The sequence below is a fragment of the Impatiens glandulifera genome, chromosome 5 (assembly GCF_907164915.1).
Source record: "Impatiens glandulifera chromosome 5, dImpGla2.1, whole genome shotgun sequence".
In the NCBI taxonomy this organism is placed as follows: Eukaryota; Viridiplantae; Streptophyta; class Magnoliopsida; order Ericales; family Balsaminaceae; genus Impatiens; species Impatiens glandulifera.
The window spans coordinates 52,627,110-52,900,861 of NC_061866.1; the positions used below are offsets into that span (position 1 = coordinate 52,627,110).

Genomic DNA, 273,752 nt, shown 5'->3' on the forward strand with positions numbered 1-273,752 from the left:
ATATAATTCTAATAAAAATAATAAATTTAATAAACTAAAATGTTATGAGTTTGATTCTCGTTGAAAACGAAATATAGGTGTGATTCTCCATTATTAAACAAAAAAATTAAAATATATAACAACATAATTTTATTATAATTAATTCTCTACCTGTCTTCAAACATTTTAATTATTTTTTTCATTAAGTATAATATTTTATATTTTTGCTAAAAGTATAAACATCCAGTTAATTGTAAGGAACTATACACATGTTAACATCACATGATCACAACTTCAAATCAATTGAACATGACTTAATACCAAGATGTCTAAGTTACTTATAATGGACCTCTTTGATGGGTGTATATAATATATTTTATCTATTATGTGCTAACTGAATAAGTTAATTTTTAATATTATCATGGGCCTCATCTTATTGTAAAATATTCAGTTGTTTTCTTTGTCTAAATGATTTCCAAAACAGTTATAGTAGGGATAATGTATTAGGATTTGACTAGTCCTAATTGTTGACACCAAACAACCCAAATTTTGCAAGATTTGGAATTTGTCTATATTTTATTATTTGAGATTGAGCATCATACCTAATTTTATTATTAGGCATAAAGGTTATTTAAAATAGACAAAAATGTTGGTGAACAAGACAACTAATGTCGGAGTGACTATCATGTCCCCACAGTCAAGACCTCATTTAATCGTAGTGTTTTTTTTAGTGAGAATCGAATCTACAATATATAATTTATTAAGTAAGACATTTTTCCAGTTAAACTACCTGAATAAATTTAGAGTTTAGGGCTTGATTAGCTAACCATGTAAATAAATTGCTTGTAATCATCTTGACTATACAAGATTTACCTTGAAAACCTAAGAGATTAGGTTCAAGCCAAAAAATTCTGAAACTATATATGGCCTTTTAATGGAAGCTGTAAAACCAAATATATGTTTTAATTTTTTTGGGAAACCATTGGACAATTAATATAATAAATTGAATTCAAAACAAATAAAATTTATTTGATTATTCTTTAATCAACAATTAATTAAACCTTTGGTTCACTTCCAAAAGAATTACAAAACATGTAAATTAACAAACATACAAAGTTTATTTATTTATTTTTTTAGAACGCCGGTCCCCTTTTCATTCGAAGTGCAAGTAATCTCTGCGGGTTAACCAAATAGCCCGTAAACATACTCAACCAATTAACCAAACGAACAAAATTTACCGATCTGATGGGTTCAAACCCAGGACTTCAAAGAGGTTGACTCCCGAAAACGTACTCAACAAATTAACTAGACGAACGAAATTTATCGTCTCAAATCCAGGACTTCAAAGAGGTTGACTAGACGAGCGAAACTTGTCGTTTGACAAGCTCAAACTCAGGACCTCACAAAAGTTGGGATATTCATTTTTTTTTTTTTTGTCACTAAGATAGAAAAGGGAATTAAACATAATATACGTTGTCTGAAATTCAAAATATTAATAAAAAAATATAAAAAAGTTTTTTAAGACCAACTTGATAATTGACAATTGTATAAATAAAATTTAATAAAACATTTTGTATATAAATAAAAAAAAAAAAAAAGAGAAAAGAAAAAAAGGGCTTACACTAGTAGATCTTCATTTTGACGCTCATATCATCTCTGTAGCATGAATGAAGTGAAGAAGAAATCAGGCTGGAGAAAGCATTAAACTGCAATAAATTCCGGTCCCTCCCTAAAGCATTCTCTTGATTCACCACCCACTGGATCTCTCTCGCCGGAGTTTTCCAATGCTTTCCATCGCCCGATCTTTCCTCTCACTCGCGCTCATCGCCATCCTCGTCTCGCCGGCGCTCACTTCAGAGTCTGATCACAGGGTACATTAGCCTTTCTACACTTCTCCAGCTCTATCTAACGTTTCAATTCAATGATTAACTCCTAGATCTTGTCATATGTAGATTATATTTCCGTTTCTGTTTCTTCAGATCTAGTGTACCTGTCGCTTTCCATTTCTTGTTAGGTATTGTGATTTGATTTTGGCGGTTGCCTAATTTAGACCATTCTGGACGTGGTACTGGTATGCCTCCATGTTATGTAGGTTGTGTTGTGGTCTTGGTTCCTTATACATACGCTAAGGATTTGTACATGCAGAAGTTCTGAAATGTATGTTTGTCTAGTGATCATGCTCTGTATTTGGACAGTAGTAAAAGCACAAAAGCAAACAAATATCATGTTTTCTTGACCAAGTTTTTCTGTGATCTGTGCAAGTATTTTCCAATTTGTATAGACTTTGACCTTAACATCATTTACATGTTTATTTAATACCCTCTGTGATGCTGGTAGGTGCAAATACTCTTATCTTACTATACTTCATTGAAGAATAGTAATCTAATTTACCTTCTGTTCCATTTTAAACCTTCATATTATTGTTTTTTTGTTGTTTTATTATATGTATATATATACAATTACAGAATTTGTTAGCTTCATTTATGTAAGCACATAAATCAAGTCACTTTCTGCTACCTTTAAATGACCAGATCATCCATGGTAACAATATTTTTTGTCCACTTCTCAAGAAGGATGGTCTTTTTTGTTCTTTGTCTGAAAATAGTCTAGGTATAATTGGCTGGACTAATCTGTAAGTATAATTTCTAACATAAACAACTACGAGTGCTTAAAAGCAATGAGAGCTGAATCTAAAATGAAGAAACCAGAAATTTAGTATTGACGGGACATAAAAGTAATAACCCTAGGTTTATAACCTAGAGAACTAATACCCTGTTAAATTATCAAGGGAACTTCATCAATGTGTCAGATGATTACATGAGAGATTCTAATGTGTACTGTAATAGGCAACAAGAGAAGGTATAAACAATAAAAGTATCAATTGACTGAAACTTATAATGATGTGTTCAACCATAAACCTAATATTTTCACCACTAACATCTATGTGTTGTTTATTTCTTAGAATTTGGTTATTATTATCATTTCTTGCTACTGAACTGCAAGGCATATATCTAGCTATGCAAATGCATGGTTTTAGTGTTGTGGCTCTTAAATTGAATTTTACTTTCTACTACTAAAGCCATGAAGCTCATTTTGTGTCTTGTGTTGTGTTACATTTTCTTTTATTTCCTACTGCACTCAATGTTGGATTATCAAGATTACGAGCTGCAAAAATCTATTGCTCTGACTTCATCAAGTACAAGAAAATGAATGTAACTTTTGTTTTGCAGCTGTTGAGACTTTGTTGGTTGAGGTCTTTGTTTCCCCCTGTTTGACCTGTCAATTTTTCTTCATTATTCTCCCATGCTAGCATCCCATCATCTAATGCAATCTTACTTTACTAACAGATGAAGATTAGTTCATCTAAACACCAGTCCTTTAATTTCAACCATCCCATCACTGTATCTTATGTATGAACAGTTTACGACAATTTTATATATGCAAATTTTAACTTAAAAACAATATCACAACTTATCTTGTTGTCTGATTATTATGTGGCCTAAAAATACCATTGCAGCATGCAAACTAGATCTATGTTGTTGAGAAGTTGCTTCTAAGAATCATATAATAGAAAGTTTATTTGCTTTGCTACATTCTATTGCAGTATCAAGAGGGTGATCATGTCACCCTTTGGGTAAACAAGGTTGGGCCTTACAATAATCCGCAAGAAACTTACAATTATCACAGCCTTCCATTTTGTCATCCTTCTGGTAATGCAGCACATAAATGGGGTGGCCTTGGGGAGGTTCTTGGTGGAAATGAGCTTATTGATAGTTTGATTGAGATAAAGTTCCAAAGTATGTTCGTTTACTTTTATGAATTTGGGGGTTTTATATAACTCTTAGATGCTAAAGGTGCTATTACTTTCCTTGTCTGGACAGAAAACATAGACAAGGAGGCTATTTGTCAATTTGAGCTTGAAGAAGGGAAGGTGAAACAGTTTAAGGATGCTATTGAGAGTAGCTATTGGTTTGAATTCTTTATAGGTAAGTTGTATGCTGGACTTTACAGGCATCTCCTTCTCTATTACTCAATATCATGAAGCTGAAAAGAGCTAAGCAAACAGAAAACTAAGGAAACAAGAGGTTGGCTTGGTTTTCTTCTCCATTACACTAATCAGACATTATTTTGATTGGGACTGAGGATTTAAAAATATCAACTATCTTTCAATTCTAAGCCAAGCAGGTGCACCCATCCATTTTTCTGTGAAGTCAACTCACTTTGATTCACAGAAACACAGGCACACAAACTCTTACACTTCTGCAGAATTCCAAATTATGTGTCAATTCCTTGCTTGTATTTCATGTAGTTTTTGATTCAATGATTTAGCATTGTTTTACGGCAGATGATATTCATGTTCTTATCTGAATCTTCATTTTCTTATTTCATGGGATTGCCCAAATGAAAGAGCAGACGATCTTCCATTATGGGGTATGATTTACTTTATTTTGAGTTCCTTTATGTAGGTTGTCGGATGATTAATAATTCATCTTCGCTTATCATATCATTCCATTAATGTTAAAGGTTTTGTTGGTGAGCTGCGTTCCGACAAGAATAGTGATCTTCGCAAGCATGTTCTTTACACACATAAGAATATTGTTATTCAATACAATAAGGATCAGGTTTGTGAATTTTAAACTATGCAGATTTAGAATATGTTTTATTGTTTTGTTAATTGTTTCGGTGTTTCTTTTGTCAGATTATTCATGTGAATCTTACTCAAGATAGCCAGAGTTCACTCGAAGTTGGAAAGAAACTGGAACTGACATATTCTGTAAAATGGATTCCTACAAACGTCACTTTTGGCCGTCGTTTTGATGTTTACTTGGACTATCCTTTCTTTGAGCATCAGGTAATCCAGTGCCTGCTGCATTGCTGGTTGATTTTGAGTTCTAATAGTTAGTGTATATTTTATGTTGGAGTTTTCAATTAATTAATTGCCTTTCTTAATAACATCTCAGATTCTCCTTTGATTCTTTGATGCAGATCCATTGGTTTTCTATTTTTAATTCATTCATGATGGTTATCTTCCTTACTGGCTTGGTTTCAATGATCCTTATGCGGACTCTACGAAATGACTATGCAAAATATGCTCGGGAAGATGATGATCTAGAGACACTGGTAATAAAATCTAGGGAAATGCAAATGTTGTTTAATTTTATATGTACTTTAGTTTATTTGTTCCTAACCTGCTGCTCAGGAAAGGGATGCAAATGAAGAGTCTGGATGGAAGCTTATCCATGGTGATGTTTTTCGTCCTACTCGGAGCTTGGCTCTGCTTTCGGCTGTTGTTGGAACAGGAGCTCAGTTGGCGCTACTTATCCTTCTTGTCATTTTATTTGCAATAGTTGGCATGCTCTATATTGGGTATGTTAAACAACAATTTAATGGTATCCTTGAAGTATGTTGTTTTGTTTGTACTCTAATGCGTTGTTTGATGAAGGGTTAATCCAAATAACCCCTTATCCAAATAATACCCTTAATTTGTTTCTTATAACATTTTAAAATATTAAATTCAAGAATATTTGAGTCATTTAACCCAAATAATCCATTTTTACATATGGTATTTAAAAAAAATAAAATTGGATACATCAAACAAGCTCTAAGCAACAGTTGCAATAGGTCAAGAAGTTATGATTGGACCTCATTTCATTGTTGTTGCACATATGATATGGGTACCTGGTTGCCTTTTTGCTTCGCTCTGATTTTGAATGATTGTTTTCATGGTTCCACTGTTCCATTTACATTTCTTTCTGAATTGTTTATTCAGTAAGCTTTAGCCATTGTATCATTTATCTTAGCATCATAACATTGTCACTTTGTTATAATTTGTAACATGACATGCTGCTTATCTTTTTTTTTTCAGGAGGGGATCAATTGTGACCACTTTCATCGTATGTTATGCATTTACATCATTCATTTCAGGCTACGTTAGTGGGGGAATGTACTCACGAAGTGGGGGTATGAGTTTACATACCAACTCTATTTTCCAATGATGTATTATTGCTTTCTTATCCTTTTGACACTTGACTAGTTTTTAAAAAGTTCTGCTAACCCCCATCACATCTCTTCTATTTTCCAGGTAAATATTGGATTAAAGGAATGATACTCACGGCATCACTTTTTCCTTTTATGTGCTTTGGAATTGGCTTTATTTTGAATACAATTGCCATATTCTACGGGTCGCTAGCAGCTATACCTTTTGGGACAATGGTTGTTGTTTTTGTCATTTGGGCTTTTATCTCATTGCCTTTGGTGTTGCTTGGGACTGTTGTGGGAAGAAACTGGAGTGGTGCTCCAAACAACCCTTGTCGTGTGAAGACAATACCTCGTCCAATCCCAGAGAAGAAGTGGTACCTCACACCGTCTGTAGTTTCTTTGATGGGAGGACTTCTTCCTTTTGGAAGCATATTCATTGAGATGTATTTTGTTTTCACATCCTTTTGGAATTACAAGGTAAATCCCTTCATCTGGCTTCTTTAATTAAGATACATTCATATTTTTACCTCTTTTTTGTTTTTGTTGTTGTTGGTTTGACAGGTTTACTATGTGTACGGGTTTATGCTGCTGGTTTTTGTTATCCTAGTGATTGTAACTGTTTGTGTAACGATAGTGGGGACGTATTTCTTACTGAATGCTGAGAACTATCATTGGCAATGGACTTCGTTCTTCTCTGCTGCATCCACAGCCGTCTATGTCTATTTGTACTCAATCTATTACTATCATGTGAAGACTAAGATGTCGGGGTTCTTCCAGACCAGTTTCTATTTTGGATACACTCTTATGTTTTGCCTAGGTTTGGGAATTCTCTGTGGTGAGTTATCTTTCCTTTTTTTCTAATAAGTTGATCAGTAGTACTATTTGTTGTTGTTTCCTTTGGATTTTCATAAACTATATAGGTAAATGATGCGTTTAATCTTGCAGGAGCTGTTGGATTTTTGGGATCCAATTTGTTCGTGAGAAGGATCTATAGGAACATCAAGTGCGATTGAGATATAATTCTTGACATTGAGATGGCATTGGCATATAGATATGATGGAAAGAGTAGCCTTTTTCTTCTCCATGGAGAGAAAGGTAGCTGTAAGTCTATCTATATATTCAGTGGAAATTAACTTTATATAAACTCGGTCATTTATTTATTATACATTTCTTTTTTGCTCACCTTTTTGAATGGAGTTCGTTCGTTGGTTCGAAATCAAAAATCCAATTGGTGGCTTAGGGAAAAAGATTAATGTGTTGATACTTAAAGAGTAATCCTCATGTATTTGTCATGGTCATATATATTAGCCAGGAGATGTTCAATTTTTCCCAATGGACCTTTTAATTTTCTTTTGATTGAAAAATTATTGTTTAGGTTTTCGATCAAAATTCTCATGTTTGTGGCTGATTTTCTCTGGTTTGACTAGTAGTTGATCGCTAATGATATTTCTGTCACATGATGTCTAGGTGTGGGAAGATTATCAATATTTTTGATATATCGAAAATATCTTACCCTAAACCGAAAATGATGGATTTTTTGGTAAATCGAATAAAATCATAAGGTATGGTAATGATACTGAAATTATCGATAAATATATAAGATTTTCAAAATTTCAGTATATTCTAGAATATATAAATAATATTTATAAATTTAAACATATATATTACTTCAAAATAATTATGTCATTATGAACTTTTAAGCAAAATGTCGATGAAGCAACCGATTTTAATAATTTTATTTACTTTTTTTAACATATTTGCGACTTTTCTTTAAAAATATATATTTTTTCATCCAATTTAATTATAGTAATATAAATTTTAAAAATTAAATTAAAATTTAATTAAATTTTAATATTATTCAATATTAACAGTCTAATATTGATACCAATCCTCTTATTGAAAAGGAATTGAATATCTCGGGTCCTAGTGCTTTTGAGGTCCTAGATTCGAGTCAGACGGCAAATTTGGTTAAATTTGTTGAGTAAATTTACGGGTTATGTGTTTAACAACCTACAAGAATTAATTACACTCCAAAATAGAAGCGAGACTCAGCGTTCTAAATATCGATACTAAATTTTCGGAATATAATAGAATATATTATATAAGAAAAATGATAGAGAGCACAACTTGAGATAGCGTGCCTATGTGGGTTGACAGGTAGAATATTCTTTCTCCTATTATTAATTATTTTATCTCTCTTCTTATTAAATAATTTCTATTCTATAAAATAATAGAAAAAAATAGGCATAAAAAATAAATAAAAAATATTTGATAAATAAATGAATTGAAAAGTCAAAAAAATAAAATAAAAATAAAAGAGATAGATTCATAATTCAACTAATCAGTGATATTAATTAGGGTTTAGAATTTAAAATTTAGTATTTAGGATTTAGGATTTATAATTTATTTAAACATATTATTAAAATATTTAATGTGAGAGTTTGTTGTAAATTATTAAGTTATTTTAACCGCTAAATGTAAATGAGATATAATAAATATCAAATAAAGTAAAATAATAATCGTGAAAACATGGATAAATGAGATAAATTAATTTGTAGAGATAGAGAGAAATTAATTAATAAGAGGAGAGAATATTCTATAAACGTGTTTTAATTATTATTATATTTTTATTTATTTATTAATTCCACCTGTCCGGCCACGTTGACCATTGCTCTCCCGACAGTCTCCTAGTCGCGCTCTCTATCATTTATATTTATATTTATATTTATATTTATATTTATATTTATATGAATGATATAATTTGTAAGTTTATAATTAAATTTCACGTCCTCCTAAAAATTAAATATTTATGAATCGTGTTTGGCTCACGCCCTAGTTTGTGATGATAAAAAATTAACGACCACAAACTCTTGGAAGAGAGAGAATATATTATTATTATTATTATTATTATTATTATTATCCAATGGGTCTTAAAGGATGATAACTTGATAATGAGAGCAATGAGAAATTGACACGTGGAGGATAGGCCTCCCTATCTTTCTTCCCTTACCACTCCTTTAAACTCCTTCTTCTTCCCCTGCTCACTTCTCAACACCCTAAAACCCATAACCAGTCTCTCTTTCTCTCTCTAGATTATTCTAAGTTAACAATAATGGCTGCTGCTACATCTGCACTGTCAGCCAGTTCCATTGTCAGCACTTCCTTCCTCCGGAGACAAGTTCCGGCGAGCAGCAGCTTGCAGTTGATTTCCGGTGGAAGCAACAACCAGACTCTGTTCGGCTTGAAGTCATCGGCTAGCAGAGGAGGTAGGGTTACTGCTATGGCGACATACAAGGTGAAGCTGATAACACCCAGCGGAGAGGTTGAGTTTAACTGCCCGGACGACGTTTACATATTGGACCATGCAGAGGAAGAAGGGATTGACCTTCCTTACTCGTGCAGGGCGGGGTCGTGTTCTTCGTGTGCGGGTAAAGTGAAATCTGGTGAAACTGATCAGAGTGATGGAAGTTTTCTTGATGATGATCAGATAAGTGAAGGTTGGGTTTTGACTTGTGTTGCTTATCCTACTAGTGACCTTGTTATTGAGACTCACAAGGAGGAAGAACTCACTGCTTAAGATGATTTTGAAGATGATGATGATGATGATGATTCAATCAATCTCTTTTCTATTTATCTATTTTGATGTTATGATATCCATTGAAGAACTCAATCTCTTTTTCTAGCTAATTGTTATTTGGGAGATATAATATCATATTTATGTCTTACTTGTTTATCTTTATTAAATTCTATGTTCTTGAATAATTGAGAGACAGACTGAAAGATTATCCATCTTTCCATCTGCTTGAATTTCTTTTAACTGGATTTGAGAAATTGCAGGAATCCCATCATTCTTATTCTTATGTTAGTAAAACCCTTTAACTAATTACTAATATATTGAAAAACACCATTTTTAGTAGCAGATTTGACTAGGAAGCTTACCATATTCAAATATGTGGATTATTCTTTTCAACTAAAATCAATTTAAACTAAAATCAATTTAAATTGAGAGTTAATTATTTTGCGAAAATTTACGAAATAAACGTAACTGTAATTGTTTTGTTTAAACAATTTTTATTATTTTTAATATTTATAAACTATATTTTTTTAAAAATTGGAAAATAAACCCAAAATCTGTCATTTCTTTTCTAACCTGTTTATGTTAAATTTCACTCCTAAAGTCTATATTTTAAATTATGTTATTAAAATATATGAGTATAATATATATAGCCAAATATGTATATTATTAATAAATAAAATATAAGAAGATTTTGAGTTGTCATTTTAGATTATTTATAAAAATAAATATAAATAAAACTGGCTGCCTAATTGATCAAAAGTTAAGGATTCAATGGAGTTAGTAATTTAGTATAACTTCCTAAAATAAAACAAACAATTTAATTTGTCATTAAATATTGATCCCATTTGAATCTTTCATATCAGTTGACAAAGTTGACAAATCTAATGATATTTTCAAACTTATAACCTCACAATTAAGGAGTAATAAATTTTTTTCTCAAATTGAAACATCACAATTTTCTTCCACTTAGTCATAGTCACAATTTATCATATCATCAGTTCAATTTAAGGAGAATGAAATGAATGAAGTACAGAAGCAGCAATCCGACAACTGATCTAAATATTCATTATTGCGATGTTGTTCGCTTTGAGGTTGGCGGCGGATGGCGTTGCTTCGCAAGAAAAGGAACTTCCACAACTGTTGCCAGAATGTTATCTCCAACCACAACAGTATCTCCTTCAGAAGCTCCTTGTCTTTTTATATAACCTAATCCAAAATGCTCTGATTTCTTTCTTCCCTTTGCATAGCTAGTCACTTTTCCAACCTTCAAATTGTATAATAAATGATCAAATTCTTTTCGCTTGTATAAATTTTTGGAATTTTGTCACAAACCTTCTTGCCGTCAACTGTAATGGCAGAGCCAGGCTCCACTGGAGATGACAGACTAAGTCCCCAAAGTCTTTGTTTGATCCCATCATATGTTACGAGTCTCGCTATGGTTTCCTGTCCCTTGTAGCAACCTGAATCAAACATATTTCATCACATTAATAATCAAAAACCATAAATCTGAACAAGCATTTTGGTGCCTAACTACAACCAACCTTTGTTTAGAGAAACCGCATTCCACAAATGAGCCTCTAGAACATTATATTCATTTGTTAGCTCTTTACCAGGTTCTGGCCGTCCTGCACATACATGTAAATAAATAAAAGCTATAAACGAAGAACAAATATTTTAGATTATTCTATTTTTCAGCTTAAGAAATTGAAGACCTTGGGAAATCCTCAGTCTTTCGAATGCGTTGGTACCCATTGGAACTGAACCCAGGCTGAGAAGAGTTTTCCACACTGACTCAGCAGCACCAGGTATTGTCAACAGAGAGAATCCTTCTTCAGAAATCGGATTTCCCACAGAAACCGTAATTGGCATCCCATTCACCTGCAAATTTGAGATGTATGACTTTTAGAAAGGGCCATTGGGCACTACACTGTCTACAATACAAGCCTCAAATGCTAAATTTGAAACCGATTAAATTCTTACAGTATAGTGTGAATGTGTTCCATATGGTTGTCCAATAAGGTCTCCAAGATTTAATTCTTCCATAACCTGATAAACACCATAATTGGAATAAAATGACAATGCAATTGAGAAAATAAAGTTTTTTTTATAACACAAAGGACTTCATACCTGGTTAGTCTTAGGTCCAACCAAGGCGAACAAACATGTTTGCTTGGTTATATCCTGAATTTCTACCTTGTCAGCAGAAAATATATACCTACAGATTAAAAAGCACAGTGAAAGGGCTATAACTGATGAATTTACAACTTGCGGAATAGAAAGACATGTGTATATGTAAGTCGGTATACATACTTTCCCAGCATCTGAATGAGACTTTGGTTAGTCACAGGTGAAACTACCAATGTAACTGCATTTTTCTGCATGGAACCTTTGATTCAGAAAAAAAAAAAGGTCTACCATAAAAGTACAAATTAATGCTGATATATGAAGCTAAGAAATAAGAATTAATTGTGCTGATTACCATAACCCATGCATGGACAAGATCAATTGTTCTAGCTGTAGGTGTCACAAAAACAGTATCGCATCCCTACAAATATGAGACATACGTTATTCATCTATTATGTACAAGAGATGCAAACTAGAAAATAAATGTGAAACACCCATTCTCATTACTAACCTGTCCTTCATGAAGAGATTCAAAATCTGCGGTACTCTGATTGTGGAGAAACTGAATACGATCCTCTCCACTAACTTCACTTCAATTTAACAAACAATTGACAGAACAGAAACAAAGTCAAATGATTAAAGCTCTAGGGGAATTAACCTCCATAGGATATGTATGAAACCTAGAATCTACATGAATAGGAAAAAAATGTATGCATTATGCCAGGACATTTAAAAACTCAAAGCACCAAGGGTATCATAATTTTCAAGCATTAATTTGAAGATTAAGATGCAGAAGTTAAGACTAAACAAGACTGGAATGTACCCAAGGAAGCATATATTTCTTGATTCTACCTAAACTTTAGTTTATAAATTAATAAAATCACAAAGAAATATCATATACTCAGTTATACTGTGACGTAAGTACCAAATATACACATGAATTCTTCCCAAAATGGAAATCTTGCTTTCAAAGTTCAAGTATTTGGGTTCCAGCGCTCCAATATAACTGGACTATTTCCTTGCACCATGTTGTAAAAGAACAATCGATGAAAACAGCCAAATATGCTCTACACTTTTCCCAAAACTATAATTTTACACTCAAACTAAAAATGTTTAGAATCTAAATAGGAGAAATGACACCACCTCGAACTCGAAGTAGCAATTCCAGGTTTCAGTCTCACCCTTTTATGAGTGAGGCAAGATTCCAGTTTACAAAAAGGTTCAAAAGCATTTTTTTTCATTTTCCAATATTCTCAGATATCTCTCAAGTCTCATCTTTTGATCTTCCTAGGATTCTATATCTCATCTCTCTCTCAAAATCTATGGAAACCCTAAAAATCTTCTTGAAATCTTTTGATACATTATTACATGAGAATGAAGATGGTACAAATTACATTAATATCAACCAGAAATAAGCAGGCAGAAGAAAAAGAATGGTAAGGGAGGAAAAGAGTAGCTAATAGGCCCAAACAGACAAGATTATGTGTGTTACTAATAGGTAGTATGAAATGAAGTCTTACCCCTTATCCGACCATAATGTGAAAGATCCACTACCTGCAATGCTCCAAATAACAGAAAATGTTAGATATTTGCAATTCCATTAAGGTGATCTAGGACCATAGACCTAAATGCTATCCATGCATTCATTCAGCTAAGCAAGGTAAGAAGGGCAGCCAGGTTTAGAGCGCAACTACTATATGCTAAAGAATATTTTTTTCTCCTTATATTCTTACATGTAAAAATTCATGAATTTACATGAAAATGTTTTCTTTAGGTAGCCATGAGAAAATTTACCACCCAGGCACCCACCCAAAATCATAAACTCCAAATTCAAAACTTAGGCTTGATATCCAGCTATTGGTATATCAGATCAACTTTCCAAGACTCCATGAGATGAAATATAAGAACAGAAAAAGTGTTGCCCTCCCAAGATAATCTCTCCCTCAATACGGTCAACATTAAGCCTTGGCTAATAACCATAACAGTTAAAACAAGTTAAATCCCACCCGTTTATTATAATTATTATTTTTATATATCTATTTTTTGTATAAAAATAAAATCCAAACTGTTTTTTCCTTCATGTAAGTGAGTATAAAGCCAAGCTTCTTTGCTAGTCAACAGTAAATTAAGTACATGGGATCTCAACCGCTTTATTCAAGTTCGAGATAAATTTTCATTCATATAAAACAAAATGATAATGTTAAGCACATAGTACTAAACTGAAACACTCAAATTACAATAAACCTAGACTTTAAGATGATCACATACCACAACACCATTTTCAGATGCTTCTAGTGCCTCATCGTCATTATTGAATGTTTCGACTATTCCGTCATCCGATAGTTTTGCCCCAGCCACAGTTACAGTTTCCTGTGTGGAATGGAGACCTAGCCAATGAATTTTAAGTGCATAATATTACCTACAAAATATTAAACAACAGAATAAACAAGAAAGATGACACCTTTAATAGTTTCATAAATCATGAATATGCCTAAATGTTGTTCACAGGAAACAAGAGCCTAAGTTTTCTTTCTTACAAAAGGATTATGTTCCTTTGCAGTTGATGGTGTATAATCATATCATTTACAGAGTCCCAAGTAAGGTCAGCAAAAAAAGGATTATGTTAATTTATCCAAGAAATAGCCTCGAATTACCTCACAGGGTAAAGATTACTTACAAGAAAGAAAACCCATTCATTATTTCTTTAAACAACAAAACGAAAACAGACACCAGTTAGTGCACGAGTTAGAGGTAATTACCAGAAGGTCTTGGTCAATTGGGGGAGGGGAGAGGTCGAAAGCTGAGGTAGAAGAAGACGGCGTGCTGCAGTAAGTGAATATAGGGAGGCGGTTCCGTGTCCATAACTGGAGAGCTGAAAATGAAAATTTCTGTTCAGATTCTGCCGGCGGTGAAATTGAAAAAGAGAGAATCGACGGTTGCCGCCTTCTGGATAAACTATTAAGAGAGAAGAAAACACTGGCGGAAGAGTAAGAACAGCTCATGGCTGACATTTTTCTCCAAGCAAAGCAAATTTTGAGCTCAGATTTTACGATTGATTGAAAGACTGACCACCATTCCCTAATTTAGGTTTTTTTTTTTGCTAGCAAATATTAATTTATTTATTTTGAAATAGATTTCATTATTAATATCTTATTTCTAATAATGAACAGTGTACAATGTTGTTTATCCCTAAATTATTATTTAATTAACTAAAATATATTATTTTTTTATTTTTTTATTTTTTTAAAATTAATATAAAACTTATTATATTTAGTTAATACTTAATAGTATATATTTTATTATTTTAAAAATATGAATAATTTTTTTCGTACACTATAATCCTCAGGCCGAAAGTACATATTCGATTTGTATAATATATACTTGAACTTCAACTCAATCGAGTACCAAAATTTATACTTGAACTCGTCTCGTTAAAAATTCGAACTACTCTAGCTTGAACTCGAAAAACTCAAAAACTAAATTTTATTAATGAAAATTATATATTTTACTCAAGATCGATTTGCTAATATATTTGGAAGAGGAAAATGGAGTATGTGAAATATTGTATTGTAATAGTGAAAAGATGAAGGAGATGATAGTTTGAATGAAGATGATAACGTAGATGAGAGGAAGAGTTTAGAGGAAAAGATTTTTGAAAAATGCTTAAGTTTATTTTATATTTAATATAATATTATATAAATATAAATGTCTATAATATTTATAAAACGAGTTAATCACGAGCTACTAGAACTAGAAATATAAAGCTCGAACTCGATTACAAAATCAAGGTACTCAAACTCGACTCAAGTTCGGTCCAACCGAGTTAGTTATGATCATCCGACTCTTTTCACCTAAATTAAAATTTATTATATACAACTTGTGATATATATATTATAATTATAATGTGATATATAATTATATAATTTTTTATGAGAAAATTATAACTATATATTTTAAATTTATTTGTAAAAAAAAATATTTAATATATAATTAAATTTGGTTATATATATTATAGTTTATTATTTATTATAAGCAAGTTTATTAAAATTCACATTCTAAAATATTAAATTGGTTTTTCAGACTCTTGACTTTTTAGTTTTTATATACAAACATGTTATAAAGGTACGAATGAGTACGTCTAATTTTATTGTCAACATATTTTACAACTCAAATTTATTAAAATTTTATATTTTAAAATTATTAAACTAGGTATGAGAAATGGGTTTGAGTGATTAGGTTGATATTTCCAAATAAAAGTTTATTTGCATACATAACTAAAAATCCATTTTGTATAGAGACTAACAAAATCCAATCTAACATTACTTAAGAATATCATCTCAATTAGTCAATGAATTCTTGTGTATTTTCCATTGATTAAAAGATACATATATATTTATATATTTTAAATTATAATATTTATAATATAGTAAATATTTTTAAAAAATATTAACATTATATTTTAAAATCTCTTTATAAAAAAATGCAATGTAGTTTTAGAATGCAAAGATTTAAATTTTTTTTGTATTGAATATTTTTTTTGTTAATATAAATAATTTATTAGTTTAAATTATTAAGTAATATAAATATATAGTTAAAATAAATAAATGACATCTTTTCAATATTTAATAATTGACCTTAATGATATAAAACATGAAAAATAATATTTAATAGATAAATATAAATAGTAATTTTAAATATTATATAATAAAAAATAATGTATAATTAAAAAATAAAATAAATAAATAATTAATAAACATCTCCCCATCTCAAAATATATATAAAAAATAAATGGTCAATTAAGAAAGAATGGTAGGTGGTTTTTTAATAATATAAGATTTTACAACTTTCAAAATTTTATTATTATATATAAAGATTCTCTTTTTATATTGAAAAAAAATGAAAAAGAGTTATTTTTAAATATTTTTTTGTTTGTTAATACAATAATTTATTTATTTTATATTATTAAGTAGTATAAATATATATTAAAAAATGATATTTTGTTTGAATATAATGCTAATAACATGTTTGGTTTGAGATAATTATATTGTTTGAAAACAAATTAAATTATTTTAAATGATTTAATTAGATAAAATAATATTTTAAAATTTGAATAAAAGAAAATGAGGAGAGAGTATGTACTCCTCCTATGGATATGGGACATTTGTACTACTACTTGTGGTGGGTGTTTGTACTGTTAAATGGTTTATTTGGAAATTAAATAAAGTTGAAGGGCTAAATTATTATTTAGAAGTAAACCCTTAAAAACATTAAAACCCTTGGATAACAAATTAATTGACTTTTGTTAATGTTTGGATGCCTAAAGCCATCATCTATCTATCTATCTTATCTAGTGATCGAAAATGACATCTCTGCCGACCTATCTCTCCTCTCTTTCTCTCTCTCCCTCGCTCCTCCAAATTTCTGGTATCAATTTCTTCCATTTTCGATCATGTTTATGATAACCATATTGTTGTTTACTCTTTAAATTAATGAAGATTTTCAAGATGTTTTTAGTTGAACATCTGCCATATATATGTTATGTCTTCTCATTTGTTTGGATGTTTACAAGAATTAATCAATTATCATCTCATTCGATTAAGAACACCCGTGTTTCAAAATCATGATTAGATATGTCTAACATTTATGAGAATATTCCGATATGGAAACTCGTTTTATGTTATGTTTAGTTTGTTTATATGTATGTATCGATTAAATGAATCAATATCGACTTGTTTGTAGCGTTGACGAACTTGAATATTTCATGTTATGTTAGTTAATTCAATTCGAACTATCATGTGTTAACTAACTAGGGATGATTGTATGATCATTCTCGATGTATATAGATATGACAAATCTAAAATTTATGGATTTTTTTTTCAAAGTTAATTTCTTTCTCTATTAAATAGGTGAATTATCTTGCAAATGTCATTTTCACATTCGAGAAATGACCAAATTAGTTTTGAAGGCGAAGACTTATCCTACTATATTGAAGGTTTGGACGGCTATGATCCATCGCAGTTTCTCCAAGAATATTGCAACACATTACAACTTGATAGCCCAATTAACAATCTAGAATCCACTCTGAACAACAACACGACGAATGAAACCCTAGCAGCAATTAGCATTCCCGGAGGGGAAAACATAAATGAATTAGGAAACCCTAGTTCTTCAAAGTGCAAGTCAAATGAAAAGAAAGGTATTGTTGCTCAAGGGATTAACATTGGAGAAGCGGAGAAGAAACTTGACCACAATGCAAGGGAGAGAGTGAGGAGGATGAATCTCAATATGTCCTACCATACCCTTCGATCATTGCTCCCGGATGCTCGAAGATCAAAGGTTGATAATCTTCTATAATTAAATTGATCTTTCATCACTATTTTCTTTCTTGATCCAACAACATTTATATTATAATTTTATGATTTGTTCGTTAATTTATTAATCAAAATATTAAAATATTTTATATTTTAATTTTGTTATTATTATATATTAATATGTTTTATTTTTTTAAAAAAAAAACTACAATTCTTCATAATCACCATTAGTCATATTTTTTTTAAATATTATTGAAAAAATTCACTACCCAAAGGCCACATAAACGTGGTTGGATTATTGAAATTTTTTGAATCTTAAAAAAAAGAAAAAAAAAGTAGCACCATTATTAATATACTTGATTTGTTGTTTATAATCTCTCTATAAATTATACCACCATTTTGGGAAGCTCCCATTAATTGTCAGCTTTCTTCTCCATTGTATTTTGTACTACCAGGTTTGTACTAGCTTATCTAGTAGTACAAGTCCAGCTAGATAAAAAAAAACTCAATAAAAAATAATGGATATAATTAAATATATAGTTAATAAATAAAAATGGAATTAATTAATGACATGTTAATTAATGGAATAATGCATGCAGAAGAGATGGAGTTCAGCAAAGATAGTGGAGAAGGTGTTGGAATACATACCCAAGTTAGAAGATGAAGTGAGAAAGCTCAAGGAAATGATGATCATGATCAATGAAGAATCCCCCAATATTCAAACTGATGAATATCAGAGAACCAATTCAGCTTCTAATAATTCAGTAATGGTGAGTGAAATTAAGAGAGGTGAAGTAATAATTCAAACATGCATGAGGAGGAACAATATTTTCTCAATAATAATGCAGAATCTTGAGGAAGAACAAGAAGATGATCAAGGTTTCTTGATTTCAAGTGCCTCAACTGTTACTCTTTGTGATCAGACTACAGTTTGTTGCACTCTTCATCTTCAGGTAAATATATATTATTCCATGCTTTATACTTATATTAACATTTATTTTTTCAAATATTATATATATAAGATCATTACAACATCTAGCTAGAAAAAGAAGTCTTCAAATACAATTTTTCTTTTTCCTTAGATGGGGAAAGAGGAAACATGACAATCTAGTAATTATGACAGTGAAATATGTCATAATAAACCCATCAACATTAAAAGTCTTATTGAACAATATATCTCAATAACTCAATGAATCTTACTTTTAGAAAACCTAAATTGAGGGTCACGTCACCCTAAATTTGGGATGCCGGAAAAGATAACTAAATGTTATAATAATTTCCATTAGGTTTTTAGGTTCAAATTAAACTTTGATAGTGTAGTTTTTAATAAAAAAAAAATGTAGGACTCCAAGGACGGGCCTAAGCAGTTGCCTAGCTTGCTTCACCCTTGACCGGCCCTTGACCGGCCTGAACCTAACTATAAGAATCTTCTTATTGGAGGACTACTATATATAACTCCATTAAAACATTATAAGCTTCTCAAATAGATTCATTATTCACAAACAACACTATCATGGATCTATGTAAGAGTTGTACTATAGCCCAACAATAATAAAAAAAATTATTATCTACCAAACCTTTATGAATCCCAATTTCAAAATAATAATAGCAATATAGGTTATAGTAAGATACATTGGTTATAGTAAGATAAACTAGTTATGCTCAAGTTTGATTCTCCTTAATGCATGAGTCTATTGATGGTTATTAAGGGTTTAGGGTTATAAGGTTTGAGGGTTAAAGGGATCGAGGATTATTGAGGGTTGATGGTTGAGTGTTAAAAGGATAAGGGTTATCGAGGGTTATTGAGGGTTATAGGGATCAAGGGTTATTGAGGGTTGGGTTATTAAGGGTCGAAGGTTTAGGGTTCCAAGTACATTTTTATTTTGAAATCTTTTTTCTTCATTAAACTTCAAATTCTTCTAAATTATTCGCTCAGTCCCTCTTGAACATATGATCTTGTCCTTTGTCTGAACTATAAATAAAAAGCTCTATCTCTAGCTCTAGTTTTGTCTCTATATATATACATGATATATATATGTTTTAATTAGAGTACCAAATATCCCATGCATGCATGCATTAATAGTTAAGCATGTAATTAAGTACCATAAATGTATATTTCTTAAATTCCTTAATTTGTTTCCTCCGATTTAATCATATATCTTATCTCTGTTGACATGCAGATGAATGGAAATTACTCATTAGGAAAAGACTATGTTACAGTATTGAGGAACAAGCTCATATCTTGGTTATTATAATATATAATGTTTATATATACTAATCATCAATTAATGTTATTGTGCTCACATATTTTTTTTATTTATCAAATTTACTTATTTTGTAATTTTGATAATTAAACAGTATATATATATCATGATTAACAAACCCAATAATATAATTAAAGATGATTAATAACAAGCCTATTAGTATTTGAAAATTTGCCGACCCTTTATTTTCTTTTATATATTGTTTTTGCTTCTTATATATACTATGTCACAACTAATTGTATCATGTTTGATTTTTGTTTTGTACAAGAGAAGAGATGATACTTAATGTTTATATGGAAAGATAATGGAACATTCTTAAGTTTTTTTATATATATTTTTCTCAGTTTTGATTTAGCAATGATATAAATTAATGCAATTTTTTTTTTTTAACTCAGGTTTTTTTTCATTAAGTGACTAACATAACCATATGTAATTGCTTTGATAGTAGAAATGAGAATAGACGATTTATTTTCTATGACGAAATGGAATATTGAGGATTTAAAAAAAAAATATTTGTTAACTCAATTATGGAAGCATTGAGAGAGGCGGAACCTCAATTCTTGAAACTACCGATCCTTGAAAAAGTGAGAGAGAATGGATACGAATAAAGATTACGATGATCCTCCACATGTTCACGAGAGCAACAGAACAAAAGTGGGTTGCTGATAGTGTTGGAACGGAATGCGTAAGATGACGTAAATAATAAAGAACGACACAAATTTTAACGTGGTTCACCAAGATAAAAATTGGCTACGTCCACCAGAAAGAAATAATATTATTAGTGTTGTTTTTGGCACAATTAGAATCCCACATCGGAAAATGATGGAGTGAAAGAAGTTTCTTAGTATATAAAAGAAAATATATTCACAATTAGAATAAATCCCACATCGGAAGATGATGGGAGTTGGGGAAGTTTCTTAGTGTATAAAAGAAACTCTCCCCTCTTTGGTTTATTACACCCAATATTTGTATATCTTCTTCCTTATTAATTGATAGCCTTAGTGCTCGGAGATGTAGGCAACATTTTGGCCGAACTCCGTTATCAAATTATGTTAGTGTTTTTTTGTTTGTTTTTCTTTTTTTGTGTTTCTGTCAGGGTTTTTCCCAACAAGTGGTATCAGAGTCGAAAGTTCGTCTTTGGCATGGTGGAGTCTTCAAAAGAGGCGTCAACTCCTTTGACGAGGGCATTGATGTCGAATTTGAAGTTTGCAGTGGAAATCTTTGATGGAACTGGACATTTCAGCATGTGGCAATGTGATGTTCTAGATTGTCTTTTTCAGCAGGGTCTAGATGTTGCTATTGAGGTCGGAAAGCCAGATGGTATAGAAGAAATAGAATGGAGTATCATGAATTCGATCATTCATGTCTAGAGAGCAAAAGTATGCTGTGAAGAATGAAACTTTTGCACTGAAACCGTGGAAAGCATTGGAGGACAAATTTCTGAAGAATAGTGATCAGAATAAGCTCCTTATGAAGAAGCGACTGTTCCAGTTTGATTATCAATCAATCAGGTACTACTATGAATGAGCATATTACTAAGTTTAATGAATTAGTAGAAGATCTGTTAAACTTTGACGTTAAATTTGAGGATAAAGATCTTGCATTGATGTTGCTATCGTCCCTTCCTGATGAATTTGAACACTTAGAAACAACGTTACTTCATGAGAGAAATGTTTCTCTTGATGCTGTAAGTTCTGTTTTATATAGAAATGAATTGAGAAAACAAGATAAAATAAAAAGCAAAGTAGGTACAGCAGATGAAGCATTGATGGTCGGGGCCGTCAGTAGAGCAAATCAAAAGGAAAAGGAAAAGATCTCAAAGCATTGCTTTGGCAACTCTACTTTAAAATCTTCTTCTTTTCCTTTTTGATTTGCTCTGCTGACGGCCCCTGACCATCAATGTTTCATCTGTTGTACCTATTTTTTTTTTTGTCTAGTTTTTCTTAATTCACGATTATATAAAGCAGAACTTACAGCATCAAGAGAAAAATTTCCCTTCCCATGAAGTAACGTTATTTCTAAGTGTTCAAATTCATCGGGAAGAGACGATAGCAACATCAACGCAAGATCTTTATCCTCAAACTTAACATCAAGGTATAACAGATCTGCTACTAATTAATTAAACTTACTAATATGTTCATACATAATAATACCTGATTGGTAATCAAACCGGATCAACCGCTTCTTCATAAGGAGCTTATTCTGACCACTCTTATTTAGAAATTTATCCTCCAATGTTTTGCACAGTTTCTGTGCAGAAGTTTCATTCTTCACAGCATATTTTTACTCTCTGGACAGGCACGATCGAATTGTTCCGCACGCCAACCGACTCATGATACTTCACTCTTTTTATTTTATATCATCTGGCTTTCTGACCTCAATAACAACATTTAGACTTTACTGAAAAAGACAATTTAGAATCTCACCTTGTCAATGCCGAAATGTCTAGTTCATCAAAGATATCCACCGCAAACTTCAAATTCGACATCGGTGTCCTTGTCCAGGATGGCGAAGGAGTTGACGCCCCTTTTGAAGACTCCACCATGCCAAGAATGAACATTCGACTCTAATACCACTTGTTGGGGAAACCTAACAGAAACACAAAAGAAGAAAAACAAACGAAAAAACACTAACAGAATTTGATAACGGAGTTCGGCCAAAATGTTGCCTACGTCTCCGAACACTAAGGCTATTAATTAATAAGGAAAAAGAGATACAAATATTGAGTGCAATAAACTAAAAAGGGAAAAGTTTCTTTTATACACTAAGAAACTTCATCAACTCCCATCATCTTCCGATGTGGGATTTATGCTAATTGTGAATATAGTTTCTTTTATATACTAAGAAACTTCTTTCACTCTCATCATCTTCCGATGTGGGATTCTAATTGTGCCAAACACTCGGTCCCCCGAAACCCTAATAGTTACAGAACTGAGACTAGAAACGATGCTCTCAAGGCAAAGACTTCAACTTTCTGAACTACCCGACTGCACCTTTAAATAGTTTTCAACTAGGTCAACACAATATTTTGGCAAATAATCTCCAAAATATTATCACAATATTTTCCAAGTTATATTACCGTAACAAAAGATCACATTTCCTTTAATGTTAATCTTATTTCCTTAAATCAAGATTACACACCAAAAAAGATATACTTTTACTTTTGTTCAATATTTTCTTTCCTTGTATCATCAATTCAAGACATCTCAAAAGATAACATAATTATGGTGATTAGTTGAGTAAAGGACAAAATCAAGAGAATTGATAATCTTACTAACGTGGATGAGGCATCATACTCTCGTTATTGAGAAAATTATTTAGAAATCTGAAAGGAGCGGGGAGGAGAAGAAGGTAAAGGAAAAAAATTGAAAGTTGAAAGAAAAACACAAAAACTTTGTTTTGGTGTTAAATACAATTCTCGAGAAAAAAGAAAGTTGAATATGAGCACAATTAAGGCTATGATTGCATTAATCTTAGTGCTTACAACTTACATTGATGTTATTTATCAATACTATTATTCTTATATGTTCTAAATAGTTTTATTTGGTTAAATTTATTATCATTTTTGTCGTAACTTAGTTTGGAATGACTCACTTTACATGTAATATTCAGGAAAGTGTCATTTAATTATAAAAAAAAAAGTCTTTCCTTTTTCAAAAACAAATTATTAACTTATTGTAATTTATTGTAGATGTCTTATAAATAAATAAATAAAAATTAGCCCCAACAATATTAAAATTTGTTACAAATTAATTTAGTTACATAAATTTATCTCACAACAAATTGGGTTATTTGTCCAAATTAACTGACAAATAAAGTTATGCATTCTATATTATTGTTACAAAATTGTGCTGTAAATGTATTATAAATAAATAAATAAAAAACATAAAATTTATCAACATCATAAAAATTTGTTACTAAATAAGTTTACAAATTTATAATACATCTATTTTAATGGGTAACTTATTATAGCTACAATGAAAAATAGTCATTGGATCAACCGAGATAGTAGACTTTATTGTTGTTCCTGGTTAACCTGTAGCTGGATTCTCCAAAACCAAATATACGAAATTCTCGGATTGCTCTTTAGAGCAAATACTTTTACGCATACCTCCACCCTGGTTGAACACTTTACTAGCGTTTTTTTTATGTGGTTCACCTCCTCTGGTTGAACGAACGAGTGCTTCTTTTTTTGTGTGGTTAAGATAGAATTGAACTTTTTATGAGGAGTCTGTTTTATAGATTGTAACAATTTTCAAACAATTAATGAAGCAACAATTAGTTTTCCATTAAAGCTTAGGTTTTGGGTCAATAAGAGTTGAACTCTAACCCTTTTATCGCATCAAACTCGAACTTTGAACGACTTGACTCTAGCCCTTTTATCGCATCACACTAGAACTTTGAAAGACTTGAACTTTGAACCATAACCCTTTTATCATATAAGACTAGAATCTTGAACCACTATATTCAAAGACAGAAGACAGCTAACAGATTGATTGGCCTTGAAAGGCTCAATGGGAGAGAAGGTAGCATTGATCACTTGCTCTCTCATGTGCATTTCTTTTGGTATATGATCAAAAGTATAAACTCTAAACCAACATCATTAAGAACAAATTCAAAGGCTCCATATAATACATAAACACACTATTTATTCATCAAGAACAAGCAAGAAAATACACTTAACACAATTGACATACTTTCATTTTCCATTCAACCTTTCAATGACAGAAATAAGCCCTTGCATACCCAACTTTCCATCCCCGTTAGCCACCATTCCAATATACAACTGTTGACACAAAGCAGCACCAGGCAATACTTGACCAATCTCTCCATCAACACCCATCCCTAAATCCTTCACCAAGTATTCAGCAAACCCACCTGGTTTATAATCCCTTTCTATTATCCTCTTCCCAAGCAACTCCATCACATTAGACCCAGCAGCACCTTTCTTAATCGCTTCAAGATATTGCTCAACATTCAAACCTGCCTTCTCTGCAAACACTAACCCTTCACTCAATCCCAATGTGTTTGCAGCCACAGTTATCTGATTCGCAATCTTGCAGCTCTGCCCACATCCAGCACCACCCAAGTAAGTTGCTTTCCCCATTAATTCAAACAATGGTGATAACCATTCAACTACCCTTTTATCCCCTGCAGCAAATATCGCCAATTTACCATCCCTTGCTCCAATATCACCACCGGAGACCGGAGCATCCACTGCCCAGCAATCCCTTTCGCGAGCCGATTTGAAGATCTCTTTCGCTAGAAGGGGGTGGCTGCTTGTGTGATCAACCATCACTCCGTTAGGTTTCAGGCCTGCGAGGATCCCTGATGTCTTGTCTAAGACGATTTGTCGAACATCTGATGGGTGTCCTAACATTGTGAATATGATGTCGGTGTTTTGAGCGAGGTCTGATGGGGAATTTACAATATGAGCGCCTTGGGATTGAAGATGGGTGGCTTTGGATGGAGTTCGGGCGTAGATGGTGAGGGAATAGCCGGCGGCTAGTAAGCGAGAAGCCATAGCTGCGCCCATAACTCCGATTCCGATCCAGCCGATTCGGGTCGCGGCCGGATCTATGGGTTTTGGATACGGTGTGCTCATGTTTGAAGGAGCCGGCCGGTGAACTGACCTGACCTTCTTGCCGGATCTATGTGTTTTGCATCTTTTTGTTCCTTATTTGGTTTATTATTTATATTTGGAAATATTTAAAAATTAACAAGGTCCTAAAAATATATATTTTATATTAGAAAATAAGAAATTTATTTTTATTAAAAATATTATATTTAACATATTTTTTTATTTTTTATAAAATAATTTAAGGCAGTTAAATAAATAAATAAAACTGAAACAAAAGTATTTGCTGCACAAACATGCTGTTTTTCACATTAATGAGAAAAAAACACTCTTATCAGTTTTTTAATTTTAAAATTTAAATTTGAATATTTTTTAAAATTAGTGTAATAAATTAAATTCAACCAAATAAAACTTTTAAATAATTATATGAGTGAATCTTTATCAATAATTTACCAAAATTAAACTGTAAATAAAATATAAAATTTAGGTATAAAATTTAAATTTATAAATGAAGTTAAGTGGTCTTAAATACTTACTAAAATTGGTTAGAAGTATTTTATATTTTTTCTTAACTCTTTCAAAAAAAAAAAATCAAAATTAATATATATTTATTTACTTGCTTATTATATATATAATAAAAAATTCTAACTTAATTTAATTATTTTGAAATCCAATATTTTTCAAAATAATTTTATTTTCTAATTCTGTATATGATTTAAAAAAAATATATTTTATGACAAATTATTAAAGGTAAAAATATAATACTCTTATCATTGTAAAAGAATAAAATAATATATTATTTTTACATAAAATTAGTAAAAAAATATTCTAAGCATTTGACACCAAAACATTTATAACCTTTAAAACTATTTGATTAATGAACAGTATTATAGATAGAGCAGAAAAGAAAAACAATAGTAAGTGAAACCTCAAATGTCAATAATTGCCAATAAACTCAAAGCCAATGTTTAGTATGTTATTACAGGGCCACTGCATAACTCAATAGGACCCATTGTACAGAGAAAAAAACTGCAAGAATGTGTGATTAACACATAAATATCCCCAAAAAACTGATGATCAATCAAGAATACAATTTAAAATTTCAAGAAAGGAAACAGTAGTGATGATAGCGAGGGGAAATCTACTCAATTGAAACAATGTTATGGTTAAAATGTCTAAACCTGCAAACATCTTGGAAAAACTCATCAGCACTGCTATGACTGCTCTTCATGTCAAGAATCCTTATTCTCATCTTCTTCAAATTTACCCCATACTTGATCAGTGATTCGAGTGTGCTCATTTTCTGTTCTGCATTCAAAGGTGACCTCGCAGTTATCACCACCTCCTCGAGTGAAGGAATCATAAAACTCGAATCCACCTGTCAAACAATGATGATGAATTGAATTAGAAATGAAAAACCCATAAAAAAAGTTCAGAAATCTTACATTTTTCAGACTGTTCTTCTGGCAAAGTGCAGCAAACATGGCACCATGGATGTAGAACTTTTCGAGTTTTGGATGGCTATTGAAGAAATCAACCAAATCAATCTCAGGGAATGGAAGAAGTACATCATAATCCCCAGTGAATTCAACTTTCATATACAAGTCCTTCACCTCACTCGCCATGTGAAGCATTTTGCTAACTGCCTCCCAACCCCATTGGACACCCCTTATCGACAAAAACTCAAGTGCCCCAAGTTTACCAAAATCTACCATGTACACTCTCCCTGAAGCCCATAGAATCATAAATATGTTAATCACCCACAAGTGAAAGTATATCCCATTTGGAAACACTTTCTGGATTTGAATGAAAAACTGTCGATAATTTTTTTAATTTGTGCCAATTGTTTGTAAACAGTTTCTCATCTGAAGCAAGATTCAAATCCAGAAAAATAAAGTGTTTTCAAATGAGCTATTTAGCAGGTTTAACTGAATGAGGGAGATGGTTACCTGAATTATTGGCAATGGAGAGGTTCCGCAAGCAATGGGTCTCAAGTACCTTTATCCAGCTACAACCTTGCACCTCTAGAGACTCTATATATGGAGAAGTCAGTGAGAGTGAACAGTTACCCACACCATAAAAGTCTAGCTTACAGTTCACAAGAGATGGCAAGCTGATAGAAATTGATTTCAATCCTTCACAAGCAAGGATAGACAGATTAGTAAGATTCGGGCAAGCCAAGAGAGCATCAGATAACGCAGAGTCCTCCACTCTCGCACCCACAATCTCGAGATTTCGAAGGTTATGGAAAGTTTCCCAATTAGGAGAATGAACAATAAGGACACCCCATAGTTTCAAAGACTCAATGTTGTTCACAATCCGAATGCAGTTCAATTTTGAGGGTCCATCAGGTAAGGATTGCTGTTCAAACAGATTATCCATTCTTAGTTCAAGTAGCTTGAGAGATGGCCACAAATGGGATAGCCATGAAGCAAGGCCTGCGGCAGTGAAAGGGCAGTAAACAACTAATTCTTCTAAACGAGTAGTTGATGAGAGCAATTTGTTGACAATGTTATCTGGCGTGTCTCCTCCAGTAAGGTTATCATAGAGATTTCTAGGGAAATAGAGACTCTTGATATAAGGGATCGAATCCTTCCATTGCTTGGAAACACAGGTAGAAGCTGCCACATCCTTGGCATTGCTCAGATGTGAAAGAATGTACTGAACAATAGCATCCGGTAATGAATCCATTTCTGTGAGACATTTTGTCGAATAAGTTGTAGTCAATGAAATGGGTATTTTATATAACTACATACAGAATCCATATGTCAAATCAGGGGATGATTCAAAGTCAGATGCATAAATCTAATATCTATTTGCTACTGGATGCATCAATATGAACAGAAAAGAAAAAAACAAAATGGAGCAGATGTAAAAAAAAACATAGATTAAACAGAACCCAGATCAAGAAAATGAGGAATTAGTGTTGGAAATATGAAATCGCATACCTTTTTGAAGATTCATTCATAAACAAACATCAAGATTCATAGAGAGAGAAGAAGAAAGCCAGCAGCCTTGTGCTGGAATGAATGAAAGAACTTGTTAAAAAGCAAATTATAATAAAATAAAATAAAAATAAAACTATTTACTTTCTCTCTTTGTTCAAAAATATATATATATTTATTTAGAGAAGGCGCGTGTATTTAATAAGGAAACGAGGGATTTTCAAATTTCAAAAAACTTAGAGAGAGAAATCAAATAAAAAAAAAAGTGATTGTTGCAGGTTATGACAGACAAAGTAATTTTTTGAATTTTTAGGTAGAATATCGTTTATGTCCTTAAACTTCTCAACATATTTAGAAAAGTTATCAAACAAACATTATCCTTGAGATTGAGATTGTATTTTCTTGCTAATATATATTAAAATCTGTAATGAATTTTAATATATATATATTTTGTGAATAGATTTTTTTTTAAAAATTCACCCAAATATATAAAAATAAAATAAAATTCATGGAAGCTGTTCAAAAACCTCTACAAGTCACACTCTACCATGATGTCCTCATCTTTTAAAATGATTTCAATAGCTTGTTTGATATGGTTTATTTGAGTTTTATTTTTGGATTTTTTTTAAAAAAATTGTTTTATAAAAAAGGTAAATTATTTGAATTTTTAATTAGTTTAATTATTTAAATGTCTTTTATATTTAAAATTAATAAAAATAAAATAGGAGTAATTTAGTAGATTAAATGAGTAATTTGATAGTTAAAATAATAATGATAAAAAAAAATCAAACTAATTAGAATGAAAATGACTCTATCATTTTTACAATAAAATCAGGGAAAGAAAATATATTAAACTTTGGAAAAAATATATTTAAGGTTAAGGGAGTGTTTATACTGAAAATGATATTTTTTTGGGGTTATTTTTTAATGAAAATAATAATTATTTACATTAAATAAATTCATGCGTTAAATATTTTAAAATGAGAAAATAATATAGGAAATTAAAACTTTATTATATTCCTAAATTGATTTAATGAGTATTAATAAATTAACCTTTTTTATTAAAATAGTCAACTTATTTTAATGTATAAATAATAAATTAAATAAAATTGAAAACTACACAAATCTAACGTAAAGAAGGCCAGATTTTGGGCCAACACTGGGCCCGATTCGAGGACTTCCTCTTCAACCTCTACCGTTGCAAAATATGCTCATCAATATTTTTATTTTATTTTTCATTTTTTAACTAAAGTCCAATAACCGTCATCTCGTTTTTCTAATTTTAAATTTTAAATTTAAATATTTAAGTATAAAGTTAATGAACAAAAGAAACTATTAAATTATATTTGTAGTTTTATCTTAATTAACAATTTAAATTTAAAAAAATTAAATTATAAATAAAATATGTGTAAAATTGAAATTTATAAATGAAATTATTAAATACTTTTTAAAAATTTATAGAAAAATCTTAAACACTAGTTAACACTCAAACTAAAAATATAAAATTTTGACCAAGTTAAAAAAATAATAATGAATTTTCATAGAAACTATTTATAGATTATTTAATTTTCTATTTTTTTTGGAAAAAAATTCGGACTTCAAAATTTAGCAATTAACTTGTTTTCATTTATTTATTTTTTTAACTCAAAAAAAATTATATAATTTTATTTTACCTATTTATTTGCACAAATAAACAACATTAATCTATATTTATTTTAATTATTTTAAAATATAATTGACACAATTATTTTTTAAAATTAATTATTTATTTTTCAATTTCACACATTTATTTCCAGTTGAATGTATAAAACTACTTATCCATTTACTGTATTAAAATCAAGGTTTTAAAATACGCGGTCTGATCGACGGTCCAACCGGTCTGACAGCGAAATGGTTTGGTGAGCGGTCCGAGTTTTATCTTTAAAACGGTCACCTTTCGAACCGGTCAAAATCCGATCCGACCGTCCGGCTTAACCTAAAAAACAAATCAATTTTTTGAGTTGGAAAGATAAATTATATAAAGTTTATATAATTATTATTATAATATTATTATAATAATATTTAATTATTTCTTGGTCAGTATTATACTATTAAGTTTATTAATGATATGTGAGCCTATATTATTACTTTTTCCTTTTTCCTTTTTAGTTTTGCTTTATGCTTTTGTTACCTTCCTTTTTTGTTTTGCTTTATGCTTTTGTTAGAGAAAGAAGAAATATGTTGAAGACGACGAAGGAGAAAGGTTGAAGACGGAAAAAAACGACTGTTCTTCTTACGAATAATATAAATTTAATTGACTATTATTAAGTTCAATTAGCATTTATTTGATTATTTTTTATATACCTAACTAATTTATATATATAATTTATGTATTAAATATTTAAATTTATTATAAAAAAAAAATTCGGTTCAACCGAAGTACACCACAAAAACCGGGTTGATGACAGTAAAAACCTTGATTAAAACTGTAAATTAATTTGAATAAAAAAATCATCCATTACCCAAGTAGTGAAATGACTATTTAAACAACCATTTTAGTTTCTATTTATGAAAATTTAACTTCTCTAATAATTAATTTTAAATTAAATATATATACAAAGACATAAAAAAAACAAGGTAGAAAAAACTCTCTTGAACTAATATTGGAAAAGCAATTACATTATTTAGTTGATTATTCAAAGAACAAACTAATTGGCATTAAGGTGAATTTCAAAGGCTATACACACCAAATTTTATGACAGTAATTAAAGTGTCTTTTTTCTTCTGTCGGTTAGGAAGAAAATAGGTGCTCTATCAGCAAAGACTCGTCTCCCTCCAGTCGATTCATACCTCCATGCTGGACCAACAAGCCATGAGACAGCAAATCCTCCGAGTAAACCACCTAACTGAAATTTTGCAAAACCAATATTCAAATCAACTAAGTCAGGTGCGAAGAAGAAACGGTTACTAAATTTGATCCAGGATAGTTTTATGCTGCTGTTAAATGTTTTCATGTAGATTTGGCAGCTTTTATAAATTAAATTTACCATTCAAGAATGAAGATCATATCAAATCAAAGGCAAAAAAACTTATTATTGCACTTCCTGAGAAAGAACTGAGATATAAGGAGAATGGATACTTACATGTCCCCAGTTGTCGATGCCCTTAGATAAAATGCCAATTGCCTGTGCATCAATCAAACAATTATTATGGACAAAAGCAGTTTTAACCAATCTGGAAAACAGGATGTCCAAAAACTTTTCATTAAATGGTAAAACATCTGCTAAAATCCAGATGCCTAGATTGCGTTATTTTGTTTTCTATTCACAAGGTGATGATTTGACAACAACTTTCAATGGAAGCTGTACCTCTTGGCAAAAGAGTTTGCAAGATCGGCTTCAAGGATATTCTTTAGAATATTCTAGATTTACAATTCTACTAGTGATTATAGAAAATAAGTCGCCTGAAATCATAATGCAATTAGAATTGAAAATTTTAAGAGTATAATATACAAAAAACAATTTAAATAGAACAACAAATCTGCTGCTGCTCACAAGCCCGTTAAAATTTAAAACAGCTATGTGCCAAAAGAGAAAAACAACTAAACCATATTATAAAGCAGCTAGTGTTTTAATGCTTCTGGTACTTTTTCTCATTTTTTATAACTATTTCCTATCATGATCTATTCTTTTCTTCATACATGCTCTGCATGATAAATCATAAGCAACAGGCTCTAATTTCTGTTTTCTCTAATCAATCTTAAGGTATGGAGATAGAAAGATTGGTAAATGCATACTCGATAACCAAGTATTAATCCAAGAATTTTATAAAAAAAAGTGTGGATTTTAGCAGCTATATAGGAAAGCCAATAGTTTCTCCAAATAGCAGGAAGCCAAAAATTGGAAGCATACCATGTTAATGATGATCACATTTGAGATATGCAACAAATCTTCCTTGCCACCTCCTTTAACCATGTCTCGGTGCCTGAGTATAAATATGGCAAATGAACCAACCTGATCACATAATACAATCCTCAATGTAAAATTTTCCTTACATTGGGTATGTACCTCCAGAATATAAATATAATACCGCAAGGAATATGAGAACATGAATGATACAATCCAAAGTATATCTTTGTCATACATACACATTGTCACAGAAAAAAAATGCACATATTACTAATTTTGTTCACCATTTCAATGGGAAGTATCATCTTCAACAATATTTTGGCTATATATGGATGTTAAAGTTCCAATTTGTGTAAGCTACCAAACTTCACAAAGGTAATATAAAATAATTAAGGGAAGTCAAAATGACGATACTATCGAATTTACTCAATACAATAGAAAAAGAAAGAAGTTAATATTAAACAAAGAAGGATGTAGCATATTTGATGAGATTTATAAAAGATTTGGATATAAATTGGCAGACTGAAGAGCCCAGAAAGACTTACCAGACCAAAAACTGCTCCAGATGCACCAATGGCAGGTGCTTTACAAAACCTATAACTCATCAGTGAACCTGAAGTTTTCTTGTAACTCATAAATTAGAACCAAAGTTCAATTGCTTGTTTAGGAAAAAAGTCAAACTATAAATAAATGGTAGTGGGATTAGTAGGAGTTACTTGCAATGGCAGAGGCGATATAAACTGAAACGAATCTTCTAGGCCCGCAAATGTTTTCCAGAGTTGGACCAATGGAATTCAAAGAATAACAATTTACCTGAAAATACAAAATCTCCTTAAAAATCCTCAAGAGAACAATCAAACAGAAAATGGGACAATCCACATCATGATTCACAGAGACCATGAGATGGCCAATATTTGCATGCAGAAAGGAAGATGTCACTAGCCTCCAAAGTTGTCCTTGGTCAATGAGACTATTGATCTGCACAAGCCCCAAAGGATAAATATGAGTCGCATAAAAGAATTTCCTCACACAAGAAATCACTCAAATGCCACTCATATGACGAAGAAAAGTTTATGCCCCCTCAATTCCATCTTACTTGACTAAAAATTATCATATATAGGATGATAAACGTATAACATCACATGTTAATCTTAAACATGCGGCCTTTGCTATGTTTGTTTTTCCTTTACAAGTTCTAATTATAAAAAAAATGCATATTTTTCCTCATAAAAATGAGACAAAATAGATGGCAATCATGTTATATCAAATGGAAAGGATGAGAGTAGAGAAATAAATTATGAAACGATCAGACTAACCTTAGCACCCCAGAGCAGTAGCTTCCCTTTTGTAGCAAATTGCGCTATAAAGACTCTAGCAAAATAAAACAACAAAAGTAATAAAATCCAAAACATTATGAAGCGGGTAAGTAGAGCGAATTTGATAAGTGAAGAATCAAAGAAAATATAGAGTTGAAATCGTCAATATACATATTAATAAAATACTCACAAGACATTAATTGCGAGGAAAACATTTGTCCATTTTCTGCCATTAAAAGAAGCTTTTCTTGATGTGCGGGAATTCAATGGTCCAAAGTCACCCGCATTATTTTTGTTTTGATCGTTATCTGTTGCCCAAATGTAAGACGAGCCTGATGAACCTGCAACTGAAACGGCATCTTCTGACCATGGAAGAAATTTAATCCTTTTGAATTTAAGGGTGGTCTCATGCCATACATCCTTCAAAGAAAGCAAATAATCAAGATGACAGTGGACATGACCACCTTAACGACTACTAACATTTTAAAATGACGCTAACTGATCAGGTTTGAAAAAAAAGGAGAAAAGGCTTCATAAGTTCAAACCAAATCTATGATTTTAGCAAACAAAACAGTAAAGAAATAGTTTTCAGCTATTAAAAAATTTCCCTCTCAAATTTTAACTATTAAAGCCATAACGTGGTTGCAATGTGACTGCTGATGCAGTGCACCCTTTCCTTCATGAGGAACAGATCATTCATCCATTTTGTTCAGAAAATAAAGAATAATGTAAAAATGCATAAAAGATGAAAAGACGAGACTTGGAAATTTGTTTTGGGCCTGAATGTAATGTATGTTTTGATGGGCAGTTATGGCACTTATACAGTATGATGTTGTCTAAAATTATAAAATAAATGTGAGAACTTATTCAGGCAAGATCAACAATAGCATGCAGCAATTAGGATTGAGAAGAAGAGAAAATAGACAAGATGAGAAGAGTTGCATTGGATGAGGAATCAAGATTATTCACTGACTTTTACAGGTAAGTAATTGGTATTAGTTCACTACTTACTATCCTACTCAATCCATCTTCATGCCTATTCTTCTGATTATTATCAGCATAATCTTCTGATTATTTCATTAGCCTCCCAAATGTCAAAGTTATATTAATACATTTATCCGTCCAATCAATCGCCAGGACTGAAACCCTTCAACCCTGTGTTGTAATAGTCAAGCAAAGTGATGTGTCAAGTGGAAAGAGCCTTGCCTAAGAAACCAAAGGTCTCATGTTTGATTCCCACTAAGAATGCCTTAAGTTGAAGTGGGATGCATGACTGTGGGAATGGTGCTAGTTTCTTTCAGAAAATAAACTCTGATTTCAAGTAGAAAAAAAAAGAAAAAGTACAGTGATTGTGCTTCAACTTGCAATCTAAATGTGATCAGGGCTCTAATGGCAAATGAACGATCTTGTTTTGAGTAGCTAGTTATCTCCAAAGAAGCTGAGAACTAAAAAGGTTTTCTATGAATAGTTTACCATTTAAAAGCATATACAAAGCCAGCAATTTTTATTAACAGGATCAAGGGCCAAGATGGAGAATAAGAAATCTGTCCTAAAGATAGATAAGAAATTCGAGACCTATATTCAGAGAGCATCATATATAAGGGGAGCAGAAGCACTAATGATCAAATCATAAGTTTGACATATAGCTATATGCCTTGTTGCTTGATTTCAGTTCTAATTGTAGAACTAAATGTTGGGTTGATCAATTGAGCTCACTAGTTTCAAATTCCAAGCACGGTGCTTTGCTCTTCTCATAACTCTCCAATTACTAACTTCAATTGCGTAATTCCTCGACGAACTTCTAAATAATAGGTTTGAGTGAACTTTTTAGGGCCAGGATGTTCATGGTCAATTGATAAGAAGATACCGAATTACAACTAGTATCTAGAAAATTGACATAAACGAGAGAATAATAATCGAGCCAGTAAGGGAGAAGGAACAATTCAGTCTAGCAGAGATTGTGACAGAACCCTTAAAAACCATGGGCAGGAACTACGAAGCTGTCAAATTCATCACAAGTCTCGAAATCGGCGTAAGCTTTGTTTGATTGACGTTTACATACATAAAGAACATAAGATATAAAGAGAAGGTACCTTGATGGTAGATTGGAGGAGCGAGCCAAGCTGAAGACGATGACGACGAGTGTCGAACCGCTTGTGAAAAACGCTGTTGAGGCGGATTGCGATGTGAGCGGTTATAAGGTGGCCGCATGGAACCGCAAATCTCGGCGTCCAAGGTTGCGGTACCGCTGCTCCCGCCATAGCGTTCTCCTTCCCTTCTCTTTCCTTGCTCAAAAGTCACACAGCTAGGAAAGAGGAAATTTGATGAAATGACCTCATAAATGAACCCATAATTTTAAATGCGTGATCGGTTCATATTTTTTGTTTACGAAATTATTTATGTCGCGACATGGGCCGTCTCGCGAAGATCTTCGATCCGAACCTGAGCATCTATTCTCCTCTTTGCATGTATGAAAAGTACACAAATTACGCAAATTTTTTTCAAAAAATTGCATTTCGCGATTGTAAACTTTTCACATTGCATCCACTTGTCTCTCACATCAGGAACAATTTCGTTAAAAAATATGAAGTGATCGCACATTTAAAATTATGCGTCTGTCACATACTCATTTACCCATTTTTAAGGTCATTTCGTCAAATTCACCTGTGGAGGAGACTAAGACTTATTCTATAAATTTATTTATTTTGTAAAAAAACAAATGTATAATTTATTAAAATTGTTTCAACTAATGTTTGGACTATAAAATATTTTAATTATAAAGTGTTTGTTTGCCATTTGAGCAAAAATTAATATTTTATAATTGGTTTATATATAAAATAAATAAACATGTGAGTATATAAAAAAGTTACTTTATTTTAAAAATTAAATTATGATCAATAAATAATAAGAAATGATATATACATCAACTTTATACCACACTTACTTGATTTGGTAAGAAAGATAAAATATATATTAAAAAAAAATATAAGAGAGAGAAAAATATTATCTTACCAAATTAGGTTATCAAATTAGGTTGGTGTTTATAAAAGTGTTGTATAAATCTTTTCTGATAAATAATATTGATATGATCTATGGTAATTAAAATTAAAAACAATTTTGCACCACATAAGTTTGTTCAATATTAATCTCATGTATTAAATATTAATGATTAATTGTGTGAATTATTTTGAATTAAATTAAATTATCCAAATGCAAATATTAATTATCAATTCAAACACTGTTATTTCTATAATCCATTCAAATCTTATTAAAATGACAAAAATACTTTTCCTTACTCTTACTGCTTATTTAATTCTTCTTCACCTTTTTATGAAAAAATATTAATGTAATCCAACAAATTCTTAATGTATATCTGCAATTATATATAGATTATGGTAATATTCACTTAATTTAACCAAACAATTCAATATTGCCAAATTTACTAACTAATTAAATATGTTCATATTAATTAAAGTTGATTTTATAAATCTTTTAGAATTCATGATATATATTATGTACTATAATCATATCCTTCCAAAACCCAATCAACCATAACCATGAAAAATCTCTCCATCTTATTTGTTGTCTTGTTCTTTTCTTTTGTCTTCTTAGGTTTGTTTTCCTTCTAAAATGAATGTCCATGGAGTTTTAAGGTTATAGATTATTAATGATTTATTCTTTTATTTAACTTGTAGGGGCATCTATCGCGAAAACGGCGCCAATTTGTTCTTCTCCATTTGAATGCATCGAATTCTGTAAAAGGCCAAACACCCCAATATGTGTTAACGGGCATTGCAGTTGTAGTGGTCATCGGCTAATAACTGTCAAATCCGATCATGATGAAATATTGATTTCTAATTAATAAGAACCCCAATAGTTGGATAATTTCATTCTAATAATTCTTTATTACAATATTGAACTTGTTTGCTTCATAAGAATTAAATAGACTAATTATATGCTTATTAAATTATATGGTAGATTCGGGAAGGACTAGATCAACGACAAATTGAGAATTAATAATTAAATAACACGGTGAAATTAAATATGAAGTGTAATGGACCTTGAATCCCATTTAAGATATATCAATATAGTTTCTGGCAAATGAAATTAAAGATGTATATATTTTTTTTTTTAAACTAGAATTGGCAGATAGAACATCGAAATAAATTTTTTAAAATATTTTTCATTACTAATATAAACATTTTATTTCACAACACTTAAATTAATTAATAATTACTTTATTTTTAAATACTAAATTATTATAAATAATATTAATTGATATGATTAATGTTAAAACAAAACTAATTATAAGTTTAAATAAATTTGTGTCAAATAAGTTTTAAAAGATATTAATTTATTCAATAGTCTTGTTTAAAATATAAGAAGTTTATTTTTGAGGAGTATCCACCTCAAATTTAGTTATTAAATCAACTACTAATAAAAATAAATTTTGATAATCTTTGCTTTTGTTAAATAATATTTATTTATAATTTCTTTTTAAATGTATAAATATATTAAAAAGAAAACTCTTATGCCAGCAATATCGTTATTCGTGTGGGCACAAATAAAAATGATCATATTAATTTGTGTGAAACGTGGATAAAGATATTAAAATGTTGAGTTGATTTTTAAACTTTTATGATTTTACTTTTAGAAGATAATAAACTCTTAAGCAACTCTTACGATTTAAAATTTACAAATAATAAAAATATTTTATGAGTTTATCGGTTTATAAATAATTTTAATTTTACAAATATATATTATTTTATATTAAAAAGTAAATTTATATTTATGAATTAAAAAATTATTATTTATTGAAATAAATTAATTAATATTTGATTTTATAAATATAATTATTTTATAGTGTTATTTATTTAATATAATTTTTAATTATTTTTATATTTAAATATATAATTTATAAAATTGGTTAGGTATAAAATACTTAATTATATACCTAAATAATAATAATATATAACTAATATTTTTTCAAATGAAATTTTACGATTTCGAGTAAATTTTACGAGCTTATGATTAAACAACGATTTTTCGTAAACTCTCAATTTTAATTACTTTAACGTTAACGTAAATATTTGAAATTAAAAAAATATCCAAATAATTAAGGATGGCAATTTGAAACCGCCCCGCGAAAACCGAACCGAATTACCCCGTTTGGGACGGTTTTACCCTGAAACCGAATGGGGATGGGGCGGGGATGGTATTTGTGTCCCCCGCTCCGACCCGCCCCGATTCTTACCCGAACACTATAAACATAATTAAATATATTAAATCATCAATATATTTATTTATTTACTATGTTTTATAAGAGTGGTAAGGTTATTTCTTTATAATAATATAATTTTTTAATATATTATAATATATATTATATTAAATAATTTGTTTATATAATTTTTATTTATTTTTTTAAAAAAATTATTAATTGTGTCCCGCGGGATTCCCCAAAACCGAAAAAAACCGAACAGGATGGGGATGGTATTAAAAAAATCCCCGAAATTAAAACGGGGCGGGGATGGTAAAATGCATTCTCCGCCCCAAACCGCCTCATTGCGATCCCTACAAACAATGCAATATCGATTCAACAATATTATTTCTCATAATTTTTCATTCATATCTAATATCCCCCTTTAAAAATAGCAAAATACTTATTTAATTTTTCATATGTTTTTAGAAATATTGATTATTGTAATCTGGCCATTTTTGTAAAATATTATATTTAGTTACATATAAAGCAGAATATGGGTTATATTCACATAATTTAACCAAGCAATCCAATACTAGATTATCTAAATATGCTCACCTTATTAATTAATTCTAGTTTATTCTATTATAAATCTTTGCAATTCATGATATATTTTGTCATATATATATATATAGTTGCAAAAACTATTTAGGTTTATAATTCTTTGGTGCTTAAAAACCAATATACCATAACCATGAAGAATCTCTCAATTGTTTTGTTTGCAATCTTCTTCATTTCATTTGTCTTTTCAGGTTCTTTCTTCTTGTAAAATGAATGCGTCCATGGAGCTTGATTAATTATGTTTAATCTATTAAATAATGATTAATTTTTTTACTTAATTTTCAGGGACAACCCAGGCGTTACCAATCTGTAGAACTAGATTTGAATGTATCAAATTATGTGGAACGCCAAACTCCACATGTACCAATGGATTGTGTAGTTGTCTTCATGGTAGGTTCATCACTGAAAAAAATGGTCAAGATGAAATGTTTGTTTCTAAGAACCCTAATAATTGATTGTATTCATTCTTTTGGGGCTAAATTCAATTTATAGTTATAATGATTGCATAAACTTGTTTGCTTCATTTGAATTAATTAGACTATTCTATGTGATCCATGATATCATGTGGGAGGGGTTATGGTAAACAACAAAGAATAAAAGAATATGATAAAAAAAAACATTGCATTTCGATTCAATTATGTATGTTTTTAGTAAAAAGTGTCTTCAATTGTGGGTTAAGTTGTTAAATTCAAATAATTTATTAAGTCTGGATCCTATTGACAAAAATTAAATATTATATGTTACTAAATATAAATATAAATATAAATATATATATATATATATATATTTTGTAAGATTGATATCTAAATAATCTGCGCATTTGCACCGATAAGAATATATACAATATATTATTTATCTATAAAATATTTTAGATAAAATTAATATTATTCAAATCTAATTAATTTTAAAATTGGTTTTAGTTAGTAAAATTTAAGTTTAATCTTAAACTTAATGTTAACATATATTTTATCTCATAGACACTCCGCTTAACCCTTTAATTGACCATCATCTTATGACTCACATTTTTTCATATGTTTTTTTTATCCCTCGGCAAATCACTCACCAATCTTAGTCAACCTCAATTGACGACAAATCTCTTATCTCTCGTCAAACTCAACCATGCACTAACCCCCCAATTGACCCTCATTTTGTGACTCACACATTTTCATATGCCTTTTTATCCCCCAAGAAATCACCCACTAATCATAATTCTGTGACTCACACTTTTTCATATGCTTCTTTATCCCTCGATAAACCACCCACCAATCTTAGTCGACATCTCTTTTACTCTCACTTCAACAAATCAACAATCAATCCCAATTGATCACAAACCTCTTATCCAATGTCAAACTAACCACTAACCAACACACAACCTTCATCTCATGACCTCACACTTTTAAATGCTCGTCAAACCAACCACTAATTCTGACCTCACCCTCGACAAACCACTCACCACCCGACCTTCATCTTGTGACCTCACACTTTCAAATGCTCGCTAAACCAACCACTAATTCCTACATTATACTCGACAAATCACCCACCATCTGACCTTCATCTCGTGACCTCACACTTTTAAATGCTCGTCAAACCAACCACTAATTCCGACCTCATACTTTCAGATGTCTCATATCCTTTGTTTGAAAATTGCGTCACCATATATTATATAGTCAATAATGCATTTTTGAAAATCTAAATTGATATATTTTAGGATTCGTACCCTTGTCTTAAACATAAAATATAAAAACTTTAACCGCTAGACCACTTGAGATTGTTGAAATAATTTTATTATTTTGTATATGTATTTATATTTTGTATTTAATATTTATTACCAATTAGTTAATTTTTATATTAAAAAAAATTATTTATACTAATAAAAAAAAATTATATATATATATATATATACGATGAGAGAAAAAATGTATAATAAAAGATAAAAATGTATTTATATAAAATTAATGAAAAATAATATAATATAAGGAACTACATTTAATATATATATATATATATATATATATATATATATATATATATATTATATAAATTATTGATAAAAGAATATATATTTTATATGATTAGTTATATATATATATATATATATATATATATATATATATATAATATATTTAATGAGAGAGAAAATAATTAGGAAAAAAAATATAAGATAAAATATATTTATAGTAAAAAATGCATTCTTTTTAAAATCTAAATTTGTGTTTTAGAATTCGAACCCAGTCTTTAAAGAGATTAAATGTGAATATTTTAACCATTAGACCACTTGAAAATTGAAATTGTTGAAATAATTTTATTATTATTATTATTATCATATATATATATATATTAAGAGATAAAAAATAATTATTAAAAAAAATTGATTACGTCGATTATTGTGGTGTCTTATAGACTTTAAGCATTGTTATATATATTAAAAATCAAATTTGGAGATAATTTTATCAATAAAAAATATTTAAGATTGAACACACTATACATAGTTAACTAAACAAGCGTTTAAGTTAAAGAAACCATTACATTATAAATCATACTAGTTTTCTAAATTAAAAAAAACAATATTAAATAAAAAATAAATTTATAAAATCTTGAGATAAGTATAAACAAATTATTAGTTTTACTTACTTTATAATTATAATAATATAAAATACACGTCATAATGTGAAATGAACAAGTAAATGTAAATTATGGCCAATTAGTTAAATATAGAATATCATCAAAATGTTATTATCGGGTGTTTAATCGGTCGGTTAAACAGTAAACAGTTCCGGTTATGTTCGATTTTATTTCTTATTTTACAAACCGGTTAACCGACCAATATTGATATTAGTTTTACCGGTTTTAGTTTTACTGATTCCGGTTGATTAAACGGTTAAACCGATAATTCAATTTTTTAAATTGAGTATTAAACTTATTAAAAAAATTTTTTATAATATATTATATTATTGTAAAAATATAATATATTTTATACTAATAATCATGTAAATTAATTTTTTTAAATTAATTTTTTTAAATTAATTATATATAAATTATAATTTAAAATTTAAAAATAATTAATATATATTATAAAATATTATTTATAATATATCTAATATTTACAAAAATATAAATATATGACTAAATTATTACCGGTTTATCGGTTAAACTGTTAAAAAAATTAGTTCAATCGAAAACCGAATTGTTTAACTGGTAAAAAATCGATTAACCGGAACCGTTAAAACTGATTAACCAATAAAATAAAATCGGTAAACCATCCGTTCAGTTGGGTTATGGATTCTCCGTTTTTTGCACAAACATATTAAGGAGGTTTCTTTTCTCCTACATAATTAACATTATTGTCAATATTGTTTTCTTTTAAAGATTTGATTTCTTTTAATTATAAACAACCATAAATTATATGATTTTAAATCATATTTAAATTTATAAAAATTACAAATAGAGATAAAGTTAGACTATCTATTGAACTTAGCAAGATAGTGAGTTATTTGAATGTTTTAAAATACGCGATACGATCAGTAGGGATTTTGACTTTAAAACAAATATTTTTTTAATCGGTCAAAATTCGGTCCGAACAAATCGTCCGGAAATTGATCCTGAAATTTTCGGTTCGAAAGATTATTTTGAAACCACATGATGTTGTCCGTTTTAGCGCCCCATAACTTATGTAATTTGTCGCCGCCAAAATTCACTGATTAATCTCTAACTCCATCTGAAACTCAACTTACACATCTTCAGCACATTCCTCGATCGATCTGATACAAGCCTCTGTCGTCGGAATCCACATCCGTTTTTATGATTATCTTGTGAAGCAACTTCAAAGATACCCGATCATAGTATACTTATACATAGTGAATAACTGTTTATAGTCAGAAAAAAGAGATAATTACCCTCATAATTCGAGTTATTTTGAAGCTATCCTTACAAAAAAATATATTTTAAAAAAATCGAAAGTTTAGCTAGCAAGACGGCGCTACAACAGAAGAGATGGATTCTCCAATTCGTGTCAACGATTAACAGCTACAAAAAGGAACGGAGCAATAAAAAAAGAGATAAATGAGATTGAAAGTTTCTCTTCTGATTTATCGTTTAAGCTAGTATAAGTTTGCGAAGAGTTGCGCGAGTAACTGGCCTAATTTTTTTTTGTGCAACTTGACATAGGTAGTTATTCATATAATAAAGAAAAGAATGTCAACTCTCTCTTTTCGATACTTTCTATTTATTGAATAGTTTATTTTGAATCTATTTCACGTTCACATACAAATAAAACACATATTTCATACCATTTTAATTTACTTATGCTGTATAGTACCATGGTTTTAATATTCAATCGAACAATTTTTAATATATTGAAAATTTTATTTTGAATGAATAGAGTGGTTTGAATTGTTTGATTATTATTATTATTCCCTTAGAATCATTTAAGTTATATTCCACAATAGACTAATAATATAACTATTATTATTAGCCAATGCTATAATCAGATCTAAGTATATAGTTTACCATGTTTTGGCGGAATAAAACTCCAGGACGTTTTCTTGGGTGAGATGTGATTTTGATAAGGTTTGAAGAAACATTATTTTTTTATTACAATTCCCTTATTTGTACTTGGAGGCGAATACCCAGGAATGAGCAAAATTTGAGTTTATGAAAGTTGGAGCATCGATTATAATGGAGTCACCCATCTTTACAATTTCAATGCGAGATAAAAATTCATTGGCCGATCCTGAAGTAAGGCAACCTATGTAGTTAGGTAGGCCCTCACCTTTATGGGCTCCCAATTTTTCAATATATAATAGTATTATTAATTATATATTATATTATTAATCTCGTTTTTTTTCATATTAAATATATATTATATAATATATATATATATTATTTTTTATAATATATTATAATATAATAATCATTTATATATTATTTTATATTATATATAAATATTAATTAATTATATTTCACACTTTTAATTGCATAAAATTAAAATTTGCATTGACCTCTCAATGTTCAGAATTAAGACTTGTTCATTCCCTAAGTTTTTTTTATTGAGTTTTTTTTTAAAGAAATAACATAGGTAGTTGAAAAAAAATGTTATAGTCGGGTTGATTATATTTAAATAAATAAAAAGATTGAGAGAGAGTTTAACACGTGTCTTTTTAAAAGTGTTAAGACTTATTTAATCTTCCAGTAAAAGTACAGGGATTAATTTTAAACTTTGTATAGGGTATAAGCGAGTTTTAGGTAGCTCGGTGAGTGGAACCAGATGGGGGCGATTCCCGTGATCGTCTCGGCTCGACTCAGCTCAGCTCGGCTCATGATAAAAACAGAGTTCCTATCCCCATTATTTCTCTCTCTAGACTCTCTCTCTTAACGAACGCCCAAAGAGAAGGAAGAGTTCAGCAGCAGCAGCTTCTTCTTAAACCTATTCCGTCTTCTTTGCGAACTGTATAAGGGTTCAGATTCACATAGAAATGGTTCACACAGTCTTCCAAACGGGACAAATCATGCCCGTCAACACTCAAATCATTCCAACCACCAAAACCTTATCGTCCAGTCAATTCATTTCTTTCAGGTCGCCGTCTTTGCCGAAGCTCATCGCTAGGTTCCCCAACGGACTAATTGTGAAGGGATCGATGTTATCACCACCGCCATCGATGGCTGACGGAGATACCATAGCTCACCTTGAGCGATGCTTCATAGAATCATCACCTGCGAAGGATTCTCCATCTTCTTCGTTGGCAACATCCTCGTCTTCGAAGAATTTCGCGCCGGTTATGAAGGGACAATATGGTGCTTTTGGAGCTGTGACTTTGGAGAAGTCGAAGCTTGATATGACTCAGAAACAATCCAAGTCTAGTCCTGAGGTTTTTCATCTCTCTTTATAGGCAAATTTTATGTTTTGAAGTTATTTGATAATTAAAAGGAAAACGAATTGTGAATCATTTATTGGAAATTAGGGTTATAAACTGAAGTTGATTTTAGCTAAGTAAGGTCTGCATATATGTTTATTCCTTTGCATTTTAACAATTGCAGCTTGCCATTGGGGGTGGTAGTGGTAACAATGGAAAGAAAATCAATAATGGGGGTGGGGATGGTGGGGATGATGGAGGAGATGATGATGACTATTTTGATGATTTTGATGACGGTGATGACGGAGACGAGGGTGGATTATTCCGAAGGAGAATGCTTTTTCAAGAGGTTATTATCAATCATCATACATATAAGGATATCAATGGATATTTCATTCTTTCCTTATGTTCTTTTGGATACAATATGACTTGTTTTCTCGTTGTTTTCCAGCTCTTTGACAGGAAATTTGTTGACGCTGTCTTGAATGAGTGGCAGAAGACAATAATGGATTTACCGGCTGGATTAAGGCAGGCTTATGAAATGGTAAGTGGTTTTGTTGATATGACTGTTAAAAACAATCCAAGGACAGTTCTGATGCGTTGTTATTAACAGGGTTTGCTCAGCTCTGCTCAAATGGTAAAATTTCTTGCAATAAACGCCAGACCAACAACTGCTAGGATGATTTCAAGATCACTTCCTGAAGGGCTGTCCAGAGCATTTGTTGGAAGGTAAATCAAGAGATCCATGCAATTTAATTAACTAATGTCTTCTGAAAGAGGACGAGCTAAAAAAGTTTGTCGTATCCCATAAACGAGGATTCTTTATTGCAAAATATGTCTTCTAGCCTGATTTTTTCAAACTCTTCCATATATTGCCCATCTTGGTAATGACATTGAGCGAAGGCTAGCTGAGGTTCAAGTGGATAAACTCCAATTAAGGAGGAAAAAACTCTTTTCTTTACTTGGAGTCTTAGTTAACCTGAAATAAAATTGATTTATTTTAACTGCAGTTCAGATGCTCATTGTCTTAGTTTTATCTGATGGAAGACACAAGACATAAAAACTTTGAGTTAGGGTTTCAAATTCGATTCAGTTTCTTTTGTCTAAATTCTTTGTTTGCTTGTTGCTTTTTATTTATGTTTTGGTGACACGTGTTCATATCTTATTTTCATTTCCTAAAAAATTTCTTAGTATTTTTAGGTCATTGTCTGTCCTTCAAACTATGCATCCTGCACAAAACTCAAAAGAGAAAGATTGAGTTGCTGCCTTGTGGGCAGTATGGAGGATGAACTGATTGTTCGGACATATATAATCAATTAGGATTCAGTTATTGTCATTAAATCAAATCATGATATTGGAAACGAGCAAATATGTGTAAAGGAGGGAGTGCATACATATAATGATTCTTTTCCCTGATCTGTACAATTTAAACATCAAAATGTGAAAGAGGGAGCATATATTTATTAGTTACCTCGCATTAGCATTCACCTGTTGCTATAAGTTGTCCTTAATTACAAAAGATTTGACTCAACGAATAAAAAACTTTAAATTAACTGGTACTTATCATCATTTATATATACAGGATGATTGCAGATCCTGCTTTTTTGTATAAACTTCTGTTAGAGCAGGCCACCACAATTGGGTGTTCAGTTTGGTGGGAGGTGAAGAATCGGAAAGAGAGGTAGTCATTGTTCATAATTGGTTCCAAACAATTCTTCACATTTTTGACATGTCTTAATATGCATGCTTTTCTGTTGTGACAGGATTAGACAGGAATGGGATCTAGCAGCTATAAATGTTGTTACTGCTGCTGCCTGCAATGCTATAGTTGTGTGGTCACTTGCTCCTTGTCGCTCATATGGTAACACCTTCAGGTTTGATCTGCAGAATACTCTTCAAAAGCTTCCGAACAATATTTTTGAGAAGAGCTATCCGATGAGGGAATTCGACTTGCAAAAGAGAATCCATTCGTTCCTTTATAAAGCGGCTGAATTGTGTATGGTCGGGTGCACTGCTGGTGCAGTGCAAGGGGCTTTGACAAATCTAAGTGCTAGCAAAAAGGAAGGGAGGTAAATATGTGTATATTTTTATGTTGCTTCATCATATTGGTATTAAGCCCGAATTTAGCAACAATTGGGTTGTTTGGACAGATTATCAGTCACGATTCCGAGTGTCAGTACTAACTCCCTTGGTTATGGAGCATTCCTTGGTTTATATGCAAACTTGCGGTATCAGCTGTTGTTTGGATTTGACAGAGCAGTTCTCAACTATTTTGATGTTATTGGTGTTGCCCTCTTCTTCGGTACTACCTTAAGGTTTGTTTCCTCCTTCATGAAATATTCTCCGCACTAGTTAAAATTAAAATGTAGTTGCGGTTAGCATGAGTGTTTGAGTTAGAGCATCTTTAGGTTTATAAAAAATTAAAAATGGTGTTTTGAGAAAAAAAAATATTGATCATTTGAAAATTATGGGTTAGTTTGATTTTGCTTATTCGCCAATCTCTCTGGTGGTATATAGAGATATAGAAAGTAAGAGAGAAATCACAACAAGGCTTGTTTGATTCAGCTTATCCACTAGTCTTATTCACTCAAGTTACTAAAGCAGCTTATTCACAATTCACAAAGAACAAGCTGAATCAAACAAGCACTATAAAAGAATTTAAGAATAAGGGTATTCGAGTTTGATAGTTAGAATGATTTGATTTAAGATGTGGGATAAATGAATGTGCAGGATGTTGAATGTTGAGTTAGGAGAGAAATCGAAGCTGGCTTGGCTGGGTGTGGAGGCTGATCCAGCAGCACACTCAGAAGAAATGCTGAAAGCTTATAATAGACCGTCCAAGAAAGTTGACGAATCTTCATCATCATCAAACTGGTTTATATCGAAGAAAGCTGTCATTGTATCTGGGCTTGATCTTCTTGGGTTTAAAGGAAGAAATGCTGAAGAAGAAGGAGAAGCATCAAATCCAAAACCTAAACGGAAGAGAATAGTTAGGAGAAAGGTGACAAGGACTTAGTTCTTCGGCAATAGGTAGATCTCTGTTGTTCATTATGCAGCACCAAAATCCCAACTCCAAATTGGCTGATGATGAGAAGTGAAGATCCTGTTGAAGAATTGCTTTTTCTAGAAATGAGGCTCATCATCTGACGGCTGCGATTTCGTGTTATTAGATGTTTAGTTCTTCTGTGGATGCTGCCATTTTTGTGATGTTATTAGATCCCAGTTCATGTTTTTTTTTTTCCCCTAAATTTTTACCAGTAGGGTAGAATAATAATATTGCAATGACAATATCTCTATTTATATGAATTGTGAAATTGAATGTTTGCTCTAGTTTGATTCATTACAGTGAAAATTACTCGATTTTGCAAGGGTTTGATTGTTTAAGCCGAATCAAATCAATCATTTATATTAGTTTAATTTGAATTAAGCATCATATAACTAACTCTATCTGAAAATGAAATTAAAAAAAAATCTGAATGAAGATGTTCCTTTGAGGTTCGGAAAGTAATGGAGATGATGCGATTTCTCTTAAGCTTGCGCATAAACTCGAAGGATGATGGAGATGATGCGATTTCTCTTAAGCTTGCGCATAAACTCGAAGGATGAACCTCTCAAGTCTAACTTCCTTAACGGAAAATGGGTGCTCCTTTACACTACATCTAAATCAATCTTACAGACCAAGGTACAATGGAGTTTCTCTTTACATTTGAATATCTTCCTTCTGAATTAATTAAAACATTCATTTGTAGAAGATTTCTTAAAAACTCAGTTAGAATCTGATTGATTGAGACCTAATGGACCAATCTACCAAGCAATCAATGTTGAAAATCTCATGTCTCAGAATCTTGAAACTTGGCCATTCTTTAATCAGGTTAGCTGACTCCATTATGGGACGACCAGTTCACCACGGAAAGAAAATTGGATCCTATATTCCTCTTCTTTAGAAGAGAAATCTTTGCAGAAATCTTTGTATGTAATTGAGATTCCAGATCAAAATCATAACATCTGGAGTCCTTTATTAATCTCTTAAAGGTTCTTATGTGCAGGCCACATCTAATTTGATACCTCTAAGTGCCAAAAGGGTGGCTGTTAAATTTGACAATTTCAAAATCTGCGGTTTTGTAGGCTGTTTTCCTTTCTCTTTCTCGTTGATTTCTTAACATTTAGATGAATACAATGACTGTCTGTTAAGCTGAGTTTTGTTGTGGCCTAGATGATGACTTAAGGTATTCATTCTTCATTATTTCTTTGTGAATTCCTTTTGTTTATTAGTAAAGCTTAAAAATGCTTTCCTGCAAATTACAATTAGTTGCTGATTTGGGTTGTGTTGATTTATTCATTGAAGCATGACATGTATCAAAATCAAATGAAATTGTTTTCCTTGGAATAGAATCATCTTTGAAGTTGATAATAATTACAACACATGAGTTTGTGGTCATTATGATGAGAAACCTATGTTTTAATAACATAGATTCCCTGTTAAGGTTTTGCTTTTTCCCCTTTGTTAATGCTTTCCTTTTTGCAAGTTGATGCATCTAATGGAAGCACCTTTTTGCAGGATATCAAGGGGTAACCAAGGGAATTTGTTTATCCTCAGAATGGTGGATCCCTTCCTACAAAGTCCCTCTTTGAAAACTAGTTATTTTTGGTTGTTTTTCAAATCCCATAAAATGAGACAAAAAGTGTATAAATGAAAGCTGATAGTGTTTGTTTATAAATAGATCCCTATTGAAATTGACATGAGATCAAACCAATATAGAGTAGAGTACAAAGAAAACCAAAACAGATAGAAACAAGTGTCTGTAAATAAATTTATTGGTGGTGCAGTTTGAGTAAAATGGTGAACATGGTAAATCCACCACCACCATTGTCAGGCTTGATTTTAAGCCACTTTACATGAAGTGAAGAGAATAAACATCATAAAATCAAAATACTGAAAGAAAGAAAGAAAGAAAGTGAAGTCCAGCTTTAGGTTTAGCTTAGCTATCTAGCTTAGCTATTGAGTGAGTGAGTGAGTCAATGGTAGAACCACCACTCCATACCATCCATGATAAGCAAATTACATAACAAGAACAAGTGATCATAAATAATAACAATCATGTTATCTTTCCCCAGCCTCTCTTCTTCGCCTCCTCCTCCCCGATCGCCCCAACAACACTCTCCCATGCCGACGAAGCCGGCTAACCAACGACATCCCTCCTCCTCCGTCCTCATCGTCCTCCACCTCCCCATCATCATCATCTTCATCGCTGTCGATAACTTCATCCGACGGTCCAAAACCTGCCTGACCCCGTAGCTGCTGATGCTGCTGCTCGTGCCTCCTCGCTAATCTATTCTGCATACCACCCGGCCCAAACGCATGCAACAAAAGGAACACGTTAAATAAATTACTGTCACTATTATTATTATTCAACCCTTCATTCCTCGCAACAACATCGTCACCATCACGACCCCCATCATCATCACCGCCACCCTCCATTCCGAACCGACCTCCTTCGATCACGTAATCCCCAAACACCATTGCCCCGGGCATGGTAGACCTAATCGTACTCATCACGTCTTCCCTCTCTCTATCGCGCTCCAACCGCCTCCACTTCTGTTCCAAACCGGGGTCCACTTCCCTCGGCCTGGCCGAGGGGTGTTCCCCCTTCATGTGCTTTCTCAGCTCTTTGTACTTCCCAACATACGAGCAGTTATCCTGCATACAACTCCTCTTCTTCTCGTTCAGAAACTCCCTTGCAGGCTCCACTATCGTCCATCCTTTCACTTGCCCTCTGCAAAGCGGGCAAGCTAAGTCTCCCACTTCGCACTTGTCAACAACGACCACCTCAGTTTCGTTCAAAGAACGGGGGTCTGTCGGATTAGTACTGTGGACCTCGCTTTGGAGGATCGATGATGATGATGATGAAGTCACTTTGGTGTAGGCTTTCTTGTACTGATCCAGACAGTTGGAGTACCTGAAGCTAGTTCCGCACATGTATGGACGACAGCCTTTGTCGTGAGATGAACATAACAGGAGAACTGCATTGTGAGGGCATTCCATACACACTGAGCAAGTTGCGTCTTCCCAGTCTTTCTTCTCCACCAATCTACTGCATTTCTTCGGAAGGTCGTCCTGATCAAAAGATGATGAAGACAGAGGATATGGACTTGAGCGATACTGTCGTGAACTAATCCTACGCCTTCCCCTAGTGCCTTTCGCCATTTTCAAAGCAAATCTGCACATTATTCTTCAAAGTTATTATTCAAAACGCACCATAAGGTGGTTTAATAACAGAGCTAATGAATACCCATTGAACATTTTGTTGAAAAGTGGTTAACAGAAAGAATACTATTTATGCAAAATCCTTCTTTCATTGGTTCGTGTTGGTATGAAGATTCAGCAGCTGAAGCAAGAACTATTGAATTAGCAAGCAATCCAAATTGGTACAAACCATGACAATTCAACTACTTAATCATCATCAGTGACTCACTACAACATGTATTCAATTACTTTCTATTATCCTGTTCTTTTCTCTACAATATTTGTTGCAGTCCAGCAAAACATAAAAACAAAGGAATGAAGAAGAGAAGAAGAAGAAGTTGGTCAAAATCACAAAAAAGGGACCCAACCCAATCAAGAGTTACAGGGGAGAAATCATCATACAGTTTTGAAGGACTAGTATAAATTCATCATCCTGATCATTGTACATGTTACAAAAGCAAGAAGAACTCAGATATCTAAAAGGTTCAGATTTCCACATCAGACAACTTCAAAATCAAAATTGATTACCGATTGAATTGATATGCAATTACCAAATTCTACAGAAATAAACAGGACGAATCAAGAAACTTCCACAGAATTAGAGAAAAATGAAACGGATGAAATGGGTAAGGAAAGATCAAGACAGACCTCAAGCTTGATCAAATCTAGATCTATTTGCACAACTCCAAATTAGCGAAATCAGCCATCACGATCTATCTCTCTTTCTCCCAAGTCTATATATAAATTAATTTATACATGTATATACAACTAATAGAAAATCAGAATTGGATTGGATTAGATTGGGATACCACCCACCTACATACATACATACATAAGAAACAACGTGCAAAACCGAACAATCTCACGAGAGGACAGATGGGTAAAATAATAAAAAAATGAATCTACAATAGGCTAAAAAAGAAACCCATGTCTAGGGTGGGTACTCATGAAGCACATGACTTTCGGCTCCAACCAACCCTTCTGAGATTTGGGTATTAAAAAAATGCGTAAAAGATGGAGAAATAGAAAGATACAGGCCAACAAGGCTCAAAATCAGCGAAATTAATGGACAAGGTTATAGATTGATGAAACTAGAAGTCATAGGTAAGGAATCGGAGCTTCTTACCAGAGAATTGTTCGGTCCAGATGTCGTAATAGTGAGATGGGTTACAGGTAGAGAGATGAAGTTAGGGTTTTTTGGACTGATAACAGAGAAGTTTAAAGGTTTCTATCAGAGAAATTATGAGAGAAAAAGGAAGATGCAAAGTCCCCACTATTCTCTATCTATCACTTTTTTCCTTCATTAGCCAAAGAGAAAAGGAGAGAAGACGTGAGAGATAGAAAGAGAAAGAAGAGAGTTCTATCAAGGGAGTCATCTGCACGCAAAGCTCCAAAAAACGTAGAAAATGGAACTCATTGTACGTGGCGTAGCGGTTGCACGCGCCAGAAGATCACGTGTCCAAGCATTTATCTCTGTCTTTTATTATCTTGTCCTAAATAATATATAACTGCAAACTTTATTACTTATCTTATTTAATTCAATTTACTTCATTTTTTTCTTTTTCAAAAAAAAAATATATTCTACATTTATCACTTTTGTATTGAATAATATAGTGATACAGATAAAGTAATTATAATAAATATTTTATTTATTTATATAATATAATATAATATAAATAATAATTAAACAAAAAAATTATGGAACAAAGTGGTACCAAATACTCTTTGGTATAAAATAATATTCTATGGTATAAATAATATTCTACACATTATTGAATTATGGCACAACTATTTAAAAATAAAATGAAAAATATATTATATTTATATATTAAAACAATAATAACAATTTACTTGTAACAATACTCTTTTCTTGAAAATTAATATAATATTAAGTTATTGAAATAATTTGTCTTGTTGGTATAAATTTTTTTAAAATATTTATTTATTTTTAGATAAAAGTTATTTTAATTAATGAATTGAGATTTTATCTAACTCTTAAATAAGGAAAAATTCATGTAAAAAATGAATAGCTATGTTTTTTTACTTTTATTTATTTTTTCCAAAATATAACGTTGACGTGCTTAACAAAATTACACAAAAACTTGACCCAAAACCGACACAAATTCGAGTCATGCTCTAGTTTTTGTTTAACAAATCTATACAAACACCATCCTAACACACAAAAAAGGGTGAAAGTTAGGCAATCTTTAGGTAGGTCATCTTTATCGTGCTAAATAATTTCTAAAATCTGCCAAATCTAAAATATGTTATTTTCGGTAAAGCTGGAAACTATCGAGTGTTTACAATCAATCCATGTGAAATCCTATATTTTTCTGGTATGGCCAACATGTATGAAGAGCAGCTCTGTTGGGGCTATCTTCAATATCATCATGTTTCTGAAAAATGTAACATTAACAAATACAATTTCAGTTTTATGTCTTTTTCAAACTGAAAAATAAACATTTAAAAGGATTTCATTTTCATCAATATGCAATAATGGTCAGTAGTTGGTTGAAGAACACCTGTTAAGATTTCGCACCATAAATTTCTGCAGCCAAGACAACAAGAAGCCATATATATTTTTTCATTTTCGAATACTTCAATCCCTTTTATTGTTCGTAGAAAAGTAGCAACAAAACAAAGATCAAAACTTGAAAGTAGTAAAAGAAAATAGAAAAGTAAATTAGTATTGGAAGGAGATAAAAGATCTCACCAAATATGTCAACTGCTTTGCTTTCCCAAATTTTCTTAAATACCAAGAGAATGAAACATGTTTTTGTTAGCATATATGAAAAGTTTAAGGCAGGAAAGACAAATCACATGTTTCATCATAGGTTGGTTAATTGTGCAGACAACGGTCAATTCTCTTTTCAAGCCAACCTAACCGCCTCTCGAAACTCTAAGATCAATATGCAAAATGCCAAAATCTTAACATCGACTTTGGCCAGACGTGCACAACAACACAGCAAGATATTACTCCTCTTTCTCTCGTATTGAAGGTAAATGTAACATAATTTATTCTCCGACATATTCAACTTCAACCGTCGAATCCCTTCATTAATTAAACTGCAATCGCCATCACACATGCTTGGTTACTGCCCATTTAAGTCTTCTGTAAACTTAGCATCCTGCAAGCCAATCCAAATGATGAAAGTATTCAGAATATGTAGAAACAAACAAATAATCAAAGGATGTGTTTTTTGTTGCCCACATCATTAAGGTTCTGGTAAATATCCCATAAATCCTCTATTAATCTTTCTTCTTCATGATTATCAAATGACGGACCTAAACCAGCAAAAAGAACATTCTTGGAGTGCTTGAGATAAGTGGGAAAATCCTTGGAGTACTCTGTAAATGAAAAATAAATAAAAAATGAATGAAACAATAAAATAATAACTGTTTAGCGAAATAATAAAGATTATACAATATGGATCTTGAAGCTCGTTATACTCAGCTTCAAGAATATTCAGAATCTCTGCAGTCTCATTATCTGATTGTATTCGAAGATTGAGTGTCGTTTCGACTTGTCAGGCTCTTCTTCTCCCATACACCAAAACCATTCAAGTTGAATAGAATCCTTACTGCAACAATCACCATCGACATCATATATACTCGGGTAGGAAGTCTAAGCTCATTTACGGATAGCCATAGCTCCACGGGCATGGAAAGGCAGGTTCAAGTGGTCTGTCATTCACAAAAAGGCTGAAGATGCCATGAATCTGTTCATGAGATTAAACTTTTTGGTGCTAGCAAAAAAATAAAAGTGTGGATTTGATAATAGTGAAAACTAAGAGTTCAAATACTGAAATTTTAAGCGATGAATGACTTGAGTATCTAGAAAGTAAAAACTAAATAAACCAAACAGAATCATCTCAATAAATTGAACACATAATTATTAGTAGTTCAAAAAACTCACAAAATATAAATTACCATCAACTCAAATTAATATTTAGAGCTGCATCCAGAGCATGCATCCAGAGCAGTGCAAGCCAATCTTCTTCAGTTCTTTTTAATTAGGGTTTTGTTTATCAAGATTGTTCCAATAAAGAGATGCTAGAACAAAAACGCTGGAGGACAAAATAAACAAAATAAAAAAATACTTGGAATATCCACATCAAACATGAATTTGTATTGCTTGGATTTTATATGTTTAGCTTGATTAAATCAAGGATATCACAAGTCACAACCAACACAAAATAAATATCTAATTAAGTTGTTTTCTGAAAAGATCAAATTCTAATTTTACAAACCAAATACTCTATAATAATAGAGCACAATTCAAAAGTGCAATATCTATTCCATAAGCCACAAACAGATAAATGATCAACCAAAACAGTATATTAGAAGAAAGGTTTGTCATTTTGTTAGGCGTCTTTGGTTGTATCATCTGCAGCAGGTAGGTCATCTTCATCATGGTAAATGTTCTCTGCCATCTGCCAAATCTGAAGTATGTTATCTTCGGCCACACTTGCAACTATCCAGTCTTCACAAGGGTTCCATGTGAAATCCGATATTTTGCTGGTATGTCCACCATGGATGAAAAGCAGCTCCGGTGGGCCATCTTCAGCATCCTCAGGTGTCTGCTCCTCGTCAATTCTGATAAGGAGCAAAACAGAAACGCATAATGTAAATTACTACTCTTAAGTATATCCACAATTGAAGAAAAAATAAAAGTATTTTAAAAGCATTGCAGTTAATCAGTTCTTTTATTAGTAGCATTTATTTTTCTTAATTTAGACTAGAGTTGATATATAAAACAGAACAATGTAACTCAACACAGTTCATTAACAAATACAATCTCAGTTTTTTTATCTTCTTTTTCATTAACAAATAGCACATTTCATTTCTATCAATATGCAATAATGGACAGTAGTTGGTTGAAGACCAAACCTGCTAAGATCCCACACCATAAGTCTCCTGCCAAGACAACAAGAAGCCAGGATGGTTTCATTCTTTGGATTCCAACCAACTTGGAAAACCTCCTCCCTGTCGCAATAGAGTAGTATTGATGAATTGAAAACAAACCAATTCGGTAAATAATTAGTATACTGATTTTGTTGAGACGGTGTGAAGTCTTACTTGTGGCAGTCAAAAGTGTGAAGAGCAGTTGAGATCTTGCGCAGGTCAAATAACTTAACCGTCTTATCTGTTGATCCTGTTGCCACCACCCACTCATTGAAGGGATTGAAGGCCAAACAGTTGACCTAACCAAGAATTCAAGGAATGAGACACAACTATAATCTCATCCAATTAACAGACTCACTTGGATGTACTAAAACAGAAATAGAAAGTATTTCAACAAAAAGTAAGAGAAAAAAAATCAAACGATGAAACTAAACAAAAAATACACATTTCTCCATCTCGGTTCGGTACTTTTAAGGATATTGGAAGCTTAGGGGTTACCCACCTCACTTTGATGAGCAACTACAGATTGAATTGGCTTGCTAACTGATGGAGTTCGGAGATCCCATATATGCAAATATTGATCATCCCCAACTGAACCAAATAAGTATTCATGCCTCAGATGCCACGCCACGTCTTCCACAACACCTTCATGAATCTATATCAAAAAATACAATATTAAACCAAGATGGACTCAAAGCAATTTGAGGGATTTAAAGCCAACTATGAACGAATAACACCATCCAAGATATCTCTGTTTTCTATAATCATACTCTAAATTCAGGTACTACAACACATTAGGAAACACTATTTGTTTCTGGATCTGGATCAAGGTAATAACTTCTGAATTTGTCAATAATCTTATAATCTGTGCCTAACTAAGTACAATTTTCAAACGTGTTATCATATGGATCCACATTCATATGAGAAATCTAACATAAAACAGAATATAATGACGTGTTGAGTTCAATAGCCAGTACACTGGCCAAAACTAATCATTCAATTTTGCCAACACTTTATTGTCCATGAAGGTGATACATAGTTGAGCCTATTTGGTATTTGTTGTCTTCCATTGCATTATGTTGCTGTAAATTCAAACCATAGAAAATAAATATTGTAGATGACATTGATACATATACTACGTAATACCTTAAAGATTTGCATTGCATCCAAAGACTTGTTTTTAGGGGTTGCACTAATGTCCCACAAGCATATCTGAGCATCATCGGATCCACTTAATAAATGACCCTGTTTGAATTTACTCCACGACAAACCATATCCTTCGGTGCTATGTCCCCTTAATCTCAAATCAGGATTGCAAGCACCGTCTAAGGGAGGTTTCGACGGGTGCTTGCTATAGTCAAAGATATAGACTTCAGCGCTAACTGTCTTGGTAGCAATTACAAATGGGTTTTGGGGCATATATCGAGCACGATTAACTTCTCCTTCGTGATTAATCTGCTGGATTATTTGGACCTGAAAGGAGAAACAATTAATCCTCGAAACAGAAAAATAAAACATGGCAGACCATTGTTCACATAAAAGGAACATGTTTTTATCATACGATACACAAATATAGAAATGTAAAACAAATGGGGGTGTAGGGTTTCTAAAATAATTCCATTGATATGACTGGGAAGAGAACTGAGAAAGGAATTAAGCATTAATTAGGAAGATGACCTCTCAAGACCTAAATAATTAATAACTGAAGAAAGGGTAATGCATTCCTTCTTTTCAGAATCGATCTTGCTCCAAGATTGCTCAGTTGTTTCTATGGTTCATACAAAAAAGATTTTACCTTTCCATTAGCACAACCAAACCCACCAAAATCCGATCGGTCATCGTCGTAGTGACGCGCATCATTCTCAGAATCTTCAAGAGGCAACTGAACCTGAGCAAGCATAAGGTAATTAGGTTCGTTCTCCGAGGTATGTGTTCCTAAGATCATCTTCTGAACGGAGTAATCCTTTCCAGAAGGTTCTTCTCGGTCTGGAAGCCACTCGACGGTAAGAGAAGGCCATTCAAGGGCATGAGTAATAACCAAATCGTAAAGGAAAGGAGTATTCTTCTTCCAAATCTTATACTCCTCGTTTACCAGCCTCTCCTCTATCTCTCCCCTCATCTCTTCCTCGTCTTTCCCCATTTACCGGTGTATCTGAACTCTGAAGAAATCACTGAAACGATGAAGCGTAATTCCTAGAAATTCCCTCTCCTGAAAACCCTTTTTCCTTCTGTCTCCAAATTGTAGCTCGAATTTGAGGGCGCGGGTCTCTAATTCGATTTGGAGGGAAGGTTAGAGAGATAGTGAGTGATAGCAAACCGATCAATTGCGAAAGGGTTTAAACTGATCTTAGTAATTGCTTGAACACAAATTTTGGGGCTTTGGGCCTTGTGTAGAATTATTAGCCCGTCAAAATTTTAAGGCCTTGTTTGATATGGCCATATGGTGTTATTTTATTAACCAGATTAGTCAAATAAACCTATTTATGTTATTTAATAGTTTAAAATATTATAAAAAAGAGATCAACTAAGGGTAATGTATCACTAGTTAATAAATTATATTGATGATAAATAGATAGTAAGTTATTTCAAAATAATTTTACATCAATAAAACATGGATTAAGGGACCTCATTATGCAAAATTAATAAATATATTACTTCAATAAACATATTTTTAAATTGATACAACTTACATGGAACTCGGGATTTAGGATAGGAAAGTTTACATATGCTATGAACAAACGAAACGATATTTGCATCTATTTTTTTTTTATTAGAGATGGTCTCGAATTAATAGTTTTGATTGAACAAGTTTGTTGGGATTATATTAGATTCGGTTGAATTCGGTTAAATAAATTACCTAAATTAACTCAACTAGACTTTAGACATAGAAGTTTATCTTCTCCCCCTTATTTGAATAATTCATTAAATTATTTAAATAAGATGTTTTTTTAGATATTTTGATAAAAAATAGTTTAATAAAAAGAAATGGTATTGTGAGGAATTTAGAATAGTTGGGTAATTAAAAAAAATAAAATAATAATAAAATAATATATTGTCGAGAGTTGAGACTAAGAGATTACATAAATGTTCTTTATAACTAATTATCTGTCTGCATCATAAAATTATTATCATTTTATAAAATTTTGGCTGATTTATTTGAAATTATTTAAAAAAAATAACATGATAAACACATGTGCAGCGAATATATTTTATATATATTTTTATTATTTAAAAAATATTTTGTTAATAAAAATTATTTTAATTCAGTTTGTATTAGTAAGCTATTAGATTTGACCAATCAAATATTTTATAAATTTATCTAGATTAATATTTTAGGCAACTCTATTTTAAACTAAAGTTATTATATTTAATATATATATATATAATAAAAATTACACAAAGAGTACTAGTAAGTGCCCAATCTTCATTCCCGAATTGGTTTTCATCGGTTTATATCAGTAAGTTACTAGATTTTGTCAAATTAATATTTTAAACAACTCTAATTTAAAATAAATATATTGTGTTTATATATAATAAAATTTACATAAAGAGTGCACTCAATGCCAATCTCGATTCCTGACTCGATTTTCAAATGGTCTACTTTTTTTGAAAGGGGACACTCACATATTTAACAATATTTGAAAATAATAATTTGTTCTATTTTTTTTTTTTATACTAGTCTAATTTTGATTTTGTCAAGAAAGAAATATTTTTTTATTAGTGTACATAAAGGTGTTGTAGTAAAGATTTTACATTCAATATTGAAATGAAACTTTTAAATAATCTAGATCCATTAATTTGTATTAAAAGATTTCGATTTTTATTATGATTTGGTATAGTGAGAGAAACAACTTAAGCTCTGATTAAATAATTATTTTTTTATAATATAACTTTACAAAAATAAGTGGGATCCAACATGAGAATTGAAATGGGCCCATTTGGGTTTAGGGTAGGATAGTTGCAGTCTCTACTAATAGTCTAATAGAGTGTACATAACCTATTAGCATACTCATCAAGAATTCCATATTAATACAATTTAATTTATTTTTTTATTAATTAATTTTTTGAAAATAATAAATTATATTAAAAAGGATACAATTTAATTTAATTGATTTTTTTAATAAAAAATTATATTAAAAAAAAAGGATAAATTATGAGTTAATTAGTATTTTGATTCCATATTTTACCAACCTCAAAAATTTAAGTATTTTTTATGATTAAAGTTATATAAAATGAAGATTTTATCTTGACGATTTTGAAAGTGGTGATTTTTATTATTTATTTTGATTTATGAAGAAACAGCATGACACTCTAAAATCACCATGGATAACACAATTATAACCGTTCGTAAATTGCCCTGTTAGGTGGGTTTTCCTTTAAACCGAACGACAATGGAGCGGAGATGGTATTTATGTTCTCCATCCCGACTCCTCCCCGATTTCAACCCGATTATGCGTCGGAAACTATTAAACATAAATGAATATATAACATTATATAACTTTATCATTTTTTTAGATAATATGGTATAACATTGTCTGCGAAAATAGTAGTAAAACAAAATCTCCAAAGTAGAATAGGCGAGATGGTTAACGTATTTACCGCCTTATTCTCCTCGTAGTCGGTAGTCAAACCCTCAATTTTCATTCCAAAATTGTAACATTTTAGTCTCATAAATGGACTATTTTCAAAATTTTGTTAATATATTATGTAAGTGATATTTATAAATAAATAACTAACAAATTTCAAATAGCTTAATCGTTTACCCTAGTAAACCCAAACAAAGAGCCTTAATCTTACAATTTCAACATTCAAAAATATAATAAAAGTAACCTCTCTCTCTCTCTTTCACTTTTACTTTCCAAAAGCAATTAGGAAGGGAGGAATAAGTGACGACTGGGGAGGAAGAAGAAGACGACGGAGAAGGGGAGAGAGAAAGGGAAAGGTGGGGGCACATTGGTTCTCTTTATCACTTCAAGAGCTCCAAATAGCAGATCAGTGAAGAAGATGACTTCCAGGGATAACGTCAATGGCCAGAGCACATCAAATCGTCCTCACTACTATCCACCGGACCACCGTTCCTCCTCCGCCTCACTCAAAGGCTGCTGCTGTTGCCTCTTCCTTCTATTCTCTTTCCTCGCTCTCCTAGTTCTCGCTATTGTCCTCGTCATCTTCCTCGCCGTTCGCCCTAAGAAACCGCAATTCGATCTCGAACAAGTTGGTGTTCAGTACGTCGGAATCAATCCTAATCCGCCTTCATCTTCCACCGCTACCTCCGCCTCAGTCTCTCTTAACATCAGGATGCTTTTCACAACCGTCAACGATAATAAGATTGGGATTAAGTATGACGAATCTAGATTTACGGTGATGTATAAAGGGATTCCTCTTGGCAGGGGGATCGTTCCGGGGTTTTATCAACCGGCGCATAGCGTTCGTCAGGTGGAAACGACTATTGCCGTCGATCGAGTCAATTTGTTGCAGGCCGATGCTACGGATTTGATCAGAGATGCGACGGTTAATGACCGGGTTGAACTCAGGGTTTTGGGAGAGGTCGGTGCGAAGATCCGGATTCTTGGCTTGACTTCTCCAGGCGTTGAGGTATGTTTTGCCTTTATTAATGACCTAGCTATTTCTCCATTGATGATATCTATGAGAATTGAGAGCTTTGCTTTCTCCATTGACGGCAACAGTAGAATTCAGTAATCTTTGTTTACAAATCCCTTAGTACATTGCTGCTCGCATCGCCATTGATTTTCTGGAATCGATCGGACAAGGCAATATTATGCGCCCGGCGGTGGCGGTTGCGTTTGCGACGGCGACCACCGTCTGGGCGCATTCTTATTTGCTAGTATGCGCAGCCCACTAATTGAAGGGTGGTAACGTGTGCACCCCCCTAGGTAGAATGTGCGGGCGTATTCGGTGCTGACAATTTTTTTTTCCGGTTTCTCATTTAGAACCTGTTTTATGTTTGACTTATTTGAAGATTTTTATTTGATTTTAAAAGATAGTGTTTTTAATTATATGAATTCTAGAATGTCTTTATTTATTTATTTTTTAAAATAAAAGAATATTTTAATTTATTGTATAGTTAATAAAAAAAATGTGATAAGTATTATTTAAATAAAAAAAACATATCATGAGCTCTTAGAGTTTGTTTATGGTTAGTATTTGATATTATTTATAAATAAAATCAATATTCTCATCAAACATTGTTTTTTTAATATATTTTTTTGCAAATTATGTACTAAAGCACTGAAATTATTTTACTTTATTTGTTTAATAATATTCTAATCATGTTATCTGCATAATCCTGTTTTAAAATAACCTTTTGTCTTATGTAAGTGATTGAAAAATATATAATTATGTTTTTTTTAGGAGAATAAATGATATTTAAGATAGTTTAGTTGTATCTAAATAATGTAATTGATGTGAGAATGATAAATCTTACAAAGCTTGAGATCTTAAATGGGTATAATATTGATATATATTTGAAAGGATGAAACAATATGGATAATACTTGCTTGAATGAAATGATAAAATAGTATTATTAAAGAGAAGGATGAAATTAATTGATATTGATGGTGATTTTGAGAAGTCCTAAATAATTTTAAGAAATACTTATGCATATACTTTAGACTTAGGAGTTTGGACATGGGGACCCGATGTAAGTTGAAGAAGATTGGAGTAATTTGATATGAATCTGCTTCTAGATAGTTAATGTAGTAATAAACAAATAAGGTGATTACAACGAGGGTTGGTAGTTGAGTTAATTATATTCCTTAATTTGTTGTTGATGATGTTGATGCAGGTATCTGTAGATTGCCAAATAGTGATAAGTCCAAGAAAACAGTCTCTCACCGACAAACAATGTGGATTCGATGGCTTGAGCGTATAGACACAAGAAGAACAGGTTCTTCTTCTTCTTATTCTTCGTCCTGCATTGGATCTCATTCTCATGAATTCTTCCCCATTAGTATTATTTTGATCATATGTATGTATGTAGTATTGTAACACTATATATCCCCTGTCCCGGCCTCTATCTAAGAAACTAGCAGAGATCGACATGATGATGATGTTGTTGTTGTTGGGGTTGAGTAATTGTTAGCTAGGAATGAATGATGATGATGAATTGATGATCTCCCACTCCCATTTTGTGAGAGGGAGGAAGAGGAGGATTAGAGAGGTCTCTGAATTTCCTACTACTTTTCTAAAGAGAAAAGTGAAATTAAAGAAAAAGAGAGACCTCTCAATTTCATATAATAGCTAATTTCTTCATAATTTGTAAGCACCTTTTTGTCTTCTTCACCAACATGTATTATCTATGTATGTAAAGGGTTGTGTTTCCATTGTGACTTTACATACCTTGTCTGTCTCCCTGCATGATTCCCTTTTACTTTTCCCAAATCTAGACTATGCTAATTGGTACAATAATATATTATATTTCATTCAAAATTGCTATATGATACCAATATATATATATATATATATATATATATATATATATATATATATATATATATATATATATATATATATATAATATGAATGAATGAGTAAGTAAGGATAAAAAGCCGGAAGAAACTTGACAAGAATGAGTAGGGAATGATGTCTAATTTTTAGATTTTCAATCACTTAGAATGTTACACACCCTAAACCCTGAAAAAATAGGTTGATGTATTCTTCTATCTATTTCCTTCCTCATAATACTTAACTGGTGTTGTATATCCCTAAATAATTATCTATCCTTTCTTTTGCCACAGAAATTGATCCATATATATTCATGGTTTTTCAGATTTATTTTGTTTGATTTCTTCATATCATGTTAAAATATTAGGTTTTTATTTTTTAATTGATCAATTGTGTCTTTCTATCTATCTACTTGTTGCAACTTCTTTTTTATATTAATGAAATTAGGTTCTCCTCAACCAAAAAAAGAAAATAAATAGTGTTCAAATCCCACATCATAATTTTTTATACTATAAAGAATATATATCTTAGTCAAGAAGCTAACCATATTGACTAACACTATAATATTTGATCATTTTTATTAACTTTTAACATTTCATCTATATTTTAATCACATTTTTTATACCAAATACAAATAAAATTATTTTATATTAATAATATGTATATATGATATTATTATTTTTTGCTGGCAATTGGCTGTGGCTTGTTTGTAAGGTGTCTCACTAATTAGTATACCACCCCCGACACCACAGCATTATCCCCACTTGTCATTTTCTTGCATTTTTGCATGTCATGTGCTGCTCATTTATTATAATATTATTTCTTTTATATAAAATTATGGAAACTCATATTTTTTTGTTTCATACTCCGTATTGTAATTTATATTATTATATTGTGATTTTTTTTTTATCAATTTTAATTAATAATAGTATTCTTGATTTGCTCTTTGTTTTGTTTGGGAGGGAATGGACATTTAGTCACGTCCAAGACATTGTCATTATGCTAATAGCACGTTTTATAAAAACAGGAACAGGAGTGATTTAATGTTTTAAAATATATAAACTATATATATCATGCACATTTACATATATTTAAGTAATAAAACTAAGATAGTTGGGCAGAGACTAATATCTCACTAGTAAAGTATACATAAATTCTTCTTACACGTACAAAAAATGAAATATATATATATATATATATATATATATATATATATATATATATATATATATATATATATATATATATATATATATATATGATTTATACTAAAAACAATAGTATGAATGATATGTGATTTAAAATTTTGTATAAAATAAGTAGGATAAAAATAAAAAGATACATTTTATCTTTTTAATTAAAATTTTGAATAACTTCACTTTCTCAGTGATATGATTATGATTTTTTTCCCTTTCAATATTTTTGGATTAGAGGATTTCTATTTTAGTTTTTTTTTATTATTTCTAAACTCAAGGACCAGCCTCCTAGACAAGATAAATGAAAAATGTCAAGAAATTCAAATAAAAAATGAAAAAAAAAAGTGTATTTTCAACTAAAGAGTAATGATTGTTTTGAATCTTTTGATTTTTGAAGAAAATAAAAATAAAAGTCTAATCACAACTCTATAAGATCAAATGATCAACATTGATATTATTCTATTTAAAATGGAAATAAATAATTAAGTTAGAATTTTATTAAAAAAAAAAATCTTACTTATTATACCAAAATCTTAATGTTTATTTCCACTTAAAAAAATATTCTTTTTGATTGATTTCTACTATAAACTCTCTCATTTCAAATGATTCGAAATGCATATATAAATATATTTTACCTTCTAAATAAAATGTGGGAAATGCCCTAACTTTATTGCGGTTTCAACTTAAGTTTTCCAAGAAACCTAAAAATGATCACATTGATAATGGTTTCAAGAAATTATAAGTATAATTTTCTATTACTTGGACAAACGAGTATTTGTTAATCTCAAAAAGAACTCACCAAATAACAATAATATATATATATACATAATAAAAAGAAAGAAAATAACATTGAAATTAATTATTATTCATAATCATCATCATCTTCTTCATTTGGCCTGGTTCAAAAGTTCAAGTCCTTCAGTCCTACAACTCATAATCTTATGAAAAATCAACCTTAATTGTTTCTCCAATGGATCATTACTCTTCTTAAACCCACTCACAATTCTTTCCAATTCCTCCACCCCTTTACCCACCTCCTCTTTCCTCTCCTCCGTCACCGGAAACCTAACCGAATCCACCATCTCCGTCAATCGCCGAACGCATTTCTCCATATCCACCACTTCCTTCATCAACCCATTACAACTACGATGTTCCCTTTTCCTCCCTTCTTCCAAAATCCTCTCCTGAATCAAAACCATCGGCACCGCCCAATTCAAATTCCTCCCAAACGAGAAATGCGCGTTCAAGCCTCGATCTTGGCAAGGAATCGCGGCGACAAGCGTCCATAGAACGAACATCAGAACGGAACTCATCGTGTAGATCGGATTTGCAAGACCGTTACTTGCGATTACTTCGTTGCCACGCGGTGGGATTAAGTTATTCGCGATTGATTGAAGTTGCTTTGAAGCCGACCATGATCTTGAAACACTCCATGAGAGAGATCTAGAATGTCTCGATTGACGATCTTTAATTCCGACTGAGTTGTGACGATTGAAGGATCTGTTTCGTTGTTGAAACATTGAAGAACCAGAACCGCTTTCTTTTTCGTCTAACATCATGAGAGATAGTTCCATTAACGCTTTCCTCGCTCGCCGGAAATTACCTTCTCCGGTGGCCGTTCTCTGTTTTCCGTCTAATGCGGAGAGAACGATCTCTAGATGTTTCTGCCATACACGGATCTTCTCGATCCCGTCGCGGATAGCATTACAGATGTCGAGAGCTTTGATACTCTTGTCGAAGAATTCGGAAAGGATTTTATCCATTGCGGGTTTTTGAAGACGATCTGTGTTTTTGGATAATAGAACCCTGAATTCTTCCAGGGAAGTGAAGAATGCATCGAGTAGTTTTTGTATCCATGAAATTGAGAGGAAATCATCGGATGTGGGTTCTGAGAGATGGTGAAATCTGTCGAAGACGTGTTTGTGGAATAATTCAAACTCTGGGTTTTGAATGTTGGCGTCTTTGTTTATTTCCATGGCGTGAATTTGATCGCTTCTGATACTTGAGATTACTCGTCGAATGGCTGAAAATGGAACGGAAGAAGTCTCTTGATGATCTGATGGAGGCATATTGGAGATGGGTTTGATGAAATATCAGATCAGAAATGAGGAAATCGATTGATGATGAGTAATGAGAGAGAGATGAGTGATGATAAAAATGGTGAGTATATTTATAGAGAGAGAAAAACCCTAAGAGGAGAAGTGAAGAAGAAGAGACCCGCGCTTTCAACGCTAAGAATTCAAAGGCAAATCGGAAACTAATTAGGAATAAATGTACCACAGAAAAGAAACAACCAAAATACAGTAATTTATTTTATTTTATTAATTTATTGTCTTCAATTATTAAAATATCAAATAAAAAGTACATATTATATATATATATATATATTCTGGAAATGATTTGGGCGAAAGTTATAACGAAATCAACTTTACTTGTTGGAAGTGCAGTTGAGAAAAAAATAATTAATTTTGCCTAATTATGTTCGAAATATTTTTATCTCGAATATGGACGTTAAAAAGATTTTTGTCCCGAACATGTCTGAAAAATTTTCCGAATATGTAGAGGAAAAAAGATTTCTGACCGTTTTAAACTTAGTTAACTTAATATTTATTTTACATTTATAAGTAGTAAATAAAAAAAAATTAATGTCACTAATTTAACTATATAATTTAAAATTTTAATAGTTATAATTCTTTAATAAAAATTAATACATCTTTTATTTATTTATTTATAAATGTTAATTAGATAATAATTTATTAAAATTTGATACGGTGATAAATAACCTCAAATCTCAATTAACCATAATAAGGACTCTTCATTTGATAATTAGAGCCCAATTCAAATCTAGCTGTTTTTACTTTTAAAACTGGTGAACACATTATCAAACAAATTCAGTTCGTTAAACAGCTCAACCTTTAAGTTAAAATTTTAAAATATGCATAATTTAGTTATTAATAATAATTGATTCTTAAACTTGTTTTTAATAGTTAACAGTTTAGATGAAATATATAAATAATAGGTCTTTTTTCTAAATAAATAAATAAATCAATTGAAATATAGTTTTTACATTTTTAAATCAAATTTCACGTATAATTATGTTATTTACTAATGATTTTTGACTGATAAATAAACCAATAATAAAATGTTCAATCTTTTAACCAAACCAATGATTAACACATAAACAGACTCTTCAAATTTTCTAAAGCTAAAATATAACTGGTTTGATTATGCATTTATATGAATAAAATACAAGATCAGCATATTATATATGAGTAATGATAGGGGAGCGAAAAATATGTAGCGAATGAGGCAGCGAACTACGTGGAGTGCTGATTAGACATGCTGACTCATTATTTATTTATTTCTCTTTTATATTTATTAATAATATTCTCTCTTCTTATTAATTACATTTTCCCCACTCTCTCTTAAATAAGACGCATTCAATAAAAATATTAATTTTTTATTATTAAAAAACACTTAATAATTTATCTCTTTAATATTTATTATTATAAATATTTTTTTTAAATTATTGTAAATGTCACTATAAACACACATTTTAATTATTTTTCTCTCTCAATAATTTGTTTTCTTTTATTTATTGAAAAATATAAATTTTATTTTCAATAATAAAAATGACTCAAATTAAAATAAATAATAATTAATTGTGTTATATTTAATTAAAAATATTTACTTGAGTTAATTTACTATTTTATATTAATAAATTACCAAATCTAATTAAAAAGTATCAATAAAATAAACTTACCAAAAAAACATGGTCCAAAATATATCAGAACATCTCCTTTTAGAAAATCAAACAACATAATATAATCGATAAATTATCTTTAGTCATCATGCAATAGTAGTTTTCACAAGTCTTCTATCGTCAACATATTGACATCGAAAAACTTCATTTCTACAAGACAAATGAGAAACAATATATAATTTAAACCAATACATAATATAATCTCATTTGTCTTGTAGAAATGAAGTTTTCGATGTCAATATGTTGACGATAGAAGACTCGTGAAAACTACTATTGCGTGATGATTAAAGACAATTTATCGATTATATTATGTTGTTTGATTTTCTAAAAGGAGATGTTATGATATATTTTGGACCATGTTTTTTTGGTAAGTTTATTTTATTGATACTTTTTAATTAGATTTGGTAATTTATTAATATAAAATAGTAAATTAACTCAAGTAAATATTTTTAATTAAATATAACACAATTAATTATTATTTATTTTAATTTGAGTCATTTTTATTATTGAAAATAAAATTTATATTTTTTAATAAATAAAAGAAAACAAATTATTGAGAGAGAAAAATAATTAAAATGCGTGTTTATAGTGACATTTACAATAATTTAAAAAAAAAATATTTATAATAATAAATATTAAAGAGATAAATTATTAAGTGTTTTTTAATAATAAAAAATTAATATTTTTATTGAATGTGTCTTATTTAAGAGAGAGAGGGAGAAAATGTAATTAATAAGAAGAGAGAGAATATTATTAATAAATATAAAAGAGAAATAAATAAATAATGAGTCAGCATGTCTAATCAGCACTCTACGTAGTTCGCTGCCCCATTCGCTACATATTTTTCGCTCCCTCTATCATTACTCATTATATATACTCTTAATATAAATAAATTAGTTAATTTTTAATGCAAGTTAGTGAACATTATTTTAATTATTTCAGTTGTTCACAACACAAACACATGAGTGATCATAAAAATGCGATTGTAATATCCAAATAATTAATTGCAGAGAATAAGAATATGTTGAATTTTTTTATTAAGACTTAGTCACAACTAACTACTGTTTTCGTTGTCAAATAAATATAATATTTATACGTTTGAACTTTAATAAAGTATTATCATGTCCTTTTCATGGAGCAAGAACAAGAACAAGTCAATCAAGACTAATTGTAATGCTTGTTTGATTTTGGATTATAAAATTAAAATAGTGAATTATTTTAATAAAATTATTAAATGTTATTTATTTTTGTTAAAATGATGAATAATTTGATAAAAAAATTAAAATAATCTAATATCTAACAAACTCAAGTTACAACTGATATTTTTTTATATAGATTATGATTTAAATTATTTGTTAAATTTTAATCTCAAATAATTAATTTAATAATTAAATAGTTTTAATAAACATAGGAAATATAATTTTATAGGCCTACTATAATTTGTTTAATATTTTCTTTATTGAAATTCTCTTATCATATTTTTTATTTATTTTTAATTATCTAAAATCATTTAATTTATAACTAAACTCATCCAACTTAATTTTTTAACAAAAAAAAAATATATAAAAATCATAAATATCCCACATCAACAAGTAACAAGCTTCAAAAGTATCAAAGCAAAGAGAGGTTCAAGAATTCTTGAAAATAGTTAATATATATATATATATTAATACTGAAATAATAGAATTAATATAAGACAGGTGTCAACATGTCATGTGACATGTTGTGTGGGTCCCAAGACATGTCACCATGTTATTGTTGTTGATGTGTGTGAAGGGCATAACAGTCTTTCTACCATGTCTCAACCACACCCACACCCACATCCTGTTGCAATCAATACCAACCGATGTCCACACTTGTTTTTTTTTTGTTTTTTTATTTCAGACCAGTATTTATTCATGCCTTGGTTTATTCTATTATTACTAAAATTCAACTTTCATATGTTTATTTTAATTATTTAATCACTCAATTCATCTTGAAAAAACCCTTTTTTTCAAAAATTTCAAATAACCCAACATCAAACAAGCTCTGAATCATTGAGTTCTATCTTCAGATAAGTGTCCCTTCCTCCAACTAATTTGGTTGAACTGATTGAGCTTAGAAACCCCACCTTAAACCATAGTTGGCCTAATAATAATAACTGGTCGAGTCCAATGGGATTGAGAATTGCCAACTAAAAACGACAGCACGAAACTTGACAAGACACCTGAAATACGATGGTTTTGAGAATCATCGACGACCACACATGTAAGTGAACGGTTAAATCATGGTCCAGAGAGGATATAATAAAAAAAAAACATTTCTCATTGAGTTCATCAGAGGTTAAGCAACAAATCCACCATCCATGCTAAAAATAAGGTTAAGAATAAGGCACAACTCAGTTACACTTGATCTTAGTTTTGTTTCTTTGGATTTTATTCTATTCACAAGCTAACTTGGTGTCAAAGCAGCTCAAACAGATGGCAAATGCTTGAAATGCCGAGAGAGGATAACGATAGTCCATTGTGAACAGATCTTTACCAACCTTACCAAACTGGAGTATTATCTTATCTTGATCTGATTGGACAGTCTGCTGCGACCCCGACTGTGGGGCCCTCCCTGAATTTAAAGGCGGTGGTGGCGGTTGCGTGGCTGCAATCAATTGGAAGTTCTTGACTGATGCAACCGTAACCCTCCCTCTGAAATTCAGGCACCAACATTGTAACTGCTCGTGCCATCGAGGAGACTTGTTTTTAAGGATCAATGGTTTCAACTTCCCTTCTTCCTCTACTGATACTCCTCCGTCGTTTAGAATTCTTGAATCGAATTCAGAGAATCTAGAACTACCAAACTCTGATGAGCGATCATCGAGAGACTTTGAGAAAGAAATCGTGCGAAAAGAGTCTGAGCAGGGAAGAAGCTCAGGCTGGCCGGGGACAGAACCACCTGGTTCTAAAGCCGACATGGGGATTGATTGCATTATGCATTGCATCCTCCGTGGGCCCCGAGTCCCTAACATATTCAGCTCGTAAGTGATTTGTGCTATGCTGTGGCTGCCTGTTGGGACTTTAGGAGATACTTTTTTAGAGTTGAATCTTCTGCTTGTTTTTTCCAAAGGGGCGGTTGTAGATGAAGTTGTAGTAGTAGTGTTAGTACACGAGTATGGAGGAGGTTGTGTATCGTATATGATGAACTTTGTCCCAAGAAAATTAGACCTGAAATAACCATTAGAAGTATAAAACAAGTTTCATTTGTCAATGGGCTGGATTTAACTCTACTGACATCTCAGAACCTTGTATTAATGTCGTTTCTCTACTTTTTCAACTAGCTAAAAAAGAAGAAAAACTTAGAAGTACCATTGGATTTATCTGATTGTCACATACCTGGACTTTCCTAAGTAGGTACTACTTGATCTTGAGATGTGATTAGCATCCATTGAGATGATGTACTCTGTGTAAGTTGTTCTACGGGTTCTTTTAGCCGAAAGAAGAAATTTCCCATTTTCAACAAGCAGAACTGCACAAAAATGATATGAAACCATGAAATCATCCAAGGGTGTACGCAAACAATGACATTCATAGTCCATAGATCACTCACCTCCTGCTACTTTTGTTGAAAAGATGTCAAAAAGTTAATAAGAGAACAAGTTCGAGAATCTAAGACCTTATTTGATCTAGGATTATTTGAAAAATCTTGGTTATTTCCAAATAATTTTGTTTGGTAAAAGTTATTGACAATTAGGTTATATGGGTAAAGGTATTAGGGGTCTAAATATATTATTATTAATTAAATATAAGGGTATTTTGAATGATGAGTAGATTATTGATTAGATACTGAGTTATTTGAAATTATTCTAAAATTACCCCCATCAAACAAGACCTAAATCTCCGGCAAGTAAATGTTAAAATGCGAAATCATTGTTTTCTATCTGACCCACCAAATATGGCATCAACATAGACAAAGAATCCTCTCAAATTCTAGTTACAGCAATGAAAGAGATAGTGATGCTTATATAAAATAAATATATAAAAAATAATTGCACTGCAATATATGATCAATAATCTTTATATTAAGTTGTTTCATAAGAAGATTAACTTATCACCTAATGCAAGTGAAACATCATCAAAATGCGATCTATGTATACATCCATTATTGGAATGTACATGGACCCAAATTATGATAATCCACAAAAAGAGGAAGCTAAAGCAAGCAAGTGAGCAGAATAACCAGTATATCTTTTTAAACAAGTTCATCTAAATGTTCTTTTATGAAAACAAAGGTTTAGGAGGAACATTTACCTGAGCTAAGACAGAGATAAAGATGGTATGTCAAATTAGACTTGTCCCTTTTGATGAAGCACTGGATGGTTCCATCACGAGGTCCTGGCTGTAATAGAAAATGCATGATGAGAGATCGCACAGAATCACCCAATTATATTATTAAACTTGGTGAAATCTAAATGACATATCCAAACCCATAATGATCTGTATGAACATTCAAAAACAGTTGAAAAGGCAACTAATTGATTTCAATTTCACAGCTTATTCCATAATCAACCATACAAGAGCAAATGTTTTTTAATAAACAATAAATCCAAAAGATGGTTCAGTTCACCTGCTTCAAGGAAACAGGAAAAGTCATCTTCCCACATACTTCTGGACCTTTAATGAGCTCTTTGCACATACTCCTCCATGATCTGCAAACAGAAGCACAAGCAACTACATTTTTTCGAGCAGGCCACACACTCTCACTCTCTTCCAACCTTTTAATTATGTCACATAGCAGTTCAGGAGGAAGGTTAGCCCACTGACTGTTCTGAACAACTAATGGCTCGTGTAAATCGTGAAACGAGCCATGTGATTTCCCCCTGTTATGACCAGGTAACTTGATATCAAAGCCTCGCCTTGATAGGCTCCCAAAGCTGTCTCTAACATCACGAACAATGCTGCGAAATGACATTTAGCCTTGTCCTCAACCAGAGCTCACCTAAGCACATTTCAGATCCATTACCATAAAACAATTTGGTTATTTGAAATTTGACTTGCTTACAATCAATCCGAGACCTTAGAGAAATCACTCAAGAAATGTTCATAATCGGTGACATAGGAACCCCACCTAATCAATTGCAGACAAACATGCTTAACATCCAAATTTTATGGTCAACTCATGGGGTCCTATATCAAATGCATGACATTTTCTGTTCAGAATTCTTAACATTTCATCCCAGAATGCTGATTCCTTATTATCTTCAACATACACAAAACTGATGATCTATTTTCTAAAAAACTATTAGAGAGAAGGAAATGATTTACCTACAAAGCAAACATAGGATTGGGATAATCAGAGTTCAGCTTCTGCGAGGATCTGAAAGTGACAGCATAAACCAAAATTGGTCGTCTCTTTACAAATTACAACCAAGATGAAGACTTTACAACCGAGAGGTAAAATAAGAAGAAAGATCGGAGGTCTGAAGTGTACCTGAGAGAAGAAAAGTGGGAGATTACAAGGTAGAAAGAAGCCTCCAGGAGCAAAGTCTTTCAGTTCTGTAGAACATGAGAAGAAAGGAGAAGGGTTTTCTCTCACATAAAGGAAAAGGGAAAGAATTGGATTAAATTAATGATTTGATCATAGATAAGAGTGACGAAGGAGTAGAGATTAAAGAAATATATATATATTATTTATAAGTGTTGGAGAATAATACCCCCCACTACATGGCAAACATCAACCCTAGAATGAAGCAATAAGCTGCTGGGGGGCCGTAATGGCGGCATTATGACTTTTCCTCTTGCCGTTCCCAGTTTCATATTCTATCTCTATCACTCTTTCAATTCTCACTCATGGATTGGATGTTGCAGAGAAGATGGTAAATGCTTATGTATGTGTGTGAGTGTGTGAGTGTGTGAGAGAGAAATCAGATTTATAGGGATTTTGGTTTTTTTTTCAATTTATCCTCTTTTCAAAAACATCTGCAGTATACTTGTCTTTACTCTTTTGTCTTTCTAGTAGAAATTTGAGGGTGGTTGAAATTTTTTGTTTTGTTTTTTCTTATTACTTTTTTAAACATAGAAGGTTACTTATACTAGAAAAATAAAACAAAATAAATTAAAAAAATTATAATAATATTAATTCAATGTTTAAAATTATTAAAATAAAAAATATAATGATCTCATTTCACATATATATATATATATAATGATGCTTAATTTTTAAAGTGTCCGGATTGCCAGGTCGAGAGCTGTGGTTAATTTGGATATATGTGAGAGTAAATGGATACTTGGTCGGAACGTGGGTTGACCCGCCCATAAATTTTAAACGGTTAAAAATAAAATTAAAAATGTTATAGGTATGGTTCGAACTTGCAACCTAACAAAACAAATACAACTTTTTAACCAACTAGTCTAATAACACTTTATATTTTTAATTCAACCCAAAAATTGATAAACGCGTGATATTTTAACAATATAAGTTCAACTTTTTAACTAACTAATCTATATATATATAATGATGTTTAATTTTTAAAGTGTCCGGATTGCCGGGTCGAGAGCTGTGGTTAATTTGGATATATGTGAGAATAATGGATACTTTGGTCGGAATGTGGGTTGACCCGCCCATTAATTTAAAACGGTTAAAAATAAAATTAAAAATGTTATAGGTATGGTTCGAACTTGCAACATAACAAAACAAATACAACCTTTTAACCAACTAGGCTAATAACACTTAATATTTTAAATTCAACCCAAAAATTGATAAACGCGTGACATTTTAACAATATAAGCTCAACTTTTTAACTAACTAATATATATATATATATAATGATGCTTAATTTTTAAAGTGTCCGGATTGCCGGGTCGAGAGCTGTGGTTAATTTGGATATATGTGAGAGTAATGGATACTTGGGTCGGAATGTGGGTTGACATGCCCATAAATTTTAAACGGTTAAAAATAAAATTAAAAATGCTATAGGTATGGTTCAAACTTACAACCTAACAAAACAAGTACAACATTTTAACCAACTAGACTAATAACACTTTATATTTTAAATTCAACCCAAAAATTGATAAACGCGTGACATTTTAACAATATAAGTTCAACTTTTTAACTAACTAATATATATATATATATATATATATATAATGATGCTTAATTTTTAAAGTGTCCGGATTGCCGGGTCGAGAGCTGTGGTTAATTTGAATATATGTGAGAGTAAATGGATATTTGGGTCGGAATGTGGGTTGACCCGTCCATACAAATTTTACCGTAATATTTTTTTCACGATTTTTTATATTATCACTCGTGCAAATGCAGGGGATACATGCTAGTTTTATTAATTTCGATAAAACAACTTATTTTCTCACATGTTTCATCACATATTTTTCCGAATGAATCTCTCATCTCGTGACTTTACATTTTCACTTTGTCAATCAAATATTTGATTCATATTTTTTAATAACTAGCATTGTGACCTCACACTTTGGTCAATTAAATATTTGATTCATATTTGTTTAACCACTTTCAAATGATACCGGTCTATTATTTCTCGGTAAACACATCTTAATCACACTTGGTTAAAAGTTGTACTTATTTTAATAGGTTGCAAATTTGAAATATACAAATATCATTTTTAATTTTATTTTTAACTGTTTTAAGTTTTGGGTGGGTCAATCCACAATCCGACCCAAATATCCATTTACTCTCACATAAATATTCAAATTAACCACAGTTCTCGACCTGGCAATCCGGACACTTTAAAAATTAAGCATCATTATATATATATATATAGATTAGTTAGTTAAAACATTGAACTTTTATTGTTAAAATGTCTCGCGTTCATCAAATTTGGGGTTGAATCTTAAATTTAAAGTATTGTTAGTCTAGTTGATTAAAAAATTGTATTTGTTTTGTTAGGTTGCAAGTTCGAAACATTCAAATAACATTTTTAATTTTATTTTTAACCGTAATAATTGAACTCAAGTATCCATTTATTCTCATATAAATATCCAAATTAACCACATCTCTCGACCCGGCAATCCGGACACTTTAAAATTTAAGCATCATTATATATATATATATATATATATATATATATATATATATATATATATTAGTTAGTTAAAAATTTGAACTTTTATTGTTAAAATGTCTCGTGTTCATCAAATTTGGTGTTGAATCTTAAATATAAAGTGTTGTTAGCCTAGTTGGTTAAAGGGTTGTACTTGTTTGGTTAGGTTGTAAGTTCGAAACATACAAATAGCATTTTTAATTTTATTTTTAACCGTTTTAAGTTTATGAGGGGGTCAACCCAGTATCCATTACTCTCACATAAATATTCAAATTAACCACAGTTCTCGACCCGGCAATCCGGACACTTTAAAAATTAAGCATCATTATATATATATATATATATATTTGAGTGAGTTAGTGTTATATGTGGTTTAATACGTCATCTTATTTAGTTTGATCAATTTTTTTATCTCGGTTTTTTTTATGCAAATAATTCTTCAAATCTTTGATGGATAATTTACTGTTCATATTTTCTGATTGTGATTGTGTTGGTGATGTTTTTTCGAGTTCGTATCCGCTCTTTTTTTAACAACAAAGGAGATGAACTTACCAAAATTTTAATTTTTTCATTTTCCATTAAAGAGTCACTAAATAAGATCTTTTAGTTAGATGTCCTCTTACAGGGTATCCTCCCATTATTTTTACGAATTTCTTATTTTTTTTTACCATGAATCTAGATTGTTAGTTATCAATTGACATGACTTTTTTCAGCGTTGTTTACCAATTCTCGGTTAAGGACAAAATTCAATGTTGTTTATATTATTTTGTAGAGATTTTTCCGACATCGTTTGATTAATTTGTTCGATTTGCTCTACTTCATCACTCATCGTTATGAATTTTTTGAGTCGCCTTAAAAAAATTACAAAAAATTTCGATTTTCATTAAAATTTTAACTGTGACAAATATATCATATATATTTTTATTTAATTTTTTTAATTTTGTTGACATTATTTGTAATTTAATTTTTGATATATAACATGAAAATTAAATAATTTATTTATAAAAAAAACATTATTTCATTTATCTTTATCTTATCGTAGTTTTAATGGACAATACTTTTAAATAATATATACTCATTTAAATGAAATTATATTTTATATATATTATATTATATATCATTACTTTCCTTTTTACATAAAATAAATTGATCCAAAGATTTATTATTTATCTTTATTTGATATTGATGGATCCTCTAATTTTAAAGTAGTGTGTAGTTGAGACGTGCATTTCACTCGTCCAATTGTTATATTTAATTACTTCATTAGTTCCACTTCTTCTCAATAAATAAAGATATTTTCTTTATAAAACTCAAAAGTCATTATTAAAAGCAAAACTATAGTCTAAAAAGTCAAACACAAGTGATGAAATTTCAACCAAACATGATGCCATAGATAACATTATTAATTTAAGAAAACTATATTTATCTATAATAATTGATTGAATTGTGGGGTTGTTTTTTTTTATTCTTCAGATTGCAAATGGTTTGTTTGGTTTAAATCGTACCGCTGGACTTTGGGCCCAACTAAACTGGGCCAAAATACAAGGCCCGGATTTAGCCCAGCAGTCTGGATTCTGGATCATCATCAAGACTCTCTCCTTCTCCATCTCTTTCTCCATTGCCGTCGGCTTGAACGCTTCTGCAGGTATTCGTTCATTTTTTCCTCTTTTCAATCTCTTAGCTCGTCGGATCTGTTCCGATTTCATTCGTTTTTGTTTCGATTCATCCGATCTTTCGATAATAGTCACTGAATCGTTTCTTTTTGCAGGCGACCTCACCGATCTGTTCATAACTTGCTACCGTTGCTTTATTGATTCACCATGTAATCAATCTCTCGTTCTTATTATATGTTTTGTTATACGTTCTCAACTGATTTCATATATTATTGATTTTCATTCATTTTGTCGAAGATTCATATATATTACTCCATTGTTCTAATTGGATGCCAGAAGCTAGGTTAGGTTTTGATAGATAGAACTAGGTTTTGATATTTAGAATAAAACCACACCAAAATCAAACTTTAGCTATATGTTGTTGTTTCTAGACTTTATATATATCTGATTCAATCTGTTGAACTAATTTTAGAATAAGCTATTAGTCTATATATAATGTTATTATGTAAATGATCTTACTAGCACTTTCAAATATCCTCATCCATTGGTCTAAGTCGAATGCTAATTTCAATTAACACTAATTCAACGAGGTTTTAACAGTGGTTGCTATTGATGTTGTTTGAACCTCAATTATCTTCTTCTTCGTCTTAAGGGTTTGTTCTTCTTGATAGGGCGGACGAGGAGCCTGTTGATCAGAAGAAGTACTTTGAAGAAAGCTGCAAGCCAAAATGTGTGAGGCAGCTACTTCACTACAAGGTAGTTTCCCAACATTACATGAGATTTAATTCATGTTTCTAATTTGAAAATCAATACTTCTTTTATATGCCAAATTGATGGTGTAATTTTGGGTGTTTTGGAATATAGGATTGTGTTAAAAGGGTTGAAGGTGATACTAGTGGTCACAAACACTGTACTGGACAATATTTTGACCTATGGTCATGTGTTGATCAATGTGTAAGTTTCTATTATTTTTCTGGTTCTCTTGATCTCTCGTAACTTGTGTGTCGATGACTGAAAATGTGGGCGATTGATTACAGGTTGCGCCCAGGCTGTTTGAGAAGCTTAAGTGACCCATTTACCTTGTGGGTGTCCAATAGAGTTCCTGCAGAGAACTGCAGTGATGATTGTTTCGTAATACTTCCTTAAACTTTGTTAAGTTTTTGAAATTTGAATAGCTTGCAACTAATAATATGGAATGCTAATAAGATTCCATGAATGTTTCCGAATCTCCTATGATCATATATTCATTGTATATCCACATCGCATCTCCAAATTATCGTGTTTATTGTTTACTTTGGTGATACTGGTTGTGGCTGGTTATGGGACACGGTTCCCTTAGAATGGGATTCACTAGACAAGTTCCTAGGAAAAACATTCAGGATTGTTTGGTTTAGATGGTTTTGGATTTTTCTTTTTTTGGAATAAACTAATTTATGACATCTCATTCTCGAGTGAGGATTTGCTGTTTGTCCCACTTCTTGTCTCAGATATTTAAACGATGTCGTTTTGATAAATTACTCATTTTTGACCCATCACTTTACATTATAGATGAAAGCTATTCAATTCAAAATGATCAACAAGTTATTTTTATTTAGTTCACATATATTTACACTCTAGATTCAAACAAATTGTCTTGTCCATCATTTGAGTCCATCTTTCAAATAATATTGTGAAATTTTTGATACAAACCATAAATTAGAAACTATAGGCAAGTATTATACATTAAATTAAAAATATATTATGCAAAAGAATTCCAAAAGAGCACCGAAAATAGAAAAATTATATAATATGCAAAAGAATTTGTAAAGAGCACCGAAAATTAAAAAAATATATATAATTTGCAAAAGAATTCAAAAAGATCACCGAAAATATGAAAGAGAGAAAAAGGCAGTCAAATTTAGTTAAGTTTAGTTAGACACAATTAAAATGTCTTTCCACATTTACCAATAAATGCAATTAATCTTTACTAATTTCCCAAATATATATTATAATTATTATTTTTTTCCAGAAAAAACATGAATCTTATATTTCTAAATAATTCAATTAATTAATCATTACTTCTTTTATATAACGTTTATGTGTAAAATATCTATTTTATTTAATATTGTTATGGTTTACTCTTAGTTATATATATGTGGCAGTCATATAAATTAATTATACTATAACTAACTTTCATTTAAAAAAAAATAGTTTGTGAGATTTAAATTATATATTTTTTATTCCAGACGTTTAAATATCACTTTACAAATTAGTGAATAAATTAGTGAATAAATTAGTTAACCCAGCTAATTCTACTTCAACAATAAATTCTTAATGAAAATCAAAATATAGAAATATATCATAATTAATTCACATTTTTAACTATATAAAATTATTCTTTTTTTATTAAATAAAAATTATAATATTTTCAAATTTAAAATAGGCTTCAAAAATAATATTTTATCATAATTATCATAAAACACTTTTAAAAATCATAAGAATAAAATTAGAAATATTTTTTTGATATTTGATATTAAAATTAATAAGATTAAATATTATTAAGTAAAATTGAAAGACAAATAAGAAAAATAAAATTTAAAAGTTAATTTTGAACAACTGTTTTTTACAATGATAGAAATAAATCTATTAATTAATGACTTATTTTTCTGAAAATAATAAAAGTATAACAATATTTTAGCATAGCTAGATGAGGTCTTCTCTAATATTCAATTCATACTATAAATGAAAGTGTTAGATTCTTTTCACAATATAAATATCATAAATTTTACATAATGATTTCTTAAATTTTGAAATAATAAAATTGCGTGATGAAAACTGGATTTGAAAAATTCACTTATAATGGGTAAGAAAAGAATAAAAACTGAATTTGTCTAAATCGAATTAAAAATCAAAAAAACTAACCAAATTGACTAATCATGATTAAAATTAGAAAATATAGCTAACTAATTTACAACTTATAATTAATATCTACATTTTTTATTTATATTTAGATATTTCTTTTAATAATTAATTTATAATAATTGATATATGTTTTTTAAAACTAATATATTAGTTGATATAAGTTTATAAAATAAACTATAAGTAAAAATGTGAAATTATTCTAAACCGATTTTAAAGATTTGGTATTGTATTTCGATTGGACATCCGAATTCACATACTTTTTAGTTAATCATTTATTATTTTAATTTTTAAAAATTGAACACGCCAGCCTAGACGTGTGCTTTAAACCCTAATTTATTGTATAAATGACACCAAGTGTGAACGCATCAGATGCTATATGCTTAGCTTAATGGATTTATTTCAAGCAACACACTATAGAAAAAGTAAAATAAATTTAAATAAATTAAAAAAAAAACATTATGGGACCCACCACCAATATTTCACTATAAATAGCACTTCCATTGGCGTGTGCCAACCACACTCTCAACCCTAGACATCTCATCACTTTCTTTGTTTCAACAATGGCGGATCTCGAACAAAACCGATCGTCTTCCCAAACCCTAGCAGATATCGAGGTAGTCGACTACTCCAAACGCGCCCAATGGCTACGCGCCGCCGTACTGGGAGCAAACGACGGTCTCCTCTCGACATCCTCAATCATGATGGGTATCGGCGCAGTAAGAACCGACGCAAAATCAATGATTCTGACCGGTATCGCCGGCCTAATCGCCGGAGCATGCAGCATGGCGATAGGCGAGTTCGTCTCCGTCTACTCACAGTACGACATAGAGATGGCTCAGATCAAAAGGGACAAGGCGGCGCAAGTCGGCGGAGACGGCGGCGGCAAAACTCATGTGATGAGTAAGGAGGAAATGATCGAGAGGGAGAAGGCTCTTCCTAGTCCGTTTATGGCGGCGGCGGCATCGGCGGTGGCTTTCGCCGGTGGGGCGATGGTGCCGTTGTTGTCGGCGGCGTTTGTAAAAGGGTATCGTTTGAGAATTGGATTGGTGGTTGGAATGGCGAGTTTGGCTTTGGTTTTGTTTGGAATGTTGAGTGCTTCTTTGGGGAGGGCTCCTTTGGTTAAGTCCTCAATTAGGGTTCTTGTCGGAGGCTGGTTAGCTATGGGGATCACTTTTGGGTTCACTAGGCTTGTTGGCTCAATCAGTCATTATAATTAGAAAAAGAGTTTAATAATCTTTTTATTTATTAATTTATAAACAAAAGTATTGTAATGTAATGTAATGTGTGGGCAGGAAGATTATAAAGAAAGTAAGATTTTTACTTAATTTACCATTTGCTTCTTTTTTTATAATTATAAATTTGATAATATTAATTAATTAATTAATAAGAGAAGAAGTTTAGGAAAAAGAGAGATAGGCGTGTGGCATCCACAAGATATTTAAAGGGTTGTTTGGTTTTAGTAAATTATTTGTAGATTATTATTAAAGTAAATAAATATAAATAAAATGAGTGAGTAAATAAACTATATTTATCTATTTTATATAATACATTTAAAGCTGAATTTGAGATTTGATTCAATGAATTTATGACTGTTTTTAAATTACTCAATTTTTTTTTATGGACTAACCAACAACAAATATTTTAATTTTAATTTGTTCACATGTATTTACACTCTAGATTTGAATTTGTCTATTATTTGAGTGTTCTTAAACTGCATGATTGATCACAAATTTCATCTTTGAAGTGATATTGTGAAATTATATATATATAAACCATATATCAGAAACTATAGTTAACTATTATACATTAAATTAAAAAATATATTGATTTTAATATTAAATTTAAATATGCAAAAGAATTCTAAAAGATGAGCACCGAAAATATGAGAGAGAGCACTCAAAAAAGGGAATAAAAAGGTGGTCAAATTTGTTCAAATTTAATTAGACACAATTAAATGTATTTCTTAATCTGTATTACTTTCCCAAATATATATAATAATAACTGATTTTTTTTCCAAAAAAGCATTAACCTTATATTATTATTAATAATTAATTATTATTACTTCTTTTAGATAACGTTTATATGTAAAATATATATCTATTTTATTTAATGTAGTTATGATTTACAGATCGATCCTAGTTATATATATGACAGCCATATAAATTAATTACACTATAAATTTTTCATTGAAAAAAAGTAGTTTGTGACGTTTAAAATATATAATTTTCATTCGATGCACTTATATAACACAATTTTACAAATAAAAAATGAGTTAGTTAACAAGATTCATGATAATTATTATGTTTCTGATCTAATAAAAACTCCAAATGAAAATGGAAATTTGGATACATAGAGTAATTAATTCAAATTTTTTACTAAATATATACTCAAATAATTTATTCATTTTTATTAAATGAAAATACTAATATTTTGAAATTTAAAATAGACTTAAAAATTGATATTTTAACATAATTATCATCACAACAATTTTAAAAATCATAAGAATAAAATTTAAAATATTTAATGAGATTAAACTTTATTAAGTAAAATTGAATGTAAAATAAGAAAAATATATTAAAAAGTTAATTTTGACCAATTGTTTTAGACAATGATAGAAACAAATTTATTGAATAATTATTTATGTTTCTGAAAATGATAATTATGTGAATCCACTTGTTTAGTATATTTATATAGGTCCTCTCTAATATTCAATTCACACTATAAAATATAGGTGTTAGATTCAATTCACATTATATCAATGAGCTTTTAACATTTTAAAATATAAAATTGCATGATGAAAAAAGATTTGAAAACTACCATAAGGGATAAGCAATGTTGTAAGTAAAACTAATTGAACAACATAAACAAAAACTAATCGATAAGAATTAATTGAAATGATGAAATCGAGTTATCAACCATTTATGAAACGATGAAACTAACTAATTATTCATGATAATATTACATGGTTAATATAAGTTTTTAAAACCAAATTATTTAGTAATAATTTTTTACCAGAATAAACAAAAGATTCGAAAAATTACCATTTATTAAACAATTTTTATTTTATTTTATTTTAGTAGTTAAAATTGTACACGGCAGCTAAAACGTGTTTGCTTTAAACCCTAATTTATTGAACAAATGACACTAAGTGTGAACGCATCAGATACTTAGCATCTTTAGTAATATTAATTTAAAATAACAAAAAAAAACTTTATAATCTTTTATTTCCTTTTTTATTTATTAATTTATAAAAAAAAGTGTTGTAATATAATGAGTTTGTTCTTACTCTAGCATAGTAGAGAGAAGGTAATATTTTTAATTTAAACAACCTATTTATTGTTCAATTTGTTTTTTTATATGATAAATTTGTTAATATTAATTAATTAAAGTATTAGTGAAATTGTTTTTTTATTAAGAGAAGAAGTTTAGGAAAAAGTGAGAAAAGCGTGGGGGCATCCACAAGAGATTTAGGATTGTTGGGCTTTATTAAATTATTATTATTTTTATTAAAGTAAATAAATTAATATTCTAATATATGTGATAACAAAGTAAATATTTAGCCAATTACAAGAGTTTTTTGATTTGGAATTGTTCAAATAAAATAACATTGAGTGACTGTGATTTTGTGTATGTAAGTTTTTTTTGGTATTTTTTTTATGAAAATTAATATAAAATGATAAATATGATTTTATTTAAAATATAAATAAAGTATTTCAGTTAGTAATTAAGTGAAATAAAGTATGAAAAAGTGAATAAAATGATATTTATTTATTAATGGATTTAAAAAATATATATCAGAAGCCTAATTGATTTTATTGATAACAATGTAATATTACATTGTTATTTTATAATATAAATCTGAAACTAATGTTTTAAAGCTACATATTATATATAATATACTTCTTATATATATATTTATAATATATAGTCATAACGGATCAAAAATATTTTATTTAGATTGTAATACAATCAAATTAATGAAATTTAATAATGTAGTCATCAGAATAAGATCAATAATTTAGAAACAAAGAAATAAAAATAAATACATTAAACTTTTCACTAAACCTTATTGGTTTGTCTTTACATAATATTAATTTCTAATTTATTTTTATTTAAAAGCAATCTCAATATTATTATATATATTTTTTATCCATTTAACATATTTTGATTTGTTAGAAATTATTTTAATATTTTAATTATTAATTTAGTTGAAGAAATAATATGTGAAATAAATATAAATTATTTAAATAATTGATACTAATCTATTAAACAAACTAGGCTATTAAAGAGTTTTAGAACCATAGGGATATATTATTTTTGTATAGGCTACTAAAGAGTTTTAGAACTTAAGAATATATTATTTTTGTATGACTAGACTATAATTAATAAATATTAATGAGTTTTAAATTTTTTTACGAGAATATATTAAAGTTGAAAAATGGTTAATTTAGATTGATAAGAGATCATTTTATTTGGGTAATTTAGGTAATCATAACTTAACCTGAAATAAATTCAACCTGAATTCAACCTAACATAAATTCACTTATCCAAACTAATATTTTAGATTTGAGTTATGATTAGGTCAACGCAAACTATGTTCCTCGTATCCCCATATGCATCGCGTAAGCAATCACACAAAAATTCTTTAATATTTTTCAATTATGTTTTACCATTCTCAAAAGACTTAGATAATACATCATCTCACCTAGTTCCCATGACTAAAATGTAAGGCTTTGTTGAAGCTAAAGCTTTAATTGATGCAAAAATTTGCACTCATTTAAGAAGCCCATATACTAAGCTTGTCTGGATGAGTTACATTTACAGACAATTAGACAAGTTTTCATGCCTATAAATTTGAAAAACAAAACATGCAATCTGAATAACAATTACTATAATATTGTTTATTAAGGAAGGAAGCTTCACCTTAATTTAGTTTATGTGATTAAATTATAGAATGTTGAACTCATCATAACAAGTGATCATTTATTCTTTTTAAACATAAACCAGACTTGATTGATAATCCAAACTTTATCACATCCTACACAAATACTAAATTAATAGAATTTGATTGTTCTTAAACACAGAAAAAAAAAACATTCAAGATCAATTGATTCATAAAATTTTACACACTCAATTTTAAGGCAGCAAGAAGAAATACTAAAAAAAAATGGAACAACAAATGGAAAGAACAAAAATCAACCATAACGGTATTTCCAAGAATCGTGTGATGATTCCCCTAATAAGAAACGCCTCACATTCAACAAAATACTATAGAATTGGTGTATTGACAAGAGTTAACTACTCAACAAAAAAAAAAGTTTGTTACGTTTAGATTATATAATTGTCATTCGAAACCCTAATTTATTATATAGATGCATCAAATGCTTAGCTTAATGGGATTTTTTTTTTTAGCATCACACAATATAAAAAGCAAAATGTATTTAAATAATAACTATAAAAAAGCCCTGTGTGGGAATTGGGATCCGCTATATTTAAATATATATTGCATTTCCATTGGCTTGTACCAACCTCTCAACCCTACTTTCTCTTGCAAAAACAATGGTAATGACTGGTGTCTCCGGCACATGCAAAATGACGAATTCTTATACATTACTCTCAGTTCAATATCTCTATCATGTTAAGAGTAGACACATAAGAACTTGGGGATTAATCCGGCAATACCGGTCAAGACCATTGTTTTTGCATAAAATTGATCAAAGATAGAAGCAGCAAAGAAAGTTTAACAAGAAGAAGAGTGCTTGAATTGATGCGAAAATTTGCACACATGGAAAGACTATATTCTATGATTTGGACAACGAAAATAAGAACTCATACTCTTCGGCAATTTCGGCTATTTTCATATTCTTTGGTGACTTGGTAATTTCTTCCTTCTTTCGGGTCTCTTCTTCAACTTACATGTTCGAAAATAGTAAGTCTTCAAATTCCCGAACATTATTGGGACTAACCCTATGTTTCTATTATCTCTTCGTTTCTTTTACTTTTCAAAAGAATGAGATTTATGTATCCAAATATATCGAAAACACTCAAATTATGTTCCCAAACATGATATACTTTCAGTTAGCTTTCAGTTCTGCTGCTCATAATAAAAATGTCCCAATGTGTTGGAGACATTTTCTAGTTCAAATAAAACTTGAATTTAAGTTCTGCTGCAACATGAAATATATCCCAAAAAGACCATATTCGGGACATTTAATGTTCTCAAGTTTTTTTGTTGAGTATATAAAAGAAAGCGTTGACTCTCGGCAACTACAGCTGAAGATCAACCGTGTGCATCTCTCTCAAATGAGTGTTTTTGAAAGACTGAATGCAGTTACATGAATAACATTCTCTTAAAAAGTAAATAAACGAACGAAAGAGAAGAAGAGATGCAAAAGAAGGAAGAAAAAAGAGGCAAGAAAAGAAAAGGAATATGGAGAGGCAAGAAGAAAAATAAAAAAAATTTAAATAGACAACAACTGAGACCACGTCAAATTCGTAGTCAAAATTATGAAAATTGTGGCTTTGTTTTTGTTATGTTACCCTATCCAAGTTGGTTACACTTACATACAACTTGATAAGATTACCTATCTAATCATTTGAAAATTAAACAAGCAATCTGGACTGCAATTTCTTAATTTGCTTTCTGTCATTAAATTATATTTAGTTACTAACCAATGTTGAGCTCATATCAAGTCTTGTTTTGAAACTTAAACAAGATTTGATCCGAGACTTACATATATCCTATACAAATACTAAATTAATAGAATTCAATGATCATACAAGGTCAATTGATTTAAAAATACTACACACTAAATTTTAGTAACAATAAAAGATAAAAGAATGTTAATCTAACAACTACAATTTCTAAAGAAGCGAATAAGAAAACCTAATAATCATTTTGATCACAAGGACACAACCTAATAAAATTTATATAGGGAGGAATAAAATTGAAAAAGATTGAAGAAATCAAACATATATTTATAAAAACGAACCACCCCATGAAACGCAAGTAGACATAACAGGGACTCACCAAAATGTGCCAGGAGTTCAACAATGACTACTCAATTCATGAACTTGTTTTGCAATAGTAAAGAAGAATGATCCTAATTGAAATGTTGAAAAATAAATGTATAAACCCCCATGCGCCTTAGAGCCTCTAAAGTATGTACATTTAGCAAAATAGCAAATATAGAGAAGCTAGTAAGGCATCGAAATCGTGGATAAGCATCATCTTAAGAACAAAAGGCATCAAGAAGAAATACCAAAAAAATGGAACAACAAATGAAAAGAACAATGATCAACAAATAAAGATTAGAAACAAGAATCATGCGATGATACGTCTAATACCCCCTCCACCCCAAAATGCAATAAAATAAGAAATGCAACACCTCACATTCAACAAATACCAAACATTGAATTGGTGCATTGACAAGAGCCTTATTGTCAGCTCGAAGACAACTTTAGTGAAACCACCACCATCCACGACGACAAAGGAAAACAGACAACTGCTACTAATTAATGAGCCGAAAATGGACCACAGAACTCACTTAACATGAACAGAATATCAGAAGCTCAAGATGATAGCCAGGACGAGAACATGGAGAACATCCAGGACCACGGAACAAAAAGAGAATAATTGAGGATAGTTGATGAACCTTTCAATAGCATTTTGCAAATTTCTGCCACAGGCTTATACAGTCTGGTATCATAGGGGGTATAAACTCAAGAGAGCTTGGAAAAGTTTCCCAGGTTTGACACATATTAAATAGATCCAGTTAACAACCAAGTTATCAATCAAGTATCCGAAAAAGGACCACATCTATAGCCAACTAGCCTGCCAAAAAGGTTTTTTAAATATTAATATTTCATGTTGCATAAAGAACTCCCTAGGAATGTTGACAAATATATTTAAAAAGGAATTACCGGAATTAACTCCCAGTTATTTCTTAACATAGAATTGTGCACACAAGGCACAAGAACCGAAATCTCACATACCCAACGACCCTAGACATGTATAATCATCAAATACTGATTTCCCCCGAGTAACTGTGCCACGCCATATAACTTTTGTTTTATGGCAGTTCAGAATTCATCAGCAACTCATCCAAGCAGCAATAATGGCATTCAAATTGCAAATCCAGAACCCAACATATCAACAAGCAAGTACAAGATCCATAATACCAGAAACCCAACATTTTAGGAACAGATAATAGTAGCAAGTAGCCAATTGTGCCAAGATCACACTTTTCAAAAGATTGATCCACTACAATGTTTCATAGCCAGACATCAAAAGGGAACACAACCTGTAAATTGAAGTATCCATGTTAACTTAGTAGACAGCAGCATCTTCAGTTATCCATCTGCAAGAGATAATATTCATCTCAGATAAATAAAAAAGGAAAATCATTCAAAGAATTCATGAAGTATAATTTTTGTCACATACCAAAACTCCAGTCAATTCATCCACGAAACCCTCCTGCACTTCGGCGGTCATATGGTCCGGAACGTTCTCTACTGTATCTATCGCCTCCACCAGAATCCTTGCTTCTTCCCCCACCATATCGATCCCCATTCCTATCTGGTCCGTAGCGACTCCCGCCGCCATCCCTACTGCCATACCTGTCATCCCTTCCACCATCCCTACTGCCATACCTGTCATCCCTTCCACCATCCCTACTACCATACCTGTCATCCCTTCCACCATCCCTACTACCATACCTGTCACCTCCTCTACCCCCTTCACTACTAGGACATTCCCTAGCAAAGTGTCCTGGCTTGCCACACCTGAAACAATCACCTCCACCAGATCCCCTGCCCCCTCCTCTAGAGTCACGGTCGCGATCTCGGCCATGGTCTCGGTCACGAGGTCGGTCATCGCGATCTCTACCAGCACCCTGGTTAGGCTGAGCTTTCTCAACAGTAATGCTTCGCCCATCAAGATCCTTTCCATGCATTTCTTCAATAGCTTCTTCCATCGCTTGCTTATCCTCAAAAGAGATAAAACCAAATCCTCGAGAGCGACCAGAGAACTTGTCAACAGCAACCTATGTCAAAGAGCACGTTACATCTACATATCGCCATCCTCCCTCTCTTTTTGATAATTTCATATGAACACTGGTCTCATCTTTTGATATAAAAAATCCACTAAGACTATTGTGAACACCTTCAAAAGTCACTTATTTTTCCTGGGATTATTAAAAATCCATGCAAGGAGTAGGTTACCAAAAGAAGGGACAAGAACATAAAGTTGCAGATTCAAAGTAACTAAAGAACCAAATATTACAAAAATAGATTACCCTAGCCTCCAGAAGGTGACCATATTTATCAAATGCATCCTTTAGACCTCTATCAGTGGTTGCCCATGCAAGTCCACCAATGAAACAGCGATACTCATCAGCTTCTCCCATACCTGCACTTGTAGATAGTGTCCCAAATAATTAAGGTAAGAAACATTAGAATTATGACCAAAGCAGTTTATAATCAATCATACAAGTGCAAGTTGGTACTCAGAAGAGAATGAAAACAATATATGCAAATCATTTTAGTATAAATCATATTGATCTTGGATTACAAGGTCATCCTAGCAAATTATTTTAAATAATCGAAGCAAGAAATCATATCTGCTACCATGAATTACAGATATAGAGGAGCTTTAATGCTTGGGTAAAGTTGTCTTTTGAAATGAGTGGAGTTTTCACATCACTAAAAAGCTCTTAAAAACAGTTTTGTACATGTAAGGGAAAGATTGAGTGAGAAAAAAAGAGAATTAAACTTCTCTCTTTCTAAACATTGGAACTTGAGTAGAATCTTGAAGGTAGTGTAACAACAGTTCAGACATACAAAAAAAATAGCAATAGGGAATATCATCTATTATTATGACATATATCATATTATCACTGTCCTCCAAGTCCTGTACAGGACAAATGGTAGCATAAACATGCACCATAATACTTAAAAGTTGTCTACTTATATTTTAGTATTGGATCAATTGATCAAGTTACCAAATTATCCACGCCTGACTGGCAAGGCTTCAATCAAATTCTACATATACGACATCAAGACTCTTAGAGAATATATTCCAATACCCTAAACATAGTTCTTTCTTGGTTACTATATTCTGCAAAAACATAAATTTGCTAAAGGAGAAGCTTCATTCAGATCAAATCTGTACCCAGTGTAAGTATTTTTCGGCTGAAAATAACCATATCCATCACATAAATGAACCTTAAAACAAAATTAAAACTTCTAACCCACGAAAAATAAATCAAAAGCTCATTGCACATATCACCCCATCCTCTTTGTCCCAGTTACAAATTTCAGTCCTACGTTTAACAATATTCTTGATCTCGCTCCAACGACAATAGAAAAGTGAAAGGCGTTAAGTATCATCAACGTTTCCTCTTTTCCAGATCTTAACAAAAGGTAATCGAAACGAATTGCTAAACGAATAACGCATCGAGAGATAAATTAAACAGAGAAATTGAAAGGACGTATAGAAGAAGAAGAAGATCTATTATACCTGTCGCTCGCGATCGGCGGAACAGAGAAGGAACGTCTTGAAGCTTACGTTAGAGAAAGAACCCTAATCTACTTCAACCCGTAAGCTTAGTTCGATATATATACACGACTTTCTTCCTTGAAAGAGAATAAAACAATAAGTCTCCCAAGCTTTGGATACAAGTACAAGAAAGACTCTAATCTTATTTCTATTAAACATTTTCCCCAAGTCAACATATACTACATTTTCTAAATTAATATATATATTTGGCGTTAACATTATTTTATTTAGATCAAATAAATTTGCAGAAAAAATATAAATATTAAAACACACGAATTCATGTCTTTAATATCCATTTCATATATAAATTATTTGTAAATAAATAAATAAATAATTATTTTATCAAGGTTTTTAAGTGTAGGGAGTCAATATGCTTAATTTTTTATTCATATCGTATATCGTATATCTTATTGAGAGTTTCGGCATAAAAAAATTTATATATTTACCTTACCGTGATTTCAGTATACCATAATTTCGGTACGGTATCAATATTATACATCTTATACATAAAACAAATAATAACTTAAACAAAAAAATCAATTTTATACCATTACTATAAAAACATTACTCAAAATTAAAGATATTTATTATAAAATAATTTTTTTTTAATTCAACATTTTTAAAAACTAGTCAACTTAAAAATAAAATTTAGTTACAAAAATTAAAATTATAAGGAAAATTTAAAACAATTTACAAGTGCATTTGGCAATTTTTTTTTAATAAATTGATAATATAATTTAGGTTAGATAATAATAATAATATAATTAATTTAAATTTAATTAATAAAAATCTCTGACTCTTTTTAATTTGTTCATTTTTATTTAAAGTAATCTTTTTTTTAAAATTGAAATCATCTTCTTTTAGTTAATTAATTGTTCACACTTTACCATTTTAAGACTTAAATTGCTTCTAAAAAAATTAAATTATCTTTTTACCTAAATTAAAAGAAACTCACTGGCTAATAATCGTTAATGATAAGATTGTAAAAATATCTTTAATAATAATTGAAAAAATGGGATACTTAGTGTCACTTATTTTCACTGCTTCAGAATATTAAAAATTTGATTAAATTTTTTTTATTGCCAATATAGAGATGTCATATATTGAATAATATTACAGTATAATTATATTTTGATTTAATTTTTAAAAAATATAGATTTTATAATTAAATTAATATTAAATATATTTATTTCTTTTTATATATATTTTCGATAATTTTTTTCACCTAAGAGACTAGGACGATCACATTTTAATTTTTTTTTTTTTTATATATAAAGCAAAATAATTCACTAGCCCAATCAATATATCATATACCAAACTCTTTCCAAAATCATGAATTTATTATTGTTCCTAGCAAACACTCTTTTATATATATATATATATATATATATATATATATATATATATATATATATATATATATATATATATATATTTTAAAATGTGTAAATTATTTTTACAAACTACAAATATTTCACACTATATTGTTGGGTCTTAACCAGAATTTCAATTATATATAAATATATATATATATATATATATACCTAATATATTATCAGGGCAGCCTAACTATATGTCATCATTCAGTAACATTTTTCTCTAAATAAAATGAAGATTCCGAACACCCAAGAAGACTTGATCGTTTTAAAAAATTATATATCAAGTATTTTGCTTTTCAAAAATATAATTAAACTATTCAAACAATTAATAAAAGTGATAATAAAAATTATCTTAGTTAGTTTAACACAAAGTTGATATGGCCGAGTTGGTCTAAGGCGCCAGATTAAGGTTCTGGTCCGAAAGGGCGTGGGTTCAAATCCCACTGTCAACATAAATTTTTACAGTTTTTTTGTATAATTTTTTTTTCACTTATATCATTCATAAACCATATAGACATTCTCTACTAAACAACCATTTTAAGATTATTGTTCATAAACCGTATAGACATTCTCTACTAAACAACCATTTTAAGATTATTGTTGAAAAATAATTAAATATGTTGATACTAAACAACCTTTGAAAGATTATTGTTGAAAAATAACTAAACATATTGTAACCAACAATCAGCACTGAAGATAAAACTGTAAAATGATCATGTTATGAATTTCAACGAGTTTGTTGACATTTAAGTTCCTAACCTTTGCTAAAAATCGACAGAGAATTAACTCTTTTATTTCTATCTACACAACAACGACAACAAAAGAAGTTGTCGGTACTAGCCATTACCCAATACAATTGAAAGTTTAAAGGGCAAGAAGAACAAACACAACAATAGCAACTCAGTTTTTTGTATCTGACTATAACTGTCAAATCCAATTCATATTACTTGTCTGAACAGATTTCCTCAAATACTGGGAGTCTCTTCTGTTGTCGTTGAGGACCATAGAGAACTTTCATTATCATTGGATTCACATCTTCCCTTGAAGAGTATGTGTTGGTTGAAACAGAACCAGCCGAGACAAAACTGATCCCATCATCAAAGGGACACCAGTCAGTACTGACAATGGAAGATTCAGGATTTCTGCTCTTGATGGAGATGGGAGATGATTGGTATTTGGAAGGAGGAGACAATGTGGTTGTTTCAGTTTCCAGGTTTATGATCTGGTTATGTACTATGCCACCCTTCCCCCCATGTTGTTTGGATTTGGCAGCCTGGACTTGGTCAGAAATATTATCAAAAGAAATGTCAGTTACTAATTACATACCTTTGAGAAATCGGGATTGGATTTGATTTTGTTACCTCGGATTTGTTGTTGCATATGAATCGACTTGGCCTCATCTCTTCCTTTCCATGAGCAAACTGAAAGTGAATATTTTAAAATTTAGGTTTGGTTTGGCGACCAAAAAGGTATTGAGGATGTGTTAATCTATCCCATAATTCAAATCATCAACCAACTTACCCTCTATTTGATTTTAACTCCAAATAACCTGATTTTCTATAATCTACATCAAACAAGGTTATTCAAAAACCCAAGATAAAACAAGGCTTAAATAAATATGAAACATTAATACAGGTACTACCTTAGGTAAGCATTCAAGTATAACTATATTCTTCAAAATTTACACTTGTTTCTAGTTCTACTAGATGAATTAAGTGATCAAATTTCAGTCAAGTCATAACACCAAACTAAATAGAAAGAAAAAAAAAGTACAAAAAGCTATCCACTTTAAGTGCTGAATGCATTTCCAGTGCTTGAGAAAAGAAGCTATTCAAAACACATGTGTAGCTTGCTTTTATTAGGAGAATTCCCTTATTCAGTTCAATCAATAAAAGAGATTAATCTCTAAATTTCCAAAATAGAACAATCCTATGTGAACCGAAATATAATAGCAATCCTAGGGTTGCATAATAGAGATTCCAGAGATATTCAAACATTTTCAGAAATTACATAATAATCCTCATATGACTCCTAATCCTACTATGATTCAAATACAAATAAATAGCCATAATCTTACTAGATACTAATAAATAGATAAAAATAAAAGGGTTACATTATCATCTTAACCTAATAACAAATAATTAATAACAATTATTATCTTGTAAACATATTTATCAAACTAACACATATCCTATTCTAAATAATCTAATCTTCTGACCATGACCATATACCCCATTGTGATTAACCATTCGAAACTCTATCTATCTCTATCTTGTGTCATTAACCATATGTTCCAGTATGATTAACCATTCAAAACTCTAATCTCTATCTTGTATCAGATTCCTGATACAAATACCAATCCAACTCAATTAACAAGGTAAGGAAACAGTTGCATAAAGTTTACCCTGACTCAAACAAAATAGAACTCCATTGTGAAAAGGTAGTAGAATTTCATCATGAAGAAGTACACAAATTTGTTCATATGGATCTTATTTTCTTCCAAAGAGCATAGTCCTTTGTTAAGAACAGAATAACACAGCCTGCTTGATAAAGTGGGAAACAACTGTATGATACACAATTTAATTGCTGAAATCAGTTAACTTACTTAAAAGATGCATACAGTTACATTTTACACTCAGATAATAAAAGTATGAGATTGTGTAACGTATACGCAATAATCAAAATAACCCTACTATGCATAAGGAACAATTTTGCAGAGTCTCTACTCATCGTGAGAAAATCGAAACAGATGCGCAATAGTAACTAATACGCGACACAATTGAAATGGCATGAGTGTATCAAAAGTACAGAGTTTTCAATATTATATGCCCTGACTCTGAGAATTGCTGTTATGATCATTTCATTCCAAGACATAACAATCCATGGTAGGAATGGACATATTCCATGGGAGGTTTGATCTCTGCACCCAGGACGAAAGCATTTGAATCTACTTAATTTCACAATTTTGATAAATGGAATGCATATTTCAGATCATTGGTTCTTGAGCACAAAACCAAAGAATCAGCAGTTTTACATTCTTTTTCCATATCTTATAGCCTTTCTCAGTTTACTGTAATACATTTTTCTATTACTGTGATTAAGACATTCAATTTCAGACCTTTTCGCATAGAGGAACAAAAAGCTAAATCAACAAACGAATAAATCATCATGACTTCATGTGCAAGAAATGAAAATCACAAACTAGAGAGAGAGATGAAAGAGACCTGGCATTTATATCCATAGCGACATTGACTCAAATCCTCCCACGAGCGACATAGATCCTTCTTGTAAAAGTTGTTATGCCCTGGCGATGAAGATGATCCGCCAGACTCCGACGACGATGAAAACCTATCCTTGGAACTCGAGCGCGATCCAACCAGAATTCCGTCCATTACGAGCACGTCTTCCTCATGTACCTCAACCTTAACCGGAGTTTTAAACAAAGAAGTATCAAAGTTCTCAACCGACGACAACGGCGGCAATGACGGTGCACATCGCGATCTAGTTCTCGAGCGGTTAATGTTGGGGCTGTGATTGGGAAATTCAGAAAGAATTGGAGTTCTAAAACCATCTATGGCTGCTGGAGAAGATGGAGAATCGGAATTAAGGTACTTAAACATTGCCAGGTCAACATTTTCCATGTAAGTGTTATCAATGGGAAAGTTTCCGCCTATGAAGAACTGCTGATTGAGTTTGGCAGGTCTCTGATTTGTGGTGCTGTAGAAGCCTTCCATGAATGTGAATTGTAATTGTAGAAGTAGCGGCGAAAGAGCCTGAAGACGAGGGGAGAGGAGAGAGAATATGAGGTTTTGATGAGTGAGAGTTATGAGAGTGAAATCGTGTTGGAATGGATAGACCTACTACGCATTGCATTGATACAAATCCTTCTTCTTCTTCCTCATATCGCACAGAGAGTGAATGAAAGAGGTGAGATGAGTGAATCGGAAGAGGTGAGCAGCTAAAGGATCAAAATCATAAATTTATTATTCTCTATTTTATTCTTCCGAGTCAAGACAAAACTGCCATAATTAAATAAATTAAGTTTATTTTAATATTTTATCCATTCTAAATTTTTATTTTTTAAAGTCTTCAAAAAAATTATAAAAAATAGAAATTCAAGACTATAAAAAAAATGGAAATTTGACAAGATGACCTTAAATGTACTTAAATGGTATGATCTCTTTAAAATATTCTGACAAAATTACTTTGTCTCACGTATCTTCCATTCGCGTAACGATCTTCCCTTTCGCGTTACGCACGCGAAGATGGTATTTTCGTCAAAAAAAAATTCAAGTGATCACTAGCGTAATGCATTTAACCCTTTTTTAGGGTCATTTCGTCCAATTTACAAGGATATAATTAGTGATAAGAATTGTGCGGATTAAAATGGAATTAAGTGTTTTTATTTCGGAAATTTGTTTATATTACCATTCTCATCTCGTTTAATTTTGGAAAATTCGTGCACATCACTGTTACATACCATATTATGTAAAAAAAACTTTCATAAAATTATATAAACAAATATTTTAATATTATATATATATAATATGAAAAATAAATAAATATATTTATAATGTTATATATTCAATTATGTTTATTAGTGTTTGGAGCATAATCGGGGCGAGGAACACGAATACCATTCTCGCTCTATCCCATTCGGTTTTGGGTCAAAAATCACAGGACGGTTTATAATTGTCATCTCTAATGGGTAAGAGCACGATCATTCTGGACTTTTCACATGTCTTCCATTCGCGTGACGATCATCCCCTTCGCATTATGCGAAAAGGATATTTTCATCAAAAAAAAAAATCAAGTGGTCACCAACGTAATGCATTTAACCCCTTTTTTATGGCCATTTCGTCAAATTTATAGGGATATAATTAGTGATAAGAATTGTGCGGATTAAAATGGAATTAAGTGTTTTTATTTCGAAAATTTGTTTATATTACCATTCTTATCTCGTTTAATTTTGGAAAATTCGTGCACATCACCGTTACATACCATATTATGTAAAAAAAAAACTTTCATAAAATTATATAAACAATATTTTAATATTATATATATATAATATGAAAAATAAATAAATATATTTATAATGTTATATATTCAATTATGTTTATTAGTGTTTGGAGCATAATCGGGGCGAGGAACACGAATATCATTCTCGCTCTATCCCGTTCGGTTTTGGGTCAAAAATCACCGGGCGAATTATAATTATCATCTCTAATGGGTAATGGCAATACACTGTCCGCCTAGTTTTATTTTTTAGATTTTTTTTAATATCATTCTCGTCCCGTTCGATTTCGAAAAATTCCCGCGGGACATCGTTTATACTATATTCTCTAAAACAATAATCAAATTTATATAAACAAATATGTTAATATTAAATATATTGAAATTTTGTATTTTTATAAAAAATAATTTTAAAACTCTTATAAAATATAAATAAATTAAATATATTTGTGATTTTTATATTTAATTGTATTTATAATGTTCGATAATATTCAAGGCAGGATTAGAGTGGGTGAAATCGGGGTGGAACCGCAGAAAGACACAAATAACATCCATGCCCTATTCTTGGTCAGCTACATATCAGCAAAAAAAACGCTCCTAATCAACTAATTCAGATAAAAACTGCATATCGAATTATAATTGTTATCTCGGTTCACAAATACATTTTAAGCATAAACAAATGAATAATTTTTTTATTAAGTTAAATACTTGTTATTTTAAAAAAAAATATATTAGTAATATTTTACGATGTATATATATTTTATTTAAATATCTACAACCATAACACTTCCATTAACTTAAAACGTTTTTGATTAAAAATGATATTTGGTCTCTATAAACTAGGGGACGCTTGATTCAAATAAGAGAATGAGATTGATAGATGTGTGGAATGAGAATGAGTAAGATTGATAGAAGTGTACTTTTGTTTAAAAGTATTAATCATTCTCAATCCCATTCTCAACTTCCCAAACTAACTTAGTTTGTTCATTTATTCCCAAACTAATCTAGTTTATTATTTAAACTCAATTTTTTTTTAAAATTTTTTTTATTACCTTTAAAATTCATTATATATATAAATATATATTTTTAAATTATTATTTTTATAAATTTGATATATTTAAATTATTATTTGTATAAATTAAATTATTTTTTGATATATATATTTAAAAATTTTATTTTTATAAATTTGATTATTTATATTTTCATATATAATTTAAATTATTATTTTTTTTATAAATTTGATTATTTATAATTTAATATATATATTTACATTTCAATTATTATTTATATAGTGTAATAAATATCTTTTAAATATTCTAATAAATAATTGATAAATACTAATAAATTTAAAATATTTTAATCATAACAATATAATAATTAACTATTCATAATAAGGATTATCATCATCATTTATCTAAATTATTGACGATTTTGTTCATAACAGTATTGACTACGTCTTGTTTGACCTTCTTGGCCACACCTCCCACAAATGATGGTCCTTCGTCTTCGTGGGTTATCCATTTCGGTTCGAATACGTTGACTTTGATATCGTTAATAATTCATTTCTTATTTAAGGAAATATTTATTACACTATATAAATAATAATTGAAATTTAATATATATATATTAAAATATAAACAATCAAATTTAAATTATATATAAAAATATAAATAATTAAATTTATAAAAATTAAAAATTAAAATATATGTCAAAATATAAATAATTTAGTTTATACAAATAATAATTTAAATATATCAAATTTATAAAAATAATAATTTAAAAATATATATCTATACATATAATGAATTTTAATTGTAATAAAAAAATAAAAAACTGAATTTGAATATTAAATTAAGTTATTTTGAGAATAATTTAACTTACTTTGGAAACTATTCATTGATAACATTTGGATTCAACATCTAGTATCTTATCTACTAATTATATTATATATTTTAAAATACTTATAAAAAAAATAGTTAAATGATTCAAATTTCTTCTAATTATAAATAAATTATAAAATTATAAAATATTATATATTAATAATTGATCAAACTAAATATAACATTTTACTTAATAATACATATTATATGGTATAATTGTTTTAATAATATTTTTTATTAAAATATTTCATATTTAATTTTTTAAATATATTTTTTTTTATATAAAATTGTTATTTTATTTTTAAGTTTTTATATTTTAATTAATTTATTATATGTTTATTATTAATATATAATATTTAAAATTAATTATATAAAAATTATAATATTATTATTAGTTATTGTAATTATTATTAAAAAAATATTTTATTAATTATATTTTATTTTAAATAATTTATATGAAATTTTTTATTTAAGTAAATAAATTAAAAAAAAATCATTATTATAATTATAATTATAAAAGAGTTAACATCGTGAAAGAGATAGTCTATACATAACATAATACGGAATGAGATCAAGCTGAAATGAAACATTAAACAAACACTCTAATTTATTCCATTTTTTATTCATGAGTACAAAAATCACATACCAGTTTGATTTTATTTTATTAATTATATTAAATTTAGTTTACAAAATGTAGTAATATAATTATTATATTTATAAGATTAAATATATAAAAAAATATTAAATTCAATATTTGATATATCTATAGCGGATATAATAAATAAACAAAGTGATTATAAATAGTTTAACTTGAATTTATATGTATGGTATAAAAATGAATTTAAAATATATTAAAACAAAAACAAAAGTGAGGAGTTATTGGTGGGGAAATTTGATAAGAAAAAAAAAACGCTTGACCCCTTTTACTGTTTTTGGACGATTTTGCCCATGTCGGAGGTTGCGTGACGCAACCGGAATCGCGATATGAATTTTTTTTCAACAAAGTAATTATAAATAGTTTAACTTGAATTTATATGTATGGTATAAAAATGAATTTAAAATATATTAAAACAAAAACAAAAGTGAGGAGTTATTGGTGGGGAAATTTGATAAGAAAAAAAAAAATGCTGGTGACCCCTTTTACTGTTTTTGGACGATTTTGCCCATGTCGGAGGTTGCGTGACGCAACCGGAATCGCGATATGAAATTTTTTTCCGTCTCGCAACTGGGGTTGTTTGACGCGATTGCGTGACACAACTGGGCCATTTTCTTTCAAAAAAAAAATCATAATTAAAATTTTTTGAAAAATAAAAAAATAAAAAATTACGTCAGGTTCACGCAATAGAGACATTTTCGTCAGAAAAAAAAATTGCCGACGCTATTTAATTTATGCCGGGCACTTTCCCCATTAAGGCCTATTAGGTCATTTCTTCAAATTTCTCTATTGGTGGAAGTTATAAACCCAATTGTCTAATGGACTGAGTTGAAAACCGGAGATCCAATAACAGCCCACCACCACTCAGCAAAACCGCTACTGGCACGGAGGTAGAGAATTTGGCGAGAGATAGGTTGAAGCTGCAATCGACGATTCCATGAACGAGAAGAAGAAGAAGATAGTGATCGGTCGACTGAAGAAACGGATTAAGATCGCTAAAGGAAGAAGTAGAAGTAAGCCCTAAAAGACTTCGTAAATCCATTTTTGTCTATATCTCATTTCTTTTGCATGTTTCTAGATGACTAAACTTGGAGCTGCTGTGTCTTAATCTTACCAGAAGTGAGATTCGAGACGAAGAAGAAATCGAAAGAAGTAAAATTAACTTTTAATTCGATTGAAAAGTACTGGTTCCAAAGATACAATCTATTCTCGAGATACGATGAAGGAATACAAATGGACGAAGAAGGATGGTTTTCAGTCACTCCTGAGGATATAGCCATAAAACAGGCTGATCGCTGCACCGGATCTGTTGTTATCGATGCCTTCGCCGGAGTTGGCGGCAATGCGATTCAGTTCGCCAGAAAGTAAGTTGATAAATAGAACTGTAGCAACGAAGATAACTGACTCTGTTATCGATTATCATATCTGTAATTTCCTCATTCAGGTGTCATCATGTGATTGCTATCGACATTGATCCTCGAAAAATAGAATTGGCAATCAATAATGCTAAGATATATGGTGTTGAAGACTGTATTGACTTCATTGTTGGCGATTTTTTCCAACTTGCACCATTTCTAAAGGTAACCGCTCCATTTTCACTCCACTAAATTTGAATTCTAACTCTTTTATATTAGGGAGATGTTGTGTTTCTTTCACCACCATGGGGAGGTCCATCATATAAAGGGATTCACAACTTCACTCTCGATCAATTGAAGCCAAAAGATGGGTACATTGTTTAGTTTTACTCTCCCTGCTGTTTAGTTTTAGTTCCCGATTCGATTCAATTGTAGTTTATTTCGTGATGCAGCCGATCATTGTTTCAAGTTTCACAATCGATAACTCCTAATATCATCATGTTCCTACCTCGGAATGTGGATTTAGGTCAAGTGGAGGAGCTTTCATGGCTATCTTCTCCTCCTTTAAATATCGAGGTAGAATTATACTAACTTTATTTCAACAGGTTTCTCCTTTTTAGAACTAATTGGTTTATGATATGATCATTGCAGATTGAGGAAAGTTATGTGAATGGTTATTTAAAAGGAATGACAGTTTACTATGGTAATATTGCATCCTAAGGTATTTATGTATCTCCTTGTAACTATGTATTTAATTAGCAACAAATATGAAGTACAAAATAATGTCATAAAATGAATCAACAAAACAATCACACACATATAATCATCACAAAATGATCTTTACTAAATAAATATATGAGAGCAAACATTAAATAATTCCTCACAAGTGGTCAAGAACTCTCAAAAAGAATAGAAGATTAAACTTGCCATTATTGCCACAACAAAAGATCCAGCTGAAACGCAAAGAGTCGATGAGCCTGAACTTGCTTTTGACGGAGCCATGGAAGGCGATGCCTCATTTGCGCTCGACAATGATGGTGAAGGAGATATGTCCACCGCCGCTGGAGAGATGGATGGCGCCAAAACTGCATTATCCGGAGCAGGAGCATGAAGGCTTGGAGCGGTATTTACCACTGTGAAGATGAAGGAAGACAAATTGTGAGTTAGATAACAAACTTTTTATTTGAAGCAAGTAAAAAATACTTACAGCCACAGTTATTGACGGAAGGAGCGGAAACGCGGCAAGCAGAAGGAAGGGCTAATGCTTTAGTGACGTTTAAGACGACTCCAAACTGTGCGCTGTTTTTGAACGCTTCGCATAAACATTCAGCGTCGGTTTTGAGTACCGATTTGAGGCCGGAGCAGCAGGTACCTTCTGGCTTCACCGTTGTGCTACCGGCGGTCACGTACGAAAGACAATCTGCCATGCTTAGAACTAGGCTTGTACAATCCACTGCTGGAGTCGCTGCAGACTCCGCCATATTCACAATCAGAGCTGCCACCGAGATTAGTACGATCGCAATTGATCTTCTCGTGGTTGCCATTTTAGATTAGAGCGAAATTGGTTAGTTGATACTTCAATGGAAATCTAAGTGTTCTCTGTTCGTTCTTCTTATAGAGGAGGTGAAGAAAGCTGGTTTTCTTAGGTTCTGTTTGGGTTTGCTTTTTACAGACAAAGAGAGGAGCAAAATATTATTTTAGAATTTGCTTTGTGCTTTACAAGTGCAATTCATCATATGAAACTTTATCCCTAGATTTACGCCAATTAACCATTTCTTAATTAACTAATTCTTATATATTTGAACACTATTTTGTTTCTATTTCTTAATGCGTTTTATAAAATATAACTAGGATCTCAATTTTTTTTTCAGTCTTTTAAATAAATATATATTTCTTCTATTAGATGTATCAGATATTTATTGGGTATTCCTTAATTTTTTTATACCTAACTCTGTATATTGGTTATATTTTATAAAGAATTTATATCACTTAGATTGAATATATATACCCTCATTACGTGGTAGACCACAATTTGAAATAAAAGTATAAAAGAACATTTTAAAAGAAAAATTTGGGATGAATTATATATATATATATTTTTATCTTAGTAGCATTTTAATTTTCTTTCTCTGATTGGTTTTGCTTCTCTTCTTCCTTCTATTTTTTTTTTCTATTTTTTTTTTAAAGGTTCCATACAAAATGATATAAATGAGAGTCAATTAAGTTTAACGATAAAAATATTACAGAAATTGAAAGAAAAACACAACACAAAATAATTCACCAATGATCAATAACGAGCATGAAGATCTTTAAAAAAGATCATAATGGTTTATCCAATTAAATCTCCCCGATTGTCATAATAAATTAAACGCATAGGTCGATAACGATAACTGAATGTTCAACGGTTCTTTTCAAGTAAATGGTCTACCAGAAAATAAGCGAGATATAGACCCAACAACTCAGACCAACCGAACTCAACATCTCTATCCACATTCCCCAGCAACTAACGATGGATTCCGACATAACTCACTGAATACCAGTCATATTTCATAATAAACTCTAAATCGCAATCACTCCATCACAGTGTAAGAACACGCTAGGCGCCGACTCCACCTCTTTATGAAACATTCTACGACTTGCCATAATACACTATTTTTCATGTATTTATCATCTGTTAAAATCCTTTCATGCATGACACTCCATCTAAAAACCAGATTTTCGATGGGAACTTAGAGTCCCACAACTTCTCTCATATGAAATCGTAATGAACATTCTCTGTCATTAAAGAGTAAAAAGAGTAAAAATGACTAACTTTAAAATTATCAATATATTGCGAACACAAAATATATAAAAAAAAAAATATTTACATCTTTTAAGTCTCCACCAATTCAATCTTTAATTTTTTAAACACATTTTATATTTTTTTTAATAAAAAGTTGATATTTTAATATATATATATATATATATATATTAGATATTAAATCAATTTATAATTGGATTTTAATTTTTTAGATATACATTCAATAATTTTATTCTAACATGTTTATAAATTAATTTTAAAATAATTAATTAAGTAAAATCAAGCATAAGACAACTGCATAATAACAATTTTAAACAAATCTTTTAACTAAAAAAATATCAAAAAAATATATTATTGCCCACAACTTCAACCTTAATCCTCATAATCTTCATCTCTTATATATTACTCTTAAAACTTAACTACAACAATGAATGTTTATTCTTAATATTAATATTAATATATATATATATATATATATATATATATATTGGATGTGAATTATAATTTAATAAGAATTCTCTCTACTTTATTCCATGTAAAGGAGGGATTGATGCATGCTTTCTTTCCATCAGACCTTCCATGATTATATCCACCGTCCTTAACTTTATCACACTCACCATTTTTTTCTTAATGAAATTAAAAATACTATGAACAATGTCCATATATTGATAATTCAAGGTTAAGCCCAATATTTTTAAATATATAATTTTTTTTTAACGTTGGGTTATGTTTCTCCTTTAAAATGCGATTAATTCTCGCGGATTAAATATATAACCCGCAAACACATTTAAATATATAACCCGCAAACACATTCTCGCGGATTGAATATCCACTTCTTGTTAACGATAGAAAAAAAAATTAAATATATGAATTCGCATAATAGAAATAGTGTATTTTTTGAAAAGATGATAATTTTGTCCATACACTTAATGACTATACATTTTCATGACTTATAATGAATTGATTCCTCTCCACCGAAAAAGAAACCTTTTGAAGGCTTGCCTTGGCTTATCATTATTTAACATTATGATGAAGAAAACAAATGGGGCCGGGCCATCCAACCAGCCAAGCTTTGAATCATCGGCGTGTTTTCACAAATGATTTGTCAAAAGTGTTCTTCAAATGTCTACTTACAGGGCCTACTAAATAAACAAAGTGAGAATAAAGTCACCATGCTTCATAGACTCAAATCTGAATAACATATGTGAAAAGATGTTTATTATATATAAAAAAAAGATAAAAAGGTTTTAATCTTTTGTAAAGACATTGCAAAACTACACACAAGATTATCAAAGGGGGTCAAAAAACCAACATTACTTAACCTAAATAATAAACTTACATCCAAAATTACAACTGCACAAAACTAAGTTTCTCGAACCCTTATAAGCACAAAACATTAGACCATGGCTGCATGGCTCGCCTTAAGGGATGCATGGTCTTCACTCACAGAGAGCAGACAGAAGAGTGGGTGGAAATATTAATCTGTCATTAGACTGAAACAAAACAATAATGTCAGTTTCATATTTTGAGCAATAAATAGTCAAAACTAGAAGAAGATCAGTTCTTACTTGAAGCTCCAATTTAGGATATTGAGGATCATCAGATGAGTCTGATTGTTTATAGAATAACAAATGTGCTATTGATCGATCTACAGGATTAGTACCAGCTTCTGTGTTCCCAATTTCGTTTGATCTGCAAAAGTAGTCACTTTACAATTAGAATTTCTTTTCTTAACAGTACATAAAGAAACCTCAGAAAAGATTGATCAAGAAATACTCACTTCATTTCAGTCATCAGGGATCCACTGGCACCATCAATACCATCTGAACTATCACCAAGTGTTGCAGCATGTTTATGTCGTATCTCTGCACTTTTTGCCAGGCGATATAACCCGTCTCTTATACTCAATTTTGTCTTTCCATCCAACTGAAAAAAAAGAACAGGTCCAGTTATTCTCATAAACCTCAGATCAATAAGAGGCAAATTTTGCCCAAATTCTGTGTTTGCTTGATGACTTAAAATAATGAATTGAATTGTAATTCAGTTCCAATTCTCATAAATTTGTTTTCACTTCCCAGTAAATAGTTAACTGTAAAAATTGTACCTTTTCCATGATTTGTTGAAGCATCTGAAAACCAGATGTTTCCAATGAGATTTCATCTAAGACAGAACCTCTATGGGAAGCTTCTTCATGTAGTAGGCTCTGTTCGGTTGATTGTTCTTGAAAATCCATGTAAGTTGAATCATTTCTACACGAGAAATGATGTCCTTGCCTTTCTGGTAGTGGTAGACTAACTATTTTCTCATCAGGAGCTTCAAATGAAAGCTGATAAGAATTCTCCGAAGGTTTTACTTGATCGGGTAAACAGGAAGACTCCTTTGCGGAAAAACATACAGGACCATTGTTCTCCAAGATGGCGCTGGATGGCATCACAGTCATGGAAAACTGATCTGAGTGATGATGGTCATAATATTGATCCGTAAAAATTGCATGATTTTGCAAGTAGTCGTAGGAGTCGGTTCTTGACTGTGAAGTGTGATCTAGTCCATTGTCATTCTCCAAGCAGAAATCCTTCCTTTTTCTTTTGGATGAGTTATTCTGATGCATCAATAATTGTTCCATATCGAGCTGAGTCTGCAACAAGAATTTAAATGTTAATTACAAGTGCTTCCCTGACATCTGTTAACATCTCATTCAGGATCAGAGATACACCATGAAACTATAAATGACAGCTACCAACCTGATCATTGCATTTAAACCCATTCTTGTTTGTCGAAGTTGTCTCAATCCCATCCATGAAAGTCAAGTTACCAACAACGGTTGTAGGCACAGTACAATCTGATGATAAATGGGAACCAGGTATAAAGTGAAAAGATCCCTTATCTGCATTTGAATGATTGACTATACAGTTTGATGTCGGATTTTCACAATAGCTTAGTGAGTTACCAAACGGATTTGAATCAGATGAAGGGAACTTTGACGCTGACCTTGACACTGCTTCAAATCCGTCAACGTCGTGTGAAGGTAAAAAACAACTTAATTCTTCTTCCTCGCACATGTCACCAATCTCAAATGTTGAACTTCCATTGCTGTAAGATGGTAAAATAAGAGTATCTTACATTATGTTCAATTTTTTAATGCCATATTTACAGATAACTGTGTTAATGAAGGATTTACATACCTAAACATCCCGTCAATATCCTCAAAATTTCCAAGATCAGACCACCCATAAATTTGGTTGGTGCCGTAAAAACTTGGCTCGCCTGTTTGGGAAATGTCATCAGCAGATATCAAATTCATCATTTCCATTGTTGAGTTACTTTCATGTAAAAGTGAAAAGTTGCAATCTGGAGCATCAGACCATGAGTTCCTTTCCATCAAGGGACCCTTAACGTTGTTCATAATTTGCATGTGTTTTTGGGCAGTTTTCTGATTGGTGTTTCGAGCATTACTTGGAAGAACATTAGCTTCATCCCAATTATATCCATCTTCATTAAAACATTCGTCGCTAGACCCGGGCACTAAATGATCGTCACTGGCTGAATCAAAATCATTCAATACAACGTCTCCAAGCTGTAAATAGATTAACACAGTTTCAACAAATAATATATTTAAAGAGAAAATGAGCAGCATACTTGGTAAACATCAAAGCAAATATCTAAGAATAGGGTTTGTGGATTCTTTGTGATACTGAACTTAATTATTTAGTCCATATCTTTATAGTTTTATTGTCGTTTTGATAATGAAACGAGAGAAAGAAACACGACAATACAAACTTGCAGTGGTTAACCAGGTAAAACCCGAAAAAAACATAGCTTCCATACTTTTAATCCACAAGGAGAAGCTTCATACCTCATAGATGCACAAATCAGACATTCCTTAGTCCTCTCTATCCTGTGTTTATTATTGTTTGAGCCTTTGTTCTGATAATATCACTATTATATTCCAAAAACCATCTTCTTCTTGCCCTCTATTAACCAAATCAATGAAAAAAGAGCAAAAATATTACAAATAATTAGAATTCAACATTCATAAAAACCCATCTCATAGAAAAATCTAAAATCCATGGTCAATAGTTCTCAACCTCAAAATCCTCCATATTGAACATGATAAGACCGACAGATTACTCCAATACTTGTGTCTTAATTCAAAATTTCAAATTCTAAAACATGGGTCCATCAAAGAAGCTAAAACTGCAGATTAATAGTTTGTAAACTCACCGGAAATTGAAGAGCTGAATTCAGAATCTTGAGATGAATTGGAGATCTCAGAAAGTAGAAAAGTCTAGATGGTTCTAGAGAGAATAAATAGGTTTTAATAATACTTCAAAATTTATGTCCTACACATGGCTGACACGTGGCAAGGAGATCACATGCTGACCGCTGGTGAAAGGATGGGCATAAAATTCGTGGATGAGAATAAATTGCCCAACTTGATCACTTCTTCGGATTTTATTGGTCCACGTCAGAAACGACATCTCTAATTTTGGCACGTGTCCCTAGGGACCGCCCTATCGTGCTAACTTGCACACGCTGTGTACGATGTTTAAGTCTTCTTTATTGAAAAAGATAAATTATCGGAAGTTTTATAAACCAAACAAAAGTGTTATCATACACCCCTTGTTATTAGTTGAAAATTAAAATTTCAATCAAATCGGTGAAGTATTCACTGATTAATTGAATTGATGTGAGTTCCATAAATTGGTGAAAAATAACTAATCGAATAAATGAATTAAGTGGTGTTAATATAAATGAATTAAGTGGTGTTAATGAGTTTTATAAAACGTTCTTGATGGAAAAAAACATGAACAGAAAAATTTGTTTTTATCTTAAGGTTGATAAACAACTTAAAAAAATAGAACTCATGTTATAAAATCTAATATGTCTAAATAGAATATTATATTTAACAAAAACAAAAAATTAACTCAAATTTGTGTGTAAAAAAATAAATAAATCATTTTTTTTATATATATAATGGACATAATTATGGCTGGAGGACTATATATAAAATTCTGTCTTTCTATTGGTGAAGTTGCAGGTCGTGAATTTCGCTGCCAGTATTGTTGGAGAACTCTGGCGAAGATGAACATCGATTTCATCTTTTGTCGGCAACAAAAAATAATAATTTTTTTGTTTTATTTGATTTTTTTTATTTTATTTTTAAATGTAATAATAATTACTTAATATAACATAATGGCTAATAAATTTAATACATTTCAAACTAAACTTTTAAATTTTACTTTATAATACTCATAATTATGTATTTTTTCCGTGTATTTATTTTTGTTAGTTGTGTTGGATCGTATTATACCGTGCACATGTTGAAGTCCCACACGATTGTGATCTAGACGATTGTGATTTAGCGTTGTTGAATTTCAGTTGTGTTGTGCCTTGTGCCGACATCGAGACAGAACCCAACAATATAAAATCATGGAGCGTGTAGTGTAATTGACTTGTATGAAAATTTGTTATCATAATCATAAACTCTTCCATTATTTATTTATACCAAAATAAATCAAATAAAATTAAAATCTCACAGCAATTTCCACTTCAGTTTTTCCTATGCATTACTTCTGCAATTTATTTTAATGTAATTTAAAATAAATGTTATAATATAAATTTTAACACACAAAAAAAATGATATAATTTTATTTTTGTTTATTTTTATAAAGGTTGAAAAAAAATAACCATTTTTTAAAATAATTTTTCATAATTAAAGGAGGTTTATCACTCAAATTTAATTGATGCTGGGTTTGTTTTGTTCGATATATTGTTAGCCGAATTAGATTTTTGTCTCGTAATTTTGTAATATATATATATATATATATATAATGATGCTTAATTTTGAAAGTGTCCGGATTGTCGGGTCAAGAGCTATGGTTAATTTGATTATATATGTGAGAGTAAATGAATATTTGAGTCAGATTTTGGGTTGACCCGCACATAAACTTAAAACGATTAAAAATAAAATTAAAAATGATAAAGATATGTTTCGAACTTGCAACATAACAAAAACAAGTACAACTCTTTAACCAACTAGCCTAATAACACTTTATATTTTAAGTTCAACACTAAAATTTGATGAACGCGGGACATTTTTAACTAACTTTTATATATATATATATATATATATATATATATATATATATATAATGATGTTTAATTTTGAAAATGTTCGGATTGCCGGGGCGAGAGCTGTTGTTAATTTAGATATATATGTGAAAATAAATAGATATTTGAGTCGGATTCTGGATTGACCCGACTATAAACTTGAAACGGTTAAAAATAAAATTAAAAATGTTATAGGTATATTTCGAACTCGCAACCTAACAAAATAAATACAACTCTTTAACCAACTAGCCTAATAACACTTTATATTTTAAGTTCAACACTAAAATTTGATGAACGCGGGACATTTTTAACTAACTTATATATATATATATATATATATATATATATATATATATATATATATATATATATATATATATATATATATAATGATGTTTAATTTTGAAAATGTTCGGATTGCCGGGGCGAGAGCTGTTGTTAATTTAGATATATATGTGAAAATAAATAGATATTTGAGTCGGATTCTGGATTGACCCGACTATAAACTTGAAACGGTTAAAAATAAAATTAAAAATGTTATAGGTATATTTCGAACTCGCAACCTAACAAAATAAATACAACTCTTTAACCAACTAAGCTAATAACACTTTATATTTTAAATTCAACACCAAATTTGATGAACGCGAAACGTTTTAACAATATAAGTTCAACTTTTTAACTAACTAATCTAAATTTATATATATATATAAGTTCAACTTTTGAACGCGGATGTTGTAACAATATATTTTTATTGTGTGCATCGTACGAGGATCTTCTTAGTTCAAATAATATTCTAAATTGTTGATGGTTCGTTCACATTTTTTAATTATTTGGTATAGAATTGTTTTTTCATATTTTCAATAAAAAGTTATTATATTAATATTTTATTTGGAATTATTTGAAAATGTAATATTTGTATGAATTTCTTATTGTTTGATATATATAATATATATATATATATATAATCAATTATAATAGGATCTTCTCTTGTGTTACTTATCATTTATCTAGTAAGCATAATTTCAACGATTATTTTGAGTTGTTCTATTTCAATCCTTATCATCGTTTATCAATTTAAAACAGTTATAACCTTTAACAAATTATATTATAATTATATTCTTTTATTAATATTAAAAGGTAAATTATTCATATAATTTAATATTTAAATCATCAATTATTCTTATTTATATGATATAGGTTATTAATTATTTTTTATATGTAATTATCAAATAAATTAAATAATAATAATTTTTTTATAAAAAATAAAATATATATAAAAAAAGAATTGAAATGATTTTTTATAATTTTGACATACCTCACTTAATAGAGTGTCATTTTAATAGAGAATCTAGGATGAGATTGAAGAACCAATTTTAAGAGAGGATCTTGATTTTGGACCATTTTTATGTTTATTTTATATAAAATTATTTATTCAATTATTGTGTCATTTTAATGTTATAATATAAATGACTTTTTTATTTAGCAAAAAAATAAAAATATGATTTTTTGTTTTATAATTAATATAATTTTTCTGACTATATTATATTCTTTAAAAACAATAATAAGAAACATTATAGATAAGATGACATATATTTCTAACCAAAAGAAAATCGGTAATTTCATTTTTGTGAGTATTGAAAGTGTATTGTTATCCAATCAGCAAAAGGAGCAATCTTTTACTATTATTAATTTTGGGTTTTTTCAATTAACACAAAGTTCATCAGCCATCGATCGATCACACAGAAATCTCTGATCTGCGATCCCGAATGAAACAGGGTGGCGACGGAATCGATCACAGCCATACCCAGCTTCCTCCCGTACAGTAAGTGGTGTTCACAAACAGAGTTAAAGAAGTCCTAATGTTCCAATCTATTCATCGGATCCTCTCTCCTCTTCGCTGTTTCTTCATTTTATAGGGTTTCACCAATTGTAACTTGTTCACAGTTAGATAAAGAGAGGAAACGGACGGGCGGATGACTTGAATTTGAAGACAGGGACTCGAATTATTGAGAGGGGAGCAATGGAGGAGGATGGATCGGAGATCGATATGGAGAACGGGGGACACTCGTCGGTGGATTCGGTGGAATCGAGGTGGGTGTTTCAGGACGAGGAGGAAGAGTACGAGGAAGAGATCGGGACTGGAGAAGATGGGATCCCACAGACGGGTCTTGATTCGGATGATGATGATAACGTTGAGCAAAGACTAATACGTACAGGGCCTCGTATTGATTCATTTGATGTTGAAGCTCTTGAGGTCCCTGGTGCACAACGTAACGATTATGAGGTGCATTTCTTGAACTAAAGATATATTTTTGTGGTGAAGAGGATGTCTAATTTTGTGATTATTATGATAGGATGCCACCTTAGGAAGGAAAGTCATACTTGCTTTTCAGACACTGGGAGTTGTTTTTGGTGATGTTGGGACTAGTCCACTTTATACCTTCAGTGTGATGTTCAGTAAGGCCCCTGCCAATGGCAAAGAAGATGTTCTTGGAGCATTATCACTTGTTTTGTATACATTGATTTTGATCCCATTGATCAAATATGTACTTATTGTCCTATTGGCCAATCACGATGGTGAAGGTATGTTCACTTTATGCATTATTTGTTTTTTCGCGTATAGGAAGAAGAATCATGTGCCATAATCTAAAATTGTTGCAGGTGGTACCTTTGCCTTGTATTCCCTTATATGTAGGCATGCTAAGGTCAGTCTTCTCCCAAATCAGCATCCATCTGATACCCGTATATCGAGCTTTAGACTGAAGGTTCCATCTCCAGAGCTTGAGAGGTCATTAAAAATAAAGGAACGACTTGAAAATTCTCTTACTCTGAAAAAGCTGCTTCTTATGTTGGTCCTTGCTGGTACTTCTATGGTGATTGCAGATGGTGTCGTCACTCCAGCAATGTCAGGTTGGTTTAAAATTCTTTCCCACTTCATATGTTTAAAGATTTTAACACCCTTTTGCACCAATGAGCTTGTTTGGAACCCTTTTTTAAATCGAGTTTAACAAGGCATGTGGCTAGTCTTCATAGTGGTCTAGCTCTTTATTTATACTCCTACTTTATGCAGTGATGTCCGCAGTTGGTGGTCTGAAGGTTGGAGTTTCTGCAATCAAGGAAGGTATGAGATTATAACTTACACAATAATTGTCCTTGTAGGCTAACTGTGTCCTTTTCTTAATCTCCGATCCTTAATCTAGTTAGGAAATGCTATGGAAACACCTTTTGTTTATGGAATTGGATATGAATCCGGATCCAGCTGAGAAACTGCCAATAAATTTCTGAAGCAGCCATATCATCTTGTTCCACATCTGACACAAAAATGTGTTTCCAAATGGGTCGTTCATCTAATTTAGGAAACAGGTGACCTTGGGAAAATGTAGGAGTACCAGTTTTCACGTGGAAAGTTAGTCAGTTGGTTGTTTTCAATAATTTGGTAGTGATGGTAGATATATATATGTCCATAATTTATCATAGATTCCTATCAACTCCAGAAGAAACTTCGACTGAAAAGTATAACTAATCAAATGAAAATAGATTTCTCAATGACAATAAGTAGATGATGGAAGAAGTTTGCTTATTGGCGATCTCAAAACTCCTATCGTTTAAAAATGAGATGTTTGCATAGTGTGTGAAAACTCAGTGAGAACCCTTGAATGGGATGGTTGGATTGGACACTTATCGCTAGGGTGATGTTTTGTTTCCTTGATTTGCCATGTTGCTGATTTCATATGCTCGTCGTATGTAATATTTACTTGGACAAACTCATATTTCTTCTTGTTTTGCTATGTTTTCTTGCAGATCAAGTGGTAATGATTTCAGTGGCATTTCTTATTGTTTTGTTCAGTGTTCAGAGGTATGGAACTAGTAAAGTTGGGCTTGCTGTGGGACCTGCCTTGCTCATATGGTTTTGTTCTCTTGCGGGCATTGGCATCTACAACCTTGTGAAATATGATAGTTCAGTTTTGATGGCATTTAATCCTCTTCATATCTACTACTTTTTCAAGAGGAACTCGACTAAGGCCTGGTATGCCCTTGGGGGCTGTCTCCTATGTGCAACTGGTAAATACTTTTTCACTTATGCATGATGAATACTTTGGGCTTATTCAAATTTGGTTGAAGAGAGTTATGAATCTCTAAACGTCTGTGTTGGTAAACTTTGACTGTGTTTTGCTGATTATCATATTTGTATCTAGGTTCGGAGGCTATGTTTGCAGATCTTTGCTACTTTTCTGTGAGATCAGTTCAGGTAAAACATTGTCTCAGAAGTTGCTGGAGCCACTTCTTGTGTTGAATCTCGTTTGTCATTGACCTTAATACCTGTTGTTGTCTTGTTGCAGCTTACTTTTGTGTTTCTTGTGCTGCCTTGTCTTCTGTTGGGGTATCTTGGTCAAGCTGCATATCTTATGGATAACTATGGTGATACAACACAAGCATTCTTCTCCTCGATTCCAAGTAAGGCGGGGTTTGACAACACCATAATTTTGTGCTTATTTCAGTTAAGGTCATTTCATTAAGTTATTTAAAACCACTTAATTATTGACTTAATTCGGTAAGCTATGAATGCCTTCACTTGGTAATATATTAAGGCATACAAAAGACAACTTTAACCTCAAAATGAATCATTTTATGTCGTTATAAGGGTAAAATAGTCTTTGAGTACTTTCCCGATATTAGTTCAACATTTTATTAAATCAACATACAATACTTATAATTTAAATATTTTCATTTAGTTTATTCAATATTTATTTGTCGAACACCTAACTAATTTGGCACTTAAAAAAATCAGTGTTCAACACTTAATTTTCAGTTTTATTCAACGCACCTTAAATTTTCCATTACGCCCTCGTTTGATTATGTGTCTAAGTTGCAAATCGCAGGTTTGGACGAATAAACTCTTGTGAATAAGCTGAAAATAACTATTAAATAAGTTCAACAATTAAGCATATCAAACACATCAAGATGTGAATAAACTGGACCAATTAAGCTGAATCAAATTAACACTACGTCTCATGCTAGCTTCCAATATTAAAAAAAAAACTGTCTCATGCTAATTTGTTTGTGCATGTACATTCTCTAACTTTACTAGATGTGAACTGATGTATGTTGATATAGATTGGTTTCATAGAGCTTTGTAGTTTTTTTTCTAATGTCTAAGACACTATTACATTTCTTACTTCAGGTAGTGCTTTCTGGCCTGTCTTTCTCATTGCAAATGTTGCAGCATTGATTGCAAGCCGGGCTATGACAACAGCAACATTTTCTTGCATTAAGCAATCGACCGCGCTCGGTTGTTTTCCTCGCCTTAAAATTATTCATACTTCCCGGAAATTCATGGGTCAGATATATATACCTGTTATAAACTGGTTTCTGCTGACATTTGCTATAGTGTTCGTCTGCTCCATCTCAAATGTCTACGAGATGGGAAATGCATACGGTACTACTCACCTACTTTTTATTCCCTTATATTTTGCTATATGGATTGGCCTTCTATTTAAAGTTGTCTGATGTAGGGTTCTTGTCAAATATTTAGATTGTTGATTAATGGGTTATTTGGGGGCCTTGTTTATCAATCACTGCACTAACCAAATTACCTTGACTTTTTATAACATTTTAAGTAATTTAACTCAAACAACCACAAGATTTTTTGTCCCACAAGATTTTCCCACCAAAAACAAAAATATTAGTTTGTTTCGAAAAAACCTTACATCACACAAAGTCACAAATTCTTGGATTAAATTCAAATAACCCATCATCAAAAGGGCCTTCTTTTTCTTCTGATGTTGGATTTGGGTTACAGGCATTGCTGAGCTGGGCATCATGATGATGACTACGGTGTTAGTTACCCTGGTGATGCTTCTAATATGGCAGATTAATATCATTATTGTGCTGGTATTTATCGTTTTTTTCTTGGGAGTGGAGTTGATATTCTTCTCATCAGTTTTGGGGAGTGTGGGAGATGGAAGCTGGATTGTATTGGTTTTCGCTGTTGTGATGTTCCTCATAATGTACATTTGGAACTACGGCAGCAATTTGAAGTACGAAACAGAAGTCAAGCAAAAGCTGTCAATGGATTTGATGAGGGAACTAGGTTGTAATCTTGGAACAGTAAGAGCTCCCGGTATCGGTCTACTCTACAATGAATTGGTCAAAGGCATACCCGCAATATTTGGTCATTTCTTGACTACACTTCCAGCAGTTCATTCTATGATAATCTTTGTCTGCATAAAGTATGTTCCTATCTCTGTAGTGCCCCAGAGTGAAAGATTCCTATTTCGACGTGTCTGCCCGAAAAACTACCATATATTTCGCTGTATTGCAAGGTGAGTGCGCCTTTTGTTTCAATCCAAGTATAACGTGTAAATCAATAACATTTGTCTAATTTCTTATTATGAATAATTAGGTACGGTTATAAGGATGTGAGAAAAGAGAATCATCAGACATTTGAACAGTTACTGATTGAGAGCCTAGAGAAGTTCATACGCAGGGAAGCACAGGAAAGATCTCTGGAAAGCGATGGAGATGAAGATTCTGAAAATGAGGAGTCTTCGTTCTCTAGAGTTCTTATAGCCCCAAACGGAAGCGTTTATTCGCTTGGTATCCCACTGTTGACTGATTATGATGCTTCAGCATCATCAGCAGGAGGAGGTAACAGCAACAGCAATAATCGAGCAGAGGCAGCTGATGAAGAACAAAGTATTGACAAAGAGTTGTCGTTTATAAGGAAAGCTAAGGAATCGGGTGTGGTTTATCTTCTTGGACATGGGGATATTAGAGCAAGGAAAGAATCTTGGTTTATTAAGAAGTTGGTTATAAATTACTTCTATGCTTTCTTGAGAAAGAACTGCAGAAGAGGGATTGCCAATTTGAGTGTTCCTCACTCCCATTTAGTACAAGTCGGCATGACTTACATGGTCTGACTGACTGACTGAAGCTTTCTTTCTTTCTTTCCTTAGCTTCAATAGAATCAATGAAGGATTATCATTTCTTCTTCTCTTGTTTAGTAGTTTGTTTTACCATGTCATTCGTTGGATCAGCAAAAGTGAACCCTAATATTTATACATATATATATATATATGCTTCCTTTTCTTCTCTTTTATGTGCATTTTCCTAAACTGTTATTCACAGCTTTTGCTGAATAGAAAAATATTATTTGAGTAAACTCATTTTGTTCTTAGCCTTCGGATGTGAGTTAGTGTTATTTTTTATTAGTTTGACATTTTGTTTAATTGAATCGAATTTTTTTGTCTTAGAATCTTTTTATTCAGTTTTTTTATATGGGTCATTTATCTTAATGATACTTTCTCGAGTACGTGTATATCTCCTCTTAAGTTTTTTTTTTTCAATTGAAGAGATTTTAAATCTAATCTTTCATAATTTTCTTTTTTCTCTCTTTCCTCCCACTTTTACATTTTCCACAACCAATGAAGGTGATGACAAGTCATTCCCTCACCAAATTTCCTCACTTTATCACTCCTCATATATATATATATATATATTTTTTGATTTGTACGATAAAACTTTTTTCGACATTACTTATCAATCTACGGGTAGGGGATGAGTCGGTACGGTATACCTTAATATTTTATCCATACTATATATCTTACCTAAAATTTTGGTATGCAAAAAATGTATACTTTTACCTTACTTTGATTTTAGTATATACCTTGATTTCGATATACCTTAATTTCGGTATAAATTTTTTTTATACTTTTACCTTACCTTAATTTTGGTAAAGTATCAGTGTTATTATACCTTTGATACTTAAAAAACATATTAACTTAAAAAAATTAATCTCATCGGTAGGTAGATATATATATATATATATAGAAAAATACTTAAGTATAATTATATTTTGATATTATTTAAAAATTATATTTTTATAATTAAATTAATATCAAATTTATTTAATTATTTTTTTATAAATATTATATATATATATATATAAACTTATAAATACTATTTTGATATATCTCAATATATAAAAATTTTATACCGTTCTAATAATTTTGGTATCGGTATTATATTTTACAATTTTTTCGACATACCTTAAAATCGAAAATTTGGCCTACCTTAAAATTGATATTTTCGATATATTATGGTAAGTTATTTTTAATATATATCTTTAATATCGGTATTTTTTTTTTCACTCCTTTCTACTTGTAAAGATAAATTTCATTTGATAGAGATTTTGTTGACAACACAACAGAGTGATTTGTTAATCTCCTTTCAATTTATTTCAATTTATTTATTTAGAAAAAAAAATGAAATCACCTATAATTGATTTGTGGAGTGATTTGTGCGATGAATAAAACGTGTACCACTTAACACGGCACTATAGTTTTCATTCAGACGACGGAGAGATAGAGGTTCCAATGGAGAACTTCCCGACCACCATGGCTCCTCTGCTTCTCAAGAATATAATCATGCCCATCTTCGTCTTCACAAACAAATCGCTTCTCAATTTGACGGAACAGTACAAATTTCTTCAATTACTTCGCTACCTTCTCGTCTCTTCATGTCTCTTCTTCCACCAATTCCTTCTTTCTCTATTCCCTTTCTCCTCGCCGCCGTCGCCGGAAACATATTACGGATACCCTTTAAAACCCTCAAAGCCGGATACTTGTTCACCACCCACAACCTGCGATGGCGATTCCGGTATCGCTCGCGCGATTTCCCAATTGCTCTCAATCATGAACAACATACCAGTAAGTTCTCGCAAGTACGAGACTGTTCGTCTACTAGCAGAGACACTGATCGAAGAAAATCTCCTGCAATGTTCCTCGGTTCTCCGTGATGTCAATTGCTCGGCTTTGTCCGCCGCTTTTTCGACGACTCTGAGTCAACTCGAGACCGCGGCAGCTGAGCGCGGTGGAGATGCGGCGACAGATGATTTCATGGTGGAAAGGGTTTTGCGCGCGGTTCGAAATTATGGGAATCGGTTTGGTAAGAAGGAGTATTTGATCCGACCAGGTGGGTCGGCTGAGAAGCTGGCGGCGGAGTTGCTTTGGCTGGCGGAGAAAATGACGGCTTGTGGGTGTGTAGAAGAAGCTGTGAAGAAATGGGCTTTTGCTACGAATTTGGCTTGGGTGTCTCTTTCTTATGAATCTCGTTTACAGGGAGCTCTACTCAAGGTTTCTGGTAAGAAATCTTCTTCTGTATTGACTATTGAATTTGAGTTTCAATTTGAAATATATGATTCTATAGAGTTAATTGTTCTTGTTTGAAGTGTTCTTGATCAAGGAAGCCAAGAACATGGGATTTTCAGATGAATACAGGTTGATAAAGATGAAGATATTGATGGCATGGCTGCCATTGTTATGTCAAGCTAGCAATGGGACTGATTCTCCTGTTTTGAGCCTGAGCGAAAGAACAGATATTGAGATAGGATTGGAAGAAATGATCGAGGAATTGGAAGAACAGCAGCAGGAAAATGTTCTGTCTCTATGGCTGCATCACTTCACATACAATCCTTCTTCGGACTGGCCAAACCTTAACAAATCTTATTCCAGTTGGTGTAAGGCTTCTCGCAAACTATTATTACTCAAAAATAACGAAAATGAAAATCATAACAGGAAAAACTGCAAACAACAGAAGATTATTTGAAAATGTCATCGTTCCTACAAATTCAGGTACCCGTTTATGTCAATCACTTGTGAAGCTGATATCTGAGGCTCCTGCATAACCAAAAACATCATAATTTGTTTCGTTTTGTAAGTTAATAGCTTAATCAATTTGTATTTTGTAGTGTACCTGAACTATCTTGTTTCTGAAAAGTCTTTTGATCAGGGATGATTTCAAGCATAATGAATCATTCACAGATTCAATCATTTTCTGCATCTCATTAAGCAACTCAGCATACGTTACTTTCCCGCCTTTCTCCTTCATTATTTTTGTGAAAATGTACGTTAAAGCGCCATCCGTCGCGTTTCTTGAAAATGCCTGCACTTGTCCGCCCAAGTTTAAATATATTTATAGATTAATTCCTTCTAATGAGGTGATTATGTTTAATCCATACCGTCGTATCCACAGCCATTTTATTATCTGCGCAGGCGCTCAATGAAATTGCTACTCCTCCAATCGGGCTTTTGTTGGCACGCGATGGTGATTTATTGTCAATCCATAGTCTTCTGTCGAAAATGTAGGATCATAAACAGGTTTAAAGAAAAGTGAAAAACAATATTTGTCTTACTTGTCTCTGCTATAGACATGCTCTAGATCGAGAATGGTTCCGCTATGACAAGCATCGACGATGGCATGAAGTTTGACCCCGGGTTTAAGCGGCTTAACGATAACATCATTGATGTCATTATCGAAAATCATCCCAGCCGTCTTGAAATCAACCGGGCAGAGAGTCTCGTCGTAGCCATCAATCTCATCGTTATTGAAATCGTGTTGTCGAAGGCCATGACCCGAGAAGTAGAAGACTAGAGAGTCCCCGAATTGGCAGTCTTGGACGAGCCACTTCAATGCCCTTTGCATGTTCTCCTTTGTGGGTGAGAGGCTCAAGTTGTCGTCTAAATTGCAAAATTGAGTTAGAAACAAAATGTTACAAATTAAATTACAAAATGGATTTATAAGCTTAATTCATTGTACCTGTTAGCACACAAATAGCATCTTTTGGAAATCTAAGTTGATATGTGAGCAAATTCCACATGTTCTTGGTATCATTAATAGTACCATTGAGCTGATATTTCTGATCTTGATAACTTACTCCAATAAGAAGCGCCTTTCTCGGTTGACGTCGTGTTGAGTTTAACAGGTTCGCGCTAAACCCTAGCCAAGGTGAGGTTTCGATACTAATATTGTCGTTGTTGATGTTTCTGCTTCTTAAAAGTTTCATGGAAGAGTTTGGAACTTGTTTTTGGGCGGTTGAACCGTTATGATCAACTCGAGGGGAGGATGATGATCCGACGGTGTACAACGCCTGACACTTGCATCGAATGGTCGTGGCCTTGGGAGGTACCTGAAGTTGGCTATGGCAATTGTTGCATATCCTTCTCTCCATGATCTTAATTTCTTTAGTTTGAAGAACTTAAAAGATGTTGGTTTGATTTAGACAATTGCATGATAGTGGTGTTATAACCTTTTTATAGGACACATTTTAGCCATGAGTTTTGTTGTGTTTTAATTGATCTTTTAAGATTCTTTTTTACTTTCATTGTGTTTATTGTATTGTCAAGTGTCAACCAACGTCAATAATTATTCTTAGAGGAATAAAGATATAGTTTACCAACCATTTTTTAGACTTTTTTTTAATTTACTTTTGAGTGTGGTAAATAAAATTCGAGGGTTTCACTCATAAAAATAATATTTTGGTCATTTTATATTAAATTTTAAAAAACCACTCTTCAAATAGAAAAATATATATAAGTATATATGTATTGGTGATGCCAATTTAATTATGCTTAGGAATATGATGCTTTCATCATTCAAATGTCCGTAGTATTAATTCCTTCTACACCTTGATATTATACCAATTTTTAAAAAAATTGGTTGACATTATTTATATTATTATAAATCATAAAAAGCAATAACACTAATAATAAAATATATAAATGATAATAATCATGACACTTTCTATTTCGTTTATCTTATTAGATAAAATTCAAATTATTTTTTATAATATTTAAGTTATTAACGTTCATTATAAATTATGTTTATATGTTTATTGCTTCAACTTATGGTTTATATTAATTTATTTTGATTTATCGAATTTATTCGCTAAATGTAAATATTATGAGCCATGATTGTTGAACCAAACTAGATGCTATTGTACATCAGCACATTTAATTACCATTATAAGCATAATTGCTATTGCAGGTCAATTATGAAAGTAACTTTAACCGATCGAGTAGAAACTTTCATTATTTTTATTTTTACAGAGATTAAATAATAATAATTATTTCTCTTATATTCTAAGGCAATATGATAGCACTACTAAATACTGTCTTACAAAATATTCAATGAACTAATTTAACAATTTACTGCGAATTAAGGCCGAATAAAATAACCTCAATTTTCATACTCATTACAAAATAATATAATAAAATCAATTGGGATCTTCCCATCCCAATTTTCCGTGCTCCTTCTCATAAGAAAGAACAATAACGTAATAAAAAAAAACTTTTAACGTAATTAAAAATTTTTTTAACGTAATTGTCCCTTCCCTGTGAAAGACCAGATAATTTGTCCTCAAATAAAACTCAATGACAAAAACTTTATATAAAAATTGACAGAAAACATTATGACACAAAATATTTACAAAATTTAGCCCATTTTTTTATATTTATTATAAGCATGCTATTTGGAATTCACTGAGCTATTTTTGAGGCATGTTAATAACTTTTATGAGATGAGGGCTACAATTGATAAACACAAACAATTCAACTTTGCAAGTATTTTCATCGCAAAAAACTTAAACAAGAGCATGGTTATTTACATAATAATTTAATCCACCTTAGAAACAAACCATAATTTAAAAAGAGAGAATAGCATTAATTAAAAAAAAACATCCCAGACTAAAAACAGATAATCATGATCTCTGGTACGTACTCTACCGGGTAGGGGTTAATGTAGCATATAATAAACCCATAAAACAGCGTATCAAATCAAATACATTACATTAATAACAACATTACCCTAAAAACTCATAATCATTACTTCCTAGATCTATACCTAGATAGCTAGATACTCCACATGTAATCAAACTTGTCGCCGCCGCCTCCTTCATTCATTTCATACCTCCCCACCGGAGCATATCCGCCAATATCGCCGCCGCCACCGCCGTTATTTGAAAAGTAAAAAGGCATATGCAAATTATCCATCATTGGCATGGAGGCGGCGGCGGCGGTACTTACATTTCTGATATTCATCCTTGATGGCGGCGGCGGCGGCGGAGGGAAGTAATTAAATGGAGCATTAATAGGGTTGAAGTTACTACCAGACATGGTGGAGAAACAGGGCACGTGCTCCTTTGAAGCTTCGTTGGTGGAGGAACCACCGTCAAATGATTCAGACGAGGCCGTTGCACAGAAGTCTAGAAGGCCGGGGAGAGAAACAGACGCCGCAGACGACGGAGAGTTTATATCAGATGAGATGAAATTAGGGCATGGATTTATCATCAAACGGTTCAAACTTTTCTTGCTTCCACCGCCAATGACGGACGTGGGTACTGCTCCGCCGCCGCCGCCGCTTTTCTGGAACACCCGTGATATAACCCACTCATCCTATATATGATATTTAACATGAATCACATGATCAGTGTTTAAAAGAAAATATATATTCAGATCTTTAACATAATCGACATCGAAGGATGTGCTGAAAATGAAATCAGCCGAAGATTTCCCTCTCTGTCCACCTCTTATTCAATGATTTTCAGAGCAGAAAGAATCTTCTAGATATATGCATGATGAATACAATGTTAACCCTAATTATGTCGGATACCAAACTAACGTATGTATGTATTAACGTTTCATGATCAGAATCCCGTGACTTGTGAGAGTGTTTTCTAAGAACCCTAGCTAATAATTAAGAACCATAGTTAGCAGCAGGTGAAACCCTAAAAACCCTAAAATGAAAGTGAGTGAGAGAGAGAGACAATAATAGTACCTTGGAGGGCCTAGAGAGATAATGATATGCGAACTTGCCTTCAAGACGATACTCATGCATAACCCAGTTGGTCTTGAGTCCTCTAGGGGCACGTCCCTTGTAGAAAACTAGGGTTTTCTTCATACCGAGCAAAGAAGAAGTTTTTGAGCTAAAAATCTCCCTATCTTTTCCGGTTGCCTTCCAGTAGCCAGCCTCGGTGGCCCTGTTCGTCCTCAGCCCAGTTGGATACTTCCTATCCCTCAAACTAAAAAAGTACCACTCTTTCTCCCCCATCTTCGACTTTTCTGTATATTTATATTGATCAGAAGTTATTATAAGTATAAGTTATATAGAAAGTAGTGAAAATTTAGTACCTGGAAGCTCCCATGGCTCGCATTTGTTAAGATCAACTTCAGCAATTGCTCTTCCAGTGAAATTAGAGTCGAATACTTTCTTGAGAAGGTAATAGGTGATGAGTTCTTCGTCGGTTGGATGGAACCTGAAGCCAGGGGGCAGATTATTATGTGATCCGTCAAGTTGAGTAGTGGGTTTATGGTAATTCATCATCATCATCATTTCCATTGAGACAGGGATATCAGCAGTAGTAGTTTATGAATAGAAAGTATATATGATGAATATATGAAGAGGAGAGCGGATGAGTGGTGATAGAAGTGATGATATGAATTATGATCAGAACAAGGATTTGATGAATCGAGTGGCAGAGAAAGAAATAAAATTAAAATAATTTATCTGAAATTTCTGAATTTATTTAAATTAATTTATAATTTCTGATGAAACTCTGAAGTCTAGTTCTGTCTCTTATCATGTGCATTATAATAGTAGCTAGAGAGAGAGAGAGAGAGTGTGGGGCTCTCTTATGCGTGCGTGTGTGAGGGAAATGTACAGAACTAGGGTATTCCTTCGTCAGTGGAGAAGAAAACCCTTTTCTCTTCTTTATTTTTTTTTAATATATATAAATAATTACATGTCACATTTTGCTTTAATGGAAGAAAATAAATAATTAAGCTGAAATTTTTATGTATTTTTCATTAGTTTATGATACAAATTAAAGCTAGCTAGGGTTCATGTTATGATCAAGTAAATTGAATTTAAGAAAATGATACGAAACAGGAAGTGGTTTTCATGTTTGATGTAAATCTGTGCATATGTTGTGTGGATGGATTGTAGAAGAGGGAATGAAGAGAGAGAGATATTTTTTTCACCATGGATCAATAAAGCAGATGCATATCTCATATGTCAGCACAGTACAAATTAAATACATCACAATTATTATTATTTTTTATTATTATACTTCTTAGAACTTGTTTGAAACTGTTATTTTATTATTTATCTGTTTTAAAAAGATCGGTGGAGACACTCTCGGTGATTATAGATCTAATTAAGAATTTTTGAACTCGTAATTAATCTGGTTGTGTTTTGAGTGTTTGGTGTTATTAGGTTTAAACGACTATTAATATTACATTATATTGCATTAACTTTTAACTATTTTTTTAATTAAAACCCTAATAATATATATTTTCATTAAACAAAATTGTTTTCCAATATACATCGATCTGTTTGGTGTTTTGTTGTTACTCTCCCATGCACGCACATAAGTCTTCTTTCTCTCTGTCATCATCTTTCTGCTTTCTTTTTTCATGTTAATTTTATTTACAATTATGATTTGTCCTTTCCATCATTTTGTTTCGTACTATTTATCTTTTGTTTTTTCTATTACAGAGTACATGGAAAGAATATAATGAAGAATATATACTACTGAAGAATGAAGTATCTTAATTTGTGTTTAATTATTATAATAATTTGAGAGATTATTTGAATTGATCAAACGAGTCCCAGCTAGCTGGTTGGTTGTGGGCATGTATTTCAAACTCATAAAATTGCATGCATCTGTTCATCAATCAATCCCATCCATCCATCCATCCAATCGGGCCAGCACATCCATCACCGTCAATCACAAATCCGTATATATAGAGAGAAAGAAGAATTGACACTCAGATTTAGACACCTCATGCTCGGATTTTGAGATAGCAACAACCGTACCCCTAAAACCTAGGTCTGCTAGCTAACCCTAACCCTACGCCTACCTACCTACCTACCTTACATACAATATATAATATAGCCTACCCATCACCTATATGCATTTAATGATCATATCGTCTTCCTTATAATTAAACTCTCTCTTTTTCCTTCTTCCTTCCTTTATAACCCTCGCAATATTTAATGAAGAAGAACAGGAAAACGACAACAACCACCGAAACATCTAATTAATTCATTAATGCCGGGAGAGATGATCATTTAGGACTCGGCCATACATATTATATCATTGATCCTTTTCCTTCCAACAGTCTACAAAATAATGTTTGATCGATTAGGGTTACTTTGATTCATATTATTCAGTTTGAATTGGAATGGGGCATGCCATATTTCATAAACTTAATCATTTCAATTTATTATATTAATATTTATTTTTAGTAATATAACTGTTATTTAAATAATTTAATATATATAAATAAACAGTGATTGATGTAATAAATTTATTTGTAAATAGTTGATTGATGTTGTGTTTTAGTACATTTTGTGAATATTTAGATATGGCTATTTATTATATTATTTTAATGTTGTTAGATTTAATTAAACGACTTGTTTATATCATATTATATAGATTTAAAAAATAAATATTTCAAAAATAATACAAACAAATCATTGTAGACCTACCTGCATCTTTTATATTATAATATATATGAGATAGGACTAAAACAATCATTAACAATTCAAGCAGAAGTTTAATATAACCAAAAGAATACAAATGACTTGTTCCTTTATGGCTTATTTGATATTATTCTCTAATAATCTTATTAGTTTGGGTTTAATTAGGGGTGAGAAGACATTATAAATACACAATAAATAATATATTTGTTTAAATACTGATGATTTGAATTATATAATTGATTAATATATATGTATATAAATATATAATAAAATGGTGAGTTATTTGATAATAATATTAAATGATCCAAATTTTAGTCTATCTTGCTTTCCATTTAGTTCTATCTAATCAATAAGTTTAGAATATTGTTTGAACATATTCAATTAATGGTTTTCGAAAATGTAGAGATTCAAACTTCATAAAGATTTTTTTGTCATATGCATAATGCACTTTTCATCGCACTCACTTAAAATACAATTGCTCAATAATCATATACTTTTCTCTTGATTCACATTTCCATATTTAAGCTCTCTCTAAACTCATCTACCAAGAAAAAGAGGATATTATCCAAATTCTACTCATCTAAGTTCCATAGTCTTGACATTCTTAATTGTCATGAAACCAACTAATTAAGTGATCGTGATGAGTACTAATTAATCAACAATTAATTTCTTGCAATAATCTCTAGCCCTTATTCCTATCTAAATTTAGATATATATTTTTGTAAATTATTTAACGTTTTATAGTTTAAATTAGGGCCGAATAACCTATATTAATGGATTTGGTTGAGTTTATAAATAAATTTAAATCCAAACTATTGGTTGCCTATACTCTATCAAGACTTCAAATATAATAAATTGGATTAATCAAATGTTGAATTAGTTTAATAATTTTTTGAATATTCAATCACATAATTACCTTCAATGTGATTATCAAACAAAATTAACTATAAAAATACCAACCTAATTGAGATTATTTAAAAATTGAGTGTTTAAAATTTGTCAAAATAAAAAGTGAGAGTGTATCTACTTTGATTTTGTATAAAATATTTAATTAAATTATATTTAACTTATTTATAAATGAGAATTGAATGAAAACAAATTATTTATTGATATAATATTTTTAATAAATATGATTCGTTTTGATTTTCTAAAAAACAATTTTTTAATTAGTAACAATATTTTAAAACAAAGAAGAAATTCAAATTTGTTTAGTATTAGTTATTTGAATATAATATATATTTGTTATTATAAATTAAATTTCTTTTATATAAAACACTTTAGCTTGTAGAAACAAACAGTCTCTCTATTAAATATATAAAATTGGGCCAGACCAGATAGGCCCGTGAACATTATTATAAAATAATGGGGGTTTAGTAGCCGTTTGCTTTTTGTCTTATCTGCCATCATTTGCTTTGCTTTACTCAAGCAAAATATGGCATTTCTTCTGTTCTTTTCTTTTAGAATCATCATCTCCTTCCAAATCCAAACACTAGAAGCCGAAATCAAATCCCATAAACAAATTCTTGCACCATTTCTGCTATTTTTCTGTGTGAATGACCCTGCATCAACTTAATAATAAAAAGGGACGCCATTTCTTCATCTAATCTACCTTTCTCTTCTTGTCTCCGATGGATGCTCATAAGGGTAAGAGTAAGTCATCCTCAATTTTACTCAGAAACCCGCGAATTATTCAAATTTGATGTTTTTATTGTCGTAACAGAGGTGGTGGAAGATGCCGGAAACTCTAAAATTCATGTGTTCCAATCATCCTCAGAGGTTACAACCCTATCAACCCTTTCTTCTTGTTCTTGATTTTTGCATTTCCATTGACTGTAGCGATGCCCATTAATGATTTCTAAGATTGCATGCCAAGTGTTTGATAAAATGCGTCAATGATTTCTAACTAATTGTATTGTGTCTCTTGCTTCATAAACTGGATGATAATCAATCAATCAATTAATTAAGCAGCTTGTTGAGAGTCTGCATCAGAAATGGATCAACAATGGGAAGCAACAACCTTACCCTGCAATGTATTCAAGTGTTTTTGGAGGGATTGTTCTTGATCCGTCTCTAATGGTTATTCCATTAGATGATCACATGGTTCACAGAGGCCATGGTGTTTTTGATACAGCTATTATAATTGATGGGTAATTAGATTCTTTTTCTCATTCTAACAAACAAACATCCATTATGATTCACTGATATATATATTACTTCTTTCTTGGGGGGCAGATATCTGTATGAACTGGATGTTCATCTAGACCGTTTCCTCCGATCAGCATCATCTTCAAGAATTTCATCTCCTTTCCCTCGTTCAACTCTTAGAAACATCCTCATCCAGCTCACAGCCACATCCCAGTGCAAAAAAGGAACACTTCGATACTGGTTAACTTCAGGTCCAGGCGATTTCTTACTTTCACCAGCAGGATGCCCATCTTCAGCCTTCTACGCAGTCGTCATAACAGACGATTTCCCACAACAGAAAAAAGGAGTTAAAGTCATAACATCCACCGTCCCCATGAAACCCCCTCAATTTGCCACCATGAAAAACGTTAACTATCTCCCAAACGTCCTGTCTGTAATGGAAGCCCAAGATAAGGGGGCGTTTGCATCAATCTGGATAGACAATAACGGGTTTATCGCAGAAGGCCCGAATGTGAACGTGGCGTTTATAACGCATGATAAGGAACTCGTATTGCCTTCGTTTGATAATATTCTGCGTGGATGCACTGCTAAGAGGCTACTTGAATTGGCGCCGGAGTTTGTGAAGGATGGTCGTCTGAAAAGTGTTAGAACTGGGGATATTACAGTGGAAGAAGGGAAAGGTTGTGCTGAAATGATGTTTGTTGGGAGTACTCTTCCTTTGTTGCCAATAGTAGAATGGGATGATAAACCAATTGGAGATGGTAAGTATTTTCATTATCAATCATATGATGTAAAAAAAGACAATTTGGAACAAGCCCTTATAATGATAATTGTTGTTTATTATGACAGGAGAAGTGGGGGAATTAACTATGGCTCTTTGTGATCTTCTTTGGGAGGATATGGTTGCTGGCCCTGAAACTCAAAGGATTCCAATTGCTTATCCTTAAGCTTAAGACTTCACTTGTTTCATGTTTAAGAATGTTTGATGTTTCATTGAATAATTAATAATAATTTCATCGCCACACAAAATTCTCAAGAAAATGAAAATGTTACTTCAATAATATTTTCCTTGCTAAAAATCTTGTTTCCACCATTTAACTTATGCAAGTGATGTTTTCTTCCCTTAGATCTTGTCTAAGTTAGTTTGGATTATTTAAATAACTCAAATTAAAAAAAAAACATCTTTTTAATCTCTTTTTATATTACCTAACTCAAAATTTAAAATTATATATATTTTATCATTATATATTAAAATTTGTCTTTTTAATAATAATAAAAATCAATATTTCTTCAAAATCACTAATAATTATTATTTTTAAATAAACTCATTTATAATAATGACTCAATGCGAAAAAGCCTTGGAAATTTGCGAAATGACCTATAAAGCATCTTAAATGCGCTGAGTTGTACAAATGACCATTTTAAAATATTCTGACGAAATTATTCCGTCCCGTGTAACATGAAAGACAGGATCGTCACGTGAAGGGAAAGTCTGTGAAATTACTCTTGTCGGCGTCGTCACGTAACGCGAAGGGCACGATCATTTTGAACTTTTCACATGCTTTTCTTTTGCGAGAAGATCCTGCCATTCGCATTACGCGACAGAGTAATTTCGTCAAAATATTTTAAAAGGATCATTTACACAACTAAATTTATGCGCCGGTCACCCGCACATTAATTAATTGACTTTTTTAAAGTCATTTAGTCAAATTTTCGTTATTAAGTCAATTAAAGTAAAAAATTAAAGAATTTAAGTGAAAACAGTTTTATTTAAAATATTAATCACCTAATTAATTGTTTTATGGGTTATTTAAAAATAATAATTGATGAAAATTTTGAACTGTTAATTTTTTTTTATCAAAAATTTAATAATGATTAAATAAAAAATATAGTATATGAATTAATTCAAAGTGAAATGATATTAAATTAAATTGAGTTACTTAAAAGAAGCTAAAGATGATAACTTTTTTCTCAATTTCATACTATATATCAAACTACTGAATTCTTCTCCAAGATTCAGCTAGGGTTTCTGCTACACTTCTTTCGACGGAGCAATGGCGTCAAATGGCTTACGGAGCGACGGGAAACTAGGACTGAGGAAACCGGTTTTCGTCAAGGTTGACGATCTCAAGCCTTGTACTAACGGCCATACTCTCATAGTGAAGATTACCACTTCCAACAACGTGTTACAGAAAGGCCGATCCGTCTCTCAGCATCTCCGGCAGACACGTATTTCCGAGTGTCTCGTCGGTGACGAAACCGGAACGATTCTCTTTACTGCTCGTAATGATCAGAGTATGTATGAATTCCTTTATTTCCTATCTTAAGAACAACAATAAGTATTGAAATTAAGAAGGGGGGTTTCATCACTTGTTTCAGTTGAGTTGATGAAGGCTGGTGCGACAGTGATACTTCGAAATGCAAGAATTGATATGTTCAAGGGATCCATGAGGCTTGCTGTTGATAAATGGGGACGAATTGAACAAGTTACTGAACCTGCAACATTTTCAATTAAGGAAGATAACAATCTATCTCTCATAGAGTTTGAGTTGGTGGATGTTGTAGAAGAAGAAGAAGAAGAATGACTGCACTAATTCTGGTATGATAATTAGGGTTTGCTTATTAGAATAAATGAAGATTGGGATGGATGTTTAGCTCTTTAATGGTAATGTCTTGACATGGATATCTATCTATCTATCTATATATATGATGAAAAATCACTTGCTTTAAATTGCCTTTTTTGAAATGGGTTTCTATTTTATGATTAGTCAGTGTCACAGAACGTGACTAGAGTTGTGAAGGTAAGTAAGTAGAACCAAAATGAAAAAGGTTGCCTTTTTCACATGAGACTCTTGCTAAGGATTATACTTTATTGTTAACTACTTTATAGTTTATACATATATGAGTATATGACAAACAAACACACCATCCCACATCCATGTAAGAGAGGAGAAGAAGAAGAAGAGACAATGGAGGATGAGAAGATAGAAAATCAAGAAACAAGCAACGACAACTCTCTGGTAAGGACACCATCTTGTCATGTACGAAGAGAATCAGAAGATCCGGAGAACGAATTTGCTCTTAGCACTTTGATCAGACAAGCTTCACTCACGTCTTCTGATGTTTTCTTGAATAACCATCCCAGAAATCCTCGGAAAAAGGTAGCAACTTTTTCAAATACCAGACATTAGTTTTAAATTCGACTAAACTATATACGTTTTTGCAGGCGATGAAGAAGAGTTACAGCGCTCCGAGGGCGGGTCCAGGCGTCAACAACAACCCAGAAAGGAAAAACATTGAAGTGAAGCAGACAGGAAATCAAGTTGAGAAAAAACAGACAGGAAATCTAAGGAAAAGCATGAGCAATTTAGAAACACAAGTGCTGGCTTTAAGGAGGCATGAATTTGAACATGGTCAGACCTCTTCTTCTTCATCTGAAACTCAGTCTCAGGTACCAAAGTGGCCTGATAAGGCATCTTCAGCAGAAGACATGAAAGCCCAGATCAAGTTCTGGGCAAGATCTGTAGCCGCTAACGCTAACGGACGTTGAAAATTGCTGTCTTTTTAACTATATATATAACTATATAATTAATTAAAACATACAGAAAGACCATTTGCATAGCAGCATAGGTTAGAAGTGATGTTTATTAAATAAGTTGAATATTGTCAGCAGAGAACATTAGGTTTATTATATTATGTTGTAATGCTGTTAATTAGTGTATGCCTTCTTAATTCGATTAAATAAATAAAATGGGCTTAATTTATTCCCACTATTTTAAATGGAAACCACTTCATTAATATAAAGTTCAGAACTAAATAAAAAAACTAAAATTAAGAGAAAAGTGTCCTCATTGGCACTGACTTACACCTGGTTAGAGCAAATGGCTCGTATGCCAGTTTCTGCTCTATCATCATCGCTGCTGCCGCCGGCAACGAACAGGATGACCTCGAGGGTTGTATAACAGACCCATTTGGCAGAGGTGGTGCCGGTGCTTGTGGAATATTGCTGACTCTTTTCTTCTGCTCCGGTCCCATGTCGGGTTTCTCTGCCAGACGACGCCTCTCAGGCAACCGCCGGTCGAAGTCTGTGCTGCATACCCATGTTTCCTTGGAGACTTCCATTGACAATTTTGGCTCGCAAATCATTAACAGCAAACAATCAGGCAAGGGTGAAGAAGAAGGTTCATCATCTGCTGCATCTAAATTTGAATCTAATAATTTCTCTAAATGGGCATTAGCTTGAGCTTCTTCATGAACTGAAGCTCCTCCATCCTCGTGAATGGTGTTTTCTTCTTCATCATCATCTGTTTTTGGAACATGAACAGGGGTCTGTAAAAGGCGATTAGAAAGAGCTGCCATTTTCACAGGATCAGATCTATATCTCATCATCAATAAAGCATTCTTGGGAGGTATACAAATGCTGACTCTCGATTCCTCCATTATCATCTCAGGCTTCTTATTATCTCTTTCTATTTCCCTCTTCCCCTTTCCTCCTCCTCCTTCAATTCTCACAAACCACCACCTCTCAAACACAGCCACACAAGAAGTCTGCCGATTCCCATCTTCTCCATTCCGGGGTGACAATGTCTTCAATTTGCTTCCATGTTTCATCGTCTTCTTCACCCTCACTTGGCCGATGCAGGTGACTTTGGGCGAAGAAGGCTCGTGATTCTCCAAGGCGCGGTTGCGCCTCTTGCCACCAGCTTGCATTGGAATGAAGGTGAAGAGAGATAGAGAGACAAGGACGAGGATTTTGATTTGGAAGAGTTGAGGAAGATTAGGAGCTTACTGTTCTTATGGAAGGTTGAAAATGAAGTGTTGACAATAATTATGTTAATGTAAGGAAGGACTAAGGAAAATCAATTGAAAGGGAAGTCTAACAACCAAACAAACCCTTGTGAATTCTGGCAATTATATTTAATTGAGTTACAACCCACCACACCACCAAACAAGCTAATGTTGTGATTGTGATGAACGTGGCCAGATAGATTGTAACTCCATAATAGACATATAAAATTGTCTATTATCAATTACTGCATCTTACAGTAAACAATGATTTTTAATAAATTTGTATTATTTAGGTACAAACAATATTATTTCATATAAAAGAATCTTTTTGCCTTGGAAGATTCCCCAGAAAGTAAATGATTCAAATTCAGTTTAGGCACCACCAATATCAAATTGAGAGAGCATATAGTAAAGCAAGTTTAGCCATCAAATATATATATTTTTCAGTTTGGTAGTCAACATGTTAGAAAAGTCTAGCCTGTCGACCAAAAATAATAATTAAGCATGCATGCATACATACACAACTAGTTACTTCATTCAATTACCTGGGGTTTCATTCATGTCTACAACAACACTTGTCTCCACCAACACAACAGTCGAAATTTCAGGCGAGATATTATTCTCCGCCTGAGCACCAGGGGTTGTTACTCCATCTGCATTGTCTGTAGAGAAATTTTCCACAATACCAGCAGCAATACTCGTCTCAGGAACATCATCATTAGCTGGTTCTGCAGGAGCAACGCTTGCTACACCAATGGCGTCAGCATTTGGTACATCATTAGCTGCTGGTTGGACAATGAGTGGAGTACCAATAGGTACATCAAAAATATCGTTAACTGATTGAACAATGAATGGACCACCACTAGTAGCAGCAGCATCATCATTTAGCACTTCAACATCTGTTGGTGTGCCATTTTTCGGACCAGCAATTATTTCAACAGTTGCAGTAGCCGGCGGTGATGGTATTTTTACTTCATTATCACTTCCCACAGCAGATTCACTAGCCGATGCTGATGGTGGTACTGCCACAGAAGTGCCATTGGAAGTATCATTAGCAGGTGGTCCTACAGTTACTTCATTATCACTTTCCATAACAACGATGTTACCAGCATTACCCTCTGCTAGTCCAGTTACTTCATTATCACTTTCCATAACAGCGACTTTAGTAGCATTATCCGATGGTAGTACAGTTACTTCATTATCACTTTCCATAACAGCGACGTTACCAGAATTATGCGCTGCTAATTCAACATTTACTTCATTATCACTTTCCATAACAGCAACGTTACCAGAATTATCCGCTGCTAATTCAACATTTACTCCATTATCACTTTCCATAACATCAGTTCCATTAGCAGCATTATCCGGTGGTAGTACATTTACTTCATTATCACTTTCCATAACAGCAGTGCCATGAGAAGCATTATCCGGTGGTAATACAGTTACATCATTATCACTTTCCATAACAGCGACGTTACCAGCATTATCCGCTGCTAGTACAACATTTACTTCATTATCATTTTCCATAACCGAGACATCACCAGCATTATCCGCTGCTAGTACAGCATTTACTTCATTATCACTTTCCATAACAGCAACATTACCAGCATTATCCTCTGCTAGTACAACATTTACTTCATAATTATCACTTTCAATAACAGCAACCTTACCAGCATTATCCTCTGCTAGTACAACATTTACTTCATTATCCATAACAGCAGTGTCATTAGCGGCATTATCTGGAGGTAGTACAGTTACATTATCACTTTCCATAACAGCGAAGTTAGCAGCATTATCCACTTCTAGGACATTTACTTCATTATCACTTTCCATAACAGCAGTGCCATTAGCAGCATTATCTGGAGGTAGTACAGTTACTTCATTATCAATTTCCATAGCAGCGAAGTTAGCAGCATTATCCGTTTCTAGGACATTTACTTCATTATCATTTTCCATAACAGAGATGTCAGCATTATCCGCTTCTAGAACTACTTGAATATCACTTGCCAAAGCAGCGACTGCAATATCCGGTGGTGGTACAGTTACTTCACTATCATTAGCCACAGCAGCAGCATTAGCCGGTTGTGGAACAGTTACTTGAATATCACTTGCCACGACAGTGGCATTATCTGCATTAGCGGGTGGTGGAACAGTTACTTGAATATCACTTGCGATGGCAGTGGCATTAGCAGGTGGTGGTACAATTACTTGATTATCACTTGCCATGGCAGTGGCATTAGACGATGATGTTACAATTGAAATTCCCATATTACCGTCTGCTGGGCTAACTGTGATGCTCTCAATTACTGTACCTTGAGGGGACAGGGAGGGCATAACTGCAACTGCTTGGACCGGATGCTTATGAAGAACTTCAGTAGGAACATGGAGTTTCTCATGGTTACCTGCATTAGAAGTACTGGACTTCAGTTGCTGCCCAGGTCCCAGATCGTTTCTACCATGTAGTTGCTGCAGCCTGTAATCCGTTTCAGGTCGTCGACAAACTTTTCTAAGTGGCACAATTTCCTGAAGTAAATTGGATAAATCCACTTTGGTATTAGATGACAGAATGAATTAAAGATTTGAGCAAATCTGAAGTGAGTCTATACAGCGGCCCTGAATTCAAATGCAAATTTTAATAATTTCAGTTCTATTTTAAAACTTCTATTTTAAAACTTCTATTTTTTTTAAATCCACAAAAACGTATCCAGAATCGTCTAATTTTGTCGTATCCGATACCCGTTTTGCCGTATCAGATACTCCAAAAAAAAATTTAGAGTATTGGTGCTACTTAGCAATCAAAATAAAATAAAGCACTTTGTGAAAAGACTCCTAATGATAGAACATAAGTAACACGAATTTAGCAACTCCAAAAAAATGTCCAAACTCACATTTAACAAGCATTGATTTATGTAATACCTCAGAAAGATCATGATCATAGCGAACAAGAAACCTACAGCGGCAACCTCTAACATCATGTCTCCGCCTTTGTGAGTCGAGAACATGGGCATCATAGTAAAGAGCTTGTTCTTTGCCTTCCTGAGAACCATACAATGCCATACAAAGAGAATGACGATGATCTAATAAAATTGTGTGCGACTTACCAGCAACAACTGATCAACTGTATTGCTAGGACTATTAGAAATCTATACCTGGAAACAAAGTATAAGATCTCCTGGAAGAACTGAAACACATTCTGATGATTCACATGGAAGAGACCGCTGTCTCACATGCTTACGAACATTAACCCACTCGTCCTCCTCAACGCCAAAACCGGAAAATCTAATAAGAACGTCCTGCAATCACCATTATAATGCAATCCATCAGAGTGAAAATAGATAGGCAGGATATTGAAGATCTTAGTAATGCTTATTGCACAAAATAAAACATAAAGTTGAAAGAATGCATGATATACACACAAAATTGAGAAGCCTGACAACAGGCATTGAAGTGATGTACAATTTCTACACTGATTGTCATTTAAATAGATGAGTCCCCCAAGAAGAAGGAAAAAATTGCCTAATCAGAAATGATTCTAATATATATGGGTGGAAATAACCAAGTAAACAGAATCTACGGATTTCAAGTTTCAAGATTGGAGAGTAACAGAAACCGTAGGCACAAACCATGCCAAATTCAACACCATTTTCATATAGGATTATACTGAATACAAAAGTATCTGCTCAAAATTCACTTACTGGATCACCTGTCTCAACTGATCTATGAGATATAAACATTGCAACATCATACCTGATAAACCAGCAGGACAAAGGTTATTAATTTTAAGAAGAATAATGAAACAAACAACAAAAATTGGAACAATGGGGCAATAATAAGCAGATGCGCTAGAGGTAAGCCTGACCAATAGAAATACTGACCAAGCACCATCTCGAGCAGACTTGGCTTCGAACTCCATGTGAGAACTATCCGACACACTCTTTAACACTGTTGGAACTGAGCAAAGACATAGTATCAATCACAATTGCAAGAGAGCAGGAAATGGAAGATGGAAAACAATACAGCAGTATCTCCTACTTCGAAAATTAAGGCCTGAGGACCTTAGAACACAAATACAGCAACAAATGACGCGTCTTCTCTAATTATATGGAACATGCTGGTGAAATATATTCAAAAAGTTTCACATGAAATGATGAGACGGGTATATATTTTAGGCTTACACGTTATTTATTAAATGGATCTATCAATAAAACAAGAAATGCTTTGAACAATTTTGATCTATCTAGACATGCTTCAATAGAAAGTTGTCTTTAATGGGCACTAAGCATTGATATTAGAGGTGAGTAACATAAAACTACAAGTAGACCTCTCCAACCTGTAGAAGGGGGAACCACCGTTGGAGGAGGTTGGGGAATACTTCTCACTACGGTTGGATCTTGCCTAGGCATAGGTGCTGCATTTAGCAATCCAGGAACTCTGACACCCTTGGCCCTTATAGCATATCTCCGATTTTGGAACCAATTCCACACCTACATAAACCACTCAACCGATAGAAAAGTGTGATAAGGAGATCAAACAAAAGAAAAGTGAATTACCTGTTTCATTTGAACCACAAACTTCCCTGACCTTTCAGCTGTAGTACTATAGAAGGGATAGAGAACAATAAGGTTGTCAACACAAGATAAAACAGTGGCCATTTCCATTAGATTAAATAAAAGACTAGTGTACCTAAACTTCTCTGCAATATCTGTAAGTGCTTCACGAGTTGGCATCTGATTTTTATGTTCATGTAGAATAGCTTCCATTTCTGCAACCTAAAAGAGATAAACAGTGGTTTTATTAAATCATCCACCTTTTTGTGCCTCCAAAGAAGTATAACTATTTGCATTTCAAATCATAATCTAATGAGACTATTCTCTTGTGATTCAAATTCACATATAAAAACATATGATTAAGAGAATAAGAAACAGCTAAACAAGAAATGGAAGATACCTCGGCAGCGTTAAAACGGAAGGATGGACCTCCATTACTGGGTGGTCTTCCCATCGTTCTTCTTCAAATTGGCAATTTAGCAGCTCAAACTTTCTTCTCAACTATCAATCAATGTCAAATTCAAATCGAAAGAGAGAACAAGGCGTTGGGGTTTCGGTTTTTCTTCTCTTCTAAAAATTGGGGTTTCGGTTCAGAACTTCAAAAAAAAAAACATGAGAACCAAAAAAAAACTAAAAAAAAACTAAAAAACACGAGAAAAATAATAAATGAAATATCAAATATAAATAAATTTGTCCTTCAATTATTCGAGGTTGAGCATATATACTCTTTAACATTATTTTTTTTTTTTTTTATATATGAAAACATAATAGGCTTTATCAGTTTTTATCTCAAAACTTAAACATTACATTATCAATTTAATTAATTTTTTTATTTCTTAAAATATTAAAATTATTTATTATTTTTTTAATATAAATTAATTATTAAATAAAAATATAGAGAGATAAAAAATAATTTAATCAAAAACAAATAAAAATTAATTTTTTTCTACTTTTAATCAAACAATAAATTTTTTTAAAAAAAAAAACTTCGTTTAAGCTCGTTATTTTATAAACTAATATTTGAAGGAGAATTTGAAAAAAAAAAAAATAAATTTATAAAAATATATGTTCAAACTATGATCCATTTTTGAATATTATATTTCTAAAAAAAATCTTTATAAATAAATAAGATTACATTAATCCTATAAAAAACACGTATTTTCACAAATTGAAAGGTTGTTAACATATTTATCCTTCGTATTTCATGTTTTTCGAATAAAAATATTATCGATACAACAGATTTCGTAAAGCTAAATATTACATTACATTAACAAAATTTCATACCCGAAATTTGAGTTTGTGACAAAAGAACCGGATAGAATAAAGTTGTCCGTCACTCTCGTCTAATTGATAGTGAAATATCTAAACTACACACAAGTGGTGTAATATTAGTTTGTCTTCTTCTATATCTATATTTTTTATTTATTAATTAGACATTATGTTATTTAAAATTAATTCATAGATAGATAGATTGGGGTTGAAATTATTTGAAAGAGATAAGGCGGTCTAGTCCTAATATTAATTACAAATAAAAAATAAAATAATATTCTCTTCCTTCTTTGGTACTGTTGGCATATGAAAAGTGGTTAAACCAAGTATGCAATATCAGCTCTCTTAGCTGCCCCCAACCGCAAATACTATTCAAAACATTATTATTATTATTATTATTATATAATTATTATTAAGGTTGCTACAATATTAGGATTCTAATGACTCTATTTACACTAAATATTATTTATTTACCTTTGTTTTTGGAATTGGATGAGGGTCTAGCTAATCCCCTTCCTAACTACTTTATTAATATATATTTCATATTTACATTAATTTGTATTTTTATATCATATTTATAAAGACTTGTGCCAAAAGGTAACCTGCTGCCAGCTTCAAGATCCATCCTTTTATTAAAAAAAAATATATTCTGTCTAAAGATACTCATCAAGGCTCAGATTTCATGAAAACTCCATCTTTCCCTGAAATTTTTTATATGGTATTTGAATTTATTAATATGAGGCTCAAATTTTGCCAGGTAATTATTTACTGCCATATTAATTAAAAAATAAAACATTAATTTATGATTTTTTTTTCATTCATTATTTGCCAACAATGTAAAAATGTAGGGTAATAATATGTGATTTCTTAATAATCATTCCTTGGGACTTTCTTACGTGGATCAGTATCATTTCTTATTTTTATATTCAATTTATGCATTAAATTATAAGAAAAAATATAGTAATTGCCTAGAAATGAAAAGGAAACCATTTTTAATTTGACAAAGTCGTGGTCGTCGACTACAACTATTTATGTGTTTTTTTTAATTGTTTTTTGTCGTGATTGACACGCTAATACAACCAAATTTAACTCACCCCATGAGTTTTCTTTTCTCTTTCTTTAAGCTCTAATTAATTAATTAATTAATTAATTAACTAATCTAAGTTGACCATACCATGAAACAAGATAATTATATAAATACTACCAAGTTAGGCACCCATTCTCCAAAATGAAAATGAAAAAGAAGAAGAATCAAAAACTTCCGCCATGGCAATCCATGGATCCATACATACTATCAAAGATCATATCACATTTAAGTCTCCATGATCAGCTTTTCGGACCACCTCTAGTTTGTCGATCATGGTTATCTGCATCTCTCCACACCATCTTCCCCAATTCCACCCTCGATCTCCGTCCAATCGATCGTCTAGACGACCATTGTCAACGTCTCAGATTCACCCATCTTCTTAAACTAGCTTTAAACAGATACAATATCCAATGGCGTTCCATTTACTTCCCTTGCAAATACCATCTTGGTTATTTCGCTACTCTTCAAATAGCTGAGAAAACACCAAACATTTCATCACTAACCCAATCTTCATATGAAGATTACGATGATGCCAGTCCAGTATTCACTTCTCTTATTCATTGGGAAAATTTGAAGACTTTTCGGGTTGGGACAAACCCGCTTTGCGGTTACCAGGTTTTGAACCAGTTAGCGGATCACTGTCACAAGATAAGGGAGATATGTATTAATGGTGCTAGAGTGATGGAGAAAGAGGCTTCGTGTATTGTAGATGGGTTTCCAAGGTTGGAGAGATTGGATTTGTCGAGGTCTTGTTTGGAAGTGAATGGTGTTTATATTGTTTTGGATGGTAGGCTTAAATGTGTCAAGGAGTTTAATATATTGGAATGCAAATTTGTGGGTGATCATGAAAATGATGATATAAGTAGAGATTATTTAAGAATTAAGGAGTTTAAGATTGAAGTGCTTAGAAGAGTTTCTACACTTAGGACTCTTTGGGATTTCAAGCATAATCTAGAAGAAGCGTGTATCTTAAGTAGGAATAAGTTTTTGAACAAATTAACATAATCATATCTATATGTATTCATTCTCTCTTATTTTGATTATCATTTGTAAATTCCATTAATTTAAGCAAAACCAAATGATGAAGAAAATCTTACCTTTACTAAGAAGAACGCTCTAATTTGAAGTGGGTCATTACTGCGGGGTTGTGCTAACTTCCAAAATTCGGAAAAAAAAAAACCACAAAAAAATGCTGCAAAAAAATATAATTATATTTTAGTTCTTAACTTGACAGAAAGTTTCAGGAAACAAGTAGCAAACTAGTTTCTGCATATGTAGCATCTCAATGAAGAGCTACATGAAATTTCTAAAATGTATATCCATTAATAATAAAAATTAAGGAACAAGAAATCTAGGCCTATGTATATCATTATTATGATACATTCATGCTGATGAGCTTAGGTAATGAAAATGAGAGCATGTTGAATACTTCTTCAAGGTTTCTTCAAAGCAAGTTACGATTTTGCTAAAACAGAATCAGGACAATTACTTGTTACAAACAAGTTTACATGTTTAGATTGATTGATCATATATAGAAAATGATTTATGGTACTTTCTATAGCAAAAACTATCTATGTAAAACTAATCAATTTTCTCTTTACCAAACTAGAATCCTATGAACCAATATTCAGTTAATTCAGAAAAAATATAAATCATCAAACAGCGTGTCTCCTTCAACTTCTTTTACATTGGAGGGGATAGACAATATCAGAAAGAAACTAAGGTCAATACCTCAATGCAGCCTGATATGCATCATCAAGATTCCTTTCTCTAACACATAAATTAATGAATTCTGATTGAACCACATACCTCTATCCTGCCCAGAAGGAAAAACAAATGTAGCATTTGTTGGAATCCAAATCATGTCAAGAAAATGCATTCAGTTCGACACGAAAATGACTTGTAAAAAACTATAAAAGATGGAATGTCTTTTGTTGAAAAGCAAGTCGAAACTGCTCAATAAAAAACTTTGTCTCCATATTGTACCTTTGTTGGCCACATTTCATTTCAATTATGTGCCTGCGTGAGAAATTCTTGCAACCTGAATAAGAGTACACAAAAATCAATTCAAACAATGTTCATAACGTTTCTGAGCTCATGTATTAACAAACTGTGTCCTCCCAAGTCCCAAATAAAGACTTCAGATGGAATTGGCATCCAATTTTAATATCTCTCTACTTAAAAAAGTTTGCGTTTAGACATTTATTTCCAAAGCACACTAATCAATTAGGTTAAGCAATTACATACCCCATCCTTGATGTGATTCTTTAGTAATGACTTGTTGCCTAATGTTGCTTTTAGAAGAACATTCAGCACACTGCTCGCTTCTTCTCAATTGTGTCTAAGCACGAGCATGCACAGAAGGTACTGCAGTCAATTTACGGGGTTCAGCTCGGACATTTTCACCCCCCAGCCTATACGAAGGCTGCCTAAGTTTTACTTATTTAGCATACATGTCCTGTTTAGGCTTATATCTAACCAAACTTTAGATTCTTCACTACCTCCATCATCCAATTCCATCTCCAAATTCATAATATCCTTTTTTTTTTCTGCAGCCAGTCAATCTAATAATAAACTTAACTAAGTTAAGATATTCTGTACTTATATAATGTATAATAGAAACTATAACTAGAAGCAGTCTTCACATCATAAATTTGAACTTATCTATGAATCCTATGGTGCATTATTAGACCTAGAACAAATGAATACCAAATTACATGCTATCTGAACTACGAGATCAGATCAGGTATAACAATACAATTTGTTCAGTATCAATAGCATTGAATGTATTAAGATTAGATAAAAACAATTACCTGATCAATCCACATGAATACTAATCCAATCTGTAGATAAAGTTATGTAACTTCTCTTAAGATAGATAATCTGGAAATCATCGCCCTGTTACAGCTCTTCTTCGATAATAATAATCAGAAAAATCAAATAATCCATTCTCTCTCGTTTTTGTATCTGGAAAAATTAAAATAAAAAGAAAGAGAGAGGGAAAGAAATTGCGCTAAAGAAAACAAATGGGCCGCTGAAGAAAATGGCTGAATTTTGGGCTTAAACATAATAGTTGGCATGGCCGGGCCCAGAACCTCCTTAGATTGGCTGATATGCATAAAACAAAATAATAATAATATAAAAGAGATATATTGTATCATATTTTATTTATTTTTAATCATTTAATTATTTAATTTATCAATTAAAATATAAAAATATTTTTTTTATATAAAATTTAAATATAAAAATATATTATAATAATTTAACTAATTAAAAACTCAATAACCGATTTTTTTTTTTTTTTTCAAATATGAGATTTTTATGACGATGCACTTATATAGACTTTTTCATAATTCCTCGTTAAATATTTCTTTCGAAATCATCACATCTAAATTTTAGATTTAAAAAAATTGGTAGAATTGGTTTGTTTGTGTTTGTCTATAATACATTTGATGTTTTTATTCAAGTTAGGACTTGTCTAATTTTGATTCTTGAAACACATTCTTTTTTATTTTTTTGGGAATTTTTAATAAAATAATATTAAGCTGTTTTTAAAATAAAATTTAAAAATTTTAAAAAAATTCAAAAAAAATCTCTTTTGAGCACTTGAAGTATGGTATAATATACAAATTATGACCTCAATATTAGTTCTGAAAAATAATTACAAAATCAAATTTTAGACATCTCAAAATTTAATGGCAGAAGAAAAAGGGAAATTCATTAAACAATTGATAAATAAACAAAACAATGTCATAATTTAGTTAAATGAATTGGATATAAATTTAGTAATAAATGTATTATTGACGTCAATGAATGATAGACAATATTTTTCCCCCAATAAATGAGACAATATTCTTACTTTCTCCAACAAGTAACTAATTCTAATTGTGGACAAACCAACACAGGTGATGACTTATAATGATATTAGGCGTTTGGTTTTAATTGTTTAATAATATATAATTTTACTTATCTTTTGTCAAATAGATTAATCATTAATCATCATTAATTGTACTTGCTAATCCCTTAATTTTCCTCTATTTTATTTATATGATCAACATGAAGGAGAAGTTACCGACCAACCTTTTTCACGAATTCCAATGCGAGAAATTGTATAAATTTTTAGAAACAATTTTATCTTTTGTTGAGTATTTTATCGTAAAAGTATATATAATGATCCCAATGTAGAAAAATGTTTCATTTAAGCATGAAGACGAACCCCAATTATTAATGTATTCTTTCCCGAGGATGAAAACGAACTGAAGAGGCTTGTGAACTTTTTTAGCCGGTTCTATATACATTTCTTTGAAAATATCGAATTCGAGTCAAATTCGAATATGTTTGATAATATTTTGATTCGAACTAGAATTTAAAATATTTTGTTCGATTGTTCACGAGCGGCACATAAACTTTTATTTAATATTTATATATTTTTTATTATATTACCCATTATATATTATATTATATCTCATTTTCTATTGAAAAGATGAAAATACAAACTAGAATTCGAATACGGTTTATATTTTTAAATGTCGAATTCGAATATTATTATTTATTTTTTATTAGTTAGTTTGTATTTACCCTATAATCTTGCCTTCTAACATAATGGTCTTTTCGAAAATGATTAATGTGGGTTGTTATCATAAGTATTCAAATTTGGTCTCTTTGATTTTATTTTTTAATAATTATGAAAAGCTTATGATTACACACTTTCCTTTAAAGCAATTGACAAAGATGGTTAATGATTAATTTAAAAAGAAAAGAAAAAAAAGAAAGAGACATGAAACTCCATGCCCATGTGATTGTGATGTAGGGACAAAGCAAAAACAATGGATAGTGAGTGGGGGATTATTATTTCTTATAGAGCACCTCACATGGGAGAGGAAGACATTATTCCAACTTCTAACATGCTACTTCCTCCCCCCTTTTCTTTGGGTTTTATTCCAATGCTCCTCGTAAATCATATCCAATCATACATTACATGCATTCTTACCCGTCGATTTGTTTGTTCAATCACGATTCATTCAACCAACTCTTTTCATCCAACCAACTCTTTCGTAACATTAATTGGCAAGATCTCTTTATTGTCTCATCATCATTCATGTGTTAATCTTCTTTTGGGGATCGAAAGTTTTTAACCCGTTTAGGCGATAATAATGAATAATAAATAAATTTGTGTATATGTAAAAAATGGAAAAAAAAAAATCATTATTAGGGCTAATGTGTTATAGAGGATGTAGCATGAAATGTTTTTGAGGATAGGATTTTTAATTTAATGTAACATGTTTTGTATAATAAGATTGGTTCTCAAACAGGGAGGGGGCACATTTGCACGTGGTTGCTGACTTTTTCTATCATTTATTTATTTATTTTCCACATTCTAATTAATTTTTATATATATTATAAACTTTGAACCCAATAAAGATGTAAAATTGACAACTTGAGCTATTATTTTTATGATACAATTATGAGAATATTGATTGATCCGGCTTAATTTATGTTTGTAATTGGAAATGTCTAAGAAGTTGTGATTATCACACCAAATACTTTGAGAAAATATTTTTGCTTAACTTGTAAGAAATAAATGTTTCTTTTTCAGTCCTAATAATTAAATTGTTATTAATTAAACTTGTTCATTGAAACAAAACAAATCCTGTTTGTTTTAATTAAAAAATTTATTATGTAATATTTTTATATTTCAATGTTCAACTTAAAAACAAGAAAATATATAATTAATTAGTAGCATTGGCCAATTTTAAGATATCATGTTTCTCTAATTTAGGTATCAAACGTAACTCTTTTTCTTTTATTTTAAACCCTAAATCTCACATTTATCATAATTATTGTAATATTCATATTATTCAATTTATCAAATAAAAAATTAAATAAATATGTATATATAATTTTTAAAATAGACCATTATTATTGAAAAATGATAATAATAGTATCTATAATAATTTATGACATTAAAAAAGAAAGTAAAATAAAAATTATAAAACATAAAAATAATAAAAATGAAAAAATATTTTTTTTATGTTAGAGATGTGACATAACCTCTTAATTTTATATTTTTTTAAATTTAATTTATTATTTATTTTTTAATTATAAAAAGTAGATAAAACTTATACTAATTCTATCTATTTGGGTGAGCTTCAAATATTAGATGTTCTTATTCGTAATAATAACATGATGAATGGTACATATTATATGACATATTTTTTTTTATTATATATTAATATCATTTTATAAAATAAAAAATTTATGTTTAAAAAAAACTGTTTATTAAATAATTTAATTATGTAAATTAGTTTAAATTTATAAATAAATAAAATAAATAATTGATATTCCAAAAAAATGATTAGAGGAGGAGGAGGAAATGGTGTACCAAAAAGCAACAATCCTATTGTAGTGTACCGAACAGCTGTTGCTAGCTGTCCTAATTCCCATGTGACCCACCACCACCTCCCCCATTCAATACACTAAATATCACCCAACCCCCTCTTCTTTCTATTCTTTTACTCTCTCCCCCCTCATCATTAACAATACATTTAATTTCTCCCCATATTCTCATATATGTTTTTTATCACTAAATTATTTTTTGATTATAAATGGTTTAACACATGAATTTGTAGTCATGAATCTGAAATAATATAACTATTTGTTTATTTATCATAATTACACTCTAATTGTGGCTATGAGAGTGACTAGTAAAAATTGAAAACGAAGTGATATTCGAGTTTTTAAGTATTTAAGTTTGAATTAATGCAGCTGATAATATATATATATATATATATATATATATATATATATATATATATATATATATATATATATATATATTTTGGTTAACATCTCAATTATTTTCTAGTGAACTATCTAGTTTGAGAGAAATCGTCGAAACTTTAATGATCGTAGTCATCTGATTCATATTATTCATAATATTATTCTGACCTTCATTCTGGAAAGTCGGTGAAATCAATCGGGGAGTTAATCGTTCTTCATGAGCAAGGGCGAAGTTATGATTTAGAATTTACTCGGGCTAAAAACATTTTATAAAATCTATCAGGACTAGAATTCTAATAATATAAACCAAATAAACAAAATATATTGAGTTTACTAACACTATTCATCACGACAACTGTATTTTTTCAACGTTATTGTTATTTACCTACAAAATTAGATCCGCCATAATTTACGATGATGTACGAGCTCAATAATCTATTAGGTAATATAGTTGTATTATATTTTTTATATATTTTTTTATGTTATACTTTATTGTTATCGTTGTTTATATATTTTTTTTATTTCTAATATATTAGAAACATTTAAAAAATATTGTGGATTAGTGAAAAAATAAAAATAAAATAAAGATGCTCTGTATATCTCATGATGATGATGTCTGAAACAAACAGTTGTGATATACAGTTATATCCATCAATGGCTTTGCATTTCATTTTTGCTTTAAATACAATCCCATCTTCTTTCTTCCCAAAGTTATCATCTTTCACGATTCATAACTGCACTCTCTCTCTTTCTCTCTCACACACAAACACACACTTCGTCTTCGTCTGCATGGCGGCACGGCAATTACCTCCCAAATCTCAAACGCTACTACCGCCAATCATGACCCACCAAACATGGAACTCTTCACCATCATTCCATCTCCAAACAATGGCGCCCATCGTCTCCTCCTCCGGCGAAGGTCTGATCAATTGGCCAGTTGATCATGATTTCGCCGACTTCACCTGGGCAAGACGTAATACCCACCGGAGATCCGCCAGCGATTCCGTCGCCTTCCTTCCAATGCTCGTGGATGATTCCCCGCCAAATTCTTCTCCCACCGCCGCTGCTGTCGCCGGATTCGATGGACTCGACGATGAACAACTCATGTCAATGTTAGCAGACGAAATGGGAATGAGAACCTCCGATGTCGACCCATCGACACCGTCCGATGACGACCATGATCACTACTTACATAAGCAGCCCAAGGAAGAGATGTCTGATTCCACGCATATGAACACCACAATTTCAGGTCCTGCCACCGGCGACACCATTGTCGATCCCAAGAGGATTAAAAGGTCATTATTTTATTCTTAATCATAAATTAAGTATTAATCGTAATTATTACTAAATTTACATACTAATTATCAGAATATTGGCAAACCGTCAATCGGCTCGAAGATCTAGAGTCCGTAAACTACAATACATATCAGAACTCGAGCGAAGCGTAACAACTTTACAGGTAAAAATAAATTTATTGTTATTTTATATATATTAATAATATTATGTTAAATTGATTAAATTTAATAATTTTGTATTATTATTAACATTGTGCAGTCCGCCTCACATTTAGAATGTCATAGTAAAAACAAAATTAAATAACTATAGATTATATCTGTGTTTTTGTTTATTGGTTATGTTATTTAAATAACTCAATTTAATTAAATATTATTTTAATTATAATATTTTTATAAAATCACTTAATTCATTAATTAAAATAAAATATATATTTTATTATTAGAAATTAATATTTTTATTAAAAAAAAATTAAACTTTCTTAAAATTATTACCAATAATTTTTTTTTTAAAAATAACCTAGATTATTTACGACTATATATAAATGATATTTAGTTTAAGTTTTTAAATATACAAATAAATAAAATATTTTGTTGGAATTAAAAGTAACATTAATTAGGCTATTAATGGATTTTTTTTTTTGGCCTCCTTTAAGGATTAGGTCTGACCTAACCCATAAGCTTGTTAAGCTTATTCTTAATTAAAAAGTTATAAATTTTAGTTGATTATTTTTTTCAATACTTGTTATGACATAATTAAGTTTCAAACATTCTTAATGCATTTTTTTTCTTTCATTTTTTAGACTGCTGCTTAGTGCCATGGGTATGTGTTATATATGAATATATGATTTGCAATTAATATTATAAAAAAAATAAAAATTGACATAATATTTGTAATTTCAGACAGAAGTATCAACATTATCACCTAGGGTGGCATTCTTGGATCATCAAAGGTTGATCCTCAATGTTGATAATAGTGCCTTGAAGCAGAGGATTGCTGCCCTTATTCAAGACAAGCTTTTTAAAGATGGTATTTAATTTAATTATAATTATAATTATAATTATAATTTGTTAATTGCATTCTAACTTGTTTTTAATTTTGACAGCACATCAAGAAGCGTTAAAGAAAGAAATAGAAAGATTGAGGCAAGTTTACCACCATCAAAACCTCAAGGCTTCAGACGTCAAAGATGGTTGATTTTTTTTAATTATAATTATGTGAATATGTTAACTTAATTAAGTTACAGATTTTAAATTATTTAATTTGAATCTTTGTGAACAAGTTCAAGTTTTGCTTCAAAAAAACAAATAAAAAAAAGAGCTTTCCATTGATTTTTTATTTTTAATTACTCTATTTGTAAAATATGAGTTTTAGTTGTGGGAAGGACAAAATTAGTCTCTTCCTTTGTTGTTTATTGAATTTCTCCCCTTGAGGCATGTAATAGTTTATTATTGGTATAAATTTTAATTACCATAAAAAGTAATGTGTTTTTATAAATATTACTTAAAAAATATGATATCAATTTTCATGGTTCAAGACAAACTTTAAGAAATATATTAGAATTTAGACATGTAGATAATGTCCTAATTTAATAGAAAAAAAAAAATTATTTTTTAATTTAGTAATTGTATTTTATGTTTTATTAAATAAATATAAATATTTTTTTTATTATTTTAATAAAAAAAATATAATCTAGTTGGTTAAATAATTTATTAACCTATATAAGAATCAGTGTATATTTGTTTTTTATTTTTAATAAATTTTGAAAAGATCAAACTATTTATATTTTAATAATTTAAATATGATATTTTGGGAAAGTCATCCCCATGTGCCTGTACGTATAAACGGGTTAACATGGCGGTGGACCTCCTCGTGGTCTATCATCCATAGAATAATATAACTCTTTCGGTTTATTTGTTTTATCATTTCAATCCTTTTAATGTGAAAATGTTTAAATTTTATCTCAAACTTATTTAATAATTTTTTCAAATTCAAATTTGATAATTGTAAAAAAAAAAAGTAGGGTTAGTTAATTGTGAAGTAGTTAATTTTAATAATTCATTCATTATATAATTATGTTATTGATAATGAACATATGATATTTTGGTCTTTTATAATTAAATACATTAACTAAGTTTTTTTATTATTATATATTTTCAATATCATTTTAGTAATACTTGACAAATTGTCCAAATTTATGTTAATTTATGGATTAATTAAGCTTCATAAATAAATAAATAAAAACTCATTTAAATTTAATATTCAACACATAATAGTCAAACATTTTCAATAATTCTTGTTCAACACAAAAGATTTTGAATATTTTTCTTCAAGAAAAATGAAACTTGGAATATATAATTCTTTTGGTCCAGTTACACAACATTAGTTTGATACAAAATATTTGAATAATTTTCGTGAAGAAAAATGAAACTTGGAATATATAATTCCTTTGGTCCAGTTGATTTTTTTTTTTAAAGACTCATTCAATATAATATAAATTTCAATATAATATAAATTGTATTAGTTTAACTATAACGACGAAACAATAAAAAACAAAAGTATTCACTTTGTCATCAAACACACTTAAAACACAACGAGATTAACTCTTCGAGAGCAACAATAAAAATATAAGGAAAAAATGTTCACCAATGAACAAACATAACATAAAATTTAGCGCTAACGAATTTGAAAATCCTCAAGAAGATTTATGAGTTTACCGACCGCCTTTACCAGTTTTGTACAAGAAATCTCTCTATGTCGTAATTGTTAGAATATTAAAAAAATTGTATTGAATGATAAATTTAGAGTTACCTATATTATGTTTAATATATAAATATTATATTAGACTTTTAAGGAAACTAATATAATATTATATTAATATTAACACAATTTATCAAATTGTGATAATATCTTATAGATATATTATCTTTATATTATAAAAATAATAATAGCGATATAGACTAAATGTATTAATCGATTGCAATGTCATAAATCTGTTGCTCAAATGCTAATAGCGTTGAGTCAAATTTGTAATCCATCAATTGCACATCTCGCCTTCTTTCACATTTGGATCCTATTTGGATCCTGACAAGTGACAAGTCAAAAGCCATATGTTTCTTCTTCTGCAGCGAACCAATACGAGGGGGCACATTTGCCACAGCTGCCGGTAGCGCTAGTTATAGGCATGGCGCATCCATGAATCCATTAATCCCTATCGAATTAACAATTGTCCCCTAATACTGAAATCAGTTGCTAAAATGCTAATATCCCACAAATATTTTGAGGCATTCTTTTAGGTAACTTGTATATTAAACAGTTGCTGTAAATTATGCAATTTTTTTAACAAAACAAACATTTTTGGTATGAAGTTTTGAATTTTGACATGAATACTCATTCAACATTAACTATATTACTATGATTGAATTGATCAAAAAAATTCCTTAAGATCCTTGACCACTCAATTTGTAGACAACTTCCCAGTACCTTTACCAGCAGCTTCCTAGATAGAATAAACTGGCTTATTTTTTTTTATTAATTAATTATATTCAATCTTATCCAAATTAGATTATGTGTTTTTTTAGAGGTTAACTTAATTTTCTATAAAGCAAACAAAATTTTGTTTTTGGACTAACTTATTCATCTAGTCAGCCTATTCTAAATTTCAAGTCATGTTGTCTCTTAATTATATTAGATCAATTTATGTCATATATCATTTATTACACATATCTTTCTTAAGGTTGATAAATTTACAATATTAATTAGATTCATGAGGAAGAGCATCCTCCAACAACATGAAGTTTCATCACTCAAATAAATATTAATTACAATTAAGTTATAATAATGAACTAATTAACTAAACATGATTAGTCATTTCTATAGAAGTATGACTTGGGTTAGAATCAAGATTAATGTCACTAACCCTCCTACTAAACTTAGGCCTTATTGAAGAGTTCCAACGTTTTATAATCACGACAATCATCATTCCCCTAGCGTTCACATGTTCTGCAAAATAAGACCATTTTAGACGCCCTCGATACATAGAAGTCAAGTAAATGGCCAACACGACGGTTGAGATGCTCCCCGAGAGCAAGAAAAGGCCCCAAAAACTCCCCGGACCCAGGCTAAGACTGTCCGACCTCTCCGGGTCTACACACTTTTGCGAGGCCACCATGTTGTCCTCCAGCTCCTTCAGCTGCCCGTTTTCTATCACTTGCATGAGCGCTTCGTTTATGTCTGGCAGCTCTGGAGACTCTTTTGGAAACACCTACAAATATCGGAAATTAAGACTACATAAAACATGCAAAAAAAAAATTAAGTTCTCATGACTAAAATTGTCATACTCATGCTTGTTTTCTCTATAAAATAAATATCTACCACTAAATTGTTAGGATAAGATTAGTTTTAATTAATACAGACAAAATCCAAGATGTTATATTGAAACTAATTGAACCATTCTAAATTGTTATTGGAATAATACAATAAAAACACAACTTTCCTAAAACAAAAAAACAGTAGTCAAAGAGACCTAATACATGCATGCATCTTAGATTCTTAGGCCATGTTTGATTAAAAATAATGAAAGAAAAGAGTGAAGAAACTTACAAATCCATAGCCACCGATTTGGTGAGTCGGACCAGCTTCCATGAAGCTCTTGCAATACCTGCTAAGGAACAACCTCGCGATGGGGACCTCCAGAAAAACCGCAGCTATTTCCTTATTCTTCAAGGCCCTGGCGATATCTTCGTGGGTCGTAAAATTCCTAATGTACTTTTCCTCAAACTTCAACACTTTCGTCAAGTAATTCCTCACAAATGACTTTCTAGTACATCCCACCATTTCCCTTCCCTGTCTCAAGATTTCCACATCCACAAGTGTAGGCTCGAGCCTGGGCACTGTAAGCATGCTGCTTAGGTTCGCGGTGTAGCTCTGTGTGATCACCAGAGCCATGAATATCCACACAGCAGTTGCCATTTTCGACAGGTTGCTATGTATCCGGTCACCTATAATAATCCTTTTGTAAGAAATCAATCAAATCTCTAACATTTTAAAAACAATTACCTTGGGCGGAGAACAGGGTGGTGATAGCCATCCAGAGAAGGGTGACAATCTGGTGAAGGAATGTTGAGTCTTGAAGATCAGAGACGTGATGATTTCTCTCAATGATCCAAATGACAAAACCATTGTAGATGTTAATGGCTCCGGTTAGAAGCCACATGGCCTTCGAGAAAGGCTTGACGAAGAGCCATGTTCTATCTTCATTATGGGCTTTTACAGGAACCACCATTTTAAGACCTGATTCACCATGTGGTTGAGAGAAATCAACGAACTTGTATCTTTCTGCTGTTGTAGCTATAGCTCCAATTGCTGCGTCAAATTCCTATTCATCAATAAACATGTTAGTCACTTAGTTTCTTCTATAAAGTAATTAACAGAGTATTTCATTTTAATTTGGCCACTCACCTTGCGATAAACTCGGCCCACCAGTTCATCAAATGTTCCTTCATGAGGAACAAGATCGTATTGCAGATCGTATGGCAATAACAGGGTCAATGCTTTAAACACATCTACTGAAAATCCAGTAACAGAGGACTCGTTCGTCTGTGGATTGTAAGAAACAGTCACGAATAAGTTAAACAGGGTCCCATTTGGCGCCCCGATTTTCCATCTTCTACTAGAACTGGTGGCAGCTAAAGCAGTAGCATCGCCGCTAGTGCTCCATCCCTTCGGCGTTGACCGAGCACCACCAGGCCAAAAAACCGCACCTAACTTTTCCATGGTCCCATTGACTACTGTTCTTTCATCTGAAAAACCAGAAAAACCAACAGTTTGCGACCAATATCCAAGTTCTTTATATTTTCTTCCGAATACATTAATAATCTCAAACACATAACTATTATTATTATTATAATCAGATTGGTCGCCAAACATGACTTTTCCACTTAGCCCATCAAAATCAGTCAACATGATCTTGTTTAGCAAGACTGTTCCTTTCCTGTTTTTCTTCCCATTATCAATGGCTTGAGCCACCGCCCATGTCATGTCATAAGCATGCAAGGCGATATATCCAGGCTCGTGATTCCTCTCCTCCGGATGTTCTTTCAAGAACCTCTTGCAGAACTCCCAATAAAACGCATCGTATCTGGGTCCTGATTCATTAGAATAATGTCTGACGCCAAGAACGCCTCCCATCACCGCCGTGTCGGATGGAGAAAGCGAATCAATCGATCCGGCAATAGAATTTGTTGCAATCCAAACGTATCCTTCCTCCATCATTCCCATCTTTTTTACCGTTCTAAACATTTTGACACCTAATTCCAAAGACGTGTGAACCAAGAACACTCTGTGATAATCCTGTTTGATGTTCTCAAACTGATGTAGCAAAACAGAGTCAGAAGCAAAAGGTGAAATGGGCACAAACAAACATATCTCAGTTCCAACTCCTCTCAAGGAATCAGACAAATAAGGAGTGATTCCTCTCGTAAAAGATTCTCTATCTTCATACACAACAATAACCCGACGCCAGCCCCACGATTTTACAACAGCCGCCATCGCTTCCATTTCCTCGTGCTGCCCAAACGAGCCGTGCACGAGGAAAGGCCATTCTCGGCTTCCCCAAGGAGGAACTGCATCCGAGAATGAAATAATCGGAACATTAGACATGTTACCGATATTTGCTAGTGCTGAGGATTCTTCCCATGTTCTTGGACCCAAAATGACACTTGCCCCGACAGTATCAATAAGATATTTAGCAGCAACAGATGCTTGGACAGGTTCCTTATAATTGGAGTCTTCGAATTGAAGGAGGAATCTTTTATTGGTACGATTGTAGAAATCGTCGATGGCTATTTCCATAGCCACCCTTTCTTCTTTGCCGACGCGGGAGCTTTTGTCAAGGATGGCTCCGATGATTCCCGCATGGTGTACTTTTGATGCATTTACAATTGGAAATATTAGAACAAGGAAAAGAAGAAACATTGATGTTCTCATTTAAGGTAGTAAGATAGATATATGCATTCTCAAGAACACTGTGTTTTCATTTATAGATCTGTGAATGTGAGTGACAAATGGTGTGGTTTTATTCTTAGTTTGAGAAAAAAGACAATACATTGGAAGTCAAACTAATGTTAGTTAGTTGAATCTTTGGATTAATTTAATTTTGTCGGTAACTTCCCATCATAGTCCCTAGAAATTGTATAAGAATCTATGAAATTTATGAGTTTTAGTTAATGATATAAACTTATTATAAGATTGATGTTAATAGTTTATAAAATATCTTTCATGACTATTTTCATTGGTTATGCTTACTCAATGATTGAAAAAGTCTTGGTCTGATCCGGTCTTTAAAGAATATTATATTCATGTTATATTAAATAGTGAGAATGTAACACGGGCTAAAAGCTCTTACAAGTATATATATATATATATATTTTATAAATAGTATTACAGTAGTATTACGTAGCTTAAACTCAAACCTCTCTCCAATTCAATTTTGTAATTTTATGATTTTTTAAGTCGATTTTTATCAATAAGTTATTTTAGTTAGTGTATTAATAAAATAATATATAATAATAATGTTTAATTTCAAATTACTTTAAATGTTGGGTTAATGTATAGAATTGATTTGAATCTTATAATGAAATAAAATAAATACAGAATGTAAATATGAATAAAACAATGCAATGGTTTCACCCTATATCTTCTTTTTCATTAATATATATATATATATATATATATATATATATATATATATATATATATATATATATATATATATATATATATATATATTTCCTTATATATTAACTTCTCGATAAGTATATTTTTATTTTTGTATTAGTTATTATTAGTATTATTATTATTATTTGTATTTTTAATAAATAATTATATACATGTATAATAATTATATTTATATTAATTATTTTATAATTTATCTAATTATATATAAATAAATAATAATTATTATTATTATTAATTCTTTTTTAATAAATACTTATATTTTTATTAATTATTTTATAATCTATATTTATATTATATATATATATATATATTAACCTATTTAAAATAATTTTAAGACAAACAATATTTTATAAATTAATCTTCAATATATTATATGTATACACAAAATTATAAACAAAATTATAAATCGAATTCAATACTTATAACTGTACAAGTGGTCTAAACATTAAATGTTACATTTAATATTTATTATGTTTAATAAAATATATAACTACCATCTAAAAAGTAATATGACTAAATTCAAAAACTAATTTCTAACTTATTGAAGAAAAACATCTATATCAAAATATTATACTATAATTTTGATTCAAAATTTAATAAATAATTTTATACCAAATGAATCAATCAAAATCATAATATAAACTAATTAAAAATATATTTTTTATAAAAGTGAAAAAAATGACTTTCAAAATTTTAATGAGTTATAATTATGATAAAATATTAGTCCTCGTTTTATATATTAAGGATGATTTTATTCTTTGGGTTGGTGTATCATGTATGAGATAAAAGTATCATTTTTAGCAAAAATATACTGAGTTGGAGCATTGACAAATTTATAACACTATAGTTATTAATCAATTGTCTGGGTGGTGTAGTCGGTTATCACGCTAGTCTCACACACTAGAGGTCCCCGGTTCGAACCCGGGCTCAGACATTATTTTTTTTTATTTTTTTTTTTATATATGTAATGAAAGATCTTTTATAATCTGGCAATCTATTGAATAAATAATATGTTACTGTTACATTGACATTATTTTATGCACACACATATAATGAAGCATTATTCAATTCCTTATAATGTGACATCTAACCCAAAGAATAATAAAACATATAATCCTATACCCAACTATGAAACTAAACATGACAGCCAAATTGGTCCATTTTTGGCTTTCCACCAAGCCTTGTTGCTTCAACAAACCATTTCCAAATAATCTGCATTCACTTCCTTCATCACCTTCTACACATCTCATTTCTCCTTCCTTTCCTCCATACTCATTAATGATAAAACATTCAAATGGGTATTTGAAAAGACTCATATAATGCATGAAAATCCAATACTTTGGTATATTCTCCTTTGCTATAAAGTAGCCTGAGAAGAGAAAAAATGAACCCATCAAACCAGCTATAACCGATGTTCCCATTATGAAGTTAGGAACTAGTGCACTGAAACAAGCCGTGAAGGAATTCGACATCAAAACCACTATCCATACCACTAATGAGAAGTAGAGGAAACTGAAGGTTTCATGCCTGAGGCCGACTAGGAAGTAAACCGAGCTGGAGTAAAGTAGGGAGACCATTAAAAGAAAAGGGAGGAAAACGAGTGTGTTTGCAATGACATAAGAAGATACTCTGTAAGCTCCTCTTGAAGTTTCTCGCATTAGGATTCTTCTTTCTTGTAGGAAAATTGGGAGGCCTTCTGTTGTGGATGAGAGTAAGAAAGTAAGGCTGAATGCGAAAAATCCTAATTGAGTTTGTAGAGAAAATCGACTTGGGTCGTTTCCTATGTTCATGAAGATGGTGCCGAGTACTAATCCAGCTACTATTGCTTGTATGACTCTTGTGCTGAATAGCTGTTTGGTTCTGAATACGTTTTTGAAGAATCTTTGGCTTAGGATAATAACTTCTTGGAAACGGGAATTTGAGTAAGAAAATGAGGTTTTTATTGATAAATGATCTTCTAATCTTTTCCCTTTTACTTCTTTTTCTTCTATGATTTCTGGGTATTGCATAGCCAAGCTTGCTGTAACGTCAATGGCGAATTCGAGGACATTGATATGACGAGGAATTCGAAACCCACAAAAATTTAGCCTCTCTTCAAGATTCTTTACTGTTCCATTGTGAAGAACAGTTCCATTTGATAGTAAAATGAGTCTGTTAATCTGTTCGAGAATTCTGTATCCCGGTTGATGAATGGTTAAAGCAATTGTCTTACCTTGATTGGCTGCCATTGATTTGAGTAGAGTGATTATTTGCAGAGCTGAAGCTGAATCTAATCCTGAAGTTGGCTCGTCGATCAGAATAACAGATGGATCATGAACCAATTCTACTCCAATCGACACTCTTCTCCTTTCCCCTCCGGAAATGCCACGATTCGAGCCCTCTCCTATTTCCGAATCCGCCACGTGGCATAGACCCAGTTCTCTGATCAAGCTCCTGACTCTTCCCTCGATCATTTCCCGGCTGCCGGAAAGCCGGAGAAGAGAACTGTAGATTAACGTTTCTTTAACTGTTAGAAGAGGAAACAGAGCATCTTCTTGAGTAACATACCCTGAAATTCTCTGGAAAACTTTAGAAACCATGGGATACCCATTCACCAGTACTTGACCGGTGACCCTTCCAGCCCGTGTTTTTCCGGCGAGAATCTCGAGCAGAGTCGATTTTCCGGCACCACTTGGACCTGCAATTGCTGTGATCTCCCCAGCTCTGGCTTCAGAGTTCACATTGTGTAGTATGAACCTTGTGGTGGATACTTTCGGATTATAGTAAGATTGAATCCAACTAAGCTTCTCGTATGGAGCAGAAATCCTGCAACCAAGATTTATTGTCTCTAGCTTATACGATTCTATTCGATGATTGCGGGAAACCGTCATCCTCACCGGCAATTCCATTGGAGAATCAGAGAAAGAAAGAGAGAGAGAAAGAAAGAAAGAAAGAGTTGCAGAGAGGAGCTGAACTAACAACACCAAACTTGACACTTAAATTGGAATTAAGAGAATGGGGTCTTTTTCTTGAAGGAATATGAGTATGGTGGAGAAAGGAAAGATTAGATTTTTCTTTGGACAGAGTCTCAAGAAAGCTGAGAATCTGTGATGAAGCTGTTTTTCTGGTTGAGCTGATTGTTTGACCATAAAAGGTTGGTATTTCTTCTCACCATCTCTCTCAATTTGTCAAGCTTCTCAAAACATTACATCTATATTAAATTAACTAATATTCAACCAGTAAAAAATAGTATTTTATAGTAATTATGATCTCATAAAAAAACTTGTTAAAATTAAGATTGATAGATGTTTTTTGATTTTAGAAATATGCATCAAGTAGTTCAGTGGTGAATTCGATTTTATCGGAAAACGTTTTAAGTTTAAACAGGGTTATCGCTGAGAGTGTATATTCTTTAATTACTAAATATAAATAATTAAATCAATTTGACCCAACTATCCAACGTCTTAAGAATATGAAGTCACAGCAATATTAATATTAGAAAAAATTAAAAGAATTCATCTAGTTGGTAAGTGAATTAACAAGGATTTATATATACTTACTTTTACATATGCTAAATGTTTGAGTATTATATATGCTTAATATAGATTCTTATAGTAGAAAATAAAAGTGGTTGTTATTAGGTCATTCCAAAAGTCTCATCCACTTGTTACCATGAAAACTAAAGGGGGTCTTTTATTCGTATAAGTTACAAAAACTTACAACTTTAGACCAAACTTGTAACCCAAAACAAAATTCCTTTAAGAAAATAAATAACAACATTGATTCGAATTTGCTTGCTTAGCTTGCGTTTAAGTTGTATGTTATTATTATTCGATTTGAAATATATATAAAAAAAAGAGTATACTCTAAATGAACAGAATAACTGAAATCAAGTAGGCATTAGTTCTAATAAGAGCCTTTAACTGAAATCAAATGCTGATTAGTTCCACTTCATAATGAAACTTCATTCTCATATTAAAAAGGAGGGGGATTATGTTTTTTTATTCTTTTCAAGTGGTAATCTTTTAGTACATGTGCATACAGAATCTCGTTCCATATATCAGGAACTCCGGGCAAACACCAATGGATGCAATCAGCAAAATTCTTTGGATCCAATCTCTGCTCCTTTGTCAATAATTTGCCTCTACTTTCACCATAAACTGAGGTATGTCCATCTTTCCTATACTCTGACAATTGTGTTATGTTCAACAATGTTACATCTGTCTTCAAATTACCCAACACATTCCTCAGGATCTCCATGATTTCTATATTTGAACCTGTTCCCCTATATAAGTTATCGTGAATTGGGCTCGATTCGTTGAAGCAGTTTCCATCACTTCCATGCATCCATTCCCAGCTCCTACACATAAAGGTATGTGTGATAAATTGATGGTTTCAATTGTTTTTTTCTGTAAATCAATGCTTGACTCACCATAGATGTGTTGGTGACATGCTCATGAAGTAAACCTTCTGTCTGCTTTCATTGATGCTAGTGTTGATCCAATCTGCCCAAGTTTCTAATGCTAGTCTATAAGCGGTTGTGACATTGTATTCTTGCACATTGGGAGGATATCCATATCTGAATGAGAAAAAAAGGGGAAAAAATATGAAAATTGCATGATATGCTTGAATGAATTATGAATACTCACGTTGCATTGATTTGTGGCTTATACATCCACCAAATGTAGCTCTCAAAGATTAAGATATCCACATCTTCCCATTGCTTGCTGTGATTTGAAATTGAATCGAGTCTGACCAGTCTCTTCTTGACAGTGTGATTAAGTGCATTGTCTGAGTTAGACTCGACTATAAATGGAGCCCAGAAATATTCAATTGATGCATTGAATTCCTGAAACCAACCAACCAACCAAATAGGGATTTGAACTTACAAGGCGCTATGTTTAGATGAGTGGAATTGAATAACGAAAAATGTACCTCAGCTATGAAGATTTTCCTTGGAGGAATCCTTTTGAGTGACATCTTTTCTCGAGGAATTACAGATTGCAACATGCAGACTAGTGAATCAAACATGCCTCTCTGTATTGAATCTCCCACAAACATCATTCGTTTGTCTCTCAATATCTCCAGCAACTTCAATGCATTAAACCTGATGAAAGAAACCATTTTCTTATATTTGGTTTTGGATACAAAAACGTGCATGAATTAGTTACCTTGGTAAGTTACAAGAATTGGGTTGCCACCTCCAGTTCTTGTAAAGGGAATCAGGCCTGCCATTCTTTTGGCAAGTGACTTGTTTAACCAAGGTAGGACAACTCTCTTCTGTGTAGAGAGGATAAGAAATGTTATCCAATACCCATTTCCCTTCAAATAAATTGCACCCCTCTTCAATTAACTCATCCTTCGATATATTGATAGGCATTCTCATGATCACCTTGTTGTGCCTGTTGCCTCCTCCGTAAACTAGCTTGAGAAATGGATTGCTGTCGCTCTTCATTTCGTCTAAGATGATCCTCACGGTTCCTAGAACCAAAAGTGAGGACAATGCAATGGAAAAGAGAAGATGGATTTGACGATTCGGCCAAGGTGTGGTGTGGGTGGTTATCATTCTTGCTTTGATGAAGCTGCATGTTGTTCTTGGGTAAACTGAAAACAGAAGAACTTATGTGAATTAAGGTTGGGAGATGAACAACTACCGGTTGGTGAAGTTTAAAAAGCTGTTTCATTTTCTGGTGAGATCCAATGTTTGTTTCCTTAATGTATGTTGGTGGGTCAATTTCATAGATAGTCTCATTGTTTATTTAGCTTTTGAAGGCTGAATGAGAATCGAATTGAACAGATCTCTCAACCGTCAAGGGAATTTGAAGATTTTTTGAAAAATGACAGCAGTTTTTCAGTTAGCTCTAAATATCCACTTCATTAATTTTTTATCTGTTTGGTTTTGATCATAATTTTAATAACACTAAGATAAAAAGGTACTATTCTAATAAGACATGATAGATAAATTTATGAGTTTTCATTCAAAATTAGATACGGAATAATTTGTTTTCAAGTTGGTTCATTTTCCATTTTTACAATATTTATTTATTGAATTTTTTTTTTGAAAAGAATTAATTTTTATTAAATTACAAAATAATGTTTACAAGGGAAATTGGACGAAATGACCCTAAAAATAGGCCTATTTGCCTCCGTGGTCATGTTTAATAAAATTTGATCTGATGACCACTTATTTTTTTTTTGACGAATTTACCCTTTTGAAGAAGATTGTTATGAAGTTTGAGGAAATGGATCTTGTGGAGAAGGTGTACAATACCCAATTCAGATATATAGTCTTTGCGCCAGTGTTGTAGTTCTCAGGAACTATTGTACATCACATGTTGCTTAGGAGGGTAACCTCAACCTCCAAGGAGATAACTTTCAATATCAATGGGCAAGAACTTGTGTTTGGTATGAAAGAGTACGCCTTGGTGACGGGCCTAAACTTCGGAAGGTTTCCTGAGGTGAACGAAGAAGAATGCCGAGGCTGTCCACCTCTGTTGGTAAAATATTTTAAAGGGAAGACGAGTGTAGTAATGCAAGAGTTGGAGACTGCTTTTTTGAAATGTAGAGATAAGGAAGATGCCTGGAAGATGGGGCTGGTATGCATGATTTGCCAGTACCTATTTTCATTTGACCCAAGGAGGGTGGTATTTGCAAAAATCCTCCACATGGTCGAAGACGAGGAAAGTTTCCTCCGATTTCCTTGGGGGAAGGTGACCTTTAGAGCCACCCTCAAAGGTTTGAACAAGAACATGAGACATCTCAGTCACAAATATTATAAGAAGAAGAAAAAGAGTACTGATCCTTATGCTCCTTTTGCTTATAACATTTATGGGTTTGCACTGACATTTCAAGTGTGGACATATGAGGTCATCAAAGGTTTTGTTCCTAAATTTGCTAGAAAGAATGAGCTTAATGATCCTCTACGCCCAAGGTTGTTAGTCTATCATTCCAACAGGAAGAACACCTTGATCGAGATAAAGTCTGCCCTGGAGACAACGGATCTGACTGAGATGGAAGAGTCCTCCATGGAGAAGAGGTTATACAGTGGTGAGGACTTTGAACAAATAGATGAGTCAACTGATGAATTTTTTGAGGTATTTACAAAAGGGAAGTTAGTGAAGGAGGATTATGATGATGAAGAGGAGGGAAGTGAACCTGAGGATGAACATGAAGAACCTACTTCCAAACCAAACACCCGGAAGAGAAAGGCTGCGCTTAATCTCAAAGAAGCAGTAAACCTGAAGAGGAAGCTTGCTTATGAATCTAGTCCTGCCAACATTCCTAGCCCCCCATCCGCTACTAGTCCTGGATTACCTCCAACATCTTCTGTTGGATGTAAATGTGAAGAGCTGAAAGAGGAGGTAAAAGCGCTGAAGGAGGAGCTCATCAAAGAGGTGAAGGAGGAGCTCAAAGAGATGAAAACAGCTTACGAAGAAACTCAAACAAATCACAAGGCTTATATGAAAAAGTTGGTTGTTAGTATGTGCGAACAGTTATTAGCCAAATCCAACCAAAGGATGGCCACGTTAATAGTCAAATTAGATAGTATGGAGGAGGAGAGGAAGAAGAAGAAGAAGAGCAAATTGGAAAAGAAGGGCAAGACTGAGGTAAGATAAAGATACTTATCGCTTCGTTAAGCACTTAACGCTTCGCTAAGTACTTAACGCTTCGCTAAGTACTTAACGCTTCGCTAAGTACTTAACGCTTCGCTAAGTACTTAACGCTTCGCTAAGTACTTAACGCTTCGCTAAGTACTTAACGCTTCGCTAAGTACTTAACGCTTCGTTAAGTACTTATCTTTTGTTGTTCTTAACTGACCACACTGTTGTTTTATTTTTGCAGGAAGGGAATGTGGAGGAGATGAAGACGAATGACATGGAGATGAAGGATGGGAAGGTGGAGGAGGAGAGTGAGAAGGTGGAGGATATAACTGAGGTAAGTTTTACTTAGTGAAGTCAAATGTTGTTTCGGGAAGTAAACGCTGACCACACTGTTGTTTTCTTTTTGCAGGATGGGAAGGTGGAGGAGATGATGACGAATGAGATGGAGATGAAGGATGGGAAGGTGGAGGAGGAGAGTGTGAAGGTGGAGGATAAAACTGAGGTAAGTTTTGATTAGCGAAGTCATATGTTTCGGGAAGTAAACGTTGACCACACTGTTATTCTATTTTTGCAGGATAGGAAGGCGGAGGATAGTGTGGTGAAGGTGGACGAGACTGAGAATAATGTGAAGGCGGAGGATAGTGTGGCGAAGGTGGACGAGACTGAGAATAATATGAAGGTGGATGGTGGGGAGATTGAGACTGATGTGAAGGTGGATGGTGGTGAGATTGAGAATGATGTGAAGGTGGATGGTGGTGAGATTGGGAATGATGTCAAGGTGGATGGTGGTGAGATTGAGAATGATGTCAAGGTGGATGGTGGTGAGATTGAGAATGATGTCAAGGTGAAGGTGCATGTTGGGGAGATTGAGACTGATGTGAAGGTGGATGGTGGGGAGATGTTGCTCTCCGATATGATGCAAGAAATAATTGAGAAAAAGAAGGATAAGGTCAAGGTTGAGAAGGTTGAGAAGAAAGCCAAAGATGGGAAGGTTAAACTCAAGGTTGGGAAGGTTGAGAAGAAAGTCAAGGTTGAGAAGGATGCCACGGATGGGAAGGATGAGAACGATGGGAAGGATGGGAAGGATTCGAGGGATGGGAAGAATGAGAACGATGATGATGATTTCCAATTATACAACACTCCACCTAAAGGAGTAGTTCCCAAAAAAAGAGTGAGGAAGCAGAAGAAAGATGAAGACTACACCAACCCTTCTTTGTCAAAACAGCCAAAGACGAATGATCCATTAACTATCAATCCCCTTCAAAAATTTGATGATGAGTTGTTGGTTCAATTACAGAATTGGTTGAAAGATGAAGCCACCAATGATGAGACACAGACTGTGTTTACTTGCGAAGCACGAAAGAAGTTGTTTGTTAGAGTTCTAACAAAGTGCACATGGCTTAAAGATCCTGTAAGTCTTGCATTTCATATTAATTCTTTAACTTATGAATAAGGTTTTTGATATATGCTGCCTTTCCCCCATTTTGTAGGAAATCGACGCAGTCTGCCACTTGTTGCGCAAAAAGATTGAGCAATATCCCAAGACATATAAACATTGTAAAGTATCAATAGGGGATTTCTTATTAGCAGATATGATGAGGCGAGAGTACCCGAACTTTAAAAAAGATCCTGAAAAATTTCCAATAGCAGACGTATTTGCTCAGTACTTCTGGGGAGCGGACCATAGACATATGCCAGAATGGACACTAGTAGACGATATTTACGTGCCTTTGAACATTGGCAACAAGCATTGGGTACTGTGCGTCGTTCGTGTACAAGATAATCACATTGACGTTTATGACTGCGACTCGAGTATTTATAGGAATCTCGATCCATACATGAGACCTTTGTGTGAGATGTTTCCACGAATATATGCAATGGGAGCCAGTGATGCTGAGCTACAACGGTATCCTAATTTCAATTTCCAGAAACTGACATATAAAAGGTTGTCACACCCAGCCAAAAATGCAGTCCCCAAATATGGGGAAGTCCCTAGAGCAGCAGAAAGTGGGGATTGTGGTGTATTTATGTTTATGCACATGGAATACTTGACTGCTGGTTTAGGTGTAGAGAAGGTGACTTCCAATGAAATGGAGTTTTTTCGACAAAAGATGGCGGTCCGGTTATTTCATCAAATTATAGAACCTTAGTTTGTATTGTAATCGTTTATTGATTTTTGGATAGAACTTGACTTGTGCTTATGTATTCTGAACTTGTATTACTTTTTGGGTAGAACTTCAACTTAAGTTACATTTCATGTTAAAATATTTGTAGTTTTAATGTAGTCTGGTTGATTGGTAGTCTGATATTTACATGCCAAAGAATTGAACATATAAATCAATGTACATAAATCATACCAAGTAACTAACTTAAACTCACTTAAACCAAGTTTTACTTAACGAAGCGTTAAATACTTAACGAAGCGTTAAGTACTTAACGAAGCGTTAAGTCCTTAACGAAACGATAAGTACTCCTTCAGTACACAGATAAACTAGATACAACATACAGATTACAACTTATCCGATTACAACTTATCCGAGTACAACTTATCCGAGTACAACTTATCCGAGTACAACTTATCCGAGTACAACTTATCCGAGTACAACTTATCCGAAAACATAATACAACTTATCCAAAACATAATACAACTTATCCAAAACACTTATACAACTTATCCCAATCAATCTAAAGGCTCATATTGTTGAGATGATGGCTCGTGCTGTTGAGAAGATGAGTCATGATGCTTAGATGATGATGCTTTTGCAGTAGATGGAGCAGGCATGACTGCTTTACATGTAGCCATATTATGTCCTAGTCCACCACATGAGCTGCATCGTCTCGGAGCCTTACGTACCTCACCTTGAGATGACCTACGCTTTGTTTGTGGGCGCCCTTTCTTAACCTTGACAGGTGGTTTTAGACATACGCGTTCCTTGATCATTTCGGGAATATCTCAATCGTCTTCATCACCAGCAGGGTAACATGTCTCCGCATATGCATTCATCCAAGATTCAGTTGTGTAATACCTGTAAGAATGGAAAATAAAACGATTAAACAATTAGTTAAATAGATTGAACATGTGAGCTGAATAATACCTTGAACAAAAGTCATAACAAATCAAATTGCGGTGACGGGCAGCAGTCATTGCATGAGTACAAGGAAGACCAGAAACTTCAAATACCCTACAAGTGCAGTTCATGTCTTTCAAATTGACTTTAAAATAAGACTGATTGTCATGCACATAAAACTCGAATCGGTTAAGCGATGATACTGTATAGAATCTAGCCTTCTCGAATCCCTCACGTAACCACTTTTCATATGTTGGAGATAACACTTCTCGGTGGTTGAACGCTCTTTCTCTTCTCTCATTAAACCAACCTTGTATTGTCAATCTTAAATACTCGGCCATTGAGGAAATGGGGTACTTTCTGGCTTCCCTGCTCTGACTATTAAAACTCTCAGCATAATTGCTTGTTAGTTGATTGTATCGCTTACCGGGGAAAAATGCTCTACTCCATCTTTGAAATCCAATTTCTTCCAAATAGGCAGCAATCCTATTATCTTTAACCCTTATCTTGTCAAAAAAACGATTGAATTCGTGGACAGTGTACGCACGAGAAGCCATATCAAACTCCATATGACAATTATCAGTTTTGAATTTCGCGTTGATATTCATCTTTATGTGATATGTGCACGCACCGTGGTATGCTTATGGAAAAACAGCACATAAGGCATTGGCGATGCTTGGGTGTCTATCGGATACGAAGACGAGATCATCAACTAATCCAATTGCTTCTCTCAATTTTTGCATAAAATAAGTCCAAGAGTTATTATTCTCTGAATCAACAACTCCGAATGCGACAGAATATAATTGTTCATTAGCATCTAATGCAATAGCCACCAATAGTTGACCTCCCACCTTGTGCTTAAGAAAACTGGCATTAACACACAATACGGGACGACAAAATGCTTTGAAACCCCTAATAGAGAGGCCTAGGGACATGAACATATACTTGAAGTGCCCGACCTCGTCTGTTTGGATGTCTGTTATGGTACCAGGATTATGCTTCTCCAACATGTAAAGGTATGAGGGTAATTTTTCATATGAATCCTCAACCGTTCCTCGCACCGCCACTAATGCCATTTCCCTAGCCCTCCAAGCCTTATTATAAGTCAAATTTACCCCATAAGTTGTCTGCATGTCTTCAATTATTTTCTTAGGCAAGTGATTATGGTGATGGTCCATATACTTACTCTTCACGCACTGCCCAATAACCCATGCTGGTGTTTGCATTTTTTTCTCTAGCCTAGATAGAACTGAGCATGAGTGTTGTTGGTCGAATTTCCGGATCTCAAACATCTCAGATAATTTACCTTTCACGGCACGCAATCTCCACTTGCATTTCTCATCCAAACATTTCATATACCAAAGATGTTTTCTTGACTTCTCCACCTTGAATTCAAAATGATTAGTCATCGCATATTTATATAGCATCAGTTGTAGTTCTTTTTTATTTTCAAACAAGGCACCGACTTCCAATACGGTTTCAGTAGTTAACGCCAACGCAAATGAGGGGTCTGTCGGTGATATGTCTGTCGGTGATATGTCTGTCGATGGTGTACCAAATGATGATCTTCTTGCACTACATGGTGTACCCAATGATGATCTTCTTGCACTAGTAGGTGTACCCGTTGATGCTCTTCTCGCACTATGTGGTGTAGGTATCGATGCATGCAAGTCCTGAGTAAGTGGGATGTGAGGCAAAGAGTTATCTCCGGCTTCATTACTTTCAACAAAGACCTCCGAGGGTAAAGCTTCTGGTACAATTTTCTGAGTAAATTGTGGGAGAATACTTTCTTGAGTTGGGTAGGTAAGTAGTGGTATCTTTTCTTTAGTAAATTGTGACTTCTCTACTATAGACACACACAATGGTGACACAGTTCGACCCAAAATCAAGCGTGATAAATATATGTTCAGATCCTCATCATCTTCAATAAAAACGGGTTTAGGATTTGTGATATTCGGAATATCATACTTCACTTGCAGCACTAAATCATACGTAGATTTCTGCACTTGAAGTCTTTCATGGAGTTTATCAATTAATTCAGCATAACGAGTACTTTGGGGTAAATCCAATGTTTTGATTGAAGAGGTATCAAAAAACCATATTCCATTAGCATCAACTTTCCACTCTCCATTATAGAAAACGAAAACTTCGGCTGCAAGAAAAATTGGAAACGGGATAATTAATACTGTGAAATGGAAACCCTTCGCGAAACGGGAAGTACTTAGCGAAACGGGAAGTACTTAGCGAAACGGGAAGTACTTAGCGAAACGGGAAGTACTTAGCGAAACGGGAAGTACTTAGCGAAACGGGAAGTACTTCACGAAACGGGAAGTACTTCGCGAAACGGGAAGTATCATCAGATGAAACCCTAAACAACACAGTGATTCGAAAATGCATAAATGAACAACAATAAACTTGAAATACATAAACTTACCAATTGTTACAGTGCTTGTGCTCGTCGTGGAGCTCATTGAGTGCCGCCGTTGAACTCCGTCGCCGGCGAGATTAGAGAGAAGGAGGAGAAAAGCGGAAGGGAAGAAAGAGAAGGGAAGAAAAGAAATGAAAAAAAGATGGCCGGATTTTATTATATAGTAAGGGTATTCTGGACTTTTCACAGCGTCTCACTTCGCGAAACGCGAAGTCCCTTCGCGTTACGCGAAAAGGGTAAATTCGTCAAAAAAAAAAAATAAGTGGTCATCAGATCAAATTTTATTAAACATGACCACGGAGGCAAATAGGCCTATTTTTAGGGTCATTTCGTCCAATTTCCCGTTTACAAAACCAAAATAAATAGAACAATTTTGTAATTTGTCGAGATGACTCCAAAGAACCGTAACGATTAGTGATGAAGTAGAGTAAGCCGAACAATTAAATCAAATAGTGTTATTATTTTGAGCGGCAGTGAATTTTGTCATTGATCGAGGCTTTGTAAACAACGCCGAAAAAGGGTTATGCAAAGGATTATAGTAAAAAAAAAGTGAAAAACTCATCGAAATAACAAGAGAATACCGGTAAGAGAGTCACCGACTAAAAGACTTATTCAGTGATTCTTTTTTGAAAAAAAGAAAAACAACTTTAGATCCGATAACCTATCTCTTCATCTGCTAAAAAGTGGATGAACATGGACTCGAGAAAGGATCACCAAAACAATTAGAACCAACTAGAATATTATTCAAATGATAAAAATTCGAGATAAAAATTTTGATATAACTAAAAAGTGGCTAAAACAAAAATAACTTTTCCAACTTAGTTTTTATTAGATGGTGAAAAATTGAATCATGTTTCTCAAAAAAAATTATAAAAAAAAAAACTCAATAAAGCTGTCTAAAACGCGCGTTTGAGATATCGTTTCCAGTTTTCCGTTTATACAAAATCGCTAACTCGCGACAGTTGACACATTATCATCAATGATGAGTTTCAGTTACGGCGCCGTTCGGACCTACACCCTCCGGCTGGATAAGCCTCTATTCTACCGTTCTTCTCTCTCCTTACACCGCCGTACGCGGCAGCGACTGCTGTATGCAACCAGAAGTTGTACCTCCGTGGCTTCTTTGTCTGCCGCAGACAAGAGAGAGAAGGTCATTGTAATCTCCGGTCCTACCGGTGCCGGGAAAAGCAGACTCGCTTTGGAGCTTGCAAAGCGGCTCAACGGGGAGATAGTCAGCGCTGATTCTGTCCAGGTTTAGTATATTGTTTGAATTGGATTTCTAGGAGTTCATATATGCTCAATTGAACATCGCTAATTGGGAATTTGTATGCTTTTGAAAAGACCCAGTTTCTTCCATGTTTCAGGTGTATCATGGTCTTGATGTAGGATCAGCAAAGCCTTCTTTAAGTGAAAGAAAGGTATTTTATGCCCAAATGTATAGTCTTCTGTATCTTCAAAGTAAAAAAAAGTGATAGAGTTGGCTTATAAGAACAGAGATTCACTGATCTTCATCAAAATCTACACCATTTGTATTTTTCAGATGTTGGAGTTTATCTATATATGTTTTTTTTTGTAGGAAGTGCCTCATCATTTGATTGACATATTGCATCCATCTGAAGGTATCTTACTTGCATGAAAATTTGATTATGATAAAACCCAAATCAATAAATGTTCCATTTGCTGTATGCGGTAAACATTGATTACTATTTTTCATATAGAGTACTCTGCGGGGCGATTTTTTGATGATGCAAGGCAAGCTACTAAAGATATTCTTACAAGAGGCAATGTTCCCATAGTCACTGGTGGTACTGGACTATACTTAAGATGGTATGTATTGGATCTGCTTCCTCATTTTACCCAATAGCTATTTAATTGTTTCTCATCTTGCAATGGAACTTATGATTAACTTTCCTAACACATAAAAGCTAAGCTTGTGTTTCAATTTATAAGGTTCATGTACGGGAAGCCTGATGTTCCAAAAGCCTCTTCTGAGATCACAGCTGAAGTGTATTCAGATCTGGCTACTTTACAAACAAATGAAGATTGGGATGCAGCTGTTCAGTTAGTGGTTAATGCAGGAAATCCAAAAGCTCAATCTATAGCTATTAATGATTGGTACAGGTTACGACGCAGTCTTGAAATTATCAAGGTAGATTCTGATATGCTTATAAAAAGCCTTGAGGTTTCCTTTTTCAAAAAAAATAAAAATAAAGACAGTGTAGCTCTGCCTCTTCTACTTTTGAATCAAGTATTGACATGTCTAATCTATCAATTGATCTTAGACAAAATAACATATATATATATATGCATAAGATCATTTGCTAAATCTAATAGACTGGCTGAATAAGTTGAGAAGTAAATATATGGCTATATTCGATACCCTGAAGCTTGTTTGATTTTGCAGTCTAGTGGATTGCCTCCATCTGCCTATGAAGTACCATATGAATCCTTCAAACAACAGGCTCATTCAAGTCTAGATGACTGCCCTCAAGACATCAATTATTCAGGCGATGGAGTTGATGATCATAAATCTAAACATTTAGAGTATGACTTTATGTGTTTCTTCCTTTCAAGTCACCGAATTGATCTGTATAGAATGATTGACTACAGGTGTGAGGACATGTTGTCAGGTAATGCTCTTATGATCCTATTTCATCCATTTTCCTTTCTAGTCTCCTCAGATCTTAATTCTCAAATAAATATATGAGATTAGTTCTTTTCTGCAGAGAATGTAAATTATCATTTTTTTTTGTGTTCAGCTCTTGAAGAGGCTTCTCTAATAATATAATGTCTGCATGATGATACTTTTCTATCTTGCAAATCCAGCACACTAATATCATGTAATTAACTTGATATATGTTAAATTGTTTAGGACCGTGTTCAATGGAGGTTTATGTTATACCTTGTAGTAGAATTAGGTATAAATCTTGAATTATATTGAGATGAGGAGTGAAGAATTGATGAAGGGAGAAAGAACCCTAACTGATAGGGAGAATACAATAAGGAAGAGATAGAATTTCTAACTAAATCATTTCATATCTATTCTTAACAACCAATATTATATTTAAACTAGTCTATCAATAACTGCCACTCCCGCCATAGTGTAATAGCCCTAATATTCTTTCCTCTTGTATCAGTTTACCTCCATTGTTTCAGCATATTTTTTGGTCTATAATATCATTTTGGATGGAAAAGAATATGAACTGGCTCCTTTTTCTTGAGCTGTCTATCGGAGAGTGGACACATGAAACAAGATTTTTTTGAAATAACTCATTGTATAGCTTCTGAATGCTGGCTGTCGACTGTAGGAACTGATGGCCTTCTATCGGAGGCCAAATGGCTTCTCGACACAGGTCTGTTGCCAAACTCAAATCCTGCAACCCGAGCTATTGGTTATAGACAGGTCTGATGTGTCCTTATGTCTCATCCTTTGCTTATATAATTGAGCAGTTCACCTCAAATTTGAAATATGGTCGATATGATATGGATCCTTCTTTCTTAAAATACTATATTGTTTTTTTTTGTGAAAATTGTTGAAACTTTCCTCTTTCTAATTGTGAAATGTGCCCCAATCAATAGTATTAATATTTTCGGTTTCCAGCTTATAGCGTTAGATACATATAGCTTTATATTGTTGGTATGAAGTTGAAATTCTTCTTCTCGAATCTTCAGGCTATGGAATACATCCTCAGGTGTAGAGAACAAGAGGGTTACAGTTCGTCAAGAGACTTCTCTGTTTTTTTATCTGAATTTCAGAAAGCATCAAGGTATGAAGAGTATCGTTTCCATTTCATCTTTCTTATACAATTTTATTTCTAGTGTCATTTTTACTTGTCTTAGCTTTAGATTGGTTATTGTTTTTTGTTAGGCTGAGTTGTGACTGATGTTCATTAATTCAAATCTTGTTTATTTTGCCTATTTGGAAACTGATATTCTATCACAATCTATGTCAATCACGATCTCATTGGAAAATCGCCAAAGTGAAAATTTTGAATTGTGATTCAGATTATAGTATAAATTTTTGTTTCATTTTGCATAAAGAATTTGTTTTCTAGATCATTATTCAATTTTTTTTACAAACATAAAAGGTGTAGATTTTTCAGATCATGATCAATGTGAAAAAAAATGTGTTTAGCAAAATAGTCCATGATATTGAGTTAAAGAGTGTTTGGTTCTCCAAAACTAAAATCATATGATTCTGTGCACAGAAATTTCGCCAAGAGGCAATTGACGTGGTTTCGTAATGAGCATATTTACAACTGGCTTGATGCATCCAAACCAATGGTATACCTCTCTTTGCTCTAAGTATGACTATGAACATAGAAAGTTGTTACTATTTTGTTAATAACTTTTTGAAACGTTTTTGCAGGAAGATGTGATAAACTTCATATGCAATGCATACCATGATCAAAGTGGGAACTTGATTGTGCCTTCATCACTTCGTATGAAGAAAGATATGGACAACCATAGAGAAATTAGACAACTAAAGGGCTACCGTCCCAAAAACAGGTATGTGAATAGGTTATCTTTGGCGTCTCTTTCTTAACGACTAACCTTGTTTTTTGTTCATGAAAGATTATTCCTTAGTCGAGATGATTGTTCTGGTGTCCTAGACTGGATAAGATTAACTCAAGGACAAACTTCTGAGTTTGTGTGTCAATAAAGATTATAAATCATTCTCCACACTTTTTAGTTCAATTGAGGTTAGCTTCTCAAGATTTTTTGTATTATATTTTGTATCTGATTTACTCATTGTGGATTTTTTTTCTTACAAATATAGGTTTTTCTAATCATGATCAACGTGAAAACAAGTAGTAGACAAGACATGCTCGGTGAAGGCTAGGCTATGAAGTGCTTACCGCGGAAGTCAATAACAAAATGAAAGTTGATAAATTTGTTAGGCAATTGAGCTTCATGATTATTCTTAAGTCGTGTTTCATTTGTAAAATTTTATTAGGTTGAAGTTAACATCAGATGTTTTTGACACGAAATTGTGATTTATGTCACTTAATGACATTAATAGTTAAATTTACCGACAATGTCAAATGATATACCAAACAAAACCTTTATTTCATTTCGTTTCAAAGAAAATAAAACAAGATGGTTTCTTTAAAGGTAGCATTTTTTGTTTAAATCTAATAATTGTTTGAATATTAATGTTTGAAAAACTAAGAATGTCGAGTTGAGGAAGTGTATATTTGGGACAAGAAAAATTATTAAAACCGTATCTCCCAAATATGAAAAACAAAGGCAACTAACTAACTGCTAAATCTTTAAATATTTACACATAACTCTAGAGTAAGCCCTAACAACTGTTCTATCAACTAAACCCTAGTTTGAAGTTGCAATACAAACAGTGCGCAATGGCATAAAATTTTCAAAAACACTGCACCACCAACAACACCATTATAAAAGTGAAATTCAAAACATGATCGATGGAACCAACCATCCATCCAACCAACCGCTTCGCCATGCCCTGGTCTCGTACATAACCCACCACCTTCCTTCAAGCAGGATAAGGTGTTCTATTCATGAGCTGCCCCAATCAATAAATAAATAAAACAATTTAATGGGAGTATCACTTTAATTGATCTCTCACTCAGCCAAATAAATCTCAATAATACTAAAAGTACAGTAATCAGGGCTTCATCTCAATTTAATCTTTTTGATGCCTTTCTGTTTCTCAACAATATAACAGCTATCTCCCCCCAAATGCAAACACCATTTACGCATTACAGACCTGATAAAAATAAAATTAAATACATAAATTGTTCAAAACCTTCCCAACCTATCAATCTATATACCATAAGAACTAACTAATTTCAAATAACCCTCTAACCAATCAACAACCTACTCATCTTTCAAATCATCAACCAAATAACCTGATTTTCTATAACCTATATCAAACAAACTAGGCCTAATAGTTGAACGTACAGCCAGATACAGATAACAAATCACAAGTAGGTAAAACCTATATATAATGATATTGATGATCTGAATTTCTTTTCTTTCTTTTGTTACCTTATAGTCTGATCACGTAATCCATCAATGTTTAGGTGAATTCCCTTCATTTGAACTGTAGCTAGAAGAAGTATCACTGTCTGAATCTGCACAGGTAAAGCATGTGTAAGTAAATCACTATAAGCACTTCTCCCCAGTCAAAGGCAACATATATGACAGAGGGAAACATCTTCGCTCACCACTTGAAGAACCAGAGTCACTGCTAGAACTGCTTGAACTACTTGACCTACTGCCATTATCTCCTTGCTCATCTCTTTGGGATGGAAGACCGTCAACTCCACTAGCAACTGCTTCAAGAGAAAGAAAAAGAACATGTAAAATAATAAACAACACAAAACAAAACTAAAAAAAACAAAGAAATACTACTAAATAGATTACTTCCTTTCCTACCTGTATTTGTTTCATTGACATTGTCCACAACAGCACGTGGGGAGGCCTACAATCACAAAACATTCAATACTCTTAAAGCAAACTGTCTACGATTATGAAACAAGAGAATACAATGCTGCAGAACGTACCCTAGTCTGCGCAGCATTTAAACCCACTGCTTTGGCTTTTAGAGCAAGTTCAGCTCTTCTTTTATATTTACTCAACGATTTCTTATAATTGGTCACAAATCTATCGAGTTCCCAGAGTGTCTCTGCATCAACAGTGTCAATATCGACCTCAATCTCATTGTCATGTTGACTTAAGTCAGCATTTCTTTTCTTAATGATCTGCACTACGCTGTCCAATCTTTCTGTAGGTAAAGCCTGAAGCTTTGTGCTGAGCTTTTGCTTCTCTTCGTATGTCATATCTCTCTTATTGGGGTCTTTTGCTTTCGGCCTTTTTGGAGCAGGAGTTCTTCCAATTGATGCACTCCGTTTCAGAAACGGCATGGATTCTGATCTATCGAATGCTCTCGGTGGAATAGAATATGGTGGCGGGGGTGGTTGCACCTTTCTTGAGGTTGGAGGGGTAGGCAATACCGTATTATCTTGAACCAGCTGGTACCTCCAGTGAAGATTATTACTCTCAGCCTCTATATCTGCGTACTTTTCTTCAAAAACATTTGATACCTCCTCTGCCATAATGTGAACATCTTGACCTTTTGGATTATATGTCATTGCATTACTGAAAGTAAGTCTCACATCCTCTGCAAATTCTCTTGGAGACTTGTACCAGTTCCTTGCTAGCCTGCTTTTGATTGTACCCAAGTCCATCGGATGCTTGATGATATCATGATAATCGTGAAGACCAAGAGCCTTCGCATCAACAGGCTTCTCAAAAACCCAACCATACTTGTGCTTCAATAATCTAGCCAACAGATTATTACAACTCTTTAATGCTTGATTAGTATGTCCATCCATAGACGGAAACCCAAAACCCTTTTGTCTACCATGTTTCTTCCCTCCGCTGGATTTGGACTTCCTGTTACTTTCAGACGGCAATCTATCTTTTCCAAGAAGAAACTCTGAATTGTGGTAATATTGATTAGCCTTTGGAGTTCGCTTCTCCTTTTCAACAAATTCGTTAATGACATGACTATTCTTCATCACCGAAACACTGAGATGCCTAAAAGGCCTTGAATCGGGACGAACAACAGATCGCGATTCAGAGTTTACCCGAAGTAGAGCTCTTCCACTCCCAAAAGAAACGGAAGGATACTGAGAACCATAATCAAGAGAAACGCCAGCAACGGGTAACTCGGTTAGCTCAATCTCCCTCTCTTCGACGCGCTTTGCCAGACTCCTGACCAGATCGAGCTCAGCCAGCAGCTTGTTCCTAAGCACCCGAACATCATCCTTAGCCGACATGGCTTCAAAATTAATCCTAACTCTGTTATCAACTCTTGAAACAAGTGGCTTAACATTACCGTTACTATGATGGAATGGTGAAAGACCTCCATTTGTAACTTGAACTTCAGGCGATTGATTATGGCTGGAAGAATTCGCCGAACAAACATTCACGTGTGATGGAGTTTGTTGCTGCTGCTGCTGCCGATTATTATCCTCCTCCTCGTCCTCCTCCTCCGAGACTTCTGCATCTTGAGAAGCGTGATAAGGTTCATGGTTGTTCACATTTTCCTCCTCCCCAACAATCTCATCTTGGGTGTCGATGTTGCTAACAACAGTCGGCGGCTCAACAACGGAAGCGGTTTCAACGGGGCGGTCGGAAGAGGTTTCAACGGCGGAGGGCGGGGCATTATCGGTGACAACTCCAGTGGTGGCGGAGGGAGTGAGTATGGCTTGCCCTTTCTTGAGTTTTTTTCTTGTATAGACCTTACTAGCGTCACCCCATCTATGCTTCTCTCTGGACTTATCTGAACATGACCCCCAAGCCATACATGAAAAATACACCGAAAAGAAAACCCTAATCCGAAGATCTAGCTCAAAAAGAACAATCAATCAGCTCAGACGGAACTGTAAAGTACGAAATCGGATAAAACCGAAGCCTCCGTCAAATCTTTTAAATCCGTAACCGGCTTCCAAGAACCGATTGAAAGACGGGGACGGGGAATAACAACAAGCGAGGGAAGGTGAAGATGAAGATGATTTAACCTAAAAGCAATAATAAATATAATAAAATCAACAATCAATCGGTGAGGAAATAGAATTCTTGAAAATGAAAATTAGGGTTTCGATTTAGATAGAACAAACCCTAGACCAGGAAAGCAGACGATGCGCGGGGAGACGTTCGATCCGCAATCTTGCTCCCGCTTTTCGAATTTCTCTCTCTAGAATTATCTTCTCTCTCTCCCCAAACAAACAAAAACAAAAAAAAAACAAACAGACGTGCCCATCTCATCTTACGACCGTATTTTAATCTCACGCGCCCATCTCATCCTAAGGCGGTTAACTGCCACGTCATATTCCACCATCCACTGACCAATAGCTGTTGTGACTGTGACGTATGCAATTACGTTATTTCCAGGCAACCGCAATCCTTGTTCACGCGCGTGGATTGCGAATCTGCTTGCCATTTTTATAATTAATAATGTCTTAAAAAGACTTTTCTATTAAATGAATATTTGACTGAAAATGTCAATATTAATTAAATTAATTTATTATTACACATAAAATCCAAGATCTGATTCCTTATTAAACAAGTTAGATTTTCTAAATTTTCTTCAACCATAACAAAACTTAAAACGTTTGGACACTTAGGTCTTCATTGAGATTTTTCAAAAACAATCTTTATTAAAAAAATAATAAATTATGATAATTTTAAAAAGATGGAATATTTTATTTTATTTTATTTTAATAAAAGACTTAAAAGTACTACTAATATATTGATAGATATATTTTTTGAAACTCTACTTGTCCTAAGAGCTGGTTTAATTCTTTTAATCATCAGTTTAAATTTTATTTCAAAATTTTTGTTTGATAAAAATAATAATATTTTAAATATTTTTTAAGATAAATTATTGAAATATTATTTTATATTTAAAATATCAATTTAATAAAGATAAAATAACTATTTTTTAATTGATAAATTAAAATATATTAATGTGATAAGTATAAATTTAATAAAGTAAAGATATTTTAATATTTTTAATAATGAGAATATATTAATGTGATAAAAAAAAATTTAAAAATAAAACTCAAAATCAAATATTAAAATAATGAAATTTATTTTATTCCTACATAAGTATATTGACACCCTCCAGTCCAAATTACTCTTAATTAATAATTAGCTACATAGTTTAAATTTTTTAATTTTTTACTCAGATTAGTTTTATATTTAGAATGGTTATATTTACCTAGTAAAAAATGATGTCCTGGTTATAGGTAGTATAAGACAATTTAAAGAGAATCTCATGCCGCCCTTATGAGAATATATCCTAGGTCCGATGAATTTGAAGATGCCCGAGTGTCTTCTACATTTGATCATAGATTATTTAGCTGATTTTCGATTTTACATTTCAAATATAGTCTAGATAGAACAAATGTGACACCATTTGGCAATGTATTCTACAACTTATTCAGGCAGAAGAGGCAGCCGATTGACTACGATATATGGCGAACCATTTATCTCTGTATCGGGATTGAATAAGTCTTCAAATTCACTTGCACTCGAAGCATTGTCGTCTGCATTGGCAACTGAACCGTGAAAAGGAAGAATTCGAAGCCTAGCATCTGGATCCAAACCAACTCGCTCACATTGTAAATTGTATTTACAAATTAACTCCTTCTGAAGTGACCTGATGCTTGAAGCCCTAGGCAGAAGCTCAACTGGTTCACCTTTTGGAATTATTACTTGCTCAATGGCTATCCTTGCCTCCTGCAAATTGCAAAATAATACACAGTTTTTCAGAAGCCGATGCTAGAACTGAACTACAGAAGGGAAAATCTTTCACCTCTAATGCGTCCATCCGTTCTAAAATATTCATCTCATTTTCCGATTCATCATCTTTATCGGCATCCTTAGTTGCTCCATCCATATGATCGGAAACTAAAGCGCTTAGAGCCTTTGTCAGTTGTGTCAATGAGGTTGTCTATCACAAAAGAAACAGATTTTAGTTGTTTGACGAGGTCTTTTTGAAAGAAAAAAACAGAGTTAGTTAGTTAGTTACCTTCATGACATATATGGGTATGCCTCGTGACTCTGCAGCCGTTTGAATTCTGGGATTTTTCTTCAGCTTGGTTTGCGAGGCAAGTAGAGCATCTGCTTCGCTGATATTATCGCTTATTTTAACCGCCCTATTCATCTTAACTTGTTTGAACCCTTGTAGAACACTTGTTTCTGATATCTAAACATACCTGCTAACTGTGTAAGTTCGATAGAAATCATTTTATTTTTCTATGGAAGAAATAAAAATCCATACCCCATAGATAAATATTTGAAGAGCTTCTCCATCTGTTTCTCCCACAACCTGAGACATTTCAGGATTTTCACTTTCCACGAGTCTCTCGTCATTGATTACTGGAAAATCTTCGAAAGAATGCTCAGTACTGTCATCATCCCATTGAGCGTCATTAAAATGATCCATTTCTTCGTTGTCATCTTTCAACACCTGATTCGTCTTGCGAACTTCGAACTTAGGGAAGCGACCTGATATGGAAATAATGATTTGAAACCGGAAGGAATTTAAACAATAAAAGTAGTAATAATAATAATACCGGAAAGAACAGCATCGACTGTTTCTTCAAGCTTGCGATGAACACGCAGCTCAGATTTTGAAATCAGCTCAACTGCTGAACTAAACGTGGAAGGTCCTTTTCTCTCCAGCACTGTTTTTTGAACACCCCTTCGGCTTGCCTCTTCATCACCTAATGTCACACTCTAATGAACTAGAAGGGTTAACGAATAATAAGAGTTCTAATTTCTAATGTCACACTTTCAGATATATTTCTAACCTGTACTCCTCCAACAAGCATTTCTAATGCAGGATTCATAATCAAATTCTCTATTGTAATTCCATGAGCCGTTGCCACTAGCTGAATCCCCCTTTGGGCAATGGTGCTTGCAGCCATGGCTTCAAGCTTTGTGCCAATTTCGTCAATAACAATCGCTTGTGGCATATGATTCTCAACTGCTTCTATCAATACCTTTTTTTTAACAAAGTTCATTTCATTGAAAGGAAATGTTATGTTCATAAAAAATAGTGACCTGAGTCTGACAGTAGCTCAATTTGTTCTACCTTATGTTGCATTTCGGAATGGGGAACTTGCATTCTGCGAGCATAACCAATTCCGGAATGGGGTATATCACCATCCCCTCCTATTTCGTTAGAGGTGTCAACAATCATTACGCGTTTGTTGTAATCATCTGCAAGCATTCTAGCTATATCCCTGTAAAAATTAGAGATGTTATTACATCTGATTCAATTAATAAATATTATAAATCATGAAAGCAAAGTTAGTTTAGCCATCGAGACCTTATGATAGTAGTTTTTCCTACTCCGGGAGGCCCTATAAGCAACAAAGAACCTCCATCTTTGATCAAATCTCGCAGTAAGTTGGCACTTCCAGATATTGCTCTTCCAACACGACATGTTATCCCAATAATGACACCCTTACGGTTTCTGATGGCACTAATCCGGTGTAAGGTTCTGCTGATCCCTGCTCGATTATCAACCGCGAATTCACCAACCTGCAGCACGAGATAATCTGCAACAACACTAGGCATGGCATTGTGTCGAACAGGTAGTGAGCAAGAAAGAAAATTACCATGGAAGTGGCATTAGAAACATCATCTGCGGTGATTGGGTTATCAGATAAAATGAAATCCCCCGAAGGGAACCTAGCTAAGGGCTTCCGACCCAAATCCATGACAACTTCAATCAACTGGTGTAACTCTGGATGGTTGCTAATCCTCTGTCGCATCTCCTCCGGTAGTATCGCCAGCAACCGACCCAACTCGACGCTGGAATCATCGTCCGGCGAGGCAGATGACAGGGAATTGGATGAAGAATAACAGAGTTCTAAAAGGGTGCTTCTTCGATTGAGGGTCTTCCAAGTGATGGGTGGATAAGGAATCCGCGGGAAATGGAGTGATCGAAGTAAAGTGTGAAATCGAGAGCCATGAAGAAGGGTTCGGCTAAATTGGACTAGTGGGGTTGTGAGAGGAGGACAGAAGGACTTGGCGGAACAAAGCATTGGCTTTTATGGCGGCAAATTCTTCGTCTTTTTCTTTCTCTCTTCAATCTTCAAAGTGTTTTCCCTTTCTGTTCTGTTCCGTATCCTGAATGATTTCTCAATGTTTTTGTTTGGCTGATGTTCAATCAAACCACATTTTACAGTTTTATGACTTATTTCTTTTCAAAATTATAAAATACAATTTTATTTTATTTTTATAATTTTAAGTAGTACAAAATTATTGAAAATCTATTTTTCAAAAAAAAAAATATTAACAAAAATTATATGTAACACACGATCAAACAAGTTCTAAAAAGTGTATATATAAGGAATTGGTTTATTAAAAATTAATTCAGTTGAAATTAGTTTATTAAAAATTCATTCAGTTCGGATCGATTTTTCAAAATTCTATTCGTTTAGCGATTAAACATTATTTACACGGTTTTTCAAAGTCTTCATTTGTCTAGCGGTTAAACATTATTCAATAGTGTCGATTTTTCAAAATCTTCATTCGTTTGACGGTTAAATATAGTTCGGTTTGATCGGTTATAAGATCATGTTCATTTTTTTCCACTGTATTAGAGAAAAACATTTATTAAAAATATATCAAAGTACGTATATATACGGATGGTCAGTTAAACCATCGATTTTTTATTTTCTAAACCGGCAATCAAACTGGGTCGGTTCGATACAGAAAATTATGAACCGGTGTCGTTTTTCGTTGGTCCGGTTTTTCGGTTTTTACTTGCTCTCTAATGTATGAAAATATGATATTAATTTTTGTTTAATATTTAATAAGATTATATTAATGGTGTATATAGGTAAATAATTTGTATTAATCCTTTGTTCTATCTTATATACTTTTTATATCTTAAATCAAATACACAATACTAAACTTTTACTTGTTATATTGAGCTGATATATAAATGTTAAGTTTATATAAAAAAAAATAGATTTAAAAAAAACAAATCTTGATCCAAAACATAATTTTATATAGAAATTAAAATTAACCAAAAAATCACATAATAGTTTGATCATCATTTAAAATGAAATGTATGGCATAAAAAAAATTCTGAATGATTTGAATCATAGTCTATTTATACACTAAATGAGGTAAAAATGATACTAAAATTTGGATATCCATAAAATAAAATATATACAATAAATGTGAAAAAAAACAACTTTTAATTTTATAATCTGAAATCTTACAATGTTTGTGATATAGATAGTGGCAAAATACAAATTTGTAAATAACAAAAACAATAATAACATAAATGTAACAAATATGATCTTACAACTTGAACTTATACACAACAAAAACATCCCCATTTTCATTTCAACCAAATCATATCACACACAATCTGGATGAACCAACTATGAACAAGAAGAAGAAGAAGGTTTTACTATTATGCTTGATTCTGTAGTTTCCTTCCCACCATTGATAATTTTTGCCATAATTTTCTTCTTATTCTTATTCCCAATCCCACCATTTGGAGTTTTCGCAACCTTTCGAGTCCTGATCCTCATCTCCCAAGGTCGGAGAGTTACCCATCTTTCCTTCCAACTCCATCCCCAATTCTCTTTACTCAGATCAAAATAAGCTTGGCTAAACCATCTTGCATTATCAGGCCTCCACTGCACTTAATTTGCACTCATCCAGATCAAAACTAATACTTTTTTAACAAAGAAAAACTCATGTTGTACCTGATGTGAGAAAGCATATGCCATGGACCTCTCTCGTTTGATGGCAGCTTCTTCTCTATGGTATATCTTGGCCACGATTTCCTCCATAGTCTCTGCTCCCCCACACCATTCCACCTCAACATCTTGAAGCTTAGCCTCGAGTTTCAGCTTGTTTTCATTTCTCCTCTGCCTCATCCTCTCGTCCACAACCATGCAGATTCTTCTATCTTTAATCTCTGCTTGTATTCTGCTCCAAACATGTATATGGTTCAGAGCACTTGTTATTTGTCTTCTAACTGAGTTATCCTCTATCAATGCCTGAAGTTTTACTGCTCCTTTCATACGACCCAAAGCTTTTCTAGCCTTGATATTTACATATCACAGGTAATAAGAAAAAGTCACATTAATTAATGTTTAAGTAAGAAAACTAAATCTTGTAATACCCGAAAGGAACGATAAGCAGTTTGAATTCTCAATGCAGCAATATCCTCCACTCCCATTGAGAATACACTGGGCAGGGGACCATCCTTAAGTCCATTTGATTCTCGGGTCTAAAATAATTTGTATAACACATTACACACACCAATATTAACACTAGATAAAGAAGAAAAACTGTGATTATTACTTGTTTCTTCTTCTTCTTGAGGCAAATTATCATCTTAAACCACCCAGCTACACCCATTTATGATGTTTATTGCCCAATCAATATACAGTGTCCTGTGGCAGAGCAACAATGGTTCCTGATCAAAAAGCCTTTTGATAGATCAAAATCATCATCAAAACCAAACAAATCTAATTGATGGTCAATGAACACATGACAAAAACACATGAGGATTGAATGAATAGACTATTATCTGCAATAAAATCAAAATAAGGATGGATGAACTTACAAGGAAATTGCAGCAGGAAAAAGAGATAGACTGCAAGATGATGAAAAGGCATGATAAAAAGCTGTGGATAGAAAGCACAAATGGAAGATGGATGGTAGATAGTCAATTCTCCTCCTCCCACAAATACATGGTGGTGACTCTTCAACTGCCATGGATGTAAGGATTTCATCTTTTGAAAAAAGCCTTGCAAGTTGAAATATCATGCTACTTACTGCAATAAAACCTTGAAGAATCTACAAAGTTGTTGTGATTTGAGTTCGAGAGCTAGAAAATTTTAGTTAAAAAATAGTCCCGGCGGGGCTCGAACCCGCGACCTTCGGCTCATAAGACCAACGCTCTAACCAACTGAGCTACGGGACTTTTTGATATACTTATTTTGTTTTTAATATAATACAAGTACACTATGTTAAAATAAGAAAAAAAAATAGTCCCGGCGGGGCTCGAACCCGCGACCTTCGGCTCATAAGACCAACGCTCTAACCAACTGAGCTACGGGACTTGATGTTAGTCAAAATACCAAAATATTTACAAAATAAATGACAGTAAAACTTATTTAGCATATATTAGAACATTACTTTTGTTATTTTTGTCCATCTCAAATCAGATCAAAATTAAAACCATTCCTAATACAACATGCAAACTATTTCATTAAGTAATTATAAGAATGAATAACAAGAAAAATAATGACTAAAAACATTGTAAGCCTTATTAACTAAAGCTTGTTTGATGAACTGGTTTTTTGGGTTTTTATCCTAAAACCCAAACATCCTTTCATCCATCGTTTCAACTATCTAATCAATCCTTTTATATATTAAAATACCAAAATTACCCTTTATTTAATTTTATAAAATTAATTTATATTTAAAACTAAAGGATATTTTTGACTTTTTAACTTTAAAAACTAGTTTTTTTTTAAATTTCATCAAACAAGGTTTTTTAGGACAAAACCCAGAAAAAACCCTAATAACCAAAGATCAAACAAGCCCTAAATGAAAACATAGTGTCACGGTTTAATATATAATAAATATGCATGAGTTTAACAAGTAGTAGATCACAATAACCTAATAATAGTGGTACAAAAACAATACACAAACATGGATCTCGGGTGGTCTCTCAATTCACAACAAAAAGCTGTTCGAAAAGACATGGCATTGAGCCGACTCATAACATCTACGACCAACCGAAAACATAGTCAAGAACGTATACGAGTGCAAGGGAAAACGGATAGAGGGAGAAGGCCAAGAAACAAGTCCAAAGAGGGAATGTGGTGCGTAAACTTCCAAACACACCCATCACTACACAAACAATAAAGATGACCAGCACCTCAGACGAGAAATCCCATGTCAGCCCCCGATAATAAACCAGAGCTAGGAATACAGATAAACAGAGGACATTGTTCATTGTAACCGCACCATATAACTGCAAATTGAAAATTCTCAATCAGGATTTAGATGAAAAAAACATCATGATCTCATCTTAATAAAGATTTATCAGGATTCAGATAAAAGTGTTTCCAAATTGGGCAATATAACTGACCTCGGAAAATGTTAAAGAAGCGGATGCCTGCTTTTTGCGGCTAGCAAAGATGATAGCGGACACTGCCTCGCTGGAGTTCGTGGCCAGAGGAAGCGCAATGAATGAGATGAAGAAAGTGGGTATGCTCGTGGCATCAGAGAAGTTATCAACCGCATCTACCAAAGGATCAGCGAAAGCAGCAGCAATGGCTGTCCCCAATAACAACAAAAGAACCGCTTTCACCGAGGTCCATTTAGTACTTTTCACACCACCCTCAACTGCTTCACCACCCTGCTCTCCTGCATCACCTTGCGGTCCTAACAGAAAAATCTGTCTCTTCGTGTCCTGCGCAAAAGAGATTTTCAAGTTCATTTCATCTTCCTTTTTGCTAGAGTTCTATCTATCATATCATACCTCATGGAATTCGGTTAAATGAGCTATTGTGTCGGGACCATCTATACGAGAATTCCCACTCTTGAACTGCATGGCCTCGTCCATCCATTTCGAGATTCCTAAGACAAACTCACGATAATCCACTTTGGAGTCGAGAGAAGTGTCGAAATCTTTCATCACTTTGTCAACCGCACCATCCTCATCCAAATTGACCTCGTCCAAACGGATTCCTAACATTAGTGCTCTCAACTCTGAAGTTGACAAATGATTGTCCTTGTTGATATCTATTGCCTCGAAAAGCCTATATCAAAAACATTATCATCACGTTAAAAACACTCCACTTCTTCGTTAAGCCATATATAAGAGCCATACTTTTTCGTGACATGTTCATTAGGATGGCCATGTTCAGTGAAAAGTCTGCCAAGTCCTCGCATCCTCAAATGTGTTAGAACTCCTGATATTATGTGCTTGTGTCTGACATAAGCATATCGTCTCCTCTGGATCCATGGTTGGAAAACCTATATAAAGGGCAAATTTCAGCAGAAAAATAGAGCCAAACACAAAGATTTCCAGGTCATAACTCACAAGTCACAACTAATAATTATATTAAATGGATTGAAAAAAAGGGTCACTTGAGAAACAACAAAGATACAAAATTGGAGGCAAACCAGAATCAATGACATGGCCATGAGAATTACCTGGTAAAGGCAATAACTAATCAGAAGTGAAAGAGATATAACAAGTCCAATCAAAACTGCCAAGTGTCTTCCCGAAGTTGAATTCATAACTTGAGGCAATTGAACAACAAGGAAAGGAAGAACAGAAACAGCCATGATTATTGCAGCATATGTTGTCCATATGTCTGTAGTAACACCAGAACCTGTCAAACTAAGCCCTTTAGTATCTTTTCCATCGATTGCGAAATGACCTTCAATGTCACACTTGCCAACAATAACACAAGTCCCCCATATTATCGTGAGAAGCATAACTGTAGATCCAGCTAGCAACCCCATTCCAACTGAAACTTGACTTTGAGCAGTTTCTTTAGTTCCACTAATTCCAGATACTGTGAAAGCAAAAGACACAGCATTTGAACAAATGGACAAACATATGAACTAATTCCAGATACAGTATCATTCTTCTATCGATTTCTACAAATTGGAACTTACACAATACTAACAAATAGATAAATCTACAAAAGCCTGACCTAGAATGAGCATAGCATCGGGAAGAGCGCCAAGCATAGGGAGGAAGAGACCACCGATAATGCCGGGACCGAGGATCTCAAGAAGAAGCTCACTTCCGCTGGACAGGTAAGTAGCGGCTTTGAACATAAGGAAGCCATAGATGAGAATGAGGAAGATATTACCGAGGACTGTGGTGGTACAGGGAAGAAAACCGTATGTTTGCTCACAAGATTCCGTCGCGAACAAGGTATTCAGGCGGATGAAAGACGGTACTGGTTGATTAGATGGATTATCTGAAATGAAACGGGCGTAGGTGGCGCCGGTGAGGGCTAGAAGGCAGAAGAAAGTGTAGACGGCGCGGGATGACGATCTTCGAGCCATAATTTGAAGCTGGAACAGTCAATTATCTCTTGATCTATCACTCTTTGACTGGAAAACTAGAGATGGTGGAGTTGGATCGAACTCATACTCTCGTTGTGTCACTTTCCCATGAACATCAAACCGCTACTGAGATATCATCTTCTTTCTTACTACTATTTTTATTTGAAAATTGATTGGATCTGGTTTTTTTCTTAGCATTACATTATTTAGTTTTGGATTTTTGTGGAGAATTATTCTCTAGGAAGTGGATTTCAGAAATTTAAAAACATTATAATTATTTTTTTAATAATCGTCTAATTGTGGGCATTTCATCTTTGTGGAATTTGGCCCGGAACTCTTTTTTTAAATATAGTTAACTTATTATCTACGTGATCATTATAAGTAATAAATAAAAAATATGTTTCATTAACTTAACTGAATTTTAGCGAATTAAGAGTTTTGACTATCGATTTTTTAAAATTCGATAGATTAATTAGTGACATTGATATCCCACCAGAGTTATCCGGTAAAAATAGTTGACATAAGAGATTAAAAGGTCACAGATTTGATTTTCACTGAAAACGGAGGGTCATAACTGCCGAGTGATATGCTGGTTCTCTTTATCTAAAAAGAATAGTGATATTGATATTTTATTTATTTATAAATGTCGTATAGATAATAAATTTGAAACCGTTAAAACATAATTTCATATTCTCATTCTATATAATTTTAAAAATAATGAACTCAAAATTGTGATGTTTGAAAGAAAAAATTTGATATCCTAAATTACATAAAAAGAAACTCTTATTTGACAATTTGATCTTTAAATGATAGTTTGATACTAGAACTCATAATCTCCATGGTTTAATATACATTTTTTATTGAGGATTTCACAAATTTTTCTGGGTTTTTTTTTTTTAATTCTTTTTGGCCTAATTGGTAAATAGGAAGTTGTTTTAATCTAGATAGTATCATTGTGTTGTTCTTTTGTATATATAGATCAAACATGAAGTGGTATTTGATTTATTTTTTAAAATGCTCAAATAACACCCAAGAGATGGGGGGTATTTGAATAATAAAATGTGAATTCAAATAAAATAATAAAATTATAGGTATGGTTGGTATTATTGAGTTCGATTGATTATAAATTTATATCATTCTTGTGGACCCGCAAATTGTACCAATAAATAGTAATGTGTGGTTGGATGATGACCTTAAAAATTTTATCATCTTTGTCTTCTTGTTCTAGGTGGCATGCAAATATTTAGGCTTATTTAAATATCTTAGTTGTTTTTTTTATATGGATTCAAATAAAAAAAACATTAATAAAGTTGTTAATATGTGTATTAGTTCAGTTTTACAAATATAATTTCATAACTTGATTATAAAAAAGTTTAATTTGTTATCATTTGATTGTTAGGCATATTCCAAACAAATGGCCCTTACATGATCCTAGGAGTTGGTTTATGCTCTTTTTAGTTGTTGTTGTTTCTTTATGTTATGTTTTGTTGCACTTTTCTCCTCATTTATTATATTTTTGTTAGTCCTCTTTAAAAGTGACTCATCAAAAGCAAACCCAACAACCACTTTCAAATTATATTTATTTTTATTTTAAATTTTAGAAAAATATTACCAATTTTATAAAATCTGTCATGATCATAATATTTGATTTTATAGATAAGATTTTTGTCAATTAAAATATTTTAATGAGAGCTAAATACTATTTATTTCTTCAATTTTTTTACTTTATAATATGTTATATAAATAAATATATTTAGATTTAGCTAGGTTGTGAAAAGTTAGGTACATGAAAGTGATTATTTTGTTTTTCTATTGTTTATATCTTATTTTTGTTTGGGTATATTTTGTGATGTTTCAAGCAATTAGTTTTGTATTTGACTTTGTTGACTTTTTTTATAAAACTAAAAAAATATATGTTATTTAAATTATTTGATAAAAATATTAATTATAATATAAAATAATTTAAAGAGAAAAAATGCATTTTAATATTATGATTGATAATTTAATTATTAAGAAAAAAAAATATTTAAAAATTATTCAGTCAAAATATTAATGAGAGATGAGAAATCAATAAATATGTCGGTCTGTTTGTGTATTTTTAATAAAATAAGTATTGTTTCAAAATATCATCCTCCTAACAGACGAGAGTTCTTAAATTTATTGGGTTATTTGAAAAGGTAAGTGTTTCAAAATATTATGTCCTAATTTATATTTTTAAGATTTTTCTGTATTTATAGTTTTATTTATTAAGTTTTAATAAATTAACTTATTTGAAAAGTAGCCTCACATATTTTTGTTTCTATTTTTGATAGTCATCTCACATAAAAAAATGAATCATATAAATACACCTGTTGTAAGAAAAAGAAAATATATATTTGTCCAAATCAAAAGAAAAGAAAAAAACTAAAGCATAATAAATTTATTTAAAAACCAGTATAGAAAAATTGATAAAGTAAAACATAATTTTATTTTATTTTGGTATGAAAGATCAAACAAAAACAAATTTATGTTAGAAGTTTATGGAAAACAAATTTGACAAATTTTTAAATAAAATTGATCAACTTTACGTAACAAATATAATCGAAAATGATTTTGGACAAAATTAAAAATAGAAAAATAAATTGTAACAAATAAAGTATATTTTTTTAAAAGTGAATAATGATCCACACCAACCCAAAATAATAATGAAAGTGATACTTATTATAATTTGATTAAAGAAGTTTTTGTATTCCACTCAAGTTAAATAATAATAATTATTTATAGATAGGGTTTTATTATTTATTATAGCCAGGAGATCAAAACCCAAAAATAGATCTCAACAAACATTCAATGTTCTCCAACTAACCCCCAACGCCACATTTACCATTTACATTTAAATAACTGAAATTAAAATAATAATAATAGAAAAATCACATCACCATTTACATTGCATGATAGTGTTAAAGTAGGGAAGATTTTTTTTATATAGTAAATTATGTAAAATGAGACACTATTCATTCTAAGGAAAAAATATAAAATGAATTTTAATGAAAAAACTCCCCATTATTATTCAAATAAAAGTGCAATTTAAAAACTGATATAAGTGGAAAAAAAATCAATTATTTTTCAAATAATTTTAACACCTTTTAAAATTTAATTTTTAGACAAGGTTAAGAGTTTGTAGACATTTTTAATCTAATTGTACCTTTATATATAAAGTTGTTGAATTATCATTGTAACAAATTTTAATAAATATATATTTTTTCAATCAAATTTGAAATACTATTTGTATAAGATTTAGTTGAATTGTTTTTTTTATATATAGAATATAATGTAACTATATCATTTTGGGAGTAAATAAAAAATATTTTTTAAGAAATTTTATTGATGGTCAGCATGGGCCTAAGCCACTACCAAATCATGAACTATTATTATAGGCTCAATAGGCCTGATAAGCATAATAGACAACCAACCTGCAATATAATGTAACTATATCATTTTATTCATATTTTTAATATTTAGGTGACCTCAAAAATAATTAAAATATTATCAAAAATATTAAACACTATTTTAAGACAAACTTAATGAATCAATATTAATATTTTATTTTATATAAAATATGATATGCTTTCAAGTATGTATTAAAAGTGGACAAGTGAAATAACTAAATAATCTTTTTATACCAAACTAAACTTCAAAAAATATAGAATGAATAAAATTATTTTAACAAACAAATTCAAACAATATTTTTAATGATAAATTAAACTTATACTAAGAGCTGGTTTGATCTCTCTTTTTTTCCTTGTATTTCTTACTTTTTTCCTAAAAGTATATGTTTAATTAAATTTTATAAAAAAAAAATAATTTTTATAGTTTAAAGACAAAAATATTTCTTACATTGAATGATAAATTAATTTTAAATAATTAAATAAAGAGCCATTTTGATATTTTAATATTTTGATAGATAAAAATAGTGATTAGACGAATGAAATAATTGTTGAGTTTAGGGTAAAAAAATCCCTTAAAAAAAATCAGAGATTAATAGACCTAAATGTCTCAAATTTTTATTTAGTTATTATTTTTATAAATTTTATATTAAAAACACAACCAATAATCTCATAGATAATCAACTAAAGTTGTTTGATCTTTAGGTTTTATGTTTTTCTTATAAAGGTTTTCACCAAAACCTAATTATCACTTCATAGAGAGAAAAAATTAGAGAATATTTAAAAGATGAGTTGAGGCCGGATCCCCTTCTATCAAAGGCCCCAATTTTTTTAATATTATATTTAATATATATATATATATATATATATATATATATATATTATATTTAATATGATATAAAAGGCTCGCCACGATTTTTATCCGCGTAATCCCAGCGTAATCCCATCTGGTCATCTCAGGACCCCAAAGTATCAAAAGTTTCAATTCTTTTCAATTTGATCCTCTGCTTTAAATCTGATTTGATTCTTCAATTTATTGATCTTACAAGTTGAATAAAAAAAATATTTTCATAAGTTTTATGTAATTTTGTAGAACTTTAGTGTTTTACTTGCATTAATAATTTTTTTCATTGTTATATTATCAATGAATTATAACAAGGAAAAAATTTATTAATACAAAAACTCAAAATCAAAATTATAGCAATTATTTATAACAAATGTTCTAATTTATTAAAACGATAAAATTCTAGTTCTATATTTCTATTGCTCCATGGTATGAATGAATGTATTGTTGATTTAGGTTGTATTGATTAAATTAACTTTGTTTGAAAAGAGCTAGATGAATTTAATCTTTATTTGATAAAATTGTAAATTGTGACAATTTCAGAATCTGTCAATTGGTTGTAGTTATTAGAATTGATCTTGTGTAAAATGTCTCATAAATATTTGTCTGAAGCTCAAAAGAAAAAATTGAAACAAAGGGTAGAGACATTAATTCAAAGTCAATCCGTTGATATAGTATAAATAACATAACAACAAGAGAGAAATTAGAGATATTTTGGTGATTGAAGAAAAAAATCACTATAAAAATGAAGAATTGGTTGAGTTGTCAATTTGAGTGAATCGAATGAGAACTTAGAGAATGACTCTCAAAATGAAAAATTAAATTCGATTGAGAATTTGGAGGATTTTAGACATTGTATAATAAACTGAGAGATTACTTAGTACATACGGGTAGGGGTGAGCACTGGGTGGATTAATCCGAAATCCAAACCAATCTAAATCATAAATACTAATTCGGATTGGATATTTCGGATTGAATTGAGATCAGATCGGATTGAGTTCATATTGAATTAAATCGGATTGGATTAGGATTATCCAAATTATCCAAATAAAAATATATTTTTTAAATTAAATTTCATCTTAATATAATATATATTTACTTATCATCATTTTGACGATATTTATTTTTATTTTTTATTTATTATTATTTTTGTATTATTATTTTTTTCAGATTCAAATTTAATAAAAAAAATATTGTTGACTAATTTCAAGTTTATATATATATATATATATATATATATATATATATATATATATATTAGTTTGAATTATCAAAACCATTTTCAATCTAATCCAATCCGTATCTGATCCGTATTAATTAATAAAACGGATTGGATTACGGATTGAATAAATTTAGTTTGGATTTAATACGAATCGGACAAAATGGATTGATTTTACCCATTTGCTCACCCCTACATATGGGTCTAAAAAGAGTGGATGATTTATTTTTTTTCCCTAAGAATAGTAACAATAGGCATAAAGAAGTTTTTCGAAATTGAAGTTAATAAAAAATTATTTTCGATCAACAATGTCACATGATAGATTAAATGAATTAGCAGTGTTGTCGATTGAGAAATAAATAGTCCGTCAATTAGATTATACATATTTGATCAATATTTTTGCCTCTAAAACAACTTAGACGAGTGATGCATATTGTTTTTTTGTTTATATATATATTTTCTTTAAATCAAGCTTACCTTTAAATAACCACATCAAATAACATCCACATGACTGCAAACTTGTGTTATTTTTCTCTTTGAATATTATTAAATTTTTGTCGTTCGTGATATTCTTCTACTTCAAATTTGATTGACCCGCCAATATTGAACTAATTATTAAATTTTTGTCGTTGGTGATATTCTTCTAGTTTAGATTTTCTCTTTTCAATATATGTGTTAATCACGTGCTCCCTTTTTTTCTTACAGCTCATTGGCCATTAATTTCTGCCCTAAATTCTCTTATCCACAGAGATCTGTACAGAAGACAACTATTTAATTATAAACAGTCTGCTACCTTTGTCATTCTCAGAAAATCAATCATAGTGACAGACATGTTACAACATATAATACGTCATATTCTAAATTATTTTTTTCAAATCAATTTACATAACATTTACAACTAACTAAATAATTATAACATGTATTTAATTGGGTTGCGTTTATTTTCAAGGAGATTTAAGTCATTTAATTATTATTTATTAAAAAAATAATTTTTTTTATATTAATATATATTTTTTAATAATAAAATATTTAAAAATATATATATTCATTAATTGATACATCAATAGACTTAATTAATTTTATATATGAATTAAATTAAATTATTAGTTTTCGAGTAAACTAATTAAAATTGTGTAACTACCTTAGTTAATAATGAGAATTGATACTTTTGGTTATACAATTACACGGCACTACACTATACATCTATCAAATATTTATAATAATTATTTATTTTATTATTAGTTTAAGATTATCAGTTTAACTTGTTTATAATATATTTTTTTATTAATAATTATATAACATTTTAATTATTTATCCAACAAATTATTCTAAATATCAAAAATATTATTATGGTGGAAAAAACTAAAAGTAAAATTTTTAATTTTTTTATAATATTAATTATTAAAAATATATATACTTTTCAGAATGATTAATTCCTTAATCAATTCCTTATAATCTTAAACATTTTTTATTGCATAAAGAATCATTTTCATAATTTAAAACATTGTAAAGAAAAGTCAATTTAAGAAATACATCTTTTTCTTACCCATGAACCAACCCAATTATCAAATTCCTCCCTTAAGCAAGTATCTTCCCTCTCACTATAAATATTTTTTTTTGACTTTATGGATTTTAAAAATTGTCTAAATTCTTCAGCCATATAATTTGCATTCACTAACATTCTCACGTGAAACCAAATCTAATGTAACTTTTGTGGATAATAAAAAATAATAATATTTATTTTTGTTATAAAATATATTTAAAATTAATTACACAAAATAGAGTAGCATAATAATTAGGCAATGTTAAGGTACAAAAGAGAAGACCGATAATCATATCGGCTATTTACAACTAATATATTTTTTATTACTACTTTTATGATTTTCAATTTAATGAGTTATATTAATTATTTTATTATTAATAATGATATAACAATTTTAATATTTATTAAAAAAATTAAAATAATTAAATATGAAGTGTAGTATTTTTTTTTTTAATTTTATAATTTTAAGTGTTGAGTATCTTAAAAAAAAAATGTAAGAAAAACATATTTTATTATTTTATTTAAATAATAAAAGTAGGGCTAACATACCCAACTATTATTTTTTTTCTTCTCATTTTAATAAAATTAATCCTTCAGTCACAAGATTAGTTAGGCATGATATGAACACAATAACTTACATTTAAACTTATTTTTTAAAAACATATATGACCTAACACGACACAACCATAGTTAGTTCAAGCACCATTGACTTGTGTCATGCTCCCTATGCTCTCTAACTAAATAATCAATTCATTTTGTTTTGAAAAAGGTGACGATATTTAATTTAAATAAAATATATAATATTTTTGAAAGTCTTACAGTTAGAAATAAACAATTGAACACTTATTAACTAATCTTATAATACAATTACAATGTTTGAACTTTTATAATATAAAATTATTCAAAATCAACATTATAACACAAATAAAACTTTTAATATAGTTAATATCCTTATAAAGTTTGTAAGTTTACTTGTCTTTTTCTTTTTTTTTTTTCTTTTTTTTTTATCTTTTAGTCTCATTATTATTTAGAGCAAAGAAGTTTAATTGTTTTCATTAGCATTTTATGAATAAGAAATAATTGGTGACTTGTGACGAGACATTTTAGATATTTTTATTATATAAAAATAATAATTTTATCAAAAATCAAAACAATGATATATATATATATATTTTTTTTGTTAAAGTTGATCAAAAATATTATTTGCAAGTTTATTTAAAAATCAAATTTTTATTAAATTTTTAAATATCTGTTTTTATCAAATTCAATCATATGAGTATGGAGATTGCAGACAATCATATAATCTAATTCAATCAGGTAAAATATAAAAAAAAAAAAAAAAAAAGGAATAGTTTGAACACATTAATAAAAAATTAACAATAAATAAAAAGTTAATTTAGAATTAGGTGACACATATTTCTACCCGCAAACACACTTAAACATTTAATTAGACGCATAACTTGTCGTATTACTAACTCGAACCCAGGACCTCGAGAAGATTGAAAATATTCAACTATTGTTGTCGCATTTAACTAGGCGCATAATTTAGAAGAGATGAATTAGATAATGAACAATGTAAACATTGATTAGACTTATTTGAATAAAAGTTATATTTTTTAATGAAAAAAATTAATTATTAAGTTTCTATAATATATTTATATTTAATATTTAAATAATATATATAATAAATTAAACTTTGATATTTTAATTGAATTAAATAAGAAAAGTCAATTTCAAACCATATGTAATATAATAAGGAATTAATATTTGAATTAGATTCAAATAACCCATTCCAAACAAGTTCTTAACTTAACAATTTGAAATTAGAAATTAAAGAAAATTAAAGATTCTTTATTGATTTGTTTGTTGTTAATTCTAACTAAATCTACTTTTGATTTTTTATTAGAAAAAGGTGAGTAAGTTATGAATAGGGAGTCACTATGAACACAAAGCACCTTTGTCAAAATTGCTGATTTTGAGGAAACACCTAAAAAGAGGGGAAACAAAAGATTAATTAAAAGCAAGTCTCTGAAAAGATGGTAGAGTTGTACATCTATATAACTTGTTTGAAGTTGGGTTAGTTATAATTTTATTGTTTGATTTTTTTTCAATAACAATAAAATATGTTATTGTGTTTTTAATTAGTTGAATTAGAATAACTATAGATGATTGTATATTTACAAATCAAATTTAGTTTGATTTAAAAGTTTTCAAATTACCAATAAATGCAAAATTTGGTTCATATTTAAACTCAATTAGTGGACATAATAAAACTTCAAATAATTTATTTAAAGATTTAATGACATCAAACTATATTACTATTTTATTTGATAATTAAATGATTTATTTTTCACTATTGCAAACAAGTAAGGGCTTTTCTTCCCTTTACCCATGATATTATTTAAGAAAGAAAATGTCAAATTAACTCAAAATTGGTCAAAGATTTTAAGTTTTTAACAAAAGAAAAGAAAAAGAAATGGTTAAAGACAAAAGGCACCGACACTCATGCAAAAGTTTGACTCATTCTTAACATAAAATATTAATTAACTTTTTTTTTCTAAAAAATATTAAGGAAAATATAGGATAAGTTTTATTAGGCTTTTACTCTAACTTATTCTTATTCGTTCATCTTCTTTGGTTTATTGTAAATACGTTTAATAAAATTCAACTTATTTAATTAAAAGAGGGACAAAGAAAAAATTGTGTTTAAATGTAAAATATATTTGATTATAATTTTTTAAGTTAATTCAGTTATTACACAAAATTATTATAACAGATTATTACGTAAACGCTTAACCTATAAGCTAAATCAAATAGACCCATAATTTATGGTTATTGTCAATTTGTTCTATGTAAATTTTAGAATACAAATAGTTTTTTTTTTTACTAAATTGCCTTCATAGATATTTTTAATTAATAATTTAAATAATTCGGAGGATGTTAGAAACTGTCGTCATGTCTAGTAATCAAATGACGTTAATCAAATGTCGTCAAATCTATGATGCAGTATTAATAATCAATGAATGCATTGACTCAGCTAATTCATGAGGCGAAAAATGTGTTTTTGTCAAGTTAGAAATCGAAAAAACTTATAATCACGTCAATTGAGAGTTTTTGTTTGATGTTATGGATATAACGAGAATGTGTGTGAAATAGATTGATTGTATTATATTTTGAATGTTGACGATTATGTTTTATGTCATTGTAAATGGGAGTTTTCAGAGATTTTTCGAGAGCTCTCAAGAGATTAGGCAATGTGGTTCACTTTTTTTTCCTCATTATTATGGAAGCCCTCTAAAAAATGATGACCTTTTATAGAAAACTCGAGACTTATCAATAGAGTGAATTGTGAGACTAGAATGTATCTTTTTATCCGATCACATTTATTTTCGTTGATGACACTCTCCGCTTGGTTCAAGGAACCTATAGTAATTTTAAGCATTTTTTGAATATTTTATAGTGATTCGGTACATTTTCAGATCTTCGATTTAATTTTAATAAATCAAACACTTTTTTCTCAAATTTTATTTCGAATAGGAGAATGATGACATTGACAAATGTTTTGAGGTTCGGAATTGGTACTCTTCTGTCAACCTATCTTGGTATGTCATTGAGTACTAAATTACGATCCAAGATTTATTGAGACCCGATAATCACTAAACTAAAAAGTAAGTTCTCTAAATGGAGAAACAAAATAACTTTGAAAAGAGATTGACTAATCCTCATTAAAAATGTGTTATCATCTATTCTCGTGTGTATATATATAATGTTTTTATTCGTTCTCTCCAACTCCAAGAGTATGATAGTGAAAATTGAAAGAATACAATGTAAATTTATAAGGGATCTTCTAATTCATCATTTTATCATCTAGTTAATTACGATAAAATTAAATGTCTTACGGATCAAGGAGGTCTAAATATTTAAGATCTTATCTATATATATATATAATGATGCTTAATTTTTAAAGTGTTCGGATTGTCGGGTCGAGAGCTGTGGTTAATTTGGATATATGTGAGAGTAAATGGATACTTGGGTCGGATTGTGGGTTGACCCGCCTATAAAATTTTTACCGTAATATTTTTTTCACGGTTTTTTATATTATTACTCGTGGAAATGCACGGGGTACATGCTATAAAATTAAAATTAAAAATGCTATAGGTATGGTTCAAACTTGCAACCTAACAAAACAAGTACAACCTTTTAACCAATTAGGCTAATAACACTTTATATTTTAAATTCAACCTAAAATTTGATAAACGCGTGACATTTTAAAAATATAAGTTCAACTTTTTAACTAACTAATCTATATATATATATAATGATGTTTAATTTTTAAAGTGTCCGGATTGTCGGGTCAAGAGCTGTGGTTAATTTGGATATATGTGAGAGTAAATGGATACTTGGGTCGGATTGTGGGTTGACCCGCCTATAAAACTTTTGCCGTAACATTTTTTTCACGGTTTTTATATTATTACTCGTGGAAATGCACGGGATACATGCTAGTTTCCTTTAATAAAGCTCTTATATCGAAATGGTGTATTAAATTTGCAACAGGGCTAAATAGTCTCTTTGATCATCGATGGTCAGATGTAAGTATGATTAAGATTGGGTTGTTCGTTTGCCAAAATGTCTAATTATCCAACGGGGTGTAGCATTTGAAGGAAAACTTATTCTATGTGGAAAAAAATTCACAAGTAGTCCAGATTCTTTGTGAGAGATGGGTCTTCGATCAGTTTTGAGAACGACATTTGATATAGTGTCCAAAATCTAGTTACAATATATCTTGAGTTTGTTTCCACTACTATACGTAGAAATGACACGGTTAATGCCATTTTTATTCTCGGTCTATTGGTTCTGCTAGCCAAATTAGATATAAAAAGAGATTAAATATTAAAGATAGTTTTCTCATAATAATGTCTTATTTTTTATAAGACGCAAACAAATGTTTCGTCTGAACAAAACATTATGCGTTGCCAAGACGCGTATAGTTTTTATGTGAGACATTGTTATAATTTGTTCGTTAAAATGATTCCGTATAATTTTGGTTGAGAGAAACTTTGGAAGTTAAAGATTTCATTAAAGATATATATTTCTTTGGAGGAAGTGCTATTCATGGTAGATTTTTTTACAGATAATATGTGCATGGAAAAATATTGTATTATAGTAAGTTATTGTCATATGTGTCACGAGGATGTTGAATTGTCAACTAAGTTATTTTTACATTGTCGAGGAGTGACTAGTATCTGAAAATTTTTTTGTAGAGTATTAGTAAGATTCACTAGATGATGCTTAAGTCTTGAATAGTTGTTGGGAAAATTATTTCGATTGATGCGACTGATATAACATGTCTACATTTTTTAGTTATCATCCAAATTATTTGTTGGTAGAATATATATTTTGAGAGAAATCATCGAATTCAATGATCATAGTCGTCCGATGTGTATCATTAATAATGCTATTATTATGACGTTTTTTGAGATTCGTTCCGGAAAGCCGCTTAAATCGGTAGGGGAGTTAATCGTTCTTCTCGAGGTTCTACGAACTCGACAACCTATTGGGTAACGTGGTTGCATTTTTTATCATGTTATGATTTGTCGCGTACTTATACGATTTTATCATTTTTTAATATAAATGGAAAATTTTCAAAATAAATAATCATTTAAATAATTTCATAAAAAAAATCCAAATAAACCACATCAAACAAGCTCTAATTATTTAATACTAAATATAAATAATTAATTTCTATATTTGGATAAAGTTTATGCCACTTATATAATATAGTTATATATGTATAATTAAAATAAATATATTTCAAAATAATTATTATGTATTAAAATATTCACCTAATATATTTGAATTATTGTCTTTGAGGAGACAACTATAATATATATAATGACTTGATAGGTCAATAGTGTTATCATAAAAAGAAATAACTTTGATAGCAATCTAAATCTCATTTATTGCTAGAGGTAAAAAGTAAAAACATGTGAAAATTGGTTTTAGATAAAATAGAAAGGAATATTGGCACTCTATAAGAGCATATGACCTTACCTAAGTGGTAAATTGATATTGATTAAACTATCTTTTCCAACTATATGCTTTATCCCCATCCTAAATTCGATGGATATATAGGTTAAGATGTAGAATTAGATGAGCAATTTTTCAGTGGGGTGGCCCTTCAGGGTATTGTGTTGTTACACATAATTTGGTGAATTTGTGATCAACTAAGGGCCACACTAAATGTAGAGGGCTCGGATTGCGTGATCGATATTATTGATTCGACTAAGGCTTTCTTCTTGATAATGAAAGGAGTAGGCAAGTGAGATTGGGGGAAAATACACTTTGGATTGTCACCCACTTAGGGTTGGTGTATGAAAAAAATATGAGTATCTTTTGATAATTTTTTAAGGATGTGTCACATTTCAAGGTAGGTAGATTGAATTCAAATGAAATTAAAAAAATGGGATCACTAACATTCAACATGGGTACCATATACTACCATGTGTTGTTGTGGCAGTGATTTGTCATCAATAAGATGATGGAAATTAAAGGGGCATTCATTGTCCAATTTTGCAAAGTAGGTCCATTGACTTTGACACAAATTATATTTTTCAAGTTTTAGTGGAATTCTAGAAATTCATTCAAAATGCAAAGTTTCAACTATGGTTACATTGTTAAATAAAAAATGGATCTTAACAATGAATAAATGCCATACATATCTGTTAAAAAGTAGACTAATTTACAACCATGTTTACACGGTTGAATATATAAAAAAAGAGTATTTACACAGTGTCGTATTTGTTGAAATAACAGATAAATTTACAACTCAATGATACAATGACTAGTATTGATAAATAGTTGTTCTCCATTCAAATATTTATTTGGTGAATTATTTAATTTAGAGAAAATAAAAATATTTTAAAAAATCTAAATTAATAAGTTTATTTTAGATAGTCACGAAAAATTCGAACAAACAATACATCTTGCACATATATAAACGAGTATTCAAATCAATATGTATTATTATGAGCACAATTCTCACCATTTTTTATTTTGATCTTATTCATTATTTATTTTAGTTTATTCTCATTAAACTTGGTTATTTCTCAATCAATTATTTTTTATAGTAAATTTTTTCTTTGACCAAATGTATAAAATTGTCAATTTAATAAAAGGAGCCAATAAAATAACATGATTTCTACTATTAACTCACTTATAACATTATTAGGTTATTGTAAACATTTCAACCCTTTGAAATTGTACACCATTCTTCAATAAACTAGTTTTTTTAGTGTAGAAATTGAAAGAAAAGGAGAGATTGGGGGTCACTTTCCATAAATAGCAAGTAGCATAGACATTTTGGGCAATTCACACATGCATCCCTCAAATATTCATGTTTGCGTAAGAATTGTACTTACGAATCTATTGACACTATTATACGTCACTAATATTTTTTATTCTCTTTTTATATATAAAATAAAATTATGCCCTCAATAAAAAAAACATCTTTTTTATTTTTATTATTTTCACAAAGATACTTGCTTTGTATTTAATCAAAATTTATTTATTTGAATAAATTTAAATTATTTATAAATTTTAATTGGTGTTTATTTTGATAATAAAGTTTAATTTTTTTTAAGTGATTTATTTATATTAAAAATAATAAAAATGGTTTAAATACAAAAAAAAAAGTTACATGATAATAAAAAACAGTCATGTTATCGAACTTTTAGTTCTCGAAAAGACCGATAAACTCTTTGACCGATTTCAGCGACTTTTCAAAACAAATCTCGAATAACGTTTAGAATAATATAATTATAAATAATTAACGCCTACCATCGTTTGAAAGTTCGACTATTTTTATCCATCAAATCCAAATATTTCACTAGAAAATAATTGTGATAATAATTCAAATGTGAACCTATTAATCCAAACTTCACACTAAACTATTTAAATACTCAAATATACATACTATATTCTATAACAAAAAAACTCTAGAAATTGTCACATCCTACAAATAAGTGAGTTGTCTATATAAAAGAGTATTAATATATAATTATAACTTTTTTAATTTAATGAATAATTTAGTTGATAAATTGAGTAATATAGTTGATGAGATAATTAAAAAAAATGATATTTAATTATATAAGAATCTTTTTTAAAAAAATTAATAAAAAATGCATTAATTACTATTTTTTACAATAAAATGCAAATATTTATTTAAAAAGTTTATAATTTATGATAATATATTTCATTTGGGTTTTAATTAGTTTATAAAAAAAATAAGTTACAAGAAGTCATTAATTAGAAACAAACTAATATACGTTAAATATAGAAGTTAAATTGAAAATTATTGGTAAAATAAAAGAAAAAAAATAGAGAGAGAAAGGCAGTGACAGAGTCTAACAGATGGAGGAGAGAGAGAGAAATGGCGAAAAATAAAACGAAAGAAGAATAGTGGTGTGGAAGAAGAGGTGTCTCGTGAAGCAAGAAGCAAAGCCAAAGCCAAGAAAGAAAGAAAGAAAGAAAAAGAAAGAAAACCCAAGTAACCAAGTTCGTTCCTTTTCTTCAATTCCATCTTCTCTCATCCATCCATCCATAAACACAACCACATTCCTTCTTTGTTTCTTCCTTTTCTTCAATCAAGAGATCCCCTTCTCCATCGATTCAATACATGCGTACAAGAATTCGATTCCCCTTTTAATTTCTTCAATAACAATGTCGCATTCAGGAAAACCCACAAAGGGTCTAGGGTTAGATGAAATCTCTGACAAATTACGCGATTCCTTCATCTCCGATAAAGACGATAGCAAACCCAACAACCTCCGACAACCCAATCATGGTTCGCCGGTGTCTCCGTTGCTCAACCGTCAGAGCACTACCGACGCGACAACAACAAGCAGCAGCAGTTCGAGTTCGTCCGGATCGGTTTCAGGACGAAATGCACCTCCGAATAGATCATCCAACCAATCCGCCGGCGGCGGCGGCATATCTGGCTCTGCTGGAAGCTCCCCAGTATCTGGAAACGCTGGCTCTGCTGGAAGCTCACCGGTGTCCGGTCACGCTGGCTCGTTTCGTGGACGACGAACCGGCGGCAATGTAAGATCGCAATCAGCAAACTCTTTCAATTTCCGTGGTGGTAGCACCGCTACTTCTCCTCCACTCAATGCCCTTCCGACCGGTAACATCTGTCCATCGGGAATCACGAAAACGGGAATGGCGAGTAAAAATACCAAGTCTGATGTATTGGGTTCTGGAACAGTCAATTACGGCCACGGAAGTATAATACGGGGAAGGCCCGCCGCGAAAAAGGTAGACGGAACCACCAATAAACTGTCTTATCCCGGCGGTGATTCTACAAAACCTCTTACGCCTTATTCTAACGCCGATGAGCTTAAACGAGAAGGGAATGCACAGTTCAGAAGTGGTCATTTAACAGATGCATTGAGTTCTTACGACAGAGGAATTTCATTAGCGCCTAGAAATCCAACTTTCAGATTTAACAAAGGTGTTGCATTGACGGGTCTCAATCGTCTGGCTGAAGCCGTGAAGGAATTTGAAGAATCCATCAAATTGGATCCTGATTATGCCAAAGCCCATTATCGATTAGGATCTATCCTTCTACGGTGAGTTGCTGAATCCATCAACTGAACTTGACATTTCTTTGTAAAATCAATCATTTAATCTTTCTTCCTTCCATTCTTTAGGCTAGGACATGTTGAAAGTGCAAGAAGGCACCTTACATTTCCAGGGCAAGAACGAGATGTGAATGAGATTAGAAAATTACAATCAATAGAGATGCATTTGAACAAATGCAGAGATGCTCGTAAGGTTAAGGATTGGAATGGGGCCTCTAACGAAAGCGATGCTGCCATTGCTTCCGGGGCAGATGCTTGTATTCAGGTAAATAAAACCCTTGTTCATGAATTATTTGGATATCGAAATTATTGTTATTGAAGAATCGATTGATCTTGTTCACAGCTAGAAGCATGCAAAGCAGAAGCCTCTCTAAAGCTTCAACATCTAAACTATGCAAACACATGGTTACCCTGTATTCCAGATTTCGATTACTCGACAGATTCTTGTTCCCAATCCAAATTCTTCGGTATGTTTGCTGAAGCATATCTCTATTTCGTCCGAGCCCAGATTGAAATGGCACTGGGGAGGTAATTACGAAGATATTGAGAATTTGAATGAAACAGTAATAAGTTAGTAATTGGGAATTTGGTTGTGCAGGTTTGAGAACGCAGTGACAGCAGCTGAGAAAGCGGCGGAGATTGATCCTGAAAATGGGGAGGTTTCGTTTCTGGCAACGAGTATAAGGGCGGTTTCTGGAGCACGTACGCGTGGGAATAGTCTTTTCAAATTGGAAAGGTTTGTGGAGGCAAGCGCTGCTTATGGAGAAGGAATTGGGATCGAGCCTAACAATTCTGTTCTGTATAGTAATCGGGCAGCTTGTTGGTTTAAGCTTGGGATGTGGGAACGATCTCTTGATGATTGTAATCGAGCGCTTTCTATACAACCGAATTACACTAAAGCCCTTCTCAGAAGAGCTTCTTCCTACTGCAAGGTAGGTGGTAAATTGGGTAATCTGACATTTTTTTAAATTGTTATTGTTGTAAACAAAAGAAAAACTCAATGACTAAGAAATTGTAATCTTTAATTATAGCTTGAACGATGGGCGGAAGCTGTCAAAGATTATGAAATTCTGCACGAGGAATTCCAGAATGATAGTGAAGTAACAGAGTCGTTATTCACTGCCCAATTCGAGTTGAGGAAATCCCTAGGAAAAGGAGGAGAAGACGAGGAGGAAGATAGGGTTAAGGTTGTGTCCAGTCTTGAGCAGTTCATGGATGTTATAACTTTAAAGTCCTCTTCTTCACCAGCTGGTTAGTGGATACTTTGAACTAACTAACTAACTAATAAAGAACTATTGTTTTGGTTATTTTAAATGGTGGAATGAAATGTTTTGTAGGCGTTTCACTTGTTTATTTTACGAAACAATCGAACCAAAACTGCCAGGAGATATCTTTGTACTTTCACACACTTTCTGAGCGATACCCTTCAGTAAAATTTGTCAAGGTGCGAGCTTTTTCCCCCAAATCCTATTCTTGTCGCTTGTTGGTGCTGTTGTTGGTATTCCTTTTGTAATATATAACAGGTTGATGTTATTTTGAAGGTGGACGTCGAAGAAACACCAGAAGTAGCCACTGCAGAGAATGTGAGGATAGTCCCGGCGATCAACATTTACAAAAATGGATGCAGGATGAAGGAAACAATAAGCCCTAGTCCGGAGTTATTGGAGTCTTGGTTATTGCATTACACTTAGCAGCAACCAAGCATTAGTTCCTTACCAGTTACATGAATAGTTTTGGTCTATGTACTTTCAGGTAAAAAGAGAGAACCCTTTCGGTCTCATCTCATTTTATTCATTCATTCCTAATTGACCCGATTTCTTCGCCCCCACTTGTTAGTTTCCCCTTTCGAAAGTTCTCCGGTCTAGTCGAGATAGAGGATCAGGAATATAAGAGGTTCAGTCGGGTCTTGTAAGCAATTCAGAATAAATTTTTGTTTACATATATCATCATCAATATCAAATTTCATTTCTAGCGGTAATAGTATGAAGTTTATTCTTATAATCAAATATAGTAAAATTAATTTTATATGAAGAATAATGGGTTCAACTACCTTATTTATTTAACAAGAAGATAAAATAGCATATTAGGAAATGACATGTAAAATAAAGATTGAAAATTTGGTACCTTCCATGAATCCAAACGATACCTAATATAAAGTCAGAAGCCAAACTAATGGCCCACACAAGGACGACGTGGCTTGGAAGTCTCTTTGTCTGACGTGGTAGTTGCCGTCCCCGTCCGTCCCTTGTCAGATTGACGGCGACTTTTGTGGTGATGTTTTCCACTAATTAATGTTTCTTGCCTGTAACGGTAACTGACACATTTCCTTTTATGGTAGTAAGTTGGCAGACAAGTGTTAGGTCTTGTTTGTTTTGGAATTAAGTTGTTGTGAGATCAAATAACTTTTTACTTATATAAACTTATGTTAATAATTAAATGGGCTTGAGTTGCTTGACCGGATCTATGAAGAGTTAATTAAAGTGGGTTAGAAATAATCCGAAATGTTAATATTTAATTAGGAGTGACTTGCAAGGGAATATCAAATCATTAGTACTAATTTATTTATTTTTTTCATTATTAATTTTCCATAAATAAATAAATAGATGTCTGAAACACACCAGAATAAACATAATATTCAGCCGTCCCCCAAATTAACCATATGAATTAAAAAATACGGGGGACGAAGCCGAGTTCGGAGAAAACTAGAGGGCATTGAGTAATGGCTTTGAAGTTCATGTAACCGATGGGACTGACATATCGAACTGAAGAACTGATGCCACTATTGAGGGTGAGACTGACCCTAGCCTTTCCCACATGGTCCATGACGGATCTGCAATGTGGGTCAGGGCTCCGCACTGGGACCACCTCACATATGTCTTTTTCATGTTCTCCATTCACTTTTAGGTTATACATACCGTTGAAATCGGTCTTACCCATCACTTGGAATGTCAAGGTCCCGTTCACTCGGTTCCTACAACTTAGTTTCACCACAGCACCTATATCGATAATCCACAATTTATAAGTTATCCATATATGCAAATAATAACATTGAAATTGAAATTTCTAGTTATTATATTTGGTCACATGCTAGCCTACTATGTATATATATATAAATATATGCAATGAAAAAAAATTATGCACTTAATTACCAATAAGAGGTCGGCTAACCCTAGTGAGGAATTGTAAGCGACAAGGGTCACAATAGACTTTTCCATTGACTTGAAATTCTGGTTGTATTTTGCGGCCACCGTGGCCATGGGCGGAGCTGGCCATGGCCAAGAAAAAGAGGGCCGAGGCCAGAAATAGGGTGGCCGCATAATTTGCCATTTTTTTTATTGATTAAAGATTTCCCTCCCGTTTCCTGTTCTGATGTGTGACAGGAAATTAAGGGTATGAACTACAATAGATGAAGCATTCTCAAGATTCATATATAGACAGTTTTAATTTGTTACAAGGCCAACTGCCCATTTGTCTGGTTTCTCCTTAATTTCCGTTAAACTAGTTGTTTTTGTTGTTATGAATAGATCATATGGTCTATATATAGATTCCTTCTCCCATTGATAATTAATTCATTTTTACCCAGTTCAAGTCATGTTTGTTATATGGATTGTTACATTATATATTGCCATAAGAGAGTATTTATAATCTTCTAGTTAGTGATGCTAATTACAGAAAGAATTATATATTAATGGCATCTTCTTACAAATATGACATTTAATTTTCCTTTATATTGAAATGTATGTATATAAAAGTAAAAAACTTAGGACTGGTTCGAAATTGGAATTATTTTTAAATCTTGTTATGAAAAGTTAGGTTATTGGTGAAGAAATTTAAAGATAGATTATTATTTTAAAAAAATAAAAAAATATTTTTGTATTTTAATTAATATTGATAATATCTTATATTTTTATTTAAATAATTCAATAAATTATTCCCATAATCAACTTAGTTCTTAGATAACTCAAATTAAAGTTTTGGAGGGCTTATCATTGCCAGAAGCCCAGCAAGAGGTCTTTTACTAAAAGTAACAAATTTTAAAGTGTTAGGCCTATTTCAGTTGGACTTAACAAATAAAATTATATATAAACATCATCTCATAGGTTAAAAATCAATCACATTACTTTAAAAAAAAAATGGTCAGTATTGTGGATAATATTTGAGCTCAAACAAATAAATAAAATTAATATATGCAAACCTTCTCTAGAAGGTTGAAGAGATTATCGACCAAATTTGTTGGTTTCACTTATTGAACTTTATATAATATTAAGATGAAACATTGACGAGTAATTAAAATTATTGAAGATTCTAAACTAAATTATCTAAAATCTAAAAAATAAAATAGAGGTATAGTCTTATTGGCTAAACTCATCAATTCACATTTTTTAACAAAAATATTAAAATAACATTTATTTCTCTTTAAAATTATTTTATCATTATATATTAATATTTTATAAATATTTTCTCAAAATCAACATCAATTAATTTATTCCGGCCCAGCAAGCTCTCGGGATAGGATAAACCACTCCCCATAACAACCCATTTAATAAAATCTAAAATAATTAGTTAAATTTATTATATATTTAAACAAAAGATGTTGTAGCATAATTATTTAGAATAAAAACTAAGAACTTTTACTTGATTATGATTCAAATCTTACTTAAAAAAAATTTTCTCATCGATTTTTTAAACTAGACCTAATACAAAAATTAAAAAAAAAAAAATCAATTTTACAAATTTTCAATCGGGGTGTTGGGTCAGCCCAAAACTCGGAGCCGACTCTAACAACATCAATAATTTTTTTTAAAATAATTCAAAAATTATTCAAATAAACCTATGCAAACAAGCTTTTAGATCCAAAAGTTCGATAACTAGCAAGTAAAAATCATATACAAGTCATTGATTCTTAATGTTTGGCGCTAGAGGATTTGAGGACCCAATAGACTATTTTAGTTTTTCTATGTTATATAAGTGTGTTTTTTTTGTGTGTTTAATTTGAAAATAAATATTGTCAAAACTTAATTTTCATTTGTATGGATATTAATGATAAAATTTGAGTTTAATTATGTTAATGAGTCGTGCAAATGTCTTGTAATATTGTTAAGCAAAATGAAAAGCAAATAGTTGAAATGTGTGGGGACTCTAGTAAAACACATTTAACTAAAAATAATGTGGGTAATTATTGGCACTTTGTCCCCACCCGACCACTATTAATTAATTAATGAATTAATTAATTAATTAAAACATGATTATCTTTAATTTCTTTTTTTAGCATTGCACTAATTTCTTGATTAATCTGTGGGTAGCTGCTGGATCTGAGAATTAAAATGTGAAAATAATATTTGTATTCATGTGATCCAATTAATGTTCTAGGTCTGGCTAATTAATTATTAAAATAATGTGCCACTTAATTAGGGAAAAGTTAGTACGTACATTGACAATGACATATATACATATATAGGCTCATATAATTCAGATCCTTTTAAAGATTTAATTGAAATTGAAGACTGGACTAAAATAAGATGGAAGTTTTATTTTAAGAATTTAGTATTGTTTTTAACTAACTTTGATTTGCATGTGCTTGTTTGCATACGTTGTAATAGTTAGATGGTTCTTTTTTTTTTTGTAAAATCATAATATTTTATGTTGGGGGATATTTTTGTAGTTATTGCATTATTCAAAAAACATAAAATAAATCTTATTTGACAAACTTGGATTGAGAAATTGCAATAACTTTAATAAAGAATGCAAAATTGAAAAAGGTTTCACCAATAATCATTTATTCTATAAATATTCATATTTCACTAAATTATGTTTATCATCATTCTAGGTTACACTACTCTATTTATATGAGTAAATTAAGTCAATTAAATTACTTTTAAATCTAAAGCCTACTAGACCCCATTCAAACATAATTTGTCATTAATCATCATCTAAAGTATCACATGTTAAACAAAAAAAACCTAATGAATCTATGAAAAAAAATATTTATTTTTCCAATAGCCATATATATATATATATATATATATATATATATATATATATATATATATATATATATATATATATATGCTTCTTGTGATTATAACTTGGTACCAAACATACCCTTATTAATATCGGTTACTTCCACAGGTTAACCTAGCCCCACTAGGTAGCTAGATAGCCAAATCATAGTGCTAAAATTTTGCAAATTATCCTTGATAATGATTGCTTTTTATGATGGTAACATTATCATATTTATATTGTATATAATTGATATTAAATACATATTATTATTAATGGCAAATGGTGCCAATAAAGGAAGAATATTAGTGTCTTTTGGGATGAAGAAAAAGAGAGCTATCCTAGCCTAGCCTAGCTAATTAAGCACTTTCATTGGTCCCATATATCAACTAATTCAATTCCCTAACTCTCCATAATTGCAATTTTCTCTAATAACAAATCTCCATTCTCATATCACTAGGGAAACAACCAACATAACATGTCTACTGATCTAGGGAAAGAATCCGATGAAGGATCGTCTATGGCTACGCGATCGTCGTCAGTTTTGAGCCGGTATGTATCTCAAAAGAGGCGTGATTGGAACACTTTTGGGCAATACTTGAAGAACCAAAGACCAATACCAATTGCGATGTCTCATTGCAATTACAATCATGTCCTTGAATTCCTAAGGTACTTGGACCAATTTGGCAAGACCAAAGTCCACGCACAAGGGTGCGTGTTCTTTGGGCTGCCTGAGCCACCAGGGCCATGCACCTGCCCTCTCAAGCAGGCGTGGGGAAGCCTCGACGCGCTCATCGGGCGGCTCAGAGCAGCGTACGAAGAAAACGGTGGGTTGCCCGAGACAAATCCATTTGCTAGTGGGGCCATTAGGGTTTATTTAAGGGAAGTAAGAGATTCTCAATCAAAGGCAAGAGGAATTCCTTACAAGAAGAAAAAGAAGATCAAGAGGATTAGTATGGCTAATGATCAAGATGATCATGGAGCCTCAAAACTACCTATGAAGTAGCCCTCTTGAGTCATGAATATTAATTATTACTATTTGAGCTCTAAAGAAGAAGAAGAAGAAGCTGATCAAATGGTAACTCATGAGCTCTTTCATGACACTACTTCTTTTCTTTTTTTAATATATATAAACTTATATATATGATGTTTCTCCATATATATCCACAAACCCTATGTAACCAGACCTAGCTTTAATTGCAAAACCCTAATTTTGCAACTGGTAGTAGGATATATATGAATAAATTAAGATAAGACAAAGAATATATAATCTTGTCTGCATGTTTTCTCTTTAATTCTCTGTTTAGTGTACGAATTTGCATATCTAGTATTATTTTATTCAAAAACATGATTTGGGTACTTTTTATGATTTTGCACGATCTTGTGTGATGGCCCTTGAACAATATGATAATTATATAATTACCCACATAATTGCATGCATTTTTTTAATTGATAAAAGTAATGAGGAAAATTATGTATTAATAGTTTAACATCTTGTTTGTTTGTAGGTGCATTAAAAAGATAGACATTTTGTTTTTGTCTTAGATGTTATATTTTAAAATTGTATCCTACAAGTATATATTATAAGTTGCACCAAATGAAATTCTTTCTTCCTTTTCGAGTTAGAAACCCAAATGGAATTCATCATCATAGATCATCATTTCTTAGTTATAAAAAGAAAAGATAAAAAAATAATAATAATGCATACAAAAATATTGTTAACCAACTAGATTAATTTTAAAAATATATAAGAAAAAATCCCTAGTGAATAAAAGATTGTTATTTTGTCTTGTATCAGTCAGATAGGATTGTTATTTTGTTTTGTATCATTCCCATAAGAATAATTAATGTCTTAGGAAAGATGGGTTGATTATTACATTTTCAAGAAAACCCATTTTGCGGACATATATATATAGATTCACTGTTTTTCTTGTTGTCAATGAAACCTCTTCTTTTTAAAAGGATAAAAGTAATGTTTTTAATTATTACAATTGGAATATCTCATATTTAATTGTAGTAAAATATATATCCAGACAAAAAACAAAGTTAAAGTTAGATAAAAGTTATAATGTTGTCACGAGATAATTATAATGAATACAACATGCCCCAAAAAACAATGCACAAAGGCTTGACTAGATATGGTTAAGAGTCTAAACGTTGTTTTTTTTTCATTTGGTATAAAATGAGCCAAACAAAATAAAATTGAAACAATTCAATGCAAGATAAATTTTAGCGTAAAAAACCTTTATTCCAATCGAGAGTAAAAAACCACAAAATCTACATTGACCACTTAACAATCCACTATCATCAATAAAATTATAACTAAGAGTTCAATCTAAATATAACTAAACTAGAGTTTAATTAATTATATCAAGATCACACAACCATCTTGGCAAATAAAAACAAAGAGCAGTAATAACAAGATCAACCAACCTTATCAATTCTGTCATTATGGTCTTGAATTGACTTAGAAGCTTTAGAAAACATATCTTTATCGTTCAAAATGTAGCCCCATAAATAATCAACAAGTTGTCAACGTTTGAAATCAATTAAATAGTACCATCTTCGATAAACATAAATCTTTTTCAGTTGTTACTACAAACCCTGAATCTGTTTTTGCTTTGTTCTCTCTTGTTGTTCAGTAAAACACACTAAAAACTTAGATGCAAAATATTATTCATTCACATTATATACTTTAAGCTTAAATAAAACACACATCAAATTGGGTCTCTTCAACCATGAAGAAAAAACACAATAGAGTTTATGTGTTCATATTATGGAACGTTCGTATTATGGTTCCATAAATTGAGTGTTGGGGGCACACCCTCCTCTATTGTCAACTATGGACGTCTAGAATGTTTTGATTGAGTCTCCTCGTTGAATTTAGAAATAAAGCAAGTTAATACTCGTATTGCGCAACAATCATTTTGTACTTTTTAAATTTATTTTTGAACTATGAACACCCACTTCACAATCATAACCTTCTAATGAAAATCTAATTGGTGCATTTTTAGTCTTTTTAATAATAGTTTTGTATTAAAATTAATAAAATTTATTTAGTTTACATGATTAAATATTATGTTACTGCGTGTAACCTCTTGGTGGACGTGCTTGATTGTCCATTATTTTTTAAATTATCATTTTAAAGTGGTCGGGAGAGAGGTGACCTTAGAACAATTTCCTAAATTAACCTTGTTTCGCGTTTACTTTCCCAAACTAACCTAGTTTGTTCATTTATTCCCAAACTAACCTAGTTTACTATTCAAATTTAATTTTTATTTTTATTTTTATTTTTGTTTTTTTACATTTCAAATTTATTATATATATATATATATTTAAATTATTATTTATATAAACTAAATTATTTATATTTTAATATATATTTTAAATTATTATTTTTATAAATTTAATTATTTATATTTTGATATATAATTTAAATTATTTTTTTTATAAATTTAATTATTTATATTTTAATATAAATATTTAATGGTTCATTAACTTAAGACATATTTTTAGAAAGACAACACAATAAAAATTGATAAAAATTTTATTGTGAAATTATATCACAATGAAAAGTTGTCAAAATTATTTTAATAAAAGACAACTCAATAAATATAAATAATAATTTGAATGAAAAGTTGTCAAAATTATTTTAATAAAAGACAACCCAATAAATATAAATAATAATTTGAATGAAAAGTTGTCAAAATTATTTTAATAAAAGACAACCCAATAAATATAAATAATAATTTGAATGAAAAGTTGTCAAAATTATTTTAATAAAAGACAACCTAATAAATATAAATAATAATTTGAATAGTAAAAAAAATAAATTTATGAGGATGAAAATCATACTGCCACGTACATATGTAAATATATATATAATAAATTTGAAATGTAAATATATATATATATTAAAATATAAATAATTAAATTTATAAAAAAATAATTTAAATTATATATCAAAATATAAATAATCAAATTTATAAAAATAATAATTTAAAATATATATCAAAATATAAATAATTTAGTTTATATAAATAATAATGTAAATATATATATATATATATATATATATATATATATATAATAAATTTGAAATGTAAAAAATAAAAAATAAAAAATAAAAAAAATGAATTTGAATAGTAAACTAGGTTAGTTTGGGAATAAATGAACAAACTAGGTTAGTTTGGGAAAGTAAACGCCAAATAAGGTTAGTTTGGGAAACTGTACCAACCATATTATTTACCCATACACCCATACAGGAGGTATTTTAGTTTAAAAGACACTCAGTATATTTTCCCGGCGAATAAAAACAAGCCAATAAAAGTGCTGGTCTTAGTTTACCGTCGAATAAAAAGCAGTTAATACTAGCGTTGGTACAAATTTACTGGCCATTGGAAAACGATAATGGAATTTCAAAGTTGCAAAATGTTTACGACGTTCATAAAAGTATTACGTCTGGAATTTACCGGAAAATAAAAAGGTGCCAATAGTATCATCGGAAATAGTTTAGTGACTTAAGGGAAAGCGACGCTAATTGTTTATAAAACGTCGATAGTTCACCGACGTTTATACTACTTTTATCGACAGTTAGTATTTATCGGCGAATAAAACGACGCCAAAATTATCACCGACAATTATTTGGCGACGCTTGTAGAGGCGTCGGTGATATTTGCAAGCGAAGGATGTTTACTGCCGTTTATACCAAGTTTTAACAGAGTTTGCCAGCGAATAAAACGCTGTTGCCAAATATTTACCGACGTTTATTACAAATTTTATCGAATTATGGGTAACTATTCTCCTTAGCCATATCTAACATCATTCAACCATGTATAAAAAGGTTATGCTTTCTGAAATCTTTAGGAAAACAATTAATCTGCTGTATGTATATATAGTTGGCAAGAACAGGGATTTTCAATAGGTATCTCCAAAATGGTGTTGAAATACGAGATAAGAACACGATTTAGTTTGTGTTGGTGGGGTTTCTTGGCAAATCACGATAATAACATAATCTAAAAAAGAAATACTGTAAACTAAATAACACACAATATTTAACAAGGTTGGCTAACAATTCTTACATCCTTAATATCCAAGCTGGTTTAGGGACTGCAGTCTTAGCTTCCCCTATAGTCGTAAGCTCGTTCTTGAAATAGCATTTGGTTTGTTCTATATATAGGTACTATCTCTAGGTACCTAAGAGTTGATTCACTAACATCATTTCCTTTTTCCGAGTAGTACCAAAAATAAATAGAAGACAGGAGCTTATAATTTTTATAGAGATACATACTTATAAAGCTTATTAAAACATAAACTCTAAACAAATAAGTCCAAACTTATATTATTTTTAACAGAGTTATGATGGGTTTGGTGACTTCAAAGATGTTCGTCGCCTGATGATTGTGGCTTTTGCGTAAAAGTGTTCGTCCATCGGTAAGGTTTACTGAAGAAACGAAAGGTGGAAGAAGGAGAGTAAATTGAAGCCAAGGAAGCTTGAATAGATGTTTCCTTCAAATAAATTAAGTTTGGTTATATATAATGTGTTGATTTGGGAGGTGAGTAATTCAAATATTTTGATTTGAAGTAAATTTTATTTTAAAAGTAGAGATATTTGTCTTATTTAAATCTATACCTCCCTAGTATATCCATAACAATATTCCATTCATTTTGGGATACAAATATATTTTCTTTAGGAAAAAATGTAATTGGTTATGAAATTGATTAATAATTCAATTTAATTTTTTATATTTGGTATATTATTTACTTATTGTTTTGATTTTTACTTTGTTTAAATTCTTTATTTTATTTTTTCAGTTTAGGAAGGTACTATCTCCCAAAGTGATAATATCTAATATTTGGTCTTTTAAACAAAATCCATTATTCACAAAGCAATTAAGACAAGATCTTAGAATCAAATGTAACAAGAGTTTGACTAATCTTTTTGAAGAAAATAATGTTGATTTATTAACTGAATGTTCTAACCATGCATCATTCTAGTTTAATTTGTTAAACCCCCAACCCCACATGAATTTCTTTCTTTGTCATAAAGAATTCTGTAATTCGAATTGCTAATGTTCCTAAAATAGCACAAATCATTCTAATCGTAATATTTGTATACTTGTTGCGTTCTCCCCAGACCCCCTGTTAGCTTTTGCCCTTTCAATAACATATAACCGTCGCCACTGTTCGTTCACCAATTTCCGATCCAGGGCTCTATAGCCCGCCTTCTTACTACGCCTCCACTCGCTAAAACCTATTGTGAAACTTGTTGCGTAAACAGATGTCTCATTGTCTCCTTGGCTTGATGTGTTCAAGTAAAGATACAAAGGAAACTTCTTCCTCGATTCGAATTTGTGAAATGAAGAATGTGTCTTAACAAGAACTTTGTCGTCCAAACTGATTCACAATCTGCAAATTGCCTTCGTTCCCCATCTGGATAGAATTTGCATAACCAAATTGTTGAGTAGAATCTGTTGTGATATTCCCATGAGACGAATTCACCCATCCAGACGACGATATAGATCTATTCAATCCAAACGAGAAGTTACCATTATAACCATTGAAATTCACAGTTGACGAGTAAACAAGCGACGATTTAACCACGCTCACAAGATGTGCCACTGTTTTATCATTCTTCTCATCCAACCATAAGTGTAAATTGGCATCAATATACCAAACATTTAAAGCATTCCTCACTGCGAAGGAAATCTTATGGTTTTCTCCATCCAATATCTTCTCCAAGAACGGTGTAACTTCGATATCATAAGAAGGTAGATCATAAGAACCGATAGCGGTTATAGGTATCCAGAAAATCGGATTAATTCCACCAGTGTAAATCACAGTAAAAGGCCAAACAGCACCAATTTCTTCACCATCAATACTCACAACAATCTCTCTAAATGGTCCATTCCCAAAATATTCACTTTCTTCAAGATGATTTGCAGCAATATACTCATTTGGAAGATTCGAATACCAGAATTCATCATGTTCATGAAACGAAACATAAACCTCCAAAACAGCCCTATATGTGTTCCTCGGAATCTTAATCTCTTTCGATTGAATATCAGTCGAATTCTCGATTTCAAACCACAACCCATCATTCAAATTATATGAATCTCTCGAAATGGGTAAGATTAAATCAGCCCTAGATTGACTGCCGCCGCTAAAAGTAAAATCTTTTTTAGCAGGATAAAAATGAATCTTCAAATTAACATGATAAACACCGGTATAGGTTTGGTCTACTATATTCCCCATGTAAACTGAAAGTGTTTGATTCGACATTAACAACGAATGATACCTCGTGATGTCTTTTTTAACAGTCCAAACAATGCCCGTGTTTGTCGGCTCCGCCGTGCAGCTGCGGAGAATCTCGACGCCGCCGACCCAAACGCCGAAGATACGATCGAATTGATTGCCTTGACTTGTGGATTCCCATTCGAGGACTATTTTGGTGAAATCATGAGATGGGCAATTCAATGGCGGCGTGTAGTTGAGAAAAACGGGGGGTTTTCCGTAGGTGTAGCCGAAATCGTGTCGGAGTAGGGTATATGAACAGGGTTTTGTATGAGGTACTCTAATGGGTTTTGTCACTTGAAAGAACCTCGTCGGAGGAGGAAGGACATGGTCGGAGTTGGAAAGGATTGATTGATCTTCAATGGGTTGTGGCCGCCGTAATTTCGATGAGGAATTTGTTGTGCGGAATGCAAGAAAATGATGAACAATGAAGTGTGAAAATAAACAGATGAAGAGAGATTTCTGATTGTGAAAAGATAAAGATAAAAACAGATTCCAACTAATGAAAAAGAATTGCAGCTATCTAAAGTCAGAAAAGAAATAAAACGTAAAACACCTAACTTAATAAGCATAACTGAAGAAATGTGAAATAACTGAAATTATTAATTCCTATACTAAAGGCAAAACGTTACAAATCTCCACCTTGCCTTAGTATCACCCAACAAGAAAAGCCTTATCAGGCTACTTCCAACTGTCAACATTTAGCAAATCCAAACAATGAGTGAATTTACTAAGTGGGACCGGCTTCGTGAACATGTCAGCAGGATTATGATGTGTGTTGATCTTCTTCACTTTGATTCTCCTCTCAGTACGAAGAAAATGATAACGAAGATCAATATGTTTGGTTCTATCATGATGCACTTGATCTTTGGCCAAACAAATAGCACTTAAGCTATCACAAAAAATAATTGCCTGATCATGATGGATACCAAGGTCACTGATTAATCCTTTCAACCATATACCTTCCTTGGCTGCTTCAGTTAGCGCCATATACTCAGCCTCGGTAGTGGACAACGTCACCGTCGACTGTAATGTTGCCTTCCAACTAACCACAGAGTCACCAAGAGTGTAAACATAACCAATCATTGATCTTCTACCATCGATATCTGCAGCATAATCTGAGTCAGAATAACCAGTTACGAGACACTGATTATTACTCCCATAAATGAGACCAACATCGGATATGCCTCTCAGATAGCGAAATATTCGCTTTACCGCTTGCCAGTGTTCCTTACCAGGTCGAGACATAAACCTGCTAACAACACTAACTGAATACGCAATATCAGGTCTAGTGCATACCATGACATACATTAAACTACCTACCGCACTAGCATACGGTACATTAGACATGTATAACTTCTCAGCTTCAGACTGGGGTGCGAATGCAGACAAATGATCAGTAACAGCTGCATGAGTATTGAGAGCCTTTGCTGTACTCATCCCAAAACGAGACAACATTTTCAAAATATAACTCTTCTGTGAAAGAAATAGCTTCTTTTGAACTCGATCTCTTACTATTTCCATGCCCAGAATTTTTCGTGCTCCACCTAGATCTTTCATATCAAACTCAGAACTAAGAAGGTCTTTCAGCTTTTGAATCTCCGACATTTTCTTGGCTGCGATTAACATGTCGTCTACATACAGGAGTAAATAAATTAAAGAACCATCACTGACTTTGTTGTGATAGACACAACAATCATATGCACTCCTATTGTAACCATGTTCAATCATGAAATTGTCAAATCGCTTATACCACTGTCGAGGAGACTGTTTAAGTCCATACAAAGACTTCTTCAGACTACAAACATGTGTTTCCTTACCAGGAACAAGAAATCCTTCAGGCTGACTCACCAGTATATCCTCTTCAATCTCACCATGTAAGAAAGCCGTCTTCACGTCTAATTGCTCGAGTTCCAGATCTTGATGTGCTACTATAGCTAGTAGTACCCTGATAGAAGTGTGTCGGACTACAGGTGAGAATATCTCATTGTAGTCTACGCCTTCCTTTTGACTGAATCCCTTTGCAACTAATCGTGCTTTATATTTGGTCCCTTCAGCACTAGAGGTTCCATCTTTCCTTTTGAAAATCCATTTACACCCAATGACTCTTCTTCCCTTAGGTAAAGTAACCAGCTCCCATGTATTATTCTTGTGAAGTGATTCCATCTCCTAACACATAGCAGCAATCCATTGCGCAGAATCAGCACCATTAACAGCTTCATTGTAAGAAGATGGCTCGTTATGTATGACATCTTCAGCTACCTGAAGTGCATAACTTACCATTTCTTCAGTATCATTTATAGAGGGACTGATTGTCCTACTTCCAGGACCAGTTGAGATCTTTCTTCCCTCGATTGAATGAATTAACCTGTCAGGAGCTTTAATTTGCCTTCTAGGTCGTGTTGCAATGTCAGATTGACTTTCAGGTGCTCCAAATTGATAAACTTCCTCAGATGGCTTATCAGTATCGTGTGTCATGTCAGTTGTCCCTTGAATTGGAGCCACCTCAAGCTCCACCTGTTTCTCGGTATTATTATTTTCTCCAGAAAGTGATGGCTTGATAGAGGAGTTAAGTATAAACTTCTCATTAAATGTGACATCCCTGCTGAGGATTACTCTACCTTCAGAAGATGACCAGATTCTATATCCCTTGACTCCATCTCCATAGCCCATGAAAATACCCTGTTTTGCCCTTGGTTCCAACTTTCCTTCATTAACATGATAGTAAGATGTGCACCCAAAGACTTTCAAATGAGAATAATCAACGACATTACCAGACCATACCTCGTAAGGGATTCTGCAATCAATCCCAGTGTGTGGTGCACGATTTATCAGATAGCAAGCTGTTAAGACAGCCTCGCTCCAGTACTTTCTAGTCAATCCCGCATTAGAGAGCATGCTTCTAACTCTCTCTAACAATGTTTGATTCACCCTTTCTGCTACACCATTCTGCTGTGGTGTACCTCGGACAGTGTGATGTCTTGCAATCCCCATATCCCTGCAGAACTCATTAAACTCAGATGAACAGAATTCAAGCCCATTATCTGTTCGCAGCCTCTTAACCTTCTTTCCAGTTTGATTCTCCACCAGTGCCTTCCAATGTTTGAAGGTCTTAAATACCCGCTCTTATGTCTCAGAAGATACAACCAGGTCATCCTTGAGTAATCATCTATGAATGTTACAAAATAGCTATAACCTCCTATACCTTCAACTTGAGCAGGACCCCAGCAATCAGAGTGGATATAATCCAGTGTGCCCTTAGTTTTGTGAACTCCCTTACTGAATTTGCGGCGATGTTTTTTCCCGAAAATGCAGTGTTCACACAACTCAAGGTTGGTAACCTTGTGGCCAGATAGAAGATCTCGTTTGGACACAATTTGCATCCCCCTCTCCCCCATATGTCCAAGTCGCATATGCCACAACTTGGTTACATCAGGGTGCCGATTCACAGATTTAGATGCGACCGCAGCGGAACCTATCAGCGTCTTACCTTGTAGTATATACAAGGTATTCTGTTTAATACCTTTCAGTATTATTTTTGAACCTTTACTGATGCACAATGTTCCTTCTTCACCGCTAAACTTGAAACCTTTAGCATCTAAAATGCCTAAAGATATTAAGTTCTTCTTCAGTTGAGGAACATGCCGAACGCCAGTTAGGGTCCGTATCTTACCATCATCAGTCAAAATTTTGATAGTCCCAATACCCACCGTTTTACATATGGCATCATTTCCCATGACAACGTTTCCACCATCATAATCTTCATAGGTATCGAACCACTCTTTGTTCGGACTCATATGATATGAACACCCTGAATCCAACACCCACGTATCAATAGGGTGTAGAGAAGCGTTAGCTACAAGGGCAATGTCCTCCTCCGAGTCGGTGTCTCTGTCTTTATGTGCTATTGCAGCCGTAGAATATTTGCCCCTTTTCTTAGGATAATTATTCTTCTAGTGACCAGGTTCTTTACAATAATTGCAGATGTCTTTAGCATTAGGGCCCTTAGCTTTGTATTTCTGATCCTTCTTCTTTCCAGACCCTTTGTAGTTGACTGTGTTGGCAATCAACCCAGATGCTTGATTGTCTACAATTTCACCGCTCGCCTTATGACGCAGTTCTCTAGTATGAAGTGCTGACCGAACTTCCTCTAGAGTTACAGAGTCTTTACCCACAACGAACGATTGAACAAAATTTTCAAACGAGTTGGGTAAAGATACCAACAGAATTAATGCAGCATCTTCATCTTCGATCTTAACATCTATATTTCTCAATTCAAGTAATATAGTGTTTAACTTATCAAGATGTTCACGAAGAGACTTACCTTCAAGCATACGAAGACTAAACAGACGTTGTTTCAATAACAACTTGTTAGTCAGTGACTTTGTCATGTACAAAGCCTCTAACTTCGACCACTGACCGATTGCGGTATCTTCATCTGATACCTCAGTAATCACTTCATCAGCCAGACAGAGTAAAATTGTTGAGTGCGCCTTCTCTTCCAAGACCTCAAGCTCAGCAGTGATTTTACCAGAGGAAGACTCCTTTGCAGGACCTGCAACTATCTTCGCCTTTTCCTTCGACAATGGTGCCCAGACGCCTTGTTGTTTAAGCAAGGCTCGCATTTTGATCTGCCATAGACCAAAACTGTTTCGCCCTGTGAATTTTTCGATTTTCAGATTCATTGAAGACATTCTCTCGCCAGAAAACAAATAGTGATAATCTGATCGGATCTAACCCGCTCTGATACCAATTGTTGTGCGGAATGCAAGAAAATGATGAACAATGAAGTGTGAAAATAAACAGATGAAGAGAGATTTCTGATTGTGAAAAGATAAAGATAAAAACAGATTCCAACTAATGAAAAAGAATTGCAGCTATCTAAAGTCAGAAAAGAAATAAAACGTAAAACACCTAACTTAATAAGCATAACTGAAGAAATGTGAAATAACTGAAATTATTAATTCCTATACTAAAGGCAAAACGTTACAGAATTAGTGAAAGGAAGGATGAAGAGAGAAAAGAGGAGCAGAGAGAAAAGAAAGGATTCCATGAAAGCAGATTATGTTTGGTTAATCATCCAAGTTTACGTTATACATGGAGGGAGGCAATTAGTAAAGGGAAAAACATTCAAATTTGGAAGGTGAGTTGTAAAAGTGAAATCTTTGGAATAAAGTTAAATAATTAGCCAATAAAGGGATAGTATTAGAAAAAAAAATTAGGAACACGACTTTGGGGAGAGACTCGTACAACGAAAGTGATCTCGCTGTTATATGAAAGAGACCTCGTTGTTATACAAAAGGGACAAGGTCTCTTTTATATAACAGGGAGGTCACTTTCGTATAATATCGAAGTCTCTTTCGCTGTACGAGTCGCTCCACCAAAATCGTACTCCCTATCATTCCTCATAGTATTAATGTATAGAAAACTATAATAATATACATGATTGTCAAATTTAATTTGAAAGTAATAGTATAAATTAATAAAAAAAATTATCTTCTTAAAAATAATCTATAAAAAGGTGGAAAAATCATTTAACTTAAATATAAGTTCACGGTGGATTAGAAGTTTTACGACTTGTCTTCCGGTACAGATAAGTCAAAGGAAGTTATTGTCAAAAAGTAAGAAAGAAAAATAATATTGTCTTTGGTGGATCGTTTGGTGCTTGTACTCGTGGATTCTCTATTTCTCTAATATGTGTTCATCTCCTCTTTACGCCAAAAGGGATGAAGTTGTGAAATTTAAAGGTATTTTTTTTTTAATAAAGTGTTATTGGAATTGATCTTTCATTTGAAGACTCTTTTACGTATCCTTTTTTTTATTTGTATTTTTTTTTATTTTGACCATAAATGTAGATGACCAGTTATTACTATATAATTTTTTTACAGTGTTACTTATCAAATCATGAGTAAAGAAAAAAAAAATGACTATCGTTCATAATATTTTGTAAAGATCCTTCCGACATCGCTTAATTGTTTTGTTCAGCTTATCTCTACCTATTCACTTATCGTTATGAAACTCAAACAAATTTGTATTTGAAGTCACACTCTACAAATTTTAAGACTATTAAAATTTCTTCGAAAAATTTTAATTTTTACAAATTTATCATACTATTTAACATATAGATTCTCATCTAATTGTTTAAATTTTGTAAGTATTTTATTATTATTTATAATTATTTTTTTAATATGTAATATTTATTTAAATTAACGATAATTAACTATTTATAAAATAAAATAAAAATAAAATCGTTATTTCTAACCAATAAAATCGTTATTTCTAACACATGTTAATTTTCTTAATTTATTTTCTTACATTTGATGAGATTTTAACGCTTATAGGAAATGTGTCATTAGCCATTTCACTATTGATATAATTGCATCATTAAAAACATATTTAATCACACTAAATAAATTATTAAAAAAACATCAAATACTACAAATGAGTAGGTGAATTAACTCCATTCTATCTATAATATTAAATTCTTATATAATATATAATTGTATCATGATGTAATAATAGTTTATGAGAGATAATAAGCTTTTACAAGATTAAACCAATAAAAAATAATTATATTTATAAAAAATAATTATATTTTTTATATAATTGATCTAGTTGGTTCAATAAAATATCTATTTATTTAGTGGGTATAATATTTGGAGGGGAATTTATTATATGTAGAAAAGTTTTTGTAAGCAATCTAAATTCATTGTAGGAATAGTTATTCTATTAGATTTTGAGACGACATTTGGTGTAGTGTCAAAAGTTTAGCTACGACGTATCATTAATTTGCTTTCATTGTTACACGTAGAAATATCACAGTTAATGACATGTTTGATCATCGGTTTAGTGGTTTCGCTAGCCAAATTAGATATAGAAAAAGATTAAACATTATGGAGACTTGTTCTCATAGTAGAGTTTTACTTTTGATATAACGCAAACAAGTGTCACCGTCTGAACAAGACATTATGCGTTGACAATATATGAATAGTTTTCATGTGAGACATTGCTACAAGTTATTCGCTAAGATGATTCCGTATAATTTTTATTAAAAAAACTTTGGAAGTCAAAGATCTCGTTATTTGGATCAAGCGTTATTTATGGTGGAATTCTAACAGATAATATGTGCATGAAAAAATGTTGTATTATGGCTAGTCGTATGTGTCAAAAGAGGTTGAATCGGCAATTCACTTACTTTTGCATTGTCGATGGGTGACTAGTATTTGGAGTCTTTTGTGGAGTATTACTGAGATTCATTATGTGATATTCGAGTTTTAGGTAGTTGTTGATACGGAAGACCTACATATTTGCGTTGACATCCCAATTATTGTTTGATAGACTATCTGGTTTAAGAAAAATTGCCGAACTTTCAATTATCGTAATCGTTCGATGCGTATATTATGATATCTTTTTAGATTCGTGTAGAAAAGACAGTAGAGTTTGTCGGAGTGTTAATTGTTTTTTAAGTGTGTTTTTTTTCTTAATTTCATGGTTTATCATTTAATTAAACAATTTTTTTTCATTTTTAATATATAGAGACCTCTTAAAAATAATAATAATTGAAACTATATGAAAAATAATAATCTACTTCGGGCTGAAGAAACAAAAGTATTGTCCTCAAAATAAATAATAATGAAAGTATATGATAATATTATCAAAATAAAATAAGTATAGTGGCATATTTATTATTAGATTCCTACTTTAGTTTTTGAGAAATATGATTGATTTTAGATAGAACCCTAATTATAATCGGGAAATTTGATGAGATGGCCCTCCTAAGTGAGGCCTAATTCAAAAAAAAAGGCCACGTTTGATGGAGTTGATAAAAATGGCCTTAAAAAAGGTGGCTGTCGACAGGTCATTGTTTTCAGATTGATTTCTAAATCTATTAGTATCTATTAGAATCATTGTCACGACAGTTTAAAATGAGTAGTATTTCTAACCATAAAAAATCATGTCTTTATTTCTATGTCTTATAAAAACTAGTGTGATCATCGTCTTTCCTATGGAGAAAGAAATGACTATAAGTTGTCTCGTTTTAGGTATACTATTATCTCTCTTTCTATGTAACTGAACTTCTGGTAATGAATAAACTGCCGGACAAGAAGTCGGGAAGAGCTGTGTGGTGGTGTCCATTAATGGCAGGAGGATCATGTTTGACTGTGGCATGCATATGGGTCATCTCAGAATAGCATAAATTTGGGAGGTGAAAATAATGGCGAAGCATCATCCTGACTTGATAATGTGCAGGAAGCAACTTGGGATTGCAATTAGAAGACTTTGCGAGAAATGTGATGGAAAATGTGTAATTTGTGACTCCTACGTTAGGCCTTGCACCCTTGTAAGGGTATGCGATGAATGCAACTACGGATCTTTTCAGGGGTGTTGTGTCATATGTGGAGGAGTTGGGATTTCATATGCCTATTACTGCAAGAAATGCACCCAACATGAGAAATATAGAGATGGCTGTCCAAAAATTGTTAACTTAGGGAAGTGCTAAAACTGATCTGTTTTACAAACACAAGAAGTACCAGGTTTCAAGAAGCGATGATTTTATTAATTTCACAATGTTATTTTTTTTACTTTCTGGAAATGGTTGGTTGAATTTTTGTTATATTTGCAATACTTGTAGTCATTTTGAATGTTGAGTTGTGAAAAAATTATTCCTAACTTCAAAATTTTAACCTCTTTAACTAAATTCTGATGGATGGGTACATAAACACAATAATCTTTATAATACTTCACTAGAGTAGTTTTGTGAACATAAAAGTACATAATGGTTTATGATCATCTAAAGTCTAAATCATTTCTTTTCAAGATATCTTATGATATTAATTTGATATTAAAAAAGGTTTGTGAACACCCTGATTTGTAAAAATAAAATAAAAAATTAACTAATTTAAGAGGTTATCTCAACTTGAAAATTTGTTAGTCTTATATAGAATCATAAGATTTTAGGGGTTCGAAATACACAACAAACTTGACTTCCTTAAACAAAACACACAAGACAAACATAAGAAAATTGTGGAGTCTGGAAACCCGTGACCATAACAAAAAAACAAGGCTTGTGGAAACCAGCGAAAACTTCCTCGTCGTTCTTGAATCCTTAAAATAATTGGAGAGACATCTTTAACTTGTTTTGTTTCCATTTAGGAAGACCATAAAAGACTCTCCAATTCCATACGTCGGGAAAAAGAAAAACATAAAGAGTTATGATAGAATAGAAAATAGTAATTCTAAAAAGTGATCAACAACTAAGCTCTCTAGCAACTTCATAAAACATTCTTTGTTTATGTAAACACAAAGATCTCAGCCATAGTATTAATGATCAATGTTTCTTTTGATAACATCTAGCAAGTTATAAACGTATTTCTTTTTTTTTTGTTAGATTTTTTGGCCACGTAAGCAAATAAACTTTATAACTACTTTTCCTGTAAGTTTGTAAAGGATTGTAGTATATTCATATGAAAAAGTAGTTCGGTTGATTGAAAATACAACATGAAAAGATATATCGTTGTCAAATAGGTATCTGTCGAAGTGAGCAATTTCACAATAATATCAGAGTTCGAAGAATAAGAATCTGTTACAGGAAGTTGAGAAATAAAGGCGTCGACAAAACCATTAACATGTAAACCTTACATGGATCCCAAAATCAATTACCATACAAACCAACCAACCATCAATTGAAGCTGGATTTCACTTGTCAATGGATTTCACTTGTCAATTACCTGACGCTGCATATATTACTCATCTTTTTAATTACAGTCAAAACCATAACAAAGATCAGGTAAGAGAAAAAACTATAATATCCTTACCACCAACAGGTATAGGTGGATAAATTTGAGATTTTTTCAGTATTTCAGCAACAATCCAATTCTTTCAGTGATCGCCAATGTTATACTGATTCTGCTCGTCGTGAGCCATGAATTTGGAGTTGCGCTTGATTAACGATTGTAGAGCTTGTGATGAAAGAGCATGTCGACAGCCACCACTATCGATTTCTGCATCTTGTTTGAAACCACCGTTCCTACCACAGGTTTCATTTCTCTCTTTCAATTCCTTGTAGAATCGCAGTCACAGAGATTCTTCAATCGTCTTCTTTCATAGCCTATTGTAGACCGATATGAAACCCTAACCGTTTTCATATATTTTACAAATGTCCGAATCTCAATATATACTCAGATGTGCGAGCATTACACGAAGTGCAATAATCGTGTAATGCTCGAATGTTGATGTGCGAGAATCACATATACGAGAATCATGTAATGCTCGCATGATGATGTGCGAACATTACATGATTCTCGCATATGTAATTCTCGCAAATTAACAATAAATGGGTTATCGGGGGCATTGCAGTCATTTCACAAGCAAAATTGCTCTTTTTGTCAACTTTATCAAACTGGGGCCTTTTTTGAAAATATGCCTTTTATGAAGGTCATTTCATCAAATTTCCCATTATAATCTGTAATTTGCTTTTCTTTGCTTTGCTTTGCTTGCTTGCTTCAATGGATCCAGTCTATGAACAAGGATTGAGAGATGAAATTGTTTATCTTCATTCTCTATGGAAACAAGGGCCTCCCACTAATCATCTCAATCCCTCATCCTCCATCGCCTCTCCGTTCCATCGTTTTAACCCATCAAATCCAATCCATTTCAAGAAGAAAAAACACAAAACGATACTAAACCTAGTTCAACAACACCGTAATAAGCTTCTTCTTCCGCAGATCGATTCCGGCCCTGAATGGCCAATTCCAAAGAGTCCAGAAATCATATTAAACGGTTGGCCGCCATTGAATCTTCCACCGACAACCCATTTGCCCTCTCCAGAAGATCTAGCCCGATTGGCCGATTCTAAACTGCATCAGAGAACATTGAAGGCTGCCCGTGACTTTTTTTCTGCAGGAATCGAAGATGATGATAATAGTGAAGATGAGGAAGACGCTGATGATCTAATGGAAGATGATGATGATGATGAGCGAAAAGAGTACAATTTCTTCCTCAATCTTTTCAATGAGGATACTGATTTGAGAAATTACTATGAGGGTAAATGGAAAGGTAGTGAATTTTTCTGCTTGGTTTGTGGAGGAATTGCTAATAAGGGGAGTAAGAAATTCAAGAACTGTTTGGCACTTGTTCAACATTCGCTTTCCATAACGAAAACAAAGAAGAAGAAAGCTCATAGAGCTTATGCTGAGGTTATCTGTAAAGTTCTTGCTTGGGATATCAACCAACTTCCTAGTTACTCTTCAATTTTAGCTAAATCTGGTGATTCTGAGGTATAATAATAATCATTTTGTTCATAGAATTGTTTCATTCAGGTCTCATAATATGAACTTTTGGGGAATGATTCGAATGAATGATGCAGATACAAGCTGTTGGCAATGACAGTAATAATAGTGTATCAATGCAAAATGTGGTTGCTCAACTCCACAAGGATGAAATAGTTTCAAATGTTGAGGTTAGTTCTCTTTATTTGATTTCAATTGGGCTTTGGATATGTTTCTAATCAATAATTATTCGAAAACAGGAATCTTTTGCTAATAATTCGAACACAGAAAACATCGGTCTGTCCACAGGAGATGATGCAAGTAAACAAGAAGAAGCAGCAGCAGTGGTTAATCAACTGGTGGATTCTTGATCTTTACTTTCTTTAGTGTTTATTTAGATCAATTTCCTATTATATCTGCTGCATTATGCATATATGATATATTCACTGTCAATAACATAATTGAGTTGGTTAGGTAAAGCTTGTGTTGTTGTTCTCGTGTGGAGAAAGTATTACATAGTTGAGTTGATTGGATTGGATGTATGTTTTGTTGATTATTCGAATGAAACTGACGATATATATATATATGCATACTCAGTGTGGGAAGATCTCGTCCAATATGGTGCTGGAATCGGGGGAAGCCATGGCGATGTTGATGTAATAAAAAGAAAGCAGCTTGGTTAGGTCAAATGACAATGGTGTTGAGCTGGTGGTGGAGTTAGTTGTAGATTTCATTTTGTTTTGTGTTCTACAACAATGTTTCTGTCTTTCATAATTATATTTGTTTCTCAAAGGTTGTTTCCATATGATGTACCTTGATTAACAAACATCCCTAGAAGTAGAAGAAGAACATTATTGAAAATCAAATTGTTTTGTTTGTAGATAAGAGGATAATAACACAAACTAAATTGTATTCAATAAATAGGAATTATAAATTTTTAAATTTAAAATCAATATTATAAATATAATAATAGATAACTTAAGTTTAAGAGGTTTTTTAACATAGTTATATTTATAGGTATAATTCAAAATAATTTTCTCTAACTTATTTTAATATTTTATGTATATTGTAGAGCTTATGTGAATGAACCTGATAGATCATTATGGGCTGAAGCCCAATATTTTAACAACTTTCATTGCGGCCCAAATAGTATTATGTTTATAACTAAAATCATTCGAGAAAAATCCAGAATTCACTTTAGATAGTGTTGATTTATTTTAAAATAATATTAGTTATTATTTATATATATATAATTAAGTTAAATAATAATACTAATTTACATTAAAAAGTAATATTTATTAAAATTAAATTTTATGAGTTAATTTATTTTTAAATATAAATTTACTTTATTTCTATAAAATATTAACTCATAAAATTATTTATAAATCATACTATTAGATTTTACAAGTTAACACCACATTTTTTTATTTTATATTAATTTCAAATACAAATACTCTCTAGGTTTTGTCTCTGTTTTTGTAACACACTATGAAAATGTTATTTTTTATTTTATTTTAATGACCACTTGGATTATTTATTTTAGAATTTATATTTGTTTATTGATTGATTAGCATGACACGTTTTAATAACTGTGTATCTCAATACTGTAAACAGATTTATGATTTCATAATTTTATCTAGTCAAATTATTAAATTGAAACTCTTGATTGAGTTAATTGACATTTTGGATCTCCCTTTCAATCGTGATAATTTGAAGTTTGATTGGTTAAAGTTGGTTTTGTATTAACAATTTTAAAGCAGTTAATTTATTATATATTTGATCTTTGTAAATAAATAAATAAATAAACAATACCTTTAACCACTGAAATTTAAGCAAAACGAAGGTTTTGACTACCGATTCTCTGAAACTCGATAGTCAAAATTAGAGTTGTAAATGAGTCAAGCCGAGCTCAAGCCAACTTGAGCTCGAGCTTTACTCGATTAAAATTTTTATTCGCTCGACTCGATTAAGAATTTATTAGTTCGACTGGAGATCGAATGAGTTTATAAATTCGAGCTCGACTCGACTATTTACCTACAAGCTCGAGCTCGACTACATTATTTACATACAAGTTCAGTTCAACTCGAAAAAATTGAACTAAAATTAAATTTTCAAATATTTATATAGAAAAAAAATTTTATTTTAAATTTTAAATTCTAATATTAAAATAAAAAAATATATATTATTTATTACTAGGCTCGAAAAAGTTCGGCAAGTCATCGATCAAATATTATATAAGATCAAGTTGAATATTAAACGAGTCGACTCGAAATCGACTCGAACTTAGTTAAAGTCGAGTTTTGACTGAGTGACTCACGAAAATATTGACTCATTTGCAGCCCTAGTCAAAAACCTTTAATTCTCTCAAATCCATTAATTAAACTAGCATGTATCCTGTGCATTTGCACGAGTAATAATATAAAAAATTGTAAAAAAAATATTACGGTAAAAATTTTATAGGCGGGTCAACCCACAATCCGACCCAAGTATCCATTTACTCTCACATATATCCAAATTAACCACAGCTCTCGACCCGGCAATCCGGACACTTTAAAAATTAAGCATCATTATATATATATATATATATATATTAGTTAGTTAAAAAGTTGAACTTATATTGTTAAAATGTCACGCGTTTATCAAATTTTGGGTTAAATTTAAAAAAGAAAGTGTTATTAGCCTAGTTGGTTAAAAGGTTGTACTTGTTTTATTAGGTTGCAAGTTCGAACCATACCTATAATATTTTTAATTTTATTTTAAACCATTTTAAGTTTATGGGCGGGTCAACCCACAATCCGACCCAAGTATCCATTTACTCTTACATATATCCAAATTAATCACAGTTCTCGACCCGGCAATCCGGACACTTTAGAAATCAAGCATCATTATATATATATATAGATTAGTATATATATATATTATTTATTTATAAATGTAAAATAATTAAAAGTATATTAGAACTTAGAATAAAATCTTAATTTTTATAACTTTAGTTCAAATATTTAAAAATAAATGACCAAAAATATATTTGATTGTCACCCTAAGAAGTCCAATTTATATCACAATTAATTTTATTTTATTTTATTTTATTTTATTTTTGCAATTAATGATTTATAAAGATAAGATAAAATAAAATAAAAATATAAATATAAAGAAGATTGGGTCACGAGTGACGGGCTCACGACAGTAAACTTAGGTAAGATTGAAAACCTATTTCTTTTTCTTTTTGGGCAAGCCAAACCGAAATCCCCATTGAAACATCTACAAGAGTATTCAGATAGAGAGAGAAGAAGAAGAAAGAAAGAATATATCTTATCGAAGAGCATAGAAGAGGATAATCATGTCTGGAACTGGAGGACCAATTTCACAGGACTGGGCGCCCGTTGTTCTCCGCAAGAAGGCACCCACTGCCGCCGCTCGTAAGGATGAGAAAGCTGTCAACGCCGCTCGTCGATCCGGCGCCGAAATAGAGACCGTCAAAAAATGTATACATCTCTTTCATCCTTAACTACTCTTTTCGATTAGGGTTTTTTCTTTCTTTATGTTTTTATTTTTGATCGATTATCGTGGAATATAGGTTTTCATATCAGGGTTTCCTTTTTATAATGTTTATACGCCGCGTTCTTGATACATATGTCCTGGATTTATATTATTGTTTACTTTGCATAACTCTTTCTAGAGATTTTCAACATTAGATGTTACAGAAATTGGATATGATTCTTCTATTGGTTGTACCTTGATGTGTTGAGAACTCTAAAGCTTTAGGGTTTTTCAAAATAGATAGTTTCTATTCCATTTGGTTTTAAACCATTTTGCCTCATCACAGATCCGATCACTTTTTCTTTCAGTTTTCATTTTTATCTTTTTGCTTCAAATAGTTCTTGATAAACCAACTTACTTAGTGATTGTTGAATGATTGAATCCCTTGTGTTATATCTGCTTAAATCTAACAACTGAAATGAGAAGTTCATGACTTTGTTGTTTAATACTTGAGGCCTTTTTCTTATACTGTTTACTCATGATTTCACTTTCTATTTACAGCTACTGCAGGCACAAATAAAGCTGCTTCAAGCAGTACCTCCTTGAATACACGAAAACTCGATGAAGAAACAGAGATTCTTACTCGTAAGCTTTTATTGATTTGAGTCATTTCACACTCACAGCCAAACTGAAAGTGTTATGGGATCTCTAGCAACTTGTGTGGTTAAAGATTGTTGTTTTATTTATAAAATGTTCAATTTCCTATGACTTACACATCGCAATTGAATCTCAATCTGCTATTTGTTAACTCATGGGTTTGGTTGATTTGTTTTGTAGATGATAAAGTTCCGACTGAATTGAAAAAAGCCATCATACAAGGTCGAAATGAAAAGAAGCTCACCCAGTCTCAACTTGCTCAGGTTTATCTCTTTCTCTAATGTGTATAATAATTATGGGCAACAACTGAGAACAAGTACATAAGCTGTTTAATGTAACATGGCAGTTGATCAATGAGAAACCCCAAGTGATTCAGGAGTATGAATCTGGAAAAGCCATTCCTAATCAGCAGATCATCACAAAACTGGAGAGGGCACTTGGCGTAAAACTGCGAGGAAAAAAGTAAAACTATGCCTGCTCAGCAAGAAAAGACATAATCTAGTGGTGTGTGTTTGTAGCTCATCTCACCGAGATCATCGTTGTTTGATGATGATGGATGTGTCATGCGTCTCTTCTTCTTATTATTAAGGTTGTGAAAACTTAACGAATCCATGTGTTATCATCACATGAAGCTTGAATTGTTATGTTACATTTCCCTTTCTATTATCAACATGGATAAAACTGCTACTTAAGTTCTTGTGATATGTTTAGAGGCAGCAGATTATAATGGGAATCAAATTTGCCTTGCCTTTTGTTTGGAGTCCAATCTCGAGTTCATATTCTCTATCTAGTTTTCCTTATGAAATATTTGGTTGAATCATCATTCATTTTAAGCTCAATGTTTTCAATTGTCTACTATCTTGAATTCTTAAGGGCATTGTTTCTGAATTACATGAAATTGTGACAAAATTCAAGAGAAAAGTTCATCCATTTTGTGATTCACTATCACAATATATTTTTCTTTTGGTCCAAGGGATGTTTTGCGTTTTTTTACAATAAAATACATCTGTGTACCTCTCATACGAGCATACCCATACATCTCCCGGATTCAAATTTGAGATTTCAAGCATTAAATGATGAATTTTAAAGTTATTTACAGAAACACAAATATGATATTTTTCAAAAACACCCCCAAGTTCAAGCAAAAACATGATCTTTCTTGGCATCCCAACAAATCAGTTAGCTCAACAAAAAAAAAAGTTTGGATTTCTCTACTCTGATTTTCGGAAAAACAAATTTCAAAACCAATATTTATTACCATGACATTATTACGACTTAAATATGTAACCGGGGTTAAGAGTTTTGATATCAAGGACCGAATGGAAAAAAATATGTGATCAAGAAAATAATACTAATGGGGTTAAGAGTTTTGATATCAATGACAGAATGGAAAAAAATCTGTGATCAAGAAAATAATACTAATAGTATATATATCTAACAAAGCCATAATATTCAATTTGGGAAGTGGGTTCTACTGAATTCCCCCATAATATTCAATTACAACTGCTCAAGGAAAGAAAAGAGATTTAACTAGATGTGGTTTGCTAATAATATAAACAACACTAACCGTCTAGAATTTTAGCAGTCATCTATGTAGGATGTTCATAGTAACACTATTTACAATTATTAATATATTTTGAAGGCAAAAATTAAAAGCCATGATATTGGAGCAAAACCTTGAACCTTGGCTAGCATTCACAAAGCTATCATTAAAATAAAAAGAGATTAGGTCATCTCAGTAACAATAGAAGATAAAAAATAGGTCAAATTGTATGTGTACTTAAAAAATTTCACTTGTAAATCAATTTTGTGGAAAAGCTTGTCAAGCAAATGGCGAAAGCCTGGAAAGCTGACAATGGATATCTATAATCCATTGTAAAGATATCATCCCCTACCTTACCAAACTGCAGAAGAACAGTCTCTCCATCCCCTTCTCCTTCAGGCTGACTTTGATCCACAGTCTCAGCAAGCTGAAAGTTCTTAACAGACGCAACTGTCACACGGCCATGGAAATTCAAGCACCAGCACTGTAGATGTCCATGCCATCTCGGAGCTTTATTCTCCAGGACAGTATCATATGATCCATCCCGTTTCTTCGTTGTATTTTGGTCTGCACCTTTCACCATACATCTCATTCTTCTGGGGGAACGATAATGCAGGATGCTGAAGTTGTAAGCTACATGTCCAATCTCAATATTGGCAGATGGAACAATCTGGGGACTTATTTGCTTACTCGAAAACCACCTGTTAGTCCTTCTTCTATCACTAGAAGGCTGACTGTCATATATTCTGAAGTTGGTCCCAATGATATCCGAACTGCAAAACCATATACAATAACCAACAATTTATCAGCAAAACATCACCCCCCATATACAATTTTCACTAACCGGACCTTCCTTACCTTATCTTTCCAACATAGGTATTGCTTCCTTGAGATATTTCATCTGCACTAAGCGATATAATATACTCAGTGTGTGCACCTTGCCTACATCTTCGAGCAGCCAAGAGAAATTTCCCCTTTTCTGTTATTGCTGCCAAAATTCATGGGTTAAATGTGAAACTTCAGAATTCTTGAGAATAATAATTCAACACACAAAAAGTGATTACAGAACATGGGTTATGATCATCTGCATAAGCAATATACAAAGAAATTTTCTTTCACTTCACTTACAGGGAGGTAGGCTAAGATAAAGGTAATATGTTGAATTCTTCTTGTCCCGTGTTACAACACACTGAATAGGCAAGTCAGGAGGCCCCGGCTGCAATGAGGAATGGAATACAATAACATATCTATCTATCCATACATAATTAAGCCCTAATTACGCGAAGAGAAGGAAGGAATAGAAAACCTGCTTAAGGCAAGAAGGAAAAGTGAGGGTTCCACTGTTAAGTGCAGACTTGACAACTTCTTTAGTGACTTTCCTCCAGTTCTTGCAAACACAAGCGCAAGACACGACATTTTTTCGATTCGGCCAGTGATCATCGTCCAATCGCTTGATGATATCGTAAAGCAATTCTGGAAATAGCATCGACCAGGAGCGATTGTCAGAATCTGGAACATCAATAGATACGTCGACGATACCGTCGCCGTCGTCGTGATCGCGGCGGCTGCGTTCATGATTACTTGGTGATCCGACAAGGATATCTTTGAACGATTTGGATAAAGGATTGGCGATCATCGGAGGAGAGGAGGAGGAGGAGAGACGTGACTTCCCAAGTGACATATTCCTTTTTTCCAAATACAATTGATAACTAACATTCTCACTCCTCATTTTAAATGCTAACTTTATACTAAAATAAAATAAATAAAGCTATTTTAAATCAATTAAGATATAAATAATATAATTTAAAATAAATTTAATTAATCGAGATTCACATAATCATCCCTTTGTTTAGATATGATTAGGGGTGATTCTAAGAAAGTACAGTTTTTTTATTTTTTTTTTATAAAAGAAATTAAAATTTATTAATGTATAATGATAAGATAAAAAATAATAATTTAAAATAAATAATATTTTAATTAATAAATTGAATTATCTAATATTAGAATAAAAGAAAAAATAAATAATATATTTTTTAATTTAATTATTAAATTAACTCAAATCCATAAAATTATTATACAAATCTGAAACAAAATCTCATTTAATAAATGTTGTGTACCACAATAAATATAAAATTGACCAAATAAAAGTTATTCAACATTTTTTTTAGTTGATAAAACTTTAAAATAATTCAATCAATTTTTTGGGGTAAGAGGTTCAGTTATTATACTAAAAAAAGCTTGAAATTGATTTGAAAGAATTTCAAACTCTCGGTTTCAGTTTGATTGATTTCATTTGAATAATACAAATTATTGCTAAATAATATAATTATACACAAAAATTAATTGTAAAATATTTACAGACTGTATATATTAACTTTACAAAACAAATAAATATATAAACAAAAAATTGTTTGTTGATTTCTATATGATCAGTTTGAATTAGACTAATTTGGATTAAGTGGTTCAATCAATTTTACTTCCACTCATACAAAACTTAAAGTTAATTTTAATTTTATATTATAATTTTTAATAATCAAAGAATCTTGGGATATGTTTAAAAAATGGATTTATTCCAAATCAATGTGTATTATTTTGTGAAGAAATTTATTTAAATATATTAAAAACTAATTAAAAAAAATAGAATGTATTTTTTAATAAACAATTTGATTGACAATGGAATATACAAAATGCTTATAAAACTTAAGAAAGTGTAGACGAAAATGTAATATAATTAACAGAACTGGCAAATAACTAAAAGATTGGGGGACAAAACTCACTTTTATTTGGAAAATAAGTTATAAATTACTTCAATTTAATTTAAAAATAAAAAAAAAAAACAGGTTCCCCTGATAGGATAAAAGGAGAGAAATAATTGAAGTCCTCTGCAATTTGAACTCCAACAATAGAACACAAGTCTAAGCAAAACTGTAGCCACATGTATTTTTTAGTATTCTTGTTAAGAAAGAAACTACATTGCCTTTGTCTCATTCCAAGACTTTAAAATTGCGAAGACAAACATCGCAACTACACCAAAAGAACTGCGTTTATACAACCATCATTCTCGGGATTATTTGTTACTTGAGCATACTTCCCTGCATCATAATTACAGTAAACGTGTTAGAAATTGTAATAAACCAAGAAAATAATCGTTGTTGTGTTCATCATCAGAAGAAGAATCTTACCCCATACAACTTTTCCAGCAGGAGTGACCAGACCCAATTCACTAACATTTACCTACAAAAATTATTATTATAGCATTGGTTTAGAGATATCTTGATGACCCGACTCGTAAAACATAAAAAAGATAAGATAAAAACATATGGTCACCTCAATAATAGTTCCTTTGGTCACAACACCAAGAGAAGTGTACATTGGACCATTGGGATTTTTCTTAACCCCGATCATTTGAAGATTGAAAGTACATTTCAGTTCAGGATGTGTGACGTGAGCTTTATTGAATCGCAGACCTGAAGGACGAATAAACCTCTCGTACTTTGGAGGTTTTCTTGTAAAACCTTCTCCTACAAATGTCACTTTTGTAATCATCCTCTTCCACTGTTTGGCTGTCACAAAAAAAAAACACAACAAATACATAAGTACTTCATGTCCTAAGTAACATGACATCAATGTTAGTTTTCCAATGTACACTTCTACCAAAAGATAACTACACAACTATCATGAACCTCACGAAAGGTCGTTTATGACTATACCTCTATTGTATCTACCCTAGGGTTCAAATTACTATGACAGTATTTGTAACTGATTTTTGACACACTTTGCATCAAGGGTATATAACAAAATTGTAAACTCTATCAGAAAACAAAGCCAACTAGTCGAGTTTAGTATTTCAGTTGATTAGATAGTGTGATTATTTAACCCAAATCAAACAAGCTCTAATAAATTCTGGAAGTTAAATCATCTTCAATTTTCACCTAAATTCTCAAAACCCTACTCTAGCTCTAGATAGCATAACATATTGTCATGGCTATATTCAGTTACAAAACATTACACATAAGGAGTTTGCACAAAAATCAGCAGAATGTTTTAACAATGACTCATATTAATCTTAGAAGTAACTACACAAGAAAAAGAAATGGAGATTTAAGCAAATTTTACACCATATGATACTTACTTTTACGTTTACCCGTCCTTATAACCCTAAACATTTCATCTTCAGCCACGGGTCTCACCTGAAGAAACAAATAATTGCTTTAGAACATTAGTTACCAATCAAAAGTTGAGTCACCCCATTCAAAATATAGATAACACCATTCATTCCACAATTGAATATCAATTCATGACATTTAATCATGATTACATCTAGAGTTTGTTGACAACATAAGAGTTGTAATTAAATTTTCAGTGTTAATGCCATATCAATCCAAAATATCCTACCTTTGGTAGTGGAACATCCCATTTCCCAGCCTTCTCTTTTCTCTTTTGCTTTATGGTATTGCTAAGAACCTGAAGAGAAAGAACCAACAATGCTGAAAATGCACTTATACTTTAATAATCAGATAATATCCCAACCAGAATGCAATATATTACCTTTGCCCTAGCTGTTGTATCACGATCCAGCAGATATGCAGGAACTGCTCCTTCTTGAACATTATCATCCACCTTCCTTCTATTCGATGATTCTTCATGCATAGCCAGCCTAAGGACCCATAAAAATCAAACATATAAAGCTTTATAACATATATAATAACAAATCATTGAAAAGTCAAATGAAAGAAGCTTACGTTTTCTTCATTAGGGCCTTCTCAGCATAGCGTTTCTTCGCAAGAAGCTTACCCTTGATACCCAGAGTCTGTTTATTGACAATTCAAGCAAAATTAGAACTTACAAATCAATTCAAGCAATATGAAAGATGGACGAGAGAAGATAGTGACCTTCTGAGCAATCTGAGATCGTTTGTGGACTTCACGAGCCTCCTTCTTACGCTTGCGTTCGAAATGGTCATGGCGATAACCATTTCTCTTCCTGTGAAGCTCTATGTAATCTCCTTGAGGCTGAAACAAATAATAATTCGTGATATAATCAAATCGATAAGTGATCCAAGAGATTCATAGGATTAAACATCATCATCATCAAATAGACTTACCATGGCGGATGAGAAAGAAACACTTTTAGGTTTCGAAAGAGAGAGTACTGTGTAGATGCCGCTCTTCTTTTGTAACCCTACCGTTAAGGGCGAACGATATCTGAAGAAGGAAGTTTTTTATTTTATTTTTTAATAAATATTAGGGTTTTGATCTAATTATTTTGAAATTAAAAATAAATATAGGCGGAATTGTACCGCTGTAAAACTAAATAACGGTAACATATAGAAAGTTAAACATGATTGTTACCCCCCAAAAATTAATTTGAGTATAAAATAAGTAAAAGTGTGGTAAATTAAATCATTATTAATTTTATTTTTACTTTAATAAGATAGTCACTACACCCATTTAAATAATTTTAAAGATTATTAAACCTAAATTTTTATTTTTATTTTTATTTTTATTTTAATAAAAGTTTAAACACTCAAATTTCATTTTAGCAAACACAATATAAACTAGACTATAAATATATAAATATTACTAATTATATTTTTGTTTAAACTGATATAAATAAAAATGAAAATTATGACAATTTTTTTTTAACTGCATAATTTCTTAACTGAAAATCTTATGCGCATTTGATCCAAGCCCTTTGATTGGGGTATGTCAGTTGTGAAAGAGACCGGCATATATCATGCCATCAAACTCAACTGTTTTTCCAGCCGCAGTGGTGTCCTATTCGGATGCCTTCACACTTTTATCGCTATGCTTGAACTAAGTTGTTTCACAACCCACACTTTCTTTTTGTTTGAGTTTTCTTGCGCCATAGTGACCCTTTTACGAACCCCTCATTTTAGGTTTTGTCTTTTTTATTTTCACATATTCATACATTAATAATAAAAAAATAATGTAAATTAGACTACAATGATATATTTATATATTATTTTTTAATAATACATTACATGTCATTATTTAATATAACGTGTAGCTAAGCATGTAAAGAAAAAATAATAAAAAAATTTAACGACAAATCATGTTATAACTAAGATGTGTCAAAAGAAATATAACAAAAAGTCGAACTATATACATCATCTTCGTTAAAAGAACTCCAAACAACCTAAACAAGTCTTTCAAGTGCTTGGGTATAAACCCACAATTGAATTGAACAAGTACCAAACAATCAAAATCAAGGGTATGAGTAGACTTAAGACATTGGTTATTGGTTAGAGTATATATCGTCTTCTCATAAAATATATAAACCACTTAGAATAAAAGTGGTGTGCAGTTCTCTTGCATACCTTTGAATTAGTAACCAAACAAACCTGTTACGTTACTTCATTTTATCTGTCAAGTACAATTTCATCATCTTAATTTATACTTAAAAATGGGATGGATCTATGGCTACTAGTCATTATGTATTTATCATAAAACACATAATAAGATGGTTCATTCATTTGATCTTTCTAGAAAATAGAGTTCCCCCTTTATATTTATTGAAATGGCTATGCATCACCTTTAAGGGATGAAATACAATGGAGAAATTCAAACAAAATTCAAACAAATAGTTACACCATACACGGGTTTAAGCGGATGGTTAGAAAAAGGTTTACATTGGCGTCGTTTAATCATCTAACATTTTTTTTTGTTGTCTTTTCACCCCGCAATTAAGAAAGCTCGACAACGCAACAATGACTACAAAGTTCTTTCTCTACATCCTCCTCTATAGGTTCCAATTTGCTCCACGCTCCTCCCTTTATCGACGTGTCAAATACACATGCCATCGACACATTTCTCGACGCCTCCTCGGCTATTCGATAGCCCGCCAAGAAATAAAGGTGTGTACCGATAGGGGCCATGGTCATGTACATCCGTTGAATCGACATCAAACCGTGATCAAATGAAGGGTTGATATGCATTTGGGATCCGTCCACAATGTTCCAAATTTTAAGCTTTCCATCATATGAATCTATATGCCCTTTCCATGCGTTTAGACAATCGCCCGAGCTAAATAAAGTCCCTTCCACTTGGACAATTTGATTAGGTGGCACATCTAACTTCCACATACCCGCCACTAGGTCCCATTTTTGGGTACGAGGGTCATATGTTTCAACCGAACATCGTACCACGTGATTAAATTTTCCATCCATGTCCAATTTATTAACGAATCCTCCTACCACGTATACTTTTCCCTGCCATGTCACCCCAACACATTTGTACCTATTAAAGACAATTAGCAATCATAGTTATAACAATAATTATTTTTTATTTTCAACTATATTCTCCATGGTGCACATATCTTAATATCATTTTATTTAGAACTTTAATTGTACCTTAAGGTTGACATATTTGGCAACACGGTCCATTTGTTCTCCGATAAGTCATACACCTCGGCGCATGACGTGCCCAGGGCAACCGACAGCTCGGACAACCCTCCGGCCACATAGATTTTTCCCTCAAGAACCGTGCACGCGAAGTCGTACCTCGGTTTGTTAAGTGGTCTGCACTGAGACCAGAGCCCGGTTGAAGTATCATAGCGCAAGACCGACGATCTGATCACGACATCCTTCTCGGAGGTGGAGATGTTTGTTCCGGGCGTCTCGTGGTCGGAAGGGGACACTTTTGTTACCTTCTCACATTCACGACCGCCAATTATGAAAATCGAGTCCCGTATGGAGACCATGGCAAAATCTTTCAATACGTGGTTTGGGGTCAAACCCATAATTGGGCTAACCCTAGTCCACGCATTGCTTGATGGATGGTAACTCTCGATCCAATTACAAACTAAGTTATCATGTTTCAATTCTCTAGTGCAAAAAGAAGCAAATATGTGATAGTTCGAATTGGATACCTCGGACGACATTTGTTTGTTGGGTGAGGTTAGAAATTATCGGAAATTCAGAAGTCATTTTGTGTTATGAATAAGGGGTATGTATATAAGAATTTATGTAGTCTAAGTTATGCCAACGGAGCTAACAAGAAAATAATTTTTGATAACATCGAAATAGATGAAGAGAGTCACAATTAATAATGTTTAATTTTTGTTTGTTATCTTGGGATTATTAAATTCTTCTTGTGTAAGGATCGAATTAATTAATTATGATTTCATATATGTTGTCTCTTGTTATATTATTTTAATTAAACTAATTTAACAAATATTTAGTTAATAATTAGAATGAGTTGAATGTATAAATTGGAGATTCGAAATTAATGGATAATTAAGACTATTTTAAAATTTTGGAATTGTATTAATTGAGATAATTAAGTTCAACTTTAACCTTTAATTTGTTGTTTACCAATCATTAGATGAGGGGTTAAAAGTTGGTTGTTACTTGATATTAAGTTAATATTCAATTTGTAAATGATGTAATAGTTGAGGGACTGAAAAGTTGGTTGGTATATACCCTGACACTCCCTTTTGTAACATTGTTGAATAAAAAAATATTAGTTTATTTTTTCAGCCGTTTCTTGCTTTGATTCTTTATTTTCAAATATTCCTCTTTACATTAAATAAATTGCGGCATTTTCGGTTCAATAAAAAAGTTTGTAATTAAAAATGATTAAAAAATAAATTATTAATTTTATTCTTATTCAAACGTTTTCAATTATATTATCATTTAAAATATTTTAAATTAAGGTAAAATAAAGAGTTATGTAATTTTTTAAAAATTTTATTCTGTTCTTCTTAAATTATTTATATCACATCACCCACTATCATTTTAATTATAAAATCACAGTTATTTTTACTTAATCTTTAAACAAATTAAATTTTAAATAAAAAAATATTATAATAATTTAATAAAATTAAAAACCTAAATAACCTATTTTCATTAAACAATATACTTTTAGACAAAATCCAACAAATTCTAAAAAGACCAGACAGCTAGTTGAGTTGAGTTATTTAAATGACTCAAATTTTTTTTTTTTTATTTAACACATAATTCAATTAATTAACGAAAATATCTTATATTTTATAATTATATATATTAATACTTTAAGTATTTTTCTAAAAGAAAATTATCACTGTATCTTTAATATCATAACCAATAATTACATTTTTCTTTTATCTCTACATATTAAAAAAAAAAAAATCATAACAAGGCCAATATAGAACCAGCCCTAAATAAAATAAAAATAACTTTCCGTGTAGCTTGGCTTGATCAAGGTCCGAGCCAAATAGACAATAGGTTAGCCAGATGAGCTGGCCGGCTTGCAGCCAGCAATCCATTTTTCTTTTAAATATATCATATCAAATACATAATTATAAAATTTTATTGTAAATTATAGTAATTTTTTATATATAAAAATAATTTTAATTTAAGTAGGGTTCGGCTCACATCTGATTCTTTTTAATTTTATATATATTAATTTAATTAAAAAATCGTTTAAACACAATATAAAAATAAAAAATAAAAAATACAGTAAAATAATTAATTAATTTAAAGATATTTGCTCAAAGATACTAAAAAAACAATAAGATTTCCACACGAATCCACATTTTCTGAATCTAATCACATACGTCGTGATAATTGAATTGTGAATAATTTTTAACTGTCTACTTTGATTATTAAATATTTTTTGATTTCTTTTCCACCAGACAATCCACTTGAAAATTATATGGATAAAAACTCATCTTCTAAATTTTGCATTTTTTGTCGCCAAATCCATGTATCTCAACAATCACTTATGGTAACCGCAATAACTCATTGTATTCCGGTCAAATTCTACAATAAAGAAAGACTCTATATATTTGTAATAACATGACAATGTAAAAGTATATGAGAATCCGTCTTAATCTATTTGTTATGGAATAATGTTATAATATTACATAGTTAAGAACATAACTCAATTTGTATTAACTATGAAAGTTGAAGGACTAATATGTAATTTGATATGTTAGTCATTAATACACCAACAAATCACCCTTATTGCATGATCAAATTTTTTTTTTTTTACTAATACATTTCTAATATGCAATTTTTAATTTGTCATTCATATTGTTTAAAAACTTAAATAATATTTCATCATCATCTATTTGAATAAATACTAGCATAACCTCGTTTTAAGGGTTACAGGTTCTTTGTCATTTCTACATTTTCTTATTACTTAATTTCTTGATATTAATTTTGTGTTTTAATAGAAAAACGTATCCATCGCCTATATAGTTAGTTGAATCAAAACGATTAAATCATAATACATATTCTTTTACAATTTCTTATACAAATTATTCTTTTAACATGATTCTAATTAATTTGTAGATGTTATACAAATAAAACGATATATCATTTCGAATTATAATTTAGAAAAATAAATAAATAAATAAGTCCATTATTATACAATCTTTGATATGTTTGTTACTTTATGCCGGAGAGAGAAATCTGTTACGGGCCGCAGTCATCATCGGCTTTTGCCACGTGGATATGATGAAATGTCAGACAGTTACTTCTCATGCCCAAAATGCCCTCCAATTATCTTTTTTTTACATGAAGTTACTCTTCTTTATTTATTTATTTTTCTTCTATTTTTTAACGAAAATAATATAACTTTTCTAAAGGCCCGTATTTTTAGCTTCACCATGGAATTCTTTTCAACTTTATGTCTACATAAAATAAAGTAAAAAATTGCCAATTTTTTAATTAATTAAACAATATTAAGAAATTGTTTGATTAAATACAATAAACCAAACAAATTATCCAAGTTTTCAAGCATTGAACATTTATAAGAGTTGCATTCTATTCAATTCACACATTATTTAAAATAAATAAATAAATTAAATTGTATATTTCATATAACAAAGGTAATTCATATTTTTAGTGTAAACAGTTTTTTTTATTGGGTTACATTCAAAAATAATTTAAGTTATATTTTTTGGCCAATTATTTGTAAAATATTTTTCAGACTAAAAATATTTAAATAACATTTAAAAATCTCTCCGATTATATTTAAGAGGTTTAATACAAACCTTTTAAATAATTTCTACAGTTTTTTATTTTAGAAATAAAAAATGCATAGAAAGATCCCGGTTTTGATTTTTTTTTATTTTAGAAATAAATAAAGAATGTAATTCATCATCTATGTGCATACGTTATACATCAAAATCGGACCTTTCTTCTTTTACTCCTGCAAAAGTGATCGACGACAAACTCGCATAGGTAATTCATCATCTATGTGCATACGTTATACATCAAAACCGGGGTCTCTCTTCTTTTATTCCCACAAAAGTGATTGACGACAAGCATACAAAGAATATGAGTCAAAATAGTTACGTATACGTTTTTATTTTATTGTGAGACTTTGTGAATTTTGTGGAATTAAAAATACAATAAATAATTTATTGAGTGTTTTGATTTTTTTTTTTATTAAGATAAGACATTTATGTACTGAATTAAATTTTAATCAAAATATATTTTCTAAATAAAAACTATCTAAATTTAGAATATTTTTATTAAAAATTGAACAAAAAATCAATTAAAACTCTTTAAATCCTACATTTAATTTGACATATTTTATTTAATTTTCACAATAACATATCAATTAAATTATTTTTATAAAATTTTAATTTTAAAATATAGAAAATATTACTAATCCCATAGGGGCTAAGAGTAGACAAAGTTGAATGTGTTTTATACTTTTCTCTTTAATTAAAAAAATATATATAATATTATTATAATTCAAATAATATATTTTATATTACACAATTTTTTTCAAAAAATCCTATATATAATTATATATATATATATAACCAACCTGCAGCTTCATTATTAATATTGAAGCGCATATATCAGTTTCCACCCCGATTCTCTCTCACTACAAGCCTGAACATGCATCTGCTTTTTCTGTTCTTCGCTCCGAATTCACTGCGATTTATGGAGCAGTTTGCAGGTTCAATTTCCTTTTCCTGATTATCACTGAAGCTCAGATATCGCTCTAGGCCTAGAGAGAGAAGAAGAAGAAGGAGATCTCTAGCTCAATTTCGTGCTTTTTCTGCTTTCAATATCATCTTTCCGGTTATAGTTCCTGCTTCAACTTGCACCAGGCATTAATTCTCCACTTGTCTGAGTTTCTTTCTTCTTAAAGGTACACTATCAGATTAATTATTGATTCAGAACTTCAATTTTCACTTTCACTTTCCTGTTTCAATCATATTCACTCTGATACCGTAGTTTAGCTAGTATACATTATACATACTGTAGTGTAATTCGAAACAGAGAGAGATCGAGATCAAGATCCATGGCCTCGGGATCACGAACGCCTTCATGGAAGGAGAGGGAGAACAACAAGAAAAGAGAGAGGAGACGACGAGCACTAGCAGCGAAGATCTTCGCCGGACTCCGGATGTATGGAAACTACAAGCTACCGAAGCATTGCGATAATAATGAAGTGCTCAAGGCTCTATGTAACGAGGCCGGCTGGACCGTCGAGTCCGATGGCACAACCTACCGTCAGGTTCAAATTTCTCAATAGTTTTGTTCTCAATCGAAATGCTGATAGATATTTTGTATATAAATTGTTTGAATGTGTGTGCATTAGTTTCAATTTTGAAATCTAGGTCATATTTTCAATTTTAGGGATGCAAACCGCCACCAGATCGAATGGATTTTATTGGTGGATCGATATCAGCAACAGCAAGCCCTTGCTCATCGTCTTATCATCCCAGTCCATGTGCTTCTTACAATCCAAGTCCAACATCATCTTCATTTCCCAGTCCATCTTCGTCTACTCATTCATATGCTGCTCATAATCCAAATGGAACCTCACTAATCCCCTGGCTCAAAAACCTCCCATCCGCTTCCTCCACTAAGTTTCCACATCCCTACATCCATGGTGGATCCATTAGTGCTCCTGTCACTCCTCCACTGAGCTCCCCAAGAATGAACACAAACTGGGATGGTGGTCATCGTCATCATGATCATGATCATAAGTCGATGTTATTTCCCTCTTCCACTCCACCAAGCCCTGCTGCTGGCCGACAGAGTACTGTACCTGGTTTAGATTGGCCACCGAATTCACCCACGTTCAGCTTTGTTTCTTTCAATCCGTTTGGGTTTAAAGATAACAGGACGACGATAACCACAAATGGAAGTGGTGGGTCGAGCATGTGGACGCCTGGACAGAGTGGAACTTGCTCTCCGGTGATTCCTGTTGGGGTTGAAAACAATGGAGGCCATGTAAGGGATGCTGTTATGTCGGAGGAATTTGCATTCGGATGTACTACTGCTGACGGTCTAGTGAAGCCATGGGAAGGTGAGAGGATTCATGAGGAATTTGGATCAGATGATCTTGAGCTTACTCTTGGATGCTCCAAAACCAGGTTAGTTGATTGACTGAATCTGAATCTGAATCATCATCTATAATATGAGGGAATTCAAAATCAAGTTAATTTTATAAGCTTATTTAATTGTTCTTCTATTTATGTATTGAGAATTTGAGAACCATCAATGAATTACCAATTTAGTGTTAGTTCCATTCACCTTGTTTTTTGGTAAAATGAAGTGATTTTAGATAACATTTTTATAATGGAAGAACAGAGCATGCAATAATTTGCTAGACACCAAAATGGGGAGCAATCAATACTGCTAGCTTTAAATTGAATTCAATGGTAAAAAGAAAAGATGATAATTTTTCACTTTTTTGACTAAAAAAAAAAAGGTTTATTCTCCACCACCACACCACCATGACACCTTTAATAATAAGGGTGGGGGGCAATCATCATTCTTAGTCTTGACCTAACCCAACAAGAAGGGCCGGGCAAATCAATTTTTGTTAATTTTTAATAGTAAATATATATGTCAAATGTAAAAGAGATTGTCTCAAGAAGATGATTTTGAAAGGAAGTCAAAAAGTCTGAAAAGTTTTGGTTGAGTGGAAATGAGAAGGATGGTGCCAAGAAAACTGTCTTTTTAAGGGCCATGATATGACACGATTTGTATTACTTGTTAAAGTAATTATTGAATTAACTAGGTAACCAAATATGGTAATATTGCCATTGCTTTTTAATGTTTTTTGTTTGGTAGCCCTTACCATTAAGGAGATAAAGGTATATGTGTCAAATATCAAGTAGGCCAAGAGAGACTCAAAAAATAATTTATTAAAAACTTTTCTTGTGTGAAATATTAAAATGTTTTTGCTTACTCTGAATACTTAAGTCTCACATTAATTTATTTTAAAGATTTTCCTCTCTTTCTCTTAAAGCTAGTTTCAACAAAATAATGACCAATAAACCCTAAACATGAAAATAAAATAAAATATATATATATATATATGTAACGAAAGTAAAAACAAGAAAACACCAAAGGCAGTTATAAACAAGGACAAGGCACGACATTCTTTACTTCCGCTAAGACCAAGAAAATAGCTAATGACCAAACTAGCGGGTCTAGCCCTATTCAAGATGATGCACATAATATATTTTACACAAATAATTCATCAAAAAAAAATATAGAAACTTACATAACCCTTTCAAATAATTGGCTGATAAAAAAAAAAACAAGTTAAGAGTCGCATAAGAGGCTGTACTATAGATAGATAGAGAAGGAGAATTAATAGTCTTTCTCTTGTCCCACATTGAAAACTTTACAGCTTGATTTACCATGAACTAAGTATAAATTAAGTGGCTACTATATTAAGTAAATTACGACAGCCATGCAGTTAACACAAAGCGAACTATTCTTTCGCCTTTTACTAAAGAATACCGTGTGTTAGCTGCTATTTATGGCATAAGTCTATTTTTGGAGGGGTCTTTTTACTTAAGCCCCCAACTATGCAAGTTAAAGTTTTGAATGCATAATTTTTTTACTTTATAAGGTTTAAAAATAAATATATATTTTTATATTTTTTAAGATGGAATATTTTACTATAAATTAATATTTTTATAAAAACAATTAATTGTTTTTGAAATCATTACCCATCTTTAATTGTTTTTGGAGGTTAATTAGTGAATAATATTTTTTTTAAATAAAAAAAGTTTAGAATGATTAAATAAAAATAAGAACACGCAACTATTATTATGATTTGACGATTTTTTTTTTAACATCAAAAAATAATTGAGATGCTAATTCAAATATGTACACTAACTGTATCAATCCAAACATCCTAATAACTATCTAAAAATTCGAATATTACCAAATGAAAATGAATTATTAATACTCCACAAAAGATTTTAAATATTAGTTATCCTCGACCATGTAAAAGTAAGTGAGTTGTCAATTTAACATTTTCGTAACAAATACGACTAATCATAATACAACATTTATTCGTACACTAGAATTTCACTATGAATAATGCTTAATTAAAATAACGAGATTTTGGAGATAATATTTGACTCACAATATTTTTCCCAACAAAAATTATACAAAATTATTTTTGAATTTTTATTTTATTATTATACATTAATACCTTTTAATTTTTTTTACCAAAATAATTTATGACTTTGCATAATCATCACCTATTCATTACCTCAAATTAAAAAATAAAAATAAAAAATTCTGAACAATGCCAAATATTTCCTTTATTTTATTATTTATCTGGTATGATGTATTGCAATTCATGATAAATACAAATTTTAATATTTAAAAAAATATAGAAATCCCATCCTACCAAATTGAAGATATTTTTATTATTGAAAATAGAAAGAAACTGGAATAATAAAATTTAATTTCACTAAAAATTACAATATTTACAAAAGTAAAGTAAAGATGTAGTTTCAACGAAGAACCACAAACTCGCCATACGCCAATAATTCATACGCAGCGCTATCTGATCGTCTTCTTCATTCGATGCCAAGTATGATTCTTATCTACATTTCTACACTCAAAGACTATTAGATGTCATTCGAATCGGATGTATAAATCCTAATCAAGTTCATCTATCCGTTCCACTCTTCCGCTAATTCCATCTGGAAATCTGCAGATTCAGCCATTCATTTCCGTTTTCACGAGATTCAGCCGTTAGGTGAGTCTGAAAACGAACTAGTAATTCAGTTTTATAGGATGAATTTTTAGAATTGTATGTTTGACTGTCAGTTTTTGATTTCAATTTGGACAGAAAACAATCTAGTGGAAACTTAGGGGTTTTGTACAGAAGAAAAAAAGTATGTCAGTGGAAAGATCAATTGAAGCGTGGGAGGAGGTTCAACGTCATGGTATTGATTTAGCAGATAGATTGTCTCAAGGTTTCACAGGGTTAATTCAATCACATATTAGTCCTCCATCATTCAACTGGCCCGGTCCATTTGATGTAGAGTTCTCAACGCAGAAATTTGCAAAGAGTGATTTTGGACTTGTGACTGATAATTCGGCTATTAATGGTGTATCGGCAATTTTTGATATTGGAAACAGGCTAGGGCAAGCTGGGGTAGATTTTGGAGCTAGTGTGAATGGTGTAGTTCAGCAGTTTTTTAGAATGTTGCCTGTTCCGTTTCTAAATGATGGGAATGTCGCGAGTTCGTTGGAGACTGAGATTCAAAACAAAAGAAATTACATGGCTGTAAATATGGAGGAAAATTTAGGATCATTGGCTAAGAGGTTTAAAGATTATGGGTTTGCGGAAAATGATGTGTTTACTTGTGTATCGACTGAAGAGGATATGGCAGAATGTAAGAAAACTGCTGGATATTTTGGAAGATCACAGGTTGGCTGTGTGATTTTAGAGTAGCAGTTCCATGGAAACAAATTTGGTTATGTTTTCTATTAACTTGGATTTTCCTTATGTAGGGATCCATGAATATAACATCTACATATGATAGTAGAAATCATGATGTGGAAAGCACTTTGCTTGCAAGAGGGGACATGTGGAGGGTTGAGGCATCAGTAGGAAGTTCTTCATCAAGAAATGCTAGTTCATCACCCTTTCTTCTTCAGCTTGGTCCAGTACTTCTTGTACGCGACTCAACACTTCTATTGCCAGTTCATCTGTCTAAGCAACACTTACTTTGGTATGGTTATGATAGGAAGGTATGTTCACCCTTGTGCAATTTATCTTTTAAATTTTGTCATGTCTGGCATGTGATCCTTTAAAATATGTAATGTTGTTTCTTTATGTTGATGATTCTTCTTGAATTTGATCCAAATCTTATTTATGACCCAAAATGGACTTTTTCGTTTGCTGATATTGTGCTTATATATTTCCTTTAAATCTTGTATCCAATCAAGGTAGATTCGGTCTTTCAGATGATCATGTGACCAAATTCACACACTAGTTGTTAGGATTATTCAATGCATTTTGGTGGAAGATTCAGTTGTGAAATTGTAACTCATCTAATATCTCTGTGGGAGATGGAGAGGATATACTTTGCTAATGATAATAATATTTTAACCATTTATTTCTTTAAATTGTCTGAATGTGTTTTATAATAGCAATTTGATCATTCGAGGATGTAAGTTTATATGAAAAAGTATATATAACTCAGAACAGGAATCTAGATCTTTGGTGGTTGATGAGGATAAAATGCTTTGTTTTGAAGAAAGTAGTTGCATGTGGTTGGAGTTAGGATGGAAGTATGTCTTCCTTGCGAATTTAGATTGATTTGGGATGTCCCGAAATCTTAGAATTAAGAAGATATGTGAATTTTGCCTTCTCATACTACTTGTTCTAAGAAGTTTATTTTTCAAACAAGTGAATTCTCTAGTCTAAAGTGATAATGCATTAGCATACTTCAACCACCGCAAAACTAGGTCAAAATAAAATGGTTTTGGAAGAGAACGAACCCATATTTCAATCAGATTACATGAATTATTTGATGAATCTGCTGACTACTTATAGATTAAACCTGATCCCAAGCTGTAACAACTGCACCTATCAAAACATATATAATTCCCATCATGTGGAAATCCGTATTCTAACCTAATATTGTTAGCATGTTATAAACATTAATCTTCTTCACATTTTAATTTCCCATTTTGTTTGTCTTTTCTTAAACTGCGGTTGGTAAATCTCTTGATTATTTATCATTGGCAGAATGGATTACATTCCCTGTGTCCGGCTGTCTGGTCTAAGCACCGAAGGTGGTTGTTGATGTCAATGATCTGTCTCAATCCTTTGGCATGTGTAAGTTCTAATGATCAAGCAACCAGTCTCAGTAGTTCATATCAATTACCAAATGCAATATATGTTTCTGGATCCAAAATTTTGGTATCTAACTGTAAGATATCTTTGAAGTCATTAGTTTGTTTTCCTGCTTTGCTATTACGACATTTTCCAATGCTACTTACCTGTATGGGCATTTGTCTTTCCACGATTTCCAATTATCTATTGTGATTTTAGTTTAGCTGATATTTATCGTTTTTTGTTTCCAGTCATTCATGGATTTGCAGTTTCCAAATGGTCAAGTGACGTATGTAGCTGGAGAAGGCATATCTACAAGTGCATTTATACCTTTTTGTGGTGGCCTCCTTCAAGCACAAGGTCAATATCCTGGAGATATGCGGTTCAGTTTCTCCTGCAAGGTCAGTTCTTGAAGCTGAAAAATGACATGAAGATGTCACTGAAATCATCCTTCGTTTTAATTGTTCTTCTTGCAGAATAAATGGGGAACACGAATCACACCGACAGTACAATTGCCTGACAAATCATTTTCCCTGGCTTTTGACCAAGCTTTAGCCTGGAAGAGATCTGGTCTAATCGTTAGACCAAAATTCCAATTCAGGTAAGTGTCTGTTTGTTTGCGGATAATTATTTTTCCAGTTTGTTTAATGCTTTTTCTTCTTTTTAGCGTGTGCCCTACTTTTGGTGGAAGCAATCCTGGGTTGCAAGCAGAACTCATACATTCTTTGAAGGAACAAGTCAATCTCATATATGGCTGTTCATACATGGCCCATCCCTCTGCATTTGCATCATTATCTGTAAGTTGGAAATATATAACCACGAGCCTATTTAGAAACTGGTATTTTGTCATAATCAGATTAGAAAATCGTGAAAGTTCAAATTGAAAAACTGTTTTTTCTTTTCATTTGCTATAAGATTTTTCAAATAACCATATGATGGATTCTGTCTTTGTTTTCTTGTTCACATCCTATAAACTGGTATCTTGTCATAATGACATTAGAAAATCGTCAAAGTTCAAATGAAAAACTGTTTTTTTATTTGGTATAAGATTTTTCAAATAACCATATGATGGATTCTGTCTCTGTTTTCTTTTTCACATCTTATAAACCGGTATTTTGTCGCTATGACATTAGAAAATCGTCAAAGTTCGAATTGAAAAACTGTTTTTTTTTTTTCATTTGGTATAAGATTTTTCAAATAACCATGTGATGGATTCTGTCTCTGTTTCTCATTCACATCTTATAAACTAGTATTTTGTCACAATAACATTATAAAATCGTTAACATTCAAAATGAAGAACTTTTTTTTTTTAGTTTGGTACAAAAAAAATTTCAATTAACCATAGGATGTATTCTGTCTTTGTTTTCTTGTTCACATCAGCTGGGAAGATCAAAGTGGAATGGAAATGTTGGGAATTCTGGAGTTGTTATGAGAATAGAAACACCACTTCGAAATGTCGGTTGGCCTTTCATATCTGTTCAGCTAAATAGTGGAATCGAGTTTTGATCGTGTAGTAATCTGCTACATCACATTTGTGAATTGTATTTTCTTAGTATTCTTGAGAGACTCGTTCTTTTTTTAGGTAGCGATGTTCTCTTGCACGTCATGAACATTTAGTTACGGGGTGTTGATATATTAATATAACGTGCATTTTTTTTCTACAAACGTGACAATTCTAACATCACATTTAATATCAAGATCTCAATAGCTCCATTATTGTAATGGAAACGATTATTGCTATAATTGGAATTCAATGTGAATGTGATAAGATGTATTGTGATATTCTTATTGAAGTCTCTCTTAAGAAAATAATTTATCTTAAAATAGATGCCTTCATGTTTCAGCTATTTGAAATATAAAATTTATTTATAACAAAAGTATATAATATATCCTAGAAAACACATTTACGTGTTGCATATTCTAAAGAAAAGTAGGTAAAACATGAAAATGTGATGACTTTATTAATTTAATCTCAAATATATATATATATATATATATATAATTATTCTAATACATTTTACTTGTCAATTGTCATATAATATAGAATTTGAGATATTTAATCTATTAGAGAAGATTTTTTTTTTTAATTTATGTGTGTATTTTTTTAATTTATAAAAAGTTATTAAAAACTGAATGATATTCATTGAAAGTATTTTTTATTTTTTTATGAAAAGAAGATAAGACAGTTTGAAAATTGCACCACGAAAATGAGAGGCACTATTTTGGTATGAATAGAACACTTCAACCAATTTAAAAGATATTATTTTATTTATCTAACTTATGGAGAACCACAAATAAATATAATTTTTATAAAGAAATTTTATTTTATATTATAAAAAAATATGTCACTGACAAATTATAAAAAAATAAATTAGTTAAATCAAATACCAAATAATTCATGTAAGTTAGGAATAAATCCTAATCACACACACAAAATAATTATAAATATTTTGAAACTACTAATCAACAAAATTATTTGATTGGAAAACTAAAACTAATGGACAACAAAATATGATTAACCCTCTTACCACAGAGCTAAGGAATTCATTTCCATTTCTCATTCTTAAATATAATTTATTTGAATTAATTTCAACAACAAAAATTGCTATCATAGTTTATAATATTTTTGAATTTTTTTAATTTAAAAAATTAGCATAAATTCATAGTCACTAAATGATATTTCTATTATATATAAAAACATTTTCTTTTAAATAAGTGAAAATGAGTCTTTTATCAAGTTAACATAAAAAAAATAAATTGTTTTTATAGTCTTTTAAAAAGCTAAAGCAAATGAAATTAATAAAATCATCTTAAATTATTTAGAGTTTTCTTAACTAATTATATTTGCAATGGAATTATATACAACATATTATTAACTATTTCAGTAATTACAACAATATCCAAACCCAAATAAATAAATATATTATATATATTTTAAAAGAAATATTTTTCATTAATTCAAATAAGAAGTTACATATCGAAAATTAAATTATAAAATAATGTCAATAAAATTAAAACAACTAAATAAAGATTTAGATGTTAAATAATATAACATATTTACAATAATTAAAATTTATATGGTGACTCTAAAGATTCGTAACGATGACGGATGGAACAAACCGAAAACAATGTTGAAAGAATCTCAATCAAATATTCTGAACGACATAAAAATTATGTTTAATCGAAGGTAGGTAAATAACGCATAAAATCAATTATATTAAGTACTTCACTCTACTTATACGATAAACAAGAGTTGAGAACCCCAAATAAATAATGAAAGTTACAAATTCATAACTCCAAATTGAAGACGGTCAAATGTATTAGAAATTGAATTCAAGACCAAATTAAATCTTATTGTTATAATAAGTAAAAATATTATGGCAATCCATGTGCTATTGCAAACTATACTTTTTTAATACCTGTAATAAACAATAATATAAAGATTTTATAATTACAATTTATTTATTTTAAGAAGTGAAAAATCTTTAATGTTTTAATTCATTAAAATATGATCAAGCGTAATATATATATTGTGATGAAGGGTGTTCAATATTTGGTCTAAACCGAATATCCGATCGAATTCGAATTCACCAAATTCGAATAAACCGAATTCGAATTACATTTTCGATTTTCGAATCGAATTTAAAACCGATTCGAATTCAAATACGGTTTCGGTTTGGTTTTCGAGTTTATGTTTCAACTCGAAAACCAAAACGAAAACTGAATTCATTTTTATTATATATTATATAACTTATTACATATTATATATTAAATTATCATGTGCCTCCTACTAGATTCCTACATTAAATTCATAATCCCTAATTCATTTTCCCATTTCTCTAGTTGTCAATACCTCTCAATCGCCATATATTGTCGTCGTCGATACTATTTTACTTTCGTCGTTTAATTGTCGAATATATATTAGCGTTAGTCACTAAGATAAGTTTGCGTGATTTATATTTTTTTTATAATTTAAGTAGATAAGATCTCTTTAACAACTCATTTATTTTGTTAACTCTTTTAAAAAAAAATTATCTTATGGGTAGGTGATGTTCTATATTTGGTTTAAACCGAATATTCGACCGAATTCGAACCGAATTCGAATTTATTCAAATTGGTTCGGTTTTCAAATTTGCTTAAAAAAAATAAAAATTCGAAAAATTCGAACCGAAAACTCGAATAACCCGAAAACCGAACCGGTTGAACACCCCTAATTGTGATTAAGGATTAGACTTCCAAGTTTTGTATTAATTAAAGATTTGCTTAAATTCTCAAATTATAAAGTTTAGTGTTGATTTAATTGTACGCCTGGCCTTAAATACACATGTAAGAATATTAGTTAATTATAAATATATATATATATATATTAATTTAAATAGTTTTTTTACTCTTTGTTTTTTTAGCTATTTAATTTCTTAAATTTAATTTTATTGAATATACATATTAAAAATGTATTATAAGTAATCAATTTACATACTGAATTAAATAAAAACATTTAAATTATTATTTAAAAATATAAAGTATTTAAATTTTAATTTATTTATTTAACATGATAATTTAATTTATTTTAAATAATTAATATTTTAATTTAGAATATCATTGTTTAATAAAAAATTAATTATATTATTAAATAAAAACAATTTTAGAATTAGTAAGTTACTTATTTAAGCCTTATTTTTTAACCTAGTTAAGATATTAATAAAACAAAACACTATTTACTTAGTTTGATAATTTGAATTTGAGCATCTCCAAATGATACCCAAACTCAAATTCAAACCACTTTTTTTCTCAAATCTACACATTCGCACAACTAAAATGGGTTTTTTATCACAATTTTCCATATCTTGTAAAATTATGTTCATAATCTCAAAACTTTTTTTTTTTTAATTCAACTCATAAATTTAATTTAGGTATATTTTATACATTAAATTTATCTATATAATTTATTATTTTAATTTATTTATATAATTTAATTTATTTATATAATATTTTTTATATAACATAAATTTATAATAATATTAAAAATTAATAATAATATTCAAAAAAGATTATAATAATGTTCAGAAAAAATATAATAATGTTAAAAAAATAATTTTTAGTTTGTGTAGTAAAATTTTGAATTTTTAATAAATTTTTATAAATAATTTATAATCAAATTTAAAATAATGGGATGATATTAAAATATTTTGATTTAATTTATAACATTGTAAAATATATTGGGTGATATTAAAATGTTATAAAAATTAATGTAAGGAAGAATATTATAAGAATAATTTTTTTAGTTTGAGGATGAGTTTTTCGGTTGGAGAAGAATTATTATTTGACGTGACATTTACACCAAAAATGAGTTTGAAAATGAATTTTTCGATTAGAGATGGTCTAATAGTCTAATTTGTAATATATATTAGATAATCTCGCTCCCTAAAGTATAATTAAATTATTTGAATAATCTTCCAAAGTGATTAGCATAATTTGCATAGACTCTTAATTGATTTTTTTTCTCAAAAAACTAATATGAAAAAATGATAATTTAAAAAAAAAAAAAATAAAGTATGTAATATTTACTTGTTAATGATAAAGAATAAAAATTTGAGTAATCTACTTTAAGGATAAAGAAGAATCTAAAAATTGGGTCAAGCTTAAAAGAAAAATCAAATAAATAATATGTATATATATATATAAGAGAGTTAGGCAGAAGGCACTTAGGATGATCTAGGTTTGATAAAAATTAAGGATGAAGGTTAACAATAATATTTGTTCCTTAATTATGTCTCTGTTGATCTTACTACTGGTGGGTGTGTCCTTAACAGAGGTCGTTGGGGCGGCGGAATGTAACCTCTACGAGGGCAGTTGGGTTAAAGACAATTCCTACCCTCTTTATAAGAATTGCCCTTTTGTAGAGAAGGAATTCAATTGTCAGAACAATGGCCGACCTGACACCGACTATCTAACCTACAGATGGCAGCCTACCGACTGTCAACTTCCCAGGTACGTACGTACGTAGGTCATTATACTTTCTTCTCCGGCGCCGGCGCCGGCGACGGCGTCTTTTTCTGCATCTACGTCCCTTCTCTCTCATTCACATATATATGCTTTGAAAGTATTATTAGATTATTTGATATTAATTAGATTGATAATTTTTGAATTAAATCCAAATAAACATAGTATATCAAACATGAGAAGAGATTTGTTTTAGGTGATTTTTAGTTAATTATACAAATAATTCTTGGGTGATCAAGAAGAATCATAGGTCCTTTCATTTTCTTGACAGCTTATATGGGATTTAAATAAATGAAATAAAATGTTTTAGCTAAATAAATATTAAAATACATGTATTTATTTATTTATATATATATATTAGAGATTTTATAAACCAATTAGGCCTTGTTCAAGTTCCATAGATGGAGGATATGGGGTTTTAACATTAGATGGATTATTTACTGAATTTGTTTGTGATTTTGAAAGTTGAGTTTTTATTTTTGAAAAATAATATTAATATATATATATATATTAAATATATTAAATAGAGTGTTTTAATTAATAAATTGAGTTTTATGATTGATGAAAATAAATATAATATTTAATTATATATATATATATTGATATTATTTTAAAAATTAAATAAACAATGCCAAAAATAGTTTGATTATTATATTTAATTTAATATTTTTTTGGGGGAAAATATATTTAATTTAATATTTTCTATTATAATTAATTTTGTTTTTATAAATAATTTAATTTCTCATAAATAAAAAATGATTTCTACATCTAGAAAAACTAATGAATTCCATATCAATCAAGCCTAATGTACCATCATGTTGTCTTACATCAATTGTTGGTGAGTTTCATCATAAAATATTTTTTTTTACATATTTAAATAAATAATTGAGAGATATTTTACACCATTTTAAATAAGAAATGTCATATTATTTAACTAATCCAGCGCCACATAACAATTAATTATTTTTGTGATGCAGATTTGATGGATTAGGGTTTCTAAATAAATACAAAGGGAAGAAGATAATGTTTGTAGGGGATTCATTAGTTAGAGACCAATGGTCTTCTTTGACATGTTTACTCTATAATTCCGCAAAAGAATTAAACTACACCCTTAAAAGAGTAGCCAAAGTCTCTACTTTTCATATTCCGGTAACAATATATATATAGTAGTATCCATTTATTTCTTTGTATTATAAATTGTCGATTCTCGATGAACATCTATCTAACTTTGTTTACTTATATATATAGAAATACAACGTGTCGGTTATATTGGATAGAAACGTGTTCTTGGTCAAGTTAGTAGACGAGGCGAAGGGAAGAATATTGAAATTGGATTCGATTGATGGCGAGGGTTGGAAGGGGATGGATTTGCTTGTTTTCGACACTTGGCATTGGTGGAATTATAGGCACGCCCTACAAGTGTAAGTTAGTTTTTTATTTATTTTCTAAATTCAATATAATTTGTTTAATTAATTAATTATTAATTTGGGCAATGTAGATGGGACTATATACAAATAGACAACAAATATCTAAAGGACATGGATAGAAATACCGCCTTCGAGCATGCAATGGGAACGTGGGGTACATGGGTAGATGCAAACGTCGATCCTTCTAAGACACGTGTCTTCTTTCAGGGCATATCGCCTAATCATTATAGGTTAATTAACATCTTCATATGATCATGTTGTATGTTGTACTAAGTTTTAACATATAATTATTAATGTTTGTGCTGATTTTAATTTTAGGGGGGCGGAATGGAATGAGCCACATGCGAATAAATGTGTGGGACAAACAATACCTATAATGGGCTCGAAATATCCTGGTACATATCCTCCGGAAATGAAAATAGTGAAAAGGGCTTTAAGTCGCGTGAAGAAGGTTCCGGTGAGTTTATTAGACATAACCGGTCTTTCTTTGCTTAGAAAAGACGGCCATCCTTCTATCTATGGCTCGGGCGGGGCTTCCGGTGCGGATTGTACTCATTGGTGTGTTGGAGGGGTCCCTGATACTTGGAACCAGATTCTTTCTCACCTTGTCCTCACCCACAAACATTGAATATATAATTATTCAAACAAAATATATTGGTATAATCTATTCTATTCATAGCACACACACAAAATTAAACATTGTTTACTATTTTTGTGTTTTTTTTTGCTTCCCATTGGTGAAAGAATCTCAATAACAGATTATATGGTTATTTGAAACAATAAATCATACATATACATATATATTTGAAAACTTGAATATCAATTATGAATGGATTGAGTGCAATATATATTTTTTTTTTCAATGCATTTTTTATGTCGTATTTTATTGTGTTTTGAGTGGAAATCGATTTTTTTTCATACTCTTAATATATTAATTATATTTAGAGGCAAAATATTAAAGAAATAAAAAAATATTAAAATTAGGAGAGTATATCACTTATTGTTAATAAGACTTGTAATATTGTACTATTTTAAATATGAACAAAACACTTGATTTGAGGAATATTTTGTGTGTTATTGAGATTATTGAAAAATGATGACTGTGACCAATATTTTATCCCAAATATTGTATTATGATAGATGAGATTAGCAAAACAAAATATTGTTAAAGGACAACTTTTAGTATCCTAGAAATAGTCACTTGAATTTTGTTATCGATAGTAAACTTGATTTATTTTGTTTGTTTACTTGATATTATTATCAAAGTAACCCGGATATATTTTTTATAAAAAATTAACTCGGATTGAATATTTGATAAAAAATTAGCTCAGGTAAATTTTAAATTATACCCTATCTTGCTGACAATGGTAGTAAATTCACATAAATTTATGTTTTGAAAACAAAAATCCCATCTTCTAAGTATGTTTACTAAATTCAGATTTCTCTTTCAAAATTTGTTTAATTAAGACTTTGAGTGGCTTAATTACCAAATATATATGTAGAAAATTTAAGTTGTTTTTATTATATATATATATATCAAAAATTAGTTTTCTATATTAAACAATATATATTGAAAATTTAATTATAGTATTTCTCTGCAATCTAAATTATATAAATATTTTAATATATGTGTTAATTATCTCAGTTATCACTACAATATTCAATTAAACCCAAAGTAAATTACATATATATTCAATCAATTAGAAATTCCATTCAAAATATATAAGATTAAATCTTATTGTCAAAATATGTTAAAAATATTATGGTAATCCATCATGTTTTAAAATATTTTACTCTACTGTTTAATTATCAGTCAATATTAGACCAAAATAAAGAAACATCAGGGAGGAAAATAGAAAAATATATACTTTTCATATTCACAATAGGAACTAGGAAAGAACCTTATGCATAAATACTTATTAAAATTACTTTTATATTAATTCTCATTTCATTATTTTCAAAATCAGTTATAATTTAGAAACTCTGTAACACTAGCTTTTAATACCATTACATTAAAGAAGAGTACTATCAGTTATTTAATTTATGTAACAGACATATTTAATGTACTTAAATTACATTGAAGATTCATAATAAATATTCCTAGCTAGAGCTACCTAGTATATATACATATAGTTGAGTATAGATCAAAAAATTAAACTCCATATATATCATATATGGATCTAATTTCTAGTTCCTTGTTTGGATTGTTGATCCTACTTGTTGTGGCTGCAGCTGATGATCATGATCTGAATGGATCATTGAGTATTGACATTCGAGGCAAATCATGTAACCTTTACCAGGGAAGTTGGGTTAAAGACAATTCCTACCCTCTTTACAAGAATTGTCCTTTTGTCGAGAAAACATTCGATTGTCAGAACAATGGTCGACCTGACACAGACTATCTCAGCTACAGATGGCAGCCCGCCGCTTGTCAACTATCCAGGTCATTATCGATATATTTATATATAAATAATTGTCTTATAAATTATAATGAATTAAAATTGTTGATGCAGATTTGATGGGCTAGGGTTTTTGAATAAATACAAAGGAAAGAAGATCATGTTTGTAGGAGATTCATTAGTTAGAGATCAATGGCAATCTTTAGCTTGTTTACTATACAATTCAGCCAAGGGTTTAACCTATACCTTTACAAGACTAGGCAAAGTCTCCACTTTTCACATTCCGGTACATTTTTCTTTTGTTTTCAAATGATTCTATATAGTATATTGTACGTACATGACTCGAATTCATGACATTCATGACCTGTTTATGTATATAGGAGTACGACTTGTCGGTTATGATGGATAGAAACGTGTTTTTGGTGGATTTAGTGAGTGAGGCTCGAGGGAGAATATTGAAACTTGATTCAATCGACGGGCATGTTTGGAAGGAGATGGATGTGCTCGTTTTCGACACTTGGCATTGGTGGAGTTATAGACATGCCCTACAAGTGTAAGTTTGTTGCAATAATTCATTATCAATTTAATTAAACAATTAGTTAATTGACATGCATAATGCATGCATGCAGATGGGACTATATACAAATAGGCAACCAATATTTAAAAGACATGAATAGAACGGATGCGTTCGAGCATGCGATTAACACGTGGGGCGGTTGGGTGGATGCAAACGTTAATCCTTCTAAGACGAGTGTCTTTTTTCAGGGCATATCTCCTAATCATTACGAGTTAGTTAATAATTAGTTACTTATAACTAATTAATTAAGGACACTATATTAATTATAATTGATTATTGCAGTGGATCGGATTGGAATGAATGGAATGCAAACAAATGCGTGGGACAAACAGAGCCGATAATGGGATCAAAATATTATGGTAGATACCCGCCACAAATGAGAGTATTGAGAAGGGCTTTAGGTCGTGTGAAAAGGGTCCCGGTGACTTTGCTCGACATAACCGGACTTTCGTTGCTTAGAAAAGACGGTCATCCTTCTATATATGGATACGGTGGTGCTGCTGGAGCCGATTGCACGCATTGGTGCCTTGCCGGAGTGCCTGATACATGGAACCAGATCCTTTCTCACCTTCTACTTTCCAGACATTGATTCATATTTATATTTATAATATATATAGCCAGATTAATAGATTATAGTTTATGTTTCTTGGTATATATACACCAAAAATTAAACATTCTTTTCTATTTTTATGTTTTTTTTGCTGCTTGCTTCCACAAATGTTACAGTTTATAGTCATGTTATAGTTATGAGTCAATTTAGCATGTTCGAAAATTGGAAGCTTAATTTTATTATTCTAAGTTTGATAAATGGTTTGGGTAAAGACTTGATCACCTTAAAACATTAGTTAAATTATTGTTATTAATTATAATATTAAACTAAACAATAACAAAATTAAGTTTTAATATGATAAATTCATTCACTAATAAATTTAGAGTTGGGGTGAATTTGATTTTTATTTTAAGTTGGTTCAGAAAAATAAAAGAGATTATAAATAAAACATGTGAATGCAGATGAGACCATTCTTATCCATGACCCAAAAATGGGTTATGATGCTGGTTATGGTTGATCTTGTCAATTTATCATGATCAAATGTCTATGACCAAAACCTCATTTGGTCTTAATTTTTGTCAAACAACCAAAGTCATTCAATCAATTGTTATCATTTTTCAGAATCTGATTGGTTGTCCAAATTTTCTTTATCTCTTATCTTTAAAACTCAATTTTAATATTATATATATATATATATATATATATCAAAATTCATAATTTTTCGAGATCTATAAAGAGACCACTCTTGCTATATTTCGGAGCAAAAAAAAATTACCATTTTCTCAATTTTTACTAATTATCCTCCTTTGTTTAAAAATTAAATATTATTATATTTAAAAATTAGAAATTAAATATTATTATTATATTTAAAAATTATTTATTATTTTTTTATTTAAATTTTTTTTTTTTTAATAATGATTAAAATTTTATTGGTCATAGATAAATCCAAATCTTGATCCTAAAGCTTTTATTATGATATGACAAAAAATGGGTTATTCAGAATACTCTGAGTTTTGAATTTTCTAGAAGAGTAAATAGTAAACTAAATTAAAAAAAAAAATTAGAAACTAAAAATTTAAAAAAATTAAAGGATTATGTCACTCTTCTTTACCTTAATTTTTTATTCCGGTCGGTCGGGCTTAACCCATCTCAGTCCTAACTACATAATATTTAGAATAATAATGAATCTTAAGAGATGAAATCTCAAATAATATTTAAAAAAATTTCACAGAAAATATGTTACTTTTGTTGGGTTGAAACATAATAATAATAATATAAAAAAAAAAGTGTAAGTTTTGGGTTCCTTTCAAAATTTAAGTCCTAAATGATTTCAAACCTCAAATAATAATTTGGTGAATTATTTTTTATTTTAAAAGGTCAAGTTTGCAATAAACAAAAGATTCAAGCTAACTCCAAAAAAGAAATATGTACATATCAATAAGAAAACAATTTTTAATTTATAAATGACTTGCATCAAATTTGATTAGTTTTCTTCTATGGTCACCTAGGGTTTATTTTTTAAACAGTCATAAAGGCTCTTGATATAGATTTTATTATTGCCATGAAGGCTGGAACCAATATATTATATATATATATGCAAGGCGAATCTAGAAATTTTTTTTCACTGGGCTGACTGAATATTATAGGGTATCTATATATATATAATGATGCTTAATTTTTAAAATGTCCGGATTGCCAGGTCGAGATCTGTGGTTAATTTGGATACTTGGGTCGGATTGTGGGTCGACCCGCCTTTAAATTTAAAACGGTTAAAAATAAAATTAAAAATGCTAAAGGTATGTTTCAAACTTGCAACCTAACAAAACAAGTACAACTCTTTAATCAAATAAGCTACTAAGACTTTATATTTTAAATTCAACACCAAATTTGATAAACGCGGGACGTTTTAATATTAATATAAGTTTACCTTTTTAACTAACTAACTAATATATATATAATGATGTTGAGTAATGGATACTTGGGTACCCACCCATAAACTTAAAACAGTTAAAAATATAATTAAAAATGTTATCTGTAATTTTTTTTCACGGTTTTTTATATTATTATTCGTGCAAATGCACAGGCTAAATGCTAGTTACACTAACACGAGTAATAAATGAAAATTTTAATCAAATCGTTTCACGAATACCTTATTAAAATAAAATAAATATACAAAATCTAATTAAAGATAAAAATACTCAATTTAAAAAAAATATATATAAATTTAAAACTATAGTTAAAAAAAAAGGTTTAAAAATGTGAAAAGTTAAATTAATTAAGTTTTAAATAAATAAAAATTAACTATTTATATATATAAAGAAAAAAAATAAGAAAATTTAATTAGTATATCTTAATTAATATGAGAATATAAAAAAACGAATAAAAATATAAAAATAATAACAAAAATATAAAACATGACAAAAATAAATTATTAAGTTAATATACATAAGAATATAATTAAAATTATATAATATTAATATATAATTATTTACGGAGGCCAGGGTTTGATCACCTGACCTCTAGGATAATATTTAAGTACAAAAGCCGAGTGAACTAACTATATTTGTTAAATAAAAACATATATATACAAAGTATTTTAAAACTCTACCCTGGGCTAGAGCCCACCAGAGCCCGCTACATGGCTCCGCCATTGTATATATGGCTGGTTGATTATATGAATTTAATTTCTTCAATTTTCACAAACAAAAAACAGAGAAGCAAGATGATACACATCATATGTTCCTTTCAAAATATATAGATGGATACACATCACATGCGAAAAGTCAATGTCATCTATATTTAAACTACCAGTTCCACGTTAAATTCCAAAGCATTAAATTTCAAATATATTATAAGTTAATTCTTTGTTTCACTAACTTAATTGTTTTATATACCATTTGCATCGACCTAATCAATAATTCATCATAACCGTTGGTATCGGTTTTTCAAAATCTCCATAAGTCAGTTAGCGGTTAAAAGTCTATTCGGATTGGTCGATTACAAAATCAATGCGGTTAAAAGTCTATTCGGATTGATCGATTACAAAATCGATTCGATAGGTTTTAACAAATATATATAATATAATAAACTAAAGAAAAAAAATAACAATTAATATCTCAAAATATATTAGAATATTAATTAAATTAAAATGAGTTTGGAAAAGAAAAGGACATCATATATGCGTGTCTAAATTAAAAAAAAAAATTGCCACTAGACTAGAATGACATATATTTAAAATTATATCAAACATTATATCAAACATAAAATGTTTTGGATTCAAACATGTGACATTTTAGGCTATTTGATGGGTTATGAATTTAGGACTACTATATATTGAATGCATCTCTTATTAGTATGAGAGTAAATCCTATTTGAAGATTTATTACCTAATAAATCATACAAAAAATAATAATATAATAATGAAAAAAGATTACATAATTATCTAAATCATTAATTGATGCTACTTTTACTAATATATTGTATAATAATAATAATAAAAAGTTATTTGAAGAATCTTGTAGGAATTATAATATTAATTAACTAAATTTTTTTCCTAATGTAATATTTCATAATTGAGGTACATTAATTACACTCTCTTACACAGAGATGCTATCAAACACATGTATTTGAGTATTTCCATTACTATATATATACATGTATTCTAGTGCCATAGGAGAACAGAAGTAACATTTTCTTTCTTTCTCTCTAGCTATAAAAATATATATATATAGTTATAGTTAGGATAGATGAACATTTCTTCTTTGTTTCTTCTGCTGATTCTACTATGTCTAGCAGCAGAAACAATAGAATGTATGGAGGAGGAGAATGCGTGTAACATTTATCAGGGAAGTTGGGTGAAAGACGCTTCCTACCCTCTTTACAAAACTTGCCCTTTTGTAGAGACGGCATTCGATTGTCAGAGGAATGGCCGCCCTGACACAGGCTATCTCAGCTACAGGTGGCAGCCCACCGCCTGCCAACTTCCGAGGTGAGGACATTGTCTAGATTTGATGAAGTTGTTTTGATCAGGCAATGAATAACTGAATTGGTGGTGCAGGTTTGATGGGTTGGGTTTTTTGAAGAGATATAAAGGGAAGAAGATAATGTTTGTAGGGGATTCATTAGTTAGGGACCAATGGCAGTCTTTGGCATGCTTACTCTACAATGCTCAGAAAGGCTTAACCTATTCCCTTACTAGAGTGGGCTTTGTCTCTACTCTTACCATTCCAGTTAGTACAACACTTAAATCTCCATTCCATTTGATTCAGTCTCCTTTTTCTAACTATGTTTCTCAATGCAGGAGTACAACATTTCTTTGTCGCTGGACAGGAACCCGTTCTTGGTGGAATTGGTGACGGAGAAGATGGGAAGAATATTGAAACTGGATTCAATCAACGGGAGCGGATGGAAGGGGATGGACTTGCTAGTTTTCGACACTTGGCATTGGTGGAGTTATAGACACGCCGAACAAGTGTAATATTATTATTAGTCCATGATCATCATCAATCATCATTGATAACTAATTGGGTACTAAGAGTTTAATAAATTTAATTGCAAACAGATGGGACTATATACAAATAGGCAATAGATATCTCAAGGACATGGACAGAACTGAAGCCTTCGCACATGCGGTTGGCACGTGGGGAGCTTGGGTGGATGCTAATATTGATCCAACTAAGACCCGTGTATTCTTTCAAGGAATCTCTCCCAATCATTACAAGTAATTATCACACCATTAAATACTAATTGAATTTCTTGATTGTTTTGATTACTAATTATTATTTTTTTGTAATTTAAAGTGGGTCAGAATGGAACGAGCCTAAAGCAAACATGTGTGTGGGTCAGACAACACCTGTAAGTGGCTCGAAATATCCTGGCACATACCCAACGGGAATGGCTGTACTTAGAAGGGAGCTAGGTCATGTGACGAAAGTTCCGGTTACTTTGCTAGACTTAACTGGCCTTTCACTGTTTAGGAAAGACGGACACCCTTCCATATATGGAAACGCCAATGTAAACGGCGGTTCACCAAGATTCCCCGACTGCACACATTGGTGCATTGCCGGAGTTCCTGATACTTGGAACCAGATTCTTTCCTACCTTATCCTCTCCAAACAATGACTATCTCTTATCTTATGATTTTGCTTCACAAAATGTTTTGTCATTTTAGAGACCATTACATACAAGTCTTAAGTTGTTTCTCAGTTAGTACAAGTCAGATTAGGAGACTATAAATGGAAGGAATCCTTTGAGCACAATGATATGAAGACATTTTTCAATCAAATCCTTTAGTAACAAATTGCTTGAAAATTACAAAGCTAATACTTATCTCTTTTACAGGTAAGGATAAAATTCAGTGGGTTATTTTCATGGTTGTATTTACAAGAAATTACTGCCTGCAGCAGAACCCCCACTTACAAACATTTTTTTACCACAAAATAACAAATATACTGAACAATTGCATCAGATGCCAAGCAACAGATATACCAATCAATAAAAAAAAAAATATCATCTTCACTCCGAAAACTATTGATACAATTTAAACAAACAAACAAACTGTAGTGGTGCATCAAACCTAAATATCTAAACCATTTCACTTTCTAAAGCACTCCAAATGTAAATGGAAGTGGGGGAGGGAGCATTGGAAGATAAGAGTTACTTACTAGAACTGTCTTCTCCGTTTTGGGCCACCTTTAGAATTATGACTTGTCTTGCGAAGGGGCATGAAGCCTACATCAGGGACAAAAGCGGCTGCAGCATCCATGGTCAGCTGATTGTGATTGTGATACATCTTTGGCCAGTTGAGGCCAGATGCTGTAGGTGGAGAAGGCATCTCAGGCACCATCCATGAAGAATCAGGAACCTGACCAATGCACTCATCTCCATCTATTCCCTCCTCTGAAGATCTCAACATTGAGGAGCAATCAGAGTCGCTCAATTTACCACTGTCAGCCTGCAAATATAAATAAAAAAACATCCCCTAATAAGTATATAGACATGTATAACAATCTAAGTAATCTATTTTCGCAACAAACATCTTAGCCCAGAGGAAAAGTTGATGTAAGACAACTAGCATGAGCTTATATGAAAACACTGTTGTGTCTGAATCTGAAAATAGAATGAATTTTCGGATATGTATATCCAAATTCAATTGGTAAAAGAGGTATGGCTAGCTGCGATATGGAAAATCGCTCTACTTTGTATGCCTCCCGCCAAAGATCCAACCATCTGATTACCATGAAATTTGGAGTACATGGGGTTTGCATCATACATCAAGTGCAAAAGACTTAAATACCCCTATTCCCATCCCACTAAATACATAAACTCTAAATATCATCTGTAAAATAATAAAATACCCCTACCCCATCCCACTAAAATCATAAACTCTAAATGCCATGTGTATACGAACCATACCCAATAGCGCTAAGATATGATCCTCATGAACAACCCCCTCAGGGTATTGTTCTATTACTATAACATTGTCAATTCATGGGCTCTGTCTAACATCCAAAATGTTTAAGCATATATGTTAATGAAAATAATCTATCTACCATGATGAATTCATAAGCTTGAGCTTCTTATTCCATCATTTGAGACTACAAACCAACAAACAAGGACAAGAATTTGTTACCCTTTCAAATATGTTGAATAACAACTTCAATTTCCAGATAAAATTAAATAAGGAATAATTGGTAATTTTGTCCCTAGACTTTGCTTCAATTCTCATATTGCTACTTAAATATCTATTGTCTGATTTCGATTCATGTATTAACAAAGAAAAAGACTGAATACATCAATTCACTAATTTTAAAATTTAATCAATTAAATGTCAAGTAAACGCTGATGTGGTTTATTTTTATTTATTTAATTATCCATGTCATTTTAGAAAAACCATATCACCGTCTACATGACATTTAATAGATTTTGTTAAATTATAGTTAGCAAGGGATGTATTTCAGTTTTTCAAGGTACTTTAAGGAGCAATCTGCCAATTATCCCATTAAATAAGTTAATAACATTGTTCTCCTAACTAAGATGCAAATGTCTGTAAATGTTGGCGACAGTAAATAATTTTTCTTGATTAAAAACACACATCATTCACATAAATGAAGGGAACAAAAAATTCATATATTAAAAAAATACCAACCATACAGGGGAATCAGGATTATACCTTGGATGTGCCATTATAATCCATAAATCCGTAATTTTGATTGAATCCAGTAAGTCCAAGATATTCATCATCCATTTGCCACTGAGGAGAACCAGCTGCACATCCTCCACCCGAGGGAAATATATTTAGTGTAGAACAGTCACCAGTATCAACTTGACAAGAGGAAGCCCTGTTGGATTGAGCATTTAAGGAGGTTTGTTTGATTTCTTTAGAAACTAGATGAGATCTTGTTTCCAAAAGGTTTTCATTGGCGGGTGATCTCCCTGTAGAGGTAGAAGCACCAACTTCATCAAGGCCTACTTTCACTCCTGTCAGCAGAAACCTCTGATGAGATGACACATAGTTATTTACAGTGTGTATTGCGACATCACATTTTCTGCAGAGTAATGCTCGATCCTCAAGACAAAAGAAATATCCTATAGTATCCTGTATGTCACAAGTCACAACAAAGCTTTATTAGCACCTATCAAAAACACATAAGCTAGTATACTCCCTGTAACACTTAAGAAAACAATGCAACGACAAATAACTACAAACTTGGATACTATTAGATGAGAAAATGTTGACAAGGTTAGAAGAAAGGCCAAGTCTTATTATGAGAAAACAGATTCATATCATTTCATTCATAACAAACTGCCATATTACACCACTCCGCTATCTATATCTAACTTCATACCATAAACCCTAGCACATAACAAACAATTGTGCAACAATATCCAAGTATTTGATTAAAAAACGTCAGGAATTAGCAGGACTTACATTCTTTTCTCACTTACTATCTTGAAAATCCATGCTCGGAAGTCTCAACTTTCTAGATTAATCATGAAATTGTTTGTACAGGCTAAAGACTACTACTGCTTCTCTGGTCAAAGGTAGGCTATATATTAAGAGTAAGTCACAGAATACAGTTTCAATAGCATAACTGCTCGTACCTATGGATGCTCATATTCTCGCAAAATACACAAAGACTACTGAAAATTAAGCATGAATAAATGAAGAGAATGAAAAGGTCCGAGGTCAATCGAATATAGATGAATAGAGAATGAAATAAGAACCTGACAGATGTCGCATTTGGGCATAGGTGAAGAAGAATCGGAGAGAGGTACTCTCTGATGCTTACTGGCGAGCTTATTAGCGGCGTGAACTTTGACGTCGCAGGACCAGCAGAGCGCGGCCTCGTCCGCACAGCAAAGGACGTTGGCTTCAGCTACCTCGCATACGTTGCACTGAATTTTCATGGCTGATTGGGAGAAAGTAGGTTTTGGAGATGTAATTAAATAATAAGGCGTTGATGATCGATGATGGATCGATGATCGGAAACGGATTCATTCATTACACATAGATAGACAGACTGTTGCATCCTCCGATATTTTGTTTTGGTGTCCCGTATGGAAAACTACACGTATCGGTCTTTGAGCAGTAGTACTAAGCTTTTCGGCGTGGAAGGTTCATAGCCATCAAACTA

At 31.4% G+C, this 273,752-nt stretch overlaps 52 protein-coding genes, 5 non-coding genes and 1 pseudogene across 77 annotated transcripts; 28 read left to right on the forward strand and 30 right to left on the reverse strand.

The window, feature by feature from the left end:
• The first annotated feature begins 1,612 nt into the window (after window positions 1-1,612).
• Window positions 1,613-7,337, forward strand: LOC124937441 (transmembrane 9 superfamily member 1-like). The gene is made up of 12 exons (XM_047477705.1): window positions 1,613-1,850; window positions 3,584-3,776; window positions 3,861-3,965; window positions 4,393-4,410; window positions 4,504-4,601; window positions 4,679-4,831; window positions 4,966-5,100; window positions 5,180-5,346; window positions 5,846-5,940; window positions 6,062-6,435; window positions 6,520-6,793; window positions 6,904-7,337. The coding sequence occupies exons 1-12, from the start codon at window positions 1,764-1,766 to the stop codon at window positions 6,969-6,971; spliced, it is 1,767 nt and encodes a 588-aa protein (XP_047333661.1). The 5' UTR covers window positions 1,613-1,763; the 3' UTR covers window positions 6,972-7,337.
• A 1,655-nt stretch (window positions 7,338-8,992) lies between these two features.
• Window positions 8,993-9,683, forward strand: LOC124937533 (ferredoxin-A). The gene has a single exon (XM_047477808.1). The coding sequence runs from the start codon at window positions 9,071-9,073 to the stop codon at window positions 9,533-9,535; it is 465 nt and encodes a 154-aa protein (XP_047333764.1). The 5' UTR covers window positions 8,993-9,070; the 3' UTR covers window positions 9,536-9,683.
• A 737-nt stretch (window positions 9,684-10,420) lies between these two features.
• Window positions 10,421-14,735, reverse strand: LOC124940432 (putative transferase At1g60990, chloroplastic). The gene is made up of 12 exons (XM_047480950.1): window positions 14,419-14,735; window positions 13,928-14,029; window positions 13,180-13,213; window positions 12,171-12,244; window positions 12,015-12,080; window positions 11,846-11,910; window positions 11,663-11,750; window positions 11,516-11,581; window positions 11,248-11,413; window positions 11,077-11,160; window positions 10,868-10,995; window positions 10,421-10,799 (listed from the first exon to the last, which is right to left on the reverse strand). The coding sequence occupies exons 1-12, from the start codon at window positions 14,668-14,670 to the stop codon at window positions 10,602-10,604; spliced, it is 1,323 nt and encodes a 440-aa protein (XP_047336906.1). The 5' UTR covers window positions 14,671-14,735; the 3' UTR covers window positions 10,421-10,601.
• Window positions 14,736-17,581: 2,846 nt separating this feature from the next.
• Window positions 17,582-20,272, forward strand: LOC124939690 (transcription factor bHLH160). Its single transcript, XM_047480139.1, has 3 exons — window positions 17,582-17,995; window positions 18,570-18,923; window positions 20,151-20,272. The coding sequence occupies exons 1-3, from the start codon at window positions 17,582-17,584 to the stop codon at window positions 20,223-20,225; spliced, it is 843 nt and encodes a 280-aa protein (XP_047336095.1). The 3' UTR covers window positions 20,226-20,272.
• Window positions 20,273-24,817: 4,545 nt separating this feature from the next.
• Window positions 24,818-25,904, reverse strand: LOC124938048 (probable 3-hydroxyisobutyrate dehydrogenase-like 3, mitochondrial). Its single transcript, XM_047478415.1, has one exon. It carries the CDS (start codon window positions 25,837-25,839, stop codon window positions 24,934-24,936), a length of 906 nt encoding a protein of 301 aa, XP_047334371.1. The 5' UTR covers window positions 25,840-25,904; the 3' UTR covers window positions 24,818-24,933.
• Window positions 25,905-26,734: 830 nt separating this feature from the next.
• Window positions 26,735-28,906, reverse strand: LOC124939751 (F-box protein At1g10780). Its single transcript, XM_047480191.1, has 4 exons — window positions 28,761-28,906; window positions 27,762-28,505; window positions 27,258-27,538; window positions 26,735-27,190 (listed from the first exon to the last, which is right to left on the reverse strand). Exons 1-4 carry the CDS (start codon window positions 28,774-28,776, stop codon window positions 26,954-26,956), a joined length of 1,278 nt encoding a protein of 425 aa, XP_047336147.1. The 5' UTR covers window positions 28,777-28,906; the 3' UTR covers window positions 26,735-26,953.
• A 2,468-nt stretch (window positions 28,907-31,374) lies between these two features.
• On the reverse strand, window positions 31,375-36,300 carry LOC124940506 (RHOMBOID-like protein 10, chloroplastic). 2 transcript variants are annotated; one of them, XM_047481027.1, is made up of 9 exons: window positions 36,054-36,300; window positions 34,151-34,380; window positions 33,961-34,015; window positions 33,527-33,622; window positions 33,361-33,457; window positions 33,190-33,257; window positions 32,648-32,749; window positions 31,880-31,921; window positions 31,375-31,642 (listed from the first exon to the last, which is right to left on the reverse strand). In XM_047481027.1, exons 1-9 carry the CDS (start codon window positions 36,219-36,221, stop codon window positions 31,502-31,504), a joined length of 999 nt encoding a protein of 332 aa, XP_047336983.1. In that variant the 5' UTR covers window positions 36,222-36,300; the 3' UTR covers window positions 31,375-31,501. The 2 variants fall into 2 exon arrangements, with proteins under 2 accessions (XP_047336983.1, XP_047336984.1); XM_047481028.1 differs by having other exon boundaries at window positions 33,542-33,622; window positions 36,054-36,296.
• Window positions 36,301-45,133: 8,833 nt separating this feature from the next.
• On the forward strand, window positions 45,134-48,957 carry LOC124937965 (protein RETICULATA-RELATED 1, chloroplastic). Its single transcript, XM_047478308.1, has 8 exons — window positions 45,134-45,642; window positions 45,812-45,976; window positions 46,079-46,171; window positions 46,241-46,356; window positions 47,210-47,308; window positions 47,391-47,696; window positions 47,778-47,942; window positions 48,358-48,957. Exons 1-8 carry the CDS (start codon window positions 45,250-45,252, stop codon window positions 48,641-48,643), a joined length of 1,623 nt encoding a protein of 540 aa, XP_047334264.1. The 5' UTR covers window positions 45,134-45,249; the 3' UTR covers window positions 48,644-48,957.
• Window positions 48,958-50,544: 1,587 nt separating this feature from the next.
• LOC124939834 lies at window positions 50,545-53,246 on the reverse strand. Of its 2 annotated transcripts, XM_047480289.1 has the most exons (3): window positions 52,998-53,246; window positions 52,520-52,605; window positions 50,545-51,845 (listed from the first exon to the last, which is right to left on the reverse strand). In XM_047480289.1, exon 3 carries the CDS (start codon window positions 51,830-51,832, stop codon window positions 50,729-50,731), a length of 1,104 nt encoding a protein of 367 aa, XP_047336245.1. In that variant the 5' UTR covers window positions 51,833-51,845; window positions 52,520-52,605; window positions 52,998-53,246; the 3' UTR covers window positions 50,545-50,728. The 2 variants fall into 2 exon arrangements, with proteins under 2 accessions (XP_047336245.1, XP_047336244.1); XM_047480288.1 differs by lacking the exon at window positions 52,520-52,605 and having other exon boundaries at window positions 52,998-53,245.
• Window positions 53,247-56,051: 2,805 nt separating this feature from the next.
• LOC124938632 (WD-40 repeat-containing protein MSI1) lies at window positions 56,052-59,087 on the reverse strand. Its single transcript, XM_047479107.1, has 6 exons — window positions 58,572-59,087; window positions 57,923-58,249; window positions 57,279-57,431; window positions 56,951-57,075; window positions 56,762-56,857; window positions 56,052-56,467 (listed from the first exon to the last, which is right to left on the reverse strand). The coding sequence occupies exons 1-6, from the start codon at window positions 58,914-58,916 to the stop codon at window positions 56,236-56,238; spliced, it is 1,278 nt and encodes a 425-aa protein (XP_047335063.1). The 5' UTR covers window positions 58,917-59,087; the 3' UTR covers window positions 56,052-56,235.
• Window positions 59,088-61,626: 2,539 nt separating this feature from the next.
• On the forward strand, window positions 61,627-64,121 carry LOC124938690 (NDR1/HIN1-like protein 13). The gene is made up of 2 exons (XM_047479180.1): window positions 61,627-62,371; window positions 63,582-64,121. Exons 1-2 carry the CDS (start codon window positions 61,781-61,783, stop codon window positions 63,666-63,668), a joined length of 678 nt encoding a protein of 225 aa, XP_047335136.1. The 5' UTR covers window positions 61,627-61,780; the 3' UTR covers window positions 63,669-64,121.
• A 2,202-nt stretch (window positions 64,122-66,323) lies between these two features.
• Window positions 66,324-67,505, reverse strand: LOC124939691 (protein ROH1-like). Its single transcript, XM_047480140.1, has one exon. It carries the CDS (start codon window positions 67,503-67,505, stop codon window positions 66,324-66,326), a length of 1,182 nt encoding a protein of 393 aa, XP_047336096.1.
• Window positions 67,506-71,358: 3,853 nt separating this feature from the next.
• On the reverse strand, window positions 71,359-75,033 carry LOC124937456 (tubby-like F-box protein 10). Of its 2 annotated transcripts, none has more exons than XM_047477724.1 (6): window positions 74,657-75,033; window positions 74,491-74,542; window positions 73,793-74,164; window positions 73,477-73,564; window positions 72,562-72,694; window positions 71,359-72,393 (listed from the first exon to the last, which is right to left on the reverse strand). In XM_047477724.1, exons 3-6 carry the CDS (start codon window positions 74,135-74,137, stop codon window positions 71,619-71,621), a joined length of 1,341 nt encoding a protein of 446 aa, XP_047333680.1. In that variant the 5' UTR covers window positions 74,138-74,164; window positions 74,491-74,542; window positions 74,657-75,033; the 3' UTR covers window positions 71,359-71,618. The 2 variants fall into 2 exon arrangements, with proteins under 2 accessions (XP_047333680.1, XP_047333679.1); XM_047477723.1 differs by having other exon boundaries at window positions 74,491-74,579.
• A 3,866-nt stretch (window positions 75,034-78,899) lies between these two features.
• LOC124940012 (cytochrome b-c1 complex subunit 6-1, mitochondrial-like) lies at window positions 78,900-80,064 on the forward strand. The gene is made up of 4 exons (XM_047480488.1): window positions 78,900-79,059; window positions 79,522-79,606; window positions 79,715-79,804; window positions 79,888-80,064. Coding segments are annotated over exons 1-4 (210 nt in total). The 5' UTR covers window positions 78,900-79,057; the 3' UTR covers window positions 79,921-80,064.
• Window positions 80,065-82,292: 2,228 nt separating this feature from the next.
• Window positions 82,293-83,007, forward strand: LOC124940446 (vacuolar iron transporter homolog 3-like). Its single transcript, XM_047480967.1, has one exon. It carries the CDS (start codon window positions 82,312-82,314, stop codon window positions 82,966-82,968), a length of 657 nt encoding a protein of 218 aa, XP_047336923.1. The 5' UTR covers window positions 82,293-82,311; the 3' UTR covers window positions 82,969-83,007.
• Window positions 83,008-89,858: 6,851 nt separating this feature from the next.
• LOC124938188 (glycine-rich RNA-binding protein RZ1A) lies at window positions 89,859-92,341 on the reverse strand. Of its 3 annotated transcripts, XM_047478583.1 has the most exons (5): window positions 92,271-92,341; window positions 91,048-91,160; window positions 90,470-90,795; window positions 90,195-90,436; window positions 89,859-90,111 (listed from the first exon to the last, which is right to left on the reverse strand). In XM_047478583.1, the coding sequence occupies exons 2-4, from the start codon at window positions 91,156-91,158 to the stop codon at window positions 90,211-90,213; spliced, it is 663 nt and encodes a 220-aa protein (XP_047334539.1). In that variant the 5' UTR covers window positions 91,159-91,160; window positions 92,271-92,341; the 3' UTR covers window positions 89,859-90,111; window positions 90,195-90,210. The 3 variants fall into 3 exon arrangements, with proteins under 3 accessions (XP_047334539.1, XP_047334537.1, XP_047334538.1); XM_047478581.1 differs by having other exon boundaries at window positions 90,195-90,795; XM_047478582.1 differs by having other exon boundaries at window positions 90,195-90,795; window positions 91,048-91,165; window positions 92,271-92,289.
• A 1,718-nt stretch (window positions 92,342-94,059) lies between these two features.
• TRNAL-AAG lies at window positions 94,060-94,140 on the forward strand. The gene has a single exon. It is a non-coding gene; the product is annotated as a tRNA-Leu (tRNA).
• A 239-nt stretch (window positions 94,141-94,379) lies between these two features.
• On the reverse strand, window positions 94,380-97,649 carry LOC124938652 (mRNA decay activator protein ZFP36-like). Its single transcript, XM_047479132.1, has 3 exons — window positions 96,913-97,649; window positions 95,050-95,109; window positions 94,380-94,961 (listed from the first exon to the last, which is right to left on the reverse strand). Exons 1-3 carry the CDS (start codon window positions 97,420-97,422, stop codon window positions 94,632-94,634), a joined length of 900 nt encoding a protein of 299 aa, XP_047335088.1. The 5' UTR covers window positions 97,423-97,649; the 3' UTR covers window positions 94,380-94,631.
• Window positions 97,650-102,134: 4,485 nt separating this feature from the next.
• On the forward strand, window positions 102,135-103,182 carry LOC124938635 (trimethylguanosine synthase-like). Its single transcript, XM_047479113.1, has 5 exons — window positions 102,135-102,249; window positions 102,354-102,600; window positions 102,681-102,816; window positions 102,871-102,962; window positions 103,044-103,182. Exons 1-5 carry the CDS (start codon window positions 102,174-102,176, stop codon window positions 103,180-103,182), a joined length of 690 nt encoding a protein of 229 aa, XP_047335069.1. The 5' UTR covers window positions 102,135-102,173.
• Window positions 103,183-103,325: 143 nt separating this feature from the next.
• LOC124938637 (non-specific lipid transfer protein GPI-anchored 11-like) lies at window positions 103,326-104,182 on the reverse strand. Its single transcript, XM_047479114.1, has 2 exons — window positions 103,799-104,182; window positions 103,326-103,724 (listed from the first exon to the last, which is right to left on the reverse strand). Exons 1-2 carry the CDS (start codon window positions 104,133-104,135, stop codon window positions 103,492-103,494), a joined length of 570 nt encoding a protein of 189 aa, XP_047335070.1. The 5' UTR covers window positions 104,136-104,182; the 3' UTR covers window positions 103,326-103,491.
• Window positions 104,183-106,592: 2,410 nt separating this feature from the next.
• LOC124940224 (protein LNK1-like) lies at window positions 106,593-109,746 on the reverse strand. Of its 2 annotated transcripts, none has more exons than XM_047480714.1 (8): window positions 109,613-109,746; window positions 109,245-109,362; window positions 108,574-108,965; window positions 108,133-108,481; window positions 107,496-108,026; window positions 107,172-107,317; window positions 106,960-107,083; window positions 106,593-106,884 (listed from the first exon to the last, which is right to left on the reverse strand). In XM_047480714.1, exons 2-8 carry the CDS (start codon window positions 109,266-109,268, stop codon window positions 106,831-106,833), a joined length of 1,620 nt encoding a protein of 539 aa, XP_047336670.1. In that variant the 5' UTR covers window positions 109,269-109,362; window positions 109,613-109,746; the 3' UTR covers window positions 106,593-106,830. The 2 variants fall into 2 exon arrangements, with proteins under 2 accessions (XP_047336670.1, XP_047336671.1); XM_047480715.1 differs by lacking the exon at window positions 109,613-109,746 and adding an exon at window positions 109,477-109,591.
• Window positions 109,747-113,145: 3,399 nt separating this feature from the next.
• LOC124937471 (potassium transporter 7-like) lies at window positions 113,146-118,596 on the forward strand. 3 transcript variants are annotated; one of them, XM_047477740.1, is made up of 11 exons: window positions 113,146-113,324; window positions 113,419-113,786; window positions 113,857-114,085; window positions 114,164-114,412; window positions 114,573-114,623; window positions 115,304-115,564; window positions 115,699-115,751; window positions 115,843-115,957; window positions 116,685-116,939; window positions 117,303-117,825; window positions 117,906-118,596. In XM_047477740.1, the coding sequence occupies exons 2-11, from the start codon at window positions 113,523-113,525 to the stop codon at window positions 118,420-118,422; spliced, it is 2,517 nt and encodes an 838-aa protein (XP_047333696.1). In that variant the 5' UTR covers window positions 113,146-113,324; window positions 113,419-113,522; the 3' UTR covers window positions 118,423-118,596. The 3 variants fall into 3 exon arrangements, with proteins under 3 accessions (XP_047333696.1, XP_047333695.1, XP_047333694.1); XM_047477739.1 differs by having other exon boundaries at window positions 113,447-113,786; XM_047477738.1 differs by having other exon boundaries at window positions 113,146-113,786.
• Window positions 118,597-119,809: 1,213 nt separating this feature from the next.
• Window positions 119,810-121,332, forward strand: LOC124937466. Its single transcript, XM_047477733.1, has 2 exons — window positions 119,810-120,643; window positions 120,732-121,332. Exons 1-2 carry the CDS (start codon window positions 119,878-119,880, stop codon window positions 121,106-121,108), a joined length of 1,143 nt encoding a protein of 380 aa, XP_047333689.1. The 5' UTR covers window positions 119,810-119,877; the 3' UTR covers window positions 121,109-121,332.
• On the reverse strand, window positions 121,065-122,545 carry LOC124937467 (metacaspase-1-like). Of its 2 annotated transcripts, none has more exons than XM_047477735.1 (5): window positions 122,099-122,545; window positions 121,695-122,019; window positions 121,521-121,629; window positions 121,256-121,444; window positions 121,065-121,179 (listed from the first exon to the last, which is right to left on the reverse strand). In XM_047477735.1, exons 1-5 carry the CDS (start codon window positions 122,508-122,510, stop codon window positions 121,123-121,125), a joined length of 1,092 nt encoding a protein of 363 aa, XP_047333691.1. In that variant the 5' UTR covers window positions 122,511-122,545; the 3' UTR covers window positions 121,065-121,122. The 2 variants fall into 2 exon arrangements, with proteins under 2 accessions (XP_047333691.1, XP_047333690.1); XM_047477734.1 differs by having other exon boundaries at window positions 121,521-121,632.
• Window positions 122,546-124,188: 1,643 nt separating this feature from the next.
• Window positions 124,189-125,668, reverse strand: LOC124939692 (protein CUP-SHAPED COTYLEDON 2-like). The gene is made up of 3 exons (XM_047480141.1): window positions 125,467-125,668; window positions 125,114-125,397; window positions 124,189-124,731 (listed from the first exon to the last, which is right to left on the reverse strand). The coding sequence occupies exons 1-3, from the start codon at window positions 125,666-125,668 to the stop codon at window positions 124,189-124,191; spliced, it is 1,029 nt and encodes a 342-aa protein (XP_047336097.1).
• Window positions 125,669-129,276: 3,608 nt separating this feature from the next.
• On the forward strand, window positions 129,277-131,017 carry LOC124938692 (D-amino-acid transaminase, chloroplastic-like). 2 transcript variants are annotated; one of them, XM_047479182.1, is made up of 5 exons: window positions 129,277-129,472; window positions 129,543-129,598; window positions 129,791-129,969; window positions 130,055-130,728; window positions 130,817-131,017. In XM_047479182.1, the coding sequence occupies exons 1-5, from the start codon at window positions 129,451-129,453 to the stop codon at window positions 130,912-130,914; spliced, it is 1,029 nt and encodes a 342-aa protein (XP_047335138.1). In that variant the 5' UTR covers window positions 129,277-129,450; the 3' UTR covers window positions 130,915-131,017. The 2 variants fall into 2 exon arrangements, with proteins under 2 accessions (XP_047335138.1, XP_047335139.1); XM_047479183.1 differs by having other exon boundaries at window positions 129,277-129,466.
• Window positions 131,018-131,934: 917 nt separating this feature from the next.
• On the forward strand, window positions 131,935-133,740 carry LOC124937437 (uncharacterized protein At4g28440-like). 3 transcript variants are annotated; one of them, XM_047477702.1, is made up of 4 exons: window positions 131,935-132,262; window positions 132,347-132,566; window positions 132,913-133,128; window positions 133,194-133,740. In XM_047477702.1, the coding sequence occupies exons 1-2, from the start codon at window positions 132,022-132,024 to the stop codon at window positions 132,550-132,552; spliced, it is 447 nt and encodes a 148-aa protein (XP_047333658.1). In that variant the 5' UTR covers window positions 131,935-132,021; the 3' UTR covers window positions 132,553-132,566; window positions 132,913-133,128; window positions 133,194-133,740. The 3 variants fall into 3 exon arrangements, with proteins under 3 accessions (XP_047333658.1, XP_047333657.1, XP_047333656.1); XM_047477701.1 differs by having other exon boundaries at window positions 131,936-132,262; window positions 132,347-133,128; XM_047477700.1 differs by lacking the exon at window positions 131,935-132,262 and having other exon boundaries at window positions 132,558-133,128.
• Window positions 133,741-135,143: 1,403 nt separating this feature from the next.
• Window positions 135,144-139,899, reverse strand: LOC124940241 (mesocentin-like). 5 transcript variants are annotated; one of them, XM_047480737.1, is made up of 10 exons: window positions 139,703-139,899; window positions 139,439-139,524; window positions 139,306-139,351; window positions 139,086-139,239; window positions 138,631-138,706; window positions 138,451-138,502; window positions 137,905-138,048; window positions 137,672-137,791; window positions 135,877-137,278; window positions 135,144-135,816 (listed from the first exon to the last, which is right to left on the reverse strand). In XM_047480737.1, exons 1-10 carry the CDS (start codon window positions 139,754-139,756, stop codon window positions 135,293-135,295), a joined length of 2,658 nt encoding a protein of 885 aa, XP_047336693.1. In that variant the 5' UTR covers window positions 139,757-139,899; the 3' UTR covers window positions 135,144-135,292. The 5 variants fall into 5 exon arrangements, with proteins under 5 accessions (XP_047336693.1, XP_047336692.1, XP_047336691.1 ...); XM_047480736.1 differs by having other exon boundaries at window positions 135,144-137,278; window positions 138,631-138,697; XM_047480735.1 differs by having other exon boundaries at window positions 135,144-137,278; window positions 139,703-139,898.
• A 9,123-nt stretch (window positions 139,900-149,022) lies between these two features.
• On the forward strand, window positions 149,023-151,204 carry LOC124940251 (basic leucine zipper 6-like). Its single transcript, XM_047480748.1, has 4 exons — window positions 149,023-149,733; window positions 149,807-149,897; window positions 150,634-150,760; window positions 150,837-151,204. Exons 1-4 carry the CDS (start codon window positions 149,042-149,044, stop codon window positions 150,926-150,928), a joined length of 1,002 nt encoding a protein of 333 aa, XP_047336704.1. The 5' UTR covers window positions 149,023-149,041; the 3' UTR covers window positions 150,929-151,204.
• A 2,348-nt stretch (window positions 151,205-153,552) lies between these two features.
• Window positions 153,553-156,708, reverse strand: LOC124939693 (glutamate receptor 2.8-like). The gene is made up of 4 exons (XM_047480142.1): window positions 155,192-156,708; window positions 154,790-155,108; window positions 154,334-154,731; window positions 153,553-153,995 (listed from the first exon to the last, which is right to left on the reverse strand). Exons 1-4 carry the CDS (start codon window positions 156,704-156,706, stop codon window positions 153,585-153,587), a joined length of 2,643 nt encoding a protein of 880 aa, XP_047336098.1. The 5' UTR covers window positions 156,707-156,708; the 3' UTR covers window positions 153,553-153,584.
• A 1,620-nt stretch (window positions 156,709-158,328) lies between these two features.
• Window positions 158,329-158,402, forward strand: TRNAV-CAC. The gene has a single exon. It is a non-coding gene; the product is annotated as a tRNA-Val (tRNA).
• A 130-nt stretch (window positions 158,403-158,532) lies between these two features.
• Window positions 158,533-160,407, reverse strand: LOC124940037 (ABC transporter G family member 10). The gene has a single exon (XM_047480515.1). The coding sequence runs from the start codon at window positions 160,354-160,356 to the stop codon at window positions 158,533-158,535; it is 1,824 nt and encodes a 607-aa protein (XP_047336471.1). The 5' UTR covers window positions 160,357-160,407.
• Window positions 160,408-161,137: 730 nt separating this feature from the next.
• On the reverse strand, window positions 161,138-163,219 carry LOC124940038 (protein trichome birefringence-like 31). Its single transcript, XM_047480516.1, has 5 exons — window positions 162,619-163,219; window positions 162,383-162,554; window positions 162,097-162,296; window positions 161,880-162,026; window positions 161,138-161,807 (listed from the first exon to the last, which is right to left on the reverse strand). Exons 1-5 carry the CDS (start codon window positions 163,011-163,013, stop codon window positions 161,423-161,425), a joined length of 1,299 nt encoding a protein of 432 aa, XP_047336472.1. The 5' UTR covers window positions 163,014-163,219; the 3' UTR covers window positions 161,138-161,422.
• Window positions 163,220-163,919: 700 nt separating this feature from the next.
• Window positions 163,920-167,259, forward strand: LOC124939694 (uncharacterized protein PF3D7_1120000-like). The gene is made up of 7 exons (XM_047480143.1): window positions 163,920-163,944; window positions 164,555-165,054; window positions 165,623-165,727; window positions 165,860-165,931; window positions 166,346-166,459; window positions 166,539-167,123; window positions 167,233-167,259. Exons 1-7 carry the CDS (start codon window positions 163,920-163,922, stop codon window positions 167,257-167,259), a joined length of 1,428 nt encoding a protein of 475 aa, XP_047336099.1.
• A 4,244-nt stretch (window positions 167,260-171,503) lies between these two features.
• On the forward strand, window positions 171,504-175,576 carry LOC124937737 (tRNA dimethylallyltransferase 9). The gene is made up of 12 exons (XM_047478058.1): window positions 171,504-171,796; window positions 171,909-171,962; window positions 172,121-172,163; window positions 172,263-172,371; window positions 172,495-172,693; window positions 172,949-173,174; window positions 173,853-173,947; window positions 174,217-174,311; window positions 174,753-174,828; window positions 174,914-175,053; window positions 175,120-175,247; window positions 175,325-175,576. Exons 1-11 carry the CDS (start codon window positions 171,524-171,526, stop codon window positions 175,205-175,207), a joined length of 1,398 nt encoding a protein of 465 aa, XP_047334014.1. The 5' UTR covers window positions 171,504-171,523; the 3' UTR covers window positions 175,208-175,247; window positions 175,325-175,576.
• A 209-nt stretch (window positions 175,577-175,785) lies between these two features.
• LOC124937735 (transcription factor GTE4-like) lies at window positions 175,786-179,328 on the reverse strand. Of its 2 annotated transcripts, none has more exons than XM_047478056.1 (6): window positions 179,205-179,328; window positions 177,084-179,105; window positions 176,956-177,001; window positions 176,745-176,852; window positions 176,566-176,651; window positions 175,786-176,080 (listed from the first exon to the last, which is right to left on the reverse strand). In XM_047478056.1, exons 2-5 carry the CDS (start codon window positions 178,887-178,889, stop codon window positions 176,590-176,592), a joined length of 2,022 nt encoding a protein of 673 aa, XP_047334012.1. In that variant the 5' UTR covers window positions 178,890-179,105; window positions 179,205-179,328; the 3' UTR covers window positions 175,786-176,080; window positions 176,566-176,589. The 2 variants fall into 2 exon arrangements, with proteins under 2 accessions (XP_047334012.1, XP_047334011.1); XM_047478055.1 differs by having other exon boundaries at window positions 175,786-176,284.
• A 1,041-nt stretch (window positions 179,329-180,369) lies between these two features.
• On the reverse strand, window positions 180,370-183,249 carry LOC124937736 (protein SEEDLING PLASTID DEVELOPMENT 1-like). Its single transcript, XM_047478057.1, has 9 exons — window positions 182,718-183,249; window positions 182,426-182,640; window positions 182,189-182,339; window positions 181,905-182,096; window positions 181,668-181,830; window positions 181,373-181,599; window positions 181,121-181,297; window positions 180,905-181,042; window positions 180,370-180,828 (listed from the first exon to the last, which is right to left on the reverse strand). The coding sequence occupies exons 1-9, from the start codon at window positions 183,144-183,146 to the stop codon at window positions 180,526-180,528; spliced, it is 1,995 nt and encodes a 664-aa protein (XP_047334013.1). The 5' UTR covers window positions 183,147-183,249; the 3' UTR covers window positions 180,370-180,525.
• A 1,050-nt stretch (window positions 183,250-184,299) lies between these two features.
• Window positions 184,300-185,386, reverse strand: LOC124940543 (protein IQ-DOMAIN 10-like). Its single transcript, XM_047481068.1, has 3 exons — window positions 185,252-185,386; window positions 184,830-185,171; window positions 184,300-184,760 (listed from the first exon to the last, which is right to left on the reverse strand). Exons 1-3 carry the CDS (start codon window positions 185,306-185,308, stop codon window positions 184,500-184,502), a joined length of 660 nt encoding a protein of 219 aa, XP_047337024.1. The 5' UTR covers window positions 185,309-185,386; the 3' UTR covers window positions 184,300-184,499.
• A 598-nt stretch (window positions 185,387-185,984) lies between these two features.
• On the reverse strand, window positions 185,985-186,058 carry TRNAI-UAU. The gene has a single exon. It is a non-coding gene; the product is annotated as a tRNA-Ile (tRNA).
• A 65-nt stretch (window positions 186,059-186,123) lies between these two features.
• TRNAI-UAU lies at window positions 186,124-186,197 on the reverse strand. Its single transcript has one exon. It is a non-coding gene; the product is annotated as a tRNA-Ile (tRNA).
• Window positions 186,198-186,691: 494 nt separating this feature from the next.
• LOC124938241 (sodium/calcium exchanger NCL-like) lies at window positions 186,692-189,344 on the reverse strand. Its single transcript, XM_047478650.1, has 6 exons — window positions 188,814-189,344; window positions 188,305-188,672; window positions 187,979-188,124; window positions 187,628-187,907; window positions 187,235-187,558; window positions 186,692-187,117 (listed from the first exon to the last, which is right to left on the reverse strand). The coding sequence occupies exons 1-6, from the start codon at window positions 189,172-189,174 to the stop codon at window positions 186,869-186,871; spliced, it is 1,728 nt and encodes a 575-aa protein (XP_047334606.1). The 5' UTR covers window positions 189,175-189,344; the 3' UTR covers window positions 186,692-186,868.
• A 15,250-nt stretch (window positions 189,345-204,594) lies between these two features.
• LOC124940414 (TPR repeat-containing thioredoxin TTL1-like) lies at window positions 204,595-207,815 on the forward strand. The gene is made up of 7 exons (XM_047480932.1): window positions 204,595-205,831; window positions 205,913-206,108; window positions 206,187-206,371; window positions 206,442-206,775; window positions 206,875-207,094; window positions 207,181-207,287; window positions 207,385-207,815. The coding sequence occupies exons 1-7, from the start codon at window positions 204,924-204,926 to the stop codon at window positions 207,532-207,534; spliced, it is 2,100 nt and encodes a 699-aa protein (XP_047336888.1). The 5' UTR covers window positions 204,595-204,923; the 3' UTR covers window positions 207,535-207,815.
• Window positions 207,816-208,507: 692 nt separating this feature from the next.
• On the reverse strand, window positions 208,508-209,236 carry LOC124940416 (anther-specific protein LAT52-like). Its single transcript, XM_047480933.1, has 2 exons — window positions 208,993-209,236; window positions 208,508-208,839 (listed from the first exon to the last, which is right to left on the reverse strand). Exons 1-2 carry the CDS (start codon window positions 209,168-209,170, stop codon window positions 208,508-208,510), a joined length of 510 nt encoding a protein of 169 aa, XP_047336889.1. The 5' UTR covers window positions 209,171-209,236.
• Window positions 209,237-212,321: 3,085 nt separating this feature from the next.
• LOC124939695 (protein LIGHT-DEPENDENT SHORT HYPOCOTYLS 10-like) lies at window positions 212,322-212,849 on the forward strand. The gene has a single exon (XM_047480144.1). The coding sequence runs from the start codon at window positions 212,322-212,324 to the stop codon at window positions 212,847-212,849; it is 528 nt and encodes a 175-aa protein (XP_047336100.1).
• A 4,938-nt stretch (window positions 212,850-217,787) lies between these two features.
• LOC124939696 lies at window positions 217,788-222,873 on the reverse strand (annotated as a pseudogene).
• A 4,454-nt stretch (window positions 222,874-227,327) lies between these two features.
• LOC124940666 (PHD finger-like domain-containing protein 5A) lies at window positions 227,328-227,636 on the forward strand. The gene has a single exon (XM_047481198.1). It carries the CDS (start codon window positions 227,352-227,354, stop codon window positions 227,634-227,636), a length of 285 nt encoding a protein of 94 aa, XP_047337154.1. The 5' UTR covers window positions 227,328-227,351.
• A 1,962-nt stretch (window positions 227,637-229,598) lies between these two features.
• LOC124940000 lies at window positions 229,599-231,290 on the forward strand. The gene is made up of 4 exons (XM_047480474.1): window positions 229,599-230,412; window positions 230,502-230,594; window positions 230,664-230,762; window positions 231,001-231,290. Exons 1-4 carry the CDS (start codon window positions 229,642-229,644, stop codon window positions 231,061-231,063), a joined length of 1,026 nt encoding a protein of 341 aa, XP_047336430.1. The 5' UTR covers window positions 229,599-229,641; the 3' UTR covers window positions 231,064-231,290.
• Window positions 231,291-233,643: 2,353 nt separating this feature from the next.
• Window positions 233,644-235,306, forward strand: LOC124938371 (multiprotein-bridging factor 1b-like). Its single transcript, XM_047478795.1, has 4 exons — window positions 233,644-233,888; window positions 234,445-234,528; window positions 234,721-234,803; window positions 234,887-235,306. The coding sequence occupies exons 1-4, from the start codon at window positions 233,744-233,746 to the stop codon at window positions 235,004-235,006; spliced, it is 432 nt and encodes a 143-aa protein (XP_047334751.1). The 5' UTR covers window positions 233,644-233,743; the 3' UTR covers window positions 235,007-235,306.
• Window positions 235,307-236,206: 900 nt separating this feature from the next.
• LOC124939973 (tubby-like F-box protein 7) lies at window positions 236,207-237,769 on the reverse strand. Of its 2 annotated transcripts, XM_047480442.1 has the most exons (5): window positions 237,390-237,769; window positions 237,212-237,299; window positions 236,942-237,071; window positions 236,436-236,856; window positions 236,207-236,243 (listed from the first exon to the last, which is right to left on the reverse strand). In XM_047480442.1, the coding sequence occupies exons 1-5, from the start codon at window positions 237,762-237,764 to the stop codon at window positions 236,229-236,231; spliced, it is 1,029 nt and encodes a 342-aa protein (XP_047336398.1). In that variant the 5' UTR covers window positions 237,765-237,769; the 3' UTR covers window positions 236,207-236,228. The 2 variants fall into 2 exon arrangements, with proteins under 2 accessions (XP_047336398.1, XP_047336397.1); XM_047480441.1 differs by having other exon boundaries at window positions 236,207-236,856.
• Window positions 237,770-238,933: 1,164 nt separating this feature from the next.
• On the reverse strand, window positions 238,934-241,290 carry LOC124938607 (ribosome biogenesis protein NSA2 homolog). The gene is made up of 9 exons (XM_047479078.1): window positions 241,188-241,290; window positions 240,976-241,095; window positions 240,826-240,893; window positions 240,632-240,740; window positions 240,479-240,547; window positions 240,216-240,273; window positions 239,411-239,646; window positions 239,266-239,317; window positions 238,934-239,175 (listed from the first exon to the last, which is right to left on the reverse strand). Exons 1-9 carry the CDS (start codon window positions 241,188-241,190, stop codon window positions 239,108-239,110), a joined length of 783 nt encoding a protein of 260 aa, XP_047335034.1. The 5' UTR covers window positions 241,191-241,290; the 3' UTR covers window positions 238,934-239,107.
• A 1,499-nt stretch (window positions 241,291-242,789) lies between these two features.
• On the reverse strand, window positions 242,790-243,844 carry LOC124939697 (kelch-like protein 1). The gene is made up of 2 exons (XM_047480145.1): window positions 243,456-243,844; window positions 242,790-243,342 (listed from the first exon to the last, which is right to left on the reverse strand). The coding sequence occupies exons 1-2, from the start codon at window positions 243,842-243,844 to the stop codon at window positions 242,790-242,792; spliced, it is 942 nt and encodes a 313-aa protein (XP_047336101.1).
• Window positions 243,845-247,902: 4,058 nt separating this feature from the next.
• Window positions 247,903-249,582, forward strand: LOC124938649 (BES1/BZR1 homolog protein 4-like). 3 transcript variants are annotated; one of them, XM_047479127.1, is made up of 3 exons: window positions 247,903-248,199; window positions 248,291-248,568; window positions 248,691-249,582. In XM_047479127.1, exons 2-3 carry the CDS (start codon window positions 248,353-248,355, stop codon window positions 249,444-249,446), a joined length of 972 nt encoding a protein of 323 aa, XP_047335083.1. In that variant the 5' UTR covers window positions 247,903-248,199; window positions 248,291-248,352; the 3' UTR covers window positions 249,447-249,582. The 3 variants fall into 3 exon arrangements, with proteins under 3 accessions (XP_047335083.1, XP_047335082.1, XP_047335085.1); XM_047479126.1 differs by having other exon boundaries at window positions 248,316-248,568; XM_047479129.1 differs by having other exon boundaries at window positions 248,333-248,568.
• Window positions 249,583-250,760: 1,178 nt separating this feature from the next.
• LOC124940873 lies at window positions 250,761-250,877 on the forward strand. Its single transcript, XR_007099592.1, has one exon. It is a non-coding gene; the product is annotated as a U5 spliceosomal RNA (small nuclear RNA).
• A 955-nt stretch (window positions 250,878-251,832) lies between these two features.
• Window positions 251,833-255,833, forward strand: LOC124940022. The gene is made up of 8 exons (XM_047480498.1): window positions 251,833-252,072; window positions 252,166-252,750; window positions 252,834-253,073; window positions 254,077-254,166; window positions 254,415-254,564; window positions 254,640-254,764; window positions 254,831-254,960; window positions 255,544-255,833. Exons 2-8 carry the CDS (start codon window positions 252,214-252,216, stop codon window positions 255,667-255,669), a joined length of 1,398 nt encoding a protein of 465 aa, XP_047336454.1. The 5' UTR covers window positions 251,833-252,072; window positions 252,166-252,213; the 3' UTR covers window positions 255,670-255,833.
• Window positions 255,834-259,915: 4,082 nt separating this feature from the next.
• LOC124940518 (protein trichome birefringence-like 41) lies at window positions 259,916-262,342 on the forward strand. The gene is made up of 5 exons (XM_047481044.1): window positions 259,916-260,151; window positions 261,141-261,312; window positions 261,412-261,584; window positions 261,662-261,820; window positions 261,909-262,342. The coding sequence occupies exons 1-5, from the start codon at window positions 259,931-259,933 to the stop codon at window positions 262,216-262,218; spliced, it is 1,035 nt and encodes a 344-aa protein (XP_047337000.1). The 5' UTR covers window positions 259,916-259,930; the 3' UTR covers window positions 262,219-262,342.
• Window positions 262,343-263,764: 1,422 nt separating this feature from the next.
• LOC124939699 (protein trichome birefringence-like 41) lies at window positions 263,765-265,155 on the forward strand. Its single transcript, XM_047480146.1, has 5 exons — window positions 263,765-264,033; window positions 264,104-264,275; window positions 264,370-264,542; window positions 264,619-264,777; window positions 264,849-265,155. Exons 1-5 carry the CDS (start codon window positions 263,765-263,767, stop codon window positions 265,153-265,155), a joined length of 1,080 nt encoding a protein of 359 aa, XP_047336102.1.
• Window positions 265,156-268,928: 3,773 nt separating this feature from the next.
• LOC124939700 (protein trichome birefringence-like 41) lies at window positions 268,929-270,237 on the forward strand. The gene is made up of 5 exons (XM_047480147.1): window positions 268,929-269,104; window positions 269,174-269,345; window positions 269,417-269,589; window positions 269,678-269,836; window positions 269,916-270,237. The coding sequence occupies exons 1-5, from the start codon at window positions 268,929-268,931 to the stop codon at window positions 270,235-270,237; spliced, it is 1,002 nt and encodes a 333-aa protein (XP_047336103.1).
• Window positions 270,238-270,402: 165 nt separating this feature from the next.
• On the reverse strand, window positions 270,403-273,715 carry LOC124938715 (B-box zinc finger protein 22-like). Its single transcript, XM_047479211.1, has 3 exons — window positions 273,343-273,715; window positions 272,288-272,713; window positions 270,403-271,069 (listed from the first exon to the last, which is right to left on the reverse strand). The coding sequence occupies exons 1-3, from the start codon at window positions 273,523-273,525 to the stop codon at window positions 270,779-270,781; spliced, it is 900 nt and encodes a 299-aa protein (XP_047335167.1). The 5' UTR covers window positions 273,526-273,715; the 3' UTR covers window positions 270,403-270,778.
• Window positions 273,716-273,752: the final 37 nt, after the last annotated feature.

What these genes read in the sequence shown, in the direction of transcription:
- LOC124937441 (XM_047477705.1), top strand. Translation starts at nt 1,764, where the DNA reads ATGCTTTCCATCGCCCGATCTTTCCTCTCACTCGCGCTCATCGCCATC. An exon ending in ATCCTTTCTTTGAGCATCAG is followed by an intron (nt 4,832 to 4,965) that starts GTAATCCAGTGC and finishes TCTTTGATGCAG; the next exon opens with ATCCATTGGTTTTCTATTTT. An exon ending in AGGTTTGGGAATTCTCTGTG is followed by an intron (nt 6,794 to 6,903) that starts GTGAGTTATCTT and finishes TTAATCTTGCAG; the next exon opens with GAGCTGTTGGATTTTTGGGA.
- LOC124937533 (XM_047477808.1), top strand. Translation starts at nt 9,071, where the DNA reads ATGGCTGCTGCTACATCTGCACTGTCAGCCAGTTCCATTGTCAGCACT.
- LOC124940432 (XM_047480950.1), bottom strand. Translation starts at nt 14,670, where the DNA reads ATGTCAGCCATGAGCTGTTCTTACTCTTCCGCCAGTGTTTTCTTCTCT. An exon ending in CATCTGAAAATGGTGTTGTG is followed by an intron (nt 13,214 to 13,927) that starts GTATGTGATCAT and finishes GGAGCATTGCAG; the next exon opens with GTAGTGGATCTTTCACATTA. An exon ending in TTGGACCTAAGACTAACCAG is followed by an intron (nt 11,582 to 11,662) that starts GTATGAAGTCCT and finishes GGTGTTTATCAG; the next exon opens with GTTATGGAAGAATTAAATCT.
- LOC124939690 (XM_047480139.1), top strand. Translation starts at nt 17,582, where the DNA reads ATGTCATTTTCACATTCGAGAAATGACCAAATTAGTTTTGAAGGCGAA. An exon ending in CGGATGCTCGAAGATCAAAG is followed by an intron (nt 17,996 to 18,569) that starts GTTGATAATCTT and finishes TAATGCATGCAG; the next exon opens with AAGAGATGGAGTTCAGCAAA. An exon ending in GTTGCACTCTTCATCTTCAG is followed by an intron (nt 18,924 to 20,150) that starts GTAAATATATAT and finishes GTTGACATGCAG; the next exon opens with ATGAATGGAAATTACTCATT.
- LOC124938048 (XM_047478415.1), bottom strand. Translation starts at nt 25,839, where the DNA reads ATGAGCACACCGTATCCAAAACCCATAGATCCGGCCGCGACCCGAATC.
- LOC124939751 (XM_047480191.1), bottom strand. An exon ending in CTCCATTGCCAATAATTCAG is followed by an intron (nt 27,539 to 27,761) that starts GTAACCATCTCC and finishes TATGGGCTTCAG; the next exon opens with GGAGAGTGTACATGGTAGAT. An exon ending in AGAAGAACAGTCTGAAAAAT is followed by an intron (nt 27,191 to 27,257) that starts GTAAGATTTCTG and finishes ATTGTTTGACAG; the next exon opens with GTGGATTCGAGTTTTATGAT.
- LOC124940506 (XM_047481027.1), bottom strand. Translation starts at nt 36,221, where the DNA reads ATGGCGGGAGCAGCGGTACCGCAACCTTGGACGCCGAGATTTGCGGTT. An exon ending in TACTGCTCTGGGGTGCTAAG is followed by an intron (nt 33,623 to 33,960) that starts GTTAGTCTGATC and finishes GGGCTTGTGCAG; the next exon opens with ATCAATAGTCTCATTGACCA. An exon ending in CTGGAGCAGTTTTTGGTCTG is followed by an intron (nt 32,750 to 33,189) that starts GTAAGTCTTTCT and finishes TTATGTGATCAG; the next exon opens with GTTGGTTCATTTGCCATATT.
- LOC124937965 (XM_047478308.1), top strand. Translation starts at nt 45,250, where the DNA reads ATGGTTCACACAGTCTTCCAAACGGGACAAATCATGCCCGTCAACACT. An exon ending in GTGAAGAATCGGAAAGAGAG is followed by an intron (nt 47,309 to 47,390) that starts GTAGTCATTGTT and finishes CTGTTGTGACAG; the next exon opens with GATTAGACAGGAATGGGATC. An exon ending in GCTAGCAAAAAGGAAGGGAG is followed by an intron (nt 47,697 to 47,777) that starts GTAAATATGTGT and finishes TTGTTTGGACAG; the next exon opens with ATTATCAGTCACGATTCCGA.
- LOC124939834 (XM_047480289.1), bottom strand. Translation starts at nt 51,832, where the DNA reads ATGGCGAAAGGCACTAGGGGAAGGCGTAGGATTAGTTCACGACAGTAT.
- LOC124938632 (XM_047479107.1), bottom strand. Translation starts at nt 58,916, where the DNA reads ATGGGGAAAGACGAGGAAGAGATGAGGGGAGAGATAGAGGAGAGGCTG. An exon ending in TTGGTTGTGCTAATGGAAAG is followed by an intron (nt 58,250 to 58,571) that starts GTAAAATCTTTT and finishes TTCTCCTTTCAG; the next exon opens with GTCCAAATAATCCAGCAGAT. An exon ending in CACACTTTTGACTGCCACAA is followed by an intron (nt 56,858 to 56,950) that starts GTAAGACTTCAC and finishes CTATTGCGACAG; the next exon opens with GGAGGAGGTTTTCCAAGTTG.
- LOC124938690 (XM_047479180.1), top strand. Translation starts at nt 61,781, where the DNA reads ATGACTTCCAGGGATAACGTCAATGGCCAGAGCACATCAAATCGTCCT. An exon ending in TGACTTCTCCAGGCGTTGAG is followed by an intron (nt 62,372 to 63,581) that starts GTATGTTTTGCC and finishes ATGTTGATGCAG; the next exon opens with GTATCTGTAGATTGCCAAAT.
- LOC124939691 (XM_047480140.1), bottom strand. Translation starts at nt 67,505, where the DNA reads ATGCCTCCATCAGATCATCAAGAGACTTCTTCCGTTCCATTTTCAGCC.
- LOC124937456 (XM_047477724.1), bottom strand. Translation starts at nt 74,137, where the DNA reads ATGTCATTTCGCAGCATTGTTCGTGATGTTAGAGACAGCTTTGGGAGC. An exon ending in TTATCTCTGTCTTAGCTCAG is followed by an intron (nt 72,695 to 73,476) that starts GTAAATGTTCCT and finishes ATTTTTGTGCAG; the next exon opens with TTCTGCTTGTTGAAAATGGG. An exon ending in ACCTACTTAGGAAAGTCCAG is followed by an intron (nt 72,394 to 72,561) that starts GTATGTGACAAT and finishes TGGTTATTTCAG; the next exon opens with GTCTAATTTTCTTGGGACAA.
- LOC124940012 (XM_047480488.1), top strand. An exon ending in GGCAGCTACTTCACTACAAG is followed by an intron (nt 79,607 to 79,714) that starts GTAGTTTCCCAA and finishes TTTGGAATATAG; the next exon opens with GATTGTGTTAAAAGGGTTGA. An exon ending in GGTCATGTGTTGATCAATGT is followed by an intron (nt 79,805 to 79,887) that starts GTAAGTTTCTAT and finishes GATTGATTACAG; the next exon opens with GTTGCGCCCAGGCTGTTTGA.
- LOC124940446 (XM_047480967.1), top strand. Translation starts at nt 82,312, where the DNA reads ATGGCGGATCTCGAACAAAACCGATCGTCTTCCCAAACCCTAGCAGAT.
- LOC124938188 (XM_047478581.1), bottom strand. Translation starts at nt 91,158, where the DNA reads ATGGGAGAAGCTGATGAGTATCGCTGTTTCATTGGTGGACTTGCATGG. An exon ending in GTCACCTTCTGGAGGCTAGG is followed by an intron (nt 90,796 to 91,047) that starts GTAATCTATTTT and finishes TCTTTGACATAG; the next exon opens with GTTGCTGTTGACAAGTTCTC.
- LOC124938652 (XM_047479132.1), bottom strand. Translation starts at nt 97,422, where the DNA reads ATGGAAGGCTTCTACAGCACCACAAATCAGAGACCTGCCAAACTCAAT. An exon ending in GCTATGGATATAAATGCCAG is followed by an intron (nt 95,110 to 96,912) that starts GTCTCTTTCATC and finishes ATTCACTTTCAG; the next exon opens with TTTGCTCATGGAAAGGAAGA. An exon ending in TATGCAACAACAAATCCGAG is followed by an intron (nt 94,962 to 95,049) that starts GTAACAAAATCA and finishes GACCAAGTCCAG; the next exon opens with GCTGCCAAATCCAAACAACA.
- LOC124938635 (XM_047479113.1), top strand. Translation starts at nt 102,174, where the DNA reads ATGAACGAGAAGAAGAAGAAGATAGTGATCGGTCGACTGAAGAAACGG. An exon ending in GCGATTCAGTTCGCCAGAAA is followed by an intron (nt 102,601 to 102,680) that starts GTAAGTTGATAA and finishes TTCCTCATTCAG; the next exon opens with GTGTCATCATGTGATTGCTA. An exon ending in AACTTGCACCATTTCTAAAG is followed by an intron (nt 102,817 to 102,870) that starts GTAACCGCTCCA and finishes CTTTTATATTAG; the next exon opens with GGAGATGTTGTGTTTCTTTC.
- LOC124938637 (XM_047479114.1), bottom strand. Translation starts at nt 104,135, where the DNA reads ATGGCAACCACGAGAAGATCAATTGCGATCGTACTAATCTCGGTGGCA. An exon ending in TTCCGTCAATAACTGTGGCT is followed by an intron (nt 103,725 to 103,798) that starts GTAAGTATTTTT and finishes TCATCTTCACAG; the next exon opens with TGGTAAATACCGCTCCAAGC.
- LOC124940224 (XM_047480714.1), bottom strand. Translation starts at nt 109,268, where the DNA reads ATGTCTGATTTGTGCATCTATGAG. An exon ending in GGTTTAAATGCAATGATCAG is followed by an intron (nt 108,027 to 108,132) that starts GTTGGTAGCTGT and finishes TTCTTGTTGCAG; the next exon opens with ACTCAGCTCGATATGGAACA. An exon ending in TCCCTGATGACTGAAATGAA is followed by an intron (nt 107,084 to 107,171) that starts GTGAGTATTTCT and finishes CTACTTTTGCAG; the next exon opens with ATCAAACGAAATTGGGAACA.
- LOC124937471 (XM_047477738.1), top strand. Translation starts at nt 113,523, where the DNA reads ATGGAGGAGGATGGATCGGAGATCGATATGGAGAACGGGGGACACTCG. An exon ending in CACAACGTAACGATTATGAG is followed by an intron (nt 113,787 to 113,856) that starts GTGCATTTCTTG and finishes TTATTATGATAG; the next exon opens with GATGCCACCTTAGGAAGGAA. An exon ending in ATTCTTCTCCTCGATTCCAA is followed by an intron (nt 115,958 to 116,684) that starts GTAAGGCGGGGT and finishes TTCTTACTTCAG; the next exon opens with GTAGTGCTTTCTGGCCTGTC.
- LOC124937466 (XM_047477733.1), top strand. Translation starts at nt 119,878, where the DNA reads ATGGAGAACTTCCCGACCACCATGGCTCCTCTGCTTCTCAAGAATATA. An exon ending in AGCTCTACTCAAGGTTTCTG is followed by an intron (nt 120,644 to 120,731) that starts GTAAGAAATCTT and finishes TCTTGTTTGAAG; the next exon opens with TGTTCTTGATCAAGGAAGCC.
- LOC124937467 (XM_047477734.1), bottom strand. Translation starts at nt 122,510, where the DNA reads ATGGAGAGAAGGATATGCAACAATTGCCATAGCCAACTTCAGGTACCT. An exon ending in TGCTATTTGTGTGCTAACAG is followed by an intron (nt 122,020 to 122,098) that starts GTACAATGAATT and finishes TTTGCAATTTAG; the next exon opens with ACGACAACTTGAGCCTCTCA. An exon ending in AAATGGCTGTGGATACGACG is followed by an intron (nt 121,445 to 121,520) that starts GTATGGATTAAA and finishes GGACAAGTGCAG; the next exon opens with GCATTTTCAAGAAACGCGAC.
- LOC124939692 (XM_047480141.1), bottom strand. Translation starts at nt 125,668, where the DNA reads ATGATGATGATGATGAATTACCATAAACCCACTACTCAACTTGACGGA. An exon ending in CGAGCCATGGGAGCTTCCAG is followed by an intron (nt 125,398 to 125,466) that starts GTACTAAATTTT and finishes ATAAATATACAG; the next exon opens with AAAAGTCGAAGATGGGGGAG. An exon ending in ATCTCTCTAGGCCCTCCAAG is followed by an intron (nt 124,732 to 125,113) that starts GTACTATTATTG and finishes TATCATATATAG; the next exon opens with GATGAGTGGGTTATATCACG.
- LOC124938692 (XM_047479182.1), top strand. Translation starts at nt 129,451, where the DNA reads ATGGATGCTCATAAGGGTAAGA. An exon ending in ACAGCTATTATAATTGATGG is followed by an intron (nt 129,970 to 130,054) that starts GTAATTAGATTC and finishes CTTGGGGGGCAG; the next exon opens with ATATCTGTATGAACTGGATG. An exon ending in TGATAAACCAATTGGAGATG is followed by an intron (nt 130,729 to 130,816) that starts GTAAGTATTTTC and finishes TTATTATGACAG; the next exon opens with GAGAAGTGGGGGAATTAACT.
- LOC124937437 (XM_047477700.1), top strand. Translation starts at nt 132,877, where the DNA reads ATGACAAACAAACACACCATCCCACATCCATGTAAGAGAGGAGAAGAA. An exon ending in CCAGAAATCCTCGGAAAAAG is followed by an intron (nt 133,129 to 133,193) that starts GTAGCAACTTTT and finishes ACGTTTTTGCAG; the next exon opens with GCGATGAAGAAGAGTTACAG.
- LOC124940241 (XM_047480735.1), bottom strand. Translation starts at nt 139,756, where the DNA reads ATGGGAAGACCACCCAGTAATGGAGGTCCATCCTTCCGTTTTAACGCT. An exon ending in GATATTGCAGAGAAGTTTAG is followed by an intron (nt 139,352 to 139,438) that starts GTACACTAGTCT and finishes TCCCTTCTATAG; the next exon opens with TACTACAGCTGAAAGGTCAG. An exon ending in TTGTGGTTCAAATGAAACAG is followed by an intron (nt 139,240 to 139,305) that starts GTAATTCACTTT and finishes TGGTTTATGTAG; the next exon opens with GTGTGGAATTGGTTCCAAAA.
- LOC124940251 (XM_047480748.1), top strand. Translation starts at nt 149,042, where the DNA reads ATGATGATGATGTCTGAAACAAACAGTTGTGATATACAGTTATATCCA. An exon ending in GATCCCAAGAGGATTAAAAG is followed by an intron (nt 149,734 to 149,806) that starts GTCATTATTTTA and finishes ACTAATTATCAG; the next exon opens with AATATTGGCAAACCGTCAAT. An exon ending in GAAGCGTAACAACTTTACAG is followed by an intron (nt 149,898 to 150,633) that starts GTAAAAATAAAT and finishes TTGTAATTTCAG; the next exon opens with ACAGAAGTATCAACATTATC.
- LOC124939693 (XM_047480142.1), bottom strand. Translation starts at nt 156,706, where the DNA reads ATGTTTCTTCTTTTCCTTGTTCTAATATTTCCAATTGTAAATGCATCA. An exon ending in TGGGCCGAGTTTATCGCAAG is followed by an intron (nt 155,109 to 155,191) that starts GTGAGTGGCCAA and finishes ATTGATGAATAG; the next exon opens with GAATTTGACGCAGCAATTGG. An exon ending in CACCCTGTTCTCCGCCCAAG is followed by an intron (nt 154,732 to 154,789) that starts GTAATTGTTTTT and finishes GGATTATTATAG; the next exon opens with GTGACCGGATACATAGCAAC.
- LOC124940037 (XM_047480515.1), bottom strand. Translation starts at nt 160,356, where the DNA reads ATGGAATTGCCGGTGAGGATGACGGTTTCCCGCAATCATCGAATAGAA.
- LOC124940038 (XM_047480516.1), bottom strand. Translation starts at nt 163,013, where the DNA reads ATGATAACCACCCACACCACACCTTGGCCGAATCGTCAAATCCATCTT. An exon ending in AATTCTTGTAACTTACCAAG is followed by an intron (nt 162,555 to 162,618) that starts GTAACTAATTCA and finishes TTCTTTCATCAG; the next exon opens with GTTTAATGCATTGAAGTTGC. An exon ending in ATGTCACCAACACATCTATG is followed by an intron (nt 161,808 to 161,879) that starts GTGAGTCAAGCA and finishes CTTTATGTGTAG; the next exon opens with GAGCTGGGAATGGATGCATG.
- LOC124939694 (XM_047480143.1), top strand. Translation starts at nt 163,920, where the DNA reads ATGCCGAGGCTGTCCACCTCTGTTG. An exon ending in AAAAGAAGGGCAAGACTGAG is followed by an intron (nt 165,055 to 165,622) that starts GTAAGATAAAGA and finishes CTATTTTTGCAG; the next exon opens with GATAGGAAGGCGGAGGATAG. An exon ending in AGACTGAGAATAATATGAAG is followed by an intron (nt 165,728 to 165,859) that starts GTGGATGGTGGG and finishes AATGATGTCAAG; the next exon opens with GTGGATGGTGGTGAGATTGA.
- LOC124937737 (XM_047478058.1), top strand. Translation starts at nt 171,524, where the DNA reads ATGATGAGTTTCAGTTACGGCGCCGTTCGGACCTACACCCTCCGGCTG. An exon ending in TCAGCGCTGATTCTGTCCAG is followed by an intron (nt 171,797 to 171,908) that starts GTTTAGTATATT and finishes TCCATGTTTCAG; the next exon opens with GTGTATCATGGTCTTGATGT. An exon ending in ACTGGACTATACTTAAGATG is followed by an intron (nt 172,372 to 172,494) that starts GTATGTATTGGA and finishes TCAATTTATAAG; the next exon opens with GTTCATGTACGGGAAGCCTG.
- LOC124937735 (XM_047478056.1), bottom strand. Translation starts at nt 178,889, where the DNA reads ATGGCTTGGGGGTCATGTTCAGATAAGTCCAGAGAGAAGCATAGATGG. An exon ending in TAAATGCTGCGCAGACTAGG is followed by an intron (nt 177,002 to 177,083) that starts GTACGTTCTGCA and finishes TTGTGATTGTAG; the next exon opens with GCCTCCCCACGTGCTGTTGT. An exon ending in TGACTCTGGTTCTTCAAGTG is followed by an intron (nt 176,652 to 176,744) that starts GTGAGCGAAGAT and finishes TTACCTGTGCAG; the next exon opens with ATTCAGACAGTGATACTTCT.
- LOC124937736 (XM_047478057.1), bottom strand. Translation starts at nt 183,146, where the DNA reads ATGCTTTGTTCCGCCAAGTCCTTCTGTCCTCCTCTCACAACCCCACTA. An exon ending in ATTCCGAAATGCAACATAAG is followed by an intron (nt 182,097 to 182,188) that starts GTAGAACAAATT and finishes GTTAAAAAAAAG; the next exon opens with GTATTGATAGAAGCAGTTGA. An exon ending in AACGGATGGACGCATTAGAG is followed by an intron (nt 180,829 to 180,904) that starts GTGAAAGATTTT and finishes TGCAATTTGCAG; the next exon opens with GAGGCAAGGATAGCCATTGA.
- LOC124940543 (XM_047481068.1), bottom strand. Translation starts at nt 185,308, where the DNA reads ATGGGAGTGGAGGATATTGCTGCATTGAGAATTCAAACTGCTTATCGT. An exon ending in CTGCTTATCGTTCCTTTCGG is followed by an intron (nt 185,172 to 185,251) that starts GTATTACAAGAT and finishes GTAAATATCAAG; the next exon opens with GCTAGAAAAGCTTTGGGTCG. An exon ending in CATATGCTTTCTCACATCAG is followed by an intron (nt 184,761 to 184,829) that starts GTACAACATGAG and finishes AATTAAGTGCAG; the next exon opens with TGGAGGCCTGATAATGCAAG.
- LOC124938241 (XM_047478650.1), bottom strand. Translation starts at nt 189,174, where the DNA reads ATGGCTCGAAGATCGTCATCCCGCGCCGTCTACACTTTCTTCTGCCTT. An exon ending in AATGAACATGTCACGAAAAA is followed by an intron (nt 187,908 to 187,978) that starts GTATGGCTCTTA and finishes TTTTTGATATAG; the next exon opens with GCTTTTCGAGGCAATAGATA. An exon ending in ATTTAACCGAATTCCATGAG is followed by an intron (nt 187,559 to 187,627) that starts GTATGATATGAT and finishes TCTTTTGCGCAG; the next exon opens with GACACGAAGAGACAGATTTT.
- LOC124940414 (XM_047480932.1), top strand. Translation starts at nt 204,924, where the DNA reads ATGTCGCATTCAGGAAAACCCACAAAGGGTCTAGGGTTAGATGAAATC. An exon ending in GAGCTTCTTCCTACTGCAAG is followed by an intron (nt 206,776 to 206,874) that starts GTAGGTGGTAAA and finishes CTTTAATTATAG; the next exon opens with CTTGAACGATGGGCGGAAGC. An exon ending in CTTCAGTAAAATTTGTCAAG is followed by an intron (nt 207,288 to 207,384) that starts GTGCGAGCTTTT and finishes GTTATTTTGAAG; the next exon opens with GTGGACGTCGAAGAAACACC.
- LOC124940416 (XM_047480933.1), bottom strand. Translation starts at nt 209,170, where the DNA reads ATGGCAAATTATGCGGCCACCCTATTTCTGGCCTCGGCCCTCTTTTTC. An exon ending in GGTTAGCCGACCTCTTATTG is followed by an intron (nt 208,840 to 208,992) that starts GTAATTAAGTGC and finishes TTATCGATATAG; the next exon opens with GTGCTGTGGTGAAACTAAGT.
- LOC124939695 (XM_047480144.1), top strand. Translation starts at nt 212,322, where the DNA reads ATGTCTACTGATCTAGGGAAAGAATCCGATGAAGGATCGTCTATGGCT.
- LOC124940666 (XM_047481198.1), top strand. Translation starts at nt 227,352, where the DNA reads ATGGCGAAGCATCATCCTGACTTGATAATGTGCAGGAAGCAACTTGGG.
- LOC124940000 (XM_047480474.1), top strand. Translation starts at nt 229,642, where the DNA reads ATGGATCCAGTCTATGAACAAGGATTGAGAGATGAAATTGTTTATCTT. An exon ending in AAATAGTTTCAAATGTTGAG is followed by an intron (nt 230,595 to 230,663) that starts GTTAGTTCTCTT and finishes ATTCGAAAACAG; the next exon opens with GAATCTTTTGCTAATAATTC. An exon ending in CAGCAGTGGTTAATCAACTG is followed by an intron (nt 230,763 to 231,000) that starts GTGGATTCTTGA and finishes ATGCATACTCAG; the next exon opens with TGTGGGAAGATCTCGTCCAA.
- LOC124938371 (XM_047478795.1), top strand. Translation starts at nt 233,744, where the DNA reads ATGTCTGGAACTGGAGGACCAATTTCACAGGACTGGGCGCCCGTTGTT. An exon ending in AATAGAGACCGTCAAAAAAT is followed by an intron (nt 233,889 to 234,444) that starts GTATACATCTCT and finishes TTCTATTTACAG; the next exon opens with CTACTGCAGGCACAAATAAA. An exon ending in AGAAACAGAGATTCTTACTC is followed by an intron (nt 234,529 to 234,720) that starts GTAAGCTTTTAT and finishes TTTGTTTTGTAG; the next exon opens with ATGATAAAGTTCCGACTGAA.
- LOC124939973 (XM_047480441.1), bottom strand. Translation starts at nt 237,764, where the DNA reads ATGTCACTTGGGAAGTCACGTCTCTCCTCCTCCTCCTCTCCTCCGATG. An exon ending in TTCCTTCTTGCCTTAAGCAG is followed by an intron (nt 237,300 to 237,389) that starts GTTTTCTATTCC and finishes TCCTCATTGCAG; the next exon opens with CCGGGGCCTCCTGACTTGCC. An exon ending in ACCTATGTTGGAAAGATAAG is followed by an intron (nt 236,857 to 236,941) that starts GTAAGGAAGGTC and finishes ATGGTTTTGCAG; the next exon opens with TTCGGATATCATTGGGACCA.
- LOC124938607 (XM_047479078.1), bottom strand. An exon ending in CCAAAGGAACTATTATTGAG is followed by an intron (nt 239,318 to 239,410) that starts GTGACCATATGT and finishes TAATTTTTGTAG; the next exon opens with GTAAATGTTAGTGAATTGGG. An exon ending in TGCTGGAAAAGTTGTATGGG is followed by an intron (nt 239,176 to 239,265) that starts GTAAGATTCTTC and finishes ATTATGATGCAG; the next exon opens with GGAAGTATGCTCAAGTAACA.
- LOC124939697 (XM_047480145.1), bottom strand. Translation starts at nt 243,844, where the DNA reads ATGGGTTTGACCCCAAACCACGTATTGAAAGATTTTGCCATGGTCTCC. An exon ending in CCAAATATGTCAACCTTAAG is followed by an intron (nt 243,343 to 243,455) that starts GTACAATTAAAG and finishes TGTCTTTAATAG; the next exon opens with GTACAAATGTGTTGGGGTGA.
- LOC124938649 (XM_047479127.1), top strand. Translation starts at nt 248,353, where the DNA reads ATGGCCTCGGGATCACGAACGCCTTCATGGAAGGAGAGGGAGAACAAC. An exon ending in ATGGCACAACCTACCGTCAG is followed by an intron (nt 248,569 to 248,690) that starts GTTCAAATTTCT and finishes TTTCAATTTTAG; the next exon opens with GGATGCAAACCGCCACCAGA.
- LOC124940022 (XM_047480498.1), top strand. Translation starts at nt 252,214, where the DNA reads ATGTCAGTGGAAAGATCAATTGAAGCGTGGGAGGAGGTTCAACGTCAT. An exon ending in GTCTCAATCCTTTGGCATGT is followed by an intron (nt 254,167 to 254,414) that starts GTAAGTTCTAAT and finishes TTTTGTTTCCAG; the next exon opens with TCATTCATGGATTTGCAGTT. An exon ending in AGACCAAAATTCCAATTCAG is followed by an intron (nt 254,765 to 254,830) that starts GTAAGTGTCTGT and finishes TCTTCTTTTTAG; the next exon opens with CGTGTGCCCTACTTTTGGTG.
- LOC124940518 (XM_047481044.1), top strand. Translation starts at nt 259,931, where the DNA reads ATGTCTCTGTTGATCTTACTACTGGTGGGTGTGTCCTTAACAGAGGTC. An exon ending in TCTCTACTTTTCATATTCCG is followed by an intron (nt 261,313 to 261,411) that starts GTAACAATATAT and finishes TTATATATATAG; the next exon opens with AAATACAACGTGTCGGTTAT. An exon ending in ATATCGCCTAATCATTATAG is followed by an intron (nt 261,821 to 261,908) that starts GTTAATTAACAT and finishes TTTTAATTTTAG; the next exon opens with GGGGGCGGAATGGAATGAGC.
- LOC124939699 (XM_047480146.1), top strand. Translation starts at nt 263,765, where the DNA reads ATGGATCTAATTTCTAGTTCCTTGTTTGGATTGTTGATCCTACTTGTT. An exon ending in TCTCCACTTTTCACATTCCG is followed by an intron (nt 264,276 to 264,369) that starts GTACATTTTTCT and finishes TTATGTATATAG; the next exon opens with GAGTACGACTTGTCGGTTAT. An exon ending in ATATCTCCTAATCATTACGA is followed by an intron (nt 264,778 to 264,848) that starts GTTAGTTAATAA and finishes TGATTATTGCAG; the next exon opens with TGGATCGGATTGGAATGAAT.
- LOC124939700 (XM_047480147.1), top strand. Translation starts at nt 268,929, where the DNA reads ATGGAGGAGGAGAATGCGTGTAACATTTATCAGGGAAGTTGGGTGAAA. An exon ending in TATAGACACGCCGAACAAGT is followed by an intron (nt 269,590 to 269,677) that starts GTAATATTATTA and finishes AATTGCAAACAG; the next exon opens with ATGGGACTATATACAAATAG. An exon ending in ATCTCTCCCAATCATTACAA is followed by an intron (nt 269,837 to 269,915) that starts GTAATTATCACA and finishes TGTAATTTAAAG; the next exon opens with TGGGTCAGAATGGAACGAGC.
- LOC124938715 (XM_047479211.1), bottom strand. Translation starts at nt 273,525, where the DNA reads ATGAAAATTCAGTGCAACGTATGCGAGGTAGCTGAAGCCAACGTCCTT. An exon ending in CCAAATGCGACATCTGTCAG is followed by an intron (nt 272,714 to 273,342) that starts GTTCTTATTTCA and finishes TGTGACATACAG; the next exon opens with GATACTATAGGATATTTCTT. An exon ending in ATTATAATGGCACATCCAAG is followed by an intron (nt 271,070 to 272,287) that starts GTATAATCCTGA and finishes TTATATTTGCAG; the next exon opens with GCTGACAGTGGTAAATTGAG.